At 54.5% G+C, this 243,793-nt stretch overlaps 1 protein-coding gene across 8 annotated transcripts; it reads left to right on the top strand.

Moving 5' to 3' along the window:
• Positions 1–4,037: 4,037 nt before the first annotated feature.
• Positions 4,038–180,230, top strand: CACNA1B (calcium voltage-gated channel subunit alpha1 B). 8 transcript variants are annotated; one of them, XM_044264397.1, is made up of 48 exons: positions 4,038–4,405; positions 5,367–5,472; positions 8,950–9,089; positions 36,167–36,258; positions 37,466–37,618; positions 38,851–39,041; positions 47,097–47,200; positions 50,227–50,342; positions 50,964–51,020; positions 52,015–52,107; positions 58,798–59,007; positions 63,151–63,263; positions 67,264–67,376; positions 69,498–69,629; positions 69,861–69,933; positions 76,958–77,075; positions 79,268–79,335; positions 82,312–82,421; positions 85,884–85,946; positions 89,602–90,396; positions 91,395–91,612; positions 120,258–120,384; positions 122,717–122,846; positions 122,954–123,013; positions 124,040–124,146; positions 126,876–126,972; positions 128,613–128,773; positions 131,117–131,254; positions 131,987–132,188; positions 132,464–132,628; positions 132,915–133,025; positions 133,426–133,509; positions 143,529–143,534; positions 147,000–147,116; positions 147,454–147,519; positions 148,835–148,926; positions 151,246–151,390; positions 156,499–156,626; positions 162,232–162,328; positions 165,308–165,416; positions 170,968–171,075; positions 171,802–171,914; positions 172,908–173,035; positions 174,401–174,536; positions 174,705–174,821; positions 175,895–176,102; positions 176,346–176,590; positions 176,973–180,230. In XM_044264397.1, the coding sequence occupies exons 1-48, from the start codon at positions 4,125–4,127 to the stop codon at positions 177,501–177,503; spliced, it is 7,074 nt and encodes a 2,357-aa protein (XP_044120332.1). In that variant the 5' UTR covers positions 4,038–4,124; the 3' UTR covers positions 177,504–180,230. The 8 variants fall into 8 exon arrangements, with proteins under 8 accessions (XP_044120332.1, XP_044120334.1, XP_044120333.1 ...); XM_044264399.1 differs by lacking the exon at positions 85,884–85,946 and having other exon boundaries at positions 52,018–52,107; XM_044264398.1 differs by lacking the exon at positions 85,884–85,946.
• Positions 180,231–243,793: the final 63,563 nt, after the last annotated feature.

Genomic DNA, 243,793 nt, shown 5'->3' with positions numbered 1-243,793 from the left:
GACAATACTGTCGCCAAGCCTGGGGCAGTACTAACACAGCGACCCCTGAAGACTTTCTTGGGGGGACTGTGATGACATCAGTCTGTCCAGCGTGACCTTCTGTAGATCTGGAGCCTCAGGGGCATGCCCTGGAGGTTCAAGGTGGGACATCTGCCAGTGAGTAGGACAGAGGGTGAGGGGCCAGGGAGCCCTTGCAGGAAAAGAGGGGCCTGGGGAGCAGGACGCACTGAGATCTGGGGGGGGGGTGTGGGACAGCTGAGTGAGAGGGCCCATCAAGGGTCACAGGCTCCAGCCCACTGACCCCGTGCTAACTTCCTCACAGGCTCCAGCCCACTGACCCCGTGCTAACTTCCTCACTCCCAAAGACACTTCCCTCTGCACCCCACTCAGCTCAGAACTGCCACCCCGTTCCCCAGTGGTTCTCTTCCTAGTCCCTGCCCTGAGCATTTCCACCTGCCCCTCCACCTCCCGACCTGCAAAGCCCCTCCTCCCTCTTGGTGGGTCACCTTGTTTCTTCTTTCACTGAGAAAGTACAGCAGCAGGAATAGTTCTCCTCCTCCCCCCAGTCAACCTACCAATCCCCCCTCGGGCCGGTGGTCCCTTGGCTGGACTCCTCTCTGTTGCAGCCAGTGACCCTCCTGCATCCTGTGCCCTCTTGCCGCCACCAGGCAGCACCCCATCCTGCTGCGCCAGATTTTCAAAGACCCATATAAAGACCAATAACATCCCATCTTAAGAAAACAAGCACATGGGGTGCCTGGGTGGCTCAGTGGGTTAAAGCGTCTGCCTTCGGCTCAGGTCATGATCTCAGGGTCCTGGGATTGAGTCCCACATCGGGCTCTCTGCTCAGCAGGGGGCCTGCTCCCCACCCCCCACCCCCATCTGCCTGCCTCTCTGTCTACTTGTGAACTCTCTCAGTCAAGTAAATAAATAAAAATCTTAAAAAAAATAAACAAAACAAAAAATCGAGCACACAAACTCTTGAAGTGCCGGCCCTTTGTGTAGCTGGATGGCACCATTTTCCGACACCCCTTTGCAGAAAAACTCCGCACACGGCGTGTGCCCCTGCTGTCTGTGGTTCCTTGTGGATCGTCATCTTTACTCCATTGCACGCAGACTGTTTCACTCTTGTGTGGAGACTGCTGTCCTCAGGGAACAGTTTCTTTGTCTCCCTGTGCTAAGGACTGAGTGTTGGCCTTCCTCTCTCCGGATGCTCAGCAGTATTTGGTAGACGAGTGTAACCTCTTTCTGACATGTTCTTCCCGTGGCCCTGGAAACTGGACTCTCCTGACCCTTCCCTCCTTGAATTCGCTGCCTGCTCCTTCTCAGGCTCCTTTTCACCTACTTCGTTCTTCTGAGACCCCCAGCCCCACCCTGGGCTCTTGCTCTCTGCCTCCACTTATCCCTCAGCGATGAACTCTGCTTCAGGCCCCGGTTGGACAGGTGGCACACTCAGAGGGACTGTGGACCTTGATCTGTGCAGGGTGAAGCAAGACTTCGAGGGGCTCGGAGCTCCAGGCACCGGCACCTCTCCCAGGCCTGCACAAACAAGGAGCGGGAGCAGGAACCGGAAGGGGCTGACAGAAGCTGGAACCTTGGACTGAGGCTTATGGCCAGCCTCAGGTGAGCCAGCAGGAGAGAGCTGGGGGGATACACACCTTGACTTTGTTCTTTTCTTCCTCCAAGTGCCTACTGGGCTCCCCGTCGGCCAAGCACAGCCGAGAGCTGGATGTCAAGGGAGTGGGCTGATGCAGTCTTCACAGGGCAGTGCGGAGCCCCGAGCAGAGCGGGGAAGGGCAGAGAGAATGGGAGGGGCAGACACGAAGTGTCCAGCACAGCTTCCAGATTCGTATTCCAGCCATGACCTGTTGTCCCCACCTCCCTGGCAGTGTTCGACTGCCTACTCAACATCTCCACTTCGGTGTCAAATACAAAATTCCTAATCCTCGCCCTGAGCTCAACAAGCTCTTCCCCTCATCTCCTTGCTCCAGTGAAGACTACCGGTCAGCTAAAAACCCAAGAGTGTCCGTTCCTTCCCTCGCAAGTCTCACAAGCAACACCAGCCACCCAGCCAGCTGCAGGGAGAGCCCCTGGGCATGATGCTTCTCACCCTGGGCATGATGCTTCTCAACCAGACACCATCTCTCCTTTGGGCTGCTGTCAAAGACCTCTCAGTTTTTCCCAGTGACAGGCCTTTTGGCAGCCTCCCTGTGAGTGATCTTCCCTTCCATTTTGCAGCTAAGCGACCCCTGTTTATATCTGGGGTCACTACATGGCGCCTCAGTGTGTAATGTCAGTCCTAGTCCCTTTGCTGTACGTCCACTTCCCTGCCCTCGTGAAATCAGGAGTGGTCCGTGGTCCAGATCTGCCCAATGGAGTTTAAAGAGACGTTTTCTGGTGAGCTGCTGAGGAACCTTTTGTTTGTTATAAAAGGATGTTCTACGTTTACTTTTAAAAAGATGTCCTTTTTACACCTGCCCCTTCTTTCATTTGAGATGGTGGTGGGCTTTGGGCTTTGGTAGCCACCTTGGGCCATAAGGTGACAAGCATGACAAAAAGTGTGCAATGCGACCATGGGTGGGAGGAAGGATGGAAACAGTTTGTGTTCCTGAAATGGCATGCTTCATGCCTTTTTAGTAAGTGAGGTTAAAACTGTACCAGGTGAGAGCCGGCTTGAGTTGCTTACATCTGAATGCATCCTGGGCGACACACCCCAGCCTCCCCAAGTCTGTTCCCCACTCACGAGCCAGAGGGATTCTTCCAGAACAGGAGTCATGATGACCCCTCTGCACAGAACTCTTGCCTGACTTCCCATCACACTCAGACAGACGGATCGCCCCTGGGCCTCTGCGCTCCATGCTGGTCTCCCTTTGCAGGTCTCACTTCTCTGCAACATTCAGGCGAGGTCTGAGGTCTTCCCGACTCAGTGCCACCTGCCATCCTTGTTCCGTTCTCATGGCACTCACTGCCACCGGGTGCTGCCTGCGGGGTTGATTTTCTTTTCTGTACGGGTGAAGGGGACAGCGTGTGACACTGACTTTATCCCCTCACTCACCAGGAGTGATTCCAGGAGGCTTCTTATCTGTATGTCGTGAGGACCCAAATGAACAAATTGTGTGTGTGTGGAGTGGGGTAGTGTCTGTCATTCCTGTGTAAGAATGTGAGCTCCCTGCAGGCAGAGCTGGGAGCCTCGTGCCTGGCATCTAACAGGGGTTTAGTGGAGTCTCTGAATGGATGAACGGTGGGTGAGTGGATGGGTGGATAGCACACAGCAGGCTCGCTTCAGCTTTTATTGAATGGATGGTGGAACGAAGCAATCTCTTGGCTGAGATGTAGGAACCCCTTCAGTGCGTGTTGACAGGAAGGCCTAGGATATGACTGAGGCCTGAGGGGCCCCAGGACAGAGCTGTGCATCCTGAAAACCCAAGCCCAGGAGTTGAGAACATGGTCTGTGAGGATGTCCAAGACTCCGAAAGGATGGCAGGAGAGGGCCCGGAGCCAGCATCTTGGAGGCCACTGGTCCGCAGCAAGGGGAGTGAGGTGTGGAAAGAAGCATGGGGAGCCGGGGGTCTAATTCTCCGCAGTTTGGGCTGGAGCTTCTCATGGCCGGTGACGTCTCCAGCCCTAGGGTCAGAGGAGGGGTCCCTTGGGGCCGCTCAGCTCAGCGGCGGTCCGTCGAGGGCTCCCAGCTCTGCCCTGCTCCCGGGCGCCCCTTCCGGGTTCGGCATCCAGCCAGGGCCCGGCTGGGCACGAGACGGGACGCGCGGACGGCGCACGCTCCCCGGCTGGGCTCAGCCCCGAGGCCCGGGGGGCCGAGGGGCAGCCCAGGGCGCTGGCGGCCGGGACCGGCCGCCGGGGACAGGGCGGGGGCGGCCAACGGGGGGCGGGGCGGGTGGCTGTCGGGCGGGCGGGGCGAGCGCAGATTGGCCGGGCGCCGCCACGTGACCGGCCCCTTATAGGGCGTGGTGCGGGCGGCAGAGTCGGGTGCGGCGGCGGGGCCGGGCGAGGTCCGGTGCGGGTCTCGCGGCTCCGCTCCTGCTCGGCTCCCAGCGCCTGGCTGGTGCGCCCCGCGCCCTCCCTGCCGGGGCCGCCGGGCCGGGGGATGCGCGCGGCGCCCGGGAGCCATGGTCCGATTCGGGGACGAGCTGGGCAGCCGCTATGGGGGCGCCGGTGGGGAGCGGGCTCGGGGCGGCGGGGCGGGCGGCCCGGGCGGCCCGGGCCCGGGGGGGCTGCAGCCGGGCCAGCGGGTCCTCTACAAGCAGTCGATCGCGCAGCGCGCGCGGACCATGGCGCTGTACAACCCCATCCCGGTCAAGCAGAACTGCTTCACCGTCAACCGCTCGCTCTTCGTCTTCAGCGAAGACAACGTCGTCCGCAAATACGCCAAGCGCATCACCGAGTGGCCATATCCTGCCGGGGGCCGGGCCGCGCGGGGGCCGGGGGACCGTCCGAGGTCGAGGGGACGGGGACCGGGCGCGGCGTCCGGCGTCCGCGCCCGGGCGGGTCTGGGAGGGGCGGCCTGGGCGGGGGTGGCGGGGGGTGGGGGGGAGGCCGGGGCTGGGGCGGGTCCCGTGCTGCGCCCAGTGGCCATCTTCCCCGGGGTCGGGAGGAGGGTGAGACCTGGGGAGAGGCGGATCGGGGACGCGGCTCTCGGCGAGGAGGGGGCGGGGCGGGGCTCCGGGACCCTCCGCGCGCCGCGTGTGCGTGTGTTTGAGTGTGTGCGCGCGCGCGCGCGCGCGTGCGGTCGTGGTGGCGGCGGCTGCGGGAGCGGGATGGACACTGGGCGGAGCCCCCTGTCCCCGGACTCGTCCGTCACTCCCTTGGTTTGGGTGCAGAGCGCGCGGCCCGCCTGGAGGGCACCCGAGGGCGAATCCGCGTCTGTGTAGGTGTGAGCACCGTGTGGACGCGAGCCGGGGCGCGTGCCTGGCTGCAGGTGCTGGCGTGTGTGCGGGCATTAGAGGAACCCGGTGCTGCGCGTGCGTGCGTTCGGGGCTCCGGGGACATGTCGGTGCGAGTGCCCGTGGAGGTGCATGTGGCTGCGTGCCTCTCGGCGGGGGTGTGCGCCTGCGCGGGGTCCTCCCTCCAGCCCCTCGGGTCGCGGGAGCCGCGCGGTGCGGGGCGGGGGCGCTGTCCGCGGTGCTGACGGCCGCCGGGACGCGCCGAGGGGCTGCCGCCCGGACTGCAGAGGCTCCGCCTGGAGGCGGCCCCCGAGGGGAGGGCGGGAAGGGCGTGGAGGGCTTCCGACCGGTGGGTCTCAGCCCCTCCGGAGGGGGCCGGGCGCTGGCGGCGGCACGGCGCGCTGGGGGCTCGGCCTCCTCGCCTCCCCTCCCCCTTGGCGCCTCCCGGCCGCTCCTTAACCCACGCACTCCGTTTGAGTACATGATCTTGGCCACCATCATCGCCAACTGTATCGTGCTGGCGCTGGAGCAGCACCTCCCTGACGGGGACAAGACGCCCATGTCCGAGCGCCTGGTGAGTGTGGTGGCGGCGCGGGCCTGAGGGCGGGGCTGTGGGGGGGCGGCCGCCTGTCTGCTTCCGCGGCCCGCTAGGATCTGGGGCTCGGTTCAGCGTCCTCCGGCCGGGTGATCTCCTCTCCGCGGAGGAAGAGCAGAGAACCCAGGCGGCTGACACCTCCCTCGGGGCTAGAGGACTGGGGTAGCCCGTGCCGCCGCTGATGGGAAACGTGGCCTGAGAGAGACCGTGTTAGCCAGCAGCTGTCTGCCCTGGGCCGCTAGCCCTGGGCCGCTGGCCGCCCCGACCTCAGACCGGCTGTTCAGTTCCGCGACCATTTGCCCGGTCCAAGAAACCAAGTGAAAGCTAGGGTGGGGGAGGGGCATTCGTAAAGGCCGAGGGAAATGTCAGGTCTGGGAGCGCCCGCCTTTCTGGCTGCCCACCCTTTGTCCCTGTGGTGTGGTCTTGGGTCTAGGGACTGTCCACCTGTCCTTCAGAGTTGTCTTTCCTGGCTCTCCTTGGAATCCCTTCGCCATGTCCCCCCTCCCCCCATCATATGGGAAGCGTTCTTCCCAAACAGCCTAAATCATTTTCACCCATTCCTGCCAAGACCTCCGCAGATCCCTGTGGAGTCCCCTGTTGCACACGACAGTCAGAACTCCAGGGCAGGGTCTCTGGAGGGGCAGAAGGTGATCTGGACCAGTGAGCCTCATTTCAAAGGTGAGGCTGTGTCCCCTAGCCGCCAGTCTTTCTCCCGACCTGATCCTTTGGCTCAATGTTGGCTCTTAGGCCTGAGGGCAGGGAGAAGAGCAGGGGCAGGGGCCTGGAGAGGGGTTCTGAGGCCCCGCTGGAGAGCTGCTAGAGGTCCTAAGGCCCCTGAGAGACAGCCCAGCCTCCCCTAGGGGCACTGGGCATGGAGAGGAGAATTCGCTCTTTCCTTGTACCATGGCAAGCAATTTGTCCTCTCCACAGTTTCTTTCCCTGACTTCGGTGGAGGCAGACAGGAGGTGCTACTGGGGCAGTTCAGTGCTCATCCCTGAACTCCAGAACTCCCCCTCCCGGCCGCCACAGGCCCAGGGCTGGAGAAGGGAAGGCAGAGGAAGGCTGTCTGGAGGTGCTCACACTTGGGCAAGGCACCAAAAGAAGGCAAGGAAGTGGACAGCCAGGGAATGGGAGGCTTCCTGGAGCAGTCTCCTGCAGGCCAGGGGTTTGGGTTGTGCGAGAGGAGGGGTGTGAGGGCAGCTGAGCTGTGCCGCCAGACCTAAGTGGGTGTGGTCCTTGTGGGTGCCTCTTGCCTCCTGTGGAGCCAGACAGGGGTGGCTGGCTTCCTGTGGGCCCCTCGTGCAGGCTGGTGTTGTGTGTGCTTGTGGTGAGCGTCTGTTCTGAAGGCTGGAGAAGAGAAAGTGAGAGCAGGGAAACTCTGCCAGGCCCCAGGGCGTGGCCATACCTCCAGCGAAGTCTGGCAGGGGTAGGGCCTGAAGGAAGCGGGCCAAGAGATGGTGGGGGGTCGGGGGGCAGGGAGGCTGGTGTACAGTGGTCAGTCTTAGGCTTGTCCCTGCCGGGTGGCAGGCTTGAGTGGCCCAGCCAGACATCTGGGCAAGTCTGAGCTCCTGCCTCCAGGTGAGGGAAGGTTTGCTTTGTGTTGGGGGTGGGGGTTGAGGCTGTGGGGAAGACAAGCAGAATGTGCCCAGCTTTGGCCTGGTATAGAGGCATGAGGAACCCTTGCTGACCCTAGCCCTGTGTGCAGACCCTTAGTGGAGAGAAAGCTGGGACACAGAGCAGGGCCTGGAGAGGAGGCTTGCTGGGGTAAGAGGCTAGGTGATGCAGGTGCTTCCTTGTTTTTCAGCCTGGACTGGGATGGGGCCTCTACAGCTCCCTGTCTCTGGGGACTCTGGCCCCCAGCATCCATGCCCTGTCTGAGCAGCTCGAAGCCAGAGCCCCTAGCTGGCAGTCCCACTCCACCATACACCAAAGCCCATGGCTGTCTGTCCACCCAACCCTCCCCAAGCCACTCCTCAAGAGTGGGGCTGGCAGAAGAGCAGTGATGAGAGAGTCTGGGGTGGGGCCACACGGCATCTCCCAGCTCTTGCCTGCTCTTTTATGTGGCCAGAAGCTTTCTGTTAGGGTGTGTTTGCTCGAGCCAAGCTGTTTCCTGGGCCAGATGTCAGCAGCCCCGTTTTCTTGAGGACAGGGGACCCTCTAGAACTAAACTAGACCTAAAGCTTCCGGGCAATTATTCCTGTCATGAGTCAGCATCTGGGTAGCAGGACGGCAGGGCTGAGCCATGATGGACACTGGGCTGATGGGGCCCCTCAGGGAGGTCACTTCCGCCATGCACAGCTGGGAAGGCCCAGGCGGAGTGGACACCAGGACAGACGGGGAGAGCTCTTGAGGACCAGGCTTCTTGGGGGAGGAAGGCACAGGCTGCAGGCCCTCACTGGGAGCTGAGAGCGGCTGCTGGGAGCCAATCTGGTCCTCCCCACCCCTGTAGCTTCATGGTGCCCAGTCCTCGGACCCCGCAACACTGGCCGCTCTCAGGCAGGACCGAGCTGCTGTCTGAAGGGCAGTCCCTGTGGTGGCTCCCCGAGGGCAGACCCTTCCCCTGCCCAGTCCATCTGCTCTTTGCAACAGCGGCCCTGGTGCACAGGTGTCTGAAGTTAGTGCTCAGGCCATTTCTCATGCTGACCCTCCAAGTGCAGTTCCCTGGGGCCCCCGTGCACCAAGGTTCTCTCACCTTCCGCATGTGAGTGATGCCCGGGGTCACTGACCACACTGGCTGTGTCTGTGTCCATGGGGCACCCTCCTTCTGGAACCCTGGTTTCCTGGTTTCCCACCTTGCTCCACACCAGAGGGGCCCAGCCCCAGTGCACGGTCTTGGTGGACGGACAAGACTGTTTGGCTCACGCTGTTCCCTCCACCTGGAGCTCCTTTCCTTGCTGCCTGGCTGGATGTCTTGCCCTCCAGAGGCTCCCCGAGGCTGGCCTGTAGTTGCCCCACCAAGCTCTGAATGTGTGTTGTGATTAGTGCGAGATGCGTGCTGAATGAATAAGCGGGTCCTGGGCTGCTCTCTAGGGAGCTGGGACCTTATCCAGGCAACTTCGGCAATGATTGGAGCCCAGGATCAGACCCAGATCACCTCTGGGTTTGAGAACGGCTCTGTTTCCACCGAACTGTGGGTCTGCATCCCAGTCCTTGACCTCCCTGTGTCTGTTTGCTTTAGAGCAGTGGACTGACGCCGGGCAGACGGCACAGTGCACAGGCGCTGTCAGCCTGGCTGCCCCTGCTGCAGGGCCCCGAGGGGCGGGAGGTCCCAGGACGCCTCCTGTTTCCTGTTAGGACAGCAGGGCAGGGGAGCAAATGACAGAAGTGCCTCGTCGGGGACGTGTGGCTGGCGAGGCCGAGCGGAGGTGCGGAGCTGGGGCGGCGTGTTTGGTGCAGCTGCGCCCTGGGCCTGCCGAGCTCGCGGGCGGTGGCGACCCTCTCTCCGCTTCTCCTCAGGACGACACGGAGCCCTATTTCATTGGCATCTTCTGCTTTGAGGCGGGGATCAAGATCATAGCTCTGGGCTTTGTCTTCCACAAGGGCTCCTACCTGCGGAACGGCTGGAACGTCATGGACTTCGTGGTGGTTCTCACCGGGTAGGCGGCCGGGGCGGGCTGTGCCCTTGCGGGGGGGCTGGGGCTTGGGCAGCAGCGTCCACGCCGGGCCGTGGTGCATGCGAGGCAACGCGGGACGGCCAGCCCGTGTGGGCCGGGGCTGGTGCCCTGTGTGTGGTGATCTCGGCTGAAGGGCGGCCCCCCGGTTCCGCTCAGGTGTAGCCGCTCCCGAGCAGAGCCACGGGCAGGCTAGGCCCCGGGGCGTACTGGGGGCAGGGGCTCGAGGCTCTCCCGCGCGGCTCAGCGGGTTCCGGCCCGAGGAGCTCCAAGCATGCGCTCGGTGCCGCGCTCAACTGAGCTTGTCGGCCCGTTTCCTCGGTTCCCGGCTCTGGGCCGGTGCTCAGTCCGCGTGTCCTGCCCACCGCTTTCCTCCTCAAGTGGACCCTGGTCATGACCGCCTTGGGGTTCCCAAAGCCGCCCAGGAGGTCTAGAGGTTGACCTGGGGATGGGCTGGGGGCCGGGGTGCAGGCAGAACGCCCCCACCCTTCGGGGTCTCAGTCTCCGTGTCTGTCCGGCAGGCCCCTCCTCTGGCCAGCAGGCTGAGGGCCGGAGCTGAGGGCTTGCTGCTTCTGCGCTGGGCGCGGAGAGCGGGGGAGTGCTTGGGGAATTTGCTCCAGAGGACCTGTTTGCACAGCCCACGCCCCAGGGGCCCCAGCCCAGGCCAGGGACAGCAGTCTCTTCTTCCCTGAGGCCTCAGTGTCCCTGGAGAGGCTCAGCCCAGATCAGAGAGGAGGGAGCAGGCCCCGCTGTGGCCCAGAACCGTCCTTCCCAAGGAGGGGTGATCGTGCCCAGGGAAGATCACCGTCCTTGTGCTCCATCCTTGTGCTGTCTGCCCAGTGACCCCCTAACCTGCCTTGGTGTGGGTGAGAACACGTGCGGAGGTGGTTTGGGCAGAAGGCACAAGAGGGAGGAGGCGACCATGAGAGCCTGGGTATGGGGCTCAAGCTTCCCAGGCTCCCTGCAGGTGAGAAGACACAGACTCCGCTGAAGAGCCTCTGGGCTCCTGGGCCAGGCTCTCAGGGTGCCTGTCCTATCCCGGGGGTCCGCTTCCCTGTTTGCACAGTTGCTCATGGCTCGGCCCGAGTTCTGTGCTGGTGCCGGGCTGGCCTCCCACCTGGCGGGTGTCTCCTGGAGGGACGTCGGGCTTGTCCCCGACCCCTCCTGCCTTGTGCTTTCCCTCGGGGCCGAAGCCTGTGGCCCTCACCACCCTTTGGCCAGCACCAATGGGACGGGCATGTCTGAATTCCCGATGAATGGGTTTTATGCACAAGTCTCAGATTTCCATTCCACGTTTCAAGATGACTAAGAAGGGAGGGGAGTGGGGAGCCTTCTCCAGGGAGCTGTGGGGTTCCAGCAGCAGACACAGGGGCACTCCCTGTTCCCGGGCGGGTGTGGTGTCAGGGCGGCATTTACCAAAAGCCCCTGGGGCTTTGTGGAGACTGGCAGCCACCCACGTGCCCCCCTGCCATCCTCGAAGGGCAGGGCGCTCACCCCCCCTTCCATCCCCCACAGGCACTGGGGAGGGTGGCCAGGGGTGTCCTGCTGTTTACATCGCTCCCTCTCTTGAGGTATGAGTCCCTGAGGACAGGAACGGTGTCTTATTTTTCAGGGTGTCCCCAGAGCCTAGCTTGGGGCGGGTCCCCAGGAGAGGTCAGAGAGTGCCTGCTGAATTGACTAACGTGGCGGGTGTTTGGGGCTCGGCCCTGCCTCCCAGGAGGCAGTCTTTGATGCTGAGTGCTTGGGCTTCCGGGGACGGGGACAAGGCCGGGAGGCAGAGGAGCCCCCACTCACCCCGTGGCAGGACCCCTGGTCTTCCGATAAGCTCGTCCTGACGGGGCTCCAGAAAGCTGGCCCCTCAGTGAGGGCTGAGAGAGACCTCCTGTAGGGGAGAGCACCCCGGGGCTGCCCTCCTTGGCCTGTGACACGCCAGCGAAGAGAATGTGCCCATCTTCCTGGAGGCCCCAGGGAGAGGACCCCAGAGGTCCTGAGACCTTAATGCCGGCCCCTGACGCTGCTCTGGGAATCCCTCCATCTGACCTCATCTGGTTCCTCTCCCTGATCGCCCCTTACTTCTCTCCTGCCCTCTGTCGTCCACCCCCCCCCGCCCCCCGCCTCTCTGCCTCTCTGTCCCTCCTTCCCTCCTCCCCCACTTGCCTGGTCCTGTCTCCGTATTTCTGATCCTTTCTCTCTCCTTTGTCCTCTCTGTCTCTGGTTCTTTCCCTCTCAGTCTTTCTTGCTCACTTTCTCTTTTCGGCCTTGTTCTGTCTCTCTTCTGGGATACAGAGGCTCTACTCTCTGCGTCTACAGGAGGAGGGCCTGGTGTCCAGGCTTCTGTCTCTGCGCAGCGTCCCCAGAGGTGGCTGTAGGCCGGGAGGGGACCCCAGGTGGGGAGGGGCTCCCGTGTGGGCCTGGAGTCCGCAGGGGACCTGGGTGTGTGCGTGGGTGTCTGTGGTAGGAGGAGGCCCCTGGCCCGTCTCGGGGTGCATGCTAGTGGGGGTGGGGGGGCAGGGAGTTGCTGGATCCAGCCCCTCCCGAGCTGCCGTCCCCGCGTAGCCGTGGGAGGGGCATTACTTCTCATTACTTTGTTGTTTTTAATTAGGGTTTACTTAATTGGTGCTCAGAGGGCTGGAGGCCCATGGCGGGGAGGGGAGGGACTCTGGCTGAGAGGCCGCGTTGCTTGGTGAAGCCCAGCTTGTCCCTCGAGGCCCGCTGGGGTCCCGGTGCCCCTGAGGCTGGTGTGCGGGTCATGGGAGGAAACCCCAGGCTGAGACGGGGGCCCCACCCCTGCCTCAGGGAACCCTCTTTTCCTCAGATGCTCACCAGTAAACCAAGCCTGGGTTCAGCCTTGGCACTAGGGTCCCGGCATCTAGTCCTGGCTTCGTGGGAATGAGCTCAGGGGCTGTCCTGCCTACAATCTGTCCCCTGCCCTCTCGCCCAGGCATCTGTCACTGGAGCGACCCTCTTTTGAGGGCATCATTTGCTAACCACTCATCACTTATTTATGCAAAGTTTGCTGAGCCTCTGCTGGGTGCTGGGGACCCAGCGGTGGGCCGTGGTGGTGACACGGAGGCTGTCCTCTCCGGGGGAGACCGTGAACAAACCGTGCGTGCCACGTGGGGTGGGGATGTGCAGGCTGCAGGCGGGGACACAGAAGGCCAGGAGAGCCTGTGGATGAGGTTTGTCCTTTCGTGGGGGTTGGAAGGTCCCTCAGCAGAGGAGCAGGCATGAGGGGTGGGACTCAGGGAACTGGGAGGAGGGCGGAGGGGGAAGGTGCAGGAGGCCCCAGGGGCTGCTGGATGGTGCTGGGGTGCGGGGCTGGACCCGAGGGCTTGGTAGCCCCGGAGGATAGGAGGGGCCCTGACGGGACGGGGCTGGAGGATGGCCCCCAGGAAGCCCTCGGCCCCTCCCTAGTGTGGCACCCCCATCCCAGCCCACCTGTGTCTGACTCCTGGATGCTGTCCCCTGTCACTGTCTCCCCCTCCCAACCCCCTCGGAATCCCCACCCCCACCTGGTCCTGAGGGGTCAGTTCCAGCTGGCAGTCAGGGCAGGGGCAGGGTGAGGTCCCCGCAGACCCCAGGGACATCTTCCTGCTCCCAGAGAACCCACAGTCCCCAAGCCCTGAGTGTCCCTGCTCCCGTCATGGCCTCAGCCTGGTGCTTTCCTTCCTGGTCCTAGGGGACAGCAGAGAAATGTGTCCCAGCTCAGGCAGTTGGCTTCTCTAGGGGACATTTCCAACCACAGCTTCTCATTTTACTTCAAATTAAACTGGGATTTCTTTCCAGGACATGTAATTAGAGCTCAGAGTCCTGCCTCCCTGGACTGGGCCTCCTGTGGGAAGAAGAGGGGGGAAGCGGGCAGCACTGCGTAGGGAGGAGATTTGGTCCTGGGCCGCCCTTGGCCGCTGGGAAGCCCGCTGATTTGTTCGGTTGGGGTGTGGACAGGCCTGCGGTTCGGTTGGGGTGTGGACAGGCCTGTGTCCTGGTGCTGAGGAGGCCTGGCGGACAGCAGCGGGGAAGGGCTGAGAGAGTACTCTGGGGAGCCAGTCCAGAGGACACCTGCCCTGGGCCTGGAGGGTCCAGCAAGTATGGGCCATGGCAAGCTGTGTGTGTGTCCTACCGTGGGGACCAGGGAGCTGGGCCTCCCGGCGATGACAAGTGACTTCACACCTGCGTAAGGAGTGACCCTGTGTCTGGGTTTGAGATGACAGAAGACACCCTGTCCGAGTGCCCAGCAGCACTGGGTTTGGACCTGGGCTGCCCCACTGTGTGTGGGTGAGCTCTAGACTCAGGAGCAGGGTTCTGCTCAGCCATTAGAGTTAGCCCCGTATGGGGTCTTCCTCCTGTGACTGTGATCCTACTAGGGGGGTGTCTGTGCCTGCTCAGGTCTGGGAGCTGCTGCACGGGTGTCTGTGCCTGGTCAGGTCGGGGGCTGCTGGGGGGGTTTCTGTGCCTGGTTCGGTCAGGGGGCTGCTGGACTTTCTCTCCTCATTCCCACCTGATGCTAGAAATGACTTCCTCAGTGTGTAGTTGGGACAAGGGGAGGGGGGCTGAATTCTAACAAGTGGCCCATGGAGCAGCAGGGGGGCTGTCAGGACCAGTATTATTTGGGGCTGAAGTGTCCGTCCCTCCCGGCGGTGTCCATCGGTGGTTCAGAACAGATGTTCTGGGGGTTCGCAGGCCCACCTGGAGCTGTGGTGTTGTTGAGAGCCGTTCCCAGAGTGGGCTGGGGGGAGGGTGGGGCAGAGGGGCCCTGGGCCCAGCCCCCCAGGAGCTTCCCTCCAGGCAGTGGCCTCCTCCTGGCTCTGCTGGTCCCTGGGGACAGACCCGGGCCCCCGCTGGATTTTGTAACCTGAGGGAGGTGGGTAGGTGGGGATCCGGGCCTCCCTTGGCAGCACGGTCGCCTGCCCTGGTACCTAGAGAGGACCAGCCCCCTCCCCTCTGTGGACTGCCTCTCCGTGTCTCCTCTCCCCTAGTCCCCCTCCCCCTTCTTCCTATGTTTCAGAAAGCAGCCAGAGCCAGGCCCCTCCTGAGCACTGCCTGCAGAGCCCCCTACTCGTGCCTCATGTCCAGGGGCATGGCTGAGGAAGAGCCCTGTCCTTCAGCCCCCAGGGCTGGGTGATCCTGGGTGGGGCAGGGGATCCAGATTGCCCAGCCTCCAGGGCTGAGCTGGGCCATGGGCCCCTGACCCCAGGATTCAGGCTGTGGTCCTGGGGTGTCCTGAAAGTCGGCCGGGGCTAGGCATGCCTATGAGTGGTGGGGGTTGGGGGGGTGTCTCTGGGCAGGAGCCTCAGGTCAGTGTGCAGATGCTTGGGAGGGCTCTGTAAGCTTAGGGACAACTCTTCCTTGCCAGCTAGTCCAGCAGCCCGGAGGGAATGTAAGCTCAGGCCGCGTACCTGCAACCAGGGGCCCAGAGTAGAGAAGGAGCCCAGGCTCCGGAGCGGCCGACGACTTCCTGGGCAGCTGACGTCTGAGCTGGAAGAAGAGGCCCTTCTGGCTTCATTCCTAGTGAGCCTTGAAGCCTTGGGGGTCATACTCAGGGCACCCTGCCCCCAGGGCCCACCAAGAGGGAATGGAGGGGGGTGGATGGGCAGCCTGGAGGTATCAGTCCTGTTTTGGCTAGTGAGAGGGGGATGGGGTGCTGGATGGCAGCACCCATCTGGGAAGGGAGGGGACACAGCCAGGTTGGGGCTGGGCTAGGGACTGGGGTGTGCCCACTCCCCGGTCCCGCACGCGGTCTGCCTGGCACCCTGAGCTGTTGGGGGGCTTGGGGGGAGGCACTCAGCTGTCAAGGTTGCTCCCTGTCTTGGATCTGGGGCTGGTAGGCTGAAGAGGCATGGCCAGAGTTCTGAGATGCCAACATTTAAGAAGAAGGAGCTTTGGAGCGCTGGTGGTTAAGCGTCTGACTCTTGGTTTCACTTCTGGTCTTGATGTCAGGGTCAGGAGTTTAAGCCTCTCGGGCTCCACACTGGGCACGGAGCCTGCTTCAAACAAGAGAAGAGGGAGGAGGAGGAGGAACTCCACATGAAAATCCACATTTCTGTCTGGTTTGGGAGAGTCCCAGCAGCTTCTGTTCCCTTGGGTTCCTGCGGGTCTCCCCCTACTCTTGGGGTGGGGTCGCCTGAGCTGGTCTATGGCCTCCTCCCCAGGCTCAGCCCTCAGGCCTCTGGGAGCAGTGGTCCTGCCCACAGCGTCACCATCCTACCCACCTCCACGGACGTGGCTGGTGCACCTGCAGAGGCCACGGGAGGTCAGAGGCCATGGGAGGTTAGGCTCATGGCCGGTGAGGGCGGGGACCTGCCCTCCCGGCTGGTGGCAGAGCCCAGGCCTGGACTCTCCCTCCCTCCCACCCCCATCTCACATGGTGAGCTCAGAGCTGCAAATTCACACAGAGGTGAGAAGGGTTGCTAATGGTTGCTAATGTCTTGTTCCTGGGCCTGGAGCCAGGGGCCACGGAGTCTGATGGAGGGACATGTTCAACAGCTGTGCTCCCCGACCCTACCTGGCTCCTGGGCCCTTCTTGGGCTGTGTCCATGGAGGGACCCCGGGGATGTGCAGGGCTGGGCTCTTCAGGACACTGGGCCTCCCTTCCCGGCCTGGGCCAGCCCCCCACCCCCATCTGCAGTCAGACGGACCCAGACCTCTGTGGTTCCCAGCCGGCCCCTGGGCCTCCTGCCGCTCTCCCTGTAGCCCCTCACTGCTGCCCCACTTCGCTCCTCCGTTCCCCAGTTCTGGGTCTCAGCCGCCTCCCTGGGGAGGGCACTCTAGGGGCTCCCAGCATGCAGGCCAATGGCACTCTCTCCCCCGAGAACAAGAGCCTGTGTCCGGTCCCCTGTCCTGGCTGCGGGGTGGGGGGCCCTTGTGGCCTCTGGCCGTCTCCCACCCTCTCCTCCACCCTTTGGCCTCTCCGTCCTTCTCTTGCCCCAAGAGGCTCCCTGCCCAGGGCTCTGTGACAAAGCCATCTCTCCACACACAGCTGCGTTCCCGCGAAGGGCTGTGTGCTCGTCCGCTCGGGCTGCCCTAACGGATCCCAGACACCTGCTGAGGCTGGAGGTCCGAGGCCGGGTGCAGACAAGGCTGGCTCTGGTCAGCGCTGTCTTCCCAGCTCGCGGCAGCTGACCTCTCACTGAGTCCTTGTGCAGAGCGAGGTCTCTGGTGTCTCTTCCTATTCTTACAGGACAGTCCTACAGAACTAGGACCCACCTTAGGACCTTATCTAACCTTTTTACCTTCAAATATAGTCAGGTGAGGGATTAGGGCTTCCACACAGGAATTTGGTGGCAGGAGGACATAATGGAGCCTACAGCAGACTATGCTCAGACCCCAGGCTCCCCTGGACAAGCCTCTGTTCCCATCGCCACTGCGTCCCGTTCCGAATGTGCTCGCCCGGTGCTGTGGGGCTGAAACCCAGCTGGAAGAGCAGGAGCCCCAGTGACCCCCGCGGGCACAGGGCAGCTTTGTGACTGATGCCAGGCGCCTGTCTGCTGTGGCTGGTGTCTGTGGCCGAGCACTGTCCTGCCCGCTCTTCCTGCTGTGGGCCCTTTCTCCTCCCTCTGCCCTACCAAAGCCCCAGCCCAGCAGGACCCAGGAGCACTGAGTGCTGGGTCAAGGCAGGAGCTCCCCAACCTGGCCCCCGGGCAGGGGGTGGGGGTGGATTCTGCTGATGTGGTGGGAGGTAGAAGGTCCCCTGGGTGTGCCATAGCCTCCTGTGGGGGCGGGGGGGGGGGACCACTGAGGAGACTCCACGTGTCCCGTCCCCCCCACCCCCCAGGCCTCTGGTTCTGAGAAGGCAGTGATAGGGAGGGGACGGCCTCGGGATGGGCAGGAAGTCAGCGTTTTTTTGTTTCCGTCACCTGGTCAGTCCAGGGACCTACGTGTCCACTGATTCACAGTCGGAGACCCAGAAGCCCAGCTGGCCCTGCTCCCCTCCAGCCTGGTCCTCCGCTCCTGGTCTCTCTCCTTGAGTCTGGAGTCCCTTCTACAGGGGCATTTCCTCCTTGGGGACCCGGGCAGTACAGGGTTGGTGGTCACAGAGACCTCCAGACCTGTCCCCAGTGCCAGAAGGCAGAGGGAGCCTGGCTGGCTCCTGAGACATGAGTCCCTAAACACTGTTTGGTGAGGTTCCCTGCAGGCTGTTCCTACAGCCGTCCTGAGCCAGAGGCCACCATCAGCACCTCCATTTAAGGAATGGAGTGTTTTACCTTGAGCTCCAGGTGGATTCCCCACGTACAGAGACAGTGACTGAGGCCCAGAGCCGCACCCGGCCCCCCACTGGCCTCCGTTCGCGCCCCCTCCAGCCCGTCGGCAGTCACTCATCCGTCCTTTGTGTCCATGGTTTTGTATTTTTAAGGACAGTATAAAAATGGACTCGTGTCCTTTGGGGTCGGCCGTCGGCTCCGAGGCTGACGTGGGGGATCTGCAGGGCACACTCTGTTGCCCAGCGAGGCTGCCCTATGGCCCCAGCAGCTCGCCTGGCCCCCACCTGCTAGGGGACACGGGTTGTTTGCAGGTTTGGAGAGAACACAAATGAGTTGCTGTGCACTTTGCACCGGGTGTCCTCTGGGACGAGTACCGAAGAGCACAGCTGCCCAGCTGTTCCCAGAGGCTGTCTCCCCACTTCCACATTCCCAGCGGCACTGCGCGCGGTCGCTGCTCCGGGCCTCGCGGCGAGTGCTGTCACTCCTCTTGTTTTGGCCGTTCTGGTAGATGTGCGGTGAGGTCTCCCCGCTTTCAGCTTGTGTTTTCCCCCGGCTGTGGTGTCGGACGGCTTTCCCGCGCTTCCGTACCCCCCGTGTGTCCGCACAGCCCGGCTCGCTCTCGGCCGGTGTGATGCTGGCCCGTTGCAAGTCTTTTCTCCTGGTCTGTAGCTTATGCCTTCATCCTTCTAGAAGGGACTTTTGCAGAGCAGAAGGGTCCGTGTGAACGACGTCCAGCTTCTCTGAGCCTGGACGGCACCTGTGGTCTGGAGTCCCGCTCTTCCGCAGCGTTCAGTCCTGAAGGTTTTCTCTCCCACAAGTTTGACTGATGGATCACTTTGAAGTCCATGACCCGTTCCGAGTTATTTTTTTTTTTAAAGTTTTTATTTATTTATTTGAGAGAAAGAGAATGAGAGAGAGAGAGCATCAGAGGGGGGAAGTTCAGAGGGAGAAGCAGACTCTCCGCTGAGCAGGGAGCCTGACACGGGACTCGATCCCGGGACTCCAGGATCATGACCTGAGCTGGAGGCAGTTGCTCAACCAGCTAAGCCCTCAAGATGTCCCTTGAGATGATTTTTGTATCAGGTTTGAGGAGGAGGCTGAGGTAATTTTTTCTCTTCCTGCTTGCTCTGGAACAATTTGTTGAAAAGCCTGTATCTCCTGCGATGACTTTTTTTTTCTACTTCTGTCAAGAATAATCTGGGCATATCTGAGTGGGTGTGTTTTGGGATTCTCTCTTCTGTCCCACTGGTGTGTCCGTCTCCCCACCAGGCTTGCGCTGTCTTGATTACTGTGGCCACGTAAGTCTTCAAATCACACAGACTCATGCCCCCTACTTTCTTTTGTCCCCCCAAATTGTTTAAACTGTTCTAGTTTCTTTCTTTCCTATGAATTTTGGGGTAATCTTGTTGGTACGTGCATAGACCCTGACGGGAGTTTATTGGAGAGCAGGGACATCTCTATTCTGTTGTCTTCCAGTCCGAGGGAGGGCTGTCTCAGCCTGCATGCACCTCGTTCGACTTCTGTCCTCAGCATTTTGCAGTTTTCAGGGTTTGGGGCCTGCACATGTTTCCTCAGAGTTACAGCGAAGCCCTCCTGTCCGTTTGCTTGAGGATAAATGCTGCCGCGCCGTGTTTTTACCTTCGGTGTCTCCGTGTCCATCGTTGGTTTCTACAAAGATAGTCGATTTGTATATGTTTGTCTTTAATTCTGCCACCATGCTGAACTCACTCGTTCTGGGAGATATTTTCTTTCTTTTTGAGATTTTTTGGAGTTTTCTATGTGGACAAATACGTCATTTGTAAGCAGGGACCGTTTCGTTTCTTTGGTTCCAATCTCACGCCTTCTCTCTCCTCTTCTTGCCTGACGGCCCGACGGGCGGCGGGAGCAAGCAGTCCGTGTCCGGCTCTCGTCTCGGGAGGAGACGCCCGGCCTCCGCCATCAGCTTGCTCTGGGCTCTGTCCGTGCCTGTTTTTAAGGGGAGGCACTAGCTCCTGAGAAACCGTGTCGCGAGTCAGGGTCCCTTTCGTCACACGTTCTTTCCGCGTCGGCGTGAACGCGGCTTCATCGCGGTGACGGGTTTGCGTTTTGAGCCGCTGTCCTCCACGGAATGAACACGGTCGTGGCTTCGGCTTCGTTGCCACGTCCCGCGGACCCCCCGCGCTGCGGGTTTGTGGGGGTCCGCGCCGCTGTGCCCGCGAGCGTTGTCGGGCGGGAGCCGCTCCGGGCGTGGCTCCGCGTCGCTCGGGTCCGCGCGGGCTGCGGATCTGGACCGTCCTGCCCCCTGACGTGAGCGGAGCTGCTCCCCTCGCCACCCAATTTTCTGGAAACCGTTGTGTAGGAACGCTGTGAATTCCTGAAATACTTGGTAGAATTCTGCACTGAGTCCAGCTGGGCCTGGAGATTCCTTTCTGGGGCTTGTGGGAGTTGCTGGGTCTGGATTCAGCTCCCTTCACGGGTCTTGGAAGCATGTGGCTCACATGGGACGCCCTGTGGCACTTTGTGCCTTTCGGGGCGGTGGTCCCTGTGGTCTACACAGTCCGACTCCGTGTGTGGATGCGGCCCCTGGGACAGCCTCCCTCAGGCCTCCTCGTGTCTCCTCTGTCTTTCCTAGTCGGGCTCGCTAGATGTCGTCCATTTTATGATCTTTTCGGAGAAACAGCTCTTAGTTTCGTTGTGCTTTTGTTCCTTTCTCTCTCTTTTTTCAGTTTCATCTCGTTCTCTCGTTATGGTCTGTTTGCTGTGGGCTTACTTTCCTTTCCTTTTCCTCAGTTCTTGTGGTGAGAGCTTGAGACCCTGACGCTCCGACCGTGCGCCGTCATGGGGTCAGTCGGCCCCTGCCCTGCTTCGGCGCCGTGCAGACCCGTTGCGGGTTTCCGCCTCGCTCGCCCGGGCTCCGAGAACATTCTGTGCGGTGCTGACTGCGGTGTGCGGGTCTGCGTGTGCCGCGGCCGGGCCGGGCTCTCTCTCCGCACGACCCGGGCCCTCCGGACCGCATGTCCCGCCGTGGCTTCGCAGAGCCACGCTCCCGGGCCCTGCACGGGGTGGGGTCCCGAGCACGCGAGGTGCTCCCCCCCCGTCCCCCGGCGTCCCCGCCGGGCCTCGGTCCCCTTGTTCCCTGCAGGGTCGCCATGGGGCTGCGCTCCGGCTGGGTCGCCCGCAGCGGGACTCTTCTCTGTCTGGTTTCCTGCGGTCCTGCCTGCTCTTCTTTGATTACTGTCCACACAGTGTCTCTTTTTCGGTCTTTCTGCTTTCAGCTCGTCCGTCCCATTCTAGGTGAAGTGACTTTCCTACAGACAACACAGTTGGGTCATGTCTGATTGTTCATTTGGTTTACGACAATTCTGTGCAGAACGATTGTCAGTGTGTTAGGATTAAGTTCCTTGTTGTATTTTTTGTTTCTGTTTGACCTCTCTCTTTTTTTTTTTTAATAAAAAATTTTATTTATTTATTTGACAGACAGAGATCACAAGTAGGCAGAGAGGCAGGCAGAGAGAGAGAGGAGGAAGCAGGCTTCCTGCCGAGCAGAGAGCCCGATGCGGGGCTCGATCCCAGGACTCTGGGATCATGACCTGAGCTGAAGGCAGCGGCTTAACACACTGAGCCACCCAGGCGCCCCTTGACCTCTCTTTTTTATGTCTCATTTTTTTCTTGCCTTCTCCCGGGTTACTGACACAGATTTTGGAACCCCACTGTAACTAATCTGCATATTTTGAGTGCATCTTTTCGATGGGTTTTTAGTGGTTTTTCTAAGTGTTGCATAGTCTACGTTACTTACCAGTCTGTTGATGTCATTTTACTAGTTCAAGCCAAACATAGGAATTTTCCCCTGCTTGTAATATAATTCTCTTAAATATCTCCTCTGCTTCTGTTTGAAGATTTTTATTTACTTTATGTATATAAAGAGAGAGCGAGCGAGAGAGAGTGGGGTGGGGCAGGGGCAGAGTGAGGGGGGCTCTCAAGTGGAATCCATGCCTGATGCAGAGCCCAGTGTGGGGATCGATCCCGTGACCCCGAGATCAGGATCTGAGCCAAAGCCGAAACTCAGATGCTCAGCCAGGCGTCCCATCCCCTGCTTGTGTTAGAAGTGCATCAGGATATGCCGTGACTTCTGCTTCAACCGTCAAACGTAACCGAGAAAACTCAGAGAAAGAACGAAATTGTGTGGTTTTTACCCCGTCTTAATTCTTTGCATCGGCCCTCCTTCTTGATGGGCAGTGATCCCTTGTTTCCATCACGTTCTTTGTGACTAGAGCACTTTTTTCGTCTTTCTTTCCTAGGCATGCTAGTGACAGATTCTGTTAATATTTCTTCATCCAACAGTGTCCTGATTTCTTTATTCCTGAAAGATATTTTTGTTGGGTTTTGCTGTCTGGGTCGACACTTCTTTATCTTCAGCACCGGAAAATACTGTGTGCTTCCTTCTGTCCGGGTTCCTGAGGAGAAACCTTGTGCTTTGAATTGTTTCCCCTGACAGATAAGGCAGTCTGTTTCTCTGGCTATTTTCAGGAGTAGATCTATACACGTATGTATGTGGGTATTATTTATTTATGTTAAATGTATAAATAAAGTGCACATACATCATTTTATTATGAAAGTTTTCAGAGAACAGTTGGGAGCAATGTGTGCACATGCTCCCAAAATTCAGTAAAAGTTGATGTTGCAACTTTTATTCTTTCTGTATTATATATTTCGCTAGGCATTTGAAAGATGTAGGCAAAAAAATAAAAATACAATAAAAAATAATTAGAAGATGTAGGTGTTATAAAGCTCCATCTCTAATATTCCAAGAATAAGGACTCTGGCTGATTCAAGAACAGTAACAACAGCCTCACAAAAGAGTCCCATTACCTACCATTGAGTCCATCCCATTTTCAAATTTCTGGTGTCATAATTTGGTTTTCAGAAGTTTGTGATGTATCTTGTCGCTATCTTTCAGTTTATCTTATTTGGAATTCATGCAACTTCTTGAATCTGTAGGTTTAAGCCTCTTGCCGAATTCGAAAGTTTTCAGTCTTACGTTGTTATAATTACATGCCTTTCTAGCCCTACCTTCCTTCCCGTTCCTTCCAGGAATGTGATATATTAATATATCCCGTAGGTCTTTGCGGTTCCCTCTTCTCTCCCTCCTCCTCCTCTCCCTTCACAGCTTCTTCCTCCTCATCTTCCTCTTCCTCCATCTTCTCTCCCTCCTCCTCCTCCTTCTCTCCTGTTTGGCCTGTTCTGGTATTGAGCTCATCCTCTTAGCTTTTCATTTTGGTTATTGTATTTTTCAGTTGTAATTTTTTAAAAAGATTTATGATTCTAGAGAGAGAGTGCACATGGGAGGGGAGGGGCAGAGGCAGAGGGAGAGGGAGAATCTCAGGCAGATTCACTGCTGAGCTTGGAGCCTGACATGGGGCTCCATTTCCTTACTGTGAGATCATGACCTGAGCTGAAAACAAGAGTCTCATGGTTAATAGACTGCACCATCCAGGTGCCCCTCGTATAAAATTTTTATAGGATTCTTTTTCGTATCTTTGATTTTGTTGATACTTTGTGTCTTTTTGTTTGTTTGTTTGTTTCAAGCATGTCCGCTGTGTTTGTGGAGGCGGGTTTATCATAACGGCTTCAGTGTCTTTGTCTGGTCTTTCCAGGATCTGTTCGATCTCCATGTTGGCATCCACGGATTGTTTCTTTTCATTCAGTTTGAGATCTTCCCGGTTTCTTGTTGGGTGATTTTTTTTTTTAATAATTATCTTTTTTTTTTTAAAGATTTTATTTATGTATTTGACAGAGATCACAAGGAGGCAGAGAGGCAGGCAGAGAGAGAGAGGAGAAAGCAGGCTCCCCGCTGAGCAGAGAGCCCGATGCGGGACTCGATCCCAGGACCCTGAGATCATGACCTGAGCCGAAGGCAGAGGCTCAACCCACTTAGCCATCCAGGTGCCCCTGTTGGATGAGTTTTGACTGAAACCTGGACATTTCTTCCCTAGTTTCTGAGACGGGATTTCATCTAACCCTGTTTGAGCTGGGTCTCTGACCCTTAACAGTCACTGATACTGGTCACTTGAAGGCCTCCCTTCCCAGGGTGTCCATGGCTGCTGTGACTGTCCTAGGTCATGGTGATGTCACTGACTGGGCTTTGCTGCACCTCACCGAAGCAGTAGGCCTCTTCTGAGCTGCACAGCTCAAGAACAAGATGCCCACCTGAGAGGCCACCTTCTGCCAGGGCAGGTCGGGGTGGCAAGGGTCAGGGAGGTCAGCTGAGGGGCCCTATAGCACATCCCTGCAAGGGTCACTTGCTGTACCCTTGGGAGGTTGGGGCTGGTAGCCCTTGCCGTCTGCTCTGCAGGGTCCCTGCTTGTCCCGTAGCCCATTGAGGAGAAGTGACGGGAGAAGGGCCACATGTGTCTGGACTCTTCTGTGCTTTAGGCAGAGACTCTGACCCTTCTTGCATGGAGGGCTGACCCCAGCACGTGTCGGCGTGTGTCACTGTGAGGCATGAGGTCCTGGCTAGTGTCCCAGCCCCACATCTTTGTGGCTGTGAGCCTGGACACTTGCATGTGTCTCTGAACTGCAGTTTCTTCCTCTAAGATGGGGGTCATGCTGCTGACCTCTGCATGGCCCTGGCACCCAGTAGACAGCCCACAGGTTTCTGTTGGAATGACGTGTGAGTGCCGTCTGCTGCCAGCTGGGTTCTCCAGGGTGGAGGCTCACACGTGCCGGGCCCAGCCCTTCTTTATCCCAGCCCGTGGCTGCCTGGGTCTGGGGCAGTCTCAGAGCCTCTGGTGCAGGGGAGGTGGGCCTGGGAGGCCCTGGGCTGGGAGTGGGCTGGGAGGCTGAGGGGCTACTGAGGCCTCTTTGGCCAAGACCCACAGGCTGTCTCCATGGCAACCACCAGCAGCCTCCTGGGCAAGAGCCAGCACCTGGAAAGTCCGTGACGAAGCAGTTCCTGGAGACGGTGCCATCTCTGTCATGCGTCCGCCAGCTCAGCGCTGGGGTCCCTGGGCCGGAGTCGGGACTGTGGGCCTGGCTGGCTTGGCAGCTACCCGGCGGGTCCTGGCCTGGAGACCCCCCGAGCTCCCCGGTGTGAGCTGAGGCAGGGGCATGTCGGCGTGGACGCTTCTCCCAGTGGAGAGCTTCCGGTCCCGCCTGGAGCCACTTGCCTCGCTGGGCCTCAGCGAGGTCCACGGTGGTTCTTGGGAGGCTGGAGCCGGCCCTTCCGCCGCTGGTGGTGCTGATACGGTTGGGCACGTCCTGCAAGCGCTCTGTCACGGCAGCCTCACCAGGGACCCTCACGCTGTTCTTGTCCTGTCGCAGACACGCAGGGTCTTCCCGAAGTCTGGCAGCCCGGAGGAGGCGGGCTCGGCCTGGAACCCTGGCTCTGGTGGCTAGTGGCTTGGACTCCTCCAGGTGGACCCTGCTGAATCCAGGGCGCCCGTGTCGGGGTGGAGGGGGCGGCCGCAGCACCCCTGGCCTCGGCAGGGCCCGGCCTTCCCGGAGGGGCTGAGTGGTGCCCCTGAAATGCTGCCTGGCTCAGGCCCTGGCCGGGACGGGGCCTTCGCTCAGCTCAGCACCACTGCTGGATGGCAGCATCCGAGGGGGCGCGCAGGCCCCTGCACTCCAGACCCTTCCGGCTGCGGGTTGTCTGCACTGAGGTTTCCAGAAGTCCAGGGGGTGTCTGTGGCTACTGTGCTGGGTCAGCAGCATGGACTGAGGCTGGCCGGGGCCACCGGACACTAGTGGTCACCCTATCTTTGCTCCCTTTGCTGGGCTTGATGGGACAGGAGTCTCAGAGCGGCCCGCTTGGCCTGGGGCTGGACAGAGGACACCCTCTACCGTCATCAAACAGCATGACAGTTGTCCCCCTCCTAAGGGACCATTGTGAGAATTCAGGGAGCTTTGCATGCTCCCAGCAGGGCAGAATCCCCCAGACTGTCATCACCAGCCTTGTGGTCCTGGCCGTGATGGCGTCCCCAAACAGAACAGAACACGGGCTGATAAGGTTGGGGGCTGTGCGACCACAACAGATCTGTGGTTCCCCCCAGGCTCAGCATGGACGTCCTGAAGGGCTGGCACAGGCGGCAGGGGCAGGAGGACGTAGGGTGCGAGCGCGGGAGGGGCAGGCGAGGTGTAAGCCCCAAGATGTGGGTTAGGGTTTAGATTGGGATTATGTCTGGGGACATTGGTGGCTTCTCTGTCATGCCACATCCTCTCAGACACATAGCCATTGTGGCTTCCTGGTCGCCTCTGGCAGTTCTCGGCATTTTCGGAAATGGGTGGCCTCGTGAGGTGTGGCTGGGTTGGGTCAGGCCTCAGACGCTGGCTCCGGCTCGGGTGTGAGCCCAGAGACTATGCACAGACTGCTGTGGGGAGGCAGGGAGACCTCAGCTGGGACCCCGGGGTCAGGGGGGACGTAGTGAGTTCCTGCATGGGGCTCAGGGACCGAGGCCAAGGCTGCAGCTGTGGGAGTCATGCCCCCTGAGGCCACAATGCCTCGGGGAGTACCCCCTCCTCCTGGGTGCCAGGGCAAGAGCGGGTCTCCTCAGGGGACTGTGGATACAACCCGGTGCATTTACCCCCTTCTACTTGCCGTGCAGAAGGGGACCTGGGCCTGGGAGTTGGGCGACAGTCGCCATCGGGGGCTTCTATGTGCTCTAGGGCTCAAATCCTCATGTGTCAGCGACACTTGAATCATAGTTCACATAAAAAAACTTGTATTTTATCTCTTTCTTTTCCTAGAGCAGCATGCTGAGGTAAAATTCACATACCACGACGTTCATTTTTTACAACGTGTAATTCAGTGGCTTTTCGCGTGGCCGTAGGGTGCTACAGCCGTGACCACAACTTAATCTGAGAACATTTCCATCAGCTTCCCAAAGAGACCTGCCTGTCTGCCTTCCCTCTCCCCTCCAGCCCCTGGCCCCCTCTGGTCCCCTTTCTGTCCCTGGATTTGTCTGCTCTGGACAGATGTGGTCAGACACGATGTGGCCCTTTGTGTCTGGTGTCTTTCCTGTCAACACGCGTCAGTCACGTTCCCCGAAGTTGTTACCCTTTGCATGGCCGCCCCGTGTCCTGTTCACTGTGGTATTGGTGTTGTGTTGCGTTTCTCTGTTGCCGAGTGTGGACATGTCCCGTCTGGGTTCCCCAGCAGATGCCGCGATGCCTCGGTGCAGTATTCCAACGGGACTCGCTCACAGAGTGGCCTGGTGAAAAGTGTTTAAACACGATGTGCATTTCATTTTGCCAAGTTGTTTTCCAACCAAATGGGAAGCGTCGTTTACAATTCCCGCTGGTTCTGTTCCAATCCTGAGAGTCACCCACCCCCCGCCTGCCGCCACCACGGGATGTGACGTTTCTAAAGCTCGTGTTAATTTATTGGGTGTAAAGCTGTCTCGCGGCCGCCTTACCTTTCAGTTTCCAATACTGGTGATTTTGGGTATGTTCGCACATTACTAAATTGTGTCTGTTTTACGACTCTTGGATCCTTGGCCATTTCGTTTTGGAAATTTCAGTGCTGCTCCAGGAGCACATTCGAGCGCGCACTCCTGCCAGGCGCCCGGCTAGGTGTGGAGCTGGAAGGAGGCACTGGCTGGTCCTGGAGGGGAGGAGAGCCGACACCCCACCCCCACCTCCCTCCCTGGCTCACGTCACCACCTCGCTTTCCAGGATTTTTCTAGAGCCCAAGACTTCGGGAAGGGAAGGCACCAAGAAATTCTTGCAGAATTCAGGGATGCATGCTCTAACTACATTTCTGTTACTGTTCGTGTAACGTCTGTAATTAAAGTAACTCAACGTTACTATTATTCTGTATTTCCTAATTTCAGTGAAGGACATTTTTCTTTTCTCAATAAGTAAAAAGACATTGACTTTCTTGCTTGAAAATGTGGATATAGGAAAGAGTAAAAACAGTGGCTCACAGGCTGTCCTGAGATGTTACTGCTGCTAATATCTTGCAATATTTTTTTCCAAGCTTTTTCTGTGCATAGGTCTTAAAAATACACAATTGGGACCGTGTGTCGGGGATGCGGAGGGCACCCTGCTCCCACCACAGTCCGCCGCCCTCATGGGGACCTCGTGTAGACGGGCCTCGGCCACACTCTCTTGTCGGACATGTCCTTTATTTCCCATTTTGCTTTTATAGATAAGACCCCAAAACACGCGCGCATCTTCACCCCACCTTGGACTCCTTCTGAGGCACAAGGCCTCAAAGGTGGATGGTGGTGTATTTCCTCTGTCCATCAGGCTCGAACGTGGCTCAGTTTCCTGTTGTTTGGTTGCGCCTCTCTTGCCAGACCCCTCGTGCCTCTGTGCAGAGCAGGCTCTATGTCCGTGTTCTGATTTGAACCCTCTTGGCCCTTGCTCTGTGCATCGGCGTGTGGTCCGGTTGCTGAGCTCAAGGAAGCCTCTCGTATCTCATTAAACAAGTCCTTTACTCTTGGCTTTTCTTTTCTGAAGTTTTTCTGAGCCTTTCTTCAATTTTTTTGCCTTTTTAGTTTTCCAGATAAATTCCGAGGTTGATTTGTTGTAGTTTAAAAAATTCCTTTTGGAACAGCTTCAATTCTTGAGAATCTCTAAGTTGATTTCTGGAGAGAGAGTCAAATTCTAAACACGTGTGCTTCATCTGTCTGTCCAGGGTTGCAGTAAATCTCACCTTTATTCAGTGCTCCCCCTTTTTGTAAATAAGACGCGGTGGTTGTCTTGGTGGAGGTCACTCACACTTTCCAGTTGCTTCTAAGTGGCTCCTCTTCACTGATGCCAGTGACGGAGGTGTTGGGTGTCACAGTACCTCCAAGCAGGGGCGTCTGGGTTCCTTTAGCTCGAAAACCTGTGTTCTCATCACGCTGCTGGGCCCCGGTGCCCCCGGCGGCTTTTGTCTTTCCCACGGGGCCTCCGGCCAGCACTGGCTGTTTCTCCGCCTCCGTGCAGCACACTTGCAGGCGGCTGTTCCGTGCGCTTCTCTGTCATTGCTTCTGGTCTCACTTTGCTGTCCTCTCCCTTGAAGGCCCCAGGCTGTTTTCTGTCCTCTGCAGAAGCTGAAGTTAGGGGTCCTCGCAAGCCTGCAGGGGGCTGTTCACGCTGATGCGGTTGGCCAGCGGGCCTCCAAACCGAGTGACCTCAGGGCTGCCCACGGGGCTTCTCACAGCCCCGGTCATGGCCCCCATCCCCCGGCCCCAGGACCGGCTCCTCATCCCATCCCAGGCGAGGTGGCTGCTGCGGTCCTGGGATGGCCCGTGTGCGGGGCTGCTCCGACCCGCTGCTGGGAGTTTTGTCGTTGCTTTTGGAAAGAATCGTTTTATCTACTCATTTCCTTACTCGTTTGTCGTGTTCTCGTGTGTTTGCTGGAACTCTCCAGTAAGATGAAGTGAGAACAATGGTGGGGATTCTTTTTCACTGTCTGATCTGAAAGGAAATCCCCGGTAAATGTTGGTTTGTCGGTGCTCTTAAGAATGGATTTTGAGGGCGCTGGGGGCGCGGTGAGGCGACTGCCTTCAGCTCAGGTCACGATCCTGGAGTCCGCGGATCGAGCCCCACGTCAGGCTCCCAGCGTCATGGGGAGTCTGCTTCTCCCTCTGACCTGCTCCCCTCTTGTGCTCTCTTCCTCTCCCTCTCTCAAATAAATAAATAACGACGAGGCCCCGGGCGCCCCTCACACCCCGGCCTTCCCCTGTGGAGCGGCGGGCGCTTCCCTCGGAGAAAGAGGCGCTGCCGTGAGCGTTGATCCTGCTGCGGACGCTCCCTCGGTCGGGCCCCTCGTGACCTGCGGCCGTGAGGCCGGCGCGCGTGTGCGCATGTCCCGACTTGCACCGCGCGTGTCCGTCACGGCGTGTGCGCTCGTGCCCGCGTGCGCGTCATCACGTCACAACTCGTGCTTCCGCCCCTTTGCGACGGGCGGGCTCGCCTGATGCCCGCGCCACGGCCGGAGCCGCCTGACCTCACGCGGGATCCTGTCGCGGGGCGCTCGCGCGCGCCGTTGCTTCCCCGCGTCAGCGTGTCCGGTTCGCGCCCCGCCGTGCCAGGCTCGCGGCTGCTCCGCGCCCGCCACGCGCCCTCCCCGGCGGCCGTCCCGGTGGCCGTGAGGTGCCGCCTCAGCGCCGGTGGCCGTGAGGTGCCGCCTCAGCGCCGCGCCGGCCCGCGCGCCCCCTGAGCATCTCTTCATGTATGTTTTCGCCGTTCGCGTGTCTTTTTTTCCTTAAGAAATAGTCATTCGCCCATTTTTGGATTCAGTTCTTGTTGTTGAGCTGTGTGCTCTGGGTACCACGCTCTTCCCAGATGAAGGATTTGCGCGTGTTTTCTCCCGCTCTGTAGTGGTCTCGCACCCTCTCCAGACGGCCCTCGGATGCGCGAAGTCTCGCATTTTGGTGCAGGGCCGTGTGTTTTTCCTTTACTGCCCCCGCTCTCGGTGGCACAGCCGCCCAGTCATCGCCACATCGGTGCCGCGAGGGTTGTCTCCTGCCCCCCCGCAGGTCAGGGTCCCAGGTCGGGGTCCCAGGTCGGGGTCCCAGGTCGGGGTCCCAGGTCGGGGTCTTCCGCTGGGAGAAGCGAAGCCCCGCGCCGAGCCGCGTCCCTACGAACCCGAGGTCCCGCCGGTTGTTTCACGGGGCTCTTCCCGTCTCCCGCCCGGGCTGGTCAGAAGACCGTCGTCTCCGCGTGGGGCGGTGTCGCGCTCCGGGGACCGAGGTGAGGGCCGGTTTCTGATCACTGCTCCCTTCTGTGGGTCTGTCCGTCCTGACGCCGAGGTCACGCTGTTTGGTTCCTGTAGGTTCGCAGGAACTTTGGAAATCAGAAGCTGGGAGCCTTTGAGTTTTGTTCTTTTTCAAGATTGTTTCGTTTATTTGGGGTTCTTTGAGATTCCATGTGAATTTCAGGAGGAATTTTTCTATTTCTGCAGAAAATGTCATCGCAGTTTAGGTAGGTGGGGATTACATGGACTCTGTAGTTCGCTTGGCGCCGCGTGGACACGAAGGTTTCCAGCTCAAGACGCGGGGTGTCTACGTTTGCGGAGTGTTCTTTAATTTCCTGCAGGAGACTTAATTTCCTTCACCTCCTTGGTTAATTTTATCCCCAAGTTTTTCACTCTTTCTTGATACTATTGTAAATGAATTAAAAATTTTTCCTTTTTTGTTTATTCATTGCAAGTGTATAGAATACAATTTTTTTTCCCCTAAAGATTTTCTTTATTTCACAGAGACACAGCAAGAGAGGAAACACAAGCCGGGGGGAGGGGGGGAAGGCGGGGGCGGGGGCGCAGTGGGTGGGGGGGAGGGGCAGTGGGTGGGAGAGGGAGACACAGGCTTCCCGGGAGCCTGATGCCAGACGTGATCCCAGGACCCCGAGGTCATGACCGGAGCTGAAGGCAGACACCTTACCTACCAAGCCACCCAGGTGCCCCAAAACACAATCTATTTTTGAATATTTATTTGGTATTACATAAACTTGCTGAACTTTCTAATTAGCTCTTACAGTTTTTCTGTGTATGCTTTTGGGTTTTCTGTATAAAAATCACATTATCTGTGAATATGACAGTTTGTGTTCTCCTTTTTAATCTTTATATATTTTATTTCTTTTTCTTTTTTTATTGCCTTGGCTAAGACCTCCATATGATCTTAAGTAGCAATCTTGTATTTTCCCTGCATTTGAAGAGGGTTGCTTCTAACACACGTTGTCAGTTTAAGGGATTTTTCTTTCTAGCCCTAGTTCTTGCCTAATGATATTGAAATTTTATTGAATAATTTCTCTGAAAAAAATTTTTTTAAAGATTTTATTTATTTATTTGACAGACAGAGGTCACAAGTAGGCAGAGAGGCAGGCAGAGAGAGAGGAGGAAGGAGGCTCCCTGCTGAGCAGAGAGCCTGATGCGGGGCTCGATCCCAGGACCCTGGGATCATGACCTGAGCCGAAGGCAGAGGCTTAACCCACTGAGCCCCCCAGGTTCCCCTCTCTGAAATTTTTGACGGGATAACATGGTTTCTATTTTGATTTTTAATTGGTGGGGTACATTATAGTTATTCTACTATTGAACTATTCTTACGTTCCTATGACAACTCAGCTGGCCATTATATACTCTTAAAATATGTACTGTTGAGTGTTATTCTGATTTATAACTAAGATTTGTGTTCATAATTGAGATATGTATAACATTTTCTTGTCCTTTTTCAGTTTTGATATCCAGATTATACTAGGGTCATAAAATGAGTTGGGGAGCTTTTCTTGTATTTTTATTCTCCGGAACAGTGTATATAACATAGAAATTATCTGTTTTTTGGATGTTCATGAAACTCGTTTGTACAATAGTCTGGATCTGATGTTTGCCAGAGGAAACCTGAATCCAAATTCAGTTTTATAAATGGTTTTGGTAGGCAGAATTCTGAGACAGCCCCCAAGGATCCCGTCCCTGCCTGTGCTCATCTCCCCTTCAGTGTGGGAAGGGTCATGGATATGATCTCACGTCCATTGTTAGTTTCCCAAACAGTTGACTGAGTTAACCGAAAAGGACCAACCTAATTAGGTGATCCTTTTAAAGGGATTGAGCCCTTCATAAAAAATTAGGGCGTTTAGAGGTGTGAGAGGGACTCTTGAGGGCCAGGGGGCGAGGACCTGAGAGTGGCTGCCAGGAGCTGAGGGCGGACAGTGAGACAATGGGACTCCGTACCTCCTGCAAACAGCACGAAGGGGCTAGGAAGCATGACTTGCCCTAGATTGGTCTCTGGATGAGGGTACAAACTGGCTGACACCGGGATCTCAGCCTTCTGAGACCCTAAGCGGAGAACCTAGCTGCGGTGTGCCCTGACTTTGACCTACAGGGCTGTGAGCTAATAGGTGGTATTTCAAGTTACTAACTTTGTCGCAAGTCTTTACACAGCAATAGAAAACCAATACAGTCATTTGCGGTTTGTTCAGGTTTTCTACTTCTTTGGTTACGTTTGAAAAATTGCATTCTGGGGGGATATATTCCTTTCATCAAAATTTTAACATTGATATAAAATTGTTAATAATATTCTTTTGCGATTCTAAAAATCTCTGCTGTCTGCAGTTATGTCCCCTCTATGTGAATATATCACGGTACACATGTATGGGTATGCAAGTGTCATGTGTTTCTATACATGTGTGTATCTGTGTACAGGTGTGTTCAGATATGTGCACATTCTCTTTCTCTGAATGATTCTTGCCAGAAGCTTGTTCATTTTTTTCAACTTGCAGATTCAGCTGTTATTTCTCTATTTTCTGTTTGAAACGTGTCTACGCTTACCTTTATTATTTCCATTTTTCTCTTTTCTGTAAATTTAGTCTTCTTTCTTTTTCTTTTAAAGATTTTATTTATTTATTTGATAGAGACACAGCGAGAGCAGGAACACAAGCAGGGGGTGTGGGAGAGGGAGAAGCAGGCTCCCCACTGACCAGGGAGCCTGAGGCGGGGCTTGATCCTAGGACCCTGGCATAATGATCTGAACCGGAAGGCAGATGCTTAATAACTGAGCCACCCAGGCGCCCCCCTCTTCTGTTCTTTTTTAAGATTCTTGAGACAGATCTGTGCTTGGTTTATTTATTTTCAGTCTTCAAAAAAATAAAACCATTTAACTTTATGAATTTTCCCTTAAACATCCCTTTCACAGAACCCCATACATTGTAATATGTGGTATTTTTGTTGTTGATGGGTTCTAATTATTTGGTAATTTGTCTTTTTACTTTTTAGTTAATGAGTTATTTAGTTGTGCATTTTGAGGGTTTCTATACATATGAATTTTCTTTTACAGTGTGTTTTTATATTTGTACTCTCATTGAAATACATTTATTGAATAGCGGAAGTGTGATAATATATGTTACTAATTCTTTGAAATTTGCTGAGGCTTTTTTTGTAATGTAGGTTATGGGTGATTTTCTCTCTTTTTAAAAAGGTTTATTTATTTATTCAAGGCAGGGAGGGGCAGGGGAGAGGGAGAGAGAAACTCGAGCAGATTCCTTTTGAACTTGGAACCCATCACGGGGCTCCATCCGACCCTGAGATGAGACCTGAGCTGAAACTGAGAGTCAGACGCCCAAATGACTGCACCACCCAGGCACCGTGGACATGGGCAGTTTTGAAAGCTGTTCCCATGTACTCAAGAAAGGCTATGTTCTTTGTTTGTTAGGAGCAGAGTTTGATAGGTGAGATAGGAAAGACGTAGAAGACTAGAACTCTGTGGTACATCAAGGCTGCTGATTTTTTTTAAAGACTTATTCATTTGAGAGAGAGAGAGAGAGAGCGCACGCACATGTGTGAGTGGACGGAGGGGCAGAGGGGGAAAGAAACTCTTAGCAACCTCCATGCCCATCACGGAGCCCAACTTGGGGCTCAGTGTCACGACCCTGAGATCATGACCTGAGAAGAAGCTGAGTCAGATGCTTAATTGACTGAGCCACCCAGGAGTCCTAAAGCTGCTAATTTTGTTTTAATCTTAGGTAGCCTTACTTAGTTTTGGTATTCAGCCCTTCAGACTGTGAGAGGAGCTTTGCTGGACTTTTTGACTGTGTTGAAATCTGGGGTGATGACTTCTTTTATATCTGAAAAAATTTTTTAAAAAGATTTTATTTATTTGACAAGAGAGAGAGACAGTGAGAGGGGGAACACAGCAGGAGGAGTGGGAGAAGGAGGAGCAGGCTCCCCGCTGAGCAGAGAGCCTGATGCGGGGCTCGATCCCAGAACCCTGAGATCATGACTTCAGCCAAAGGCAGAGGCTCAACAACTGAGCCCCCCAGGTGCCCCTGAAAATACGTTTATTTTGCCCTCACTCTTCATTGACAGTTTAGCTGGATATAAAGTTCTAAGTTCACCATTACTTTCTGCTGCTCTTGGAAGGTATAACTCGATTGCCTTCGGGCATGTATTTTTGCCAAAGTGAAGTTCTTTTTCTTTTCAATTATCCTTTTTCACTATTAGAAGATATTTTGTTTTTTCTTTTTCTTTCTGGCAACGTCTAAGGCTGTCTTTTTATCCTTGATGTTCTGCCGTTCCTCCCTGTTTCTAGTCAGATGTATTTTCTTTATTCAGTGGGTACTTGTAGTGCACTTTCGATTTAAAAAGTCATTTTTAATTGTTAATTTCTCACCTGCTACCTCCTCCAGTGTTGTTTCTTTGCCCCCTGCCCTGTTCTCTTCCACAGCTCACACCGGATGTGTGCTGAGCTTATGATCTGACCTCCATTTTGCTTAATTTCTCTCTCTTATTCCTTCTTTGGCTTCTTGATGTCTGCGGGCGAGTTCTTCAGTACTAGTCTCTACTATTTTCCAAATCACTCATGCTCTCAAACCGTGTCTCCAGCCCAGAGTGTGGTTTATTATCACTGTTACTGCTCTTTGTTGCCCAAACTGGCTAGTCTTTCAGACGCAGACCTGTTTCTGGCTGCGTTTGTTTCATGTGTGTCAATTTTGTCAGAACAAAGTTAATCTTCCAGTAGTCAGTTTTGATAGTTGGAACTCTCTCGTAGCATTGGGTTTCTTCATGTGCTCTGGACTTCTGGTCTGAACAGATATTTTCTTTTTGCCTTTCTTTTTTCCACTGAGAGTTTCAGCTCTGTCTCAAATTCTGTTCTCGCTGCCATGTATCTTGAGCAGGTTGCACAGAGCCTTCTTCACCAAGAGTCCGGGACACATTCAGCAGAACCGCCAGGACTGCTGGTGCATGGAGTGTAGAGCGAGGGGGGAGAGGAGTCAGGGAAGCCCTGGTTTTGGCTGAAATAACATCGACGAGGAGTGGGAGCTGGGGAAGAAGCAAGGCTGCTGTAGGAATCAAAGCTTAGTCACCACAGTGAACTTTCTAAAGAAGTTCATGTTTCAACACTTTCAAACATTAACGTTTAAAAAATGGTTCTTTAATTATGTAATGCTTGATACACTTTCTGATAGCCAAGTGGAAAGGTTAAAAGGGCAGTTGGATGTATGAGTCCTCAGTTCTAGGTTTGGGTTAAAGCTGTGAGATTAGGAGTGGAAAGCACGCTGTGGCATTCAGAGCCAAGGGGTAGATCCTGCTGGGAGAGAGCCCCGGGGCTTCCACCTCCCAAGTCTGGTGCACAAGGCAGAGGTGGCCATCGAGACCTGGAGGGGCTCCTGGGGAGTTCGAGGGAAATGAGAGAGTTGGCCAAAGGCTGGAGAAGGAACCGTTTAGAGCAGGAGACTTGACCACCAGAGTTGGCAAGGTACAGGCTCAAACAGCATTTCCGGGGAGCGGTGTGGGTGAGCCTAACGGGGATGGGAAGGTAAGGTCAGACCCAGTACTGACCCTCTGACTGAGCTTTAGTATGAAGGGAGCAGAGAAATGTGCCATGCTGAGAGGTGGTTCTCAGATCTTTTGTTTTCTGAAATAGAAGGCATCAGAATATGTTTTTCTGCCAACGGACGGATTATGACGGCTTTCCTGAGTCCCCGAAGCCTCTGTTCCACCTCACCTGCCCCACACCGCTGTTCCCCTGAGAGAAGGGGAAGAGTGTGTGTGTCTGCTCAGCCTCCGTGTTACCCGTCTCACTCCTCCCCGCGTCTCTCGAGGCAGTTTGCCATGGGGCTAGGGTTGGTGGGGGGGCCTGGCTCTGGTTTGGGTTTAGCTGGAGGGCAGATTCAAGGCCAGGCCAGGCGTCAGAGCCCAAGGGTCCTCTCGGGGGGATTCCTTCGAGCCAGAGGGATGGTCGCGCTGGAAGCAGCTATTGCTAACATTACTGTGGGGACGCCTGAATTCAGTCCCTGACCCTTCCTGCTTGGCAGGTCCCATACCCTGTGCCTGCCCTGTGTTTGGACAGTAGGGGACAGAAGTGACATGGTGTCCCTGTTCTTGGGAGAAAGGATGTGGAGGGTGGGGAACGGGTTCTCTTACCTGAGTATGGAAGCCTCTAGTTCCCTCCTTCTCTTTCCTGCCAGGATCCTGGCCACGGCGGGCACTGACTTTGACCTGCGGACCCTGCGGGCTGTGCGTGTGCTCAGGCCCCTGAAGCTGGTATCTGGGATTCCAAGTGAGTCTGGGAAGAGCCATTAGACCCAAGCCTGCCTGGGCTCCTGACCTCTTCCCCCAGCCTCACCACAGCCATGGACACACTTAAGGCCTAACCAGGGACCCCTTTGGCTCTGGTGACTCTAAGCTCAGGGCTCCTGACCCCCGGGAACCAGGTGTGAAGAAACCTTGAAATTCTCTGGGAAAGCCCTGACTTGGCTTCCCCAGCTGGAAACTTTATTCTCTTCACATTCTCTGCTCTATTTCTAGCTCTGCTTTGTTTTCTGGGGTGAAGGTACAGATGAGAGATTGAGCAAGTGGGTGGGCTGGTGCCTGAGAAGACAGCCAGAGGCTGCAAGGGACCCCCTGTTTTGCCTTGGGCTCGGCAGGGCAATGGACAGCCAAGGCCAGGTTAAGACATGCTCTTGGATTCTGCTGCTCGAGGAGCCAGGCAGGAGGGCCAGGGTTACTGTGGGGTTGGGTTTTTCTCAGAGCCCCGGGTGGGCAGGGGCTGAGAGCTGTGTCCGCCTGAGGCCACTACAGGAAAGCCCTCATTCTGCCCCAAGACCCTGCCAGGCGAAGGCTCAGGCCTGTATCTAAGAACTGGGGCCAGGTGGAAAGGGGGCTGTGGGGTTGAGCCTCCCTGTGTGCTGGTTCCTTTGACCTGGACACACCCGTGCTGGGGGTTAGTGGTCAGACACTCCTGGGAGTGGGTCCCCTGCTTCACTGTCCCCAAGGAACTGTGTCTGTTGGGAACTCCTGTACGCAAGATCTCTTGCTCTCGGCCTCCCGAATCTTTTGCTTCTCCCTCCCAGCACCCCCCACCCTTTCTCCTCGGGACTCTCTGCTCACTCCCCACGGAGCCCTTCATAGTCCACTTCTCTCCCCCGGACTTTGTACTCTGACACCCCGCACCCTACTTCTCCCCTGCTTTGGGACATTGTTCTGTCCACTTCCTTCCAAGGCTTATGCTTGGTCTCCCACCCCGGGGACTGTCCTGTTTGGTCCCCACCCGAGGACTCCCCTGTAAGTGCAGGCTGTTCCCCCAAACTCATGGTTCCCTGTACTCCCTGCTCATCCCCTACTTGGACAGTGCCCAGCCCAGCACTGTGCCCCGGCCCCCAATGCTGCCCAGCCCAGGCTCTGGCTGGTCTGCCCGCCTGCCCCCCGACCAGCCCCAGCACCGCCCCCTCCGCTCTGACCCGCCCTCCGTGGCTGCTCTGGTCCAGGCTTGCAGGTGGTGCTCAAGTCCATCATGAAGGCCATGGTCCCGCTCCTGCAGATTGGGCTGCTTCTCTTCTTTGCCATCCTCATGTTCGCCATCATTGGCCTCGAGTTCTACATGGGCAAATTCCACAAGGCCTGCTTCTCCAACAGCACAGGTGAGGCCTGGCCGCGCCCCTCGGACTCATTCATCCTGGAGGCCCTACTTGGGAGTCCAGCGGACCGGGGAGCTCCTGTGCCAGTGGGGGACACACACCACCTCCAGGAAGGCACAAACACCTGAGCAGACACAGAAACGCAGTGATCACAGATGATAGTAACTTCTGGGGAAAAACGAAAGGAGAATTGGCAATATAGTAATTGGGGAGCCTGCTTCACGGAAACCAGGGAAACCAGCCCGGGAGGCCTGTCTCCTGAGATGGCCCCCGAGCAGCCGTCAGAGCAGTGAGTGGGACTGCTGGGCGGCTGCTGGGCCAGAGGGCTCCGGTTCCAGGGCCCGGTGCGTGCAGAGGCCAGGGTGAGGGAGCGTGGGAGCAGAGGGGAGTCACGCAGGTTTTGAGGCTGTGGTGGGAACTCGGAGTCTTATTCTGAGAGAGGTCGGGAAGGCAGGGGAGGGCTCTGAGCGAGGCCGCTCCAGGAAGGCAAAGTCAGAAACAGGCTCGGGGAGGCCAATATCACGATCCAGAGAGATGGCTGGGGCCGGGCTGTTTTGGTGGAGGTGGTCAGAATGTGTGGGGTTCTGGGTGGACTTGTCAGGTCACGTCACTCGATGCAGAAAAAGCTCTTACCAAAATTTAAATCATTCATGATTTTAAAAAACTTCTTATCACAGCTGGTGGAAACATGTAGACTCCACAGGGGCCGGGGCTGTGAGGCCTGGGTGCTGTGACCCCCAGCCACCCTCTGGGTCCCAGTTGGCTGGACTCTGAGCCGACCTGCCTGGTGAGCAGGGATCCAGCTTGTGGTGGCTCCGGAGTGACAGGCGGATCTGCCGGTCAGGAGTCTTGGGGTGGCTTGGCTGTGAGGGAGAGGAGAAATCAGAGTGACAGTGGTAGGAAGAATTGGATGTTAGGACTTTGTCTTTTTTGATTTTCAGGTGCCTAAGTCCTGAGCCTGCCTCACCCGTGAGGGGCAGGTTCTAGCTGAGAAGGAGACGTTGACGAGTAGTTCCTGGGAGGGTTGGTCTGAGCTTGGGGAGGGCAGGTGGGGGCCTGGGGAGAGCTGGTGCACGGAGGGATGGTGGGACGTCAAGGGAGGATTCCCACTGGTGCTTGATTCCTGCCCCCAGCCCTCCCCGTGATGAGGTCTCCGCAACCCAGGAACCCCAGGAGGGGTGGGAGCACGTGGTGTTTCTGGGCTCAGGGTCTGTGCTTCACTCTTCTCTTCGCAGATCCAGATCCAGTGGGCGACTTCCCCTGCGGCAAGGAGGCCCCAGCCCGGCTATGTGAGGGGGACACAGAATGTCGGGAGTACTGGCCAGGCCCCAACTTCGGAATCACCAACTTCGACAATATCCTGTTCGCCATCTTGACGGTTTTCCAGTGCATCACCATGGAGGGCTGGACCGACATCCTCTACAATGTGAGTTGTGAGTTGTGCCTTGGCCCTGGGGCCGTGGACGGGCTCTGGAGCTCCTGCAGCCTCATTTGGGGTGATGTATCTGACCTAGGAGCCTCTGCCCAACCCCAAGCTCCTTTGTCCACTGTAGGATGAAATCTAGGCCCCTTCCTTCAGGTGGCTCCACCAACTGCCCACTGTCTACTCACACTCTTGGCCTTGGTCCTAGAGTCTCCGGGCAGCTTCTTGTATGAGTGATGCTGAGGGCCGGGTGGACACTTCCAGAGATGTTGCTGCTGCTGATCATTGAGTGGCCACGGCGTGGTCCCTCAGGTCCCCTGCAGGCTCGCTATCAGGCCCCGCATGAAGTGTCTCCTCCCTGTTAAGTCACAGAACCATCTCGAGAAACCCATTGTACAAGGAGGAAACTGAGGCATGGAGAGCTTGTTGAATATGCTCCAGTCCCTAGGATTGGTGGCAGCTTGCTGGGAGCTCCTAGCTACGCCATCCCTGGCGGGGTTTTCAGGATGGGGTGAGAGGCAGTGAAGCCTGCTGGCCTCTCCCTGTCCTGAGGCTGCCTGGGGAAGATAGGGCAGGGCCACACGCTGCACGGAGACGACATGCAGGGAGACCTCTCCGATGATGCTGGGGACCTGGGGTCAGAGTGTGTGTCTTGCACATTCGTGTCTTCTGCTGCATCTTTCTGGTGCTGTTTCCTCTTGAACGTCTTGCCCATGAGAGTGCCTACCCGTCACAGTGGTGTAGATGGGGCAGTCTGGGCTGGGGCCCGTGACGAAGCTGGTCTAAGGCCCTCGCCTGGTGACCTGTCTCGCTCCTGCCTCTCTCCACGTGAAGCTCTTCCTGGCGGACTCTGCCATGAACGCTGGAGCACAATGCTGTTTGCTTTTTTGTGTGATGAACCCCTTGCTATCTTCTACCCGCTGAAGCCCCACGAGCCCCCAGGGCATGAGCACGATTAAATTAGGCCCCTCGGGGCTCTGGGAGGGAGAGAGAGAAGGTACACACAAGCTGGGACTCTTGCAAGGTTTGGCCGGCAAGGCACAGCTGGCTGATGGCTGTGTTCTGGATGGCGTGGGTGTGCCCTGCGTGGGTACTGTGGGCGGAGGGTCCGGTGTTACCACACACTTCACGCCGAACTTGCCGCTTGTACGCTGGTGTGGGGTTTGGGCGACAAGCCCCTGAACCCTGTGCTCCCCAGCCTCGAGCCTGGGAGGAAATGACGGCGGTGTAGTCTGGGGGCGTGATGGATGGGAGGAAAGGGACAGAATGGGACCTTTTGCTCTGCGCCTTCTCCGTGGGTTCTCAGAGAGCCAGGTAGGTCTCAGGACTGGGTATCTAGCAGACGTGTGGTGAACGCTCACTGGGCTGGCACGGGGAGACGAGGACTTAAGAGAAGCCCAACGTCCCTTGAGCCAGATCCCCTCTCGGAGTGGGAGTCGCGTCTCACAGCGGGCTCTGTTCGACTGAGGAGAAGAGGAACAGGCACAAAGGCGGTATGAGGGGTTTTGCTGTTCTCTTCCTGCAGCCAATCAAGGAGTAATTTCCCAAAGACAGACTCTAAAAATAGCTCTGAGCTGGCCACATCCCCGCCAGCCCCACCTGAACAACAGAAACCTAGAGCAGGGTTCTGCAGCGTTCGGTGCCCACTGGGACTTGGCCGTCGGCCCAGGTGACTCAGACTGGTGGGTCTGTGCCCTGTGGGGGAGGGGCTGCACGGGAGCCTGACCCTAGGGCAGGAGGCTGTGGTCCAGAGAGCCACAGATTCCTCAGACGGGGGTTTGCCTGGGACCCACACTCTGGGCACTCCCCGAGATGCTCCTCGCACCGTGGCGAGCAGGAGGCCTTCAGTAAAGGCCTGACAATGGCCAGTGCTTTGAAGACGACGAAGGAGGATGAGGAGCGGGGAACCGCGTGAAAGCAAGGCCTGGCGAGGTCTGGAAGCCAGATATGCAGGTGCTGTGGGGTTGTGCTCTGGAGCTTTGGCGAGGCACCAGGACGCCGTGACGGTGGTGAGCTGTGAGGCTGGTGCCCAGGGCAGGGTCCAGGATTGGGGTCCACTCTGCACACTAACAGGAGGATTGTTGTAAATCAGACAGGGCTTTTAAAGGGGGTTCTTTGGAGAGAGAGTGTACCCCTCTCTTCCAGGCCAGTGCGTGCAGCTTTTATGGTCCTTTCCGATGTGTCGTTGGGCAGGAAGGCCCGAGACCGTGCCTGTGCGTCAAGGGAGAGCCGTTGGCCCGCAGCCGTGGGGTGGACGGAGAGAGAGACGGAGAACGGGCTTGTTGCTGGGAACGGGAGAGGAGAGTGTGTGATGGGAGTGCCTCTCGCCGGCCGGCCGTGGCCCCGGGGTGGGGGCAGCCTGGAGGCCTTTTACATTCTGACCAGGGGAACGATGCAGTCTCCGCAGAGAGCGTCTGTCCAGAACGGACTGCTGACGGCCGCTGGAGGTGGGTGGGGGCGTCCCGGACGGGAGGAGAAATGGCGGGCCTCATTTTGAAAAGTAAGTGGAGTCAGATGGGTCCTAAGTGAGACGCGTCCGCAGGAAATTGTGTCAGGCCCAGAGAGATGCAATGGTCTCGGGACAGAGATTTTTCTTTTTCTTTTTTTTTTTGAAGATTTTATTTATTTATTTGAGAGAGAGAGTGACAGAGAACATAGGACGGGAGGAGGTCAGAGGGAGAAGCAGGCTCCCTGCGGAGCTGGGAGGCCGTTGCAGGACTCGATCCCGGCACTCTGGGATCATGACCTGAGCCGAAGGTCTTCAGCTTAACCCACTGAGCCCCCCAGGCGCCCTAGAGATTCTTTTATGGATTTTTTTTTTCAAATAACCCTTTTTGAGATACAGTTCGCATATGATAAATTTTAGCAATTTAAAGTATATAGTTAATGGTTCTTGTATGTTCATAGGGTTGTGTCGCTGTCAACATTACCTAATTTTTGAAGATTTTTTTCAACTAAAAAAGAAACCCCGTGTCCGTTGGCATCACGCCGCAGTCACTCCCCGTTCTTCCATCCTTTAGCCCCTGGCAACCACGAATATATTTGTCTCTGTCTGTTAATCTATTCCAGACGTTTCCTCTAAATGCAGTCATAGCATATGTCAACCTTTGTGTTTCTAAGGTCTGTCCATGTTGTAGCACGTGGCACTATCTCACTGCTTTTATTATCAAATATGATTCCATTGAGTGGATATACTGTTTAGTTTATGTTTCATTAGTTGATGGAAATTTGGATCATTTCAACTTTTTTTTTTTAAGATTTTATTTATTTATTTGACAGAGAGATCACAAGTAGGCAGAGAGGCAGGCAGAGAGAGAGAGGGAAGCAGGCTCCCCGCTGAGCAGAGAGCCCAATGCGGGGCTCGATCCCAGGACCCTGAGATCATGACCTGAGCCGAAGGCAGAGGCTTTAACCCACTGAGCCCACCAGGCGCCCCTGGATTGTTTCAACTTTTTTATATCATGAATCACGTTACTGTGAACAAATGTGCACAAGTTTTGTGTGGAATATGTTACTTCCCTTACGTATTGGCCTAACCATGGACTTGCTAGATCGTGTGGTAACTGTGTGTGTAGCCGTCTGAGGGGCTGCCAGAGTGACTCCCACAGTGGCTGCAGCACCTTCTGTCCCAGCAGGCGTGCACAAGCGCTCTGAATTCTCTGTGTTCTCCTCGACACCTGGTGTCATCTGTCTTTTTAAAATTTAAGCATCCGAGGAAAAGTAAAACTTAATTTTTGAAGTAGTCATGCATTCATTCATTCATGATGGAAGTGATTTCTCTTATTTTTTACAGCGTTTTATTAGTTTCAGGTGTACAGGAGAGTCATTCAGCACTTCCACGCATCATCCTGTGACCATCGTGACGAGCGCGCTACTGAACCCCCGTCCTGTTTCACCCATCCCCCCACCCGTGTCCCCTCTGGCAACCAGCACTTTGTTCTTTATAGTTAGGAGCCTGTTTCGTGGTTTGTCTTTCTGTTTCTGTTTCTTTTTTTCTGTTTTCCATTTGTTTTGTTTCTTAAATTCCGTATGTGGGTGAAATCATATGGTATTTGTCTTTCTCTGCTTGACGTATCTCACTTAGCGTTACACTCTCTAGCTGCATCCCTGTTGTTGCCAGTGGCAAGATTTCATTCCTTTGTGTTTAGATGTGTCCCATCTTCCTCACCCCTTCGTCCATCCGTGGACACTTGGACTGTTTCCATACCTCGGCTGTTGTAGATAACGCTGCTATAAACATTAGGGTACACGTCTCCCTCTCAATTAGTATTCCTGTAATTTCGGGGTAAATACCCATAGTGCGGCTGTGGGGTTGTAGGGCAGCTCTGTCTTCACCTTCTGGAGGGACGTCCATGATGTCCTCCACCGTGGCTGCGCCGGCCTGCATCCCCACCAACTGCGCGAGGGCTCCTTCTTCTCCATATCCTTGACAACATCTTGTTAAGATTTAACTTAAATTTAACCAAACACCCATGAAGTGAAATGGTATTTCATCTTGGCTTTGATTTGCATTTCCTCTAACAACTTATGATAATGAGCGCTTTTATGTGCTGATCGCAGCAGTTATATGTCTTCTGTGGAGAAATGTATTTTCAGATTCTTTCCCCATTTTAAAATTGGTTAATTTGTCATTTCGCTATTGACCTGTAATTTTTCTCTATATATTACGATGTTAGACACTTACCAGATAGATGATTTATAAATACATTCTCACATCCTGTGGGTTGTCTTCATTTTCTTGATGGTGTCACTTGAAGTACAAATGATTGCTATTTTAATGAAGTCCCATTTTTCTGCTTTTATTTTCACCATGTGCTTTTGGGGTTATAGCTAAAAATTCATTACCTAACCCAAAGTCATGAAGATTCACTTCTGAGTTTCCGTTTAGTTTGGTAGTTTTTGTCCTTGTCTTTAGCTCTCTGACCACTTTGACGTAATTTTGCATGTGGTGTGTGCTAGGGATTCAGCTTCTGGTGGTCTTAGCACCGTTTGTTGGAAAGACCGTTCTCTCCCCCGTTGCATTGTCTTGGCATCCTTGTTAAAAAATCAATTGATCGTAAGTGTAAGGGTTTATTTCTAGGTCATCAGTTCTAATCTATTGATCAATATATCTGCCCTTTTTAAGGGGAATGTTTTAAAATTTCACTTTCCTTAATAATTATAGTATGATTAAATTTAGCTATTTTATACTGGATGAGTTGTGCTAGTTTGTGTGTTTTGAGAACTTGCTCTGTTTCATCTGCGTTGTCGAACGTACATCGACATTCCTTCATTGACCTTTCGATGGCAGCTGGGTCTGTGGAGTGATATTCCCTGTTTCTTTCATGATGTTGATCATTTGTCTTCTCTCCTTTTTTCTTAGTCAGTGTTATTGGAGGTATGTCAATTTAGTAGTTTTTTTTTTTTAAGAACCAAATTTTTAAAAAAGATTTTATTTATTTATTTGAGAGAGAGAGAGAATGAGAGAGAGACAGCGCATGAGTAGGGGGAGGGTCAGAGGGAGAAGCAGACTCCCTGCCAAGCAGGGAGCCTGATGCGGGGCTCAATCCTGGGACTCCAGGATCATGACCTGAGCTGAAGGCAGTTGCTTAACCCATTGAGCCACCCAGGCGCCCCAAGAACCAGTTTAAAAAAATGGATTTTTTCTATTGTATTTATTTTCAATTTTGTTGATTTATTCTCTTATTTCTCTTCTCTCCTCCTCTCTTCCCTTCCCTTCCCTACCCTTTCCTTCTTTTCTCTTCTTTTTTTTCCCTTCCTTTTCTTTTCTTTTGAAGCCCAGTGTGGGTTGAACTCACAACCCTGGGATCAGAATATGAGCTGAGATCACGAGCTGGATGCTTGGCCGACTGAGACACTCAGACCCCTTTATGGTCTTACATTATTATTTACTTGCTTGGGCAGCTTTTGGGCACTGTGTTTTTTGAGTACTTACCAGCTTTCTCCTCTTCCTCCTGTGTTCTGCTGTTCTGATGACGTGAATCTTAGATCTTTCGCTATAGTCCCACAGGTTGTTGAGGTTCTGTTGTTTCTTTCTTGTTTTTGTGTTTTATTTTTAATTTATTATTTATTTATTTGTAAAGATTTTATTTCCTTATTTGACACACACACAGAGAGAGAGAGAGAGAGAGAGAGAGAGAATGTGCACAAGCAGGGGCAGAGGGAGAGGGAATGGCAGACCCCCTTGCTGAGCAGGGAGCCCGATGCGGGGCTGGATCCCAGGATCCCAGGATCCCGACCTGAGCCAAAGGCAGATGCTCAACCAACTGAGCCACCCAGGTGCCCCTGTTTTTGTTTTTAAAGTCAGGTTTCTCTCTGCTTATCAGACTGGGTAACTTCTATTGTTCTCTTTTACTGTTCATGGATTCTTTCCTCTGTCTCCTCCATTCTGTTGTCGTACTTTTCCATTTAAAGATTTTATTTATTTGACAGACAGAGATCACAAGTAGGCAGAGAGGCAGGCAGAAAGAGAGGAGGAAGCAGGCTCCCCACTGAGCAGAGAGCCGGATGCGGGACTCGATCCCAGGACCCTGAGATCATGACCTGAGCCGAAGGCAGAGGCTTAACCCACTGAGCCACCCAGGTGCCCTGTACCTTTCCATTTAGATTTTTATTTTGATTATTGTGGTTTTCAGTTCTAAGTTTTTCACTTGGTTCTTCTTTGTATCTTCTATTTGTTTGCTGATACAATTCCTTTGCTGAAACTTTATATTTTTTTAGTGTGTTTTAAGTGTGTACATGGTTATCCTTTGAAGCATTTTTATGATGGCTGCTTTAAAATCTATGTCAGATACTTTTCTCATCTTTGTCTCTTAGTATCATCGGTCATCTGTAGTCAGGTTCTCCAGAAATAAAGAACCAATAAAATGCATACGTATGTGTGTGTAGATATAGATATGTATGAAGACAGAGAAAGAGAGATTGATCAATTGATTATTAGGAATTGGCCTTTGTGCATGTGGAGGTTGGCAAGTCCAAATCGGCAGTTTAGGCTGGCAGATTCCAGACCCCGGAGAGACAGGGGTGCAGTCCCAGTCTAAAAGCCCGCAGGTGGAGACCTGACAGAGCCAGGGGTACAGAGGAGGTCTGCGGGCAGTCTCCGAGAGAACTCCCTTCTACTTGGAGGAGTGGTGGGCTTTTTTTCTTTTCAGATCTTCAACTGATTGAATAAGGTCCACCACCTTATGGAAGGCAATCTGCTTTACTCTAGCCATTAAAATGTTTGTCTTATCCAAAAACACATTTGTGGAAACACCCAGAATAATGTTTGATAAATATCTGGGGACCCTGTGGTCCAGTCAAATTGACACATAAAATTAACCATCATGGCATCTATTGATCATCTTTTTTCATTCAGTTTTTGCTTTTTCTGGTTTTTGGTATGGCAAATAAGTTTCAGCTGAAAACTGAACACTTTTGGTGTTATGTCATGAGACCCAGATTATAAAAGTCAAAAGGTCTGGGCGAGATGCCCTTCTTTGCATTCAGTTTTTGGATCATGCCTGAGTGTTGGCTTCTGGCTTAAGCCCGGCCCATGGTGAGAACTGTTCCTTGGGGACTTGTGGCTTGCTCTTGATATGGGGGGAATAAGGCATGGGACCTCACAGCCTCTGAGCTGTGGAGACCGCTGCAGTCAGAAAACCAGACTTGGGCCTGGGGCCCCTGGGCTGCATTCAGGTGACATGTCTGTAGAGCTGACTGGTTGTCCAGTAGCCTGGGAACACAGAGGAGGTGTCCGAGCAGAGGCTGGGCATGCAGCCTTCCAGGTTTCAGGGGAGCCTCTGGCTCCCTGGAGCAAATTCCTTGGCTTTTCCTCTTGGCTGGGCGGAGACCAGGAGTGCTAATTGTCCTTGGTCCTTTGAGAGCTCCAGGGCAGCTTCCAAGAAAGTGCTGTGGGGCCAAGGGAGGCAGGTCTGCTGCGGGTCCTGCCACTCCCCCAGCCCCGAACACTCCCTGCCTAGGCCCTGCCAGGTATTTGAGGAGGGGGTGAGGGTGTTTCTGCAGCAGGAGCTGTGGGTCTTGCGACCCGTTTTTTGCTCATCTCCTTCTCGCCTGCAGACGAACGACGCGGCCGGCAACACCTGGAACTGGCTGTACTTCATCCCTCTCATCATCATCGGCTCTTTCTTCATGCTCAACCTGGTGCTGGGCGTGCTCTCTGGGTAAGCAGCCGCGTGGGCTTGTGCATCGCCTGCCCTCCCGTGTCCTCAGGCTGAGGGGCAGATGCTGCGGTCAGACGTGGGCGCGTGTGATGTGGGGAAGGTGAGGCCTGGCCTGGCCTCATGGCGCCTCTCTGTGCTGGTCCCTCCTGTCGTCCTGAGCACGGGCCAACCTGTCCTTTGTGCTGCTGTCCTGACCTCTCTCTTCACTATCCCCTGGCCTCCTTATCTCTAGTCCACCCTTGGCCTTCACCCTGTCCCCTGAGATGGGGAGAGGCTGCTGCTGGAGCTCACCTGAGTCCATTGTGTGGTTTTGGGGCAGCCCCAGAGCCTAGAGGGTCCCTCTGCTGCTGTAGTGGAGAGTGATGGCGCAGCCCCATATGCCGACTGTGGTGGTCACGGGGCTCTCCACCCCAGCCCAGCCTTGACCCCCGGCTTGCTCCTCCTCTCCAGACCCCTTTCTGTGCTGAGCTCCTCTAGGAGTGAACAAGGGAGGGTGAGGGGCGGGGATTCCCTCCTGAAGAAAGCGGTTTCCTGACCCCACATTGTACTTGCCTGTCCTGCATGGGGCAGAGGCTACAGAAGTGGTGTGTACTTGGGGGCACAGGTGGGGCTGGTGTTTGGGGGTCCTGCCCTCCCATCAGTCTGGGGAAGCTGGGTCAGGAAGGCCTGGCCTGTGCTTGGTCCCACACTAGTATGATACCCCCGGAAGACTAGAGGAGAAATCTCCATCCCGCCTACTCTGAAGTTTCCTGCTTAGGCCCGGGGCTCCAGAGGTGGGCTCGGGGAGAGGCTGGTGGACCAAGGGGCCTGGAAAAGAACAGCCACTGAGAGGTCCGTGTAGCCAAGGCCTGCATGCTCTGGCTCTGGAATGTGTCCTCTGCCTCAGTCCTCTCCTGTAAGGGGTATGTCACCAGCACGTCTTTCCAGGCACCTCCATAGGGACAGGCAGGTGCACAGCGCAGGGGATGGATGCACGACTTCTAGTCTGAAGGAGCTGCATGGTCTGAGCTGGAGGAGGCCTGGAGCTCAGGGAAACCACCCAGGGAAGGGGTATTTCCACTGAGATCCGAAGGGAGACCAGGAATGGGCTCAGCAAAGCGGGGGAGAGGGTTTCCCCGGCAGAGAAGAGCTGGGGTACAGGCCCAGGGGTAACCAGAGGGGCACGTTGTGTGCTGTGGGGATGCGTGGGGCTGGAATCGGAGGGTGTGGAGGGGTGAGGCTGCCGCGGCCGGCAGACAGCAGGTGTGTGTGCGTGGGCTGTGGGCTGAGGACAGTGCACACTGGGGAGCTGGAACATGAGTGGGTTCGCGGTGAGTTGGGAGAGCGCCCTGCTCAGGGCGGCTTTGTGTGGCTTGCCCCAAAGAATGTGCAGAAAGAACTGGGGAGCTGGGGGTGCTCCTCACGGAGCAGGGCCACGGACACAGTGACTTCCAGCCCTTCTCCCACTGGAGGGCATCCTGGCCTCTGGGGATGAGGTGATACCGGATAGTTTTCCCAAGTAGTCTCAGCTGAGCCCTCCCTCAGGCATCCAGGCCCAGCAGAGAGACCCCAGGGTTCTCTTTCAGGCCGGGCAGGCTTGGAAATAGGGTGGCCCCTAAAGCCAGCAGACTGTGCACAGCTGGCAGGTCCCACGCTGGCCACACTCCATGGCTGCACGGACTAGAAGCCACGTCTGCAGCCTGGCCTGGGGAATGCTTGTCCTGCAGGACTCCGGGGCTCGGCCACGTCTGGGCAGCGCTGCTACAGGGCTGGCTTGGAGCCCTTCCAGGCTTGTCCTTCCTTATGCCCTGGGCTGTCGCCCATAGCACATTCCGGAGGGTCAGGATCAGGGATTCCTCTTGGGGCTTTTCTTAGCAGAAGCCTAGAGAGGATAGGCCCGCTGCTCTCTGCCGTTTGAGAAGCGGCTGCTCTGCGGGGCCTGAATGGCTGCACGTTGCTGCCGGTGGCTCTGGGACTGACTCACGTGGGGCTGTTGTTGCCCCACGCCTGCACCCCAAACCTTCCTGCCCTCATCAGGGCCAAGGAATGGAGTCTGGATAGAGAGGGGAGGAGGGGCGGGGGCCCCGGTCCCTGCAGGAGTTTGCGGGGGATGGGAGGTCCAGGCAGGAGCTGGCTGCTCTCATTGCCAGGGTTGCCACAGCTCAGGCCCTGGTGGACGCTGGTCATGAGCTTGGGTCAGGGAGAGCCGAGCTCTCCCTCCTGCCCTGGCTGTGGGCCAGGAGTGAGGTCCGCTGGGCTCGCTGCACCAAGCCCAGAAGCTGCTTCTCTTGGAGGAGAAATGGCCACTCCTCTGAGGATAGACGTTGCTGTTGGGCTGCAGGGGCATGCCTGCCTGTCCTCTGGGGACCTGGCCTGAGAAGCTTGCCATGCTGGATGCCGAGTGTGCGTGTACTTGGGCGTGCCCGTGTGTCCATGTGTGTGGATGGCTTCCTTCTGGCAGTGTGAGCCCAAAACCTTGTCTGGAAGGCTGGGGCTGGGCTGCTGAGGGCTAAGGAGGGCAGAGATCTCTGTCCTCGTCTTCATGAGCCTCCCAGGTTTGGCAGAGGTGGCTCTGGAATGTTTTCCTTTCATCGTTGGCTTGCCCCCATGCAGTCCTTTCTTGCCCTGTTCCTGTCTGTCCTTCCCTTCCTAGCAAGGGCTCTGGGTATGAACCAGTGGAAGAAACAAAGTGGGAAGCCTCTGGGCTGATCTCGCCGAGAAGGTCTCTGGAGGGTGTGGATGACAGAGGCTGGCACGCAGAGGGTGTGCGCCTCGGCTGGCTCTGGGCGGGGCTGTGGCACTGTCCCTGCTCTCAGGAATGCCCCAGGGGACTGGGATGCACAGGTGTCCCTTTGTGCTGGAGGGTCCTGAGGAAGGAGCGTTCAGCTGGGCCCCTTGAGGGAGCTCCAGCTGGTGGCGAGGGTCGGCCCACGGCCTGACTGTCATGTCCCAGCCTCTTCCCGGTTCCCTCTGACTCTGTCCACACGCCCGTGGGCTGGTGGCCGTGCTCACACTCACTCTTCCTTTTCTGGGCCTGCGCAACGCAGAGAGTTTGCCAAGGAGCGTGAGAGGGTCGAGAACCGCCGGGCCTTCCTGAAGCTTCGCCGGCAGCAGCAGATTGAGCGGGAGCTTAATGGGTACCTGGAGTGGATCTTCAAGGCCGGTGAGAATCGGGGGCGGCAGGCGTGCTCCTGGCCTGGCCTCGGTCAGCAGCCCTGGGGAGGATGAGACCAGCCTGGGAGAGGGGAGCTGGGGCGTCTAAAGTGGTCTCCAGCTCTCCGGGGTCCTGACACCAGGTGGCCGTGTGGCTCTGGGGACACCGGCCTTTTCAGTGGAGGCTTCCAGCAAAGCCTCTCCTTGGACTGCTTTTTGCCTGTCGGATGAAGGCGCCTGACTCTTGACCTGAGCCCGCTTTGTGCTCTGCAGCGGGCTCGGGGCTTTCTGACTGACCCCCAGTCTACGGCCGGCGTACCTCCCTGCCTATGGGGTGCCTGCCAGGCCTCCTTAGGTGCCTTGTCTGCGTGGAGCTTGGCCAGTGGGTGGCTGCTCTTGGGAGGGCGAAGTGAGCCTGGGAACAGGCCAGGTGCCCCTTGTGTGGCACTGCCCGTGGGACACATGACGGTGTCTGTCTCAGCAGGGAAAGCTTAGCCGCAAGCCCCATGGGCTTCTGGGATTGGAAGGGCTGAGAAGCAGAGGGCATTCACCCTGTGTGCTCCTGGGGGTTAAGCTGTGGTCAAGGGTTGGGGTGGGAAGACCCCAACCTGAGGCTGTGTCTCGCTCACAGAGGAAGTCATGCTGGCCGAGGAGGACAAGAATGCAGAGGAGAAGTCCCCTCTGGATGGTAGGTGACCACTGTTAGCACCGTGTACCCAGTGAGACCTGTGAGCACGCTCACACTGGGGATGCCACGGCCACACATCCGTTAGGGCAGAGCCCGTTCTGGAAGTCATGGCAGCTCCTGGGGAGGGGTGAGCCACGGCCCAGCCTGGACGTAGCTGGCGGTGGGCTCAGACACCACTCCCGCTGGGCGTCCCACTGTGATTCAGGGCAGCATGTGCTCCCAGCAGGCCTGAGCACTGTGCTGTCCGGCCTGGCAGCTCACGCGGAAACCCAGGGAAGCAAACGTGGGAGACCCGTCCCTCAGGCTCACCCACCCCTCTTCAGGTGTTGAGAAGCCAGATGGTGCCGGAGGCTGTTGTGCTGGTCGGCAGAGACTAGGTCATTCCCGTTGTCCCAGGAAGAGCCTCTGGACGGTGCTGCTTCTAGAAGCTCTGAGTTCAGGCTGAAATCAAGCTGTACCTGTTTCTGGGGCTCAGGGCGATGTAGCTCCCAGCACAGCCTGGGGTTGCTGGGGTCGCCACGAGAGCCCCGTGGCCATGGTCACCAGCCTGGCGACAGGCACCGGCCTGGGGGCAGGGAGGCTGTTCTCCCTTTACACCAAAGCCAAGGCCAGAGGGATTGGCTGCATCTGCTGTAGCCTCAGTTGAACCCTTATCTGGGGCACTGAGCTGATCTGTGCTCGACGTTTATAGACCTGATCGACCTTTCTGCCCTCACCTGGCCTCGGGGCGGGCTGTGGGGACAGTCGGCTGCAGCCTGGCCTTACCCCACACAGGGCTCTCCTGCTCTCCCTGGTAGCCACTGACATCATCGCTGAGAAAAGGCAGAGCGGCGGCATTCGCCTCTGAATTCCTTCTCCCCGTTGCCCTGAAGACTGAGAGGGGCTCCCGGGGGCCCAGGGAGGAGACCCCCAGGAAGGCCCTCGCCCCCTCAGCTGAGGGATGTGCAGCTGGGTGCCGGCTCACGCAGCCCCCTCTCCCCATGCTTGTTTAAAGCAGTGCTGAAGAGGGCAGCTGCCAAGAAGAGCCGGAATGACCTTATCCACGCCGAGGAGGGTGAGGACCGGTTTGCTGACCTCTGTGCCGTCGGTGAGTGTGCTGGAGTCTGCCCGGCTGGACGGGGTCTGTCCTCTTGACTGGGCATAGCGGGTGCCCCTAGCTTTCTGCCTGCCCTGCTGGGGCCCCCTTCCTTCCCTGCTGCCCACTCTCCCGTGTCCCTCCTGATGGCAGGATGTGAGGTGCCTCCTGCCCTCTGGTGTGCACTCAGCTTTCTTGCCCAGAACCGGGCAGCAGGGGTGGACCCCGTGTCTGGCCCCTGGAACCTCCCTGCTGCCCGGGTCCCGCGACTCGTCCACGGCAGTGCAGCCCTGACTGCCCTCGGCTCTGCCGTCGCCTGGGTACACGCAGAGCCTTGGCCGCACCCCATGGCAGAGGGTCTGCGTGTGTGTCACTGACTGTAGGGACGGAGGGTTCTGGCCATCTTCCTACCCAGCCCCCGTCTTCCATGCTTCTGGGCCTCTGGCTTCATTCCCGTCTTCTCAAATGGTGACAGGAGAATTCTGGTTCATTGAATCACACGGACCGCCTTAGTTCCCTTCCTGAGGCTGCTACCAGACACGCCAGCCCTTTCTCAATAAATGCCCTGTTGCTCTGAGGTCTGCGGCAGGAGAGGGCTCGGCCATGGGTCTCCACCTCGGCAGGTGGAGAAGGGCCCTCGTGGTGGTGCCCTGTCACTGCGAGGCCCAATTCGGACACGGTCAGGCGGCCATGATCGCCCATAGTCCCTGAGCTGGCCCGAGGCGGAGGTCTGCTCCTCATGGTGGGGTCACATTCGTGAGACAGCTCTGTGAGGCGTTTACCTACCAGCCAACCTGCTTCTGTCTCTGTCTCTCCATCTGGCTGTCAATCTGGGTGTCTCCTGGTCTGTCATCTGCCATTGGTCGTCTCTATTTTCTCCCCACACAGGCCCAGTAAATGTGTGTCAGTGGCGTGGGGTTTGTGCCTGTTTCTCAGATCACTTGCCTGCCCCTCACCCACACGCGTGTGCACACACACAGTGTTGAGATCTCTGCATGTCACAGAAATGCTTTCATACGGATTTTTCTGGAGACCACTCCCCTCAGAAGTCTGATTCTGATTCTCGTTTGGTGCCCCATGCGGTCCCAAGAATTGGTTTGGCTGCTCTGTGTCAGTGGCTATTCATTCATTTTTAAGTACTTTGATCTTTGTCTGGAAAGTGCTGCCTAAACAAAGCCCTGTCGACCTCTGTCCTTCCCTCCAGTGCTTCTGTCCTGTGGGTGGACGTGGACCCACTGTCCTTCTGGGTGTGCGGGAGATGCTCTGAGTCCGGCTGGCTGGAGGCCAGTCCGACGAGGCTGAAGGGACGTTTCCCTGGGACTGCCGTTCGCGTGCACTCGCAGCTCGGGACCTGGGGTCTCTTTAAATGTTGGCTTTCCCTCCAAGTTGGGTTTGGTGACTCTGCGTATACCCTGTCTCTCTGTTGGGCGGTTTGCATCTGCTCACTAGTAAGAGACTCATGTGTGTTGTGGGTCTGAGTTTTGTTACAGTTTTCACAAATTTATCATGTGACTGCAATATTTAGAGTCCCCTTTATTTCTATTTTACCTAGGATTTTTATTCTGATTTTGTAAAATTAATTGGAAAGATTTTTTTAAAGTCTTTTTCTATGGCTTAGAATAATTTAAATAACACCTAAATAGTGTGTTCTTTAAAGGTGAGACAAAACCGAGCCCAAAGTAAAAAGAACTTGGGCCAGTTGTATAGATTATGCCTTGTGAGGAAACCTTCCATTTTCTCAGCATTTCAAACATGTTTCTGTAGAGTCCCCTGCGCTTTTCTCTTGTAATTCTCCTCATCCCCCCGCACACAGCCGCACGCTCGCTCTTTGGTCCCGCAGACGTTGGTGGGAGCCTATGGCGTGCAGGGAACCGTTCCTGGCACGGGGGCCTCCGGTGGAGCGGAGCAGGGCAGCCCCTTCCTCGTCGGGTTTTCCCTGCAGCACCGGCCGCAGACGCCAGCAGGGGACCACGGAAAGGGTGTCCTGTGTCCCGGCCGCCTCCACAACAGGGAAAGCCCGACGAGAGAGGGGCTTGGAGGGCAGGGGGCTCAGGGTTTTCACGAGAAAGGCCCCGAAGGCCCCCTGGGGAAAGGTCGCCTTCGACTAAAGTGGAAGGACGTGAGGGAGTCAGCCCCGAGGAAGAGAACCTTCTGGCAACACGCGAGAAGACCCTGAAGCAGGGAGGAGCGTGGCACACGCAGGGCCTGCGGGGGGGCCGGTGTGGCTGGACTGGAGTGGCCTGGGGGTCACGAGGCCGTGGAAGGCGAGGGACATTCAGGGACTCTGGCCGTGGGGGGTTTTATAGAGCGGAGACACCATCTGGCTCCAGGTCGGGTGCAGGGGAGCCCCAAGGGCAGGAAGGGCAGAAGCGGGGCCTGTTCCGAGGCACTGTAGGGATCGGACCCGCAATGGCAGCCACGGGCGTGTCTGGTGGCCAGACTCAGGGACAGCCTGAAGGTGACAGCGTTGCTGGTCAGTTGGGCGTGGGCCTCAGGGGATGTGGGGCACTGTGCGCCTCAGGGTAGGCTGGGCGCTGACGCCCAGAGTCCGGGGAGCGTGTGCTACGTGGCCCGGCTGGGGGTCTGGCTCCGCGGCAGGAAGGTGCTGACCCCTTGGAGGCCGTCCAGGACGCGCTGACCCTGCTCCTGCTGCTTGCTCGTTGTCGGAATGTCTGTCTGTCTGCCTGTTTTATTACACTGGATTGTGCAGGGTTCATCTGTAGGAGGTTACATAAAATGACCTGATTGTAGACTTGCTTTTCTTGAATGTCATGACTTCCTCTTGTATCTTTAGTAGGTTCATCTTTCTAAATTATTTTGATTTGCTCTTTTAGGACATTCCTAATTTCTTACACAAGGTGTCTGGCTTCCTACCGACTGTCCCGTGTCCTCCTCTCTGCGGCACGAGGCCTCTGTGTCGACTGCCCCTGCTGTTCTGTGGTGTCACACTGGTCCCTGCTGTCCCCCTGCCATGGAGGTCCTGGGGGCCACGGAGGTCCTGGGGGCTGTGGCTCCGGTTCTGGGTCAGAAGCTCCTCCTTTGCCCCCGGGACTTGGGCAGTCCCTCATGGGGGGCTTTTCTCAAGGAGTTCGCGTCCTCACATCTTTTTTGCACCTGGATCTCTCTTATCTCATGCCTGTCCCCCACTTCGCTCCTGCAGGTCTCACCCTCTGTCCCTCAGGGTTTCTCCCCTTGTTCAACACGTGGCTTGTGCCCTTCAGGCCACTAGTCTAGGTTCTGAGAGTGAACCTCCTTTCCTTTCCTCTGCTGAAGGGAATTTTATTTTTTCTGTAGAAAGTTTCTCCTTTCAGTTTTATTTGGTTTGCTTGGTGCTGTCCTTGAGTCCCTGGGATGTTGCTGATTTTTCTTCTTGGGTCCCTGGCAGGCAGGGCCCGTGGGCTCAGCAGGCTCGGACGGGCTCGGGTGTGGGGCTGGGCAGGGAGGACAGAAGTCGTGCATGGGTTTCCCCCTCCTGGCGCCTCCTTTGTCCCTCTGCCTCAGCTGAGGGTGGCAGCATCTCAGGCCCTGGGCTTGTCAGCCTCTGCCCTCGCTGTCTCTGGTACCCGTGGCTGAGCCCCACGTGGCCGGCGTCATCTCGCTGAGCCCTATAGGAGCCGCGCAGTCTGGGTTACCAGGATCTGTTTCGAAAGAGATCTCTGGGCTGTGACGGGGTGAGGCCACATGCCATGGGCAGTTTGTGTCTCCAGGGCTTGCTGGCCATCGTCGCCTCCATCATCCCACACTGGCGAGTGCAACAGTGAAGCTGGAGGGAAACACGTTTCTCCATCCCTTCAGGGGCCACGGGTGGGGTCATCGAGGGCAGGGATGGATCTCAGCCGTTCTGTCCTCTCTCTGCCACTCAGGCCCAAGCTCTGTGTGTGTCTTTGGAAGGAATGGGATTGTCACACAGGCCAGCGAAGACTTTCTACGAATGGGTGAGCCCCTTTTTTGGGCGTGATGGCAGGAAACCCAAACGCTGTGTACAGCCTTCCGTTGTTCTCACTAATGCCCAACTGAGCTGCCATTCACAGCTGATTGAATGCTTGATTTCTCCTAGCTTGATGATGCATCTTTTTCCCTGAAGTAAGCCTTTTGTTTAGAAAGAATATACACTGATCAAGTTAAACATGGAAAATGCACAGCGTGAAAAGAGGTAGTCCCAGTCCCTCACCGTTTCCCCACCCGGAGCTACGACTCTGGATGTGCGGGGAGTCCGTGTTCACCGTAGACCCCAGTTTTACCAGAGAGCTGGGGTCACTGTCCAGAGCCGACCTGACCACATGGTCGCTGCTTGCTGGGAAAGGCTGACCTCCAGGGCCTGTGTCTCTGTCTCCAGAGACCCAGGACCTGTGCCGTGTTTGCCTGCGCGTCCCGGATCCCTGACCAAGTGGAGGCCGGGAAGCAGGCAGGCCTCTGGTCTTGGTTCTGCCGTTGTGTGCATGTGGGCACCCGTCTCCCTGGGCACTGAGGGGGGCACCTCGCACTCAGCTTGCCGTTCTCTCGCTCCCCCTCCTGTCCCTTGGAGTGTGTTGGGAGATAGGGCTTCAGAAGCCAAGTAGGGGTGCACGGTTTTGTGCAAATGTGGCTGAGGACGTTTCTGTCTGGGTTTGCCTTGTCAAGTGAAGAAGCGTGCGGTTGTTTACATGTGGGTACGGGGGGCCTGTGAAGATAGCTCTTGTGGAAGGCCTTTCCCATGGCAGGGCCCCCCGGTTCCTCGCGGGCATGGCCCAGAAAGCGAGATGGGCAGGGCCATGCAGCCTACCCTGGAGAATTTGCTGCCTGTCTCACGTGTGTGCACACATGTCCCCTCCTTCCCAGCATGGCCCTGTGTGTGTCCACAGATGTGTACCTGTGTGACTCTGTGTGTGGTTGTTTCTCTGAGAGTGAGATGGTCAGGGTGTGTGTGTGGCTTTGTATCTAAATGACTCAGGAGCCAGTGGGCTCTCAGGATGGGTGTGTGTGGCTCTGCCTGTGTGTGGGTCCCTCCTGGTCCACAATGTCTGCCTCCCTCTGGGCCTTATTTCTGAGGAGGGAGCGGGTGTGTCTGGCTGTGGCCTTGGCACTTTGCTGCCTCAAGAAGGCTGGCCCAGAGTCCTTGTGGAGTGAGGTCACTCTGACTGTTGGTGGCCGGGGTCTGGTGCCTGGAACGTGAGGCTGTGTCCTGGCTTCCCCAGGAGGCTGTGATGGGGCAGTGTCTTCCATGGGTGTGGATGGGGTGTGGCATCGGGCATTGCAAGTTTGCTCCGAGGGCCGGCTGCTGGCCCTGTCCTGTGAACTGCTCCTTCTGGGCCTGTGGCTGTGGGTCCCAGTGTCTCCCCACGACACAGCTGTCAGCTCATTGATCCGTCTTTCCCAAAGCCTCAGGGCCAGTCCTCATTTCACTGAATTCAAGAAAACACCAACCCCAGAATGCTATTACTGTCCCACTGAGTCTGTGTGCCGCCCACCCCCACCCCTGCACCCAGGAGCCCGGTGCCCAAGCTGACTGGGCTTGGACCCTTGGAGGCTCACACAGGTCCAGGCCCTTATTGAAAGCACCAGAGAGGCTGTGATGTGCTGCAGACACACGGACTGTCCTGAGAGACCGAGCTGTGCACACTTGCCACTGCCAAGCACCTAGGAAGCCTACTCACTTGCTTGTCAGGGAGCACATGGGCTCTCGGGAGGCCCTGTCCTGTCCTGTCCTCACGGAGTGTGCCGTCTGGCCTGGAAGCTGGGCACAGAGCAGGTCAACGAGCCAGTACAGGGGCAGATGGGATTACTGCTGGGGGGCAATGATCTGATTTTGGAAGGAGTGCCCAGAGAAGGGTGTTTTGTGGGGGTGACAGCAGATGCAGACGTGAAGCTGGGGTGTAGGCAGCTGTGGAGAGGGGCCTGCGTGGGGAGAATTCCATGCTTAGGGTCATGGTAGAGCCGTGGCAGTGGGAACGTGGAGACAAGGGGCAGCTGTGGGAGCCTCACGCGTCGGCGTTCCGGAGCCTGTGCTGGGCATTGTGGGCTGCACCCACCTCTGTCTCCGCTCTGGGACCACCGCCTCGGACCAGCTGCAAACCAAACAGCTGGCTGGGTTGCAGTCGAAGTACTGGAGAGTAGGTAGCCAGGGGTCCTGGAGGGCTTGGTCGCTTGGGCACCTGCCTTCTGCTCAGGTCGTGATCCCGGGGTCCTGGGATTGAGACCCGCATCGGGCTCCCTGCTCTGCGGGAAGCCTGCTTCTTCCTCTCCTACTCCCCCTGCTTGTGTTCCCTCTCTTACAATCTCTCTCTGTCATCAATAAATAAATTCTTTTTGAAAAAGACAGGTAGCCAGTGGCTGCCGATCTCTGAGTTGCAGTGGGAGGGAGCCAGAGGCCGCAGTGCTCTTCAAGGCCCACAGAGGAGCTGGGATGGCCTGGGAACATCGGGACAACTGGCAGGTGGCCCGGAGGGGCTGGAGACCATCTGGAGCCTGGTAACCATGGAGACCAGCAAGGCTCTCCGTCCCCTCACTTGTGAACAGGGGTGGGGTCAGGACCTACTGCAGGGCAAGCAGCCAAACGCCAGGAGCCCACAGGGCCTGTGGTTAGAACCGGGGCTTTGAGCTCAACCTGACTGGGGCAAGGGCCTGCGAGGTGTTCTCCTGGGGGAGCATGTCCTTGAGGGTGTGTCCATGGGACCCACGTCTGTGAGGGCGAGCGTGTCCTCAGCGAGCCCCTTGTTCCCCCAGGGTCCCCCTTCGCCCGTGCCAGCCTCAAGAGTGGGAAGACGGACGGCTCGTCGTACTTCCGCAGGAAGGAGAAGATGTTCCGCTTCTTCATCCGCCGCATGGTGAAGGCGCAGAGTTTCTACTGGGTGGTGCTGTGCGTGGTGGCCTTGAACACCTTCTGTGTGGCCATGGTCCACTACAACCAGCCCCAGCGACTTACCACGGCCCTGTGTACGTAGCTGCGGCCCGGCCTCCCTCACCTCCTCCCGAGCCGGCTGGCGCCTGTAGTCCCAGGGTTCGGGTCCACAGCCCGTCGCCTTGGGATGGCCTGTGTAGGACCCAGCGCTGGCCGGCGTGCCTCCAAGGGCCTCTGCTGGGCCTGAGCTGCCCGCCTCAGGTGCTGGGAGGCCTAGATGACTGCAACAGCTTAGAAACCCACCTGTCAGTGTGCTGGGAAGTGAGGCGGAGCCCAGGGCCCTGGGGGCAATGGGGTGAGCTGGCCTGAGCTGGGCCCCGGGGATCTGTGTCCTCCCTGGGAAGGGCTTCAGGCCCACGGACTGGGGGACTTACCCCTTGTTCCAGTCTGCCGGAGGCTGCAGCCCCTTCCCTGGACTCCTGCGGAGGAAGAGTCCTGCCTTCTCGGGCTCTTCGTGGGATTTTAGGCTGCTTGCAGTTTTTGCTCTTTGACCCTAACCAGGGCTGAGTTGCCCGTGTCCGTGAGCCTAAGGACAGGCCATGAGCATCTGAGTCGTGGCTTCTTTTGGCCCTGGCTACGTTCCAAGGAGGAAAGGAGGAAGGTAACCGGTCCCTGGAAGAGGCCCCTTGCCCCTCTCCAGGGACTAGGGCTGACCTTCTAGGACCAACGGTTCATTCGCTAGGGCTCTGCAGGCCATGGGGAGCCTGGTCGGCGTCTGTGGTCCCACCTCAGCAGAGCTATGGAGACAAAGGCTCGCAAGTAGTTTACATGCTCAGGTCAGGCCTTCTGCCTTCCTGTGCCCAGGGGTTAGCTACAGTAACCCTGCTTGGTGTCTGGGTCTGAGGTGGACACATGGCCTATTTTGGGTTCTTCTTGCTCTGTCCATGGGAGCCTGGTGTGCCTGAAGCCACCTGACATGGCAAGAGTCTTTCTTCCAGAGAAGAGCCTCCTGGATGTGGGTCCCGGCCCTGCCGGGCCAGCCGCGCTCCCCTCCGTCAGACCGCCGAGCCCATCAGTCCTAAGCAGGAGCTCGGGCCGCCCGGGCAGTGTTCTTAACATGGTCCGGACCGATGTCTCCACGGCCTACCTGAAAATGGGGAGGGGGGTGACATCTGGGGTGCAGTTTCCCAGACTTGTACTGAAAGCTCTTGCTGTCTGAAGGGGAAGGATTAGGGGCAGAAGAAGCCAGGGGGGCCCCCCGGGCGCTCCTGACAGGCAGCCTGGCTTGGGGTCCCCAGGGCAGCAAAGTGAAGTGACAGCTGCTCTTACCCCTAGTCCCTGTGTCCTGGGGCCTGTCCTTTGGTGTCTGGGGACTTTGCTTGGGACTGAGGTTAGTACTTCTCTCAGGACAAAGTCTCCTCCCCCTTGGGGGTTGGGTAGGGAGCAGGGAGGGGGGCTTCCTCTTGACCCGGCCCACGGGGTGGCTGTTCCTGGGGCTTCCTCGCCAGGCCTTTCCTTCCCGTGGAAGAAGCTGATGGTGCTCTGGCAGCCCTGGGGTCCCTCCCGGTTTCCTGGGGGTCTGCCACCTGAGCGTGGGCCTGAGAGTGCCCAGGGGCTGGGCCAGGCCACAGGCATCCTTGGCCATGAGTCCTTCCCCTTACTGCCTTGTCTTCTCTGTGGCTCCCCGGGAATTTCTAATTCATTGGCATGACCTAGGGCAGAGGTGGGTTTATGCAGCCTTGGCCTGCCTGTGCTCCACGCCCTGGGCTCTGTCCCTGGAAGCTGGGCTAGAGCTGAGAAAGGCCGATCCCGCCAGATAGGGCAGGTCTTGCAAGAGGCAGAGGCGGGGCGGAGGTGGGGGGGCGTTGCCACCAGGACTAGTTTCCCTGGGGCTCCCCAGAGGGCTCGGCCCTGAGACTGGCCAGCTTGCAGAGAATGGGTTCTGGGCACGTCTGCTCTTTGTCCCTCCAGCATTCTCCCCCTGCCCCCGGCGCCCACCAGAATGCCTGAGACGAGCTCAGCGGGGAGGAGGGAAGGGAGGCAGCTGGCTGTTGGGCCTCATCCTCCTCTGAGGCCCCTGGCCTCACACGACAGGCTTGAGCGCCCTCTTCTCCCTCCCGCATCCCCCAGCACCTGTCCTCGTACGATGACACCAAACACACCAAACACTGTCCGTTCTCTGCCCCTGCTCCCCCCTTGGTGTGGGACGGCCCAGAGAGAAGGGTCTGCTCTGTCTCCCCTGCGAGTTCAGAGCAGCACCAGCTTCTGAGAGCTGAACCAATCATTCAGGAGTGAATGAATGGATACCCCGTCTTGGCCTCGGAGGGGAGGCTGAGCATAGGACGCCGAGCGAGAGTGAAGGGCAGGCAGGACGTGGAGGGTCCCTGGCTCCGGCTTCTCCCCTCCTCAGAGGACGTCTTACCAGGACCTCCGGTGCTGGTTCCCCGCACGGCTCTCACTTGGATCTCCCGGGAGTGAGAGCCGCCGCCAGACCCCCGGAGCTCCAAGGTCTGGCATGTGGGCGGGGGCTGTCCCATCTTCCTGGCTTCTTCCTCCAGGATCTGAGCCCTCTGAGTGGGGCAGGTGCTTTGTGACCTTGCGTGGAGGGCTCTGGGCCTCGGTGGCCGGAAGCCTGGGATCTGTGCGGGTTGTTGGGGTGTTCTGAGCTGGACTTGGGGGCAGGGTGGCACTCCCTACCCCCGTCACGCCTGCTGCTCGGCGCTGCCCAGGTGTCAGTCGTGCAGGCCTGGCTGCAGTGGGCTCTTCTGCCTGGGTCCGTGGGCTTCCATGCCTGGGACACCGGCTTCTCGGCTTCTCCAGGGAGTCAGCTGTGCCTTCTCCTTCTTAGCCTGGCTCAGTGCCTTAGTGAGTGCGTGGCTGGCTTCAGAGGCTGGGCGTGATGATCGCTGTACTCAAGCCAGAGCAGGGGTGGTAGGGGTCCCACAGCTGAGACCTGGGGGCATATGGATCACTGTGTGTCTGTATGTGGGTGGTGGGCTGGTGTTTTCTGCTCTCATGGAGTCTGGCTACTGTAGGGCTGCCCCTGGCTGTGGCTGCTGGGTCTCTGTAGGGTCGTGCTTGGTGGAGAGGGGTGGAAGGAAGCAGATGTCGGGGTCCAGAGCTGTGGGGTCCCCTCTTCTATTGTCTGTTTTATCAGGAGCTGCTTGAGCTCCAGTTTCCCACTGGTCTGTCTGCCAGAGGCCCCAGAAGGGTGGGATGGTGACTTTCCAGTCACTGGACCCTGAAGCTTGCCATCCACTCCTGCTCATGACCTGTACCCTCGGGCGCAGGCTCTGCCCTGAGTCCTGAGCTGCTTTCCTGGCCCCTGGTGCTCGAGGACCACAGGCCCTGTGGACCACTATATGGAATAGCAAGCTGATTGCAGCCCAGGCCCTGGGGAGGAGGCTCAGAGACAGTGACCTTGTTCTGCAGCCTGCACTTCTGGGTTTGGCCAGGGCAGAGCCGGCTGCATCTCTTGCTGTCTGGTCATCCTGGCCATGTCAGTTGGGCCAGGGCTGGTGTCTCTTGTGCCTGGAATTCCCAGCATTGCTCTCAGGTCCAGCGTGGCCTCCCTTTGGTCCTGGGACCCTTGAGGGTCCACACTGCCAGGGACAGGACTCCGGGGCGAGGCGGGAGGGGGTGCCTGCAGGAAGGGGAAGGCGCCCGCGGGAGCCTCTCTGTGACTCAGAGTGAGGGGGCAGCAAGCGTTGGCGGTTCCCAGGAGCCTCGTGCTGGCCGGGCCAGGCAGTGCTCAGCGGGGAGGCGGACACACAAATGAGATGAAGACCAAACACAGTGGCGTGGGGGTTTTGAGGAGGGGTCTCGTGGAAAGACGGGGTGCTTCTGAGAAGGACACTGAGGGTCTCCACTGTGCTCAGGGCCTGGGGCGGGGAGCAGGCCTGCAGGCACAAGGATGGGCCGCGGGCCATTCTCCAGGGCGTGCGGTGTGGCCCCAGTCCTCACTCTTGAGCCCAGTCCCAGGACCTCACTTCCCGTGGAGCCAGTCTCTGCTGGGCATGCACCCTATTTCAGACTATGAACCAGCGTCTCTGTGCCCCTCCCAGTCCCGACCCTGATCACTGTTCTTTGGAGTTAAGATCTCCGGGCTCAGGGGCCACAGACCAGGCCTGCAGGGCTCAACCCTGGGAGGGCCCAGAGGTCTGGTGTCCTCCAGTGTGGGCTGGAGCCAGGTGGGAGGAGGCTGAGAGCTAATCCCCCTCTTCTCCGGCTTCTCCTAGACTTTGCAGAGTTTGTTTTCCTGGGTCTCTTCCTCACAGAGATGTCCTTGAAGATGTATGGCCTGGGGCCCAGAAGCTACTTCCGGTCCTCATTCAACTGCTTCGACTTTGGGGTGAGTGAGAGCCTTGTGAGTGGTGCCAGCTGGGGCCAGGCTGTAGAGAGTGCACATGGCCCACTCCTTGCTTGAGTGCACACGGCCCACTCCTTGCTCGAGCGTGCACACAGCTCCTTCCCACTGGGCTGTGCCCAGTGCATGCTGGGGTCTGGGCCTCAGGACCTGGAGGCAGAATGTAAGGTGCCCCTGTGTGGGTCAGGAAGGCTTCCTAGGGACAGAGAGGGGCATTGGACAAAGGGGAGGCCTGTTCAGGCTCTGACTTATGAGGGGTCAGCAGCAGGACTTCCTCTGTCCCACCCCTGATTCTGTCTGTAGAATCTGCACCTGGTACAACCAACCTTCAACTGTGGCCCTGTTCCCCAGACAGCTTAGTGTCCCTAGAGAGCTCAACGGGGCTGTGAGCCCAACCCCTCACTGTCCTATAGATCTGGCTCTGGGTGGCTTGGACAAAGGCTTCAGGGGCGGCCTGACAGGGCCGTGATGGTCTGGCCTTCCTCGTGGGTGCTGGCCTGGGTCCCTTCACCAACCTCTGCAGGTTGGGGAGGCCTCAGAGCAGGTGTTCCCAAGACTCCCTGGGACAAAGCCCAGGAGGTTGCACAGGCTTTCCCAGGCTGAGGGCCGTGGACACCTCCCTGCTACCGTGCCCAGAGCCCAGGGAGGAGCTCCGACCCAGGGGAGGCCCCAGTGAGAAGTGGCTGTTCGTCCTGAGGAAGGCTCCTGCCTCTGCGGCCTGAGGAACCAGGGAGCCTGGGTGCAGGGGCAAGTAAATCTTCAACTGGAGCTTCATGGCAACGCTGACTTTTTCCGTCAGTGGAGATTCAGGGCGACGCTGACAGGGCATCAGTGGGGCTGACGGAACGCTGTGTCTGTGGCTGTTAGACCTTCCAAAGGATGCCCGCTTTGTGGACAAGGGGCCGCAGAGGTCGCTGCCCAAATACTTTGTGGAGGAGGCAGCGTGGACCCAGGGGTTCTGGCCCCAGAGAAGCTGGTGGTCACCACGCAGCACGGCCTGACCTTGTGGGGACGTGGCTGGGGCCGTGGCTGCCCAGGGTGTGCCCTGAGACGTTTCCTGAGATGGCTTCTTGTCCCCTGCTTCGTCACGGGGAAAGGCTGTGGTGCACACAGGCCAGAGGGACCTGGCGAGAGTCACGAGATCACCAAGAACCCTTGATCCTATAGACGTGTCTGTGTCTTCTGGTTTGAACTAACGGGATCCCAGGATGTGGGAATGATTTGCGCAAAGGCGAACAAACTATTCCAGAATTTAGCAGCATAAAGTAAGTGTGTATTATCTCACTTATTCTGTAGGTCAGGGTTCCAAGCCTGGTTTATCTGAGTGCCTGTGGCCCAGAGTCTCTCGAGGTCACAGCGCATCTGACAGCTGGGACATGGCCATTCCAAGGATCGAATAGGGCAGGAGAATTTGCTTTCAAGCCCGTCACATGGCTGGATGGGACTCAAGACAAGCTTCCAGGCTCACTCATGTGGTTGGTGGCCTTAGTCCCCAACACGTGGGTCTCTCCCCAGGCTGCCCGAGTGTCCTCATGACGTGACAGCTTGTGATCTGAGAGAGACTGACAGTACCCAAGACAGAAGCCACAGAAACCCAGTCTCGGAGAGACGACCCATCAGTTTTGCATATTCTGTTTGTCAGGAATGAGTCACTTGGTCCAGCCCACGTTTGACAAGGGGTGGGAAATACTACCCAGAGACATGAACCCCAGGAGACAGGGTTGCTGGGGCCCACGGTCCACACTCTGGCCATTCCTGATGTAAAAGGCACCCACGTCCTTGCGCTTCCCCAGCCGCCTCCCATCACAGGGCTGTCTCCGAGTCTCTCCATCCACACCAGGCCCAGGTGTGGTCGGGAAGCCCCACGAACAGCTGCCCAGTCCCTCCCCATCTGTGCACCCACGGAACTAGAGAGACAAGCTGTCACCCACATGGTGATGAGATGGCCCAGATGTGCTGCTGTCAGCATTCCTGTTCACAGGGGACAGTGGGACATACAAGCGAGTCTCTGGCCCACAGCCGTTCAGGAATCTGGTGCAGAGAAGTTGGAGGTCCCGAGATTATTTCCGAAGGACTGAGATGCCCTTTGGGCTTCTGGCTTTGGTGTGCGCATCCCCTTGCTCGAGGAAAGGTAGCACATGTCTTTAGCCTGGTGGTTCTCTCAGCCCACTTCCTCCCTGTAGAGTTTGAGGAATCCAAAGGCCACTTTTTTGTCTTGTACTGTCGGTGTCCCTTTCAGCCCAAGCTGGTGATGTTTCTGCATAGCTCAGTCTTTTCAGAATGTCGTGGGTTTGCTGTGACTCCTCTGGCTTCCACTGGACAGAAGCTCCCCCAACCCCGACTCCTGTGACGGGCCCTTCCCTGGGCGGTGTCCGTGCTGAGATGACTGAGGCCAGCGCACGTTAGTGCCCTGGAGGACTTGCTGCTCGTCGAGCTGACGGCCGGGGCCGTCCCTGTGGGGCTGGGTGCCCAGGGCGTTGCCATTGTGCCCTGGCTTCCTCTGGACCATGCCATTGCCTAACTTGGCACCCTTTGCTGTCTGGAGAGGCAGAGCGTTTCCAAAACTGGCAGGTCCTGGCGGACAGCACCGCCCTCTGCCCTCTCCCCCACGCCGGCTATGGGCAGCACCAGGACCCCAGGTCGCACCGGCAGACTCTGCTTGGCGATCTCTGAGACCTCCTGGTCCACGTGGCAAACTTTGTTTCCTTCATACAGCTGTGGGCAGCAGTGTGGCCGAACTTCCTGCTGGCACCCAACAGGGCTCTGCCCACTTTTCTGCAGTCCCTCCTTGTCCAGAGCCCATGGACATGCTGGGCTCACTGATGTGCTGTTCCGTGCCTGTTCTCTGGCTCTGAAAGCCACTCCCACATTGGAGAGCGCCCCACTTCTGTCTCCAAAATGTGCACTGTTTTTTCTTGATGCCTAACAAATTCCCCCAAAGTTTAGTGGCTTAAAACAACTGACATTGGTTATCTCTCACGTCTGGGTGGGGAGTCAGGTGTGACTGAACAGGGGCTCCAGCTCTCAGTCTCCCACAAGACTGTAGGAACCACAGGCTCTTTGGGGCGGGGAGCTCACACTTAAGCTCCTGCTTGTGGCCAATGGCCCTGAGTCCCTGGTCACGGGGGCCTCTCCCCAGGCTCCCTCATGTTCTCCATCACGGCAGCTGGGGAGCTGCAGCAGAGCTCAGAGCACCAAGGAGGAAGCCAGTCGTTGTGACCGCGTCTCAGAGGTGACAGCCCGTCACTTCTGCCAGCTCTGTTTGCTGGAAGTGAGTCACGAGGTCCAACCCATCCCTGAGGGACAGGGCTATACAAGGCGGGGTACCAAGCAGTGGGGATCCCTGTGGGCCATCTTAGGGGCCGTCTCACGACCCACAGTAAGAACACAGATTGAGGAAACGGTGAGCTCCAGCCCCAGACAAGCGCCTGGCTGCTGTGTGCCTGCTGGAGGTGCCCAGGCTCACTGAGGACAGCTGGCGGCAAGCTTGGCCCCTCCTGGGCCGTCCTCCCGCTGGGCCGGTCGCTGTCAGCAGCACGTCAGCTGTGCTCTCAGCAGTGCTCCTGTGTTCCACCTGGAGACATACGCAGAGGGGGCTGTGGATGGGGGGGCGTGAGCAGTGCCCCTGCCCGAGCAGACCTGCGGGTTAATGGACCAGCGGTAGACTACACGGGGGTCTCTTGTCGTGGAGGGGCCATGGTCCTGGCATAGTCACCAGTTTCTCCAAGCCGTGGGCTGATCGGGTTTGCAGCTGGCTGTCTGGGAAACCAGTCGGCCGACCCTCTCTCTGTCTGCTGCGTGCCTGTGGTGTGTCCAGGGTGGGCGTGTTGGGGGGCAGGTGAGCACTGGGCCTGGGGCGTGCTGCCCGAGGGCAGCGGGAGCTCAGGTGCGCGGGGGCTCCCGTGAGATCCCGGGTGCTCCCTGCAGAGGTGCAGGTGTGGGCTGAGTGGGTGTGTGCCTGAGGCGGAGCCCGTCCCCCACACAGGTCATTGTGGGGAGCATCTTTGAAGTGGTCTGGGCTGCCATCAAGCCAGGAACCTCCTTCGGGATCAGCGTCCTGCGGGCCCTCCGGCTGCTGCGGATCTTCAAAGTCACGAAGTATGTTACCCGTGTGGGTATGGGGATGGGGAGCGCCGGTCACGTCTGAGACTGAGCCACGCCGGGCGCCTGTTACCAGGACCGTGTGGTGCTGGCCTTGAACCCAGCTGTCTGGAATCTCTTTTTGTGCTTATAATTGGCTTAAACACAGCAGAGTTTACAGAGCGCCTGCCCAGCACGAGTTGTCTCGGCCGTGGGGGCCGCATCTGTGCTTAGGCTTGCTCTGGAGGCCTCCGTGCTGCCGGCCGGCTCCCCAGTTCTCCTTAGCTTGCTTCCCACAGCTTCCTGCTGTCCCTTTTTGAAACCAGCAGTCCCGTCTACTTTGTTTCACCGTCAACTGAGAAAAAAGAAATGATCACGTGGAAGTTTGTTTTCCATCATCCTGCCCCAAGTCTGCCCCATCCAGTCAGCCCTGATCCCAGGAGGGAGGGAGGCCGTCTGCCCCGAGCCAGCTTGGTCCCTTAGGGGCTGCGTTCCCAGGCCGGTTTTTTCCGCCCTGTGCCTGTCGCGGTCTGCTGAAGCGGTGGCAGGGCGGGTCTGTGTTGTCCGTTCTATCCCACTGGGTCCCTTACATAACCTGTATGCCAGTCGCTCAGTTTTGTCTCCGACGGGGCTGAGGCCAAGGCGGCAGAGTGATGCCGCTCCTGCGCGAGTAGGGGGCCCTCTGCCAGGGTTCCAGTGCTGGGAAGAGGGGGCGCGTTTCCCCCAGGAAAGGCTGCTCTGCACTCGGCAGGTGGGGGCGGTGGCACACCGCACAGCAGCGACCGCGCCTACCCTGAATCCTGGACTCCTGCTGCGTGAGTGCGTACCCCACACGCGCTCCAGCCCGATTTCCACGCGGTCTCCCCAGCAGCTCTGACAGTGGCAGCACCCAGGGAGAAGAACTGTCAGCAGTGAGCCTGTGCGTGGGGCCCTGGGGTTCTAGGTCATCCCTGCAGTGACCTCTCAGAACCCCACGGATCTCCCCAGGGTACAGGGAGTTCTGGTCTCTTCTAGTCCGCTTTAAATCCCAGCCTAAGACCACTGGAGGACACAATGATGTCACTGCAGGAGAGTCTGGGGCAAGACTTGGGCCCAGCTGGGTCTATAAACCCTGCTGTGCGTCTCATGGGCCGTGTGGCCAGTCCTGTCACATCCCAGTGCCCTGAGGAGACGGCAAGAGCACCCTTCACCCGCTTGCAGGGACTGGTGTTTGAGGGGCTCTGATTCCTTCCAGAAGCGAGGCTGCTGTCCTGAGGTGGGCTGGCTTTTTCAGAGTTTTCCAGCCCATCTTCCATGAACCCTCAAGTGCCTTGTAGGAGAACCCATGGAAGATAGGCGAGCCTCTGGGCTGTCGGCACCTGGGAGGACCGGACCTGGGGGCCCAGGGATGTGCAGTGACTGCTGTTTGTCCTGCCACACCCACCTTCCCAGGCCGGTGGAACCCCCACGGCCGTGCAGAGACACGGGTGTGTAGTGTGTTTTGAGCTGGCTGGAGGCAAAGTGCCCCCGCCTCTTCTGGGGAGGAGCTCTCCAGACGCGGGCAGGGGGTTGGACCTCCGGTCACCCGGCGAGTGAGCTCTTGACAGTCAGTCTACCGCAGACTCCAGTGGGGCCTGTGTGCCGTTGGGTCCCGGTGCATGAGATGCGCCTGGCAACGTGGCCTCTGGCCTCCAGGAGCATTGTGGGAGTGCGATGGAGGGGTGGGCGCCGTGGGACGCCAGGAGATGGTCTTACAGTACCACCCCCCATCCACGCTGCATCCTGGGCCCTCGGGGGAAGGGGCGTTCACACTGAGTTATGCAGGCTGTGGGCTGATAACCTTCTGCTGCAGCTGCTTCTCCCCTTGTGGTCCTCGTGGAGGCACCCAGAAGCTGCTCGGGTGTTGGGGGTGGAGAGGGAGCGGGCACCGTTCCACCAGGCAGAGGGATGGGCAGGTTCGGAAGATGGGGGTGAGTCGGCCGCCCCGCGGAACCCCCAGGGGAGGGGTCTGGAGCTCCGGGGATGTGCCCTGGGCTCCAGGTGTGGGGTCTGGGAGCTCAGGGGGTCCCGGAAGGCACAGGGGTGACTGTGAGAAGCCCGGGGTGGGGCGTGGGCAGGCGGGTGGGCGCAGCCGGCGTGGACGGACCCCCTGCCCGACAGGTACTGGAGCTCCCTGCGGAACCTGGTGGTGTCTCTGCTCAACTCCATGAAGTCCATCGTCAGCCTGCTCTTCCTGCTGTTCCTCTTCATTGTGGTCTTCGCGCTGCTGGGCATGCAGCTGTTCGGGGGGCAGTAAGTGGCCTGGGGCCGTCGGGGGCTGGGCTCCCCTCCAGGGAGGCAGAGCTCAGAGCAGATTTGCTGCCCGGGCCCCCTCTGCCTGTCTTCCGCCTGGAGGTCCCCCCAGGGGGACAAGGGTGCCAGGCACATAGCCCACCTGCAGCCCGGGACGGCCCTGCAAGTTGAGGTGCCTGTCCCTGGCTCCTGATGGGGCAGTCTCCTCGTAGGACTTCTTGTTTTTCTCAGGTTCAACTTTAAAGATGAAACCCCGACAACAAACTTTGACACCTTCCCTGCGGCCATTCTCACCGTCTTCCAGGTAAGGCTCTAGGCATGGGGAAGGCAGACTTCCCGGTCAGTGTCTGCACCCCCAAGACGGCCAACATTTCAGATAGAACTTTTCAGAAGGGAACAAGTGGGAGATGAGCCTAGGGAGGTCTCCAGTCCCTGGGACTCTGCCATCAAGTCCAGAGCCTGGGTCTGGAGAGAAACTGGGTCCCAAGAAGCATGTGTAGTTCCCTGGGGGACTCAAGGGTCCTGTGGCCACTGGGCTTCAAGCCACCAACTTGTCCCCCAATGCCCAGGACCTGGAGTCCCAGCTGTCTTTTATGCTCTGCGAATGACACAACAAAGCACACCCATGCTTCTCCCTCCTGTCTGTCAGGCCCAGGGGTCCTTTGGTTCTCTTTTGTGTCTGGAGAAGGTGCCCGCCACGGCTCCTGGGGAAGCCAAGGCTCTGGGCCCAAGTCATCTGTGAGGCAAACCTTGTCACTCAGGCCATCTTTGCCCTCTTGGAGGGGTTTCCTTTTGGAGACTCTCTTGATTGAGCCATTTGCCCCCTTGCAGGGCTGTAGTGCTCCTGGTGCCCGCTATGCTTGGCTCCACCGGTAGGATAGTGCCAGATGCTTCTGTCTTATGAAGCCTCCTTCAATGGCATGCTTGCAATTGAGTGGGTCAGGGTAGGTTGTTGTTTTGCCCAGGATGACTCTTAGGGAAGCCCAACAGGCCATGTGTGCTCAGGCTGGGGTCTCAGCTTAGCCCCTGGCCTCTGGGGCTGCCCTTGGCCTCCAAGTTGGGGCCTCTTGCAGAGGGCGGCCACGAGCTTTCCTGTGCAGTACGCTCTGCTCAATGATGGTGATAGGAAGGAGCTCCTTCCTGCTGTGGGGCACCAGGGGTGTCCTGTGGGATCTCGAAAGTCAGGCAGGGAGGCTCAGCAGGAATGTGTCCAGACACCACGGTAGGAAGGTGAGTAGAGTCAGGGCAGCAAAGGCACGGGGTCTGTGGCAAAAGGATTGGGGCTGGTGGATGTAAGGTTGGACGGGCCTTCCAGGCCAGGCCAAGCAGCTGTGCCTGGCTGGCGCCATCTCAGAGGCTCCCAAAGCAGAGAGGTGACGTGACCCACAGAGCTCTGCTTTGTTCTGTTGCAGGAAGGGAATGGGATGTGGTCGGTTAGTGGTGGTGGTGTGGGACAGAGGGGAAGAGGGAGCCAAAGTTAGAGGAAACAGATGGGCTCTTCTGGTCAGATGGTGTTCTGGTTTGGACCTCGGACCCCTCTGCTCTGGAACACGGCAAAGAGGTAATAAATGCATCTAGAAATTCAAAGGAGCCAGCCAAGTGGAAAACAGACTGTGGCTGGAAATGGAACAGTGAGGAGAGATGCGGAGACCGGGTCTCTGGGCTGTGGTCCGAGTGAGGCACACGGGCTGGAAGCATTGCTGTACGGCCTGCCCGATGCGGGGCTGGGGAAGGTATGTGACCCTTTGAGGAGCAGAGCTGAGAGAGGGTGACCACGGCTGGAGGAGGCCGAGAAGGTCACAGGGGCAGAGATGGCTGGCCAGGCCAGGCCTGCACTTTCCATGGACGGTGCTGGGCCAGGGCCCGAGACCCCAGGATGGCGAGTGCTCTTGCTTCTGAACGGGGCTGGAGGGGGTAGGGAGAGTGTGTGACCAGGAAGAAAATAACATCAGGTCTGCTTATGGTGAGTGTGCAGACTGATCCGTGGTGATGCTTACCCCATGAAGAGGGCCGACCCCTGCAGTCAGAAGGTGAGCTCACTCCTGAAGAAACAGGGTAAGAGCATGGCACAGGTGACTGAGACCCATGCAGTGTTCGAGGGAGAACTTGTAACCCATAAACAAAATTATTAAAGAAAATACCTGAGAACCAAGAGCAAGTTCATATGAAAAAGAACTAAGTAGAAATCCTAGGTGTGGAAACCATGCTGTGTAAATAGAAAAGTAAAGGTTAAATTATACCTCGGACACGAGCGAAGGAAGGGCAGGTGAGCTGGGAGATGTGGGGGGACTTAGGGGTGAAGCTCCCATGTCAGTTGAGAGAGGGGGCTGCCAGCGCTGTTCTGGGCGAGTCTGAGGGCTGAGTCCTTGGGGGGCCAAGCAGGATGAACAGAAGTAATGTCAAACCTAGATGTGTTGTGATGAAGAGAAAATCTTAAAAACAACCCTAGTAAGCGTCTCCCCACAGAAGAATGACAGTCTGAGGGTCGGGGAGGGAACGTGAAGTCCTGGGGCTGGGCCACCGTGGCCCCAGCATACTGACTGAGAAAGCTGAGACTCAAGCACGAGGGGGTGCTGGCCAGGTTCAAACGCAGACGCGGAGGGTTACCAACCGCCTGGTTGCCGAAAGCACCACAGACTCCGTATGTTTAGTAAACCCAACGACTTAGAAGAAAAAACATAACGTTATACTAACCCACAAAGAAATGAAAAACCTGAACTATTTCAGAAATTGAATGATTAAAAAATCTGCCTACCCAAGCCACCATGTTCTGGTAATTTTATAAGTGAATCCTATGAAAATTTAAGAAAGACGTTATTCCAGTTGTATGCGGATGACTCCAGAGAAGACAAAAAGGAAGGTACCTGCTGGCTTTATGAGTCTAGAATCACCGTGATAAAAAACCCTCACCACGCTAATGTGGGTCTGCCGGTTGTGACTTACAGGAAGAGACCACAGCCGGGGGTGGGTGTCACACAGCGGCAACTTTTATTGCAGTAACTAAGGAGATCACAAGGAATAACTTCCCAAGCCAGGACTCCATGTAGGGTTAGCGTTCAGATAAATATTCAGAAAGGGGAGCTTTGTCAGTGGATAGACTTCTCCCTGGGGAGGAGGAAGGCAGCGGGCATAAGGTCACACGTGTGTACTCAGGACACATGCACCGTATGTTGTGCTCATGGGGTCTGGGCTCCAGCATGAAGTGTGACTGCAGACGGCCCGGGATGATTTGGTTATCCACAGAACCAAACAGGAAATTGGGTCCTACTTTTTTCCATATTTGAAATGAGTTTATAGACTAAGACTTGAATGCGAAGAGCAAATCTGAAATTTTAAAAGGTGCACAGGAGTGTAACGGTACCAACTCAAGGTAGGGAAGTCCTTCTTGACATACAAGAAGCACAGATCATAAAGGAAAACATTGGCAAATTTGACGGCTAAAACAGACCTTTCTGTGCATCAAAAGACACCATGAAAAGGTTTAAAAAAAGTCATAAACTTGGAGAAGACATTTCCACAGTATTAGAATAATCACTGACGTGTCCAGGTCACGTCAAGAACTTCCGCCAGTCAAAGAGAAAAGACAATATCATGGTGAGAGGCAGAGTGTAAACCTGCGGCATCTCATAGGAGGGGAAGCTGGGCTGACGAAAAAGCCTGTGAGAACCATTACCAGTGCTGCTTGAGATGCAAGTTAGACCCACCACAAGACAACCTCTCCACCGGTCAGTGGCTCAGAAGTTAAGAAATCCAATACCAAGTTTTAGGGAAGATGTGAAGAAATGGAGATTCCTCTATGCTCGTTGGGTTGGTCACCCACTGGGAGTAGAGTAATGTCATAAAATCTAATAACTAGAACTTGCAAATGCGTGCTTCCTGTTGTGGGTCTATGCTCTGCAGCGTCTCCTGCCGGGCCATCCAAGGAGACAGGGAGGCATGGGAGAAGGCATAGCAGTGTTCCTTAGAGGAGCAAATAACTGGGTGTTGCCAGTGATGCCCATTGTCACAGCATGGATAGGAAGAGTGTGTTGTGGTTTCTGTACAGCAGGAGCTCGAATGACCTAGAATTAAATGTGTTAACTCGGATGGATCTCACAAGTATAATATTAGGCAAAAAGAGCAAGATTCAGAAAAGTACATAGCATATGATACTACTTAAATAAGGATGAAAACATGAAAAACAGTATCGTCTATGGCATCTATGCAGTGAAAATGGAAACGCTTGCCTGGGAATGAGGAAGACCGGATGCAGGCGCCGTGCCACTGGGAGGCTGGAGGCGTTCTAGTGGGGGGATGCCTCTCCCTTTGACAGCTCTCAAGCCCGTAGTTGGTACACGGAGGTCTGCTGGGAATTACCCATCCTTCTTTTCCGAGTGTTTGAAAGAGGACTGAAATAAAACGTTGAGGGATACAAAAAGGTCAACAAAGTAGAAATCATCCGCAAGAAAGCTGGTATGATACTAACATCAGCCAAAGTTCAAGTTAAGGGAGAAAAGCTTTGGTAAAAATAAAGGAGTGCGTTTTATAACAACAGAAAGAAGGCAGCGATCGTGGGCCAGCATGACCTCACAGCACCCTGAGCAGCAGCGGATAGAAGCCCATGGATGTCCCCACCTCACATGAGGTTTGGGATACGTTTCTATCGAAACGTAGGATGAGGTGAGGTCTGTGGAGCTCTTCACCCAGCAGACGGCCAACGAAACAGTCATCATTTGGGACACAGAGGATGTTCATGGAAACTGACCACTTGTTAAGTCACCGAGGAAATTCCTACAAGTATTGAGGAATTGTCATCCTGTAGAGCACATTCTTAATGGAATGTAAATAAACATATCATGTGTAAGAAGTTGTTCGAAACCTTCCCCAGATTTGAAAGCTGAAGGACCGAGCTAAACAAGACTCCACAGCAGACTCACAAAATGCTTAGACGTGAATTATGACATCCAGACTTACGGAACGAGACAGAAGCAATACTTAGAGAAAAACTTAGAACCTTAAATGCAATCATCAAAATAAAAGGAAGACTGGAAATAAACTAGTGATGTACTTGTCTTAAAAACCTAGAAAAGTGAACAGGTAAACAAAAGAAAAACTGAAAGCAGGAAAAAATGGTTAATAACACAAAACTAAAACACCAAGACGGCCAAATTGTAAAAAGCTTGCTGTCGGAGAGACTAACACAGTAGACAGCATCTCGGCACGACCGGCCAAGAGACAACGCATAGATGAAAGCTAGAGACTGGGGGGAGGCATGCCTGCAGGGAAGGGAGAGGCTATTTTAAGTCCCCCAAAATATTATGGCCAAAATATTAGATTTGAAAACTAAGGGGAAACATGCACTTTTATAGGAAAAACTCAAACACATAAATTAGCTCAAGGAGAAATTAAAAACCTGAATAGCATTCTAACCTGCCCTGGGCCTGGCACAGCTCTAAGGTGATGTCCTACTGTAGATGTCCTACCTTAATGTCCTACCAAGGACACAAAATTCACTTGTGCTGCTGAACACGAGACCAGCATATAAAAATAGAGCTTTCCTGTGACTTAACCATTCGATTGGAAAATTCAATTAAAATGAAATATTTCATTCTAGAGGCAACTAAAGCTATAAGGCACTAGAAACAGTATATAAGCCTTTTACGGGGGGAAATTACGATTTGTTATCAAAGGGCCTACAGATCTGGGTACACAGGGGTATATTTATAATGGGGAAGGAGGCCTGAAAGTGGCAAAGGCATCTGTTCTCCTAATTTAATCTCTTGGAATTCAGCATATTGATAACGTGGAAGACTCAGCATCCAAGAATCGCCAAGACAGTTCAGGAAGGTTTGCCTTACCATGGGTGGGAGTTTCCACAAAGCTACGGCGGGAGGGTTGGGATACGAAACACCAGGAGAACGGACGAGAGAAGCCAGAAACATGGCCAGGCTCGGTGGGAGGCTGGCCACAGCAGGAGGAGGGGCCCAGGATAGTTGAAGCAGTAGGTCTGTAAAAGCTGGCTTTCCACTGGGGCAGAACGTGGGTCTTCAACCCCACGCGTACCCAGAACAGGAAACACAGGCTCAAGTTGGATTAAAAACCTAACTGTGAGAAACCACACTCTACAGTGGTTTGAAGAAAACACAGAAGAGTATTTTTATTGCCTTCCAATGGAGAGGAATTTCTTAGATGCGTGGCACTTGGTCATAAAGCAGAAGCTGGGAGCTCTCCAGTGAGTAGTTCCTGCAGACAGAGGGTGGGAGTGAACAGGGACACTCGCGGGTCTCGTGGTCAGGGCGAGGAAGACCCGGCATCTGGGGAGGCCCTGGAGAAATCCCCTGACCAGCTGGCCCTCTCGCGCCTCAGCCAACAGCAGTGTCCCCGCAGGCGTCGCTTAGGACGCCTCTCATCAGGGCAGAGGTGCACGTGGCTTGCCTCCAGGCCGTCCCCGGTGTGGAACAGACCTTCCGTGCGTGCGGTGAGACTCGGCAGCACAACCCCCGGGAGAAGGAAGGCAGCGAGCAGGTGGGGGGAGGGCCTGAGGGATATTGTGCGCTGGGGGTCGGGAGTCAGGGGGTCTGTGTGTCTCGTGTGTGTGGACTTCAAAGATACGATCCTGGGTGAGGACAGCAAACCGATGAGCGGCCTGTGTCGTGTGACGCCTTCCCGGGAGTGTTGGAACTCGCGTGGTGAGTTTGGTTCATAGACACGTGTGCCGTGTAAGTGGAATTCTACTGGCTTGGTTCCTCACCAGGTTTGTGATTGGGTTGTCTGTCAGGAGTGACCACGGCCAGTGGGACCTGATGCCCACGGGACAGATGTGAGCAGTGTTTTTGATGGGTGGACACATGAGCGTCTCTTACGTTCTCCTCTTGCACTTTCCCACGTATACGGCAGCAAGGAGAGACGTGTTTCCTGACGGGCAGGGACTGCGTCCAGCCACCCTCTTTGCTGGACCCACTGTCTCCCAGACAACATCGTGGCCCAGGCGGCTCTGGGGGTGGGAATCTGGCCTCCCCAGCCTGGCCCCCTTTCCCCAGCTCACAGCTACGGTTCTCCTCCTCGTCTTTGCCCACCTTTCCCTTCAGCTTGGTGCTCCCTTCTGTTTTTGGCCGAAAAGCTGGAGCGTATGCATCTCTCAGGGCCTGTGTCTTTCTGGAAGTTTCTCTGGTGGACCATGGGCCACTTTGCCCTCCAGAAGCACTGTCCTCTAGCAGCCTATGTGTGTGTGCTCACGTGTGCCCCTGGGCTCTAGGGATACAGCCGTGTCTTGACCTTGAGTGTGCACCTGCGTGTGTCCGTGGGCGCAGGTGGTCAGGCAGGCGTGCCCTGCGGTGCTGTTCCCCCAGATCCTGACAGGAGAGGACTGGAATGCAGTGATGTACCATGGGATCGAGTCGCAAGGCGGAGTCAGCAAAGGCATGTTCTCCTCCTTTTACTTCATTGTCCTGACGCTGTTTGGAAATTGTATCCTTCTCTGGGGCTGGGGTACAGCATGGCTAGTGCTTGGTCTGGGTCTGGGTCCCTCCCCTCTGCCTTGCCCCCATGGGAACGGTGCGGGTCCTCCCACAGGGGAACCAGCTTAAGTCTACACAGTGAATGTTCTCAGGCAGCCTGAGCTGGGGGGGATCCAGAGGCTGAGGGAAGCACATGCTGCACATTGGTCTGCAGAGGGGACGGGACGGTCAGGGGCAGGCACAGGAGGGACGCTGTGGGGAGACATGGGCTTTGAACCCTGATGGCTGAGGGTCTGGTCTTGTTTTCTTGGCCCACTTTAATTCAGTAATTAAACTGGCACTGGGCTTTTAAAAAACTGCTCCCTGCTGAACATATCCTACCCGCAGAGAAATACACAGTGAGGTTTCCGGTGCTGGGAGCCTGTTGGGCTCATGTTTCAGGACCTCGGGCTGGTAGGGGGTGTGTGGGGCCAGGGAAAGCCCAGGAGCTCCGTGGCAGCTCTGCCCTCAGTCCGGCCACCGGGGACGAGGAGGCTTCAGGGTCAGGATGTAGGAGGAGTGTAGTGGGCCAGGAGAGGGGGCGTGGATGTGGCCCCCTGCCCGGGAGGGAAATCTGGGCTGAGCAGGGACACTTGGGTCCTTAGAGTCGTCTGTACATCAGAGCCCCCGAGTGGTTGATGTGCAGGTTCCAGCCCACAAGGATGATGCCACGGGCTCCCCAGAGTGCTGGTGTGGAGGCCGCCGCCAGGGGCCACACTCAAAGACCACTGCCCTAATACCCTGCGGGGCCTGGAGAAAGGGCGGAGCTGGCCGGAACAGGTGTGAGTCATCTTCTCCCAGACCGTCGTACGGCTCTGCCCTGTTTCCCCACACGCACACCCGGACACTTGACCCTGTTTGTCTCTCCGTGGCCCTGCCTGGCTGGCTCTCCGCTGGCCTGGGACCCGTGACTCTGCAGGCCTCCATTCATACCATCTGTCAGCTCTGGACCCCATGGCAGGGAGCCCTGCCTTTGTGGGGGCAGGAAACCCAGCAAGGAGGAGTAGGAGGGCTGGGGGGAGTGTTTGTTTCACTGTTTAGCAGGTGGGTGGGACCTGGGGGTGGCTGACAGGAAACCCGGGAGTGGCCGCCAGGGTTGTTGGAGAGGGAAGGAGCCTGCGGTGTTGACTCAGATGGTAGGGGTGGGGAATGAGCGCTGTCCAGAAGGAGGTGTCGCCCCCCACACCCCCCGAGACCGAGCAGTGGCCTGGAGCTCATCACAGCTCATCCTGACCCTGCACAGTCAGGCTGGGGGTGTCTATGGTCAGGCCTCGTGCTGGCCAATGGGCGTCATTTCCTCTGCCTCTGTGCATCTCTCCGGCTGGGCCCTGAGCTCTGGCTCCTGGCCTTAGACCTGCTCTCCAGGTGTGGGAAGGCCTCTGAGGTGCTCCAGGCTGGGTTAGTGCGGGGAAGTGGATCCCAGCCTTGTGTCCCATCCTCTGATCTGCTGGAGCCCTGAGCAGCCTTGCCTATGAGGCAGTACCCGGGTACATGGGTCCCCTGGAGTCTCAGGGCCATCTCCCTGCCAGAGTGGGTCCTGACCAGCCACAGTCATCGCTGCTGGCCTTCTATAAACCAGCTGCTCCTCACGGTTGGCCCTGGCGGAAACCGCTGCATCTGGGTTGGGTTGGGGGTGGTGTGTCCCCAGGCCTGTGGGGAAAGAGCTCTGTGCCGGGGCTCAGACGGGGGTGACTGTTACCCCAGAGGACACTGGCCGGGTCTGAGATGGTGTGCTTGCCCTCGGGAGGGACTGTTGCACCCTGGTGCTGGGCAGGGAGTTACAGATGGTGCCCAACGACCCACACAAAGGGTCGCTCCTGATGTCGGCAGTGCTGAGGGACGAGGTGACGGGGGTGGGCCCGGGTCTGCTGGAACAGTGCAGGGACTGGCTGGTCCTGGGGACATGCTGCCTCGAGGCACACAGGACAGGAGCTTGTGGGAAGAGGCGGCGGCTCAGTCCGCTGGGTTTGGCTCTGTCTGAGGGTGACGGGCCAGCGGAGCAAGGGCACTGGAGGGGCATGTGGCCACTAAGGGAAGGAGGCTGAAGTCTCGTCAGGACCTGGGGAGAGGGGACCCCCACTCTGCATGGGGGAAGCTGGGCTGTGACTGTGGGAGGCTGGGGGCTGGGGCAGAAGGTTCCCTTCCTTAGCTGGAGCCAACCAGACACTCTGCTGAACGTCTTCCTGGCCATTGCCGTGGACAACCTCGCCAACGCTCAGGAACTGACCAAGGTATGTGCGTAGGGACACGGCCCACAGCCCATGAGGGACAGGGGGGTGGGGCAGCCACATGTGTCCCACTGCGTGGGTCCAGAGGGCCCCGCAGAGGGCCAGTCCAGGGTTAAGGACTCATGTGACCACTGTCTGGGCGAGTGTCCTCAAAGTCGCAGGCAGGTGGGCGTTCGGCTGCCGCTCAGGTGTGGTGATGGCGTGGAGGACGCGGGAGAGACGCCAGGGCAGGAGGGGCACCTCGTGGAGAAGCCATGGCCTGGAAAGAGTGGCCGAGCAAGAGGTGCAGCCCGGAGGGAGCCTTGAGGAGTGGGGGCAGACTCCTGGCCTGGGGGGGCGACGGACCATGGCGCGTGTCAGGAGGTGTGGCTGTGTGAAGTAGCAGGTTCCCCTCAGCCAGAGGCGTGTGTGCGGTGGAGACCCTGAAGGGAGGTGTGGGGTCCCTGTGCTCATCCCTGGGCGGCGAGGGGGCCCCAGCGGTCAGTCCTGAGTGTGCACGGTTGAGCTGGGGCGGTCGCCAGGCAGTGCTGACCTTCGAGGCTGGATCTGGCTGGCTCCGGCAGGATGAGCTGCTGCCTCCTTGTCGGGGGGGTCTGTGGCTCCACAGGACGGCCTCTTGTCCCAGCGGGGGCCCAGTGGGCGGCCTCTAACACTCATCTCTCATCCTGGAGCCTGGCGGGCGGTGTGATTGTACACGTCCTCCCCTGTGGTTTCCTTCCTGAGGACACAGCCGTGGATGGGGCGGCTGGCTCTCCCGTGGTTCGGCCTCAGGCCTGTGCTTTGAACAAGCCCCAGCTCCTGGTGCAGAGGGTCCGGCCGCCTGTCAGGGCCCCTGAAGCAGAGGCCACGCGTGCTTGCTTTCTCGGCGGAGTGCGTGCCCTGTGTGTATCCCTCTCTGTGCGCGTGCCCGTGTGCTGGAGCTCACCCGTGTGGACACCCCTGCGTGTGTCTGCTGGGGCCCAGCACAGCTTGCAATGCCATTGCTGTCCTGGGGCCCAGCCAGATGCAGGCCTTCCACGAGGAGGGCAGGTGCGGGACGAGTCTGCTATCCGCAGAGGAGCTGCTTGGGCCCAGGGCTCCCGACCGTACAAGCCCCGCAGGGCCCCCGCCACCCCCTCCCTGCTCTCTGGAAGATGGGCTCTTGCTGGAGGAAGGCCTAGTCACGTGTCTTCCTTTGCTTCTGCTCAGACTGCCTCTTCTCCCAACCCAGGCTGAGGCTGTGTTGGTGCCTGTGGGTAGAGATGCCTCCCTTGCTCTGGCTGCTGCCTTCTGAGGACACGGAAGTCCTGCCGGCCTGCTCATTTCCATGTCAGCCTGGGCGAGATGGGCTCAGCCATCCAGAAGTTGCTTGAGAGTAACAGTCTGAGACTCCTGGCTGGGCTGCTGGGGCGGGGCCAGGGGGCCCTGCATCCACAGAGCACATCTTGGGGTCTGGATTTCTGGGTCCCCAATAACTGGTGGTGCCCAGGAGCCCTGGTGGTCTGAGCACTGGCTGTCTTGGGGCAGGGGTGAGCTTGCGTCTGAAGTTGTCACTGTCTCTTCCAGCTGTGCTGCAGTGAGGACACACCAGGAGGCCATGTCCTTGGGGCCCTGTCTCCATGCACAGACAGCCTGTGTGATGTCCCCTTGGGGCCATCTGCCCCAATTCAGGAGTTCCCCTAACTTGGCAGCTGGGGCAGGTAGAGACCTAGCTGTGTCTGGCTGGAGGGTTTCCGGGTCCTTCCTTTATGTTCCCACAATGTATTACAGCATCACGTTCTTTTCAAAGTGGAAATAAACAGTGGAGTCTGTAGAAGCTCGCCCTTTGGCCTGGAGGGCTGGGGACGAGGATGGCGTTTACAGCTCGAAGAAGGGCTTTGACAGGGGTTCCGTGGTAGATAGAGTTTGCCTGCTCTGTGGATCCTGAAGCTTGAGGACGTCTTGCTGGGAAGTCTGCAGGCAGCTAACGGTCTTAGTTCTGGCCATTTGGGGGGCCTCTAGGAGAAAATTTATGGACATTTTGGGCCACAGTGGGAATGTCACTTTCCATGGAAGCCAGGTGGGCTCGGGATTGGGGTATTTGGGGAAATACGGGTGGTGTCTGCAGTGTAGCTGAGTGACATGGAGGCCTTAGTTTCCCTCCGTGGGGCCATGGGCACAGACCCGAGCTTTCATCCAGATCCCAGGAGCAGAGCATGTTGGTTTTTCCCGGAGACCTGGGGTCAGACCAGAGGGTCTGCCTAGATCTCCACTGCCCTTCTCTTGGGAGGCAGAGGGAAGGTATCTGCACGTATGTTGGGGGAGTTGCGGGTCCTACCCAGGAGCTTGGTGGTGGAGGGAACACAGGCACAGTGTGGCTGTCCAGGTGGACACAGGGAGGGACTTGCCACAGCTGGAGGCAGGTAGACACATGTGACCTGATGGGTCCGAGGAGGAAGAGCTCAAAGGCTAGGAGGTGGTCCTGCTAGGTCCACTCCTGCTGGTGATTCCTGTGAGTGATGTGGGGCCGGGATCCAGGCTCAGGGTGCAGAGCTCTGCCCCTTGCCTTTGCTCACAGCTTCGGGGCAGAGGCTTTGTTCAGGTGGGACAGGTTCTCCTCAGGCGGAAGGGCTGTGGGTTGGGGGCAAAGGAGGATGGATTTGCATTCTGACGGCGCCCAGTGGGAAATGTTGTGGGACAGACATGCAGGCAGCAGCTGGGTCCCTGTGGCTGGAGCTACAAGTGGGGTGGACGTCAGCAGCTGTGGCACCCTGGGAGATGGCCCATAGTAGCAGGTCTCGAGGCAAGACTCTTGGGGACTGTTACCTTGAGTAGCAGGCATAGAAGCGGTTCCCTGATGGCTGCCAGAGAGCTTGTGTGGAATTGGCGCTCAGGGCTGGAGCCGCTGCCCGGCCCCCAGGTGCAGAGGGCAGGAAGGACTTAGAGGCCACGGTGGGGCGGGGGCGGGGGAAGAGCTGGTGTGGTGAGAGGAGGCGCGTCACACTTCTGTCTGTTCAAAAGGACGAAGAGGAGATGGAAGAAGCAGCCAATCAGAAGCTTGCTCTCCAAAAGGCCAAAGAAGTGGCTGAAGTCAGTCCGATGTCTGCTGCCAACATCTCCATCGCCGCCGCGTAAGGCTCTTGGGTGGGGACAGGCGGGGGTCGTTGCAGTCTCGCGCTGGGTCCTCCACAGGACGCTCCTCCTGGGGGCTTCCTCAGAATCCCTTATATTGACTGGAGCTTCTTAGGACGCAGCCCCTAGGAGCCGTGATGCGAGGGAATGGCCCCTCCCGGCTCCCTTCCCTGCAGCAGCCCGCGAGCAGCGTTCGCCGGGAAGAGCCCTGTGGCTTCTCCCCGTCCCGGGCGGAGCGAGGCGTTGCAGCGCGTGGCCCTCCCTCCGGAGGTCAGACTGGCTCTGACTTGGTCCTCAGCGGACTTGGGTGGCTCCAGGCCTCTGGCTGGACACGGAGTGTGAGTCAGGGGTCAGGTTAGTGTATCTGTCCGGACTCCACTGTTTAGGGATGTTTTTGAGCCAGAAGATTTGCGCCGCATGTCGGCAGCCCAGGAGACTCAATGCACTTCCCCAAAACGTTTCCAAGGCTCCAGTACGGGGACAGAGGCCAAGGGAAACCTCGAGGATCACAAAAGGTGAAGGCAGGGCCAAGGCTTCCCCCCGGGAGACTAGTCACCCTGAGGTTCCTCTGAGCCTCCAGGCACATTGCAAACCACAGTGGGAAGTACTGGGGCCTCAGAGTTGGGACAGAGGGCCCAGTCCAGGGCCAAAGGCTGCTCTGTGTTGGGGGAGGTCCCCCGTGGTGGGCAGGGAGGACTGGGACCGAGGGAGGACATCTGGGCTAGCATCAGGGTGTCCATGAGAGAGCACAGAGGAAGGAGCCCTCCTTTCGCTGGGAGCTTGCTCTCCAGGCCATGCTGAGTGCACTCGGAGCTGGGGACTTGTCCTCGGTGCCATGGCCCACCCACCACAGACCTCTGATTTCCAACCCAGTGGGCCCCCCTCCCTCTCCCTGTTCCCCAGGAACAGCTGCAGTGACACAGGCGTCCGGGCTGCTGAGCGTGTGTGCTGGCAGGTGGACGAGTTTGCGGGGAGAGCGGGTGTGCAGGTGTGAGAGAGGGCCCATGTCTGCCTGTGTGTGAGTACACGTGTGTCATGTGTGTGTCTGCGTCGTAGTGGCCCTGTTCTTGTCCAGCGGTCCCCAGGGCGATGGCCTGTTTGCTAGGAAGGCCTTTGCAGAGGACCTGCACCTCAGCCGAGCAGGAAGCCCTGGCCTCTGGGGGAGAAGAAGCTAGAGGAGGCCCCTGACCCCTGGGCAGGGGTGCCAGGGGGCTGCAGAGAGCCGGGGAGGACTCAGCAGTCACTACTCAGACAGCTACTGGGGGCTCAGGGCTCGGCTGTCTCTGGGTTGTTGGGCCGATTCGGTGCCTTGGACGGCGTGGTCCTGGGCTTGCTTGGTGGTGACCTGGCAGACGGCCCTTCTCCTGAGCTTTGTAGCTGCTGGCGGTCTGCGTTAGCAGAGGGAGCTGGTGAGCCTCTGACCCATTCCTGGGCCTGTAGGTTTCTCTTCAGCATCTGCCTTCTCTGCATTTAGAGGGGGGTGCTATCCCATGGGCCCCGTCCCTCCCAGAGCTACCGTGCCTTAGGGGTGTAGGGCAGGGCGTCTGTTCCCATTGGGCTGAGAGCTCTGGGCAGCAGGTGCTGGGGCCTTTGGCACAACCAGGGAGAACTTGTCAGGTCACCAAGAGAGGTCTGGCTGCACTTCCTCGGTCCCCATCCTCCTCCGGGGACACTGCTCTGTAGCCACGAGGCTGCAGATGGGCACACCCAGGCCCAGGGTGTGTCACAGTTCCAGCTGTGGGCCTGACCACCACCTTGGTGCTTCTTTTCTCCTGGGCGGAGCTCTCGGGGAGGCACAGGTGTTCTCCCTCACGGTGGGGCCTGAGCTCAGTGTCCACTCATTCCTGCCATGCCAGCCTGGGTGTGTGCTGGCCTTGGCCTCTATGCTCCCCCTTCTTGGGCATGTTCCTGGGATGCAGCTTTGCGCCTTTGTTCCCTGTGACATGTCCTCCGTGTGCCTCCATCGGATGGCGGTCGGTCTGATGTGGTCACTGGAGATCCTGCCCGGGGATGAGGTCTGAGCTCTGGGCGTGTGGTGCTGGCTTTCCTCTCTGTCTGTTGCCCCCCCCCCCCAGCTGTTTCTCTTCTCCAGTGAATCGTGTTGGGTGGGTGGGCTTGTCTCCTGCTGCTGGTTGGGCTGGGAGTGAGGCCCTGAGTGACACGCACCTTGACTCTGCCCCCTGTAGCCAAGCTGTGTGGTCTGTGAGGCGTGAGGACTGCTCCAGAGGCTGTGGCGCTCTGGGAGCAGGGGGGCCCTTACTGCCCTCAGTGTTCGAGGGGCTCCCTGGGTTCTGTGCGACTGTGCTGAGCCCGAGGGGCGGGGCTCCTGCCTCCTCAGAGGATGTCCCTGTCCTCTGCAGTTGCGCTGTGGCCTCAGGTGATGGACCCTGCAGGGAATGGATGCTAAGGCTGATGTGGTCTCCTACTTATGCGTGATCGGTCACCCTTCTCCTCGCCTGCACGCCGAATGCTGACGCACACTCACCGTTCATTCAGGACGCCCAACACTCACTGTCACGTATGTTCATGCCGGTACCCCACACGCTCCCTCACCTCACACGCGTCCACACACTCGCATGCACGCTCACACGCACACACCATGCGCGCACTCACACCCAGTTGCACACCCACCCACACCTTTTTACTCCTGGGACCTGTAGGAGGGTGAGTTGCTCTGAGCCCCTCAGTGTGTAGACTCGGCCTTGAGAAGGAGGAGCTGGGAAGCCGTGGCGTCTTCCCCTAGGGGAATGACCTCAAAGGGGAAGGATTGTAGAGATTTCTGGTTTCTCTCTTGGTTTTGGGAAGGCGTCCAGAGTCTCTGGAAAACGGCTGGAGTCCCAGTGAGGAGGTGGGTTGGTGATGTAGCCTTTGTGCCCCTGGGAGCGCCTCAGTGAGCTGCAGCGCCCGGTTCCAGCCTGAGGGGCCCAGGACTCAGGGGGGCAAGGGCAGAGCGGGGCAGGCAGGTTGGGCAGGGCTCGGGGGGAGCCCAAAGGTAAGGTGTCCTGCTTTAGCTGGCTTTGCTCTGTCTCAGAGGCAAGGCAAATGCACAGGTTGTCCCATGGCAGCTCCGTTTCAGTGGGACACAGAGTGGCAGGCAAGAACCATTTGGAATTCAGGGACGCTCGGTGCTGGCTCCTTCCAAGGCCTCTGCCGTGTGTGGGGCCAAGGGTGCCAAGCTGTGGGGATGGCCCCCCAACCGTAGATTCTTGTCCTCTGGCCGTGGGGGGCTGTGCTGTGCTCCTTCTTGTGTCACTGTTCCGCCCGATGCTCTTTCTTTCTCAACTTCTCTTTTACCCCGAGGTCTCAGCTGGTGCCCGTTCTGATGGACGCGTCCCTGGCCTCCTGCCCAGACGCCCACCACAGCCTGCGCCCTGACCTGATGTGGCTTAAACGTGTTCTGTGCCCCTTAGAGCCCTCTCTGGTTTCTCACTTCTGTTTTGTCTTGTTTCTTGCATGTGCAGTTTCGTAAAGCACACTCGGGGTGCCGTGTCTCACAGCTCATCTGTCTCCAGCGTAAACTCACCGTGAGTTCCTCTGCTATGACACCCTCTGTGCCTTCACGGCGGCTACATGCGACACCTCCCCTACCCCTAACCGCTTTTCCACCTCCAGCCCCCTGCTCCAGGGGCAGCTCCAGGAAAGCCTTCTGCAGCTGGTCGGGGATGGTGGGCACGCTTCCTGACAGTCCCGAGTCCTGCTCTGGGCGTCAGACTCTGCGCTCGGCCCTTCCTCTCCCCACTGGTCCTCTTGTCTACTGTCTGTCCCTGTGGCGTCTCTCTGGTGTCTTGGGCATTTTCTGCTTCTCTTGAGGTGGCTGCTGCTGGGCTGCCATGGGCGCTGTGGCCCTTGTGTTTCTCCCACAAGGGAGAACGTCCAGTCGGACTCACTGAGGACATTCACGGGGTCCTCCTGCCCCATCCTTTTTTGACTTGGGAGGGGCTATATCTGGGACCCTAGGAAGCTGTCTTAGTGACAGTAGAGCCGCTCTCATGTTAGACCAGCCAGAGCCCGAGGTCGGCCACCGAAACCCCAGTGCGTCACGCTTGGAGGAGACACCAGTCTGCCTGGGGAGGTGGTCCTGGGATGGTGGCCTCCAGGGGCTTCCTCTCCAGGGTGAGGCCAAGCGCTGCAGGTGGGACGTCTCTGGAACTGTTGGCTGTGGTCTGCCCACCTGGATGGGGCAGCAGGTACTCTCTCTGGGGCCCAGTAGTGTGAGAGTGCTGGCCCTCTCTGAGCTCCTGCTCCCTGCTCGGCCGGCCTAGACCTGACATGGTGTGTCTACAGGCTGTGGGGACCCTGGTGTGTCCCAGGGTAAGAACGCTGGGTCCTGGACGACTGATTGCCAGGCTGGAGGAAGGTGTGGATGTCAGTACTGACGTGTCAACAGTGAGGGCACCCTCCCAGTACGGGCAGCTGTGCACACCTGGCTCCCTCAGCCGAGACCCGAAGCGGGGTTGTGCCGTGGACGCTCCTGTTTGGGCCTTGCGGGTGTCCACAAGGCCTGGGTTGGGTGTGGCCGAATAAGGCTCTGCCACCAAGCTGAGGTTGAGGCACTGTGGGAGCAGCTCCTCATGTGACTCCTTAAAGAGCCTTTTATAATAAGGGCTTGGTCTGGAATACTGTCACTGTGTTTCAGATGGTGGCCTGGCCCTTGCTCTCACGTTCTGGGTGTTGTGAGCTCAGTGGAGAGGTGCAGAGACCTGGGTGGCCCACACTACTTCATGAACCAGACAGAGCAGGGACCGAATAGCAACCTGGTGCAGGTCGACTCAGACACCAGCAAGGCGGGGAGGCCTGCTGTCCGGACTCCGAGGAAGCCAGACCTCTCCAAGCAGTGGGTGGGTGCAGACAGCTCCAGGTGTCGTTAGGGCCCGAAGAGGCAGGGCGACCTAGCAGGATCAGAGCCACAGGGACCTAGGGGGGCTGTGTGAGCCCGGCTGCTCCCTGTCTTGCTCCCCTGGGAAGTTCTGGGGGACTCTGCCAGCTCCATGGCACCCTGTATGTGACCGGACACATCGTCCGTTCATGGAGTTCGGCTGCTCTCTGGGAGAGAAGGAGCTGCAGCTAGAGTCAGGGGGAGAGCAGGGCCGTGTTACCAGGAGCCTGTCCTGAGCTCCCAGCCTGCACTGTCCCCACTGTCTCCATCACCTGTCTGTTCTGGCAGAGAGCTGGCCCCAGGTCTTAGGCTGCACCCAGCCCTCACCCTGAGGACCATGTGGCGCTGCGTCCCAGCCTGCGTCAGGTGGCCAGGCTGGCTGTCGGCCCTCATGGGCTCCTGTCACCCATCCCACGTGGTTCAGCATTGTTCATAGTTGGGTCCTTTATTTTGGTGCCAGGCTGGGACGGGTAGGTCCCCTGGGCTCTAGGTTGAAGTCCAAGGAATGGAAACAGAAGGTGAGGGGGTCTGTTGCAAGGTGTCCCAGGGAGCAGGGAAGGACAGTTTTGATGGCTCAGAGGAGGCAGACCAGGACCTGGTGAGGCAGTTGATGGTGTTGGTTAGCAGATGGCCAGAGAGGCCACACTTGTCCCCCATGCATTGCCCTGCCTGCCCAGCATAGGGGCTCCCAGGTGAGGGCCCGACATTGTGCTCTTTGGCTTCCATTCTTGTGAGGCAGTGCCCTGGACATGGCTCCCCGCATTGGAGCCTGGACTTCCCCTCCAAAGGGGCTGGATCTGGCATCACATACTTTGTACGGGCGAGCCGCAGGCACTGGGCTGTCCCTCGCCCGGCTGCCTCTGGCTTTGCAGGTCAGCATGGCGCTCAGTAGCCCAGGGCCCTGATGCTGGTGGCCTGTCCAGCCTGGGCCCTGGTCTGGGGCCCCTCAGGCTGTGACTCTGTGCTGTCAGTGCAGTCAGGGGTCTGGCCAAGGCTTCACCTCTTTAGAGACCTTTTTTCTGTCTTGTCTTTGCACGCGTCTGACCCTGGCTCCGTCAGTGACTTGGCTAGAGGGCCCTCTATGAGTCTAGGCTCAGAGTCGTCATCTGTGAAGTAGGGAGGTTGTGGTGAGGGTTGGAGGCAGTGAGCCACAGCACAGCGTGGCTCTGAACAGCTACCATCACAGTGGGTCCAGAAACCTCCAGAGGCTGAAGGACGAGACGCTGGCCTCAGACGAGGTTCCTGCTTGGCCAGGGTGGGCCTGAGGTCGCCTACTTTGGAGGCCTTATTCAGCACAGATTCCAGAATGCAAAGGGTTTCTCATGTACCCTGGGCTGGGGAGACCGACATGAGACTATGTGGATGAGGCTGTGGGGGGGTCAAACCTTGACGGCCTGTGCAGGGACAGCTGAGCCTGGCGTACAGGCCATGCCTGGTGCTGGAGGGCTTCTCTGCCCTTGTGGAAGGAAGGGGCTCTCTGTGGAGCCTGGAGAGTGGAGGGTATTGAGGACCACAGGAGGGAGCATCTCTAGCCCCAGACCTAACTGCTGGGCTCCTGGGAGCAAGTGGTCACTGAGCCGAGTGGCAGGTGCCTGGATAGGGCTGCCCACCTTGGGGAGCAGTCCCAGCTTATCCTTTGGCCCTGAGAGGGGGACACTGCCCCCGGCCCCTGCTCCCTGGGCTACATCTACCCCAATCCTGGGGACCTGCCTCTTCTCAGGGCCTCTCACAGACACCCCTGTCTCCTGGCCAGTGGCTGTTTTTCCAGAAGTGGAGGTGGAGAAGCCCCTCCCCGGGCAGCTCTGCTCTATGCTGAAGCAAGGCCAGCGCCCCAGGGTGGCTGCAGGGGGCTCCCTGCCTCCTGCCTCTTCCTCAGTCCTGCCCCATTTGGACGCTGCCCCCCTCCTCTCCCTGTTGGCCTTCCTAGCCAGCAGCCCACCTGCCCTGGAAGCCTGTCTGCCACCTCCTGCTGGTGCCTGTCATTCCCACTGCCCTGCATCCCTTGGCCAAGGGCCCCTGAACAGCTGCTCCAGGGTGGCCTTGAGCCCCCCACTGCCCACCCGCAGGCTGGTGCTCTCACAGTAGGTGGGGTCATGATGGGGTGGGGGCAGGGCTGAATTCTGGGCCCCCTGGGTGTCCCTTACTTGTTCTGCACTGGTTGCCGGAGGTCTCCAGGGCTCCTGCCCCCCCCCCCGCCCCGCCCTGCCCCCCGCCATCCCTCCATCGCTGCGTCCATCCGTGGCTTCCCCGGGGAGGCAGAGGGTGGGCGGGCGCGGCCCTCACCGCCGGTCTCCCCGCAGCAGGCCGCAGAACTCGGCCAAGGCGCGCTCGGTGTGGGAGCAGCGGGCCAGTCAGCTGCGGCTGCAGAACCTGAGGGCCAGCTGCGAGGCGCTGTACAGCGAGATGGACCCCGAGGAGCGGCTGCGCTACGCCACCACGCGCCACCTGCGGCCCGACATGAAGACGCACCTGGACCGGCCGCTGGTGGTGGAGCTGGGCCGCGACGGGCCGCGGGTCCCAGCCGGCGGCAAGGCCCGGCCCGAGGGCGCGGAGGCCACGGAGGGCGCCGACCCGCCGCCGCGCAGGCACCACCGGCACCGCGACAAGGCGGCGGCCTCGGCCCTGGCCCCTGCCCCGGCGGCGGCGGCGGCGGAGCAGGAGCGGGCGGACGTCCCGAAGGCCGACGGCGGGGAGCCCGGGGCGCGGGAGGAGCGGCCGCGGCCGCACCGCAGCCGCAGCAAGGAGGCTCGGAGCGAGCGCGGCCGCGGCCCAGGCCCCGAGGGCGGCCGGCGCCACCACCGGCGGGGCTCCCCGGAGGAGGCGGCCGAGCGTGAGCCCCGGCGCCACCGCGCGCACCGGCACGCGTCCGACCAGGGCAAGGACGGCGGCGGGGCCAAGGGCGAGCGGCGAGCGCGCCACCGCGGCGGACCCCGGGCCGGACCCCGAGAGGCGGGGAACGGGGAGGAGCCGGCGCGGAGGCACCGGGCCCGGCACAAGGCGCTGCCCTCGCAGGAGGACGCGGAGAAGGAAGCGGTGGAGAAGGAGGGCGAAGGCGAGGAACGCGACAAGGAGAAGGAGCTCCGGAACCACCAGCCCAAGTGAGGGAGCGCGTGTGCCCAGGGTGGACCGAGCGGCTGGCCGGGGAGGAGGCCGGGCTGGGGCTGCAGAGCTACTGATGGTGGACCTAGCCACAGGCCTGGGAGGGGGCCGGGGTCAGGGTCCACAGGGTTGGGGGTGCAGAGCTGCCTAGCAGCCCCTGTTGCACCTGGTCCCCCTGCCCTCTGTGGTGGTGACAATCCTGCCTTGATGGGGTGTCGTGTAGAATGCTTAAAACTGGGTGGGGGGGCAGGCAGGGTATCCTCGGCGAGTGTCAGCCATTAGTCCAAGGCACCCAGGCGGGAAAGAGGGCATGGGGAAAGTTGTTGGGACTGGTTTGGGACATGTTGGTGTGGGAAGAGCATAGTAGCCCCGGGGAAAAGAAAAACGTGGGGTGTGCCCGAGGGAGGCCTAAGGAGGCCACTAGGCCAAATGGTAGAAGGGAATAGGGCCAGGCTGGGTGGCCATGACACAGAGGGCCTCCTTCCGTTCCATAGCAGCCTTGTCCAGCCTGCTTCTGGCTGGGCCAGGATCTGACTCTGACTCTGTGAGCAAGCTGGGGTAACAGGAGCCCCCCAGGCTAAGGCCAGTAGTCTGCAAGAACTCCTGCAGCTGGAGGTGACCATCCGGGGTCAGCCCAGTCCGGGCACCATCTCTGTGCAGAGCCCTGTGCTGGGCCTCTTGGTCTGGTGGTGTTCTAGGCTCTTGGTGGAGTAGCTGAGGGAAACCCTCCTACCGGCTTCTTCATGCTGCAGACAGTTCCCTTTCTGTACACACTGTGATGCCAGCCGTGCCTGGTCTTGTGCCAGCGACGGACAGGAGAATCAGCCCTAAAAACATAGAAACGTACAAAGTGATAAAAACCAGAGGAAATGCCAGAGTAGCAGAGGAAGCAGCCGGGGCTTTACTTGGTCGGCATGGGGGCACATGGAGCTGGGTTTTGCAGACTGAGTAGCAGTTGGGGGCTGCATCGGACTCTGATGTGCATTCTCGGTTGCAGGGAGCCACACTGTGACCTGGAGGCCAGTGGACCAGTGGGTGTGGGCCCTGTGCACGCCTTGCCCAGCACTTGTCTGCAGAAGGTAGAGGAACAGCCAGAGGATGCAGATAATCAGCGGAATGTCACACGGATGGGCAGTCAACCCTCGGACTTGAGTGCCACTGTGCACATCCCAGTGACACTGACCGGCCCTCCTGGGGAGACCACGGCTGTTCCCAGTGAGTATCTCCCATCTGAGTGGGGCAGGGCCCACCTTGTGCAGGCCTGGTTGGCTCTCCCCCAGCCCCCTCCATGACAGCTGCTTGGGGATGGAGCCTGCCTGTGTGAACTGTCTCACCAGCTGGAGAGAAGGTCCTCTGTGCTCGGCGTCCGTGCCTTGCTGTCTGTTTTCCAGTGGCCCCGAGGAGCGCTATTACTATTTCATGTCATTTACGTGCTATTGTCCTCCCTTCCAAAGATACTTGCAAGTTACCAGCTAAGCACCAGTCAAGTGTTAGTGCTGGGGGACAGCAGGAGGGAGTGGGACCAGGGCTGCCCTTGTGGGGCTTCTAAGTCTCATCAGGAAGACAGACCCTAGGATGGTCATGACTCTTCCTAGTTATGTGAAAGCTGCTACGCACCTTGGCCCCAGACCTGATGGGGGCTGACAACTAGCCAGTGGTCTTCCCGTGACTTATGTGCTTTGTGACTCCTGCTCTGAGGTCCCCACAGGCCTTGGCCTGAGCTCTTCTTCCCCCTCCTCCCTCCCACACTCCTGATTGAGCAGCAGCTCCCTGCCCAGCCATGTGCAGGCACTGAGGGCAAGAGGCTCTTTGTGTCTGCAGGTCACTCTGTCTAGAAGGGACAGAGAGACCTGGAGGGGTCAGATACAGTCCCCTCACACTGTGTATAGCAAGTGCACAGATGGCTTGTGAGCACAAAGGTAGAGCATCCTGGGGGCGGTTGGAGAGGGCCGGGCCGTGGAAGCTGAGCTCACATGCAAGGTGTGATTAAGTTTAGTCTTGAGAAGACCAGGTGCCATGCAATGCCGGCCCGTGTTTGCAGATGTGTCCACACACACTCAGGCACGTGCACACACCCCTCACCTCTTGGGCAGATGCTCTCATCTGGGGCCTGGAAACCAGTGTACCATGCCAGGGGTAGCTGGAGCAGCCCGCTCTGGCTGCTTTGGCTTCCCCCTGTCCTTCGCTTCCTTGGGAGAGAACTTTCCCTGACCCATTCTCTGGTTTCAGCTCTCACGGATACTAGTGGGTCTGTGTTCCCAGACTCCTGGTCTGCTTCTCTCTGGCTTAAGCTCAAGGATGAGTCCAGGGTTCCCACCTGGCTTTTGTCCATGAGTCAGGTGCAGCCCCTCCTCCCCAACTCCTGGCAACCACTGATCTTTTTACCGCTTCTGTAGTTCTCCCTTTTCCAGAATGTCATGTAGTTGGAATCATACAGTGTACAGCCTTTTCAGATTGGGTTCTTGCGCTTACAATGTGCATGGAGGGTTCCGCCATGTGTTCTCATGGCTTGCTAGCCCATTTCTCTCTAGCGGTGAAGAGTAATCCATTGTCTGGCCATTCCACAGTTGATCCATGCACCTGCCGAAGGACATCTTGGTTGCTTCCAAATTTTGGCAATTATGCGTAAAGCTGTTATAAGCATCTATGTTCAGGATTTTGTATGGACATACGCTTTCAGCTCATTTGGGCAAACAGCTAAGAGCATGACTGTTGGATTGTAAGGTAAGGTTGTGTTTAGTTTTGTAAAGAGCTGGTAGTCTAAGCAAGTGGCTGTACCGTCTGGCATTCCCGCCAGCAGCGAGTGAGAACTGTTCCTCCAGCTCCTCTCCAGCATCCCGTTCTGTCAGTGTTTTGTGTTTTTGCCATTCTGATAAGTATGTAAGGGTATTTCCTTGTTCTGTTTGCAGTTCCTTAATGACACATGATGTTGAGCATCTTTTCATTTGTGTATTTGCCATCTGTATGTCTTATTTGGTGAGATAACTGTTCATACCTTTTGCGGACTTTTTAATTTTCTTATTTGAAAGAAAATTTGAGACTTAAGTTTTTGAAGAGTAGTTTAAGGTTCAAAACAAAACAAAGAGGAAGGTACAGAGAGTTCCCATGACTCTGTGCCCCCACACAAACATAGCCTCCCCCATTATCCACATTCCCCATCAGATGCTGCATCTGTTACCAGGGATGAACCTCCACGGACACATGGTAATCACCCGATGTCTGTGGTTTACTTTCGGGCTCACTCTCGGTGTTGCCCATTCCATGGGTTTGGACAAAGGTACAATGACATTTCGCCGTCACTGGAATATGACATAGAGTATTTGCCCTGCCCTAATAATTCTCTGTGCTCTGCCTCTTCATCCCTCCCCCTCCCCAACTTTAGTAACCACTTGATGTCTTTTCTGACCATGGTTTTGCCTTATTCAGAATGCAGCATATTTAGAATCATATAGTACGTAGCCTTTTTAGACTGGATTCTTGCACTTACCAATATGTATTTAAGGTTCTTCCATGTCTTTTCATGTCTTGAAAGCTCCTTTCTTTTTGGCATTGAGTAATATTTCCATTGTCTGGGTGTTCCACAGTTTACCCATTCATCTACTGAAGAACATCTTGGTCGCTTCTAAATTTTGGCAATTGTGTATAAAGCTGTTAAAAACATCTGTGTGCAAGATTTTGTGTGAACTTGATTTCAGCTTCTTTGGGTAAATACCAAGGCTCGATCATATGGCAAGAGTGTGTTCAGTTTTGTAAGAAACCACTGACCTGTCTGTAGCATTCTGCATTTTACCACTAGGAACGTACAAGCGCTCCCATTACTCCACATCCTTCCATCATTTGGTATGGTCAGTGTTCCAGATTTTGGCCATTCTCTAAGTGTGTAGTGGCACCAAATTGTTTTAATCTGCATTTCCCTAATGATGGGTGATGTGGTACATTGTTTTTATATACTTATTTGCAATTTGCATTATCTTTTTGGTTAAGATCTTTGGCATGTTTTTAAAATTAGGTTGTTTTATTGTTTTTGATTTTTTAGAGTTCTTTGTAAATTTTAGATAACGCTTCTTTTCTTATCAGCTGTGTTTTTTGCAGCTTTTCCCCTCCCGTTTGTGGCTCATCTAATTGTTCTCTTGACGTTGTCTCTCACAGAGCAGAATTTATTAACTTCAGTTCAGCTGATCCATTATGTCTTTCGTGGCTTACGTGCTTGGTGGTGTATCTAAAAGGTCATCATAAACAAGGTCATCTAGGTTTTCTCCGATGTCATCCCCTAGGGGTTTCACGGTTCTGCATTTCACATTTAGTCCTACGAGCCATTTTGACCTAACTTTTGTGAAGGGTATAATGTCTGTGTCTGTGTTCACTCCCACATATGGACATCCGGGGTTGTAGCTCCAGCTGTTGAAGAGATGGTCTTTGTCCCACTGATTACCTGTGCTTCTTTATCTTGAAGATCAGGTGGCTCGGCTTCCAGAGTCTGTTTCTGAGCTCTCTACTCCGTTCTGTTGTCCTGTTTGTCAGTTCTGTCACCAAGATGGCACTGTCTTGACCACTGTAACTTTGGAGGCAGTCTTAAAGTTGGGTGCCATTGGTCCTCTTTGTTCTTCTCCTTCTATGTTGAAATGTTGGCTGTTCTGGGTCTGTTGCTTCCCCGTAAAAATTTAGAATAGTTTTGCTGATATCCATAAAATAACTTGATGAGATTTTGAGTGGGATTGCATTGAAACTACAGGGCAAGTTGGGAAGAACTGGCACCTTGGCAGTATTGACTCTTCCTGATCACGAACAAGGGACATTTCTGTCTTTACTTAGTTCTTTGATTTCATTCAAAAGAGTTTCAGTTTTCCTTATGTAGGTCTTGTACATATTTTGTTAGATTTATACCTAAGAATTTCATTTTGGGGGGAGCTAATATAAATGATAACCATGCTTTTAATTCCAAATTGCATTAATTCATTGTTGATAAATAGGAAGGTAATTGACTTTTGTGTATTAACCTTGTATCTTGCAATCTTGCTAAAATCACTTTTTAAAAAAAGATTTTATTTATATATTTGACAGAGATCACAAGCAGACAAGAGAGGCAGGCAGAGAAAGCGGCAGGGGGTGGGAAGCAGACTTCCTGCTGAGCAGAGAGCCCAACATGGGGCTCGATCCCAGGACCTGATCAAGACCTGAGCCAAAGGCAGAGGCTTAACCCACTGAGCCACCCAGGCACCCTGTTAAAATCACATTTAGTGCCAGGAGTTTTTTTTGTTGATTCTTTTGGATTTTCTATATAGATATCACATTATCTGTGAAAAAAAAAAAAGACAGTTTTATGTCTTCCTTCCCAATCTGTGTATGTTTTCCTTTTCTTGCCTTATTACTTTAGCAAGGACATCCAACATGATGTTGAAAGGGGTGGTGAGGGGTGACACCCTTGCCCTGTAGACCCGATCTTAGTGGGAAACTTAAAATTTCTCATCATTAAGCAGGAGGTGAGCTGTCGGTTTTTTAAAGATAGACTTTACCAAGTTGAGAAAGTTCCCCTCTATTCCTAGTTTTCTGAGAGTTTTTGTGATTGATGGGTGTTAGATTTTGTCAAATGCTTTTTGCATCTATTGATAGGATCAAGTGACTTTTCTTTTTTAGTCTGTTGATGTGATCATTCAATGATTTTCAAATGTTGGAAGAGCCTTGAATACCTCGAACAGATCTCACTTGGTTATAGTATATAATTCTTTTTATACTTTCTGGGATTTGATTTGCTAGTATTTTGTTAAGAATTTTTGCATATATTCATGAGAGATATTGGTGTATAGTTTTCTTTTCTTGTAATGCCTTGTCTGGTTTTGTTACTAGGGTAATGCTGACCTCATAAAATGAGTTAGGAAGTACTCCCTTTGCTTCTGTCCTTTGAAAGAGATTGTTGACAACTGGGATAATCTCTTCCTTAAAGTTGGGTAGAATTCATCAGTGAACCCATCCGGGCCCGATGCTTTCTGTTTTGGAAGGTAGTTAAGTTATGAATTAATCTCTTTAATAGATAGAACTCTATTTACATTGTCTAGTTCTTCTCGTGTGAGTTTTGGCATATTTGTCCTCCAAGGACTTGGCCCATTTCATGTAAGTTATCGAATTTGTGGGCATAGAGGTGTTCATAGTGTTCTTTTATTATCCTTTTCATGTTCATGAGATCAATATTAATGTCCCCTCTTTCATTTCTTCTATTAGTAATTTGTGTTTTCCCTCTTTTTTCTTAGTTAGCCTAATGATTTTAATTTAAATTTGATGATCTTTTCAAAAAAACAGTTGCATTGGTTTTGTTGATATTCTTTCTTTATTTTATGTTTTCAATTTCAGTGATTTATGCTCTTTTTTTTGATTTTTTAAAAAAAATTATTTAGTTAGTTTTTGCGAGAGAGAAGGATGGCGGGGAGGGGAGAGGGAGGGAGAGAATCTTTTTTTTTTTTTTTTTTTTAGCATTTATTTATTTGACAGACAGAGATCACACGCAGGCAGAGAGGCAGGCAGAGAGAGGGGGGGAAGCAGGCTCCCCGCTGAGGAGAGAGACTGATGCGGGGCTTGATCCCAGCATCTCGGGACCATGACCAGGCAGAGGCTTTAACCCACTGAGCCACCCAGGTGCCCCAGGAGGCAGAGAATCTTAAGCAGGCTTTACACCCAGTTTACACGACCTGTAGCTCCATCTCCTGACCCTGAGATCATGACCTGGGCCGAAATCAAGAGTCAGACGCTCAACCAACTGAGCCACTCAAGTGCCCTCTGCTCTATTCTTATTAATGTCTTTTCTTTTGCTGACTTATAACGTTTTGTTTGTTCGTTTGTTTCCTACAGTGGGAGCTTAGATTACTGATTTTAAGTCTTTCTTTTCAGATGTATGCTTTCAGTGCTGTACATTTCCTTGTAAGCACTGCTTTTGCTGCATCCAGCAAACTGATAAGTTTCATTTTCATTTAGTTAAAAATATTTTTACATTTCTCTTGAGATTCCTCTTTGACCCATGTATTACTTAGTGTGTTATTTAATTTCTACATATTTTGGGATTTTCCAGTTATCTTTATCTTATGATTTCTAGTTCAATTCCATTTTAGTATGAGAACAGACATTTTTGCCCACTTTTTAATTGGGTTGTTTATTTTCTAACTGTTGAGTTTTAAGATTCCTTTCTACGTTTTGGATACCAGTGTTTTATCAGATATGTGGTTTGCAAATAATTTCCGCCTGTTTGTGGCTTGTCCTTTCATTCTTTTAATGTCTCCTGTTTTTAATTATTACTGGTACGAGGGTTAATTTGGTTTCTGTCATGGCTTCTGCTAGGGGCAGAAATCTAGGCTATTGACTTTTTAATGGCAATTTTGTATCCTCTTTCTTTTCTGAACCCTCAAATTGTATATTAGTTGTAGCATCGACTCTTTGATTTTTTTTTTTCCCAAGTGTATTTTCAAGACTTCTACAAATACAGTGCTAACTATTCCTTTCCAGTCTCGGACTTCTCAAGATCCTTTGCTTTTTTTTTTTTTTAAGATTTTATTTATTTGTTTGACAGACAGAGATCACAAGTAGGCAGAGAGGCAGGCAGAGAGAGAGAGATGGAAGCAGGCTCCCCGCTGAGCAGAGAGCTCGATGCGGGGCTCGGTCCCAGGACCCTGAGATCATGACCTGAGCCGAAGGCAGAGGCTTAACCCACTGACCCAACCAGGGGCCTTTTTTTTTTTTTTTTTAATTTTAAAGTTTTTTTTTTGCATGATTGCACTGGCTAATATGCTATCAGGTAACAGTGGAGTTAGTGGGTATCCTTACCTTGTTTCTGCCTGTATGAAATTAGATTCTGGTTTTAGGCTTGAGAGGGGTGTGTGTGTGTGTGTGTGTGTGTCAGTTTAAGTAAAATCAAGGTGCAGTACCCATTAGTTCCTATTTCAATAAGTGTTTGTCTGCAGTAGATGTTAAATTTTATTGAAGGCCTTTTCAGCACCCTAGACATCATATACTTTCCCTCTTAAATATGGGGATTTATGGTAATGAACTTTTTGCTATTGAACTGTCTTTGAGATCTTAGAATAAATCCCACTTTGTTAACATTTTTTTTAAAGATTTTATTTATCTATTTGACAGATAGAGATCACAGATCACAAGTAGGCAGAGAGGCAGGCAGAGAGAGAGAGGGAAGCAGGCTCCCTGCTGAGCAGAGAGCCCGATGCGGGGTTTGATCCCAGGACCCTGAGACCATGACCTGAGCGGAAAGCAGAGGCTTTAACCACTGAGCCACCCAGGCGCCCCTGTTAATATTATTTTTAAAGATTTTTATTTTTAAGTAATCTTTACATCCAATGTGGGGCTCGAACTCATATCCCCAAGATGAAGAGTCACATGTTCTACTGACTGAGCTAGCTAGCCGCTCCAATTAACACATTTTTTACTGTGATGTTACAGTCTGTTAATATTTTATGTAGGATTTTTGGGTTGACCCAAATTCCAGACCGAATTTCAACATGGACGCCTTCCCTGCCCCCCACCCCTTCACCCAGTACCAAGCAATTCTCAGACACCAGTAGGGTGTCCCAGATTCAACTCACTTCTGATACTGCTGACCAGTAGATAGCATCAGGTTCCACAGCTTAAGGGTTCAGAAGACTTCCCTAGAAGTCCTAGAAGACTTCCCCCCACACTCCACTTCGGGCACCCCAGGCTGTCACCTCTGCTTCTGACCTATCAGTTACAGATTGGACTTCTGACCCACTTTAAGTTCTTTGGGTTGCTCACAGAGCTCTGGGAAACACTGAACGTTTGCCAGTTTGTTAAAGGCTGTGATGCATGGTAAGAATCAAGAACGAGGTGAAGAGATACTTGGGGTGTGGGCTGGGAAGAGGGTGTAGAGCTTCCATGCCCTCTGTTGGCACACCACTCTTCCCAGTCTCCACCTGCTCACCAGCCCCGAGGCTCCCTGAACCCAGTCTTTGGGTTTTTATGGAGGCTTTGTTGCAGTCCTGATTTACTAAGTCATTGGCCATTGGCTGGTTCCTCCTCCAGCCTCTATTCCCTCCCTGGAAGTCGGGGTTGCGGCTGAGTGTCTCAACCCTCTAGTCACATGGCTCCTTCTCTGGCCAACCTGCTCCCACCCTTGGGTGGAGTCCAGAAGTCATCCTTCAGGGTACCTGTGTCACCTTTCAGGCTCTGAAGCGTTCTCAAGAACTATGGATGAAGGCCAAACGTCTGAGAAATATACTGTGGTCATCTGAGTGACCAAACATGTATTTTTTATATCATTATATTGCATATTTTGTTTTATTTATTATTTTTAAAATCTAAATTCAATTAATGAACATATAATGTATTATTGGTTTACAGGTATAGAGGGCAGTGATTCATCAATCATATAATTACGTATTTTATTTATTTTTTAAAAATTTTAAAAAATTTTAAATTAACATATAATGTATTATTAGCCCCAGGGGTACAGGTCTATGAATCGCCAGGTTTACACACTTCACAGCACTCACCATAGCACATACCTTCCTAATTGCATATTTTAAAGTGAGATGTGTTCTGTAGCTTTCTTATCCTATGTTCAAGTATCATATGGTTTAGATATGAATGCTGTGTAGTTCCCTGATATTTAATTTCATTAATCCATTACTGAAAACTGAATGTTGTTATGTTGCCATTTCCTATTATTTTAAATGGGAAAATTATAATGTATATAAAAATTTTAATGTATTAAAGTTGGTTGTACTCAAAATCCCCAATTAATTTTTGAAAACAGAACTGTTTTCAAACTGTTTCAAACTGTTTTCTCTCAAAATAAATAAATAAATCTCTCTTTTTTAAAGATTTTATTTATTTACTTGACAGAGAGAGATCACAAGTAGGCAGAGAGGCAGGCAGAGAGAGAGAGAGAGAGAGGAAAGCAGGCTCTCCACTCAGCAGAGAGCCCGATGCGGGACTCGATCCCAGGACCCCGGGATCATGACCTGAGCCGAAGGCAGCGGCTTAACCCACTGAGCCACCCAGGCGCCCTAAATAAATAAATCTTAATGAATACAGCTCAAGGACAGGTAAATAGTGTAAATAAAAACCACCCGGTTAGGACACAGAATGCCTACCGCATTTTCCCTGATCACCACAGCTAAACGGGTTGTCCACGGGCAGTTGCTGTGCACACCTTCATAGCAGCTTCTGCGCTTTTCAGAAACGTCCACGCATAATTCTAATCGTCAACCAGCTGAACTCGGAATCTTGGCTGAGAGTTTTTCCCATGTTCTTTGGGTTACAGATGTTATATTGCGGGGTGCCTGAGTAGCTCAGTGGATCAAGCAGCGGAGTCCTGATTTCTGCTCAGGACACCATCTCCGAGTCCTGGGGTGGGGCCCTGGGTCTGGCTGCACACTCAGCAGGGGTCTGCTTCCTTTCTCTCTACCCCCTCCTGGGCTCGTTCTCTTTCTCTCTCACGTGAATAAATCAATCTTTAAAAAATGTTATTTTGGGTTTGGGGGAAGTATACATTTTTCCTACGTAAATGTCAGCCAGAAGAACCCCAACAACACTGCAGTGCAGGATGCATGTTCTGAAGTGCGCGTGTCATCAGACTGAGGTTTGCCCAAGGTGTTCCCTATATGCTGTGCCTCTTGCTGAGTCACAGAAGGCATTAGAATGTTTTCTTCTTTTTCTTTCCTGGGATCGTGTAAGTAGCATTAAGATTGCTTGGTCTCTCAAGATTTGGTGGAATTCCCTGGTGAAATCATCTGGGTCCGGTTTCTTTGGGAAAGATAATTCTTTGATAATTTTTCTTTTCTGTCTGGATATTGTCTGTTTAAACTTCTTATCTCTTGTCTCCTGAGATCTATTTGGCAGATAGAATTTCCTGGTCATTCGATCTGGGTTTTCCAATTTATGTATGTATGTATGGTTAGACAAAGAAGTGGTGTAAGTTTTTTTAAAAATTTCCTGTTTTACCCCCTTAATCATTTTTTATCCTGTGTATTTTATGTTTCCTCCCTTTTTTCTTGTTTAGATTAGTGATTTATATATTCTGTAGGTTTTCATGAAGAGAACCAACATTTGATTTTATTGATAGTTCTACTGTGATTTTGATTTTTAACCTGTGACTTCCCAATTTTGTCTTTATTATTTCTCTCTTACCTTTTTGTTTTACTTTGTTGTTCATTTGTTAGCTTCCTGAGTTAGACACTTAGTTTACTTATTTTATTCTTTAATTTTTGATATGTGATTACTGAAGGTTATGAATTTTCCTCTGATTAATAATGTAATCATATGCTGTAATTCTGACATTCGATGTCTTCATTTTCATCAGATTTTAAAGAAATTATGTAACTTTGGTTTGCCTTTCCTCCAGGTGCTTATAGATTCCTTGGGATTTTCTGCATAAAGAATCAAGTCATCTGCTAGTGGACAGTTTATTTTTCACGTTCTGATGTGTGTGTGTCTTTTTTCCTTTCCCCCCTCGTTGCACTGTCAGCTTCCAGAACTGTGTGAACAGCAGGGGTGAGAACTGATGTCCTTCTCTTAGTCTTCTCTTGTGGGAGGAGGGAACAGGCAGTCTTTCGACGTGTGAAGTATGATGTTAGCTCTCGTTTTTAGTCTTGGGTTTTTTGGGGTGGGGGGTATTGGTTGATGTTCTTTATCAAGTTGAGGGACTTCCCCTCTGTTCCCTTTTCTTGAGAGTGTTGGCATTAAATCAGTGCTACATTTTGTCAGACGGTTTTCTGCGTCAGTCAGTGGGACCCTGTGGTTGTTCTTTGGTGATGCGGTAGTTTGCACTGGTTGGTCTTCAGATGCCAGGTCAGCCTTGCGTCCCTGGGTTAAGCTCTGCTGGCCGCTGTACACAGCCATTTGTGTATACTGTATGCACATTTGTATATACTGTATAGAGTATACATTTGTGTATACTGCTGAATTGTGTTTGTTAATGTCTGGTTAAGGAGTTTTGCCTCTGTATTCATGAGAGATATTAGTACTTTTCTTTCTTTCCTTTTTATTTTTTGTGCTGTCTTTGGGTTTGGTATCACAATGGTACTGAATTCATAATTTGAACTGGAAAGTGTTTCTTCTGTGTTTTAGAGGTGAGTGTGTGGAACTGGTGCTCATTGTCCTTTTGACGTTTCGTAGACTTTGCCAATGAAACATATCTTTTTGGAATTAAAAAAAACAGTCCTCAATGGTGACAAGGCTGTTATCTGTTTCATACCAGCACCTGCCAGTTTTCTGTCTAGACCTGTCAGTGGCTGGGAAGGGGTGCTCAAGTCTTTAACCAGAAATGTGGCTTTGTCGTGTCTGTCTCAGTTCTGTAGGCCTCGCGTCGCATACTTGCGTCCCTGCTGTTGAGCACGTGCACACGGAGAATTGCCGTCTTCTTGAGAGGTCGGCTCTTTCATCATCGTGTGATGTGTCTTTCTGTACCTGATGATTTTCTTTGCTCTGACGTCTACTTTATCTGACATGAATATATCTACTCCTACTTTGTTTTGATTAATATTTGCATGGTATATCTTTTTCACCTATGTTCAAACTAGCTATATGGTTATATTTTAAGTTAGTTTCTTACAGACAGTGCATGAATGGGTCGTGTTTCAGGTCTGTTTTCTATTTGGCGTATTCAGACGATTTATATTTGATGTAATTGTACGTATTATGACAAGTCTGCTGTTTAATTTTTCTTTATTCTTTGTTTTTTATTTCTCTCGTTTCTTTCTTTCTTTTTTTCTTTTTTGCCCTCCCATGGGTTACTTATTACATATTTTAGAGTTTCATTTTGATTTATCTGCAGTACTTTTGAGTCTGTCTCTTTGTATTGTTTTTTGAATGGTTGCTCAAGGTATCACATTACATATATAACGTATCCCAGTCTACTGGGTTTGTTATTTTACCAGTTTAAGTGAAATATAGTAGGTTTACCTCTTTTTCCTTCCTGTGTATGGGTGTCATGATTATTTCCTCCACATACATTTAGAATCACCTCAGTGTATGTTTTAGTTTGTGCTTCAAGTGTCCAGCGTAGTGTAGAAAACTCGAGAGGAGAAGGAGAATGTGTTGTATTTACCCATACTTTTACTTCTTCTGTTGTTCTTTCTTCTTTCCTGATATTCCAGTATTTCTTCTTTCATAATTTACTTTCTGTTTAGAGGGTCTTTCTTATTATTTCCTTTAGGGCAGGTCTGCAGCTGACAAGTTATTCACGTTTCCCTTCATCTGAGAGTGTCTGGATTTTCCCTTCATTCCTGAAGGGTGTCTACACTGGGTATAAATTCTGGGTTGACAGTTCTTTTTTTTTCAGCACTTGAAAAAACGTGTGCCTCTTCCTTCTGACCTCCATGGTTTCTGATGAGAAATCCACTGTCATTCGAATTGTTTTCTTCCTATAGGTAAGCTGTTGTTTCTCTCTTGCTGCTTTCAAGATTTTTTTCTTTGTCTTTATATTTCAGAAGTTTGATTATGATGTATTTTGGCATGGGTTTCTTTAGGTTTATTGTGGTTGGGATTTGCTCAGCTTCTTGAATTTGTAGGTTTGTGTCTTTCTGCCAAATTTGGAAATTTTTCATTCATTCTGTCTTTGAATACATCTTCAGCTCCTCCCTCTTTCTCTTTTCTTTCCAGGACTCTGTTAGCATGAATGGTAGATCTTTTGTCTTAGTCCCAGAGGTCCCTGAAGCTCTGTTCACTTTTTTCAGTCTATTCTCTCTCTGTTGTTCTGATTGGGTGATTTCTATTGTGCTGTCTTCCAGCTCAATGATTCTTTCCTCTGTGCCTTCCATTCTGCTGCTGAGCCCATTTATTGAGTTTTTTCATTTGTTATTGTATTTTTTCAGTTCTAAAATTTATATTTAATTCTTTCTCTCTCCTATTTTTTTGCTGACGATTTTCTGTTTCTTTGCTGAGATTTTTTTTCATTTGTTTCCAGTATGTTTTTAATTGTCTGCTGAAGTATTTTTATGATGGTGCTTTGAAATTATTTTCAAATAATTCTAACATCTGTATTGTCTTGGTGTCTATTGATTGTCTTTTCTCATTCAAATTAGCATTTTCCTGGTTCTTGGTGACAAGTGATTTTTTTTTTTTTAAGATTTTATTTATTTGTCAGAGAGAGAGAGAGAGCGAGCACAGGCAGAGTGGTAGGCAGAGTCAGAGGGAGAGGCAGGCTCCCTGCAGAGCAAGGAGCCCGATGTGGGACTCGATCCCAGGATGCTGGGATCATGACCTGAGCCGAAGGCAGCTGCTTAACCAACTGAGCCACCCAGGCGTCCCGTGATTTTTTAATTGAACCCTAGATATTTTAAGATTATATTGGAAACCGGGGCACCTGGGTGGCTCAGTGAGTTAAGCCTCTGCCTTTGGCTCAGGCCATGGTCTCAGGGTCCTGTGATCGAGTCCTCTATCGGGCTCTCTGCTTGGCACGGAGCCTGTCTCCCCCTTTTTTCTCTGCCTACTTGTGAATTCTCTCTCTCTGTCAAATAATAAATTAATAACTCTTAAAAAAATATATTATGAACCTCTGAGCTTTACTTAAGTCTTCTGTTTTAGCTGGCCCGTGATTCCCCTCCAGCAGGGGCAGGGTGGGCAAGCTCTTCATTACTGGCCGACGGAAGTGAAAGCACAGGTTTCTCATTCGACTCTCATGGACACCCACAGCCAGTGGAAACAGGTGCCTTGCTCTTGCTGGGCCTCCGCTGATACCACCCGGAGAGAGGTGGAAGTGCCTTGGCAGTGCTCCCCGCATGACCTGTCCTGACACAGTGCAGGGAGAGCTCATTACCTCTGGGTGGTGGTTAAGTCCATGACTGTCTACTATGATTCACTCTGGCAAGTAAAAGGGAGGGATGCCTCATTATTTTTTGGGTAGAAATTGCAGTTCAGGCTGCCCATGTGATCTTCATTGATCTCACATGGATTGCGGGGGGTCTTTGTTCCTGCAGGGTCAGGATGAAAGTCTCTGCTCCCTACTTGTCTCTCTGATTTCTACCCTGGGAGGGCTACAGGCTAGTGAGGATAGAAGTCTGCACTTCCGATTTGGCCTCTGCTCATATGAGCCAAGATGGAGCTACAGTTTTTTCTGGGGTGTTTGACTATAGTAGAGTGTTTATTGTCCATAAGTTTCCTGTCTTTATAGGCTGCATCTTTCCTGGTCCTGTTGTTAGGGAGAGCTTTTAAAAATCTGTGCCTGCTGAGATTTCTGGGTTGCTGGCTTCTCCTGCACCAAACTTAGATGAGGCATAGAAGAAAACCCAGAGAAGAAAAACTTTCTGCCGTGTTGTTCCTCAGGCCCCAAGGTCCCTAACTGATCTGGCTTCTCTCCACCTTTCAGAATCTTAGTTTGGTCTTATATGGTGCCTAGGGGTTTTTGTTGTGCTTAGTGGGATGCATCTTTCCAAGAGCTCAAGTCTTGAGTTAATTTTTATATATGGTATGAGGTGAGGGTAGAGGATTTTTTATTCCCTTCCTCCTCCCCACACGGATATGCATTTGTTCTGTTGCCGCTTGTTGTAAAGGTTATCCTTTTTTTTTTCATAGAATGTCTTTGGCACTTTTATCAAAAATCCTGGCTCATTTCCCCCTGTCTTCATCTTGCGATGATTTCAGTCATGTCTGTTTTCCGCTGGACTCCTTGTGGTTTCTGAGGTAGTCTTGTCTTTCTCTTTTACTTCATTTCTCAGATGATTTCTTTTTCAGTTTCTCTCCTGACTTTGGTCAGCTCTCATCTCTCCTCTCCTGGTTTTCCATATATTCTTATTTCAAGCTTTTAACCTTATTTGTGGTGGTTTTTCTCATTAGCAATTGCTGGTCTAATTGTATTTGATCCATGTTGGAAAGTTGTGTTGTGGGACGCCTGGGTGGCTCAGTTGGTTGGACGACTGCCTTCGGCTCAGGTCGTGATCCTGGAGTCCCGGGATCGAGTCCCGCATCAGGCTCCCAGCTCCATGGGGAGTCTGCTTCTCCCTCTGACCTTCTCCTCGCCCATGTTCTTTCTCACTGTCTCTCTCTCAAATAAATAAATAAAATCTTAAAAAAAAAAAATTAAAAAAAAAAAACCAAAAAAAAAAGAAAGTTGTGTTGTAGTTCGCTTTTCCTCTGCCTTGTGGTGTTTTTTTTTTTTTTTTTTTTTTTGTGGAGCATTTTTTATTAGCTGAAACATTTTATCCTTACTTTCTGTTTTCTTTTGCTAGAAGCTTTGTGGGGCGGTCGGGTTCCATTTTCTGATGATGAAGAAGCGTGTTGAATTTCCGGAGACCAGTGATTACATGTGATTGTGGGGGGAAGATGCAGGGGCTCCAGTGCCTTCCCTGCTCTCTAGTTCAAAAGTCAGCCCAGTGAACTGCAGCCTCTGTGTTCAGTGGCACCTTGCTGGGGGTGACGGCCAGCTCTAGCTTGTTTCTCTTTCCCTTCATCACAAAGGGGCTGACGTGGGCTGCTCCCTTCCAAGTGTGTCTTTTTTGCGTCCAGAAGCAGTGTCTTCCCCAGGCTGCTGGTGTCAGGCCCGTGTGCTTGGCGGTGGCAGGGCTCCGATCTCAGTATCCCTCTGCTTAGGGTGCGGCCCCCTCTTCTGAGGACAAACACTGTGTCCCACTGCCACCTAGATCCTGCTGTCCTCTCCCTCCTCCACGCAATCCCTGCTCGACGCCTGCTTGTGCAGGCTTCAGTGTTCACTTCCTCACTGACATGTAAGTTCAGGCCGATACTCATTTTCCGGGTGCTGTAGGGTTGGACTGTGAGTGATTTTACTAGCTTTCCTTGCTGGCTGTGTGAGTATCAGTGACTGCCATCATCTGTGGGACACCATTTTATCTTTTTAGTTTCTCCTGGATTTGTAGTTGTGATCACTGTGACATTTCTAATTTCCTTCCCTTGGTAACCTCCTTTTCTCCTACATCTTTGTCTAGTTAAATAGACTCAATTTTTGGCTTTCTTGATCTTCTCCATTGTATCTTTGTTTTATGTTTTTATTTATTATTTTTTCTTCCACTTTCTCTATCTACATCATAATATTCTTTCTCCCAATTACTAGTGGGACACGCAGCTCCTGGCATGTAAGCTCCTCCACTTTGCTGGTGTGTTCATGCTTTTAACCTTTGCTTTAAGAAGGGTTTTAGTTGTGTCTTATGAATTTTGAAACACCATAGTTTTCATACTTCTAAATCTTTTTCCAGGTTTCATTATGATTTCTCATGACCCATGACTTATTTATAAGTGTTGTTTTGTTTTTGAATTTCCTCATGGCAGAAGTTTCCTAATTTTTTTTTGCCATCGATATCATTTTATTTTCTAATATTTCATCAATTCTGGTATTTTAGATCATCCATTTGACTTTTCCTCCCCTTGTGTTTGAAGAACACTTTTGGATTTATTTCTTTTAGTGAGTTTTTTTTTTTTTTAAAGATTTTATTGATTTATTTGTCAGAGAGAAAGAGAGAGGGAGAGCACATAAGCAGCAGGAGAGACAGAGAGAGAGAGGAGCAGGCTCCCTGCTGGGCAAGGAGCCCCATGTGGGACTCGATCCCAGGACACCAGGATCATGACCTGAGCTGAAGGCAGCGGCTGAGCCAACTGAGCCACCCAGGTGTCCCTCTTTTAGTGAGGTTTGATGGTGGTAAATTCTCGGTTTGCTTGAAAAATCTTTATTTTAACCATTGTTAGTAAAAAGTAGGTTTTTAAAATATTATTTATTTATTTGACAGAGAGAGAGAGAGAGAGAGATCACAAGTAGGCAGAGAGGCAGGCAGAGGCAGAGGGGGGACGGGGAAGCCGGCTCCCCGCTGAGCCGAGAGCCCGATGCGGGAGTCCATCCCAGGACCCTGAGATCATGACCCGAGCCGAAGGCAGAGGCTTAACTCACTGAGCCACCCAGGTGCCCCCAAAGTGGTTTTGTTTTGTGTGGAATTCTAGTTTGTTAGTGATTTTCTGTCCACGGTGCCACCATTCCTGTCTTTTCCCACCTGCCGTTCTTGTGGAGAACGCAGCCGTCTGTCTGAATTGCTCTTCTGTGGGGTCCTGCTTCTCTCCAGGCTGCTTAAAGGAAAACTTTTTTACTGTGGAAAATCAGAGCATTGGAAGTAGAGACACAAGTATAATGAATCCACATATTCTGTTACCCATCCTTAAGCAATTATCTACATTTTGTTAATCTTCGCTTTGAACCTTCTCATTTTTTCCCCTGCTTTTTTTTTTTTAAAGATTTTATTTATTTATTTGACAGACAGAGATCACAAGTAGGCAGAGAGACAGGCAGAGAGAGGGGGAAGCAGGCTCCCTGCTGAGCAGAGAGCCCGATGCGGGGCTTGATCCTAGGACCCTGAGATCCGACCTGAGCCGAAGGCAGAGGCTTTAACCCACTGAGCCCCCCAGGCACCCCTCCCTGTGCTTTTTGTATATGATTTGTATATGTTTATGGTTTTGTATATGATTTTAGGTCTAACTGTGCCTGTAAGCATCTTGAACAATTAAGGATGTACAACCACAGAGCATTCTTAGACCTAGCAATACTGACAATAATTTCACAATATTACTTAATGTCGATCTGAAGTTTAAATTTTACCAATTATCTAAAAAATAACTTTTTACCATTGATTTGTTAGGATCAGGATCAAAACAAGGTTGACTCCTCTGCTGTTGCTTGATCTGTGTCTCTTTCACTCTGTAACAACTTCGTTTCTCTTGTTTTATGCCATCTTTTGTTGAGGAGGCCCTGTCGTTGGTCCTGTAGGCCTTCCCTCCGTTCTGCATTTCCTCACGGTGTCATTTGATACCGTCCTGGGTCCTCAGCGTCTCCTGGTAACTGGAAATTCAGTCTAAGGCCGAGCTTCTGAGCTTGTTTTGTTGGTGGCGGCAGGCCTGTGGTTTTAAGGCTCTTCAGCAACATCTCTGGCCTTTCCTCTCCAGATGCTGGCAGCACCCTAACCCTGGGCAACTGAAACATGTCTCCAGAAGTGACCAGATGTCCCCGGGAGGCAGAATTGCCCTTGTTTGTAAACTATAGATCTAGAGACTTGGTTGGAATCCAACGAAACTCTTCCGGGAAGCTTCGCAGGCGGGGTGGGCTTCCTGCTACCCTTACATGGGACACGTCGTGTCTAGTGTCACATGTTTTCCTTTTTGCTGCATGACAGTGGTTGGTCCTGACCCATCCACCCTGAAGTTCTCTACAGGCTTCCCCTAAAGGTTTTCGTAGACACTGAGGTTTGTGTCACACAACGGTGAATTCATGATTCTGTCTTTCTTTGTGCACTTACTATTTTTACCTTTTCTGTAAGGAAGAACTTACCTCATCAACTGCTGGAAATGTAGCTGGTATTTGTAGTAAGCAAGATACATGCTTACTTCTGTGCCTTTACATATGGGCATTATTTGTTTATTTCTATTTTAGAAAAGATTTTACTTATTTGAGATGGCGGGGTGGGGTGGGGAAGAGCAGAGGAAGAGGGACGAGCGGACTCCGTGCCGAGTGTGGAGCCCAGGGTGGGGCTTGAACTCACGACCCTGAGGTCGAGACCTGCGTTGAGTTGGAGAGTCACTGCTTAACCAGCTGAGCCGCCAGGCGCCCCCGTTCACTATAATAGTGAACCAGTGCCCAGAAACTCTAAATATGGCCAATTAGACATTTATGAGAATTATTAGTATGAGGTTTTTTTAAATTTTAATGTGTTTGATGTGCTTTAGTTCTCGGAACTCACTGTTACTCTTGGTGCTCAGATTGTCCCATCTTTGGCCACTGGGTGCCCCTTAGAGTTGGCCTTTTTGGACCTCACATGCCTATGTTGTCTTTGATGGCTTTCGGGTTTCCATCGAGAGCCGTGTGTTCCAGCGCTGTCGTGTACCGTTTCTGCCCCAGACGTGGAGTCCGCCGTCTCTCCAAGGAGACCTGTGTACGGGACGCTGGCTGTTCCAACTCCTTTCTGTCCTCTTACTTCAGTAGCCTCGCCTTCAGCTCCTCCTGGAGGACTGCCGCTGACCACCAGAGGGAGAGAACAGGAAGTGGACATACATCGCCCAGGCGACCAGAGCCAGTGAAGGGGTGGTGGAAAGGCAGGAGAGCCCAGCCTGTGGCTTCAGCTTGGGACAACTTTGAGGCTTAGCTCAGACCCCAGAGCCTGTGTGGGAAGAGCCTGACCCTGCTATTACAGGGTTTTACCTGCCGCCGCACTCTTGCTTGGCTGTTTTCTCTTTCCGGCTCTATTTTCCTCACTTCCTTCCTGTTATTCTGGGAGTAGTTGGTCACCCTCCCATGGCTCCTTGTCTTGGGGCTTCTGTAGAGCCTGATCTGAGACGCGGCGGCCCCTTTGTTGGGAAATGATGCTTGTTTAGCAGTGTGGTTGTTGCTACTGGGTTTTATTGCTTCCAACTTTTTCAGAACTTTTTTTTCATTTTAAATTTAAATAACTCTTTATTTAAATGCCAGCATAGTTGGTGTGCAGTGTTGTGTTAGCTTCAGGTGTGCAATACAGTGACTCCACAGTGCTGTGCGTTCCTCGGGGCTCATCGGGACAAGCGTCCGCTTAATCCCCTCACCTGCCTCACCCATCTCCAGCCCCATCTCCCCTGCGGAACCACCAGTTTTTCTTTCTAGTGAAGAGTCTGTGTCTTTTTTTCTTTTGTCTGGTTCGTTTATTCGGTTCCACATATGCATGAAATCACGTGGTATTTGTTCTCCTCTGACTTTTTCACTTGCTGTCATGCTCTCTAGATCTGTCTCTGGTGGTCAAGTGGCAGGGTCTCATCGCGCTGCGGCTGAGTACTGTCCCATCGCGCGTGGGCGTGTGTCATGTCTTTCTTTCTTCGCTCAGGCACTGGTGGGCGCTTGGGCTGCTTCCCTGGGTCGGCTGTTGTAAACAGTGCTGCAGTAAACACAGGTGATTGTCTCTTTTTCTAGAGGTCTGCTGATTTTGTATTTGAGAGAGAGAGAGTGCGTGCACATGTGGTGGTGAGGGGCAGAGGGACGGAGAGCACCCCAGCAGATGCCCTGCGGAGTGTGGAGCCCGACACGGGGCTCCATCTCCCCACCCCGAGATCACGACCCGAGTCAAAATGGAGAGTTGGGCGCTTAACGGTCTGAGCCCAACACCCCTGCGTGTACCTTCTCGGATAGTGTTTTTGCATTCTTCCGTAAATCCCCGGTAGTGCAGAGGCTGGACTATGTGGTAATTCTATTTTTAACTTTTTTTTTTTTAAGATTTTATTTATTGGACAGACAGAGATCACAAGTAGGCAGTGAGGCAGGCTCCCCATGGAGCAGAGAGCCCCACGCGGGGCTCGATGGCAGGACCCTGGGATCATGACCGGAGCTGAAGGCGGAGGTTTTAACCACTGAGCCCCCCAGGCGCCCCATCTTCTTGATTAACTTCCATCCCCTTTCCACAGTGGCTGCGCCAGTTTGCTTTCAGGCGTTAGTGCTGGGGAGCAAGTGTCCCTTTCTCTCTGAACCCTGGCCAGCGTTTGCTGTGCCCTGCTGTCGCAGCCCTCTGGCAGGAGCGAGGTGTATCTCCTTGTGGTTTTAATTTCCATTTCCCTGATGATGAGGGACGTTGAGCATCTTCTCATCTTGATGTCGTCTTTGGGAAATGTTCATGCCATCCGCATATTTTTAATTGATTATTTGGGGTTTCTTGGTGTTGACTTGTGTAAATTCCTTATGGATTTTGGATATTGACCCTTTATCTGATATGTCCTTTGCAAATACCTTCTCCCATTCTGTAGGTTGTTCTTTTTTGTGGTTGTTGAATGTTTCCTTTGCTGTTCAGAAGCTTTTTATTGTGGTGTAGTCCCCATGGTTTAATATTGCCTTTGTTTCCCTTGCCTTAGGAGACATATTTAGAGAAATGTTGCTACTGCTGATGGCAGAGAAATTACTCTCTGTTCTCTCTTCCAGGGTTCTTATGGTTTCAGACCTCACACTTATGTCTTTAATCCATTTTGAGTTTATTTTTGTGCATGGTGTAAGACAATGGTCCAGTTTCATTCTTTTGCGTGTAGCTGTCTGATTTTCCCAATACCATTTTTAAAAAAAGATTTTATTTCTATTTTTTGAGAGAGAGCAGGAGAGAGAGCGAGCAGGGGGAGGAGTAGAGGGAGAAGGAGAAGCAGGGAGCCTGACATGGGGCTCGATCCCAGGACCCTGAGATCATGGCCTGCGCTGAAGGCAGATGCTTCATCAACTGAGCCACCCAGGTGACACCCCCCACACCAAACACCATTTATTGAAAAGACTTTTTTGTTGCATAATCTTGCCTCCTTTGTCATAGATGAAGTAACCCTGTAAATGTGGGTTTATTTTTGGTTTTCTGTTTTGTTCTTTTAATCTATTTTTGTGCCGGTACCATACTATTTTGATTACTACAGCTTTATAGTATATCTTGAAATTTGGGATTGTAATACCTCCAGTTTTGTCCTTCTTTTTCAAGGTTGTTTTGTTTATTCAGGAATTTTTCAGTTCTATACAAATTTTAGGATTATTTGTTCTAATTCTGTGAAAAATGCCATTTGTATTTTGATGAGGTTTGCATTAAATCTGTAGATTGCTTTGGGTAATATGGGCATTTTAACAATATTTGTTCTTCTAATCCATGAGCCTGGAATGTCTCTCCATTTATTTGTGTCATCTTTGATTCCTTTCATCAGTGCTTTGTAGTTTTTGGAGTATAGGTCTTCCCCCTCTTTGGTTAAGTTTATTTTATTATTTTTGGTGCAATTGTAAGTGAGATTAGTTTCTAAATCTTTCTTTCTGACATTTCATTATTAGTGTACAGAAGTGGAACAGATTTCTGTATAGGATTTTGTACCCTGCAACGTTACTGAGTTCATTTATCTGTTCATTTCCTGTTTTCGTCACTTACAGTTTTTTGGTCGAGTCTTTGGTGTTTTCTCTTTAGGGTATTATGTCATCTGCAGATAGTGAAAATTTGGTTTCTTCCTTACCAGTTTGGATGCCTTTTATTTCCTTTTCTTGTCTGATTGCTGTGGCTAGAACCTACCGTACTATGTTGACTAACAGTGGTGAGAGTGGACATCCGTCTTGTTCCTCATCTTAGGGGAACAGCTCTCAGCTTTTCACCATTGCATGTGATGTTAGATTTGGGCTTTTCATATAAGGCCTTTATTAAGTTGAGGTATGTTCCTTCTAAAACCTACTTTGTTGAGGTTTCTTTTTTCCATGAATGGATGTTGTACTTTTTTCTTTTTTAAAGAGAATATATCATGTATTCTTTCGCCATTTGTCATTCAAATGTAAGATTATAGGATTTAAAAAATATATTTTATTTATTTATTTGACACAGAGAGATCACAAGTAGGCAGAGAGGCAGGCAGAGAGGCGGGGGGTGGGGTGGGGAAGCAGGCTCCCTGCTGAGCAGAGAGCCCAATGCGGGACTTGATCCCAGGACCCTGAGATCATGACCTGAGCCAAAGGCAGAGGCTTAACCCACTGAGCCACGGAGGTGCCCAAAATTATAGGATTTTTATCTTACTTCTTTGATTTTGTATTTATATCTCTTTTCCCATATATGAAGCAGTTTATCTTGGGTTCACAGTAAAATTCAGCAGAAAGTGTAGATTTGCTGTATATTCACTGCCCTTGCACATGTACAATTTCCCTTCCTATCCACAACCCCCCCACTAAAAGTGGTGCATTTGTTACAGTCAATGAGCCTACACCCGAAGTTCATAGTTGATATTGGAGTTCAGTCTTGGTGTTTTATGTTCTAAGGGTTTGGACAAATATATGAGGACATATAGCTATACTATCATGCAGAGTAGTTTCACTGCCCTAAAATTCTTTTTTTGTCTTTGATTTTTGCTTATTCTGTTTTTTAAATTATATTGTTTAAAACATTGTATTTTTAAGTATGTTGGCTTTGTTTGCTTGGCAACTATGTGGCTTGCAAAATCCACAGTTGCCAAGCAAAAGTTGCCAGGTAACTTGCCAAGTTGCCAAGCAAAATTTCTTGTTAGCCTAAATAATTTCTCTGTAGATTACTTTGTTTTCTGTGTAGACACAGTTATACTGCCTATAAACACATAATTTTTGACCAATGAACTCGTTAAAGTCTGTTTTTCAATTTCCAATTATAAAATTTAAATCTTTATTGATCTTTTTATTCCTGATTATTGCCTTACTTTCTAACTTAATTGCACTGGGTGTTAAAGAACATGACCTGTATGATGTTTTCCTTTGAGAAATACTTGTAATTGCTTTACGGCTTGGCGCGCGGTCAGCTTTTGTAAGTGCTCCCCTCTGTGCTTAAGAGGAATGTTCTGGGGCACCTGAGTGGTGCGAGTTGGTTAAGCACCCAACTCATCATTTCGGCTCAGGTCGTGATCTCGGGGCTGTGGGATTGCTTGGTGTGGGGTCTGCTTGTGAGTCTTTCTCCCCTGCCTTTGCCCTTCTCACTCATGCTTTCTCCCTCTCTCCCTCTCCAATAAATAAATAAATAAATCTTAAAAAACAAAAGGGAAAAGAGGAATATGTTTTCTCTAATTTGGGGAATATTGGCCTTAAAAATTTTTTAATGTATTTTTTTATTATGTTCAGTTAGTCACTGGCCTTTTTGTATTTGCTAAATCAAGTCTTTATTGGTAAATATTCTGTATATTCACTAATATTTTGCCATATCAATGACCCATTGATAATTGAGGGAGGTACGTTGAAATCTTTCTTTCTTTTTTTCTTAAAACTTTATTTATTTATTGGACAGACAGAGATCACAAGCAGGTAGAGATGCAGGCAGAGAGAGAAGAGGAAGCAGGTTCCCCGCTGAGCAGAAAGCCCGATGCAGGGCTCCATCCCAGGACCCTGGGATCATGACCTGAGCCGAAGGCAGAGGCTTTAACCCACTGAGCCTCCCATGCGCCCCAAAATCTTTCTTTTTTTAGACTTGTCTGTTCTTGGAATAGTTTGGAACATGCAGCTTATTGTAGAAAACATTCTGACAGGTGACCGGGCGTTGTTATGTATGTTTCTACAACAGTAGCTCTGTGAATCTGAATCTCTTTTGTGGGGCTTTTTGTTTTATTTCTTCGTGAAAAACCCCAAAACTTCTATTAAGATATATGTTGCTTTCTGCATTTGGGGGATTATCTATGTGTGTGAACCCTTACGTCTCACAAGGTCTGAGCTACCACTGCTGACCCACTGTCACTCCAGTGATTTTTTCTTAAAGTCTGTTTTTCTGATGCGAAAATAGAACTGACCTTTTTTCTTTCGAACATTTGGCAGGTGTATCACTTTCCAACTTTTGGCTTGCGACCTGTATGTGGCCTTACATTTTGGGCGTGTCTCGGGGACACTGCCTAGAACTGGGGGTTTGAAGCGCGGAGCCGGAGCCGGGCCGCACGCGTCTGTGATGGTGTGGGGGTCACTCCGACTCGCTTCGCTCGTCTCTCTCAACCTTTTTATTGCTTCATCCGCTTCAGAGTGTGGCGTTCATTCCGTTTCTCCTGGGCTTTTTTCTTCTTTCCATTCCTTTTAGGAATACTAGAAATTGGCCACTTACTTGCTTGTGCGTCACATTTCCCCTCGGCTAGTTTAAAAGCTACGAACTCTGTTTCAGTTTCTTTTCTCACGGCGCTCCCTGTCACGGCCGCTGTGCGTGTGTCGCCAAGTCTGTCGTCAGGTTCGCTCGAAGCTCCCGTGGGCGATGCAGGAACCCCAGAGGGGTGGCTGCAATCACGCTTCTCCCAGCTTCCTTGTTACAGTCGTCCTTTGTGGGACAACACTTTATCCTTTTCCTAATCTTAAAAAGTGGATGTTATTATTGCTTTGACTTTACAAAGATCATGTTTCTTTAGATCCATCCCTTTCTTGGCTTTCCTTTTTATATTCCATCTTAGATCTTTATATCATTTTTATTCTTTTTTCATTGAAGTATAATTAATAGACAGTGTTTTATTAGCTTCAGGTGTACAATACAGCGACTTAGCAATTCTTTTTTTGTTTTTATTTATCTGAGAGGGAAGAGAGAGAGCATGGGGGTGGGGAGAGCAGAGGCAGAGGAAGAAGCAGATTCCCCGCCGGGCAGGGAGGGAGCCTGACCCGGGGCTCCATCCCAGCACCCTGGGACCATGGCCTGAGCCAAGGGCAGACGCTTCACCGCCCGAGACCCTGGGCACCCCGAGTTAGCAGTTCTCTATGTCACCCAGTGTTCATCATGGTCAGTGGGCTCTGGAGCTCCTTCCCCTATTTCATGTGTCTCCCCTCCTACCTCCTCTTGGCAGCCACCAGTTTTTACTCTGTATATATGTGCCCATTTTCTTGCTTGTCTCTTTTTAATTTGTCTGTCTCTTTTTATTTCTTATTTTTTTAAGATTTATTTATTTGACAGAGAGAGAGATCACAAGCAGACAGAGAGGCAGGCAGAGAGAGAGGGGGAAGCAGGCTCCCCACTGAGCAGAGAGCCTGATGCGGGGCTCGATCCCGGGACCCTGAGATCATGACCTGAACTGAAGGCAGAGGCTTAACCCATTAAGCCACCCAGGCGCCCCTGTTTGTCTCTTTTTAATTTGTTCAAATGTTTTGTTTCTTAAATCCACATGTGAGTGAGGTCATATGGTATCTGTCTTTCTTGCATTTACTTATCTCGTTTAGCCCAATACTCCCCAGATCTGTCCGTATTGTTGCCAGGGGCGAGATTTCATTCTTTTCAATCCAAGCGATGTTCTGTCATGTGTGCCACATCTTTCTCCACTCACCTGGCTCTGCACCCTTGGGCTGCTTCCACACTTGGCTGCTGTAAATGCTGCTGCCATGAACTCAGCAGTGTCTGTAGCTTTCTGAGGAGTGTTTTCCTGTTCTTTGGGTAAGTACTCAGTAGTGGAATCACTGAGCACGTGGTAATTCTGTTTTTGGTTTTTTTTTTGTTTTTGAGGAGCCTCCGACCGTTTCCACCATGGCTGCACCCGTTTGTATTCCCGCCAGCGGTGTGCGAGGGCACCTCTCTCTCCACACCTTCCCGACGCTTATTATTTCTTGTGTTTTTGATAAATACCATTTTCTGTCTTTCTTAACTACAGACCTTCCTGCTGCAACATGCTATGTGCATTCCTGAAAATGCCGTGCACTGGAGAGAATAGGCCTTGTCGGAAAGTTAGGGTAAAGGGCAGGGATCCCACACCGCGCGGCTCTGTAACGGGCACCCGACGCCGACGGGAGCAGCCCCAGTAGAGCCGCGAGCCCGCGCAGTTACCTCTGTCGGCATTGACTCAGCCTCCAGCCTCCAGCCTTGCTGTCGTCCCTGGCACGAGCTTCCTGCAGGGCGTTTGCCTCTAGTGGAGACAGGCCTCCTCTCGCGCGTGCCGCAGTGTGCGGGGGGTAGTAATTGGGACGCACGTCTCGTCTCCCCGACACCCCACTCTGGGATTTTGCCCCTCGTCCCCGACACTTCATCATTCCCAAACACCAGTCTTCATTTCTTTCTCCTTGTAAGAGTGTCGCTTTCTTTTTTTTTTTTATTTTTTTTTAAAGATTTTATTTTATTTATTTGAGAGAGAGAGACAGTGAGAGAGAGAATGAGCGAGGAGAAGGTCAGAGAGCGAAGCAGACTCCCCATGGAGCTGGGAGCCTGATGTGGGACTCGATCCCGGGACTCCGGGATCACGCCCTGAGCCAGAGGCAGTCGTCCAACCAACTGCGCCACCCAGGCGTCCCAGAGTGTCGCTTTCTGCTGGGCTGTGCCCTCACACGGCCAGCAGGTACATGGCCTTAGGGGGAAAGCGGGAGCCGGTGAGTGCTGTGAGGACGCACGAAGCCCTCGGACCACGTCCAGCACGTGGCTGTTGCGCGTGCACGCTCTCTCGGCCCCGCTCCGCAGCTGGCCATTCTGCTGGGTGGACTGTCCCGTTTCAGGGTTTAATTTTCATTACTGTCAAGTCTTGTTTGTTGGTTTTCTTGTTCGTTTTTTAGTGACTTGCTTCTAGCAATGAACTTACTTAGTCTGCTGCAGTTCCGTTTTGATCCTCTCCTGTTTTTTTTGGTCTGCTTTGACTTAGTTGATCCCATTTGTTGTTGCTGTAAATCTGTTTCAGGAGGAGTATTTCCATCCAGTTTCTGGCATCTTTGTTCCACTTTATCTTGCGCAGCAAAACTCTTCATTGAGTCCATATTGGTGCAGCCTTATTGTTATTGAGGAGTCTGAAGAGAAAAGCTATGGTTTTATTTATTTATGTATTTATTTTAAAGATTTTCTTTATCTATTTGTCAGAGAGAGAGCACGCACAAGCAGGCAGAGAGGCAGGCAGAGGCAGAGAGAGAAGCAGGCTCCCCACTGAGCAGGGAGCCTGATGCGGGATTTGATCCCAGGACTCTGGGATCATGACCTGAGCCAAAGGCAGCAGCTTAAACGACTGAGCCACCCAGGTGTCCCGAAAAGCTATGGTTTTAAATAATAAATTTTTCTTAATTTAAAAGTAATGCATGCTCATCATGAAAAAAATTTTTTAAAATGTTAAAAATGTTGTGAAGAGAATTAAAATTCCTGTCTGCTGTTGAACGATCACCACAATTAGTACTGTTTTGGTGTTGCTTCTCTCCCCACATGTATTCCTGTTTTGGAGTTGAGTCATCTGGGATATACAACTATGCAACCTTTTTTTTTTTTTAACTTACAATATCTTAAGCTTCTTTTATTGTTGAAAGTATTTGTAGGCATTTTAAATATCTAGAGTATGCTGAATCATGAATATTGCATAGTCTTTTTCCTATGATTGTAGGTTTTATAGTTTTTTGTTACTGTAGAAGAACTGACAACAAACACCTTTGTGAATGCAGGTTACAGATTAAATCAGTGAGTAGAATTCTTTAGGACTTATTTGCCAAATAGCTTTCTGGAAGATTCTGTAATGACATCAGCGGGGAGCTGCTGCCCTGAGCTCTTCCACGCATGCCCGGGACCTTTCCTTGGGCCCAGCCGTCCTCCTTGGGACTCTCCACTGCCTTCTAACATCCCTTTTCTCGTGAGATGCCATGTGAGGTCCAGTCCTGGGCCTTGGCTCCAGGTCACTGCCCCGTCTTCCTGGGCACCCCTGTGGTCTCAAAAACTCCGTTACCCACAAGAATAGAAATGCACCTTGGGATAGTGAGAAATGAAAAGTCAGTGGGAGAAAAAGCACGATGCGCAGACACCAGAATCCACTTAACAGGAGCAGGCACCTGCCCAAGAGAATCCACTTAACAGGACGTTTTAACCCTGGGTAGTTTGAGCGGTGGGAAAGCAAAGGATGGGACTGAGGGGCAGGGCAGCGAGTGGTGAGGGGCCGAGCGGGGGGGCCCCTGCGAGATGTGGGCTCTGCTGAAGTCCTCCCTGGGCAACTGTCCTGGCTCTGTAGGCCTTTGCTAGGGTCCCAGGCTGGGTCCGCCTGGACTCCTGGGTTCAGAGGAGTGTGTGTGGTCCAGGGCAGGCCCCTGCTCCTCCCTGTCCTGCTGGCCTGAGATCCCTGCGGGGTTTTCTCACCACACAGACGCGTGCCGCCTTTCCTACAGGAGGCACCGAGCCCTGAACCCAGTGAGTGGAGCCTGATGGCCCTGGTCTTGGGGGCCGAGGGGGACTTTGGTGTTCATAGAACATCTAGATCAGTGGTCCCTACTCGGGGCAGAGGTGCCCACAGCCAGGGGCCCAGGGCTCGGTGCTGCTCCCACCCTGACCCTCATGCAGGGTGGGGGGAAGAAGGGTGCCCAGTGCTGGCTCCATCCTCAGCGGCTGTTGGAGGGAGTCTCCTGTGAAGCGGGGTCTTAGGCACACGCTGTTCTCTGGCTGGGTCCCTGGAGGCCAGTGGGGTTGGGGCTGGAACCTGTCTGCTGTGCAGGTGAGGCCATGTGATGCCAGCTTCGCAGGTATCATGTCTCTAACTGGGTGGCCCTGTGTCCTTGTAGGTGGTAACGTGGACCTGGAAAGCCAAGCTGAGGGGAAGAAGGAGGCGGAGGCCGACGGTGTGGTGCGGAGCGGCCCCCGACCCATCGTGCCGTACAGCTCCATGTTCTGTTTAAGCCCCACCAACCTGTGAGTCTCCTGTGTGCCCATGCCGTGTGCCTGTCCCATGTCCGTGGCCATGGTCCACGTGCACGGTAGCATCGTGTGCTAGACATGGCCCGATGGGCATGGATTCCATGCACTTTACGTGTACTAGAGTCCTGATCACCCCAGCAATCTGCGGTCCCTCCACAGATGAGGACGGAGAGCCACAGGAAGGCCCCAGGCCCGTCCGCAGATGCACAGGAGTGAGCCCCTAGCCACAGAGCTGCCATCCCCGCTGCTGGGACTGCTCATTGCCACACACGTGTCCCATTTATGTCCCTCGTGTGTCCATTTCCCGTCGTGCCCACTGTGCACGCACGCCTGCGTTTGTCCACGATGTCCACTGACGTGTCCGCCTGTGTTTCTCCACTCTGTTTATCACGAAGTCGCCAGCATCTCTCGTCCCCTCATCAGTCCCGCTGGTGCTGTAGGTCACCCAGGACTTCCCTAACGGGTTAGGTGCTGGGAGAACAGGGGAATGAGCAGAACGGACAAGGACCCCGTCCTTGATAAGCTTCTGTGCAGGTCGGAGAGACAGACAGCAAACCAGACGAGTCAGTAGGGCACCAAGACCTCACAGGGTGGGAGGTACTGGGAGGCAGCCCAGAGCCGCGGAGGGAACTGATGTTAGGGTGGGAAGGTCAGGTGGGGTGTCAGTAGGTGAGGTGGGTGAGGAAGGGTGGGGAGACCGTCCCGGAGGAGGTGGTAGACAGAGCGAAGGTGCGGGGCAGCAGGGGTCCTGAGGGCAGAGGGTTCGATGGAGTCTGCCTGCGCCGTCCGGCCCCACCCCGCCACACGTGCCTTCTCTCTGCCCAGCCCCCACCACCCACCCTCCCTCCCAGGTCCCGGGAGCTCACTGGGCTCTGCCTGCGAGCACGGACGTGTGCGGGAGGAGCGGGTGGTGGCAGCCGACGGGGGGTCGGTGGGGACACGGCCAGCCTGGGCTTCCGCAGAACCCTGCACAGAGCTCCACGGGCAGGAGATGAGGGAGGTCGTGTGGGGAGTTTGGGAGTGAAATGCTTGGGAAGACATTTTGGAGAGAATCTGCGGAACTAGATAAATTAGATGGGGAGAGGGAAGGAGATGTCAGGGTTGACCCCCAGAGTCTCTGCATGCCGGCTGCCCCCCCCCCCACTGCCCTGAGCTGGGAGCAGGCCGGTGTGGGTCCTGGGGAGCAGGGACAGTCCGCGTTGTGTCTCTGCTGGGGATTGGGAGTCGGGTGGACTCCGGGCATGTGTGAGGGGGAGAGCCGAGGGGCATATTCAGTCCTGAGACGCAGGGGGAAAGAGGCAGAGACAGAGTGTCCCGGAGAAGGGAGGGGAGGGGTGTATGCACAGGGGACGGCGTGGCAGGAGATCCCCAGAGGCTCTGGCTGGTGGGGAGGCCAGAGTATGGCAGTGGTCACTGTGAAAAGGGGAGCACAGTAGCTCCTTCATGGCAGAGAGAGAGAGTGGGTGGGTGTGGCTGGGAGGTGGAAGGTCCCTTCAGACCTGTGGCCCTAAGAATAGGAAGTGGTGGTGAGAGAGGGGGCCGGGCCGCAGAGGTGAGACATGGGTCTGTCCCCGCCTCCCCAGGGCACTGGTTCTGTGGCTGCTCCTCCCTGTCCCCTGGGACTGGCTTCCCTGCCCTCCTTCCTCCCCACCGAGGGGTCTTCCCAGAGCTCCTGGTCACTGCCTGCTGCCATGTCGTAGGCTGTCAGCATCTCAGAGTCTCCCGTTGGTGTCTGGCCACACTCCTGTGCAGCACCAGGCCCCAGGGTCCAGCATGTGTCTAACAGCAGAGTTGTTGTCAGTAATGCCCGTGGTGCTACAGGGAGGCAGGTGACCCCACAGCCCTGGGGGGGACCCCACAGCCCTAGGGGGGACCCCGCAGCCCTGGGGGGACGAGCACGGGCCAGCACGGACCTAGAGAAGGGTCCTGCACTCTCCCGAGAGGCCTGCCATGCACAGGAGGCTGGGGTCTAGCCTTGTCCTTTCCGAGCAGAGCACCCCCCACCCCGGCCCCGCCTCTGTAAGTCTCTGTAAATCTGTAGAGGGTGCAGCCGGTCCACACACAGCAGGGGACTGTGTGGGGGTGGCTTTGAGCCATCATCCCTCATGTGCAGGTTCTGCTGTGGGTTCCCGCAGCCTTCCCGGCCCTCTTCCCGGGAAGAGGGACTCGGAGGCACCAGCAGGCACCTGGCCACTGCCCGCCACCTGTGGGGACACAGCAGAACCCGGGTCTGGGGTGGCGCAGCGTGCAGGGAGAGGCTGGGTGTGTGGCCCGGGGAGGGACCGGTCCCGCTCACCGGGGCCTCGCGGTGGTGCTCTGCCCGCAGGCTTCGCCGTCTCTGCCACTCCATCGTGACCATGCGCTACTTTGAGATGGTCATCCTTGTGGTCATCGCCCTGAGCAGCATCGCCCTGGCCGCCGAGGACCCAGTGCGGACAGACTCCCCCAGGAACAATGTGAGCGCGGCCCCGGGCTGGAGGGGGCTGGGCCGGGTCCTGTCTGCTCGCTGCGGGGGCTTGGGGGCAACGGCCGGGGCCGGCTGACAGGCCTCCTGTGGTTCTAGGCTCTCAAGTACTTGGACTACATCTTCACGGGCGTCTTCACCTTTGAGATGGTGATAAAGGTGAGGTGCGAGGTGCCCTGGTGGCCCAGGACTTCGCTGGCCTTCTCTCATGATGGGCCGGCCGGGCTGGGGCTGCTCACGGGTCGTGTGCTGGCTGTGCCCTGGGTGTGTGCTCGAGAGAGAACCTGTGCACGCGGGCCTGCTCCTGGGTGTGGCGGGGGGCAGAGGCCAGTTCCCCAGACGCACACCCACTCTGGGGGAGCCCCCGGGGGCCACTCCTGGCTCTGCCACCCGCCAGCCAGGCCTCCAGGCTCCCGGGAACGTGTCCCCCTCAGGCTGGTCTCGTGCCATCAGGCCGGGAGGAGGGAGGGCTAAGTGGGTGCCGAGGCCGTGAGCTCAGAGCTCTTGTGCTCCCTGTGAGGTGGCGGACGCAGCCCTTCTCCACGGTTCTGGTCCGCGCCTTGAGTTCTGATGGCCTTTGCTCCTTCCTCGGCGTCTGCCAAGGGGCTGCGCGTGTATGTGCACGCACGTGTGCAGTCTTTGCCCACAGGGCCGCTTGGGCTGTGCCGCAGCTTCGTGACTGGTGTCTGTCTGTGCGTCTGTCCGTCTGCGCGTGAGCTCCGCTTCTCCTCCTCCTCCTGCAGACTCATGGGGGAGGCACGTTCTTTGTTGTCCCATTTTATAGACATGGAAGCTGGCGCTTGGACACGTTTGGGTGCTGGCCAGAAGTTGCAGCTGTGGGCCTGGCAGAGCCAGGTCCTTGTGAACCCCACTAGCTCTTGCTCCTGCGGCAGAGAACTGACCCCTGCGGGCCTGGGCAGGGTGTGGGCTTCCTGGGGTGGGGGATGACTGCAGCCCGGCAAGGGGAGGGTGTCACCAGCGGGTGGGGAGCCCAAGCAAGATCTCAGCCAGCCGTGACCATGTAGGGATAGTTGGATCAGTGGTATTGAGGTTCAGAGGCCCTGCTGAGGCCCTTAGAAGACACGATTGGTGAGGCATCCTTCCCCCCAACCCCATGAGTCTGGGGCCTGGCCCTGCTTTGCTTTCTGAAGTATTCAGCACCTAATATGTGTTTCTCCCCTGCAGATGATTGATTTGGGACTTCTGCTGCACCCTGGGGCCTACTTCCGGGACCTGTGGAATATTCTGGACTTCATCGTGGTCAGTGGGGCCCTGGTGGCATTTGCCTTCTCGTAAGTACCATGTCTGCCCTGGGTCTGGCTGGGCTGCCATCGCAGGGCTATGGTGGGTGTGCGGTTCAGGCAGGAGGGGGGTCCCCCCTGGCCTCCATGGGCTGTGTGCAGCTCCCCTCCTGTCTACCTGGGACTGGGCTGTGTGGGGTTGAAAGCTTCTCATGGTCACCTGTCCCTGCCACGGCCTGTGGTTCTGACACTAGTTGGGCAGGCCTCCGGTTCCTCGGGTGCTTGCGTCTCAGGTCTTTGAGAACCGCTCACCTGCCCTGACCTCGGCTGTGCGACCTGGAGAGCTGGAGCTGGCGGCCGCTGGTGGGCGCCTTCCCCCAGCAGTGTTAGACCCCCGGTTTCTCTGACTCCCTAGTGGGCGACACTCAGCTCCTTTGTGGCTGGGCCTGGATTGACTCCCTCAGACCCTGCATGGTGGTGGGCGTGGGGCAGGTGTGGGGGCTGGGGTGGAGCTACAGGAGAGACCCAGAGATCAGGAAGACCCAAGGGACAATATCTGCATCTTCTCTGAGCACTTGGGGACGGCGGCGCCTCCTCACTGACTCTCTTCTCTTTGTCTCTTTGTTGCTGGACTCTCGGTAGGAGCTTCGTGGGGTAATGCCTTCCTTCTGCCTCACATCATAGCACAGCGTGGCCCTTCTGGGCCGGTTCACTACCATGTCTCACCTCTGCTCGCCCTCCACTGTCCAGAGTGCATGCTGCCGGGAGCTGTGTCCCCAGGCCATGGGTCGCTGCCTCACCTCTGGGGACTGGGCTGGGGGCTGGGGCTGGGGCTGGGGCAAGGCAAGCCCTTGGTGAGCAGGGCGCCCCAAGTGAGTGTTGGAGGCCGGGAATGTGGGCCCTGAGGGCAGTGAGGGCCTGGGTGGGAGCTGCTGTCCCCATGACTGCCAGGATGTTGGCCATCCTGACGAAACTTCCCATGTGTCTTCTCCAGCAATGGGGCTTGCTGTCTTCTCTCTGTTCTGCACGACTGCCTCCCGGCAATGCGCAGCATCTACTGTGGGGGTCATAACCGGTTTTCTTTGTATATAAAGTGTCAGTGAGGGGCTTAGGAGTAAGACAGGGAAGGGGTACAGTCCAGCTGGGCAGGCTCAGAGTGAGAGAGAGCTCTGAGCTAACAAGCGAGAAGTGAGGCCTCTGGACACAGAGCACGGACCACCTTGAGGCCTGTCCCTGCAGAGAGCCCTCCCCCAGGAAAGGAAAGCAGTGACCCTCCCTTCTGTATCTGCCAGGGGGCTGCCGGCCCACCCTGCCTCTATTCTCTTGGGACTGGTCTGCAGGGCCTCTGGTGGAACCTGGCTTGGGGGCGGGTGTCCAGAATGCTGGGGTGACGGGAACACCTGACATGGTGTCTGGAGATTGGTGGTTTCAGAGGGAATTTGACCTGGCTCGGGGTTGTAGGCCCTGGCTGCTGGGTCGTGGGGCAGGTATAGGGGACTAGGGCTCCCCAGGTCTCCTTAACCCACAGGGCCCACCTGAGCCTCATCGCTGCCTTTCCCTAGAGCTTAGCAAGAGCCCAGAGAAGAGCATTGGAGGCCCTGCCCCCTCTCCCCATGCACAGGCTCCTTGGGAACTTGGAGGGAGGTGACCTCTGAGCAGGGTGGACTAGGACCCCCAGTCCTGAGTCCTCAGCCACTGCTGAGGGGGGACTGTGGCCTTGATTCTAAGAATCGCCTCCTTAGGCAGCGAAAAGTTTGCTCAGGGGATCACCCCCCACCCCCGCTCTCTGCCCTGGCTTTGGGTTGTCGAGAAGGCTGCCCCCAGAGTCTGACAACAGCTGGGCCCCTGACAGCCTGAGGGAGCCAGCCAGGGCTGCCCCAGCTTCCTTTGTGCATGGCCCCGATCTGGGCCTACTGGTTCTAGATCTCTAGGTTTGCGTCGGGTACCTGGAATCTTCTTTTCCTGACTCTGTCTTACTCCCCCACACTGGGTTTTCTTGTCTGCTGCTCTCTTTGTCTCTCTGTGGGCTCTTTCCTCCTCCTTCCCTCCCTCTCTGTTTTTTTCTTTCCTTTGGTCTTTCTTTCTTCTTTTGTCCACCCTTGCGTGGCTCCGTCCCTTCCACTGCCCGGTGCTCATCTAGCGTTTGCCGCCCTCCGTCACGCCTCCGCTTCCTGCATGCCTGTCTTCCTTCTCCTCCTCTCCCTCCCGGGCAGCTCTCCATCGTCTGGAGGAGTGTGGGAGCAGCTGAGTGAGGACAGGCAGGGAGACCCAGTCACGTTCCCCTCACCTCCCTCTACCAGGACTGAAAATCAAGAGAGATCAGCCCTTCTGGAAGGCTCTTGCCCTAATGGCTTGTAGGCTTCCGAGCCAGGTCTGCAGTCCCAGGGCCGGCTCCCTTCTCATCTCTTTAGCCCCACGGTTGGTGTCAGCATGGCGGCCGGATGAAGCTGGTTTGGGTGGGCGTTAGGGGACCCCTGGCATAGAGATGGCGGATGTGGTCTGTGAGAATGGCTTCTTTCCACCCGGAAGCCCGGCTTTCCCCGTATACCAGGTGCTGCTGCCCTGGGCCTGGCCTTGGTCTGCTCAGATGAGGCCTGGCTCCTGCTCCTGCAGGAGGGGTGTGGCGGCCCTTGGGGCTGGCGGGGCAGAGGCCTGCCTTTTCCTAGGCCGGCAGCCCTGGGGCCTACGACTGAACGCTCAGGGGAGCGCCCCCTGGCGGCTTTGTGGGAGCGGCGCGGGTGTGCGTCCTGCTGTCCACATGTGTGGCTTCTCCCTTCTAGAGGATCCAAAGGGAAAGACATCAACACCATCAAGTCCCTGAGAGTCTTGCGTGTCCTGCGGCCCCTCAAGACCATCAAACGGCTGCCCAAGCTCAAGGTGAGAGCCTGGACCTGGGCTTGGTCAGTGTGCAGGGCTGTCACGTGCGTGTAGGGCTCTGCGTGCATGTATGTGTGCCATGTATGTGCGTGTGTGCGTGTCTGTGCACACGGGTGCGCAAGTGTGACGGACTTGTGTGCCGCGTGTGAATGCACACATGTGTGGCGTGTGGTGTGTGTGTGTCCACAGAACTCACCTGTCTGGCTGCAGCCCCCCTCGTGGGACGGGATGAGCAGAGCTCAGGGAGAATCCCACGTTGTGTAAGTGGGTCCGGCTCCCTCAGCTCCGTGTCCCCAGAGGGGAGCTTCCTCTCGGGAGTGTTCTGGAAGGCGCCTCTCCCTTGACCCAGCAGCACCAGCAGCTGTTGGACAGGGAAGGGGAAGGGCTGCTGCGGGGCGCCTGGGTGGTTCAGGGTCCAGCTCCTGATTTCAACTCAGGTCATGATCTCACGGTTGTGGGATCGAGTCCTGAGTCAGGCTTCGTGCTCAGAGGGGAGTCTGCTCGGGATTCTTTCTCTCCCTCTGCCTTCCTCTCTCTCTCTAACTAAATTAAATAACTTAAATTTAAAAAAAGGAAGAAGGGGTTGCCGAGAGAGGGAGAGGGTCCTGAGGGAGACGCAGGGAGGGCGGGTGTCCCTGAGAAGTGGTTCCTGGCTGGGCCCCAAGGATTGGTGTGGCTGAGGCCCTGGAGAAAGGAAAGAGTGTGAACCCAAGCCCTTGGGTTGTGCTGGAATACGGTATGTACTGAGCGTGGCCCTCACTGAGGAGTGCTTGCGAACCCTCCACTCGGTTAAACCCACCAAATGGTGCAGTGACGTCTCCCACACAGCACGCAGAGGCAGGCCTCGCAGACCTGAAGCAGTGTGGGGATTCCAGAAGGCGGTGTGCTTGGGGGAGGGGGCTGGGGGTGGCTTGAAGGCAGCCTCAGGTGGGGACTCAGACCTGGGCAGGCAGCTCAGAGGTGTCATGGCCCCTGGGCAAGGGGGCCGCGGCCGCACTTGCTGAGACAGCCACGGTGTGGGAGTGTGCCAGGTGGCATCTCAGGAGATGATTGTGCACCTGCTTCTTTGCACGGCCCAGGCTTCCAGGGGTCCCCTCAGCTCTGAGGGACAGGGACCAGGCCAGGGTCTGCCAGGCAGTCCAGGGCCAGCTGAGCTTCCAGGCAGGGAAGATCCTGAGAAGAAGCTTTGGTGGTGGTGCTAACAGACGGCAGAGTCACCTCTGGGCTACAACAGAACATGCTTCAAGTTCCCGTGTCGGAGCTGGCCACAGCACTGCAGCGTTTCTGCCCTGTGCTGGCTCGCACTGATGGGCAGGGGCACAGTGTTCCACCCCCTGCCCCCCCGGCAGGCCCGGACGCGGGAGCAGAGGGCTGGCCATCTCCCCACCCCGACCCCGTTCCCGCCGTGTGGGCTCCTCCCAACGCTGGCTGACCTGGGCTCCAGGCCGGCCTCAGGCAGGTGGCCTGTCCCGTGAGTGTCCTGCCAACATCTGGGCCATCTGCCCGTGTGGTCCCTTCTCACGCCTCCTGCCCCCCCAAGTCCTGGGAGACGCAGCGGCCGTGTCAGGGGATGGGTGGCGGGTCCCTCCGTGGGTCCGGCTGAGACCCCAAGCCTCTGAGCCGGGCCCCTGCTCCTGCAGGCCGTGTTCGACTGCGTGGTGAACTCGCTGAAGAACGTCCTCAACATCCTGGTCGTCTACATGCTGTTCATGTTCATCTTCGCCGTCATCGCTGTGCAGCTCTTCAAGGGCAAGTTCTTCTACTGCACCGATGAGTCCAAGGGGCTGGAGAGGGACTGCAGGTGAGCCAGGGCCGGGCGGGGCTGGGGAGGGGCCGCGGGGGCCCGACTGAGAGCTGTGCCTCTGCCCCAAGGCTACACGGGGGACTTCCGGCTCGTCTTCCTCAGCAGAGTCAGGGTCCAGCCACTCTGCGACGTGCTCTTCCTGCCCATGGACATCGGGGAGCACACGGGGGCCGCTGCGGTGGCCAGAGGGCTCCAGGCCAGGCTCTGGGATCAGGGGGCTGCCCTCTCTGGGCCGGCCCCACCCCACAGGAAACAGGAGAGGGGCGCTCCGTGGGGGGAACTAGGGGAAGGGGAAGTAGGGACTGGGGTGGGTGCTGAGCAAGGCAGCAGGGGCGGCTCCTGCAGGCAATGGTCCCTGTCACCTCTGTTCAGGCAGTGTTCTCTGGTGCGAACATGTCACCACGTGCCTGCCCCTCTGTGCCTGCTGGGCATGGGGGATGTTTCCAGTCGGAGGTCTTCCTGACTCGTCCGGGGCACACTCAGGCTTTCTGTCTTGTGCTCTTCAGCCTTTCTGACGTGGGGCTGGTAGCCCTTCTCTGTGGTGTGATTCGTGTGGTAGCCAGTGATGCTGGGTCCTCCCCAGGTGATGGACCGCTCAGTGCCCCAGGAAGGGTCTGGGCACGGCTTCACCCGTTGTCCTGTATAGGCTGTCTTTCTCTTTCTAACTGATTCGTAGGAATTTTGTAAGGCCCTAGATCGCCATCCTTTGTCAGATCTATGGGTTACGGTTGTCTTCTTCTCCTTTGTGGGGTGTTTTCAAGTTTTGAAAACGTGTCTTTTCTGAAAACAAAGTCGTGATTGTAGTATAGTCCACTTTATCTCTCTTGTAGTTAATGGTCTTTGTGTCCTGTTCAGAAAATCTACCTGAAGGTCAGGGAGAAGTCCTCTTATGTTTTCCTCTACAAGTTTTATTTTTGCCTTTCACATTTGGATCTGGGATCTCTCTGGGGTTGATTTCGGTGTGTTGGGTGAGTGTGGGTACAGACGGATTTCTGTGGGTGGACACCTAGCTGGCCCGGCACCGTTTATTTGCAAAGATCCATTCTCTCCCCCATTCCGTGGTATGCTTTGTTTTTATTAAGGTATGATTCCTATGACTCATCCCCTGAAAGTACACCGTCCAGTGATTTTTTAATGCATTCACAGATATGGGCAACCACCACCGCAGTCAATTGTAGAACATGTTCATAAGTTAAAAATAACACAAAAAACTCCCATGTCCTTTATTACCCACCAGCTCCCCACCTCTAGCCCTCAGCAACCATGAATGTATTTTTTGTCTTTACAGATTTCCTTGTTCGTCTAAAGGAAATCATAACTATGTGGTCTTTTTTATCCAACTTCTTTCTTTCAATTTTGAGGTCACCCTCAGTGTAAGGTGTGTCTGAACATTGTTCCCGTTTATGGTTGGATTTTATTCCATGCTGCGGGTGTCTACCTAGTCCTCTGTCGACAGACATCTGTCGACAAAGGACACCAGTCCTTTGGCTGGTGTAACTGATGGTGCCATGAAGTGTTTGTGTGGACGGATGTTTTCATCTCTCTGGAGTGGACCCGTTGCCCTGGACTTGATGGGTCCATGGGGGTTCTGCTGCCCCATCTCAGGGGCCGCGGGGCTCTTCCGGCACGGCTGACCCGGTCTGTATTCCCAGCAGCATGGGGGGAGAGTCCTCATTTCTCCACATCCTTGCCAGTTCGTGTTCTTTTCCCTTTTAAAAACTAATTATCACTCTCTTTCTGGGTATAAAGTGGCATCTCACTGTGGTTTTCTTTTGCATTTCCTGGATGACTCCTGATGTGGAACGTCTTCCGTGTGCTGATCGGATGTTGGTATACCTTCTTTGGAGAAATGCCGACTCAGATATTTCACCTATTTTTTTTTATAATTGATTATAAGTGTTCTTTATATACTCTAGATCGAACTCTTACCAGAGAGACTATTTTCCAGGATTTGGTCCTGTTCTGTGTCGAGGAGGTTCTGAAGCACAAAGCTTTCCATTTTGATGGCATCTGCTTTACCTCCTTCTGGGGTTGGCGTCCCGTCTAACAGTCGTTCCCCCTCATTCCGGGCCCCCAGGGTCATCGTCTCACAGCTTTCTAGTGTCAGCTCTCACCTGCACATCTTCGGTCCGTTTTGCGTTGGTCTTGTACCTGGAGGGAGGTGGGGTCCAGCTTCCTTCTTCTGCGAGCGACCCCCGCTGCCCAGCGCTCTCTGTGGAGAAGACTGCTCTTCCTCCGTTGGACGGGCAGCCCTTCCAGAAATCAGCTGGCCGTAGACAAACGTGTGTATTTGGATTCTCTGTCTTTACACTCTGGCCTCGTGTGTGTCCTCATCCCCAGGGGCCAGTATCTGGACTATGAGAAGGAGGAGGTGGAGGCTCAGCCGCGGCAGTGGAAGAAATACGACTTTCACTACGACAATGTGCTCTGGGCTCTGCTGACGCTGTTCACGGTGTCCACGGGTGAAGGGTGGCCCATGTGAGTGCTCACTGGCTCCACGCGGCAGAGCAGGGAGAGCAGAGGGGCAGCTCGGGCAGGGAGTCCCCACCCTGCGTCCGGGCATGTTTTAGTCACCCAGCAAATGCCCCGTTTGCCTCTTGGGGTAGACACGGCTCTGCTCTCCAAGAGTGGAAGGAGCAGGAGATCCAGACAAGGTGCACAGCACAGCCGTCTCCTGAAAATCGTTTCTGAGTGGCTGTAGGCCGGAGGGAGGACAGGCTACTCAGTATCTCCCTGTCCTGCCCTTCTGGCCCCAGTTAAGGGTGGGCAGAGGGATGTATGTGTTCCGTGCCATGCTGGATGACAGGGAACTCCCTTTGGGGCTGGGAGGACCACCACTCAGAAGGTGGGATCAGTGCTGTGTCTGGAGCCCAGGGCTTTCTAAAGGCAGGTGAAACTGGGCATGAGCAGGTGTGAGTCAGCAGGGAGGGCAGAGTTCCTGGGCTTCCGCCTGTTCTGGGGTTAGGACCTCTGGGCCCCGGAGACTGCCCCTTGATGGCTGTCCACCAGCCCCGAGTACAAGCCCATCGGGAAGGTCGTCTGCCTCAGGAGACTGCAGTCCTGGGGAGGGGGCTGGGGCCCACAGTGTTGAGCACCCCCTTCCTCTTGCCATCCTCGGGTATGGAGGCCTCACCTGTCATACAGGTCTTGACTTTCCCATGGCTCTGTTCCGCCGGTCCCCCTGACACTTGGTGTTTGCCCTTGGTGCAGGGTCCTGAAACACTCCGTGGACGCCACCTATGAGGAGCAGGGCCCCAGCCCTGGGTACCGCATGGAGCTGTCCATCTTCTATGTGGTCTACTTCGTGGTCTTCCCCTTCTTCTTCGTCAACATCTTCGTGGCCTTGATCATCATCACCTTTCAGGAGCAGGGGGACAAGGTGATGTCTGAATGCAGCCTGGAGAAGAACGAGGTGGGTGGCTCCCTCTTCTGCCTCATGTGCATGTGGGCCGTGGATGCTCCGCTGGGCCCCTGATGGGCAGCAGAGACAGAAGCACTAGACTTCCCTTCTGCGTGGGGCTCACTCACTGCTGCAGAGCCAGCGGCCAGCACAGGGGGCGGGGAGAGAAGGAGGAGGCTGTTCCGGGCTGCCTGCGAGGGTGGAGGACATAGGTGGGATGCTCTGGGTGCTCCAGTGTGGGGGTCCCCCTGCCCCCTCCGGGTGCTCACTGCTCCTTCCCCGTGCAGAGGGCTTGCATCGACTTCGCCATCAGCGCCAAGCCCCTGACGCGGTACATGCCCAGGGACAAGCAGTCGTTCCAGTACAAGACCTGGACATTTGTGGTCTCACCTCCCTTTGAGTACTTCATCATGGCCATGATCGCTCTCAACACGGTGGTGCTCATGATGAAGGTATGTGGGCCTGGCACGGGGGACAGTGGGGGACAGCTGGGGTGTGAGAGAGCCACCATCGCGGCTGATCACATCCTGGGCAGCATGGGATGCCTACTGTAGCCCCGTGCCCGGGGTTGTCTGTGGGCTGAGACAGTGTGTCCTGGGAGAACACGGTGAGAGCAGGGACGGCTGTCCCTACCTTGGCCAGGCAGATGCGCAGTTCTCTGTGCTCTGGCAGGAGGTCAAGGTGCGGGTGTCAGGGGGCAGCCGAGCCTGTGGCTGATGGCACTCATTCCCCATGCAGTTCTATGACGCACCTTATGAGTACGAGCTGATGCTGAAATGCCTGAACATTGTGTTCACGTCCATGTTCTCCATGGAATGCGTGCTGAAGATCATTGCTTTTGGGGTGCTGGTAGGTGCCTTGGCTCCCTCTTGGCCTTTTGGTGGTCTGCACTCTGGCTCCCTCTCTGTAGGGGACCCTTCAGGGACTCAGAGCATGGAGCTTGGAATTCCCTGAGCCCCCAGAACAAATGCGACATTGCCAGGGCCCCGAGGAAGAGGCTGCTCCTGTGCTCTCAGCTGCCTGAGCTCCGCCCCAGCCCAGCTCCTGGAGACAGGCAGGGCCATGTTCCTCCTCTCTGGATGTATAGCTTTCGGTTCTGCACCTGCCCAGACCCACAGGTGTTTGCTTACCCAGCTGTGGTGGCCCACCTGTCCCTCTGCTCCTTTCTCGATGAGGACACTTCCTGCGGCTCCGCGCCTGGCTTCTGCCTTGCCAGCCTCCAGCAGTAACTGCTCTTTTTTCTCTCTAGAACTATTTCAGAGATGCCTGGAACGTCTTTGATTTTGTCACTGTGTTGGGAAGTATAACTGATATTTTAGTAACAGAGATTGCGGTGAGTAGCATTTCCTGTCCTTCCTCCAGGGCCCCAGACTGGTTTCCTTCTGGGCGGGGCTCCCTTGGTGTACCTCCAGGTCCTGAGTGTTAGGCCCCCTCTCTCTTGCCCTAGGAGCCCCTGGAAAGAAGGAGGCTTCTCTCCAGAGGTGGAGTTGGGGGTTGGGTATTATCTTGGGAAATGCATTTTCTTGGATAAGAAAGTGGTTTCCAAAAGGTCTTCTGGTCTGGTGGTCTGAGAGTCACCTAGGAGCTCCATCAGTAAAGACTGACCAGGAAGACAAGAATCTTTTAAATCTGCGTGTGTCTAAGAAATCGAACAACTTGGCACCAAATTACATGAAGTGAATTTAGACTATTTTAGAATATTAGGTTTGTTTTACGTGTGTGTGTGTGTGTGTGTGTGTGTGTGTGTAAATAAAACAAGATTACTTGTCCATATCATACGCAGATTATGGGTGAAAACTGACCAAATGCTACAACATAAACTTGTCTCAACAAATGTCACAGAATCTGAATTCAGGAATGAAGTTAGAATTAAATGGCAAAACATCTCCTCTCTGTCTTAGACTGGGTTCTCTAGGAGCAGGCACGGAAGTGGGGCTCTTGTATAAGTCGTTCTAGGAGGCGTTCCCAGGCAAAACCGCGCGAGCGGGGTTTGGGGAAGTGGGTGATAAGTGAAGGCACATCAGGAGTGTCGGATCTGTAGCCTGGTGTCGGGTGGGTTCAGTTCGTCCCCCAGGGGGCCCAGAGACAAGGGGGCCATGGCTCAGAGCTCTTGCCTCTGCACTGGTCAGTCCACAGCTACGGGCCGCACCTGGGGTTCGGTTGTCAGATGCCTCCAGCCCTCCTGAGTGCACCCCAAGTGGAGGCTCTGGCAGCCCTGGGGCAGAAGGAATACCAGGCTGCATGGTAACAGGGCTGGACGGGAGTGCCTGACCGACTACTGTGAGCTTGGCCCCACTCAGCTCTGTCACATCTCACAGTGGGTTCACTTCCCTTGTTCTTCAGGGTGCTGCTGGCCTCTGTGTCAGGGACAGGGGGTCGGGAAGACCTGGAGCTGGTCTGAGTCCAGGGGAGGCTCACGCACATGTTCTTCCTGTCCCCCTCTTGGGGTCGCCTGATGGGTGGCCAGCCTGCTGTGGCACAGGTTGCTGGGCCGGATCAGGGAGCCTACAGTGTCACCCTGGGTGGCCCAAGCCCCAGCTCGTCACACTTGTGTGGTTCTGGCTGATATAGCACCCCAGTCGTCATTGAGACTGATCATAGAGCATCTGGAAAGGCCCCGGTGAACCCCCTGATTTCCAGACAGACTTCTTCCTGCCCTGTGTGGTAGCAGCTCCGTCCTTCTCAGTATCAGCATCAAATACCCTGGCCAGCCTGGAAGCTCTGCTCAGCCTGCTGGTCGCATGGGATGAGAGGCAGTAAGTGACAAGGGGGCCACCATGACAGCATTCCACAGTGGAACACTTCACAACCCCTTGAGCCAGGACCTCTAGATTGGCCAAACCGAAACTTACGGAGATGATGAGAATGCAGTCTGACCTGGGCTGCGGGAGGGCAGGGAGGGGCCACCCCTGCTACCCTCTCTGGCTTTCCGGGCCTGGGCAACACTGCGACACCAGCACCCTCTCTTGTCAGTCTGCTCACCTTGAAGGACGCATCCCAGCCCCGTGAGGCAGGTCACTGGGCCGGCATTTAACCTGGGCCTTTAGGAGGCTCTTCCAGCGTTTCAGGAGGTTTCCACTTCCTGAGTGATGTGGACTAGGGTACGCCCGTGGACCCTGTGTCGCCGGCTCCTGTGTACCTGCCTGTGTGTGCTCTGAGCGGATGTTACGTGGAACCCAGTTGGGTAAATTCGATGCTGGTGCAGGCCAAGGTATCCCCTCAGCAAAGACAGACCCACTCCCAGTGTGTGTGATCGCAGGTGAGACAAACCACTGCCACTTCCAGCTGAAAGGGTTCCCATGTAAGCCAATTATCACCAAGTGGCTGGTTGGCAGCCTAAAGCTTGGTGCGCTGTAGAGGCCTCCTTGACTTCCGCGCATAGCAGGCTGGGTGTCAGGTAGGGGCCGTGGCTGGGTCAGCTTTGCTGAGAGGGAGCCCACCTCCTGAGCTCAGGCACAGCTTTCATCTCAGCCATCAAGGTCACTCCACTCGCAGATCTGCTGGTGAGGATAAAGGCTGGCCGTCATTTCGTGGGTCAACCATCTCAAGGCCTGGCTTTTGGTGCCCCTGCAGCTGTGGGTGGGCACCCATGTGTAATGCAAGGGTTGGGTGGGCCCATCTGGATGCTTTTCCTCAACTTCTGTTCCCTCCGGAGCCATGGCTAAGTTTTAGCTCTTGCCTACGGTCTTGTAGTCAGTACTACAGGCAGCTTCTTTGTCCTTCTGGGTCGTGGCTGATCAGGTTCCCTACTGGGAACTCTGCCTCGCCGCTGTCCTTCGGGTCGCCTCTGGGTTGGGTTCTAGTGAAGCTGCCCCAGTGTATTGAGCCGCCGCTTCAGAGATCGGGTTTGAGTTTCTTCTCCCGGCTTTAGCGATCATCTCATGATATGCTTGGGTAGGAGTGAGCTAAGGAAGACAGGTGCAGCAAAGGTGAGAGGCCTGGGGCACTGCGCCACTTGTCATGTGACTCTGTCCTCTGGATGTGCTTGGGTTTGGCCCTGGAGGCAGTGGCTCCACCATAACACCGATTGTTGGCAGGCCTGCTACACACACTCCTAAGGACAAGCAGCAGAGCCGTGGACACAGTTGTTCATGCTCAGACACGGTCTCCACCAGGGCCCAGTTGCCAGGAGCGGCCCCTCCCATGGGTGATGTCTTCAGCCAATGACATGGCCTTGCTCCAGAATTGTAGGGTGTCTCGGCCCAAGTTGTCGGGCTTCTGGTACTGCAGTGTGGGTCTGAATCTCCCTGCTCTGAGTCCTCTCAAACCTGGCAGCTTTGTGTCACCTGATAAATGGCTCAAAGACTATTTCCTCAGTGATGCGTGGCATCATCAAACTCAAGGAAGCCTGCCGGGAGCAGGAGGTGTGAAAACCAATTTGTCTTGCCTCGTATCACTGATTGTAGTAGTCATATGCATTAGTTTTCTACCTAAAATATGATGAAAGATCACTCTAACCCTAAACAAAGTCTTTTTTTTTGATATTTTATTTTTCCAGTGTTCCAAAATTCATTGTTTATGCACCACACCCAGGGCTCCATGCCATACACGCCCTCCTTAATGTCCACCACCAGGATCACTCAACCTCCCCACTCCCGTCCCCTTCAAAACCCTCAGTTTGTTTCTCAGAGTCCACAGTCTCTCATGGTTTGTCTCCCCCTCTGATCTCTCCCCACTCACTTCTCTCCAGCTCCCATTGTCCTCTGTGTTACTCATGCTCCACAAGTAAGTGAAGCCATATGATAATTGACTCTCTCTGCTTGACTTATTTCACTTAGCCTATTCTCTTCCAGTCTCGTCCACATTGATACCAAAATTGGGTATTCATCCTTTCTGATGGAGGCATAATACTCCATTGTATATGGACCACATCTTCCTTATCCATTCATCCGTTGAAGGACATCTTTCCACAGTTTGGTGACTGAACTATGCTATGAACATTGGGATACAGATGGCCCTTCTTTTCACTACATCTGTATCTTTGGGGTAAATACCCAGTAGTGCAATCACAGGGTAATAGGGAAGCTCTATTTTTAATTTCATAAGGAATCTCCACACTGTTTTCCAGAGTGGCTGCACCAACTTGCATTCCCACCAACAGTGTAAGAGGTTTCCCTTTCTCCACAACCTCTCTTTGTCAATTTTTGCCATTCTAACTGGTGTAAGGTGGTATCTCAATGTGGTTTTGATTTGAATTTCCCTGATGGCTAATGATGATGAACATTATTTCATGTGTCTGTTAGCCATTTGTATGTCTTCTTTGGAGAAGTGTCTGTCATTATCTTCTGTCCATTATTTTGACGTAATTATCTGTTTTTTGAGCATTTGAGGAGTTCTTTATAGCTCTTGGATATCAGCCCTTCGTCTGTATTGTCATTTGCAAATATCTTGTCCCATTCCGTGGGTTGCCTCTTTGTTTTGTTGACTGTTTCCTTTGCTCTGCAGAAGATTTTGATCTTGATGAAGTCCCCAAAGTTCATTTTCCCTTTTGTTTCCTGTGCCTTTGGAGGCATATCTTGAAAGAAGTTGCTGTGGCTGATGTCAAAGAGGTGACTGCCTATGTTCTCCTCTAGGATTCTGATGGTTTCCTGCCTCATGTTGAGGTCTTTTATCCATTCTGAGTTTATCTTTGTGTACGGTGTAAGAGAATGGTCGAGTTTCATTCTTCTATACATAGCTGTCCAATTTTCCCAGCAACATTTATTGAAGAGATTGTCTTTTTTCCACTGGATGTTTTTTTCCTGCTTTGTCGAAGATTATTTGACTATAGAGTTGCGGGTCTGTATCTAGACTCTCTACTCTGTTCCACGGTCTATGTGACTGTTTTTGTGCCAGTACCATGCTGTCTTAGTGATCACAGCTTTGTAGTAAAGCTTGAAATCAGGCAATGGGATGCCCCCGGTTTTGTTTTTCTTTTTCAACATTTCCTTAGCAATTTGGGATCTCTTCTGGTTCCATAGAAATTTTAGAATTGTTTGTTCCACCTCTTTGGAAAATGCCAGTGGAATTTTGCTCGGGATCAAGATTTTTCATCTATACTGAAAGTATAGATGGCTCTAGGCAGTATAGACATTTGAACAATGTTTATTCTTCCGATCCATGAGCATGGAATGCTCTTCCATATTTTTGTGTCTTCTCCAATTTCTTTCAAGAGCCTAAACAAATTCTTGAAGTGAATAGAAAAAGAGTGAACATCCCTAACTGCTGATATGAGACTAATACAACCTGGACACCAGAATTATTTAATATTTTATTTTATTTATTTGACAGAGAGAGATCACAAGTAGGCAGAGAGGCAGGCAGAGAGAGAGAGAGAGAGAGGAGGAAGCAGGCTCCCTGCTGAGCAGAGAGCCCGATGCGGGACTCGATCCCAGGACCCTGAGATCATGACCCGAGCCGAAGGCAGCGGCTTAACCCACTGAGCCACCCAGGCGCCCCCAGAATTATTTAAAAACAACATAATAAAGGAAGATCATACTCCACGCTCATTCATTAACATTGAGTAAAAGGCATCAGAGAGTCTAATTTAGATTAGCAGATCAACGGATACTATGAATGTGATCCTGACATTGGTGCAGAGAAGATGTACAATAAAACTCAAATTGTATTCATGATAGAAATTATTAGCAATGTAGGAATTATTGACCTGATGAAGAGAATTTACCAAAAATCCTGCACTAACATCATATGATGGTGGAATTCCCTTTAAAATTAGGAAAAGACCGTATCTGTCAGCACTCCTTCTTTTCCAACATGGAACTTCAGGGCCTGGTTGGTTCAGTAAAGTGAACATCAGCCCCGTGAGGATTAGAGGTGTTTGTCCAGTTCACCGCACATTCCAGGGCTTGGGTGTTTGGGAAACACTTGTTGAGTGAACTAGACAAGAAAAATAAATAAAACACCCAAGTATTAGGGCAGAAATAGGCAAAGCTGCCATTATTCCTAGATACCATTATTATCTGTAGATCTGGAATCCTCTCGAGCCAAGAAGAGTGTTCAGCACGGCCGCTGCGTCGAGTACCCGAGCCAGTAGCTGACCGCAGATTATGACCGTGTTAGCAGTTCCACCTGTAGCCCTAACGATGCCCGAATACAAGATCTTTGTGTGGAAAAGTCCTAACCCTCCGGGACAGGAGAGGAGACTTAAGTAGGTGGTGTTAACATGTCAATACTAAGTAGTGTCAACCTCAGGACGGCTCTGCCCAAATTGATCTGTAGATTCAATGTAATTTCAACAGGTGAATTTGTTTTTGTTTTGGAAATTGGCAAGTTGCTTCTAAAACTCATCAGAAAGGGCAAAGGCCCCCTAAATGCTCAAGATACTTAAGAAGCGGAGGGTGCTGCTGGGGCAGTGGGCATGGAAAGGTGCTGTTCGTGTTGGTGATAAGACTTCTTATAAAGCTACAGTGCTAAGACTGTGGTCCTGGCTTGGGGGAGAGTAAGTGAGCCAGTGGACGGAATCAAGAGCCTGGAATCAGAATCACTCGTGTATGGAAACTTGATATTTGACTGTGCTGCTTAGTGGTGAGATAATTCAACAATCGATGTGGGTATAATTATGATCATCATAGTGAAGGATGGAAATTGGATCTTCATCCATTCACAAAAAAGCTATTTCAGATGGATGAAAATACTTAAATATAAGAGGAAAAAAAGTTTAAAACTCTTAGAAGAGAATACAGGAGATTCTCTTTAAGACCTCGGGGTAGGGACTGATTGCTTAAGGAAGCAATAAGGAAGCACCATCCATAATTGAAAAAAAATTTTCTATAAAATGAAGAGTTTCTGTTCATCAAAAGAAGAAAGGAAAATCCATGAAGAGGAAGGGGATATTTGCATCACATTCCTTCACTTATCTGTTATGAATCCCTTATAAATTATAAATGGATGAACCCATTATCCATTATCAATATTTATGCACTGCCTATCACGTAGTAAGCGGTATTCTAAGTGCAGGGACAAAAGATGAAAATCTGAGTTTCATTCCCGTAAGAGAGACGCAGTGTCACATGATGAGAGGGACTGGGAGAAGGCAAAGCAGTGAAGGGTTGTGAGACACGGAACCGGGGGGCAGGGGCTTTGATGGCTGTGTGCCCAGAGGAGATGTCACTGACTTGGTGACTTGCCAGTGAAGATGTCTGGGTCTGTGAGGACGTGGAGCAGGGGGGCCTGGGCGAGCAGCCCTGAGCCCTGCACCCACCCAGCACCTGCAGCATGACAAGGGGCAGAGGGAATGGGGAGAAGGGAAGGATTTGCAGTTGCAGTCAGTTCGGGATTTTATTTAGAGTGAGGTTGGAACAGGAGGGACATGATCTGCGTTTTCAGACCAAATGTCTAGCTGAGAGTATAGTACAGGGCATGGGCAGAAGCAGCTCGGTGGGTTAGGGCTTAGCTGGTTGTCCCAGAAACAGACCCCAAGACAGGAGTTCAGTGCAAGTCATTCATTTGGGAGGTGACCTCAGGAATACCAGGGAGCAAGGAAGTGGGTCAGGGAAGGGAGGCGGCCAGAATATCGTGTACTCAGAGGGCAGTTACCACTGTGTGTCCTCATTGGGAGCCCTGAACCTCTGTTATCCCTGCAAGTGGCAAGGAGGCGGCTGGGGTACTTTTCAGCAAGTGCTGTTAGCCACTAGCCGAAGGCTGCTGGTACGAGGAGGCCACAAAATGTTAATTCTCAGACACCTGCATCCTGGTCTGGGAGAATTCTCAGGGAACAAAGATGCAGATGCTGACAGTTGAGTGTTGGGTCTGGGAGTGCCACTCAGGGAGCCCAGTAGAGGGGCTGGGGGCTTGGGCTCCGGTGAGAGACCGTCGTACTGGATGTGTTTTCCAGTAGAGCTGCTGGTGGAGCAGCGGTCTGGGTGAAAGTTGAGGGAAGAATGGCGTCCGATCTGAGCGCATGGGGACATGGGTTATCTGTAATTGAACAGGGAAAGACTGGGCGGACCAGGTCGGTTCTGCACTGTTTGTACATGTGGCCTGGATGCAGCGTGTGCGTGTTAGGGCGGGTTGCCTGTTGGCCTTCCGCAGGACTTGTCCAACAGGCCGCTGGACAGATGTGCCTGGAGTTTGGAGGAGAGATTCGTGCCAGTCCTACGCTGGGGAACCATGAGCCTGTAGGATGAAATCAGAGCCGTGAGGCTGGATGAGGTCAATAATAGAGAGCAAGAATGAGCTCCTCAGGCCTCAGATGCACCGACATTGATTGACAAAGGAGTGGTCGGAGGGCAGAGAGGTTTTCTGAACCATTGGTGAAGGTTAGTGTCCAGAATGTGCAAGGCCCTTCAGTGAATCATTAAGAACAGAAGCAACCAAATGGAAAAACGAGCTGAAGGTGTAACTGGGTATTTTGCTAAAAGAATGAGAAACAGAAATGACCAATGAATCTTATTTGTAATTAAAGAAACGTAAAGGGAAAGACATTGAGATGCCCTTTCACACCCTCTGGTTTGTCAGACAGGAATTCCAGCCATGCCGGTGCTTAGCAAGTGGGTCAGCCAGAACCTCCACGCTTCTGCTGGGAGAAGTGTGGCAATCCCCAGAAAGTCAGGCGTAGGCATGCCTGCCGCTCGGGGATTCCCTCTTACTTCGTGTGCCAGAGGGTGTCCGGGCAGGTGACCCAGAGACCCTCTCACACAGAGGTTCGTGGCTACACAGTTCACGGCAGCCCCGGGATGCACCGGTTGTGACCGCCTTTGAACAGAGTGATGCACCCCACGCACAGAGGGTGGCCTCTGCATCAGGAGGGAAGCCCCTGAGAAACAGTTTGCTCGCCGTCAGCAAGTCTGCCCAAGTCTGAGAAGGCCCTGTACGGTAGCGTCCCATCACAAAGGTTAAGAGAAGCCAAGTATAACACGTTTTCAGAGTTTGTGGTAAGACAGTAAAGAAAAGAAATTGTTAACAGGAATTACAGGTAGCTACTACGTCTGGGGAGGACAAAGGGAGACAAGAAGGGCTTCGAAAGTCTTGGTGACATTCTGTTTTCTTTAAGTGGGGTGATGGATGGATGGACATTTTATTCCTTTTCTTTAAAATGTGCATCTATACACATTTTTGTACATATTCTTCTGTGTATGTGGTATGTTTCATGGTTTTAAAAGATTAACAATCCAAATAATATGGGGAAAAGTTCTGAGCTGCCATTTTCATGCAAAAACCAAGGATATTTGTCGCAGCAGCCATTGGCATTGTGGCATTTCCAGGCGCTTCTCATCCAGGAGTAGTTTGTACCAGTGTGTTGCTGGGAGGAGCAAGCTTGCTGCTGATCCCTCCGGGCCTCATCCTTGGACTCAGCCGACTTTGTTCCCTGGATAGAGGGATCCAGACACCGAGCTCCCATCTGCTAGGACACAACTCTGGGGTTCCTTCATAGGCGTGTGTCCTCTCAGAGAGGGCAGAATGATGAGCGGGTATGAAGGGTGAGGGTTGCCGGACTTGCAGAGCGCATGATGCCTAAATGTCTTCTGGGGAGACCTCTGGCTCCAGAGAGGCTTGCACACAAGGCAGAGACCTTCTGTATGCAGGAGGCCCGGTGTCTGTCCCTCAGCTGTTGGACACTTGAGGCCTGGGTGGCTTGTGGTTGGATCAGACCTCCCTTTAAATAAGCCCTCCATGGCGGCGGCCGTCAGCCCCCGATGCCCAGCAGGGCTGGCGGGAGGACTTGAGGTGCCGCTCGGCTCGGAAGCTCTGCTGGCTCGAGCCACTAGTGCTCCCGTGCTTCACCCTGGTCTGCCCAAAGCGGAAAAGATGAAAGGGAGCCGGCGTGTGGATTAGTGGCGTCTTCATTTTTGCTCATTTGTAGTCACTTCATGTGTTACTTTGTGAATGTACTTTTTTTTCCTTCGGCAAAAATATGAGTGTCAGTTCCCACCTCCCACTTAATCAAAACAGAGTAATAGCCTTAACTAGGGTCGTGTAGAGACAGCACCCCAAGGAAGCATAAAACTGACATTGATTTCTTTGCCTGGAAATAAAAAAACAAGTGTCTGTGAGTCATCTTTGGATTTGCATTACAAACAGGAATGCAAACGCGCGCCACCCCGTCTGCATAGCCTCCAGATTTCCAAAATGTTTGATCTGGTGCATCTTAAGCAAAATGTGCAAAGTTTACTAAAATCCTAAAATTTTCCAGTGAGGTATTCAAAGTTTGAGTTTTTGCTTGTGTTGATGACTCATTTTCTCTTTTGTTTTCTGTTTTTGTTCTTGATTTGCCGTAAACTACCTGCTGACTCACGCCATTCAACCAACATACAATGCGAAAACCATGTCTCCGTCTGTATGTTGTGCTCCTGCTCAAACATCCCAATTTGTAAATAACACGCAAATACCCATCCATGAAAACATCACATATAGGAAACGGTTGGTTTCATGACTTTAAACAGTTCTTAAAACCCGTTGCTTTGCTTGCTCTGCTCCTGCTCCTTCTCTTGCGAGGCCTCACCACCGCCTTCCTGAGGCGTGTGGTCAGAGTCTGGCAGTCCCCATCCCCTCTGGTCTCTTCTCCTCAGCATCTGGGGTCCAGGGTGGGCTTCCGAGGGCCCTCCCGGGGACTGTTTGATTCAGGAACTGGCCTTGGGTCTTCTGAGCCAAGTGGATAAGTGCCCAGCCAGTTTTTCCTGTTGGGATTGGGTTCAGAATTGGAGGGATTTTGTAGGGTGTGAGTTTCAGCCTGATCCTGCGGAGTCCATGGTTTCTCTGGCACCATCTCCCTTCTGCTCTGTCCCCATCGAACCCACATACAAAGGTGGTTCTCCCCAGTGGCCTCTGACGATGCCTCCTCTAGCATTCTTCCTGGAATTGCCCTTCGTGGGGAATCCTTCCTGGGCCTCGGGGCTGGAGGGGATTGGAGATTGTATCTCTGTGATTCAGAAGGGGTTGTGTAAGGCCTGACGGGGCGGGAAGAGGGTCTGTCCCCAGAGACAGCAGAGCACCTGGCTCCTGCATCCAGCCTTCACTGGCCTGCTCGTGCGCGCTTGCTCCGTGGGCTCGTGTGGGCTGCGGGCGGCGTGAACTGGGCCTTCCCCCCAGGCCTTCAGGAGTTACCTGACAGGAGAGCAAAGACAGCAGGAGCGGACGAACTGAGACTGTAACTGGAAATTCATATAAAGCAGCAAGTATTTGAGATCCTGTTACAGAAAATGAACATTAATGATCAAGTATTTCGCAAGTGGAGAAGATCTTGAGGTTTTGAGAAAATGCCATTTGATGCAGAAATATTTGAGTCACTCGGGCCCCTCCATGGCTGTTCCCTGTGCCCTTGGGAAGAGCCCCCTGCCCCCGTGCCCTCCTTCTTCAGAGTGCACACAGTCACACAACACGCTGAGCATGTTGGGGTCTGTTCCTCCTCATCGTCCAGCCAGGAAAAAGCCAAGTAGGAGAGCAGTCTGTTGCTCGCTTGCTGGACCTTGCTGCCGGCATGGAGCGTGGTGCCCAACAGATGGGCACAGGGCGCAGGGGATGCCTGTCGGGGTCTGGGGCTCCCCTTTGGGGGGTGTGTGTCACGATGCCTGGCGTGCCTTTAAATCCCTCAAATCTTGATTCCTCAGCATCTGGGCACAACGTCCTAATGTCCCCGTCTGTGGGTGAGGAAGCCAGGGGCTCAGAGGAGCTGGGGACCAGGGTACCCTCAGGGTGAACCATCCGTCATATTGCGGGTTGTGATAATGCCTCTTTGGGGTGCCCTAGACCTTCCCAGTGCCCAGGCAGGTGGCAGTCAGGAAGGGCCTGGCTTTGAAATGTAGGTGATTGAAATGTAGCCTTTGAAATAAGGTACTTGGGGCTCTCTGGTGTGACAGAAACCATGGACTCTGAGAGGACGGGGCAGGCCCTCTCCACCACTGAGGGGCTGGCTGAGGCCAGAGGTGATGACGCTTGGCCATGGGGAGGCTGCTGTGTGCTTGCTGCCCCCCCTCCCCCCGTTCTCCCGCATGCTGGTGCCTGGCAGCTCCCGCCCTGGTGCGGCCCCGGAGTGCTCTGCCTGCCACCCCGTGCTTGGGGTATCTGTGGCTGCTGTCACCATCCGTCCTCATGGCTCTCTCAGGCTGTGTATCTGTGGCCCCCCCACCCCCCTCCCGAGTGCCCCCTGGAGCCCTGAGAAAAGACATCTAGGGGGAGGGGTGAGAGCTCAAGTCTCAGCAAAAAGTAGGCAGGGGCGTGTGAGCTTTGGTTGGTGCACTGACTATGCGCATGATCAGTGCCCTCCCCTGCCTCATTCTGTCCCTTCTTTCTCACCCAGAGCCTCTATTTTCCCAAGAATCTCTAGGTGCCAGTGGCCTGAGCAAAGTCCTTTGGGCTGGGCAGACGCTGACTGTGTTGTAACAGTCTTGGGCCCTCCAGACGCAGGTGGGCAGGTGCGGTCCAAGTGGGGACCTCAGAGGAGGCCAGGCACTTGGCGGCTCCCTCACCTTCCTCTGCAGAGGATTTCCCAGCGCTGTAGACGAGGTCTCCCTTCCACCGCTGTGCCGGTCCTCCCGAGCGGACTGGCTCACCTGCAAACCTGGGGCCCGCAGGACGAGTGTGGGTGTTTCCCGCACCACTGAGATTCTCTTGCCCCAGCGCAGCAAGCAGCTGAGGGAGCTTAGGCAAGCCTGTTTGCCCTCCAGGATCCCACCCCACGGTCCACTTCTGCCTATTGCTGACCCTAGTCAGCACCTCCTTGTGACTACCAGAACTCCTCCCTCGTGGCTCCCACCTCTAGCCCCCCAGCAGAGACAGACTAGAGTCCTCAGCAGCCCCCACCCCAGTGGGAACAAAGGGGCGGACAGGGCTGGGTTGGGGCCACGGTCCTCAGAAGTGGGAGTGAGACCTGCCTGTCCACTGAATGCTTTGTCCCAGCCAGGACCAGCTGGGCAGCCCTGGAGGGGGGACTGTCCCCAGGCTCCGCGCAGCCCCTGCACGTGCTGTCCCATTTGAACATGTCGTGTTCTCTTCTGACTCCACTGGACCACTGAATCTGGCGATACATTGTTTCTAAGCCTGAGCTGCTTGCCTATGTTAGACACCCAGGTGTCAGGGAGCTGTTGTCCTGCGGGCACCTGGTCTCTAAGCAGACAGAGGCCGGGAAGCTGCCCAGGGCCAAAAGCACCCCTACGTCGTCCACCCAGAGCCGTGCTTCCGGAATGGGATGGGCTGATAATTCAAGGTGCCCCTGGGCCCAGATGGAAGGCTCACTCCCCCTCAGATGATGGAGCCATGCTTGACATCCTGGGATCTCTGCCGCTGGGAGCATTCGTGGATTTCCTGAGTGGCTTCCATGGTGTGGGCAGTGGGATCGCCCACACTTACACTTCCTATGGGGACTTGTCTGCAGGCACCATGAGCAGCTCTGGGGGAAATGTTTGCTCCTCTGCCGGGTCCCAGGCAGGCAGGGGCTTTGCTAGCCATGCGGAGAAGGGAAGGGCCCCTCAGAGGCTCTCCGTGGAGAAGCAGCCCTGCCCGGCGCTTGGACGGCTTGGCTGTGTTTCGCAAGAGGCGGTCTACGTTGGAGGCCCATCCACAGGTGGCCTCCCGGCTCCTCTTGGCAGCAAGCAGCTACTTCCGGGAGTTCATCTCTCTCCGTCCCTGTCGGGTGCAGGGGAGCCTAGAGCAGAGGGTTTCCGTTGATTTGCTGCATGAGAAGTGATTGGCAATGACAAGCTTCACTTTCGGAAGGTTTTCTGGTGGCCGATTGCTGCTTCTCTCCTGCAGAGCAGTGACTTTCTGTTTGGTCTCTCTTTGGATCCACTTTCCTTCGGGGCACAGCAGGTCTGGGAGAGGCGGGTGGGAGGTCTGCCGTGGTGGGAGGCTGATCTCCACCGGCTTGAGAACAGCCTGTCTTCCCCACAGAACAATTTCATCAACCTCAGCTTCCTGCGCCTGTTTCGGGCCGCCCGGCTCATCAAGCTGCTCCGCCAAGGCTATACCATCCGCATTCTGCTGTGGACCTTTGTGCAGTCCTTCAAGGTGAGGCCCGGCCCGGCGCTCCGACCCCCGGAGCGGCCCTCCTTCTGGGGGCCCCTTGGTGCCTGTTACCCTGGTGTGGTTTACAGACCTTCTAAGTTGCCCAGACAGCTCCTCGGTCGTGCTCACTGACCCTGTGGCGGGGCGCGCGACTGCTCAGGGATGAAGGAAGCGAGGCCGCCTCTTGGTAGAGGGACTTTGCAGTCAGTGGGGTGGCTCTGCGGCCACTGAGGTCCCAGTGGCCCCAGAGATGCGACCACCATCCCCTCCGCAGACGAGGTCTGAGCCAGGCAGCGGGGCAGCCCCCCGGAGCTGCCTTGCCCTCCGTGTGTCTCCACAGGCCCTGCCCTACGTGTGCCTGCTCATCGCCATGCTGTTCTTCATCTACGCCATCATCGGCATGCAGGTGGGCGCGCTGATGGGACCGGGGGCGGCAGGGCGCTGGTCACGGTCACCAAATGGTACCCGTGACAGAGCGACACTCGGGGAACTTTGCTATGAGGCAGATACCGTTTTCGGGACTTTATGAACTTAACTCTCAGAAAGGCTGTTCTGTCGATGAGGACACTGAGGTTGGGCGCCCCGAGTCTGGGCCTGTCTCCCAGAGTCCTCTAGTGAGGCATAGTCCCCCCGTCTGTGGTACTGTGCTCTGCTGTGCTCCTGAGTAAAACCCCACGGGGCTGTTAGGGTGTCGGTGGGCTCATTGGACTGGGTGCTGGGCCCCCCCTGCCCGTGGAGCTTTGAAGCACATGTGCCTGGTGCTGAGCCCCAGCCGGTCCTTCTCTCAGTCCAGAGAGCTGGCCTGACCCTTTACAGGAGATTGTATGTTCCGGAAGAAAAAGTCAGCAGGATCGAATCGGGTCACTATACTGTCAGATCCAGCTGGGAGAATTTAGATCGCCTTCATTTCCCCAAGAGCCCTTGGTCAGCTGTTTGGAAAAACATTTATGAGACACAAAGCAGTGTTCCAGATTTGAATCTTTGGCATCGGGCCACTTTTCAACAGTAGGGTGGGAGTTGGGTCCCAATGTTAAATTACAGTGGGAGAAGCCACTGTCTCAAAGGTCAGGTGCAAATTGATTTTTAAACTCTGTTTCAGGGAGTGAAAAGCTTCTCTTGCTTTAAAATTTGCTGATATCGGATGCTCTTTAAAATGTATTTTTGGCTGCTTTTTTTTGTGGATGTATAAGACCATAAGGGTCACTGATCTTTGTTTTTGGTGAAGATGTGATAGTTCCCAAGGTTTTCATCCAGATTACAGATTTTAAGCTAAGTATAGTTAATGACTTGTTTGCATTCCTAACCCCAAAAAGAAATCAATTAAAATGGATAAAAAGCCCATTGTGGTATTTGCACAGACACTTAAAAAGAAACTTTCAAGTTGATCTCCTAGCTAGTATCACAATAATTCCCGTCTCAGAGTCACTGATGACAGAGTGAACTTTCTAGTGCGTCCATCTTCCATACAGAGCGGCCCACGTATGCTGAGTTCCGGCCGTGTTTTCACTGGTGTGCAGACTTGTGCCTGCAGACACGTGGAGCTGGGGGGGGCAGGGACACATTTGGCTGGAAGCACGGGCCCCTCCAGCCCCTGCTGCAGTGGAGGTGGCTAAGGGCTGTGTCCTAGGCCTTGTGGGTCCTCACAGGCACACACCCTCCTCTGCCCGGCCGCAGCTCCGGGGTCCCAACAGCACCAGCCTGCAGCCTTCTTTCTCCTTCAGGTTTTTGGAAATATTGCGCTGGATGACGACAGCAGCATCAACCGGCACAACAACTTCCGGACGTTTCTGCAGGCCCTGATGCTGCTGTTCAGGTGTGTTGGTCGGGGGTCAGCACAGGCTTGGGGTCTCCTCCGTTCAGGAGGGACGGGGTGTGTGCCAACCCAGCTCAGGCTGGCCTCCCCTCGGTGGGCCTTCCCAGCTGCTTCTCCCCTTTTCTTGGTATCCTTCCCTAAGGGTTCCTGGGCCTCAGGGCAGACGGAACGCAAGCCCCCAAGGGAGGTCAACCTGAGAGCCCCAGGTGTGAGGCTGGCCTTGACCACCTCGGCTCAGGTCCCCGGTGGTGGCCAGAAGGCCTTAGTGAGGCTGCGGCCACGGGTCCGGGAGGACAGAAGGTGTCCAGCAGGATCTTCTTTGGTGTGCTGGCTGTCAGCTTTCCATCTGCTTACCTTGTTGACTGCAGGGTCTGTGGGACTGGGGGAAGCAGGGCAATGGGGCTGCTGCTGATGGCGAGTGTGCTACTTAGTGACCCAAGGGACTCAGCTGGCCAGACCCGCTGGTGTGAGTGTGCCTCCAGCTGCCCCCGGGGCTCACAGGACTGCAGTTCCCTAGGCCTTCCATCCCAAGTCCAGCATCAGAGTGGCTTGGTCCTGGCTCAAGTGCCTCCCGGTGAGGATGTGCTCGGGAGGCCTGGGGGCACCTGTTGTTCTGAGACGTGACACACTCTCCGCAGACTGGGGGCTGTTGACCCTCCCGGTTTGGGGGCTCCCCGCCTCCAGAGTCTCCTTTTGTAAGGCAAGCCCACCACCGTGACCCTCGGAGGGAAGAAAGGAGCTCTTTGGAGGGACTTGGGGAGCAGGGGGGCTGACACAAGATACCACCCGGGGCTCCTTCTTGAGGTTCCCACATGTGTGTTTCTTTTCTTTCTTTTTTTTTTTTTTAAAGATTTTATTTATTTATTTGACAGACAGAGATCACAAGCAGGCAGAGAGGCAGAGAGAGAGGAGGAAGCAGGCTCCCCGCTGAGCAAAGAGCCTGATGAGGGGCTCGATCCCAGGACCCTGGGATCATGACCTGAGCCGAAGGCAGCAGGTTAACCCACTGAGCCACCCAGGCGCCCCCACATGTGTGTTTCTTTATGCAAATGTTTGTAAGGCCTAAACTGGGGGAGCCCCACACAGTTAGTCGCAGGCAGGGCCTGTGGGGTTCTTTCCATGGAGGGAGAGCAGACGGGTCTGCTTTGCTAGGCTGCCCGGAGAGAGTTGGCTGACTCTTGTTCTTTCAGTCAGAGGCCTGCACTTTCTCCAATGACATCGTCTCTCCAGACTTTAGCTGTTACGTTCGTTTCATCTTCGTCTGTTAACGTCCTGCCTCAGGCTGCAATAGCGAGGGCAGCCTCTGAACCAGCCGCAGCTGGAAGTCTTTGTCCTCAAAGATCTCTTTTCCTCCCTGATCTCTGAGTCACATAGGGATGCCCATGTCAGTGAGGCCTGGCACAGGACAGCTGCCCTGCAGGAAAAGCCCTGGCCACTGGTGATGGACAGTGGGCTCGCTTGTGCCCAGAGCTGGCCACACGGGCACACCAGGTGGGGGGCACCCAGGTCTCTGGTCTACCTGCAAGTCTGCGGGACCTCTGGCCCCCGTTCTGACTGCATATTGGGGACAAAAGTCCATGAGGAAGGTACTCCATGGTGGCCGCTCAGGGCGGTGGGGTTGTTCTTGGAGTGTTCCAGAAGCAGCAGACGCTGGTGTGGCTGGAGTGGGCTGAGCAGAGGCCACTGAGAGAGAACAGGCCGCGGGCTGCACGGGGTTGCGGCAGTTGTGTGCATTTTGCATTTGCAGCGAGCTGGGGGGTTGTTGAGAGAAGTGACCTGCTCTCACCTGTGTTTGTTGGACCCACTTGGGTGGTGGGGGCTGTGGAGCAGGAAAAGCCACTCGGAAGCTGTTGCAAAGCTCAGGGAAGGTGATGGTTGCCCAACCCAGGGTGGCGAGAGGCAGTTAGGATCCAGCTGTTCTTTGGAGGTAGAGGAGCGGATGAACAGGGGTGGTGAGAGGGAGTGGAGGCAGGGATGACTGAGACCTGTTTGGCCTGAGGAACTGGAGGGGTGGTGTCCCCACTTGTTGAATCAAGGAGGGCTGGGACGGCACCTGCTGTGGGAGGGGCCAGGAACGGCTGCGTTGGCTTCGAGGGGCCCAGAGGTCCTGGAGGGGCACTCACCATGGCGCTGGCTTCTGGTGCACTGCCTTATTTTCAGTAACTAGTTCTTTCGAGGTTAATGATCAGTTTTCAAACCTAATGCCAGAGGATTCTGGGCCCAGGGAGGGTGTGCACTGGAGCCCGCTCTTCTAGGAACCCTTCTCTGGCTGGTCTGGCCCTTCGTTCGTGGGCCTCACGGCTCTGCCCTTCTTCTTAGGAGTGCCACGGGGGAGGCCTGGCATGAGATCATGCTGTCCTGTCTCAGCAGCCAGGCCTGTGACGAGCACGCGAATGCCAGTGAGTGTGGGAGTGACTTCGCCTACTTTTACTTCGTCTCCTTCATCTTCCTTTGCTCCTTTCTGGTAAGTGCTGGTCACTGTGCCCATGTGTCCACCTGTCTCAGTCCGTCTCAGGTCCCCCACGCCTCTCACAGACCCTGATACTGATTCATGTCTCGTTGCAAGCTGATTCCGTGTAGATGGTCCTGCGTCTCCGGAGACGATGACCTGTAGAAGGACCCACTCTGTGATGAGCTCCTGTGAGCCTTTCCTTCTCAGAAAGGGTTTTAAGTTTCCACAGGACACCTGTCCTTTAGCCTTTAGCCTCTGTCACAGTGGTGAGTTACAGAGAAGCAGCACTCCAGCCAGCGTGCCTGGGGTGGACGAGCCTTGGGAACTGGGGTGGTGGGGAGCTCAGTGGACTGGGTCCTGGGGGCGTGGATTTTGTTCCAGGTCAGCAGACACCTCTGGGAAACTTGGAGCAGGGGCATGACACAGTCTGGCACACGTTTCCAAACCTTGCTCTGGCTTCTGCTCAGGAGAGGCTGAAGAGTGACCGGGGAGGTGGCTGGAGATGAGGTGCCTAGACAAGGGTGGGGACCAGCAGGACGGGAGATTAAGCATGGGCGTGAGAGCAAACGAGGAAGAAAGCAGCCCCTGCAGCCTGCTGGTGCGCTGGAGAGAAGCCTTCGTCCACGGCCAGCGGGGGTGTCAGGTGGTGCGGCGGCTGTGGAAGTCAGCATGGCAGCTCCTCCATAAGGGAACAGCAGAGCGGCCGTCTGGTCCAGCAGCTGCACTCCGGGCACACGCCAGAGCTGAGGGCGGGGCCTCAAGCCAGTGTTTGTACACACACGTGTGCAGCAGCATCATTCACAGTGGCCTGGAGGCAGAAGCAACCAAAGTGCCCTCCAGGGAGTGAGTGGTTGTGACCTGGACACACAAGGGAGTACAATTCGGCCTTAGGAAGAGAGGCTCTTCTGACCCATGCTACGGTGTGGATGGCCTGTGAACTTAGGATGCTAAGAGAAAGAAACCAGTGGCAAAAGGAGAAGTAACGTCATGGTTTCAGCTGTCTGAGGTCCTTAGAGCAGGGAAGCTCGTAGAGACCGAGAGCAGGCACCGGGGACTGGGGGAGGGGATGGGGATTAGTGTTTCGTGGGGGCAGGGTTTCGGCTGGGGAAGATGGAAGAGTTCTGGGGACAGGTGGTGGGGATGGTGCCCCTCAGCTGTGCACTTCAGAGTGATTAAATCGGAAGCTCGTTGCTATGTATGTTTTCCCAAATTCAGAAAATGGTCTTAAAGAAGAATTAACATAAATCCTATTCAAACTCTTTTTATTTTTAGAGGGGGCGGGCAGATGGAGAGAGAGAGAATCCCAAGCAGACTCCATGCTGATTGCGGAGCCTGACGTGGGGCTTGATCTCATGACCCTGAGATCGTGACCTGAGCTGAAACCAAGACTGGGAAGGACGCTTAACTGGCTGAGCCCCCCAAGGGTCCCTTACTCAAACTCTTACAAAAAGTAGAAGAAGAGAAACATCTAACAAATCCTGTGATGCTGCCACTATACTAATACTGAAAGCAGGAATGATGCCACAAGAAAGATAGCTACAGACCAACGTCCGTGCTCAGTGCGCAGTAAGGGTCCTGAACAGAAGACTAGCACACCGGCTCCCATAGCACGTTAAGGGTTAGACACGGTGATCAGGCGGGATTTATCCCAGGAGTGCAGGGATGCATCTTCAACATACAGAGACTGACCGATGTGATGAGGGAAAAAACTCACATGATTATCTCAATAGATGCAGAAAAGCATTTGACAAAATTCAACACCCTTTCCTGACAAAAGCACTTAGCAGACTCAGAACAGAAGGGAACTTCTGTAACGTGATGAAGGGCATTTATGAAAATCTACAGTTCACATTAAACTCAGTGACGAAGGACTATAAACTTTTCCTCCAAATATCAGGAACTAGACAAGGATCCCACTTCCTTATCACTTCTACTCAGCATTGTGCTGGAAATCCTAGTTAGAGGAGTTAGGCAAGGAAAAGAAATAAAAAGCACCCAAATTGGAGAGGAAACGGTAAAGCTATCTCTATTTGCCAAAGATATGATGGTATATGTAGAACATCTTGAAGAACACACAGGCACACACGCGCACGCACACACAGTGCTAGAACTAATAAATGAGTTAATCAAAGCCTCAGAGTACAAAATCAATACATAAAAGTCAATTACGTTTCTGTGTACCAGCAATAAACAACCTGAAAAGGAAATTAAGGAAATAATTCCATTTCTAGTAGCATCCAAAGGGATAAAATACCTAGGAATAAATATCCGTGAAGATGAAAACCTTAAATAAGTTAAAGAAGACCTAATTAAGTGGAAAGACCTGCAGGCCCATGGATCCGAAGACTTAATGTTGGTGAGGTGGAGATGACCCCACAGAGTGAGCTCCAGATTCAGTGTGGTCCCTGTCAGAGCTCCAGGGCCCTTTCTACAGGAATGGGAAAGCTGATCCTCAAATTCATATGGAATGACAAGGAGCCCCAAATAACAAAAAAATCTTGAAAATTAAAGATCAAGTGAGAGAACCCATGTTTCCCTATTACAAAACTTACTGTAAAGGTACCATGAGTCAGAATAATGTGGCTGAAGAGACACTTCTCCAAAGAAGTCATACAGATGACCAGGAGGTACATGAAAAGGTGCTCAGTGTCACTGTCGTCAGGGAAATGCACATCAAGACAACAGCGACCATCGCCTCGTACATTTAAAATGGACTATCATGGAGAAGACAAGAGGTGGCAGGTGTTGGCGAAGATGTGGAGAAAAGTGAACCGCTGTATTTGGTCAGTAGGAATTAAATTGGTACAGTCACTATGGAAAACAGTATATATGTTCCTCAAAAAATAAAAAATGGAGCTAAGATATGATCCAGCAATCCCACTTTTGGGTATACATCCAAATGGAAGGAGAAGAGGATATTGAAGACAGATCTGCATGCCCACGTTCACTGCAGCATTTCTCACAATAGACAAGGTATGGAAACAACCCAAGTGTTCATCAGTGGATGAGCAGATAAGGAGGACTTGGTATGTACACACACACACACACACACACACACACACAGTATTCAGCCATGGGAAAGAAGGAACTCCTTCTGTCATTTGTGACAACATGGATGGATCTTGAAGGCATTGTGCTAGGTGAAAAAGGCCAGACAGAAAAAGACAAATACTGCATATATCACTTACCTGTGGAATTTCTTTTGGAAGCCAAACCATAGAAACAGAGAGTCGAAGAACTGTTCCCAGGGACTGGAGAGTTGGGGAAGTAGGGATAAGTTGCAGAAAGGGTGCACACCTTCAGCTCTAATATGAATAAAGTCCGAAAATGTGAAGTAAAACATGGTGACTATAGCTGATAACATGCATTGCATAACTGAAATTTTCTAGAGGGCAGAATGTAAATATTCTATCAAAAATATTTGATGGACGTGTTAGCTAGATGGCAGGGGTGCTTTGACGTGTGTGTGTGTAGAGACTAGAATATGTACTGTAAGTATCTTATAATTATGTCAGTCACCTTTATCTCAGTAAGGCTGATGCCGGGGACAGTAGGTGCTGGCATAAGGATAGACCAAATATTCCAGAAATAAATCCAAATATCTATGGACGGTTGATTTTTGACGCGGATGCCAAAGCTGCTCGGTGTGGCAAGAACAGTTTCTCTGACACATCGCAAAGAGACAACCAGATGTCCACATGTGGAAAAAAAGAAGATGGACCCCTACCTCACCCCATATACAAAAATGAACCTAGAACTTGTAAAAGACCTAAATGTAGGAGCTAACACTACAAAGCTCTTAGAAGAAAGCATGGGGGCAGCTCGGATTTGTCGAAGGATTCTTAGATTTGACGCCAAAATCACAAGCAACAAAAGAGAAAAATAAATTAGACTACTCAAAATTAAACACTTTTGTGTGTCAAAGGGGATTATAAGAAATGTGAAAATGCAATCTAAGGAATGGGAGAAAATATTTACTAATTGCATATTTTTAAGGGGATAATATCCAAAACAGATAAAGAACTCTCAGAACTGCAAAAGACAAGGATAAAAAAAAAATGGGCAAAGAATCAGAATAGACATTTTTGGCCAGAAGGTATACAAAGTGGCCAAAAAGCACATGAAGATATTCATCATCTTTGGACTAAATTAAGGAAACTCAGAACCACACACTTGCTTCACACTCACTGGGATGGCTACAATAATAATAATTTTTTTAATGGAAAATAACCAGTATTGTCAGGCACGTGGAGAATTGTGACTCTTGCGCATTTCAGTAGGAATGTAAAATGCATCAGCTTCTGTGGAAAACAGTAAAGCCTTCAGGTGGCAACAACCCAAATGTCCTTCCGTGGGTGGACAGAGAAACACACTGCTGTGGCCCCCAGGGGATGTTATTCAGCCCTAGCACGCCGTGCGGTTCTGCCCCCGACGACTGGGTGAGGCTCATGGGAAGCGGAGAAGCTGGGCCCGGGAGGCCCTCGATGGCCCTGTGCTGAGGGACTCCTCTTGCATGAAGCACCGCAAGGAGACAGGCCTGTGGGTGCCGAACAGACACTGTAGGGAAGGGGGACAAGTGAGCGGCTCCTTCTGGCACAAGGCGTTTTCTGGGGTGATAAAGAATTTTTGAAACTCGAGGGGTGGTTGACTGATGTTGCGAATAAGTAAAGCCTCTGGATTGTGAAATATTGAATGTATGTTCTGTGAATTTCAACTCAATTAAAGGGGAAAAGAAGCCAAGCTTTTGGCCGCCAGAGTCTAAACCCCTAACTCCAAAGTCGCTGCTTCCCTTGACAGCCAGCTGGGAGGGGACGGTGGTGACGGGAGGTGGGGCAGCTCGGTGTGCGGACGTGGGGCGGGGGTGGGGGAGGTGGGGAGGTGGGGGGGGGGGGGTGCTCGGGAGAGTTGGCGGGATCTAGTCCCAGGGCAGGGGCCGCCGCAGGGGTGGTGGTGGTAGGGTGGAGGGCAGAGGCTGCGGGGAAGCAGGGCTGGCTCCGGCTGAGCTGCAGTGGCCTCTGCTGCTACGGTGGTTTCACACAGACTTTGGCAGGAGGGGAAGGGCTAGAGTAGAGGGCAGGCTGAGGTCTCCTATGTCACCCCTTCTCCTTCCTGTCCTGCAGATGTTGAACCTCTTTGTGGCCGTGATCATGGACAATTTTGAGTACCTTACACGGGACTCTTCCATCCTAGGGCCTCACCACCTGGACGAGTTCATCCGGGTCTGGGCTGAGTACGACCCGGCCGCGTGGTGAGTGGCCCCCGTGCTCCGTGGTCCTCAGGGTGGTCCGTGCCACGGAGCTCAGAACAAGGCTGGGGGGCTTCAGACCTATGTCATGTGAGGTCTGTCCCTCAGTTCTCGGTGGGGCCCGCGTAGGGTGGTGCTAGGTCCCCCTCTGGGTGGCACGCTCCTTCTCATGCCCACGGTGCTTTCACACAGCTCCCTGGGCAGAGAAAAGCTCCAGGAGACCCTCAGCCCAGCCCTTAGCAGCTTCTGAGGGGTCTGTGAGGCTCAGGGCTCTTGTGGAAGGGGAGCATATGGTCTCCCCGCGGGTCTGTCATGTGAGGAGCGTGGAAGAGGGTGTGGACACAGCAGGAGGGCCTTCCCCCGGGGCCTCCCCATCCTCATGAAGCTTGGAGGCCTTCATGGCACAAATGACATTCTTCCTGCCCATGGGCTCAGGCCTCTCCCTCTCTGCCATCGCCCTTGGGAACAGGAGCCAACACGCACCTGTGTCCCCAGCCCAGGCTGCCAATAGCAGGCGCTCGGTGAACTTTTACTGACATCAAAGGAGCTACCAGGCAGGGTCTAGTATGCTGGAGACCCTCTGGTCCTGGTGGGTAAGGTTACTGTCTTGCGTCAGGTGAGGGGTGGCTCATTTCCAGACAGCAAGGGTGTCGTGAGGGGACCGGCTGGGGCTAAAATGTTGTTCCGTGGTCCGCGTGAGAGTCCCGCACACAGGGACTGCTCTTACCCTCGGGGTCCGCGGAGCAGCGCGGACTCACTGTCTGCCCGTCTGTCTGTTCCTTCATCCGTCGCTCCTCACTGGCTTATGCACTCATTCACGCTCTCAAGCAGGTTCTTGAGTAGTTATTCAGGGCGCGCTCTCGGCAAGGCCGCCAGGACGTGGAGGGGCCGAGAGCCCTGGCAGCTGGGGAAGGCACGGGCCTGCTCCCCGCCTCGGTCATGGTGAGCGCCAGCAGACGCGAATGCGAACGGGCAGGCGTCCGTCCCTCCCACGCTTGGAGGCAAGGGGAAGTCTGGGAAGACGGGCTGTGGCCACTCCCACGTCCTCTCTCTGTGGCTCCCCAGCCTGCCTGTGCCCCCTCACGAAGCTCTGGGTGTGGTCACCCCGTGTGGTAGAGGCCTGGGGCCGATGGTCAGTGTCATCATGGTCAGGACCCTACGGCCCACGGATGGCCCGAGCTCCTACCTGTGTTTCCCTCAACGGAAACTCAGTGAGGGGATCAGGTGCTCTGACCCCAGGGCCCAGAAGGCCTGGGGGCTTGCAGGGCTCCCTCAGCCTCCTTTCCTGCAGCCTTCCTGGAGCCCCTACCGCATCCCAGGAAGGTCCGGAGGTTGCTGCGGGAGACACTTCCCGGGCTGGCGTGCCCTGAGACCACGGGCAGCACCCGCAACCCTCGGGCATTGCTGTGCCCATAGTGTTTCTGGGTGTTCTCCATTGTGAATCTTTTGCCATTTTCACACATTGCCGAGTGAGTGTAGCTGTTACTTAACATTTCATGGTGTAGGTGACTGTTTCCGTGGCCTTGGGGAGTCCTGCCACTGTGCTGATGTGCCACCATGCTGGGCCTGCCATGCCCAGTCTCGTTCTGGGGGCAGGTGGGGGTTCTCTGGTCAGGCCAGAGGGCAGGGGAGACTCCAAGCGAGGCTCTTCCCAGGAGGGGCCTCTGGACCATGGGATCAAGCGATGCAGCTGTTTGCGGCACAGTGTTTCTGGTGGTTGTGTTACCGGGAAGCGGAGATACTGTGTGTTGTGACTTGGACGTATGTCCACGTGGGCAGGACAGACGCAGGTTGGTGCAGGCCTGTGAGAGGGGAGGACTTCTCCCAAATCTTTATGAACTGCAGACCCAGGACTTCCCCTAGTCCAGCCGCAGGGGGAGCAGAATGAGGACAGACAGGAAATGGACCAGGGCCGGACTGTGGTGTTGTGATGGCTCAGACTTCCTGAAATCCAGAGTTAGGAAAACGGGGCCTCTGGAAGGCAGAGGCCATTGGGAGTGTGGTCAAGAAAGTCTGTGGAAGAGTAGACAGCAGATGGAAGCCTCGTGCCAGAGGTGGCCTCTGTGAAACCGCACACAAGCCCGTGGTCTGAAGTCACATGGACGTGACCAACAGCTGACGCTCAGCCTTGCTGCTCCCACATGTGCCTGGGGCTGAAAACAGAGCTTGCCTCCAGATGGCAGGGGCCAAGGGAAGGCCCAGCAGAGGCCACTAAGCAGACCGTGTCCTGGGCACAGGAGCAAGGAGAGTGCTTGAGCCCTTCCTAGCCCGTGTGGTAGGCGCATGGTTGTGGTCATCGTTGTCCGGGGCGGCCACTCTGCTGCCTCCTGGTTCTTGGAGAAACTTAAAAAACAACAGAACTTTGTGAAATTTCCATGCTTTCATGTGCGTGCGTGTGTGTGCGTGCGTGCGTGTGTGTGTGTGTGTGTGTTTGTACCTGTGTGGCTCTGGGAGTGTGTGCACAGTGCATATGTGCGGGGGTGTTTTTGTGTGGGTACGTGTACAGGTCTGTACACACGTGGCGTGCATATGTGCATGTGTACAGCAGACATATACGTGTGCACATGCGCACATGCTTGTGTGTACATGTACGGGTACACACCCATGTGACTGCAGACATTTGAGTGCAGTGACGTTTGTGTGCTCCTGTGTGTGTTCGTGTGCACGTGTGTGTGAACGCCTGTGTGAGTGTACAAGGCATGCTTGTGTGTGTACACGCGTGTGGACGCAGGTGTGCGTGGGCATGGAGATGAAGAAGGCACGGGGTTGTTGCTTTCTGGTGCTGCCCTCCCCCATCTTCGTGTTGCTTCACTTTGTGGTGGTGTGGACCCTCGAAAGGAGCATCACATCCCACCTGTGTGCGGTCTGTCTGCTCGTCTCTGTGCTCATCCATCTGCCCGTCACCGTTCCGGAGCCTCCGCAGTGTGCCGGGGGCCGGGGGTGTGTAGGCGAAGCAGGCTCGTGCTCTCGGGACGCTGGGTGCGGCAGCACTGGGGGAGATCAGGGGAGCTGTAGTGGGAGCCCAGCTGTTTGGGGAGGGAGAGACCCCATCTGCCTGGTGAGTCAGAGGAGGTGGCATTTGAGGCAGGATGGACAGAGCTCCGGAGAAGCAGGTGGGGCAGGGCTGAAGGGAAGGGGGTCTGATTGTGTCTGATGGAGAAGGAACACATCACTAAGGGGCCGGAAGGGTGGCTGGGACAGGCGGAGAAGGTCTCGAACTTCAGGACAGACCGTAGCTTTGACTGAATAGACAGCGAGGACAGTGTTTGAGTCGAGACGACGGTCTTGTTCCCCCACCTTCCATCTGGTGCCCTCTGAGGGGTTTGATGGTGGAAGAGAGAAGACAAGCCAAAGAACAGGCTGCGCATTGGGTTGGGTGATTACCGGGGCTGGGGGCTTCCCCATGCTTCCAGACCCTTTGTGATGATGCTCTGTGTCCAGTGAAGTTAGCGAGCACCTTGGGTGAGGCAGAATGGGGCTTCCTCTTTCTTCCCTTTTTTCCAGAAGTTTGGATCTGATTGGACAGGAAAGAGAAACATGTGTTGGCTGAGGTGCCAACCCTGGGACAAGGGGGTTCTTAGCTGGACCAGCAGATTCCGGGAGATTTGGGAGGTGGGGACCGTCAGGAGAGCCAGACACAGGGTCTCAGGCACTCGGGGAGCAAGAGTAGGGGCTGCCGGAGAGGGTGGGGGAGCAGGACCCAGGGAGAGGTGGACCAGTGGTTCCAGTGTGTGCACGGTGGGGGCTGGGGGCCTGGGCCGGCCGTGTTCCGTGTGGTGTGTCTCCCGCCTGCCTCAGGCTCGGACACTGTCTTGGGGCTGCCACGCTTCCTGGGGCTGTCGGAGCCCCAGGGTCCCCTGCAGGGGGCTGCCTGTCCAGCCGCGGGGCTCCTCTTCCTGCCGCAGGCTGGGTGGGTGGGCGGGGCGGGCTCAGCTGCCTTGGTTGCTGTAACCTGTGACATTTCCTTTCCAGTTGCCGGATTCATTATAAGGATATGTACAGTTTGTTGCGTTGTATTACGCCACCCGTTGGCTTAGGGAAGAGCTGCCCTCGTAGGTTGGCCTACAAGGTTTGCGACTTCAGAGCCTCCATCCCACATACTCTCCCCTGCCCGAAATGCAGACACAGCACACACTCCCTGCCTGGTTTGGGAATGACAACACCTCACCTCTCTTTCCTCCTGCCCTGCCCTGCCCGCACTCCAACCTCCTGGACGCTTCGGTCCCCCATCTGATCTCCTGACCCCTCCAGCTGGCCGGGGAGAGGCAGCCTTCTGAGGCAGTGCACACGGAGCTTTCTGGCTGGGCCTTGAGGGCAGGGGTCGGCTGCTGGGTGGGAGCTGGGGGCCAGGCCCTGCCTGTGCCCAAGGAAGCAGCTGTCTCACCTGGCTTTGCCTCCAGGCTCTCAAGGGTGGGCTGATGGTCAGACAGGCTGGAGGCCAAGGGCCCCAGAGGCGGAGAGCATGGGCACAAGCAGACCAGGAGCAGCTGCCCCTCCCAGTCCGAAGAGCCCAACAACCCAGGGGTTTCTGGTCCCTGAGGGAGGCGAGGGCAGAGGCAGTGGAGGCCCAAGGATGGGCTCTCCTGCTTCACCTCTGGATCGATCCACTCAGCCAAGGCTGGGCACCCTGGAAGGAGGGCCAGGCCCTGGGACAGTTGTTCCTGCCAGGGAAAAGCTGTCCCTTTTTTGTCCTGGGAGGCCTGCACCTGACCATGTCTCTGGGACCCCGAGCAGGTCCCATAGGCAGGTGTGCCTGGGGGTGGAGTTGAGGCTGCAGGCCTGGTGGCCTGTCTCCCTCTGGAAGACACAGTCAGCAGCCGCAGACACCTCCCTGGATCTGGAGCCGGGTCCCGTCTGTGGGCCCCAGCCCTGTTCCTGGCGTGCTGCCGGGAGGGAGCAAGAGTGGCTCCAAGCCACTTCCGACCCCAGCTGCCCACCGCGCCCCCCCTCACCGGCCCCCGCAGTCTCCCATTTCCTGCCCAGCCCTGACTCCCAGCAGCAGCCCTGCCCTGGGCAGCCTCGGGCGTCTCTGGGCTTGGAGCAGGACTCACCCGTCCAGTTTGTGTCAAGAGCCTCTGGGCAGAACAACGTGGCTCCCACTCGAGTTTTCTGGCCTGTTTTAGATTTTTCTCCACTTTTTAGCCTCCAGGCTAACTTGGAAGCAAATTGAGCGTAAGGAACGCTGGCGTTTCTGCCGTGGTTCTCAGGCCGGCCTCCTGGGTCAGGCACCAGCTCTCCCGGCATGGTGAAACGGCGCTTTTCCAATTTGGCATTATCTGTGGCTTCTAAAAGCGTAAAATCCGAAGTTGACAACCCAAAGCCGCCCCGATGCAGCCCTTCCTCATCCCTCCATGTTCATTAGCTCAGATGTCACCCCTGCCCGCTGCCCTGCGTGGGGCTGGAGTGTGGAGGTGAGGCTGGGAGGGGCAAGGAGGGGATCGAGTCAAGCAGAAAAGTCCCTCATTTTGCGTATTTTGACTTTCGGCCTGTAATCTGACGCTGGTTAACTGGATCTGTTTTCTTGTCTGCTTCCTCCCCCCTCCCCTCCTGCCGCACCCCTTCCTGTGGACCCCACCCTCGCCTCTGCCTCTCTGGGCCGGGTCTCCAGTGGGCGCATCAGTTACAATGACATGTTTGAGATGCTGAAACACATGTCCCCACCCCTGGGGCTGGGGAAGAAATGCCCTGCTCGAGTTGCATACAAGGTAGACCCCGACCCTGCACCCCGAGGCTGGCTGTGCTGGGGATGGCCTCCGGTCTCCTCTGGGGGCTTATCCGTCTGTCTGTCTGCCGCTCTGCTGTCTCACTGTTTCTTCCTTTTCTCCGCTCCAACCACGTCCTCTACCTTCCCAGACAGAGGGACATGGATACCACGATGGTGTCTGCAGCCGCCCCTTGTTCCCGCCGGTCTGCCCACCCTGAGAGGCCCTGAGAGGCTCAGGAAGACAGAGGCGGAGCCCTCCCCCTGCCTTTCTTCCCTTTCCTTCTCTTTCCTGGAAATGACGGGACAGACCACCTTCTTGACAGAAGCTGCTTTTGTTCTGGGCCCAGGATGGCACTCAGCTTCTCTGTCCCGTAAGCGCCTGATGAAGGTGCAGGTATCCAGCCCTTCAGGTCTGACCCTGGGGTGATAGGGCTCTGCAGGGCCTCTGGCACTTAGGAGGAGCCCACACCCAGCTCCACACGTGCAGAACTTCTTGGGGTCTGGGCTGCCGTCAGCCTGGGGAGGAAGCATCCCCACAGTGGGAAGGAGGCACTGTGGCATTAAGAAGGAAGAGGACGCCAGGGAGAGGCGTCCTGCTGCCATTCCTGGGGCTTCAGAGGGCTGCTACAGGGTAAGGAGAGCCTCAGGGGCTCAGGTGGTCCCAAGCCCCCGCCCTCCAATGCCCAGGAGGCTGAGCTGCAATGAGGGGGTAAACTGAGGGACACCTCCTGGCATCCCTCTTTAGGAGGCGAGCAGGTCACGTGGCCCAGCCCACAGCCTGCTCCCATCTGCCCATGTGTCCTTAGCCCCCCTTTGGTGTATAGGCACCTTCCATCCGTCCAGCAACCCCCCCACCTGCCGCCCAGCCCTGAGAGTCCTCCTGCAGCTCCTGCTGCTCCCAGAAAACAGAGCCAGCCGGAGTCCTGCGACTCAGCCAGCGTGTGTCTGGAGGCTCCCTGCCCCCATCCTCTCTCTGAGCAAGCCTCCCAGCAGAGCCCTCACCTCTCTGGTTCTGTCCACGCTGTCTGTGCTCCAGGTCTGGGCCTGTCTCTGTCACCTGGCCCAGCACAGCCTTCGGAAGCTAAGCAGTTGTCCCTCAAGCCGGCGGCAGACGCCTCTGCTCTCTTCCTCAGCCCTCCCCTGCCTGGCCTGCACGTTGTGCCTGCCTGGAGGCCTGCATGTGTGGCCATAGCTTTGTTCCCAAGAAGGAGAGTTCTGTCCAGACCGGCACCTGGGGTTGGGCTGGGCATGCAGGGCCCCGATGGGCTAGCCTTTTGGGCCCCTCCCCAGTTCTGCTGGCCGGTTCCAAGGTGCTGGTCAGGAAGAGACCAGGGGCGGCAGCAGGCTGAGTGGGAATGGAGGGGCGTAGAGAGCTGGGGAGGGTGCAGGAGAAGGGCAGAGTGCTGTGACCAGGAGGGTCTCGGCCCAGGGCAGAGATGCCTGTCTATTTGCCCTGGCCTTGTCCTGCTGCCGCTTCCTGAGATCCTGGCCCTTCTAGGGCCTAGTCAGGCAGAGGAGAGCCTCTGGTGAAGGTGCCTTGGACAGAGCTCTCTTCTCTTGGTGATCACCTGCTCGCCCCTCCATGCTGGTACCCAACTCCCTGACCCGCTGGAGAGGAATCCCTCTGCCTCTCCTTCTGTCATCGGTGCCGGTCTACAGGGACACCGTGCTCTGGAAAGCCCATTTTCCTGGTGTGCGTCACACAGGTTATGTGTGTGGTCCTGGGACCATGAGTGGGTGTGCCAGGTGGGGCTTTGCCAGCATTCAAGGGGGCAGAGTCTAGGCTCATGTCTCCAACCACCCAACCTCTATTAGATTGAGGATTGGATTTAGGGCCGAGACACTGGGGACAGGGCTGAGGGCCCTCCCCAAAGGCACTGCTGTGTCATAGGGTATGGGCTTGGCAGAGGACAGGCAGAGCCCAGGGAGGGACCCTGCGTCCTCGTCTCTAGCTCTTGTCTTGCGGCAGAGGACAAGAGACTGCTGAGAGGTGACTGGTGGGTCACGGTCCCCTAGGGCTCCAGCCGGCCAGCTGGGTGACCTGCCATGCTGAGGCCATTCCAGACACACTGGGGACACTTTTCTTCCTAGACATCACATAAGTTCTCAGAGCCTCGGGCTCCGGGTAGCTGTTGGCTGTTCCTGGAGGTCTGTGGGATGGACACTCGTCTGTCTCCCACGGTTCTGTCCTTGAAAAATGAGGAGAGGAGAGGGGCGGTTCACCTGCTGGGGAAACAGGGAGTCCAGCAGCAGGACGCTGCCCCCCGTCTGCTCCGGAGTACTTGTACTCCTGTGCGGTCGTCTTGAGCCTCTCCCGAGGAGCCTTCACGTTGGCTCTGGGCAGTCCCATCGGCTCTGGGTCCTTCTGACTGGAAGGTGCTGGCTGCCTCTTCCAGGTCCCCTGGCTGGGTGGCGAGAGACGAAGCCTTCCTGGGTGGAGCGAGGCCTCACTGGGAGCTGGAGCTCAGGGCTGTGCTCATGGCTAACCTGCCTTTTGTCCAGGGCTCCGGGCTGCCGGTGGAACGGGTGACCCTGGGCAGAGCAGTAAGGACGGGGGTCTTCCCGCCCATCTGTGGGCCATCCCAGGGCACCCCAGCCTCAGTTCTGCAGCCCAGACCCCTCCCTCTTGAGCCCAGGCCACATGCCCCTTACTCCAGCCTCGGGCAGGGGTCCTTCCGGCTGAGCACATGCCTGTTCTTTCAGAGGGACCCAGCCTTCTGGCTTGGTGCGATGCGACAGTCTTTACCCGGATGTCCCTTTGTCTGTGGATGGGTGAAGCCTCAGCTCCGGTGAGGGTGGGGGTCCAAGGGTGAGTGTGAATGCTGGCAAAACTCCCAGCCACCCAACTTTGCTTGGGCCTGGGCACCTGCAGGAGCCACCCCCAGGAGAAGCCCAGCCTCTAGGGGCCTCCAGCACCTTGTAGTCCCATGGTGGAGGGACCCTGGTAAGCCTGGCCCTGACCTGCTCCCCTTGTCCCTAGCGCCTGGTTCGCATGAACATGCCCATCTCCAGCGAGGACATGACTGTCCACTTCACGTCCACGCTGATGGCCCTCATCCGGACCGCACTGGAGATCAAGCTGGCTCCAGGTGAGCAAGGCAGCATCTGGGGAGGGCACTGAGCCAGGGCCAGGCAGTCTCACTCCAGAGCCGCCCCTGGGGGGGTGTGCAGGGAGGAGGGGTGAGGAGGCCTGTCTGGAGGGGACCGAGGACAGGTGCTCACGGCACCTCTGTCGGGCACCAACCTTGTCACCTGACAACCACGCTGGGGCATTGTGAATGATCCCATTTTCATGAGAGGGAGCTGAGGTGCAGTGGGGGTAATCCGCCTGTCCAGGTTACCCAGAGCTAGAGCATGTGGAGGCAGCACCCTTCCAGGCCGGAGAGTCTGTGTGCCTGCGGTCCACTCCCCGAAGTGAGCCCAGTCCCTGGCAGGTCCTCTCCTGAGCTGACAGGACCACGTTGCCTGTGGCAAATCTAGGAGAGAACAAACCTCCAGTGTGTCCTCCCCACGTGCGGCCTCCTGTGACGCCTGCTGTACCTTCAGAGGAGATTAGAGCCACCCGAGGGAATCGGCCCTGTCTCTGCCCCCACACCGCCTTCCAGGCTGCATTCGTGACCTTGAGCTCAGCCATATTGTTCATAGCGGAGGAGTCAAGGCCAGTCCCATACCCACCCCCTGCACTCTAGGTCCCGTTCTCATCATCTCCCCAAAGATGTCCCGCCAGAGATTCTGCACCCCGCCTCTTGTCCTGTCACTTGTTGCCTCCCTGTTGGAGTCTTTGTACCAACACGTGGTACGTGCTGTGATCTCTCCCATCTTTAAAAGGTTTTCTGCTCCCTCCATCGACTTCCCTATGTTCATTCTTCCTCGCAACCGGCTTCTTGGGAGACTGGTCTGCAGGGTCTGTCTGGTCTCTCCCATTCACTCCGCAGGCAGGTCTGCACGGCCGTGCTGCGGGAGCCGTGCTCGCTGAGCTGCTCAGTGACCTTATCTTCCCAATCCGCAGCTCAGCCTTTCCTCGGCTGTCACCTCCTTTTTGACTTGTTGAATCCCTTTGATGTTTCTTGTTGTGTTTTCTCATGTCTCCCACTCTCCGGATGTCACTGCACCCCTCAGACTCTCTGCCCCCTTGGTCCTTCCACCTATTCTCATGGCTCTAAATAATGGGAATTCCTACCTCGTGTTTTCAGTCCAGGCCTCTTCCTGAACCCCAGGCTTGCATTCTCATGTGAGGGGCTATGTGAGAAAAGTTATTTACTGTCTCCACTTGGAGGCCCAGGAAGCATTCCAAAGTTCACTTGCCCAGACTTGATTGCCACGTGTTCCCCGTGGTCGTTCCCATCTCCATCAGTGGAAACTCTCTTCTTCCAGTTGGTCACTCAAGCCAAAGCCTTTGGAGTCATTCTTACCTCCTTTTTTTTTTTTTTTTTCATCCTTGCCCCAGTTTTGACTCTATCTGATCCCTTGTCATATCTCCTGACTCTACCTTCAGTATCTACAGAGTATGATCACTTCTCTGGCCTCTCCCACTGCCAGCTCCTGTCCAAGCCACTGTCTCTTGGGTCTTGGCTAGATTGTTGCCGTAGCTTCCAGCTGGTCTGCCTCTGCTGGTCTGCCTTGCTCATACCAGCAAGGATGATCATGTTGGAAACCAAACCAATAAAATTAATAAACCTCTGGCTAGACTAATCAAGAAAAAGGGAGACAACAATAACCAATATAAGGAATGAAAGAACACCACTACAGGTCCTGCCACCATTAAATGGATAACAAGGACATTTTATGAACAACTCTCTGTAACTTAAATGAAATGGGAAAATTCTTTGACACCAACTACCAAGCTCATTCAGGCATGGATAACCTGAGTGGGTTAAAAAAAGGAAGAGATAATCTGAGTAGCACTATATTTAATAAAGAAATTATAGTTAAGAGACTTACAACAAGAAAATCCATGGCCCCGTTAGCTCCATAGGTGAAGTTGGACAGACATTTAAGGAGGAAATAATACCTGTTCTATATAAACTCTTCCAGAAAATAGAAAAAAAGAGCATATTTTTCAACTTACCATATGATGCTAACATTACTTTGATACCAAGAAGAGACAAAGACATTATAAGAAAAGAAAATTATAGATGACTATCCCACATGACTGTAGGCACAAAAATATTCAACACCGTTTTCTCAGACTGAATCTGGATATATATATTTCTGTTTACTTGATGACAAAAGTAGGGTTTATCCCAAGAATGCAAGTTGAGTTCAAGTTTAAAAATCAATCAATATAATTTACTGTATCAAAGAAGTGAAACTATATGATCATCTCAATAGATGCAGAAAAAGCATTTCACAAAAATTAAGTATCTCTTCATGATTTTAAAAATTCTGCATAGTGTAGTAACTAAGGAAGCCCCTTCAATCTAACCAAGGATATCTGTGAAAAGCCTTCAGTGAATGACACACTTAACAAAGAAAGACTTTTCCCCTAAGATCAAAAACAAAGGAAGGATGTCCACTGTCATCATTCCTGTTCAACATCTTACTTTAGGACCTAGCCATTGTAATAAGTTAAGAAAAAGAAAGAGGAAGCATACCAGTTGGAAAGGAAGAAATAAAGCCGTCCGTATTTACAACTAGCATGATTATCTATGGAGAAAATCTGGAAGGTTCTAAGAAAAGGTGAGTAAAATGAAGGTATCTGTAAAACAAGAAATTCCAAAGATGGCTGGGAGCCACCAACATCTGGGAACAGGCAAGGAAGAATTCTTCACTAGAGCATATGGAGGAGGCACCGTCATGCTGACACCTTGATTTTGAGCTTCTGGCCTCCAGAACTGAGATAACAAATTTCTATTGTTTTAAGCCATTAAAAGAAGTTACTAAAACAATACACAAGTTAGCAAGGCTACAGGATACAAGGTCAATGTGTAAGAAGCAAATGTATTTCTACATATTAGCAATTAACAATTGAAATGGGAAAAAGTTCCATTAAAATCGCACCAAAACCATGATATACATCTGTGTTGCTGGATAACTCTACAACGTATATATGTGAAATTTGTATGCTGCCAATTTCAAAGCACTGGCTGAAAGAATCAAAGAAGACCTAACTGAATCAAGCACTGCATCGTCTTCCTGCACAGGAAGACTCCGTGTCGCCATGATGTCAGCTCTTCCCACACCGATCAATAGAATAAATGTTAACCCAACCAAAATCCCAAGATGTTTTTAGGTAGACATGTACAAATGAATTCTACAATGTTTGTAGAAATGCAAAAAAACTTGAGAAATAATTTTGAAAAAAGAACAAAGCTGGAAAACTCAGTCCGCATGAATCAGAGACTACCTATAAAGCAAGTCAATTGCAGAGACATGGGTCGGTGGAGCACAAAGGAGGCTCACACTTACACAGCCAATGGGTTTTTGATGAAGTTGTAAAGGCAATTAATGGAGAAAGGATAAGTTTTTCAACAAGTGGTACTGGAATAATTTAGACAGCTATATCCCCCCAAAAGGGAAAAATCTTGACCTTTACTATCTTAGTCAGCTTGGGCTGCCATAACAAAATACCGTAAGTGACTGGCTTAAACACAGAAATTTATTCCTCACAGTCTAGAGGCTGAAAGTCCGAATCAAGGTGCCGGGAAGGTAGGGTTCATCCCCAGCCCTGTTCTCCAGGTTTGTAGGGTGGTCACCTTCTCACCATGTGCTCACATGGTCTTTCCTTGAGTAGGTACAGAGAGTGAACGAATTTTCTGGTGTCTTTTCCCATAAGGACACTAACTCTGTAGGTCAGACCCCCCCCTTCTGACCTCATTTCACCTGATTACCTCCTTCTCAGCCTTATACAGTCCCAGTGAGAGTTCAGGTTTCAACAGGTGAATGGGGGTAGCGCACAATGTAGCCCATATCACATACCTTTCATCTCCTACCAAAATTAACTTGAAAATGATCATAAACATAATGTAAAATGTGAAATTATAAAACCTCTAGAAGGAAACATAGGAGAGAAATTTTGGCAATTTTGAGTTTGGGAAAGATTTTTTAAGGCAAAAAGCATGAGCCGTCAAAGAAAAATCGATAAATTGAACTTCATCAATGTAAAAAACTTTTGCTTTACATTTAAGAAAATGAAAAGACAAGCTAAAGCAATGGTGAAAATATTTTTGAAAGATATATCGGATACAGGATCAGTTTGGAGAATAGGAAAAGGTCTCCCACAACTCAGTAATAAGAAAATAGACAACCTGATAAAAATGGGGAAAGGGTTTGAACAGACATGTCACCGAGATGTATATATGGAAGGCAAGTAAACAGCTACAGAGATGCTCAGTATCTTTAGTCATTAGAGAAATCCAAAATGAAGCCACAAAAAGGTAACACTACATGGTTATTAATATGGTTAAAATACTTTTTAAAAGGACAGTATTAAGTCCTGGTGAGAATACATAATATGGAATTCTTGCCACCCTAGTTTGGCAGTTCCTTATGGTTTGGCCATCCCACTCCTAAGTGGGAAGAAAAGAAAACATACATCTTTACAAAAACATAGATGCAGAGGTTCACAGCTGTATTTCATAATCACCTCCAAATGTAAGCAACTCAAGTGTTTACAACTGGTGAATGGATAAGCAAATTGTGGTCTGTCCACACAGTAAGATAGTCCTCAGCTATCAAAAGAAACAGTACCGACGCGTTCGCCAGCACAGATGCGTCTCAAATGCAGTGGGCTGAGTGGGGAAGTCCCCCAAAACTAAGACACCCTGCGATGTTATTTGTGTGGATTCTGGAGAAGGCCACATAAACCGGACAAAAAACACACCGGGAGGGGGAGGGAGGGGAGGGGAGGGGAGGAGAAGGCCAAGGGTCAGTTACAGTGGGAGCATGGAGGGGCTTTGGCCGTGGTCCCACGTCTCGATTGTGGGACCACGTGGCTTCATGGGTTTATCGCAGTTCACAGAACGGGATACTGAAAAGGGTGAGTGACACCGTATGCACACCACACTAACCCTGATGCTGAAAAAAAGATAAATCAGTATTTTATCCCTCTGCTGCTCCCCATCTCAGCATCTGCTCCTTGCAACGCCCAACCCCCATGCCCTGCTCAGTGAGCCTTGCTGTCCTGGCTCATTGTGTGACACACCCTGGTCCCTTTCTGCCTTCAGGGTCGTGCACACACGGCACATTTCCTGACCACCCTGTCCAACACGGCAGCCCTCCTGGTATTTCTCATCCCTCCTACTTGGCTTCTTCTGTACCCAACACCCTCGATTTTTAAATTACTGCCACGTTATGAAGCCACGTCGTGCCACAAAGGCAGCTGCTTTGCTTTTGTTCCATCACCTAGAACAGTACCTGGCACGGGTGGGTGTTCATTCGGTAGTTTGGAAGGGCTGGACTGCCACCGTGACCTTCTCCACTCCCAGGGCCCATGCATGCAGGCCTCTGTCTCCAGACAGTAGCCCATCAGGGGCGCTCTGATGGCCGCCCTGGCCATGCTTCTTCCGGCTCCGCCCTCTCTCCTAGCACTGTCCTTGCCCCGTTTTTCTCTGCACCACACCTCTCCCTGCCTGCTCCCCAAGGGGGCTATGGGACGGCTGCTGATATCTCTCTTCTCCTCCACACCCTGTCCCGCCGCAGCCGGCACCAAGCAGCACCAGTGTGATGCTGAGTTGAGGAAGGAGATCTCCTCCGTGTGGGCCAATCTGCCCCAGAAGACCCTGGATTTACTGGTGCCACCCCATAAACGTAAGTGAGGGAAAGAAACTCCCCTTGTTCGGGGCACCTGGGTGGCTCAGTGGGTTAAACCCTCTGCCTTCAGCTCAGGTCATGATCCCAGGGTCCTGGGATGGAGCCCCGCATCGGGCTCTCTGCTCAGTGGGGAGCCTGCTTCCTCCTCCCTCTCTCTCTGCCTGCCTCTCTGCCTACTTGTGATCTCTGTCAAATAAATAAATAAAATCTTAAAAAAAAAGAAAAACTCCCCTTGTTCACCCCCTTCTGTGTCCCACCCAGAGGCAGTGCCGGGACCCCTGGGCCAGGGTGACCTCATTGATAGTCTAGACTTAGATTCCACCTGTGGAGAAACAGTCTTAAGAGTGGGCGCATAGGGACGGTGGGAGGGAATTACCTGGACTTGATTCTGTTGGCCACAGTCCCCCACATTCCTGGTGGGGGCTGTACTTAAAAAGATCCAGAGAACAGCAGGGCGACTCCTGTTAGAGATGAGGGGCTTAAAGATTAACCCCCACATCCACTTCACTGGGAGGAGATGCAGGGCCCTGTGGGGAGACAGTGCAGCTCCAGGGAGCATGTGCCCAGTGTCCAAACATACCATGTGGGGACTGTGCAACTTTGGCCAAGCCCTTTGCCCTTTCCTGAGCGTGTCCGGGGTTCCTCATGGTGGGGGCTCTTCCCTTGTCCCACCCACCCCACCTTCCTCCGCCATACTCCATCCTCTGTTTTCTCTCCCTCCAGCCGATGAGATGACCGTGGGAAAAGTGTACGCGGCTCTGATGATATTCGACTTCTACAAACAGAACAAGACCACCAGAGATCAGATTCACCAGGCAGCGGGAGGCCTGTCCCAGGTACCGGGTTTCAGGGTTCCCAAGCAGTAACCTCAGGCTCTGACACCCGTTCGCTGTTTCGACAGCAGAGGGAACGCACATCCTCCTGGGGATGGCACGGCAGGAAAAGGAGGAGGAGGGGTCCCAACTGTGGCTCTCCGCCCCGAAGGCAGAGACTCCATGCAGCCTGTCTGCTTTCCAGTGGCTGGTCTCTTGCTGGTCCTGGGGTGCCCTGACTTGGACAGCTAGTGTTCGGGAGCAGTAGACAAGGGGCTGCGAACACGTTCCCTGGAGATACCACTTTTTTAAGTGGTAGAAGAAAGAAGTTTGAAGAACACGCGAGGAGGTTGTTTGGGAAGGTTCGAGGAGAATTTGCTTATCCTGCACACGGCAGGGAGCAGAGAGAGTCAAACTGATGGGTCCAAGGCCATGATCTCTTCCACTCATGACTCTGACTGGTCTGGTTTGGGGCCCTGTCTTCCTGATGTCACCCTTCAAAGAGAATAACTTACCCACATAGCCAAAGCATCAGTGACCATATGTAGACTCTCTTGACTAGAAAGCTGCCTGGTGGTCAGGGCTTGCAGGGACATTCACCCCTCTTGGAATGGGAACTATCTGATGCCCACGCACACCACAGCCCCCGTTCCCCTGTCTGATGCAGACACCCACCCGTGCCCTGCCCCTCACCAAGGCCTGAAATCTCAGAATTCTGCTCAGTTTGGGGCTTATGCGGCCTCTGCCTGTCAATCCAAGTTGATGAAATATTTTTGCCATTTCTAAGTGGGTGCAGTCCCCAGATTTTGTAGGTGAGGAAGCTGAAGCTCCAAGAAGTGAAGCAACTTTGCCGATGTCACTCACAGGCCAGGCTGGGGGGGAGACTCTGCCTCCCTCCTGTGTAGGGCTGGGGCAGGGCAGAAGGAGCACCAGCCTACGCTGCGGGGACACGGCAGCTTCCCGGTGCACCTGTCTCTGCCCTTAGAGCTCTTCCTCTTCTCTGCGTCCCTTCTGCAGATGGGCCCTGTGTCCCTCTTCCACCCTCTGAAGGCTACGCTGGAGCAGACACAGCCCGCGGTGCTCCGAGGAGCCCGGGTTTTCCTTCGGCAGAAGAGCTCTGCCTCCCTGAGCAACGGCGGGGCCGTGTGCGTACTTGGCCAGGGGGCGCGGTGCTGGCAGGAGGGCGGGTTCCCGGGTGGGCACCTCCCAGAGGGGCTCTCTGCAGGCATGGCCGCAGGACACGGAGCCTTCAGGTCCCATCGCCCCTTTGGGAGACGGGCTCCATTGTCCACCCCGTGCCCATCTCCACCCAGATGGTTCCCTGTGGGTGGTGCCTGGAAGCTGGTCCAGGCCGGCTGCTGGAGCAGTCTGTGGTGGACCCCAGAGCTGATTCCCCAGTGTGGCAGGGGTGCCTCTGATGGTACTGAGGTCAGCAGCTTCAGACTGTCCCCTCCCAGTGTGTGTGCCCGTTTACCTTCCCGGGCAGGGGCCTCTGCCTCTGCTCCCTCCCTGCCCGTTGGGAAATTACTTGTTTCCATCTCAGTCCCCGCCGCATTCTGTTGACGGCTTGTGTGTGTCCAGTTTTCCGAACCCTCTGAGACGCCTTTTCCCTCCGATGTCCACTCTGGTCGCGCTTTCTGAAGCGGCTGTATCTGGTGCACAAACTGGTGACGTGTTTCTCGTCTGTCCTCTGACTCTTGCCGCAATAGTTCTTGGGCATGAGCCACCCAAACCCAGTGCTGTGAAAGAGCAGTGACCTGTCCCGTGCTGTGTGTCGCCGAGGGGTGGTGCAGTGGGTTCCTCTAGCCACCCCCCCGGGCCAGCAGGGTCCCATGTCTGCTCACACCCCATGGGCTCCAACGGACCGCCCGCTGAGCGCCAGGGGAGGGGCTTCTGCTCTGCCTCCTGCAGCAGGGGCTGAGGTGCGGGCAGAGAGGGGCCGGCTGTCATGTGCGCACGCTATGTGGGCGTGGCTGTCGCGCTTAGGCCCCCGTCGCCCTCTCGTCGGCACACGTTTGGACGCTCTTCCTCGAAGCCGGGTTGTGGGTCTTGCCCTGTTAATGAGGTAGGTTTTGCTGAGTCCTGCGCTGCACTTAACTCAGCAGCCAGGGCGTGCTGGGCACAGGCACAGACAGGTTGTCCGTACTGGGCACTGCACGTCGTACACGTGTGGTCTCATCCTTGCAGGGAACCGTCCCTGCTCCAGCTACACGCAGGAGGCCGTGTTTAGGGCTGAGGAAGCTGCTGGCTGGGCCCAGCCCTCCCTCAGACTCCTCTCTGGGGCCCTCTCTGGCCGTCTGCTCAGAGCCTGGCGCTAGGTCCACACCCCTCGCCCTCTGGCCATTTGAGGGCCTGCACGGGAGGGCCTCGCGCTGCTGGGCTGCTCCTGAGCGGAAGGGCCAGGCGGAAGGGCCGGTGTGGCTTCCTGGCAGGCTGGGGCCAGGTCCTCGGTGGACCTTCCGGGGCCCACAGACCTCTGAGCCAACAGGACAATCATCTCTGCTCTACAGACAAACCCAAGAGAGCGGCATCAAGGAGTCTGTTTCCTGGGGCACTCAGCGGACCCAGGAGGTACCCAGTGAGGCAAGGACACCCCTGGAGCGTGGCCACTCCACAGAGATCCCAGTGGCGCAGCCAGGAAAACCGGTGCGGGTTCCTGGGGCTGGGGAGTCAGGCTGGGGATGGCGGACAACAGAGGGGTGGGGGTGAGGCAGGGATGGTGGGAGACGGCAGGAACGTGGCGGGGAGCCCCGGGGAGGGCAGAAGGTGAGAGTGGCATGGGGGCTGCCGTGACCGTGGCCGCTCTGTGCCCAGGCCGTGGAGGTCCAGATGCAGAGCGCGGCCCTGAGAGGTCCTGACGGGGAGCCTCAGCCCGGTCTGGAGAGCCAGGGACGAGCGGCCTCCATGCCCCGCCTGGCTGCAGAGACTCAGGTAGGTGGTCTGGGAGGGTCAGGGTCATGGAAGGGTGCGGGAGTGGGGGATGAGGAAACCTGGCTTGGGGAGGGCTTGTGTCCCACATGAAGGCTGCCCACCTTATGGCAGCCTGGACGCTGTTGGCCCTGTTGGGGACTTCTAGGACTCCATGATGGACTCAAGAGGAACAGCCAGAGTCCTCTGAGGCCTGCCAAGAGTCTGCGGCACCCACCTGTGGTCAGCCTCTTTTGGGGTTACTGTGGCCCGGTGTGCCTGACCCAGCCTTTCCCTCTCTCTAGGGCATACCTGTCCCACCCTAGTGCACCCCCCTTCCCCCCCAGTGCAAAAGGTGCCGCACACCTTGGTCCTCCCTTTGCCCTGTCGAAGCTCTGGGGATGATCTGCCCTGTTCCTTCTCTGGGTGTGCAGGAGCGCCCAGCTCCTTCCCCTGTTCCTTCGGGGATGCAGGGACGCTCTAGGGCAAGGGGGCTGCGTGCCCTTTCACGAGGACTCAGAGAGGGGCCTGCTGACCTGAGGGTCGGGGGCCCTGCTTTCACTTGCTGGGAAGGTGAGGGGCTTTAGAAGAGCATGGCCTGGGGCTGGCCCTGTCCCTACCTCCTTTTGTGGTTCCTGGCTGTGACTTCATCCTCTAAACTTGTCTCTGTGTCCCACTGCTGGTGGCTCCTGCCCTCTTCCCCTTCCTGACCCTGGCCAGCGGGGCGGCCAGCTGGAAGACACTGAGTGGAAGCCGTGGGTCTGCTCCATGTGGAGGGCCCATTTCCACGGGTCCCGATTTCAGCTCAGGGCAGCAGCCCCGCGGCCCTGACCCAGCAGAGTCCTCACACGCAGCACCCCTCAGTGTTCTCCTAGCCTGGCCCCAGCCTCCCTCGTCCTGGCATCTTCCCTGTCCTTCCGGGACACTGAGGCCAACAGCTCTCTGCGCTCTGCTGGCAGAGATGGCCAGCAACTTGTGCAGTGCGCTCTGGGGGAAAGGGTGGGCCTGGGTGGGGAAGAGCTTTCCAGGGAGAGGAGGGGCCTAGTGGTTCTGGAACCCCAGACCCCTCTCAAACTGTGAGCCGCCCCCCCCAACAGCCGGCCCCCAGCGCCAGCCCCATGAAGCGGTCCATCTCCACACTGGCGCCCCAGCGCCCTCATGTGGCTCATCTCTGCAACGCTGCCCTGGACCGCGCCCCGGCCAGCCAGCCTGTGCCCCATCACCACCACCGCTGCCATCGCCGCAGAGACAGGAAGCAGAAGTCCCTGGAGAAGGGGCCCAGCCTGTCTGCAGAGACAGACGGTGGTGCGTGCAGGGGTCCCTCCGATGTCCAGGGCCTGGGGCAGGGGTCTGAGACCCTCTACCTTTCTGTACCTCGACCATATAAGCAGTCCTCAGGAGGGGGTGGTGAGTCACAGGTCGGGGGGGACCACCCGCCCACCTCAGCTCTTACCCTGGGTCCTCCTGCTAGTCATGGGGACCAGGTCTGGGCCGGGGGTCTCTCTCCCCACTTGGCTCTCTGTGCTGACTTCACCTCTTTCCGGCCAGCACCCAGCAGTGCTGCAGGGCCAGGCCCACCCCCAGGAGAGGGACCCACAGGCTGCCGGAGGGAGCGCAGACAGGAGCGTGGCCGGTCCCAGGAGCGGAGGCAGCCGTCTTCCTCTTCCTCGGAGAAGCAGCGCTTCTACTCCTGTGACCGCTTTGGGGGCCGTGAGCCCTCGCACCCCAAACCCTCTCTCAGCAGCCACCCCACGTCACCAACAGCTGGGCAGGAGCCAGTACCCCCGAGACCGGTAAGACAGGACCCCCTCGCTGCCCCTCCTTACGCGACTCCCCCTCCCCACCCTGTTCCGAATCCTCCTTCGTGTCCTGGTTCCCTGGCCCGGGTCTGTACTCCCCCCTTCCTTGCCCCACGGCTCCCCCCCAGCCCAGGCCTCCCGTCCCAACTGCGCTGGACTGGCCTCTGGTCTCGCCTCTCCCTGAGCTGTGCCTGTCCCTCTGTCACCCACCGTCTCCAGCTCCATTGCCCCCACCACACACTCGACCAGTCTCCCTCCTCGCTGCCAGCCTCTCTCCACGCCTGACTGCCCCTCCCCCCAGTGGTTCTCACCGCACTGGCCTCTGGTCTGGTACTTTCATTTTTTTCTTTTTTTGCCCTGTTCTGCTTTCTTGTAGGGTGGTGGTTCAATGAACGGGAGCCCCTTGTTGTCGACATCCGGTGCTAGCACCCCTGGCCGTGGCGGGCGGAGGCAGCTCCCCCAGACTCCGCTGACCCCCCGTCCCAGTGTCACCTACAAGACGGCCAACTCTTCACCTGTCCACTTCGCTGGGGCGCAGACCAGCCTCCCCACCTTCTCCCCGGGCCGGCTTAGCCGTGGCCTTTCCGAGCACAACGCTCTGCTCCAGAGAGACCCCCTCAGCCAGCCCCTGGCCGCCGGCTCCAGGATCGGCTCTGACCCTTACCTGGGCCAGCGGCTGGACAGTGAGGACACAGCCCGCACCCAGCCCGAGGACACGCTTACCTTCGAGGAGGCCGTGGCCACCAACTCAGGCCGCTCCTCCCGGACTTCCTACGTGTCCTCTCTGACCTCCCAGTCCCACCCCCTCCGCCGCGTGCCCAACGGCTACCACTGCACTCTGGGACTCAGCTCGGGCGGCCGGGCGCGGCACAGCTACCACCACCCCGACCAAGACCACTGGTGCTAGCTGTACCGCCCACGCCGCGCACCTGCCCAGCGGCCGCGTTCCCTTGATGAGTTTTATCATCCACGCTGGGCTCCCGGGGACGCTCAGGGGCACCGAGGCGGGGGCAGCAGCCCCTGGGAGGAGGGGCCCTGCCTTTGGGGCCAGCTGGGGGGAGGCCCCGCTGCTCCCCCCACCCCGCCTCCTCTTTCACACTGGACCAAGTCCTAAAGCCCTTTCAGAGAGGGATGTGGCTCTCTCTGTCCGCTGGTAGGCTGCCTGCCTGGGTCTCCTACCACAGACCCTGCACGGGAAGTGGCTGCATGTGCTGAGTAGGACGCTGCCGGTCTGGGTCCTGCGTGATGGGTCCCAGCATCTGGGGTGTGTGTCTGGAGCCATTCTGAGGAGGTCTGGATCTCGCGGAGGCCATCCTTTATCCAAGTCTGTGGTACAGGGGAGCCTGGCACGTTTGAACGCCCGGCCAGACAAGACAGAGTTGACGGTCCACGGCAGCAGCCTTGGGAGCCTGGGCCGCGGCTCCATGCATTCTTGCCAGCGCCCACAAACACAGACACGCCTGGCGTGGCTCTTTGTACCCGAAACCACAAACGGACACCAGAAATACACTCACACACTCTGTCCTCTCCCAGATGCTGTCAACCCTGACGGGGACCAAATCTGGAAAACATTCTGGCTGTTGGTTTTGGTTTTTAATCACAATACCCTTCCCTCTTTTGTCAATTCCATATACTTGATCTAGAAAAAAGAAAAAAACCAGAAAACTGGGGAAGGAAATAGTAATTCTACTTAAAAAAATCCAACCTGTAGGAAGCTCTCAGCTCTTTGGTGTGTCTGCGTGCGTGCGTGCGTGCGTGCGCGTGTGTGTGTGTCTTGTGTGAGGAGACGCTCTTGCGTCCAGCCTGGGTGGTCCCCCAGCTCCCCTGGCCCCTGCTGCTCTCGACCAAGTGCCTGACTTCCGAGCCCTCTCGTGCCAGGCTCCTGGGGGCGGTGACGTGAAGCCTGTGTGAAGCGTGGGTGAATCCTTGGAACTGTTCCCAGTTCCAGACATCGACCAGGTGCAAGGCTGGTGTCAGTGGAGAACACTCGCACAACATCCAGTGGGACGGCTGTTGTTGGAAACGAAGCGACCACTTCCCCGTTTTCCTCCCACGAGTGAAAGGGCTTCCTGGGAAGCCACGCAGCGGCGTAGAGCATGTCCGCGTGGGGTGTTTTCAGTCTGTTGCACATCTGAATCTCAGGGACGGGATGCCTGCCAAAGGGGGCATGATGTCTGTTGTCGTGAGTTTCTTTTCAGAGAAGGCCAGAGAGAGGGAGAGGTACTGGGAAGAGGGAGAGGTGGGGGCAGGAGGGAGGGTCTGTGTCTGAGCAGATGCGGCACTTGGGACGCCCCGAATGAATGAGGCCAGAACTCAGAGGAAGTGACGCGGCAAGGAGAAGCTTCGAGACTGTGGCTCGGGGGGGGGGGGGAGGCACGCGAAGCCCGGCACTGTTTGTGGCACAAGATATGGGAAATCCAACCTCATGGCCACTCTCAAAATGGAAACACCGGAGGAGGCTGTGGGTAAAACGCCGGGAGACCCTTTGTTTCGTGGACCGAAGGGAGCACTTAGATGATTGGATTCTGGCGCGCCCTCCAGGTTTGGAAACGTCAGATGATCGCTTTGCTGGATCATTTGAGTGTTCCCATTGGCTGTCACCCCATGACTCACCTTAAAGAAACTCGGCCTGTGATGTGTGTGTGCGTTTCTCTGTGTGGCGGTGTGTCACAGTGAGTGGGTGTCGCTAACCCATAGGGCTATGCAACACAAGACACATGTTCAGTAGAACTAAATCACCTGTTCTAGGGTTTCAGCATGATTGTGACCAAACCATTTTATAGAATTTCCTTACCGGAAGGCACAACACTCTGAAACTTTAAGATTACAGAGTATTTTACTGCAATAGGAAATGATAACTGGAATGGTATCTCAGCCTGCATGAGATCGCTGTGCTCCTGTTGCAAAGCCGAAGGATGTGTATTTTGATACTGATGTTTCATCTCTGGCCCATGTTATTTTGAATGTATCCATTCTGTGCAGAATCACAGCTGCTTCCAAGGCCACGGTGGGTGGAGAATCACTGTTGTAGCCCTGCACAGCCTCACCAGTTTGTCTGGATTCTTCTAGACACTGGAATTGGTGAAAACTACAGGGAGTGGGGGAGGAGATACTGTGTCTTGTTTTCCTGACTTTGGGTTTTGTTTCTGTATCGTCTCTTCTCAGCTATCATATGTTTCCACTGAGATCTCATAGTGAGTTGCCAAATTTGAAATGCATTAACCAGTTGTCTGCATCTGGACAGTCAAGCAGTGGCTGTAGTTTGAATAAGTTATGTGTGCATGTAAAATATATACATATATACATATATACAAGTATGTGCATGAAATGTATATCTTCGTACTTTTTGATACAATGTACTCATTTGTTAATTTTTAATTATATTTGATATAAATCAAAGGTTTGTTGCAAAACTTTATATTTAAGAACAGTGTTAAAAAAAAAACCCAAAAAGAAGTCCCAACCATGCAACACAACTGGGACCTGCTTTAAAACAATCTTGTGATTGATGAGTTTGCTGCCTGAGTAATATTGATCACCCAGACTTTGGATTCTGCTATTGTTTCTACAATGACATTTTGTATGAATCAAAGTCCTTGGATTAAAATAAAACTTAGCAAAAAATCAAATCAAACCCCACCATGCTGCTGGGTGATGTATGCGCTGGGTGCGGGAGTCAGCGATCTGAGTGTCCTCAGGAGGCTGGGCTGCCTCCGTGGGCACGCGGGCGGGAGTGCACAGCCGAGGAGCTCTCTGGAGAAAATAAGAACCCTCTAAAACTTTTTTGGGTCTGTTCATGATGCAAGTGTGGGGTTGGGGTGACGGTCATGGGCTGGGGTCAGGATCAGTGCCCGGATCAGGACTGTGCTCTGGGTTAGGGTTAAGCGTCATCAGCTTTCTTCCCCCTCCTCCATCTCCCCACGCCTCCAGGATGGACAGGACTCACCCAGGGTCACACGTGAGTCAGAGGTGGGTTGGAACATTGGTTTTTGGCCCCTCACTCCTGGGCTTTAACAGAAAAGTGAAATAGCTCGTCACTGACTGTTTCAGATCCAGCTCAAGCCCAGTCAAGAGCTGTCAGGGCCTCAGAGGTCATACACAGCTCTTCCTCCCTCCCACCTGTGAAGGGTGTCACTGGCCACCCTCTGCCTGGGCAGCCGCAAGTTCCGGCAGCATCCTGACCCACGAGGGCACTGAGGAAGCACGTATGGATTGATACAGGACTGACTACAGTGGCCTACCCGCCCCCATGAGCAGTCTCCTTGCAGGCTGGTGGGGCTCTCCTGGCCCTGGCCAGATCCTCCGTCCCATCCAAGTGGATCAACAGTGAACAGTGGCCAGGACAGCCCTTGGCCTCTCACCCTCTCAGGAGGCATCTGTGGTCCTCCAGTTCAGGCCAGGCATGGTCTTGACAACCCCTATGGCCAGTTACTGAGCTGACTGTGCTCCTGGAATGTAGTAAGTCCATGGGCAGTGTAGACAGCCCCACAGGATGTTTCCATTCCCAACATCCGCGTGGTTGAGACAAGCGCGTCCTCCCTCAGTCTCTTAACCTTCCAAGTGTTGGATGCGGCCCTGGCCACAACAGCTGTCCAGCAGACCGGCTCTTCTGTCCTTTGGCCTCCCGATACGTATGTAAACCTTGGACACGCATAGTTGTTAGAATCAAGGTTATGGGAGTAGCTGTGTCTCCCAGCGAGCAGTTTTCTCAGTGAGACCCTGTGGTTTCAGAGAGCCACACGCATGATTCAGGGACTGTGGCCTCTAGAAAGTGTGCCACGTGTGGATTCTAGGTGTGGAATGATCCTTGAGCCTCCCTTGACTTCACTGAGCAGTAATTTCCTGACCATCCTCATATTTGGTGTCTACGCTTTGTAAAGGAGAGAGAAGAGACTGGAAATGAGCCAGTGTGTTCTCTGGGGTTGGGTGATTAATGCGTGTGGGGGGCAAGGGTGACTCTCAGGCTTCCCTCCTCCCAAGGACACAAGTGAGGCCTGTGTGCCATCCAGTCTCTGAGATGTGAGGACCCAATGCCCAGGGCAGGAGCCTTGAGTTTCCCACCAACAGCAAAGTTGCTTTCTCAGCAGTTAGAAGAGCATCTTGCCGTCATGGGAGGACAGGAAGAGCCCTGGATGGGCAGTTGCAGCCCCTGACCCTAAGTGGACCCCTTCCTTCCCTGGGTTTCAGATTCCACAGCCCCGTAGTCACCCACCAGTGATGCAGAATCTGCTGCTTTCCCCGCCCAGCATCCGCTCTCATGTCCAAGGCCAGTATCTCAGCTTCCCTTTGGGAACCACATCTCACCTGCCTCCCATCCAAACAGTTCCAGAGGGCAGACTCCACATTCCACCCCCCTCAAAGATGGACACATGATCCAAGACTACCCAACCCCATGCTATGTCCTCTGGGTGCTCTGATGGCTTCAAGGATGAGAGTGTGACCCAAGCCAGGCCAAAGACACTTAAAGTCATGACTTCATGGAACCCAAGGGAAAGAGAAACCCTTCCTAGTATAATGGATGGTGAGTGGATGTCAGCCCGGAGTTGTGGGAGGCCCCAGATGCAGTGAGAGAGACTGTGCCTGGGAATGCGGCCTCCCCAGAGCCCTTAGCAGGATGGAGGGTCGGAGAGGGTCCAGCTCACACTGTGAGAGTGCGAGCCCTTGGGCCTGCCAGATCTAGACCCACTCTTGTTTCTTGCAAGTATTAATGTATTTCTACCATTTAAAGTATTTATTTTACCTCAGTAAATATGTCCAGTCCCTTGCCATCCAGAGTGCTAGGTGACACATCAGGGTTGACAATCCCTGAGACTTCCCATGCACAGTGTCCTCACAGGGTGGGCCATAGCTGGGGGGAGACAAGAAGATGGGGTCAGGTCTCAGGGGAGCTCCGGAACAGTTCTGTTCCTGTTCCTTCTCTGTCGCCGGAGAGGAAAACCCCAGAACAGTGAGGGGAGAACCAGCAGGAGCAAGAGGCCCCTGGATGGTTAAGTGATCTGCTTGTTTTTTCCTTATTTTACGGTCCATTTTGTTAATGCGCATTCTTATTAGGAAATTACCCATTTCCTATAAGCTTCCTGTTCGATGCAATGGGTCTCTATTATTTGACCTTTAATTTCTACTCCTTCTTTAAAAAAAAAAAGATTTTATTTATGTATTTGAGAGAGAGAATAAGCAGGGGAAGCAGGAGGGAGAGGGAGAAGCAGATGCTTGACTGAGCCACACAGCCGCTCCTAATTTCTCCTCTTTTTCTAGTTTTCTACAAAATTTTCACAATTAATGAACAAATATTGGCATGTTGTTTTTAGCTAAAGTCTGTATTTTATTTAAGTTCCCTCCGTTCTACCTTTCTTGCTCCAGGATCCCACGCTAGGCACCACGTGACAATGTACCCATCATGTCTTCTTGGCTGTGACAGTTTCTCAGATTTACTTGTTTTCCTCATGAGTAGACTGGGGTTCTGGGTTTTGAGGAAGCAGATCAGGGAGGTAAAGTGCTTTGTCATCACTTTATAACAAGGGAACACTTGTCACTGTCCGTGTTAGTGGTCACCTGGCTGAGGCAATGCTGGTCAGGCTTCCCCATTGTGAAGTGACCGTTTGCCATGAACAGGAAGACACTGCTCTGAGGCCACACTTTAGGAGAGGGAAATTAACACCATTTCCTTGATGAATGGCCGAGTGTCTACATCCATTATTTGGAATGATTTGTAATTTGTTAATAAAAACGCAACCAGGTGATTTAAAAGAACCCATTCCCATTGGCTTCATTGAACAATTCATGAAATAGGCAGCATCTCATTTAGCAAAAAGAAAGGGGCCCCTTTGAGCTGCAGGGAAGGGAAGGTATTTAAAGGCACAGAGGGGATCGAAAAAAAGAAATTACTAGAAAAGGATGCACTAGATGCATCCTAGGATCCATTAGACAATGTCCCCTTCCTAAAGGGAACAGAAGGGACCATTCAGTTCATTTTCCAGGTTGACTGGTTGAAGTTTATGCGGAGGTGAGGGTATGTGGAACTGCACTTAGGTCGGACAGTAAGTCTGGTTTGCCGGCTTGGGTCTCTTGATATAAGTGACTCCATTTGGGGCCTGTGGTTTCTTTTTTAAAACATCATTTATTCTGGGGCATCTAGGTGGCTCAGTTGGGTGGCTGCTTCGGCTCAGGTCATTATCTCAGGGTCCTGGGATCAAGCGCAGGTCAGGCTTCCTGCCCAGCAGGGAGTCTGCTTCTTCCTCTCCCTCTGCCTCTCCCCTCTGCTCATGTACTTTCTCTCTTTCAAATCAATAAACGAAATCTTTAAAGAATCATTTATTTTTACCAGTATGGACACCAGGGTAGGTCAAGCTCCAGCACTACAGTTTGGTCGCAGGCTCATTCCTGCTTTGGTGATTGGGAGCGCTTTCCACCGGCTCCTGTTTTCCACTGACATCATTCCCTCTCTGTGGCTCTTCTCCCGAGACTTCCTTACTTTCTGACACGTCCCGATTATCCTGGCTCCTATACTTCCTGTCTCAGTTCTAGTGTCAGCAGCTTCAAGGAGCCCTGGTTAGTAGAGGATGGTATTAAAGTCTTAACACATGGGAGCTAAATGTGCTCAGCGGACAATGCGAGGCAACAAATGCATGTATTCCCACCTGTGCTGACGCACCTAATCTTAAAGATCTCTATGTGCAAGCTGTCTGTGCCCGTATCAAGCTAAAGTTGAGTTTACATTGATGTCTCCAACCTGGTCCATCACCACGTGGAGATTGTGATCTTCTCCCTTTGCTGATCTGTAACTTCCTACTCTAACAGGGACAAACCTGGCTCTCCCCACCTGCCATTGACTTAACTCTGGCTCCGTTCCAGATTACGGATGTGGTGTCTTCAGAAATGATAGCTACCACTCTTCAGGGAAAGAACTTTATCAAATGGAATCCACTGTGTACATACAGTACATTTTTCTTTACTTTAAAGATTCCATTCATTTCCGGGGCGCCTGGGTGGCTCAGTGGGTTAAGCCGCTGCCTTCGGCTCAGGTCATGATCTCAGGGTCCTGGGATCGAGTCCCGCATCGGGCTCTCTGCTCAGCAGGGAGCCTGCTTCCCCTCTCTCTCTCTGCCTGCCTCTCCATCTACTTGTGATTTCTCTCTGTCAAATAAATAAATAAAATCTTAAAAAAAAAAAAAGATTCCATTCATTTCCAAAGTTACTTAGCACCTTTTGTCATGCAATCTACAGTGAGGGTCTTTTTTTCCCCATGTTTCTTCCCCTCCCCCCCAAAGATTTATTTATTTATTTATTTATTTGACAGACAGAGATCACAAGTAGGCAGAGAGGCAGGCAGAGAGAGAGGAGGAAGCAGGCTCCCCAGGACCCCGGGATCACGACCTGAGCTGAGGGGAGAGGCTTGAACCCACTGAGCCGCCCAGGTGCCCCACCCCATATGTTTCTAATACAGTTAGATTATGTGTCATATTCTGTATTCCATTGAAGGGGAGGAAGAATTTTTTTTTGGCCTGAAGTTCTTACCGTGGGACTAAGAATAAAATTGACATGAGACAGATTAACAGGAGAAAAAAACCCAAAGTGTAATGATGTGTGCCTAGAGACCCAATAACGAAACTGAGGTCTAAAGAAATGATCAAGGAAGCCAGCTTTCATACTTTCTAGACAAAGAGAAAATACACCTTTGATGAAATAAAGGACAAAGAAAACTTAATCTTGGGAGCTTCAGTTAGTAAGGCATTCTAGACAGAATTTTGGCTGGGGGAGTAAATTAGTAAAAAGTAACAAGGATTTTTTTTAAATATATATATACAGCCTTATGGGCTTGAAATGTCCCATCTCTGGTGATGTTGAAATCTCTTTACCTCCTGGTACAGGGACATCTTCACATGAGAGATTGATTTCCTGCTTCCAGGGGGACAGAGGAGGGTCTAGGTGTCCTCACTGCATAGGCTGTCTCTTAAGTAACTTTTATTAAAATGATCTATATGTCAAAGTGGCAGATTTGGGGCAGCCTGCCCCTGAGCCCCTATACCATCCTGTGACACTCCCACATCCTAAATAACATAGTTTCAGTAGATTATGATTTACTCTTTGGGATGTAAAAGTGTTTGTGTTTTTTAAAGATGTTGTTTTTAAGTAACCTCCACTCCCAACGTGGGGCTCAAACTCACAACCCCAAGATCAAGAGTTGCATGCTCTCCTGACTGAGCCAGCCAGATGTCCCAAAAGGTTTGGGTTTTGACAGATTCATAATGACAGGTATAAATCATTAAAATATCATGGAACTCACCCCCTGATGCTTTTGTCATCTCTAGCTTTGCCTTTTCCAGAATCTCCTACAACGTGTGTAGCATTTTCACACTGGGTTCTTTCACTGAGAAAAATACATGTAAAGTTCATTCTTGTCCTTGTATGGGGTGATGGTTCTTTTCTTTTTATTGCTGAATAGATTAACAGGAGACAAGTCAAAGTTTGATATCATGCATTCGTCTTGTATTCATGGGAGATGCCCAGGGAAACGGAGTAACTCTGTGAGTGGCTCAGCCCTCACCCTAAATGCCACCTTCAACTAAAGACCAAAAGATTCTGGGTGGTGGGAAGGCCAGTTAAGGGATGTTATCAGTGAGCAGAGTAAACAAGGGTACAGTTGTTACACAGATTTAAGTTTGTGCCTTCTCTTTTGGTATGAGTTTCTTGAGGTTTAGTCATTCTGTTCCTGAAACAGACGGAGACAGGCTTACAGATGGAGTGTTCCTTTACAAGTGTACATTTCACTCACCAACGGCAACTTTTACCCAGTTGTCAGAAATTCTCCCATATCTGCTGGTTCTTAAGACTAATCAGCCCAAATAACCCTTGTGACAAAGAGGCATATTTTGGGTGGCATATTCTGCTTCCTTCCCATGGATGCACTTAGTTCCCTTATGGATTCGTTTATGGAAGGACATCCTGGCTTCTCTAACTTTGTAACCATCATGCATGGAGCTACTGTGCATAAATGCACAGGAGTTTTTGCTTGGAAACAGTTTTTTAAAGCAGTTGTTTAAATACCAGAAGTGCGATTGTTGGATCTTAACACGAGACTTATTTAGGTTTGGAAAATCTGTCCAAACTGTCTTCTGAAGGGACAGTTGCTGTCATTCCTCCCCTTCCAGCAATTGGTATTCTTGTTTTTGGAGTTATCATTTGTAATAGGTGTGCAGTGCTGTGTCACTGTTTTTTAAACTTGTACTTTCCTAATGATGAGGGGTAGATTTCTGTATGCTTATTTTGTCCAGGCACTTTCAGATCCTTAGGCATTATCGATTAGGACGTTGTTTCCTTATTGTTGAGTTCTGATAGCTTTTTGTGTATTTTGAATGCAAATATTTTACCAGATATGTATTTTGCAAACATTTCCTCCCATTTTTTAAAATTTTTTTAAAAATTATTTGTTTATTTGACAGACAGAGATCACAAGTAGACAGAGAGGCAGGCAGAGAGAGAGAGGGAAGCAGGCTCCCTGCTGAGCAGAGAGCCCGATGCGGGACTCGATCCCAGGACCCTGAGATCATGATCCGAGCCCAAGGCAGGGGCCTAAACCACTGAGCCACCCAGGCGCACCCCCATTTTTTTTTTTTTTTGGCTTGTCTTTTGTTTTTCTGAGCATGGTCTTTCACAGAGCAGAAGTTTTTAGGACTTCATGTTATCAATTTTTTTCTTCTGTGGATTGGCTTTCGATGTCGTGTGTTAAAAACTCATCACTGAGCTCAAGGCCATGGGGATTTTCTTCTGTTTTCTTTTTGCTATTTTGATTGTTTTACACTTTAAATATATCTACAATTTTGAATGAATTTTGGTGTAAGTTGTAAAGCTTGTGTCTGTATTTCACTTAATTCCATACGGTTTCTAATTAATTGTTTCTATTTCCGGAGAACTCAGGGGATGATTGGACTCCGTTTCAGTTTGCATTTCCGAAATGTAATGGATTCAGCTGGACCCCAGGAGCGACAGGTGTCTGCCCTGACCTGAGCGCACCGCATCCTGCGCCTCCCCCACCGCCTGCAGGGGGCGCCAGAGTCCGGCTCGCGACCCTTGCTGGGCATGCGCGCTCAGGCCGCTTTCTCCCGCGCGCCGACGGGCGTCCCAACGCCTCAGGACCCTCTGTGTGGACGCCCAGGCTTGGGGAGGACGCGAGCCTCCTCAGGAGCCCGGCCTCCTCAGGACCGTCTGCGGAGGATGTAGGGCTGCGTCCACACCGACAGGGGTCCGGCCTCCTCAGGACCCGCTGTGGGGGCTTCCGGGGGATGTGCGGCCACCTCCACGCTGACAGGACCCGCTGTGGAGGACGCGGGGCCGCGGCCACGCTGACACGAATCCGGCCCCCTCAGGCCCCGTCGTGGGAGAAGGTGCTCAGAAGCCGCCGGGGCGGGCACTGCCGAGGGGGTGCGGGGCTCGCAGGGTCTCGCGGAGGAGGGGCGCGCTGTGTAGACGGTGCGGCTTCCGCGGCTTTGTGCGCGGCGCGGTGGTCCCGCGGGGCTGAGCGCGGGGCTGTGGGGTCCCCCCGGTCCGGGCTCGGATGCGCCCCGGGTCGCGGCTGTGTCCGTGCGCGGCGGACTCGGCTCCTGCGGCTCCTCAGACGGTCCCGGCGCGGCCGCCCCTCGGGGCTCGCGCTCCCCCCGCCCCCGCCCGCCTCGGCCCCGCGTCCTTCCCGCGTCCACACCCGCCGCGGGGCCGGAGTCCGGGCGTCCGGGAGCGACAGCGCGGGCTCTGCGGGCGGCGGCGGGGACGGCGGGTGTGTCCCGGCGCGGTTGTCCCCGAGCCCGAGCGTCTCCCGTCCCCGCGCGTCCCGCGCCGTGTCCGTCGTCAGCGGCTCGGCGGGTCCCGGACAAGGCGCGGGAAGCCGGGAGGGCTGCCGGGAGGGCGCGTCCGTGGAGAGAGGCGGGGGGGGTGGGGGGACGGCGGCGTCGCCGGCGGCGACTTCCTCGGGGGATGAACCGCGGCTCCGGCCGGGGCGGGCGCGTCTCCTCCGCGGGGTCTGTCGCGCGCCGAGCCGCCCCCTTCCCGCCGCCGCTCCGGCTCCCCGGCCGCCGCCCGAGGCCCGACCCGCCTCCTCGCGGCTCCGACCGGGCCGTGGGGGCGCCGCGGGACCCGGGACCCCGAGCCCCGCCGCGTCCGACGCGCCCCGACTCCGTCGTCCCGCGAGTCTCGGGCCGGCCGCGGCCTCCTGCGAGGGCGAGTGGCCCGTCCGCGCGGGGGACCTGGACCCGGCGGGCGCGGCCTCCCTCCCGGAGTCCGACGTCGTCTCTGCTCCTGCGACGCGGTGCCGCGGGTGTCGGGAAGCGCCGCGTCCTCTGCGGTGACCTCGGACCTGCGGGCCTCACAGAGACGCTCATCCCCGCACGCAGAGCCCCCGCCGTCGCTTCCGAACCGCGTCTGTCGTGTGACACGGGCTGCTTCGGGCGGTTGACCCCGAACAGCGACACCGTCCCGCGGAACCCCACGGAACCCCAGGTGAGGAAACCCTGACGGCGCCCGCAGTGGCCCCCGGACCGCAGGCCCACGTCGGCGGTCACCGCCCGCCGCCCCGTCCGCGCCGTCTTCTCGGGTCCCGACCGGTTTTCTCCCTCCGGAGCCGCTCCCGAGACTCCGCCGTGTGCACGACCCGGACGGGCTTACGGAGCGCAGAGGGTCCCGTCTGGGGGGCATTTCCACAGGGCTGTGTCCCTGGGGCCGTTCCCGGGGTCCACGCGCGTGGGGACAGGCGTCACCGTTCGCGTTCTCACGGCGACTAAACACGACGACACGGACCGCTTCAGACACGGCGGGTGGCAGTTCGCAGCCCCAGCCGAGGTCACCTGCCGCACGTCGTTCTCCGGACCGTTCTCGCTGTCCCCGAGGGGACTGTGTGCGCGACACACCAGCTCCCGGGTCCCCTCCCTCGGCCCCGCAGCCGCGTCCGACCGTGTGTCCCGGACGCCGCCTCCGAGTGCGGTCCTGGGGTCTGTCCCTCCGTGGGCACCAGCGACCGCCCTCGTTCCGGACTCCGAGGGCAGCCGGCAGCCTTCAGACGTGCGCGCGGTGCTCGCCGGAGATTTACGGGAAAACGACCCCTTCTTCCTGCTTTCGTGAGAGTTTGTCTCCGCAGCAGACGTGGATTTGGGTCAGAACCTTCTCCGCGTCACTTACACGACCGCACGGCTTGACTCCCGCATTCATTGCGCTGCGCAACATTGTTTCACTCTTTTTTTTTTTTAAAGATTTTATTTATTTATTTGAGAGAGATTTATTGAGAGAGATCACAAGCAGGCAGAGAGGCAGGCAGAGAGAGAGGAGGAAGCAGGCTCCCTGCTGAGCAGAGAGCCCGATGCGGGGCTCGATCCCAGGACTCCGAGTTCATGACCTGAGCCGAAGGCAGCGGTTTAACCCGCTGAGCCACCCAGGCTCTTGAACAGCCCCGAGACGTCTGTGAACAGACACTTGCTTATGGCGCAGGCGTGTCCGCGAGCTCTTGGTTTCGCAATTTTCCTGATCAGGATCCTCACTTTTACTTAAAGAAAGGTGTAGGAATGCATTTCGCTGATTTTGTGATGATTTCATTGGGGTTGGTATTCGTGGTTAGGATGGGGGTTAGGGTTAGGTTAGGGTTAGGGGTTAAGGTTAGGGTGGCCTTAGGGTTAGGGTCTCCCTGTCCTCGCCCGCACAGAGCCCGTTCTCCTCCAGTAACCACAGTGATCTTTTTGGACCATAACCTTTGTGCCTCTCTGTGGTTTGCTCCCCTCCTGCCCCCCCACCCCCAGCCTCACCTCTCCGACGGGGACCCTCCCTTTTGTGGGCACCCCGGGGTGTGGTTTCCCAGAGGTGCCTCAGGCTGGAACCCAAGCCTTTGCCTATGCTGTGCCTCTGCCCGGAGCACCGTTCCCTCCTCCTGCTTCCCGTCTGGCTTGTTTCCCATTGGCTGAGCCGCGATTTGCCCCCTGATGACCTGCCTCATGCCTGCTGGGTGTGTGTGAGCTTTGCCCCCACTTAAATGTAGGGCTGCATGGGTTTCCAACCTTCTAAGCCTTAGGGTCCCCTTTGTAAGATGGGGTGCTAATGGCCCCCTTCTTTGGGAGCAGGAGGCAGGGAGGCCCCATGGGCAGACTCACTCAGGACAGGCTGGGAGAGTGTTGCTTAAAAGAGCCCAGAGCCTGTCCCCTTGAAGAAGGTGTACATGTTCACAGCCCCCAGCTCTGGGGTCCTGCTGCCAGCCTCTGGCAGTGAACCTCCTCACACCCTGTCCCCTGTCCCTATAGCTTCCTGCACCTGTTCTTGCAGACAGTGGAGAAGCCCTCCATGGTGGGACACAGGGTCACCTGCTACATCTTCACTGACCAGCTGGCTGCCGGGTCCATGTGCCCCTCTGGGAGAGCCAGATGTTGGTGGTCCTCATGGTGGCCTCAGGGTTACCTACTATGTCTTCATTGACCAACCGGCTGCCAGGCCCGTGTGTCTGTCCGGGAGAGCTGAAAGATAGTGGTCTTCGTGGTGAGACACAGGGTCACCTGCTACATCTTCACTGACTGGCTCACTGCTGGGCCCTTGTGTCCCCACCAGGAGGGCTGGAGGGTGGTGGTCCTCCAGGTCTGTGGTGCTCCACACTGGCAGGATGTGTCCATGGAGCACATGGTGATGGTCAGCTGCTTCTGTGAGCAGCACTTCCTCCGTGAGCTCGACGACTTGGTGTGCAGGCGTAGACCTGAAGTTCTGTGACCACATGGGTGTGGAGATCCTGTCCCCCCTCTTTGGCACCCTGTACCCCAGTTCCTACTGGGCAGCCTGCAAGGACTTCAGCTATGGATGCCAGCTATAGTCCCAGGCCCATATCCCCAGGGATCAGGGCAACATTTACTACCTGGGGGCCTTTTTTAGGGTATTGGTGGTGGAGGTTCACTGACTGACCTTGGCCTGTCACCATGCAATGGGGGTCGACCTGCCCAATGGGTTGGAGGCCATATGGCATGACAAGAGCCACCTGAGCAGGCACCTGCTCAACCACAAGCTCACCAAGATGCTATCCCCGGAAGACCTGAGGGAACTGCAGTGGCTGGGTTGTGCCCTGGAGGACCTGTGGCTGCCACGTTGTCCCCTGGAGGACCTGTGGGACCTTCAGGTGCTGGGCTGTCTCTGGAGGATCTGTGGGATCCGAAACTGCTGGGCTACCCCCCCCCCGCCCAAATCATGGAGCAGCAGAGATACATGGCTGTGCCCAAGAATCACCTGGACACCAGGAACACATGAGGGGCTGCCCCCCTTTCCATCAGGGGATGCTGCCAGTGGAGCCATCAGAGCAGGTTCCTTTTTCTTCCTTGAGGGAGACTCTGAGGCCCAGATGTCCAGGACCCCTGAACATCTGGGGCTGCACCTGCATACGGGATGTCAGCCTGGGGACACAAGTTTCTCTCTTTGTGGTCACTGCATTTTGATAACTTCTGGGTCCCTGGCAGCTGTGAACGGCTCCAGTTTTATGTCAGACGTTTTTCCGTGTCAATGCTGAGCAATCATCTTTAAAAAGAGCAGTTGAGAGAAAAGATTTCCTCCCTGGTTCTAAACAGACACATCTTGGTGGGGCTGGGAGTGGCCCTGCAGCCGCCGTGGAGTCAGAATGGGCCTGGCTGGGTCTTCCCTCCCAGTCCCATGGGGCTTCAGGGTCAAGGGTGAGCCAAGCCACCTGCCAGACCTCCAGTCCCCTGACTGCCAGAGGCCTTGGCTGTGGCCGCTAGCTCAGCCTCCAAGAGAATGGAACCCTCTGGGTTATACGTGGTTCCTGCCTTGGTTTTAAGTGGCTATTTCTGTGCTGGTATTTGTAATGGCTCCGCCGGGATGTGCATCCTGTTGGGACTCCTCAGTGCCCACTGGTGGGTTTGCACTTGTGCCCCCATCTGCCTGCACTGTGTCTTCGAAAGCATTCACTGAGTGCCTACTGTGAGCTCAGTCACCAAGGAGGGGCAGAGTGTGAGAGTGAGAACTAAGATACAGGATCCCTGCTCCAGGGCCCTCCTGGGACTCACGATGACCCAGTCCTCCTGACTCACTTCTTTCCTACTGTGGTGTAACAGACATGTAACCGACTCTGTTAAGCATGTTTCAGGGTCAGTTCAGTGGCAATAAGTATGTTCGCTCTTCTGGACCGGCCACCGCCATCCACTGCCATAACTTTGTCCTCACCCCAAACTGATCTCTACTCACCCTAACCCTAACCCTCCATCTCCCCGCCCCTGCCCTGGCACCCACTAGCTCATTGCACCTCTATGAATCGGTGCTGTCCGTCCCTCACAAGTGGGGTCCTTCAGTATCAGTCCTTTGGGGACTGGCTTATCTCCTGTAGCATAATGGCCTCAAGGTCTGTCTCCATGAGCCTGGAGCTGACCCACTTTTCCCCCAAAGGCATGGCTCAGTCCCTTCCTGTCTACGCCGAGCCTCCTCAGTCCCCTCTGTCCCCCTCGTCTTCCTTCTCAGCCTGAAAATGATCCCAACCAATCTGCAGCTTTGAAGACATGTTCAGTCCAGATGCCAGGAACATCCCCCAGGGGTCTCAGGCCTCACCTACCCCATCTGCCCATGTGAGGCACCTGCACCCCCCACCAGCTGGCCACCTGCTCCTCCCATAGGTGTCCCCATCTCAGGAGAGGGAAACACCAAGTCCAGACCTTTGGAGTCCTCTGTGACTTCTCGCTTGCCACCAACTCTCCCAGGAGTGAGGTGGCTGCCTTCAGATGCTCCTCAGTTACTCCTGTGCCTCTGGTGTCTTCCTGGAACCCTGACCTGGCTGTTCTCAGACAGTTCGCCCAGCGGTACCTGCACTTTCTGGGAGGTAGATTTGCTGGAGTCCACAGTGTGTCCTGGTGCCCCACCTTTTTGAAGGCACATTGTCGGGGCTGTCCGAGGACCCAAGACTGTGGGTCTGTGGCCTGGAGGGATCTAAGCAGAGCTGGTGGGGTGGGAGGGCTGCGGGGCACAGAGGCGTGTTTTCAGAAAGCTTGCCATGGTCCCAGGCATCCTACAGTTTTTGCATCAAAGCCCTGAGATCTTTAAAATGCCAGCAGTGTTCCAGTGTGGGCCAGAAAATCACAAGTCTCTGCACCCAACACCACCTAAACTATGTGGCCCTTTCTTGTCACTTGAGCTGAATACAAAGGATTGGGAGTGGGAGCTTGAGGGGCAGGTCCTGAGTCAGACTTTGTGTCTGGGGCACAAAGGCCATCCAGACAAGCTTGTGCCGAGGCCTGAGGAGGGGGGCCTGTGTGGAGAACCCCAGCCTGCAGTCACTGCTGTCTCCTGATGCCCCCTCAGCCCACCCCAGTGCACCTGCTGCTGGGAGAGTCCCTGCCCCCTCCTCCTCTGTGGAGGACTCTCTCTTGCTCCAGGGGGTGCCTCCTCCCCTGCCAGTCACTGCCCAGCCTGCCAGCATGGGAGGGTAGATACCCTGATGACCTCCAGCCCTGGGGACAGAGCCAGTGCGGGTGGGGTGTGGCCTTCCAGCTGGCTTGAGCGCCAGGCCCCCACCGTGCTCACTCTCCTGTGGGCTCAGTGGACTACGCCCTCCCTTAGGCTCCTTAGGCCCAAGCCGTCCCCTGCTCAGGGACCATTCTTGGCCCAGGCTCCACACATTGGGATTGGGAGCAGATCATCTGGACCTTCTGGACTTGTGCTTCCATGCCCATGACACGGGCACAGGCTGGCCTCACAGACTCGTCAGAGGGAGACCCAGTGCAGGAAGATGCAGGCCACTACATGGGAGGTGCCAAGTGACCCCCAGAGGGAGCACCCAGGCCTTGCACAAAGCACCAGGCTCAAGGGACCCAGAGCAGGGACCTGGGCACCAGGCCACAGGGCGTGGGGGAGTCCTGGTGGGGAGGGCCCTGGCGAGGGGGTAGGAGTCCATGGAAGTGTCCCAGAAGAGGCAGGAGACAAGGAAGGCAATAGGACTGAGCTTCCCCGGAGGTCGATGGAAGAGGTCAGAGGATCACACAGACCTTTGGGTAAGCTCAGAGGCCCTGGAGATGTTGGCTGAAATGTTATTTGATTAGAAAAGATGTGTCACAAACCCTCAGTTAACATTGAATGAGTTACTCTTTGTTGCTTCTAGGAATCAGTGTGTATGGGCCATTAGAACTCACACTGCATGAAGTCTAGGATATATTTACTTTTCATCATATTTCAGGACTAGATTTTTCCTGAGGAAATGCTAAGCATGTGTCTTTCCATTCTTTTCTTTGTGGAATGGGCCTCTGTTTTCAGGAGCAGATTCCTGGTGCTCATCACCACTGTGAGACCTGAGGATGACCCTTGTCACCCCCCACAGTGGATGTGACCACATGGGTGAGGGGTGCTCACTGATGAAGCCCCAGTGCTCAGTACAGAGCAGGGACCCCAGATCCTTGGCTGAATGAGGGAGGGCATGCGGGAGGATGGGAGGGAAGAAAAGAGAGAGGGAGGGAGGTTGGGACAGAGGGAGGGAGAGAGGGAGGAGGATGGGAGGGAGGGAGGGAGGCAGGGAGGGAGAAGATTGAAGTCAGGGAGGGAAGGGAGGGGTAGAGGGGAAGGAGAGAGGGGGGAATGAATGATGGACTGAATAAATGAGGTAGGTAGGGAGGGAGTGAAACCGCAGAAGTTGGTCCACACATCAGGAGCCATTATTTTGGGTGAGATCTGAGGGAATCACAGCTCAGTCCCTGAATGGTGGCTCGGGGCTGGTCCATCTGTCCTCCCAGTGCTGACCTTCCTTCTCCTGGCGCGCTGTCATTCTGGATCCTGTCTACATCCTCCTTCAACTATTATGAATGTCCCCAGAAGCAGGGTGGCAGGAGTGGGTTAGGAGGGTTAGGGTTAGCCATGATCCTGTGCCCCAGACAGCACTGAGAAAGTAGCCCCAGGACATTGTGTCATGAGGACTGGGATGAGGATCCCCTCCACCTCCTTGGGCATGAACACTGTTCCATTCCCTGCTGTCTCCACCACTGCTGTGCCAACTACTACTGAAAACACATCCGTGACCCACCGAGCCAGAGTTTCTGGGGGTGAGTCCCAGGCTGAGCCCTGCTAGGTGATAGGTGCACCTGTGGCCCGGGATGGGCGCCGCTCACTGTTGTCCCGGACAGGGCTGCCTGTCCCCCTTCTCTCCAGGGGACCTGCATTGGACCTCTGCTTCCTCACGTTCTCCCCAGGGCTGCTGGTCCCCAGACCAGACACCTGCCAGTCTGAGGGTGACCAGCACTGCCTCCCCAGGGTTTCCTTTGCCTGAGTCCTTCCCCGGGAGCTCCCGCATCTCCTGACACATAGTGCCTGTGTGCCTCTCCTCCCCCTTGAACTTGCACGTGTTTAGTCTCTGTCCCTGTCTCTGTCCCTGTGGGACCCAGTGACTTGGAGCATGGATTGGAGCAGACCCATGGGAGACCTTTCTCCGGCCTAGGGTTGTGAGCGATGCTTTTGCCCTCTGCGGTGTGTCTTCCAGCTTTCTGCATTTCCCTGCTTTCTGTGTGGGCCACAGGAGGAAAGAGCCGTGTCCTGTCTGGGGACCGACTGTGGTGTCCCAGCAGGAACAGGGGCCTTGGCCCCGAGATTGTGCCCAGAATTCCTAAAGGGGTCCCTAGGAGGACATCTCCTCTGTAATCCATTGGGCATCTCAACAACCAATAAGGGAAATTCTATGTCAAACAGAGAGAAGAAACAGAAACCAAACCAAACCAAACCCCAAACAAGGGCCCTTTGAAAATAGGTGCAGACACAAAGGCACCTATTGAGGGATTCCACTTCCGGAAACCTCCAGAACACGTGCGGGACCAGAAAGGGAAAGCAGCTTAGGGCTTGCGAGGGGCCAGGCTGGGGAACAATGGGCAGGAGGGCTTGGGCTCAGGGTCTCGTTTGGGGAAGGAGATAGCCTGCAACGATGTTCCGTGGCGTGGTGGCCCAGCGCTGGGAATGCACTTCATGCTCACGACGTGTTCAAGGGAAAACAAGAACTTTTACTTAAAATAAATAATACAAGGCATACAGGAGATGGACGGCGACAAGAACGGTGACTCCATACAGGAGAGGAAGAACACAAGGGGAGGGGATGAGAGATTCTGGGGGGATGTCGGGGTCAGGGGATGGAACTGACAGTATTTTTATGGGGAGATCTCCCCGCAGAGTTGTGGGCTCTGGATGCGGGTCTGGGAGTCCCTCAGGAGAAGGTGTAGGGGCAGGGGTTGGGCTAGGGGCGGGGACAGGGTCAGCAGTAGCGGCCAGTGCAGGATCCAGAGCAGGAGCTGGGTCAGAGACAGGAACAGGAGCACAGGCAAGGGCAGGGAAAGGAGCAGGAGCAAATGATAGGGACTGGGTCTGGGGCGGGAACAGGGGCCTAGGCAGGGCCAGGGGAAGGGGCAGTGTTCCTGGCAGGGCCAGGGGAAGGGATGGCGGCAGTTGAAGGGGAAGACGCAGGGGCTGGGTCTGGGGCAGGAACAGGGGCGCAGGCAGGGAAAGTGGAGGCCTTCCTGCCAGGGGCAGGGGCAGGGGCAAGACCAGGGGTAGGATCTGGGTCTGTGGCAGGTGCAGGGGCAGTGGCCCTGGCAGGGAAAGGAGAAAGGACAGCGGCAGGGGCAGATGCAGGGGCAGTGGAAGGGGCAGGAGCAGGAACTGGGGCAAGTGCATTGGTGATGACTGGTTCAGGGTCAAGGGCAGGAGCTGGGTCTGGGTCGGGAACAGGGGCCTAGGCAGGGCCAGGGGAAGGGATGGCGGCAGTTGAAGGGGAAGACGCAGGGACAGGGCCTGGGTCTGGGGCAGGAACAGGGGCACAGGCAGGGAAAGTGGAGGCCTTCCTGGCAGGGGCAGGGCCAGGGGCAAGAACAGGGGTAGGACCTGGGTCTGGGGCAGGTGCAGGGGCAGGGGCAGTGGCTCTGGCAGGGAAAGGAGAAAGGACAGGGGCAGGAGCAGGAACAGAGGCAAGTGCATTGGTGATGACTGGTGCAGTGTCAAGGGCAGGAGCTGGGTGTGGGGCAGGAACAGGGGCCCAGGGAGGGGTAGGGGAAGGGGTGGGACCAAGGGAGGATCTGGGTTAAGGGCCAGAACAGGAGCACAGGCAGGGGCAGGGGAAGTGGGAGTCGCTCTGGCAGGGGCAGGGGAAGGGGGGAGCGACAGGAGCAGGGGTGGGGGCAGGAGCAGGAGCCAGCTCTCCCTGGACAGCATCAGCATCTCCGTGGGCAGGAGCCCGGGCACCTGTCGGCTCCTGGTCTCCTGCCGAAGTGACTCCAGACACCATCTGCCCCTCCGGAGTGGCTGAAGTTGGGAGTGGGTCTTGCTCCTCCTCTGAAGAAGCTGGGAGAGGAGAGAAGGTCACCCGCGGTCCTGCCTCTCCCTGTGGCTTTGCAGAGACAGAGCACAGCCCGGGGCCTCCCGGAGAAGCCGCAGCCACGAAGGAACCCTCCCCGGGACGTCTCCCCGACTGCAGTCCACCCCCTGGGTGCTCCAAGCCCAGTCGAGGCTCCCGGCCGAACACCAGCCCGTGGGGGCTTCTCCCTGTGGGGCCCAGCACCGACCCCTCCCCACACAGCCACAGGCACCCCTTCCCAGCCTTCTCACCCTCGGACTTGGCCTCCGTGGGCTCCGTGTCCAGGACCGCAGTCCAGTGGAGTCCCGCGGGCAGTGGTCTGGGAGGTAGCGGGGGCCTTCCCAGGACCGGGGACTCCGGGGTCGGGGAGGAGGGCGTGTCTTCCCGCCTCCTTTCTCGTTCATCCGTGGCCTGCCAAGGCAGAGACGGGGAGTGTGCAAGAGGCATCAGAGCCCTGCCCGGCCGTACCCACTGTGCTGCTGCCCAGTGCCCCTGCTTGTCCCGGATCCCACGCAGCAGACCTGTGCGTGCACAACACCGCACTTGGGTCCGTGACCCGTCCCTGCAGGGTCTCAGGATCAACCCTGGGCAGAAGGGTGCAGCCCCCACACCCCGTCCCACCTCGCCGGCCTTAACCTGGGGTGTGAACATGACCTGCCCCCCAGGCATCTGACCCTCATCAGCCTGCTCCTGCTCGGGGTGTCTCCACCCCCGATGAGCTCTCTTGACACACACACACACACACACACACACACACACGGGGAGGAGACCTAGGCCTACACGGGTCGGTCAGAAGGTGTGGGGCTGTCTGACTCTGAGCCTTCAGGGGTCACCTTTTGATTCTTTTTGCCAAAGGGCCAGAGTCGTCGGGGAAGCCTGACACGACACGCCCAGTGAGGGGACGTGTCGGGCGGGTGAGCTCTCCTCTGCCTGCATCCTCTGGACTTCGGTAGGCAGCACCAGAACATGTCGCTTCCTTCAGGATCTGCACAGAAATGAGCTGGGCAGGGGGCTTTTCTCTGGAATGTGGGTGCCTGGATACGTGGGTTCCAATTCCGTTGGGCTCCGTTGTCAGGGAAGTGAGGTCACCACTGCCTGGGGGCTCCTTACGGGACTTCCTGCTCCCACCAGAGCTCCCTGAGGGCGCCCCTCCCCCAGCTGCTCAAGGCTCCCCCTCCACCCCACGCCCTGTCCATCCAGTGACCCCTCACACAGCCTCCCCACAGCCCCTGGGAGGCCTGGGTGCAGCTGTTGTCCCCGCTGGGGGGGCACAGAGCTGGGTTCAGACCGGGCTCCTGCTCCTGCCCAGGACTGTGAGCCCGCACACACCCTGTGCCTCTCAGGGCCTCCCCAGTCTCCCCGTCTGCACATTGGGGGTGTTCTGGCTTCTCCTTCTAGGGATGCCATCAGGGGTAGGACCTCTCCATTCGTTCCATCCCTGCTCTCCCAGGAGGCTGGTGCACACACTTGGCCAGGCACGGGTGAGCCAGGGGCTGGGCGGGGGCATGGAACACAGCCCAGAGGGGCCTGGATCTGCTCTGGGATCCAGGCCAAGCCACCCTCCTCTTGCCTGTATCCCATCCCCCGTGGCAAGGTTGCAGAGCATGGCTTCTGACCTTGGTGACACAGACTTCCCGGGGCTCCCATTAGGTTGAGGTCCAAGGGCCTCGACTGCGCCCATGTGCTGGCCAGCCCCCACAGGGGACCCTGGGCATTCCTGAATCCGTCCTCCCAGGGTGGATGGCCTGTGGGACTGAGAAGGGGACAAAATGTTTGGCTGTCATTTCCCAGCCGATGGAGGAAAGTCTGGGACTTCTCCTGGTTCCCACTCTCCTGTGTTCAGTGTCTGTCTCTGTCTTTGTCTTTGTCTCTGTGTCTGCGTCTGTCTCTGTTCGTGTGTGTCTCCCAGGAGCAGGATCTGTGGGCTCCAGGGGTGATGGGAGAAACCTCCGAAGTCTTCCTTGTCCCTGTTTCCCTCTCCTGGGCTGGTGCTTGGTTCCTTGGTAAGTAAGGCCTTCTCATCCTGAGCAGGGCACTGACTCTGGAACCTCTTCCCAGTGGGGACCCTGAGGCTGCAACAAGGAGGGTCCTGCCCTTGGTCCCCAGACCAGGGGTCTAGTGCTCTGCCACATTTGGCAAGCCCACAGTGTCAGCCCCCCGAGCCTCCAGGCTATCTTCTGCTCAGAAGGACCTCAAGGGAGTCCAAAGCATTTTCCCAAGACTGGGAGCACAGTGGGTCAGGGAGAGCGATTCAAGGCCAACAGGCTCTTCTACAAGCCTGTGGGAGACTAGGGACACCCTGTCTCTATGGCCCCATTGATAGAAGAGTAAGGGGAGGCCTTTGGTATTGTAGCCCTGTTCACACGGGGAGGGGGTACCTCTTCCTACTTGCAGTAGTCCAGGGTGGTGATGGACACCAGGCCCCAGACCCTGTCCCCACCCAGTGCCCTGGCAAAGCCCCTGGGCCCCTTGGGCCTCTTGACCATCAACTCTTCCTGTCTCCCCTCTCCATGCTATGGATCTCGGTTTTTGCCAGGAGTCCTGAAGCCCCTGACCCCATGGCCCAGCTGTTTCCAACCTCTTTCTTCTTTCCCCCTTGTTACCCACCATTTTCCCAGGGTGTCTCCCCCTCTGACCCTTAGCTGGGCAGTGTGGTGTGTGTGTGTGTGTGTGCGCGTGCGCTCGTGGGCGCGCTCAAACACATATGCCTCTAGCTGTCTGGGATGCCCGAGGTCATGTCCCCACATGGGATGGGGTGGGTAGCTCTCCCCAAGGATCTGAGGAGCTCTCACCCTCAAAGCAAACCTCATGAGAGGATCAGGGCTTGCCTAGGACTGGAGGGAAGCTCTGCCCCTTGGACTCTGTACCCGTCTTTTGTCCTGTGACAGTCCCTGCCTCTCTTGAGCCCAGGTTCCCAACTATCCCTGAGGATTGGTCATGGAAATGCTTGAACTTGGCCATTGCTCCAGGGGTAGGCGGAGGTGGTGGAAAGGTGCACCAGGTACACAGACCTCTATTCTGAGAGGGCCAGGTGTGCCCAGGAGACCTGCACGCAGCACTTGTACCATGACCCAGCCTTGCAGTGGACGTGTACGCGACCCATGGCTCTGTACCTGAGTGGTCCCTCATGTGCCCTCATCACTGCCAAGTGCTCTGTGACTTCAAATTCTGCTGAGCATCAGAACCGTGCCTACTCTGGGAAGCAAGGCTCAGGGTGCAAGGCCAGGTCGGTTGGACATCTGGGGATGCAAAAGTCACTGATTTCCCCCCACCTAGCTGGTCTGGAATTCAGACTCCATTACAGGACCCAGCTAAATGCGGGGTTGAGCTAGAGGACTTGGCGACATCAGTGGAGGCCAAGTCAGGGCAGGGCGAAGATCAGTCTGCCCCTTCCAGTTCTCCTCCCCTCCTTCTGCTTGTCTTCCTGGCTGTGCCCTGGGACAGAGTTCTAGCCTGTCCCTGGATTCAGCCCTGGCTAGAGTCAGAGGGGTGGGAAGGAGGGCAGGAAGGAGGGGGTCACCACCAGGATGCCCAAGTGTGAGGGTGTTGTTACCGTAATGAGGGACCCTGTGGACACTCATGGATTTCAGCCCTTTTTAGCCATGAGCAGTGGCCCCAGGACTCGGCCCCTGCCCCATCCTTCACCCTCCATGAGGTCCCGCATTTCCCCCAGCCCAGTCCTTGTCTGCAGCCAGCCCTCCCTCCAGCCCCAGGAAATTCTGCTGCTCCAGAAGGCTTTTAACTCATTACAAGTTGGAGCCGCGCCAGCCCTATGGGGCCTGATTTTAGGTCCTGGAGTCCCACAGTGAGGAGAGGTTATGTGGCACAGGAGCAGGGAGAGGGCAGAATGGACTCTCCCTGGGGGCCATGGCTCCCTAGTCTGCACAGACCCTGTTGTGTGCTGGCCCCTAGAGCACCCATACTCCAGCTCCCAGGCAGGCTCCGGGAGGGAAACCAGAGTGTGGCTTGTGCTAGCTCAGACTATCACTCTGTCCTTTAACTATAGCCTGTCCTGCCAGCGGGACTCCCTCTCCCAGTTGGTCAGCAACACCCTCAGAGCCAAGAACAGCCCATCATCCAGCTCAGGGGCCAGTGTGTGGCCGGGCAGGCAGGGGAGAGCTCACCCTGGGCTCAGGGAATCCCTGGCTGGGCTAATGGTGGCTCGGGAGGGCTGGCCTTCCAGCCCCTCTGCTGAGCAGCCCTGTGACTGGAGTCATTTGCCTCCCCTCTCTGGGCCTCACTCTCTGCCTCTGTGCAATGCAGTGATCCTGAGTGATCGATCACTCCTGTGGCAGGAACATATGGGATGCTGGTGATTGACCTATTGTGGGCACAGGGTCTGGAATGCAGAGTGCTGCGGGGGATGGTGCTCAGTGTTGCCAGTGAGCACCCCTCCTCCCCAAGCCATTCAGCCCTTCCACGCAGCTGTCAGGCCCCTGGGAGGCCACACTCCTGACACCAGGTCCCTATGCGTGGCTCTTCTTCAGCAGTGGGACAGGGTGGGACCCTGGAACACGGGGTCATCTCCTCACTCTTAGGGCAGGAGAGCAAGGAAGACTTCCCCTGGGGTCCCCCAAGGCCATGTAAGAGGGGAGGTGGCTGCCCCCAAGCAGGACATTGAAAATCTGCTTCTGTTAGAACCTGAGAACTGGGGTTTGGTTCTTTCACTTGCTGGGCTGACAAGACACACACGCTCTCCATGCCTCCTCCTTGAATGAAGAGCTCTCGCAGGGTCCTGGGCGTCCTGGACTTGGGAAGGGGGAGGGACCAGTCCTCTCTCTGGCTCCTGAAGAAGACCCATCATCTCAAAGATAGGATTGTTTCTCATCATGATCCTGGGCCAGAATGGGAGACAGCCCCTTACAGCTCCTGACTCTGGGGCTGAGGGGGCCTTTCTCAGGTGCAGCAATGCCCACTGAAAGTGGGGGTTTCAGGAAGAACATATGCCTGGACCAGGTCCTGCCCCAGGGTGGTGGCTGCCTTCTCCAGGTCTGGAGAAAGAGGGACATCCTCTGCTTCTCTGGGTGTGGGGTCCTCTGACCCATGAGCAGGCACTGGAAGTTTTCCAGTCTGACTCTGGAAGTGCACCAGTGGGTCAATCACTAGCCACACATGAACACGGACAGTATGCTAAGGAAGTGCCAGAGGTGATCCTGTGCAAATGGCCTGTGGTCGGCGGGCCTGGCAGCTTCAGTGCCCTCCAGTGGACCCCCTTTCCCTGGATGGGAATCCCCCTGGAGTCTTTGTCTTCAGCGCTCTTTTCCTGCTGGTTTCAGGACCAAGGGAGAGACTGGTGTGGCTTAGAAGCCTCCACCCCTGCCTCCCTCTTTTTGCACACACCACAGAAGGAAGTCCCATCTGTCCTCTGCTAGAGAAGGTGAATTCCTGGGTCAGGTGGAGCTCAGGTGCCTGAGGACAGAGGGTCTCCTGCAGTTCCCCCGGAGAGAAGAGTGATGGACACCCCTGTCTGGGAGAATGGTGAGCAGGATCCTGCCTAGGCCACGGGGGCACCCGTCACCTGGCAGTGCTTATACTCCGACTCACCCCTGGAAGCTCTGGCACAGTTTTTCATAGATGTATTTTTTTAAAAGATTGATTTATTTTTTGACAGACAGATCACTAGTAGGTAGAGGGGCAGGTGGGGGGGTGGGGAGAAGTAGGCTTCCTGCTGAGCAGAGAGCCCGATAGGGGGCTTGATCCCAGGACCCTGGGACCATGACCTGAGCTGAAGGCAGAGGCTTTAACCCACTGAACCACCCAGGTGCCCCTCATAGATGTATTTCCAAAAGAGTTCAACACAGCGGTGGTGGAGATAGCGGAGTAAACAACGCCAGTGCTTGTGGGGGTGGATGGTGTCTCAATTAAGCCACGGAGTCTTGATTTTGGCTCAGGATGTGGGATCGAGCCCAGTGTAGGGTCTGTGTTCAGTGCAGTTTGGGCTCATGATTCTCCCTTCCCCCTCCTGCCTCTCCCACCACTCTCATGCCACACACTCTCTCTCTGAAATAAATGAGTAAAATATAAAAATGGCATCATAGAGAATGTACTTTAAAAAATTATAAAGAATTGAACATTGATTTTGCCATTTTAAGCATTTTCAGTATAAAGTTGGCAGTGGTAAGTGTGTTTACACTGCTGTGAAACAGAGCTTGAGAGCATTTCATCGTACAATCTGAACATTATATCTTACAAATCTGAACTTCTGTTCCCATTGTTATTTGTTTTTCATGTAGAAAGCACATTTATTTATTTATTATGCTCAGTTAGCCACATATAGTACATTAGATTTCAATGTAGTGTTCAATGATTCATTAGTTGTGTATAACACCCAGGGTCATCACAACACGTGCCCTTCTTAATACCCATCACTGTGGTATCCCATTCCCCTCCCTTCTGTAAGCCTCAGTTTGGTTTCCAGAATCCAGGGTCTCTCATGGTTTGTCTCCCTCTCTGATTTCTTCCCACTCAGTTTTCCTTCCCTTGCCCTATGGTCCTCCATGTTATTCCTTACGTTCCTCATATGAGTAAAACTGTATGATAATTGTCTTTCTCTGGTTGACTTACTTCACTCAGCAGAACCCCCTCCAGTTCTACCCATGTTGATGCAAATGGCGGGTATTCATCCTTTCTGATGGCTGGGTGATATTCCATCGTATACATGGACCATATATTCTTTATCCGTTCATCTGTTGAAGGGCATCTTGGCTCCTTCCACAGTTTGGCTATTGTGGACATCGCTGCTATGAACATTGGGGTGCACATGTCCCTTCTTTTCATTCCATCTATATGTTTAGGTAAATAGCCAGTAGTGCAATCGGTCGGTTGTAGGGTAGCTCTATTTTTAATGTCTGAGGTACCTCCATACTGTTTTCTAAGGTGGCTGTACCAGCTTACACTCCCACCAGGAGTGTAAGAGGGTTCCCCTTTCTCCACATTCTTGCCAACATTTGTCGTTTCCTGTCTTGTTAATTTTTGCCATTCTAACTGGTGTTAGAATGTGGTGGCACCTCATTGTGGTTTTGACTTGAATTTCCCTGATGGCTAGTGATGTGGAGCACTTTTTCATCTGTCTTTTGGCCATTTGTATGTCTTCTTTGGAGAAGTGTCTGTTCATGTCTTCTGTCCATTTCTTGACTTCATTATTTGTTTTTTTGGGTGTTGAGTTTGATAAATTCTTTATAGATCTTGGATACGAGCCCTTTATCTGTAATGCCATTTGCAAATATCTTCTCTCATTCCATGGGTTGTCTCTTAGTTTTATTGACTGTTTCCTTTGTTGTGCAGAAGCTTTTCATATTGATGATGTCCCCAAAATTTATTTTTTTTTTGTTTCCTTTGACATGTCTTTTTCTTCTTAAGATTTTTAATTTATTTATTAGACAGAGAAAGACACAGGGAGAGAGGGAACACAAGCAAGGGGAGTGGGAAAGGGAGAAGCAGGCCTCCTGCTGAACAGGGAATCTTATGTGGGGCTTGATCCCAGGAATCTGGGATCATGACCTGAGCTGAAGGCAGACGTTTAATGACCGAGCCACCCAGGTGCCCCTAGAGACGTGTCTTGAAAGAAGTTGCTGTGGCTGAGGTCAAAGAGGTTACTGCCTATGTTCTCCTCTAGGAATTTGATGGATTCCTGTCTCACATTGTGGTCTTTCATCCATTTTGAGTTTATCTTTGTGTATGGTGTAACAGAATGGTCCAGTTTCATTCTTCTGCATGTGGATGTCCAATTTTCCCAGCACCGTTTATTTAAGAGACTGTTCTTTTCCCACTGGATATTCATTCCTGATTTGCCAAAGATGGGTTTACCATAGAGTTGAGGATCCATTTTTGGGTTCTCTACTCTGTCCCATTGATTTATGTTCTGTTTTTGTGCCAATATCATGCTGTCTCGATGCTCACAGCTTTGTAATACAGCTTGAAGTCAGGCATCGTGATGTGATGATCCCAGAGTTGGTTTTCTTTTTCAACCTTTCCCTTGTTATGTGGAGTCTTCTCTGATTCCTGTTTGTTCCAGCTCTTTGAAAAATGCCAATGGTGTTTTGCTAGGCATGACATTGAATGTGTAGATTGTCCTGGGCAGCATAGATATTTTGACAATGTTTATTCTTCTAACCCATGAACATGCAATATTTTTTCCATCTCTTTGTGTCTTCCTCAACACTTACTTTCATAAGTGTTCTGTAGTTTCTAGAGTATATAGCCTTTACCTCTTTGGTTAGGTTTATTCCTAGGTATCTTGTGGTTTTTGGCGCTGTTGTAAATGGAATTGATTCCCTAATTTCTCTTTCTACAGTTACATTGTTAGTGTATAGAAAAGCAACTGATTTCTGTGCATTGATTTTGTATTCTGCCACATGACTGAATGCTGTATGAGTTCTAGTAATATGGGGGTGGAGTCTTTTGGGTTTTCTACATATAGTGTCATGTCATCTGTGAAGAGAGAGAGTTTGACTTCTTTTGTCAGTTTGAATGCTTTCTATTTCTTGTTGTTTTCTGATTGCTGATGCTAGGACTTCTAGTACTATGTTGAAAAATAGTGGCAAGAATGGGGCATCTTTGTTGTGTTCCTGAGCTTAAGGGAAAAGCTCTCCGCTTTTCCTCATTGAGAATGACATGTGCCATGGACTTTTCATAGGTGTTTTTTATGAAATTGAGGAATGTTCCTCTATCCCTACACTCTGAAGAGTTTTAATTGGGAATATATATTCCATCACAAATGGGCTCATCCTAGAAGGGTGCTTTGAAGGTCTAAGAAGCACTATCCACTCCATGGGTGAGACCAGAAAATGAAGATCTTCCCACTTGGAGCATTACTATTTGGGTCTTAAAATTGTCTTGGAAATGTGGGAAACCTTGCATTTCCTGAAGTCCAAGCCTCAGAAGGTCTGAGAACAGCTGACCTTGTCAGGAGCCAGGCACAACTCCTCAGGAAGTGTTGGTGCAGGAAGGGAAGGGGCAAGGCTCTGAGGGTGGTCTGCAGCTAGAGGAATCCGGGGAAGGGGCCCTGCTTGTGGGGGACCCGCCCCAAACTCCGCCAATGCCTGTGCGGCCCAGCCAGCTGCAGCCAGCTGTACAGGTGGGAAGGGCCTCCAGGACCACCTGCAGTTACAGGGAGGCACCGGTGTAAGTTCTGGTGCTTGGATGCAGGCAGGAGTAGCAACCAATGGGCTTGGGGCACCACCCTCCCTGACCAGTCACCGTGTGGGGGTGGAGCTACCTCTCTGTGGGTGGGCCCCCAGCTGCCCCTGGATACAGCAGTGAGGCAGGAGAAGGCGAGATTGACCTGTGGGGGCTCCCTGGTGGGTGAGTACACGCTGGGGGCTGGGGTGGGGACCCGGGTGGTAGGTTGAGCTCCACGTGGGAAGTGGGGGTACTGGAAGGGGGCATGGAATGAGCTAATCCTGGGAACTCAGGTGAGTTCTCCTTTTTCCCTTGAAAGTCCCTTCTGCCCTATATCCGTTAATTGGCCATACCCCCCAGATCCTTGAACTCTAGGACGCCCACTCACCCCTGGTTTTGTGGGATGAGTTGTGGACATTTCAGGTTTCCCAGTGTTCCCCTGGAAGACTGCATGTAAGGATGGCACACAGTCCCCACGTCAGTGGGCGGCACCCCGGTCCCTGACACAGTGCGGGTAATGGACCTTGAGCAGCACCTCCAGATCAGCAGGGTCCCCCTGTTCAGGCACAAGTGTGGCAGCACCAAGCCTCAGAGCCATCCCCCAACTTCAGCATTGTGCCCTGTGTCCCTTGGAGATGGTGGTAATGGCCTGTAAGGATCATGCAGGTGGGTCCTCCAGGTTCCTGTCTCCCGCCCCAGGCACAGGTGTAGTGGAAACAGCCCCAGAGGCATTTCCTAATTTTAGCATTGTTCCCTGCTGTCAGTATTGTGCAGGAGGGGCCTCCAGGTCCCTGTTCCCCCAGGCACAGGTGTGGTGGCAACAAACTTCAGAGTAGTCCTTCAATTTCAGCACCGTGCCTCATGCCCTGGGGTTGGTGGTCATAGCCTGTCAGGATCCTGCAGGAGCTTCCCCAGTTGGGGGCCTGGAAGCTGGATTAAAAATATATATGTATTAGACTGGTGACTAGAACAGGGTCACCCATTTAATTTTGGGTGGCTCATTGGGTTAAAGCCTTTGCCTTTGGCTCAGGTCATGATCCCAGGGTTCTGGGATCGAGCCCTACATCGGGCTCTCTGCTTGGCAGGGAGCCTGCTTCCTCCTCTTTCTCTCTGCCTACTTGTGATCTCTATCTGTCAAATAAATAAAATCTTAAAAAAAAAGATTATGATTATCTTTTTTAATGAAAGTATTGTTAAGATAAACTAGTTAAAAAACGTTAAAAGAGGAAAGGGTAAAAGTTAAAAAAATAGCAGAAGAAAAAAAAAGAAAATTTTAAAAAATTAATTAACTGCAAGACTAAATCATGGGGAGAAAGCCGTGAATTCCGTGCTTTGCTTTTTCCTCTCTGGAATTCCGCTGTTCTCCTTGGTAAGTGAGCTCGGTCTTGGCTGGATTGCTTGTCGATCTTCTGGGGAGGGGCCTGTTGCAGTGATTCCCAAGTGCCTTTGCCCGGGGCGGAATCGCACCGCCCTTACCCGGGGCCGGGCTGAGGGACCGCTCGGCTTTGCTTTCAGGAGCTTTTGTTCCCGGAGTCGGTGGAGTTCCGGAGGGCGGGCATGAAGCTGGCGGCCCCGGGCTCCGGCGGAGCAGCGAGAGCCCGGCCCGCTCCCCAGTGCGCCCTCGGAGAAAAGCGCTCAAGCCCTCCCGTCCGCCTGGGCTCCGCCGCGCTCCGAGCCCTCCGAGCCTGCGGCCGGTCAAGGTGAGCCCGAGCGGCGAGCTCACGGTCGGCTCCGTCTCCGCAGCCGGCTTCCCGCTCCAGTACCCACGAGCTGCGGCACTCAGACACCCCATCCTTCTGCGACCCCGCGGGACCTGGGGCCACGCCGACCCCGCGTGGGCTCGCCCCGGTTCAGCCTCTGGAGCGACGTCCCTCCGCGGCACCGACTTTTAAAAGTCCCGTTTTGTGCTCCGGCGCCGCCGCTCGCCGGGAGCCGCCCCTCCCCCGCGGTCTAGTTCCTGTGCTTTGGAGTCACGTGTCCGCCGGTCCTACCTGTCGAAAGCGGTCGATGTTCTGTTTCTAGAATTGTTGCTCTTCTTCTCTCCGATCTCTGTTGGGTTTCTAGGTGTTCGCAATGGTTGGACAAGCGGTCTAGCTGGTCTCCTGCTACTGATGTTGTCTCAGCCTGTTCCTTCTCCACCATCTTGCGTGCGTGTGTGTTTTTTACAAGATCTTATTTGACACAGAGGGAGAGACGTCACAAGTAGGCCGAGCAGGAGGCAGAGAGAGGGGGAAGCAGGTTCCCTGCTGAGCAGAGAGCCCGATGCGGGGCTCGATCCCAGGATGCTGAGAGAGGACCCAAGCTTCAGCTTAGGCAGAGGCTTAACCCACTGGGACACCCAGGTGCCCCACACAGGTAGTGTTTTATTCTGTCCTTTTCCTTACTTCTCTGAAGGGAAAAGGAAGTGGTGACTGGAGCCTGGTTTCTGATTTGAAGAAATGGGAGATAAGAGATTTGGAAGAGCAGTGTTCATGCTGACACGGTCCTCAGTGCACAGTGAGGAAGGTTTGAAGCTTGGACTTGGAAGTGTTGGTGTACAGGGAGGATGTTGTCCAAGTTTCCAGCACACAGAGTCACTTGGCTGGTCTTTCTACTCGGACCAGTTCCTGCCTTGATGAGGGCAGTGTCGCGAGCAAGCCCCTGCGTCCCGCCGGGAGGTCGCGGCTTATAAGAATGAAGAGAGATTTGGAAGATGTCACTCACTTGATATTTATTGGGACGAGGTCCGCACCGCAATCATCGCGGTTTGGCAGCTCGTCAAGTTGTCACGATGAAGGAGACGTCGCCTCACAATCTAGACAGAGAGGTCACCGCAGAAGTTGCGACTAAGAACCAGCGAGTGGTCGGCAACGAGACTGTCGGGGCGTCGGCAGCACCGGCGACGATGTTCTCCCGACAGGGAACTCGCTTCGCCTCAGTCCAACCCGATGCCTCTCTTATATGCTGTGCTAAGTCTCCTTCATGAACATATTACATCACTTGTTTTTCATATGCTTACACTCCACAAATATACACACACACGTAAACATGTTTTTGCAACATTTTTGCAACATCATTTCACTGGTCAAAATATTTACAACTTACTGCTCTACGTTAATCTGCACACACATTAGTCTTATCACTACACACACATTGGTCTAGGCGTACCTGCCATGCTTGCTATGAATGTTTTTACCTGTTTACTTTTAGTTGGAGTAGGGGAGGCCTACTCCATTTTAATTTATTTATTTATTGCATTCATTAATTAAAGGTTCACACTCACTACAGGCAGCTTGAAAGTGGCTTGGAACCCTAGGGCACTTGAGGACTGATCGGATGGGACACCTGGGTGGGCCAGTGTAGACAAACTCAGGGAATTCCAGGGCTAATGATGAATACATTTCTGAGGCTGGAGTTTGCTTCTCTGTGAGTAGCATTGAGCCGGGGTGGAAAGCAGTCTCTGGATCTTATGACTCATCATGTGAGCAGGTCTGAGCCTGGTAGCATTGTCAGATCAGATATCTGGGAGATTGTGAGGCCATGGTGGTGGACCACCACTCTTGAGGGCAGGCCATCCTGCTCCAGGGACAGGGCTCTGCTCCCTGGCCAGCCCTACTGCTGCAGATGTACCACTATCGTTACTTTCTCTTTGGTTCTCATGCCCTCGGCTCAGCAGGGTGGTTGGTGGGAAGCAGTCCACAGGCAACTTTATTGATCCTGCCCCGGTGCCCCTTGCTTTCTCAGATGAGGTGCAGCAGGTGTCTTCTGCCTGGTGTCTATGAATTCAACCAGCAGAAGAACTTCTTCCAAAGCCACACACCTAAGAGATCCTCCACTTTCCTGTGCTATGCGGAAGAGGCCAGTTTTCATTTGGAACTGAAATCTCAGCTCCTGCTATTCGGTTCCAAGGGCACACAGCACACCAGCCTCCAGGAAGCTCTAGTTCCGCTTGGGGCCTGATGTGCACGACTGAGGCCAAACCTGGGAAGCCTGCTGCTGCTGCTGCTGCTGCAGGTTCCTTCCGGAAAACTGTGCACCAAAGTCTGGTTTGTCATGACATCCCAGGAAAGAGGGATAGGTGCAGCACTCTGCCTGACCACAGGAGGATGCTGGATGTCGGTCACAGGTAGCTGGTGTAGGGAGGAGAGATGTCTGTTTCCCAGGACGTGGACCAGAGGGAGATTGAGGCCCTGGGATGCTTTTCTGCTCAGCTTTCTCAGGTGAGCTCATCAGGCAAGGGGAGGAAGTGTGTGTGCTCACCTGTAATCGAGGAAGGTGTCTGGTTTCAGGTTTCATGTGCAAGTGGATTCCCCTTATGGCTCATCTCCCTGATGGTGTGGAGGGTGCATTAGGTGGACTCCTTGGCCCAGGCATCCTGACTGTGCAAGAGCTTTGGTCACCTTTTCCCCCAGGGCTCTGGAGTAGGAAATTGGAGTGAGTCAGAAGGGAAACCATCCATGTAGGCCTCTGTTTCTCCCTTTCCAAGATGGACTGGTGGTTGTGATAACTGCTCTGGAAATATAAAGCAGGAGGCAGGGCCGGGGTGATGAAAGGGAGGTGGGGTGGTGGTCGATGTTCACATGGGGGAAGGTGGTATTTCACTAGGAAGGTGATACTTGAATCAAGATCTAAAGAAGGTGACTGATATCACATCAAGAGCATTCTAAATGGAAGGAAAAGCATGTGCAAAAGCCCTGGGACGGAGCATACCAGGTATGTCCAGGAGCAGCAAGAAGGCCCTGTGGCCACAGGAGGCAGCTTAGGACGTGACCTCCAGGAGGTGACAGTAGGGTGACAGAAAGCCATTACAGGGCTGTGACCCCATGGGACCTTGTTTCACTGGGCCATCCTGGCTACAGTGTTGAGAACAGATGACACAGTGTTGAGGATAGACAAGGGAGGTCAATAATGAAGCTTTTCTAGGAACTCAGGCAAGAGATAGGCAAGAGATGGGTGGCCTTGGAAGGAGTGGTCAATCCTATTCTGGGTACATTTTGAAGACGGAGTTCACAGAATTTGCTGATGGCCTGGATATTGGGAATGGGAGAAAGGAGGAATTGAGAGAACTCCCAGCTCTTGTTGGTTGCCCCAAGTGAGGGGAAGGAGGAGGTTTCTGGGAGTAGGAGGGAGTCTGTGTTCCACATGCTGAGGAAAGTACCTTTCACAGTGGACCTGCCGATGTTCGTGTCTGGGAGAACTCTGAGCTTCTGCCCCCTCAGCAACTTTCAAGTACAAGTCTCCACCATGTTTTCATAGTTCATGGTAAGACACTTGGCTCTTTTGAAAGATCTACGTTTTCACCCAGCTTCAGTAGCAGGAAGAAACCTGAAGAGGATTTCCCTCTTATGAAAAAAGTCAAAGAGTGGACATTGCGTTCAGCACCTGTTTTGTGGGGAACCCCTACAGAGGCAGCGTGCACCCCAACCAGCTCCTTCCTGGGCAGTGCTCTCCATATCCAGCCACCAGTGCTTTGAATCGTGGCTGTGAGCATCCGTTGTGCTTTGTCTCCATTTATCTTGGGTATCCATTAGGAAGTTGTGTCCTGAGGCTGAAGAAAGGCCAAGGAGAAGAAATTTTTAGACTCTGATCATACTCAGTAATTTTTCTGTACAATTTAATGGTAATTACTTCTTTACACAATTTCTGCTTCGAAAGGTTTCCTAGGAAAAATGTACTTTCAAAGAACAGGGGAACCTGGACCCCTCCCGCAGGGTTAGCTTTAGTCTCTGTGACACAGAACATTTCATGACTTGCAGATTTTATCACTCAAACATTGCGCCTTTGAGCACCTTCATCTGTTTCCCGCCCCCAACTTCCCTGAATCTGGCAACCACCAATTTGTTTTCAGTATGTATGTGTTCATTATGTTTTTGTTTCCATGTGGACTGGACATGAGACCATCTGGTTTGTCGTTCTGTGTCTACGTTCCTTAGCATAATGTTCTCAAGGTTTGTTTCCGTGACTGGTTATTGTGACCGATGCCCCAGTGAACTTGGGATTGCATCTCTCTTTTTGAGGGAGTGTTTTTGTGTTTTCAAAAAAATATTCGATAGAGCAATTACTGGGTCTCATGGTAGTTGTGTTTATTATTTTCAGGAACCTCCCTACTGTTTGCCAGGAGTACATTCCCACCAACAGCCCATTGGGTCCCTCATCTACACATGCTTGACCACACCTGGTATCTGTCTCTGGGACAAATGCCGTTCCAAAAGTTGTGACAGCTAACTCCTGTTTTGACTTACAGTTCCCTGATGACGATTAGTGATGCTGAACAACTTTTTCTGTGTCTGTTTCCCACATGTATGTTATCATTGGAAAGTATCTATTCACTTATTCTTCCCATTTTTTATTTAGTTTTTGTTTAGATTTGTATGTGTGTTTTGTGTATTTTGGATATTAGCCTCTCTCACATGTATGATTTACAGATGATTTTGTCACTGGGTGGGTTGCCTTTTAAGTTTTTGTTGGTTTCTTTTGCCGTGAAGAAGATTTCAGTTTGATGTTGTTCCACTTGCTTATTTGTGCCTTTGTTGCCTTTGCTTTTGATGTCTGATCTGAAGACTTTGCCAAAACCAATGTGAAGAAACTTACTACGTGTGTTTTCTTCTTGGAGTCTTATGGATTCAGGTCTTATGTTCAAGTCATTCATCCGTTTAAAATTTCTGTGTGCGGTGTTGTGATCTAGTTACATTCTTCTCTATTCAGTGTCCAGTTTTCTCAGTATCATTCACTGAAGAGAAAGTCCCCTCCGCATTGTACATTTTCTGCTCCTGTGTTGTAAGTTAAGACTATATACATGTGGGTTAGTTTCTGAGCTTTCTATTTTGTTCGATTCTATTCTGTGTGTGTGTGTTTATGCCAGTACCATTCGGTTTTGATGATTATAACATTGTATTCTAGTTTGAAATCTGGGAGTGTGGCGACTGCAGCTTTCTTTCCCCAGATTGCTTTGGGTATTTGGGTATATGGATTTTGTGAATCCATATGAATTTTAGAATTGTCTTCTGTTTCTTTGAATAATGTCATTGGGATTCGGATAGGGATTTTATCACATCTCTAGATTGCTTTGGCTATGAGGAACATGTTAATGTCCAGTTAATGAGCATGGCATACACTTCTGTTTATTTGTGTCATCTTCCATTTCTTTGACCCACGCATTTCTCCCCACCCCAGTGCACACATGCACTTCCTTTATTTTCCACCATGTGTTCAGTGTACCAGGTCTTTCTTATTCTTGGTTACTCTTATTCCTAGGTATTTTTTCTCCATGCAGTTGTAAATGGCATTGCTTTCTTAGTTTCTTTTTGTGAAAGTTTGTCTTCAGTATATAGAAACACAACAAGTTGGGGCACCTGGGTGGTTCTGTTGGTGAAGCATCTGCCTTCAGGTCAGGTCATGATTCTGGGGTCCTGGGATGGAGCTCCTTATCGGGCTCCCTGCTCAGTGGGGAGCCTGCTTTTCTCTCTCCCTCTGTTGCTCCCCCTGACTGTGCTCATGCTTCCTCTGTCAAAGAAATAAATAAAATCTTTTAAAAGAAGAAATGCAATAGGTCTCAGTATGTCAACTTTGTATCCTGCAGCTTTCATGAATTTGTTTTCTCTAACAGTTTTTTTGGTGGAATCATTAGGGATTTCTATTTGTAGTATCCTGTCATCTGCAAATAGTGACTGTTTTCTTTTCCTATTTGGATTTCATATATTTTTTTGGTCTAAATGTTTTGTCTAGGAATTTCAGTGCTGTGTTGAATGAAAGTGGCGATCTTTGTCTTGTTCTTGGTCTTAGTGGAAAAGTTTTCAGCTTTTCACTCTTGAGTATGGTGTCAGCTATGGGCCTTTCATATAGGGCCTTTAAAAAATTACTTATTTATTTATTTTAAAAATTTCTTTTCAGTGTTCCAGAATTCATTGTTTATGTACCACACCCAGTGCTCCATGCAACATATAGAGCCTTTATTGTGTTGAGGAATGTTCCCCCAATACCCAGATTTGTGAGAACTTCTTTCTGCATCTATTGTAACAATCATAGGATTTTATTTTTTATTTTGTTGAGGTGGTGTACCCATTGGTAGATGTGCAGATGTGGAATCGTCCTTGCCTCACTGTGAAAAATCCCAGTGGATCATGTTGTGGGATTCTCCTGATGTATTGTTGAATTCAATTTGCTGATTAATTTCTTGAGGATTTTGACATCTATGTTCATGAGGGATATTGGCATTTCCTTTTCTTGTATGTTTCTGGAATCCTTTTCTTGAATTGTTTTGGTAGCAGGATAGTGCTTAGTTCCTAAAATGAGTTTGAATGGATGCCCTCCTTTTCTATTTTTTAAAGAGTTTGTGAAGGATTTGTATTAATTCTTCTACTGTCTGGCTGAACTCCTCAGTGAAACTTTTCGGTCTTGGACCTCTGTTTCTTGGGAGGTTTTTGATTATCAAATCAATCTTTTTTTTAAAAATTTATTTATTAGACAGCCAGAGATCACAAGTAGGCAGAGAGGCAGGCAGAGAGAGAAAGGGAAGCAGGCTCCTTGCTGAGCAGAGCCCGATGCGGGGCTCGATCCCAGGATCCTGGGATCATGACCTGGGCCAAAGGCAGAGGCTTTAACCCACTGAGCCACCCAGGTGCCCCTAAATCAATCTTTTTTTACTAGTGATCAGTCTGTTCAGATTTTTTCCCTTTCATGGTTCTGTCTTTCTAGGTTGTTGGTAGGGACTTACCCATTTCTTCTAGGTTGTCCAGTGTGTTGGCCTCTACTTGCTCATAGTACTCGGATGATCTTTTGTATTTTTGTGGTATTCATCATCATGGATCATCTTTCATTCCTTTTTTAAACGTTCCTCATTTTTAAAAATTTAAATTCAATTAGGCAAGGTATAATACATTGATATATATATTTTAAAGATTTTATTTATTTATTTATTTGACAGACAGAGATCACAAGTAGGCAGAGAGGCAGGCAGAGAGAGAGAGGAAGGGAAGCAGGCTAAAGAAAGCCCTATGCGGGGCTCAATCACAGGACCCTGAGATCATGACCTGAGCCGAAGGCAGAGGCTTTAAACCACTGATCCACCCAGGTGCCCCACATTGTTAGTTTTTGATGTAGTGTTCGATGATTCATTATTCATGATTCAATTACTTCCATGATTCACAGAGTACAACAGCCAGTGCTTATCACCACACATGCCCTCTTTCATGCCCATCACCCAGTTATCCCATCCCCCCACTCACTTCCCTTTCTGCACCCCTCAATTTGTTTCCCAGAGTCCAGAGTCTCATATGGTTTTCCTCCTTCTCAGATATCTTCCCATTCACGTTTCCCACCCTGTCCCTATGATCCTCTGTGTTATTCCTTATATTCCACATATGAGTGAAACCGTATGATAACTGTCTTTCTCTGCTTGACTTATTTCACTTAGCATAATCCCCTCCAGTTCCATCCATGTCCATGCAAATGGTAAGTATTCATCGTTTCTGAAGGTGGAGTAATATTCCATTGTATATATGAACCACATCTCCTTTTTTTATTTTAAAAAGGATTTTATTTATTTATTTGACAGAGAGAGAGAGAGAGAGAGAGAGAGAGATCACAAGTAGGCAGAGAGCAGGCAGGGAGGGAGGGGGAAGCAGGCTCCCCACTGAGCGGAGAGCCCTATGCAGGGCTCGATCCCAGGAACCTGAGATCATGACCTGAGCCGAAGGCAGAGGCTTAACCCATTGAGTCACCCAGGCTCCCAGCTCTTATTTTCATTGATCTTTTGTCTTTTTAGTCTCCATTGAATTATTTCCACATTCCTTTTTGTTATTTTCTTATTCCTACTGATTTGGGGATTTGCTTTTCTCCCCCCTCCTTTTTTCCCATGGAAGTGTACTGGAGAGCCTTTTTCTGGATTGACAGGGATCTGAATTTCTATGAATTTCCCCCTTAGAACTACTTTTATTGCATCTCATAAGTTTTTGTAGGTTCTCCTTTTTGTCTCAGGGTACCTCTAAAATTTCTTGATTTCTTCTTTGACAGTTGGTTGTTTAGTAGCATGTTGTTAAATCTCCCCATATTCTTGACTGTCCCATTTTCTTTTTGTGAATGATGGCCAGTTTCATATCGTTGTGATTGGACAAGATCTGAATTAGAAGGTGAAGGGGGACCATTCATATTAAATGTTTGTTTCCTTTTTTTTTTTTTTTTGGCTGAGGGAAGAGCATGAGTTCTGTGGGGACAGAGGGAGGTTTTGTGAGACTGGAGTCGGGGGGTGGGGGTTAACCCTCCTCAGAAGCACTGACTACCATGCAGGCTGTATACCACTGTTCACACTTTAGTCCTGATGGACGTGTACTTCATTAGAAGCATTTTATATGAGGTGCAGGGGTGCCTTTCTCTAACAGAAAGGTGCCATGTGAGTTCGTGGCATGGCCCCAGGTCAGCGACCAGGATGTATGGTATTGTGGGGGATTCAAACTAGGCTTTCTGTTGAAAGTGACTGAAACAGGGCGTGGTGAGCTTTATGACAATAGCTGAGGTCCTGAGTGACCCACTGGGTGTTGGTGGTGGGTGGGGTCGCAGGGCCTGTGGATCTGTCTCATCATGTCCTGTGGAATTCAGGGACAACCTCCTGTCTATTGAGTTGTGTGGAGTCAGGTAGACAGCAGTCCCTGGCCAGGCACAGGGTCACACTAGAGTGCCACTAGAAGGGCAGTTGTGGGGAGAGCCACTATTTGACTTCCATGAAAGCTGATCGGGATCTGGCGACTGTGATTCCTATGAGCAACATGGGGAGAGGAGGGATGTGGTGGTGCCTACTTCCCGGGGTGGTGGTCAGGACCAATCTGGAGCTCACGAGGTCAGTCATGCCTGGCCAGAGACACCCAGTCACTGAAGCTGTGGACACTGTGCCCATGGTACTTTTGTGCCAGTGGGCTCCCATGCTGTCGCTTCCTACTCTTCATCATCTTCATGGTCATGAGCCTCTATTCTTGCCCTCTTGTCCATGACCTCTGGGGTGTTGCTTTCCCTCCATCTGGTCCTCCTCTTCTGCTCTGTGAAACCCGATGCCAGGGTAGCCTTCTAAAGAGGTAGCCCTGTCAGTACCCTGATGGAACACTTCTATGGATCCCCTGTGAGGTGAGGACAATACCTTGCCCTGGAAGGGGGCTGCAGGTCCCCAATCAAGAGATCCATCTCCCTTTTCAGCCTGGCCTGCCCTCCCCTCAGTCCTCCTCAGGGACTCTCTCCCCACTTCCTGAGCTTACAGCTCTAAACTTAAAAAATGAATATTGTTTTCAATTTCCCATGACCCTGGTTTGTCCATGCCATGTCTTTCGAACCTGTTAGTGGGTTTTCAGCAGTCCTGTAGGGCTGTCTGTTCAAGGAGGGGATGACCTCAGAGGGTAAGCCTTCCTTCTCAATTCCCTCAGCATATCCCTGAGCCCCGGAGCCAGCTGTCCCCCTGATGGTTGCAGGACTTGAGCCAGCCCATCCTGAGACCAGGATGTGCCCTCTGTGTAGACTGATGTGGCCGGGAGGGTGGGCAGCTGGCATGGGCCAGGACAGGGGCAGATACTCTCTTTATCACTCTTTACCCCCTGTTCCTCCCAGAGTTAGCTCAGAGCAGCCTCCAAGCCCCGTATCTCAAGATCCCTTGATCTGTACTCCTGCCTTCAGTTGGTGACCTTGGTGTTTTCACATTGCTTCTGCCTCCTATACCCGCACCCATGGCATTTACTCAATCAGGGGAGGGATTGTACCCTGGTCTGTACTTGGTCTTCTTCCTGTCCTGCGCCGAGCCCATCCACATTTGTATCTTCCATGTATGTGCTTGGAAGCAAACCCATCCACGGGGAAACTATTAGCCAAATGGATCCAGGTGAAGATCACTGAATTAGATATCCAGGATGTATAACAGACCTTCTCTGAAACCTGTCCCACACTCTGTGACTATCTCATCCTAAACCAGTAACAGTATTAGCCTTTTGGATTATGAAGTGGCATCTGTCTCTACTTATACTCTTGAATGCATAGGTGCTGAGACTGGACAGAAAGGGACTATGGCTCCCATGGACTAGGGTTAACAGGCAAAGTAGAAGAATTCAACAGACAATCAAGTCAAAAAATGGGCAGAAGACATGAACAGACACTTCTCTAAAGAAGATATACAAACGGCTAACAGACACATTAGCCATCAGGGAGATTCAAATCAAAACCACTTTGAGATACCACTTTATACCAATTAGAATGGCCAAAATTAACAAGACAGTAAACAACAAGTGTTGGAGAGGATGCGGAGAAAGGGGAACCCTCTTACACTGTTGGTGGGAATGCAAGTCTGTGCAGTCACTTTGGAAATAAGTGTTCAGATTCGTTAAGAAATTAAAAATAGAGCTACCCCGTGACCTTGCAATTGTACTAGTGTTTATTTACCTCAAAGATACAGATGTAGTAAACAGAAGGGCCATCTGTACCCCAATGTTCATAGCAACAACGTCCACAGTCGCCAATCTGTGGAAAAAGCCAAGATGCCCTTCAACAGCTTGATGGATAAAGAAGATATGGTCCATACATACAACGGAATGTTATGCCTCCACCAGAAAAGACAAATACTCAACTTTTGTATTAACGTGGATGGGACTGGAGGACATTAAGCTGAGTGAAATAAGCCAAGAAGAGCGAGTCGATTATGTGGTTTCCCTTACTTGTGGAGGATAGGGAATAATATGGAGGCCTTTAGGAGAAGGAAAGGAAAAGTGAGTTGGGGGAAATCGGAGGGGGAGATGAACCACGCGAGACTGTGGACTCTGAGAAACAAACTGAGGGTTTTGGAAGGGAAGTGGTGGGGGGTTAGGTGAGCCTGGTGATGGGTATTAAGGAGGGCACGTATTGCATGGAACACTGGGTGTGGTGCATAAACAACGAATCTTGGAATACTGAAAAAATAAAATAAAAAATCGTATAAGAATTCAGTGAAATTTGAATTCCAGGCATAGCGCAAATAATTATCGTAGAGTAAATACTCCCAAGTAGGGCTTATGAACATTATGTAGCAACAGCTCTTTCAAATAGGTTATTGGAAGAGAAATCTTTTTTAAAAAATTATTTATTTTAATTCCAGTTGAGTTAACCCAGTGTTGTATTAGTTTCAGTTGTACAGTCGTGTGATTCAGCAATTCCATATATGACTCAGTGCTCATCAGGAGAAGTGTACTCTCTGTCCCCTTCCTCTGTTTCACTCATCCCTCCAGTAATCTCCCATCTGGTAACCATCAGTTTTTACTCTATTGTTAAGAATCTGTTTTTGGTTTTTTCTCTTCTTTCTCCTTTGTTTATGTATGTTTATTTCCTAAATTCTAGACAAGAGGGACATCCTATGGTATTGTCTTTCTCTGACTGACTGATTTCACTTAGGATAATACTTTCTAGCTCCACCCATGTGGCTGCAAATGGCAAGATTTTATTCTTTTTATGGCTGAATAATATTCTACTGTCTGTGTGTGTATGTGTGTAAGCATCTATCATCTCATTTATCGCTTTATCAACAGACACTTGGGTTGCTTTCATATTGTGATCTTGTAAATAATGTTGCAAGAAACATAGGGGTGCATGCATCCTTTTGAGTTACTGTTTGCATATTCGTGGTAGTGTGGTTGCTGGATCCTAGGGTAGCTCTGTTTTTAACATCTTGTGGAACCTCCATACTGTTTTCCAGAGTGGCTGCGCTAGGTTCATTCCCACCAACAGAGCATGAGCGTTCCCCTTTCTTCACATCCTCCCAACATCTGCTGTTTCTTGTGCTGTATGTGAGCCATTCTGACAGTAGGAGGTAATATCTTCCTGTACTTTTGGTTTGCATCTTCTTGATGATGGGTGGTGGTGAACATCTTTTCTGTCGGCCATCTGTATTCCTTGGAGACATGCCTGTTTGTATCTTCTGCCCATTTTTCAACTGGACAATTTGGTTTTTTGGGTGTTGAACAGTATCAGTTTTATATATTTTAGACAGTATCTCTTTATTGCATAGGATATCTTCTCCTTTTCCATAGGTCATCTTATTATTACTTTTTCATTGTTTTACCACCATGTGGAAAATTTTTATTTTAATATAGTCCCAATGGTTTATTCTTTCTTTTGTTTCCTTTGCTTCAGGAGACAGTTGATAAAAATATTGCTATGGTCCATGTCAAGAAGTTACTGTCTGTGCTGTCTTGTAGGATTTCTATGGTTTCAGGTCTCCCACTGAGGTCATGAAACTGTTTTGAGTTTATTTGTCTGTATGGTGTCAGAAAGTGGTCTGATTTCATTCTCTTGCTCATAGATGTCCAGTTTCTCCAACACTGTTTGTTACAGAGACTGTCCTTTTCCCTTTTGATATTCTTACCTGCTTTGTGGAAGATTAATTGGCCTCATAATTGTGGGTTTATGTCTGAGCTTCTATCCCATTCCCTTGGTTATTGTATTTTTGTGCCAGTACCACACTGTTAGGATGACTATAGCTTTGTAGTATAAATTGAAATCTGGAATCGTGACTCTTCCAGCTTTCTTCTTATTCTCAACATTGTGTTAGCTATTCAGTATCATTTGTGGTTCCATACAAATTTTTATTTGAGTTCTGTCTACTTAATTTAAATTCAATTAGCCAACTTACAGTACATCATTCGTTTCCGATGTAGTGGTCAATAATACATCAGTTGTGTATAACACCCGGTGCACATTGCGTCCTAAGCTCTCCTTCATGCCCATCACCCAGTGATCTCCTCCAGCAACCCTCAGCTTGTCTCTGTAGTTAAGAGTCTCTCATGGTTTTCCTCCCTCTCCGATAACTTCCCATTCAGTTTTTCCTCCCTTCCCCTATGATCCTCTGTGCTGTTTCTTATAGTTCATATAAGAGTGAAACCATATGATAATTGTCTTTCTCTGATAGACTTATTTCCCTCAGCATAATTCCGTCTAGTTCCATTCAGGTCGATGTGATGGTAAGTATTCATCCTCTCTGATGGCTGAATACTATTCTATTGTAGATATGAGCCACATCTTCTTTATGCTTTCATCTGCCCGTGAACATCTGGGCTCTTTCTGTAGTTTGGCTATAGTGGATATTTCTGCTAGAAACCTTGGTGAGAAGGTGTAACCACTTTTCACTAAATCTGTATCTTCAGGGTCAATACCTAGTAGTGCAATCGCTAGATCATAGAGTAGCTCTATTTTTAACTTCTTCAGGAAACTCAATACCATTTTACAGAGTGGCTGTATGAGCTTGCATTCCCACCAAAGTGTAAGAGGGTTACTCTTTCACTGCATCCTTGCCAACATTTGTTGCTCCCTGTCTTGATATATTTAACCATGCCGAAAGTTGTAAGGTGGTATCTAATTGTGGCTTTGATTTGCGATTTCCTCATGGTCACTGATGTTGAGTACTTTTCCGTGTGTCTGTCGGTCACTCGAATGTCCTTTTTGTGGAAAGGTGTGTTATGTATATCCCCATGTCTTAAGCTAGGATGGCGGTAAACCCAGTAGCATGGAAGGTGTGATCTGCTTAGGTACGGAGGCCTTCACAAGCTCTGAGTTGAGGTGTAGAGATAAGGAGGGTATGAGTCTCCATATTATGGTCAGTATGGTATTAAAGTATAAATAAGTAGGGATTAGTTTAAGATTTCATTCAGATTTCTCCTGCTCTAAATCCTTTCTCTGAAAAGGCATGATTTTGACCTTGCTGTGGTGTGAGTCCTCTGCTTTCCGCAGGTGGCCTATTCCCTGGGATTTAGAGCCAGACCAGTGGGAGTGGTTCTTTAAAAAGCCAACCCAAGGTTAAGGTTAGGGTCTAGTGGCATGGTATGGCCCATCTTCTATCAGTATGGTGAACTTCCCAGGGGGCTGAATTGAGGGCATGGGTCAGGGGGAGTGTCAGGCTTAGGGTTTGTGTCCAGAGGGCCGCTCAATAGGGTGGTGGATTCAAGGGGTCATGCAGATAACTCCTACTCTGAATCCATTGCTGAGTTCGAAGCGGCACGGTATCCTTCTGGGCGGCATGCTGAGTCCTCTGGCACGGCTCAGATGTTCCAGGCTTTGGGGATTTGGAGCCAGGACTCTGGGGGAGGGAAGCCTTAGAATCCAACCTAGAGTTAGGGTTAGGGCCTAGGGGCATGGCAGGCCTGATTTGCCAGTGCTGAGGTGACACTCCCGAGGGCTTGAGTTGAAGGCAAGGGTTAGGCTGAGTATCAGTCTCCATGTGTCCAGAGGAGGACGCTGAAGGTGGTGCGGGTTAAGTGGGCATACATATTTCCCCTCTCTGAATCTTTTCTCGAACAACAAATGGCATGGACGCCTTCTGGGTGCCAGGAGGAGGCCACTGGTATCGCTCACGCATATGCAGTCTCTGGGTATTGGGAGTCAGACAGACCCCGAAGAACACCACAGACTGTTAGGGTCTGCTGGCGCTGAGGCGAGCACCCTAGGGGCTTGAGTTGAGGGCGTGGGTCAGGCTGAATGTCAGTCTCCAGGTTCGTACTCAGGTTCCAGTGAAGGTGGGGGTGGCCTCTGGTGGGCATGTTGACTTCTCCTGCTATGAAGTTTTTGCCAGCGTTCCAAATGGCACGGTTAGCTGCTGGGTGGCGGGCGGATGCCACGGCAATGACGCAAGTGTCCCCAGTCTGGAGGGCTCGAGGGCCAGGACTCTGTGGACAGAAGCCTGAAAACCCAAGCTAGAGAAAGGGTTAGGGTGTAGTGGCACAAAGGTCAGATCTTCCTGCGCTGAGGCAAGGGCCCTGGGGGGCTGAGTTGAGGGCGTGAGTCAGGCTGAGGGTCAGACTCCAGGACTGTGTCCATGAGGCGGCTGAAGGTGGATGGTGGTCTCATGTGGGTATGTGGATTTCTTCTGCTCTGAAGCCTTTATGGAGTTGCAAATGACACAGTTCTTTCTGGGCGGCAAGCAGAATCCTCTGGTATGGTTTGCAGGGATTGGGGGCAGGCCTGTGGGGATGGAAGAATTAAAACTGAACATAGGGTCAGGGTTAGGGCCTAGGGCCGTGGCAGGCCTGATCTGTCATCACTGAGGCAAGATCCCTGGGGGGCCAAGTTGAGGTCAGGGGTCAAGCAGAGTGTCAGGATGAGGCTTTTCTTCCGGGGGGGCGCTGGATGTGGGGGTGATCTCAGGGGGGCATGTACGAGTCTCCTACTTGGAGGGATTTGCACAGTTCCAAATAGAACCGTTTCCTCCTGGGGAATGGGCGGAGTCCTGTGGTTTGGCTCAGGGTTCCCCAGTCTGGAGGGCTTGGGGGCCACACCTCTGGTGACGGAACCTAAAAACACAACCTAGGGTTAGGGTTAGGGCCTAAGGGCCTGGAAGGCCTGATCTGCCAGCGCTGAGATGACCTTTTCAGGGGGCTGAGTAGAGGGCAGGGGTCGCCAGTGTTCTGGGGTGATTCAGGCCAGCAAGTGCCTGTTGTTGAGAGTACTTTTTCAGAAGGTTCAGGCTGTGACCCCTGGGACCACCGTCTAGACCCAGTCGGCTCCCGTGAGGGCTCCTAGTGCCAGAAGCGAGTTTGCCGGGGGGTTTCTGGCCAATTCTCACGAGGTTTCTGTCCAAGTCCATATCAATTTGTGCAGAAAGATTAAGAGAATTGGCTGACATTGTGTAGTGATTCGGGGTGTGCGTGTGTGGTGTTTGGAGCACTTTCTTGCCAAGGGCATGTTGCGACCATCTGGAACCAAGGGCTAGGCCCACAGGACTTGCCTGAGGGTCCTTGCTGAGACTTGCTCCCCAGGGGCAGAGTTTAGGGAAGGGGTCAGGCTGGGCATCAGGCTTTGGCTTTGTGGTCTGTGGGGGGCACAAAGTGGGTGGTCTCAGGGGTCATGCAGTTTTCTCCCGCTCTGAGATCTCTGTACAGTTCTGAGCAGCATGGTTTCCTCCTGTAGGGAAGGTGGAGTCCTAGGGTGTGCTCAGGGGTACCCAATGTGGAGGGCTTGGGGGCCAGGCCTCTGGGGCAGGAGCATGAAAACCCAACCTAGGGTTATGGTGAGGGCCTAGGGGCATGGTAGGGCTGATCTGCCCATGTTGAAGTGAGATTTCCGGGGGACTGAGTTGAGGATGGGGGTCAGGCGGCACCTCAGGCCCCGGGTTTGTGGCCAGGGGAGCTGCCAAATGTGCTGGCAGTCTCCGGGGTGTATGCAGGTTTCTCATACTCTGAGGGTTCTACGCTGCTCTAAACGCCATGGTTTCCACCTGGGTGGCAGGCGGAATCCTGGGGTGTGGCTCAGGGTTCCCTAACCTGGAGGGATTGGGGGCCAGGTCTCTGGGGACAGAATTCTGAAAACCAAAGTAGGGTTTGGTCCTAGGGGTATGGTAGACCCAATCTGATGGCTCTTAGGTGGGATCCCAGGGGTGCTGAGTAGAGGACGGGGGTCAGGCAGTGTGTCAGACTCTGGTTTCTGTGGCCAGGGGTGGCCGCCAGAGGTGGGGTTAGCTTTAGGGAGGATGGGGATTTCTCACGGTCTGAGGGTACGGCACAGGTCCAAATAGCACGGTTTGCTCTTGGGTGGCAGGTGGACTCCTGGGGTGTGGCTCTGGGGTCCCCAATATGGAGGGCTCTGGGGACAGACCCCTGGGGATGGAAGCCTGAAACCCCAACCGAGGCTTAGGGCAAGGGCCTAGAGGCATCGCAGACCTGATATGCCAGTGCCAGGGCGCACACCTCAGGGGTTGAGTAGCAGGAGTGGTTGGCATCACGTGCACCTGCCTCACAGAGGGCTTTCTAGCAGGGTTTGGACCACAACTACTTGGGACCCCGTGCCAGGCTCAGGCAGTGGCCCTGCCAGCCTGTGCCGCCAAATGCAAGTTCGCTGGGTTTTTCTGGCTAAATCTGACATTTTTTTCTGCCCAAATTGATATCAATTTGGGCAGAAAGCTGTGAGAATTGGTCAGCATTGGGTGGTGATTCAGGCCATGCTGGCGCATGCAGTCTAGAGCTCTTTCTTTCTCGGTGTGTGTTGTGGCCATCCAGGATCATGGGTTGGGCCCATGCAGCTCCCCTGCTCCACAGGCAGAGTTGAGGGAGGGGGTCCAGCTGAGCACCAGCCTGCATGTTTGTGGTCTGGTGGGGAGCCATATGTGGGGGTGGCCTCAGGAGGGGTATGCAGGTTTCTCCCACTCTGAGGGTTTTGCACAGCTCCAAGCAGCATGGTTCCTTCCTGGGTGGCAGGTGGAGTCCTGGGCTGTGGCTCAGAGGTCCACAGTCTGGAGGGATCGGTGGCTAGTTCTACGGGGACAGAAGATTGAGAACCCACCCTAGGGTTACTGTTAGGGCCTAGGGGTATGACAGGCCTAATATGCCCACACTGAAGCAGGATCCCCAGGTACCTGAGTCGAGGACAGGGGTCCAGCAGTGCATCAGGCTCTTGGTTTTGTGGCCGGGTGGGCTGCCTGTGGTGGGGGTGGTCTCAGGGAAGCATGAGGGTTTGTTCTTTTCTGAGGGTTCTGCGTGGGTGCGGTCTCCTCCCGAGGGGCAGGTGGACTGCTGGGGTGTGGCTCCGGGGTCCCCAATCTAGAGGGTTTGGGGGATAGGCCCTTGGGGATGGAAGCCTGAAAATCCAACCTAGGGTTAGGGCCAGGGCCTAGGGTCATGGCATGCTTGATCTGCCAGTGCCGGGGTGGGCACCCCAAGGGGCTTAGTAGCAGGAGGTATTGGCCTTGCATGTGTCTGCTTCATAGAGCACTTTCTTCCAGCCTTAGGGCCGTGAGCACTTGGGACTGGGGGCCAGGCCAGGCAGTGGTCCTGCGGGGCTGCACCCCTAGGAGCAAGTTCACCGGGTGTTTTCCGGCTAATTCTCACGAGCTTTCTGCCCTAATCGACATCAGTTTGGGCAGAAAGCTTGTGAGAACTGGCCGTTGCTGGGTGGCGATTCGGGCCGCACTGGTTCCTGCCGTCTAGATCGCTTTCTCATTAGGAGCATGTTGCGGCCATCAGGGAACTTGGGCTGGGCCGACATGGATCCCCCGAGGGCTCCGGTGCAGGGGAGCTTTCTGGAGTCAGATTGGATGGAGGGGGCCGTCTGAACGTCACCCTCCGTTTTTGCGGCTTGGTGGAGTGCTGAAGGTGGGGGAGGCTTCCGTGGGGGCATTCAGGTTGTTCCCTCTCGGAGGGTTTTTCGCAGCCCCGAAGGGCATGGTTTCCTTCTGGGTGGCAGACAGAGTTCTGGGCTGTGGCTCCAGGATCCTCCATCTGGAGGGCTCAGGGGACAGGCCCTGGGGGTGGAAGCCTGAAAACCCAACTGAGGATCAGGGCTAGGGCCTAGGGGCACGGCAGACCTGATTCGCCAGCCATTGGGCAGGCACCCCAGGGGCCTGAGTAATGGGAGGCATTTATCTTGCATGTACCTGCCTTGTAGAGGGCTTTCTTGTAGGGTTTGGGCCGCGGCCCCTCAGGACCCGAGGCTAGGCCCAGGCGGAAGTCCTGCAGACATGCGCCGCAGGAAGCGAGTTCAACGGGGTTTCCTTGTCAACTCTTAGGAGCTCTAGACACAAACTGATATCCATCTGGGAAGAAAGCTCATGAGAATGGGCCGGTGTTGGGTAGTGATTAGGGTCACACTGGAGCCCACGGTCTAGAGCGCTTTCTCAGTAGGTGTGTGTCACGGCCATCAGGGAACATGGGCTGGGCCCAAGTGGCTCCCCCCAGGGCCACCGTGCAGGGGAGCTTTCTGGGAGCAGAGTCGACGGAGGGTGTCCGGCTGAGTGTCAGCCTCCATGTTTGTGGCCCAGTGGGCAACGAAGGTGGGGTTAGCCTCTGGGGGACATGAAGGTTACTTCCACTCGGAAGGTTTTGCATAGCTCCGAATGGTACGGTTTCCTCCTGGGTGGCAGGCAGAGTCCTGGGGTGTGGCTCAGGGGTCCCCAATCTGGAGGGCTTGGGAACCAGGTATCTGGGGACAGAAGCCTGAAAAGCCAACCTGGGGTTAGGGTTAGGGTTTAGGGTCATGGCAGGACCGATCTGCTGGTGCCGTGGCAGGATCCCTGGGTGGCTGAGTTGAGGATGGGGGTCCATTGGCACATCAGGCTCTGGTTTTTTTGGTCAGGCTGGGGGGTGCCGGAGGTAGGGGTGGCTTCAGGGCAGCATGCAGATTTGTTCCGTTCTGAGGATTCTGGGAAGATGCGGATGGCACTGTTTCCTCCTTGGCGGCAGGTGGACTCCCGGGGTGCGGCTCCGGGGTCAACAATCTGGAGGGCTTGGGGGACAGGCCCCTGAGACTGGAAGCCTGAAAACCCAACTAAAAGTTATAGCCAGGGACTATGGGCACGGCGGGTCCAATTTGCCAGTTTCGGTGCAGGCACCCCAGAGGGCTGAGTAGCAGGAGGCATCGGCTTCATGTGCACCTGCCTTGTAGAGCAGGATGGGCCCAGGTGGAGGCCCTGCAGCCGTGCACCCCAGGAAGCGAGTTCGCTGGGGGTTTTCCGGCCGATTCTCATGAGCTATCTGCCCAAATCAATATCAGTTTGGACAGAAAGCTCATGAGAATTGGTGGCATTGGGCAGCAACTCAGGCTGCACAGGCGCCTGGGATCTAGAGCGCTTTTTCGCTAAGTGCATGTCACAGCCATCAGAGAACATGGGTCGGGCCCAGGCAGCTCCCTCAAGGGACCCTGCACAGTGGAGGTTTGCAGGGTTAGAATTGAGGGGCGGGTTCCTGCTGAGCCTCAGCCTCCGAGTTTGCAGCCTGGTGGGGCGCCCAAGGTGCCGTTGGCCTCAGCGAGGGTATGCAGGTTTCTACAGCTCTGAGGGTTTTGCGCAGCTATGAAGGCATGGTTTCCTCCTCGGTGTGAGGCGGAGTCATGCGGTGTGGCTCAGGGTTCCCCTATCTGGAGGACTCGAGGTACATGGCCCTGGGGACAGAAGTCTGAAAACCCAACAGAGGGTTAGGCTCAAGGCCTAGGGTCATGTCAGGCCTGATCTGCCAGCGCCAGGGCGGGCATCCGAGGGGCTTGAGTAGTGGAAGGCATCGATATCCCGCGGGTCTGGCTCATAGAGGGCTTTCTCACAGGGTTAGGTCTGGGACCACTCAGGACCCCAGGCTAGGCACAGGCGGAGGCCCCGCAGACATGCAGCACAGGAAGCGAGTTCGCCCGGGGTTTCCCAGCCAAGACTCAGGAGCTTCCTGCCCAAATCAATATCTTTTTGGGCAGAAAGTTTATGATAATTGGCTGGTGTTGGGTGGCGATTCAGGCAGCGCTGGTGCCCTTGGTCTACATTGTTTTCTCAGTAGGTGCGTATTGTAGCCATCTGGGAACAAGGGCAGGGCTTAATGGGTCCCCCTTGGCCCCCACACAGGGGAGCTTTCCCAGGGTCCGAGTTAAGGAGGAGGGGGTGTAGCTGGGCATCAACCTTCATGTTTGGGGCCTGGTAGTGGACTGAAGGTGGGGGGTGGCCTCATGGGGCAGTGCAAGTTAATCCCACTCTGAGGGTTTTGCGCAGGTCCGAATGGCACAGTTTCTACCTGGATTGCAGGTGGAGTCATGGGTTTTAGATCAGGGGTCCCCAATCTGGAGGACTCGAGGGACAGACCCCAGGGGACAGAAGCCCAAAAACCCAACAGAGGGTTAGGGCTAGGGCCTAGGGGCACAGCAGGCCAGATCTTCCAGTGCTTGGTTGTGCATCCCATAGGGCTGAGTAGCGGGAGGCCTTGGCCTCCCGTGCGCCTAGATCATAGAGGGCTTTCTTGCAGGGCTGGGGACTCGACCACTCGGGACCACAGGATAGGCCCAGGCAGAGGTCCTGTAGACTTGCGTTGCAGGAAGCAAGTTCGCTGGGGTTTTCCCGGCCAGTTCTCAAGAGCTTTCTGCCTAAATCGATATTGATTTGTGCAGAAAGCTCATGAGAATTTGCTGGCGTTGGGTGGCCTTTCGGGCCGCACTGGTCCCCGCAGTCCAGAGCGCTTTCTCGCTAGGTGTGTGACGTGGCCATCTGGGAACATGAGCCGGGCCCACGTGGCTCCCCCGAGGGTCCCGGCGCCGGGAGCTTTCCAGGAGCAGAGTTAAGCGGGGGGTACGACTGGGCGTCAATCTCTGTGTTTCTGGCCCAGTGTTGAGTTGAATGTGGATGGACTCACGGGGGACATGTCCTTTTCTCTTGCTCTGAGGGTTGTTCGCAGCTCCAAATTGCACGTTTTCTGTCTGGGTGGCAGGCAGAGTCATGGGGTGTGCGTCAGGGGTCTCCTATCTGGAGGACTCGAGGGACAGGCCCTTGGGAACAGAAGACTGAAAACCCAAATGCATGTTAGGGTGAGGGCCTAGGGGCATGGCAGGTTTGATCCCCTAGTGCCGGTTCGGACACCCCAGGGGTCTGAGTAGTCGGAGGCATTGACCTCACGTGTGCCCGGGGTCCTCGAGGGCTTTCTCGCAGGGTTCTGGCCACAACCACTCGGGATCCTGGGCCACGGCCATGTGGTGGCCTTGTAGACCCACGCAGCTGGCAGCGAGTTCACCAGAGGTTTTCCAGCCAATTCTCACGAGTTTTTTGCCCACATAGATATCGATTTGGGCAGAAAGCTCGTGAGAATTGTCTGGTGTTGGGTGGCAATTTAGGCCGCGCTGGCACCCGCGGTCTCCAATGCGTTCTTGCCAGCTGCCTGTCCTGGCCATCTGGAACATGGGCCAGGCTCCCACGAGGGATCCTGTGCAGGGAAGCTTCCTGGGGGCAGAGTTGAGGGAGGGGTTCCGGCTGGGCGTCAGCCTCCATGCCTGTGGTCTGGTGGGGAGCCAAAGTCGGGGTTGCCTCAGGGATGGCATGCAGGTTTCTCCCACTCTGAGGATTTTGTGCAGCTCCGAACAGCACAGTTTCCTTCTGGGTAGCAGGCAGAGTCATGGGGTGTGGATCAGGGATCCCCAATCTGAGGGCTCAAGGGAAAGGCCCCTGGGGATGGAAGACTGAAAACGCAACCAAGTGTTTGGATTCAGGCCTAGGGACATGGCCGTCCTGATTGGCCAGCTCTGGGGTGGGCACTGCAGGGGGTGAGGAGCAGGATGCGTGGTCTTGAGTATGCCCGACTCATAGGCGGCTTCTCGCAGGGTTCAGGCTGAGACCACTTGGCACCCTGGGCCAGGCCCAGGCAGCAGCCCCGCATGCCTGAGGCTTTGGGAGCGAGTTGGCCGTGGGTCTTCTGGCTAGTTCTCATGAGATTTCTGGCAGAAAATTAATGAGTATTGGCCAGCGTTGGGCGGTGATTGGGGCCACGCTGGCGCCTGCAATCTAGAGCGCTTCTCACTAGGTGCGTGTTGCGGCCGTCCAGCAACACGGGTCAGGCCCCCACGCTGGGGAGCTCCCTGAGTTCAGAGTCAAGGGAGGGGTTCACCAGGGCTTTACCAGCCAAATCTCACAAGCTTTCTGCCCAAATTGATATCGATTTGGGCAGAAAGCTCATGAGAAATAGCTTGGTTGGGCGGCAAATCCGGCCGCGCCGGTGCTTGTGATCTAGAGTGCTTTCTCGCTCCGTGCATATCGCGGCCATCCAGGAACACAAGCTGGGCCCACATGGCTCCCCCGAGGGCCCCCACTTTGGGGAACTTTCTGGGGGCAATGTTGAGGGAGGGGTTCCGGCTGGGCTTCAGCCTGGGGGTTTTCAGCCCGGGTTTGCGCCAAATGTGGGGTATGGCCTCAAGTGGGACTTGCGGGTTTCTCCTGCTGTGAGGGTTTTCTGCAGCTCCGAAGGGCATGGTTTCCTCCTGGGCGGCAGGCAGACTCATGGGGGTGTGTTTCAGGGTTCCCCAATTTTAGGCCTTGAGGGACAGGCCCGGAGAAGGAAGACTGAAAGCCCCACCGAGGGTTACGGCCATGGCCTAGGGGTTCTGGCTGGGCATCCGCCTCCAATTTTGTCCTGGTGTGGTGCCGAAGGTGGGCGAGAGCCTCGGGTGTATACAGGTTTCTCCCACTTGGAGGGTTTTCCGCAGCTCCCAATGGGATGCTTTCCTCCTGGGTGGCAGGTAGAGTCTTGGGGTGTGTTTCAGGTTTCCCCAGTTTGGGCGGTCGAGGGACATACCCCTGGAGAAGGAAGACTGAAATCCCAACTAAGGGTTAGGGCCATGGCCTAGGGTCATGGTGGGCCTGACCCATGAGTGCAGGGACAGACATCCCTGGGTCTGAGTACTCGTTGCCAGTGTGGGCACCCTGGGGGGCTGTTTAGCAGGAGTGTTTGGCCTCATGTGTGCCTAATTTATAGAGAGCTTTCTCCCAGGGTTTGGGATGTGACCACTCAGGACCCCAAGCTAGGCCCAGGTGGAGGCCCTCCAGACACGCGCTGCCAGAAACGAGGTTGCCAGGGGTTTTCTAGCAAATTTTCATGTGCCTTCTTCCCAAATCCATATCAATCTGGGAAGAACACTCATGAAAATTGTCCGGCATCGGGCAGCGATTCGGGCCGCACTGTCGCTCGTGGTCTAGAGCACTTCCTTGCTCGGTGCGTGTCATGGGCATCTGGGAACACGGGCCTGTCCCACGCAGCTCCCCCGAGGGCCCCAGGGCAGGGGAGCTTTCCAGGGGCAGAGCTGAGGAAGGGGTTCTAGTTGGGTGCCAGCCTGGGAGTTTTTGGCCTAGTGTGGTGCAGAAGGTGGCCGATGGCCTCGGGTGGGGGGCATACAGGTTTCTCCCAACCTGAGGGTTTCTGCAGTTCTAAAGGGCATGGATTCCTCCTGGGTAGCAGTCCCACTTACTGGGTATGCTTCAGGGTTCCCCAGTTTGAGGGCTCGAGGGACAGGTCATGGAGAAGGAAGACTGAAAATGTAACCAAGTGTTGGGGCCATGGCCTAGGGTCATGGCAGGCCGAATCCACCTGCGCTGGGGCGGGCAACCCAGGGGGATGAGTCCCAGGAGGTGATGGCCTCGTGTGTGCTTGATTTGTAGGATGCTTTCTTATAGGGTTCAGGCTCCTACCTCTCAGGATCCCGGGCCAGGCCCAGGTGAAGGCCCTGTGGACATGTGCCCCAGGAAGCGGGGGTTTTCCGGCCAAATCTCAGGAGCTTTCTGCCCAAATTGATATCCGTTTGGGAAGAAAGTTTGTGAAAATTGGCTGGCGTTGGGTGGCGATTGAGGTCGAACCGGCGCCCGTGGTCTAGAGCAGTTTCTTGCTTGGTGCGTGTCACGGCCATCTGGAACACAGGGCGGTCCCTCATGGCTCCCCCTAGGTCTCCCACGCAGGGGAACTTTCCAGGGGCAGAGTTGAGGGAGGGGTTCTGGATGGGTGTCCGTCTATGTGTTTGAGGCATGGTGGGGCATCCAAGGAGGGGGTTGGTCTCAGGGGGTCGTGCAGGTTCATCCCGCTCTGAGGGTTTTGTGCAGCTCCAGTAGCACCGTTTCCTCCTGGGTGGCAGGCGGGGTCATGTGCTTTGGTTCACGTGTGGACTCGAGGGTCAGGCTCCTGGGATCAGAAGCCTGAACACCCAACCGAGGGTTAGGGACAGGGTCTATGGGCATGGCAGGCCCGATCTGCCAGTGCCACGGTGGGCACTGCTGGGGGCTGAGGAGCAGGTGCCATTGACCTTACATGCATCTCACTCATAGAAGGCTTTCTCACAGGGTTCGGGTCATGAACCCTTGGGACCGTGGGCCAGGCCCAGGCAGCAGCCCTTTAGACATGACCCGCAGGAAGTGAGTTTGCCGTGGGTTCTCCGGCCAATTCTCTCAGGCTTTCTGCCCATATCGCTCATGAGAATTGTTCGGTGATAGGCTGTGACTCGGACTGCGCTGTCGCCTGCGGTCTAGAGCGTTTTCTCACTAGGTGTGTGTTGTGGCCATCCGGGAACATGGGCCGGACCCACAGGGCTTCCCCACGTGCCCCATGCAGGGAAGCTTTCCAGGGGGCCGAGTTAAGGGAGGGGGTATGGGTGGGCGTCAGCCTTCACGTTTGTGTCCTGGTGGCAGCAGAATGTGTGGGATGGCCGCAGTGGTATTATGCAGGTTTCTCCTGCTTTGAGGGTTTTGCGTAGCTTCGAGCAGCACCATTTTCTCCTTGGTGGCAAGTGGAATCATGCAGTGCGGCTCAGAGGTTTCCAATCTGTAGGTCTCGAGGCCAGACCCATAGGGACCGAAGCCTGAAAACCCAACTGAGGGTTTGGGCCAGGGCCTAGGGGCATGGCAGGCCAGAAATTCCATCGCTAGGGTGGGCATCCCAGGCGGCTGAGTAGTAGGTGTCCTTGGCTTCGCCTGCGCATGGTTCTTAGAGGGATTTCTCACCGGATTCCATCCTTGACCACTCTGTTCCCGGGGCTAGGCCCAGTTAGCGGCCCCGTGGATCCGTGCCACAGGAAGCGAGTTCACTGTGTGTTTTCTGGCCAATGCTCATGGCTTTCTGTCTAAATCTTTATCAGTTTTGGCAGAAAGTAGAACGCTTGTGAGAATCGCCCAGCGTTGGGTGACGATTCAGGCCTTGCTGGCGCCCGCGGTGTAGAGCACTTTCTCGCTAGGTGTGTGTCGTGGTCATCCAGGAAAGTGGGCCGGCGGCAAGCCATTCCACCGAGGACCCACGCACAATGTAGCTTTCCAGGGACAGAATCGAAGGAGGGATTCTTGTCGGGCGTCAGCTTCCAAGTTTGAAGCACAGCGTGGTGCCAAATGTGGGGGATGATCTCAGGGTGGGCATGCAGCTTTCTCCAGGTCTGAGGGTTTTCTGCAGCTCAGCAGGGCACCCATGGCAGGCAGAGTCATGCGGTATGGTTCAGAGGTCCCCAATCTGGAGGACTCAAGGGACATGCCTCTGGGGACAGAAGCATGAAACCCCACCAAGGGTTAGGGTCAGGGCCTAGGAACATGGCAGGATCGATCCACCAGTGCAGGTGCGGGCATCCCAGGGGGCTGAGTAGCAGGAGACATGGACCACGCGTGCGCCTGATTCATAGAGGGCTTTCTCGCCATGTTGGCCTCTTGAGATGGAAGCCTGAAAATCCAAACTAGGGTTAGGATTAGGATTCATCCTAATTCATCCCCAATTGAGGGCGGGTGTCAGGTGGAAGGGTTTGGCTTTGGTTCCAGGGCGCGTGCAGATCTTGGGGGTGGCCTTGGGGGATATGCCCGTTTTTCCCACTCTGAGGTTTTTGGGCAGCTCCAAATGGCACCATTTCACCCTAGGAGGCCGGCGGGGTGCTGGTGGGAGTCTCAGCATCCCCAGTCTGGCATGCTTGGGAGCCAGCCCTCGGTACAGAAGCCTGAACACCCTACCTAGGGTTAGGGTCAGGGTGTAGGGCCATGGCAGGTCTCATCTGCCAGTGCTGAGACGGGCTCCCCTCAGGGCTGAGTTGAGGGCATTTGTCCAGCACCGCCGCAGAATCCAGCTTTATGGCCAGAGGGTTGTTGTTGGTTGGGGTGGCTTTAGGGTGGAAGCCAGTTTCTCACCTTCTGAGGGTTTGATGCAGCTCCAAACAGCATGGTTTCCTACCACGTGCCTGGTGGAGTCCTGGAATTTTACTCAGGGGTCCTTCATCTGGGGGGCTTGGGAGCCTGACCTCTCAGAATGGAAGCTTGAAAACCCAAATTAGGGTTAGGGCCTGGGGGTATGGCAGGCCCGATCTGCAGGCACTGAGGCAGGCTCCCCTCTGGGCTGAGTACAGGGCATGTGCCCAGCGGCAGGGCAGAATCCGGCTCCATGGCCAGCAGGGACTCTGATGGCGGAGTGGCTTTAGGGGGGAAGGCAGGTTTCTCCTCGGCTAAGGATTTGGCGCAGCCCCAAACACCATGGGTTCCTAGTGTGTGGCTAGTCTTGGAGTGTTTCTCAGGGGTCCTTGATCTGGGACTCTTGGGAGCCAGGGCCCTCGGAATGGAAGCCTGAAAATCCAAACTAGGGGTAGGGTTAGGGTCTAGGCGAGTTACAGGCTCGATCTACCGGAGCTGAGGTGGGCTCCCCTCAAGCCCGATTTGAGGGCATTTGTCCAGCGGCATGGCAGAATCTGGCTTTATCGTCTGGGGGCCCCTGAAGTTTGGGGTGGCTTTATGGGGGCATGGAGTCTTCTCACCCTCTGAGGGTTTGGTGTAGCTCCAAACACACTGTTTCATCTTGCATTACCAGTGGAGTCTTAAAATGTTGCTCAGGGGTCCTTTATCTGGGGAGCTTTGGAGTCAGGCCCCTCAGAATGGAAGCCCGAAAACCCATACTAGGGTGAGGGTTAGGGCCTAGGGGACTTGCACGACTGATCTGCCGGCGCGGAGGCGGGCTCCCTCAGGGCTGTGTTGAGGATATGCGTCCATCCGCACGGCAGGATCCGGGATTTGGCAGGTGTGCCAGCAATGGCGGGGGTGGCTTTCGGGGGGTATGCAGATTTCTCTCCCGCTGAGGGCTCAGGGCAGCTCCAAACTGCAAGGTGTCCTCTCGTGTAGCAGGCAGAGTCATGGGTTGTTTCTCAGGGGTCCTTAATCTGGGCGGCTTAGGGGCAAGGCCTTTTGGGATGGAAGCCTGTAAACCCAAACTTTGGTTAGGGTTAGGGCCTAGGGGCATGGCCGGTCTGATCTGATGGTGCTGAGGCGGGCTCACCTCAGGGCTGAGTTGACAGCACGCATCCGGTGGCTTGGCAGAATCCGGGTTCAAGCCAGGGGGGACACCCCTGGTAGGAGTGTCTTTAGGGGGCCATGCAGGTTTCTTCCCTGATAAGGGTTCGGGGCAGTTCCAAACGGCACAGGTTCCTACCACGTGGTGGGCAGAGTCCTGAGTATAGGTCAGCGGTCCTTAATCCTCAGGATTTGGTGGCACGTCCCCTTGGCATGCAAGCTTGAAAACCCAAACTAGAGTGAGGGTTAGGGTCTAGGAACATGGCCCAACTGATCTGCTTCCACTGAGGCAGGCTACCCTCGCGGATGAGTTGAGGATATGCATCCAGTGGCGTGGCAGTCTGGCTTTATGGCCAGCTGCTGAAGATGGTGGGGGTGGCTTTAAGGGGGCATGCAGGTTTCTCCCCCTCTGAGGGTTAGGCACAGTTCCAAACCACAAGGTTTTCTCCATTGTGATTGATGGAGTCATGGGTTGTCACTCAAGTGTCCTTCATCCGGAGGCCTTGGGACCAGGTCTCTTGGGATGGAAGCCTGAAAACTCAAACTAGGGTTAAGATTAAGGCCTAGGGGCATGGCAGGCCCAATCTGCCTGTGCTGAGGTATTCTCCCCGGTGGGCCGAGATGAGGGTGAATGTCAGGCGACACATCCGTGTCTGGGTTTGGGTCCAGGGGGCACAGATGCTGAGGGTGGCCTTCCACTCAGAGGATTCTGCATAGCTCCAAATCGCACCCTCACATCCTAGGTGGCCAGCGGAGTGCCTGCATACATTTCAGGTGTCCACAGTCTGGTGGGCTTGGGAGCCATCCCTCTGGGCAGGGAAGCCTGTACCCCCCACCTGTGGTCAGGCTTAGGGCCTGGGGGCATGGTAGGCCCAATCTGATGGCGCTGAGGGGGGGCTCCCCTCAGGGCTGACTTGAGTGAATGCGTCCAGCACCGTGGAAGATTATGGCTTTACGGCAGGGGGGCCACTGATGTTTGGGGTGGCTTTAGGGTGGTAGCAGTTTCGTGCCCCTCTGAGGGTTCGGCACAGCTCCAAATGGCACAGTTTCCTATCGCGTGGCTGGTAAAGTCCTGGAGTGTCCCTCAGGGTCCTTTATCTGGGGGCGTGGGAGCCAGGCCCCTCAGAATGGAAACCTGAAAATAGAAACTACGGTCAGTGTTCGGGCCTAGGGGCATGACCGGCTCAAGAGGACGGCACTGAGGCAGGCTCCTCTCATGGCTGAATTGAGAGAATTCATCTGACGGCGCAGCAGAAACTGGCTTTATGCCCAGGAAGGCTGACCATGGTAGGGGTTGCTAAGGGGGTATACAGTTTTCCTCCCTCACTCAGGGTTCGGTGCAGCTCCAAAAGGCACGGGTTCCTACCTTGTGGTGGGGGAAGTCCTCGTGTATAGCTCAGGGTTCCTTCATCCGTGGGTCCTGGTGGCCAGGCCCCTCAGAATGGAAGCCCGTAAACCCATACTCGGGTTAGGGTTAGAGCCCAGCACATGGCATAACGGATCTGCTGGCGCTGAGGCGCGCTCCCCTCAGGGCTGAGTGGACGCCGTGCGTCTGGTCGCGTGGCAGAGTCCGGCTTTATGGCCAGGGGGGCTGCCGATGGTGGGGGTGGCTTTAGCGGTGCATGCATGTTCTGAGGGTTTGGTGCAGCTCTAAACCCCAAGGTTTCCTCCCATGTGATGGGCGGAGTCAAGGTTGTCCCTCATGGGTCCTTCTTCTGGGGGGCTTAGGGACCATGCTTCTTGGTCCTGAAAACCCAAACTGGGGTTAGGGTTAGGGCCTAGGGGCACGTTAGGCCTGATCTGCCGGCATTGAGATGGGCTCCCCTCAGGTCTGAGTTGAGATATGCATCTGGTGGTGCGGGGAATCTGGCTTTATGGCGTGTATGTTTCTCAGCCTCCGATGGTTTGGCGAAGCTCCAAACGGCACAGATTCCTACCGCCTGGCTGTTGGAGTCCTGGAGTGTCGATCAGGGGTCCTTATTCAGGGGTTTGGAAGCCAGGCATCTCAGAATGGAAGCCTGAAAACCCAAACTATGGTTAGGGTTAGGGCCCAAGGCCATTAGAAGCTTGATCTGCTGGTGCTGTGGCAGGTCCGGTCAGGGCTGAGTCGAGGGTGTTCGTCCAAGGCCATGGTAGAATCCGGCTTTATGCCCAGGTCGGTCGCTGATGGTGGGGGTGGCTTAAGGGGGGGTATGTGATTTCTCCCACTCTGAGGGTTCAGCGAGCTCCCATTGGCAAGGTTTCCTCCTGCTTGGTGGGCGGTGTCCTGGGGTGTCCCTCAGGGGTCCTTCATCCAGGGGCTTTGAGGGACTGGCCTCTTGAAACGAAAGCCTTTGCATTAGGTCCTAGGGGCTTGGCAGGCCCTATCTGATGGTGCTGATGGGGGCTCCTCAGGGCTGAGTGGAGGGCATGCATTTGGCAGCTCAGAAGAATACGGCTCTATGGCCAGGTGGGCCGCAGATGGTGGGGGTGTCTTTAGGGGGGCATGCCGTTATCTCCCACTCTGAGGGATCGGCGAGCTCCAAACCAGAAGGTTTCCTTCCGTGTGGCAGGTGGAGTCACGGGATGTCACTCATGCGTCCTTAATCCATGTGTTTGGGGGCTAGGCCTCTTCAGATGGAAGCCTGAGAACCGAAACTCAGGTTAGGGTTAGGGCCCAGAGGCATTAGAGGTCCGATCTGCTGGTCCTGAGGCAGGGTCCCCTTAGGGCTGAGCTTCGGGAGTTTGTCCTGCGCTACAGCAGACTCCGGCTTTATGGGCAGGTGTGTGGCCGACGGTGTGGGTGGCTTGAGGGCAGCATCCAGTTTTCTCCCATTCTGAGGGTTCCGTGAGCTCCAAACTGCAACGTTTCCTCCCACGTGGTGGCTTGAGTCTGGGGTGTTGCTCAGGGGTCCTTAATCTGGGGGTTCGAGGGACAGGCCTCTTTGGCTGGAAGACAGGGGCATGGCAGGCCTGATCTGATGGTGCCGAGGCAGGCTTCCCTTAGGGCTGAGTTGAGGGCGTGAGTCCGGTGGCGCGGCAGAATCCGGCTTTATGGCCAGGAGGTACACAGCCGGTGGGAATGGCTTTAGGGGAACACGCAGTTTTCTCCCCCACTAAGGGTTTATTGCAGCTCCATACAGCACGGGTTCCTACCGCATGGCAGGTGGAGTCTTGGGGGGTAGTTCAGTGATCCTTTATCCATGGGGCTTGATGGCCCCTCATAATGAAGGTTGTCCACCCAAAGCAGTGTTCAAGTTAGGGCCTGGGGGCATGGCACGAATGATCTGCTGGCACTCACTCAGTCTCCCCTCAGGGCTTAGTTGAGGACAGGCATCTTGTGGCACAGCGGAGTCCAGCTTCGTGACCGGGGGGCCGCGGATGGTAGGGGTGGCTTTATGGGGGCACGCAGGTTTCTCCCACTCTGAGGGTTTCCTCCCTGTGTCCAGAGGAGTCAGGTTGTCACTCAGGGGTCCTTAATCAGGGGGGCTTGGGGGCAAGGCTTCTTGGGATAGAAGCTTGAAAACAAAAATTAGGGTTAGGGTTGGGACCTAGGGGCATGTTAGGCCCGATCTGCCGTCGCTGAGATGGGCTCCCCTCAGGGCTGATTTGAGGACATGCGTCTCCTGATGCAGCGGAATCCGGCTCTATGGCCGGGGTGGGGGGCACCGATGGTGGGGGCGGCTTTAGCAGTGCATGCAGGTTTCTCCCCTCTGAGCGTTTGGCACAGCTCCAAACTCGCAGTTTTCCTCCTGTGTGGTGGGCGGAGTCATGGGCTGTCACTCATGGGTCCTTAATCAGGGGGGCTTAGGGTGGCCAGGTCTCTAGGGACGGAAGCCTGAAAACCTAAACTAGGGTTAGCGTTAGGGTGTAGGGGCATGGCAGTCCCAATCTCTCAGTGCTGATGCAGGTTCCACTGTTTGTCGAGTGGAGGGCGGGCCTCAGGGTGGGTCAGAGTCAGGGTTTGGGTCCACCGGGTGATGACGCTGGGGGTGGTCACAGCGGGTTGCAGGTTTTTGCTGCTTGGAGGTCTCTCTGCACCTCCCAAGGTCACCATTTTGCCCTAGGGGGCCGGTGGATTAGCGGCAGGAGTCTCAGGCGTTCCCAGTGTGGTGGGCTCGTTCCCAGTGTGGTGGGCTCGGGAGCCAGCCCTCTGGGCACGAAAGCCTGTATACCCCACCTAGGTTTAGGGTTAGGGCCTAGGGGCATGGCAGGCCTTATCTGTTGGCGCCGAGGGGGGCCCCTCTCAGGGCCGAAATGAGGGCACGTGTTCGGCGCTTCAGCAGAATCGGGCTCAGTGGAAGGGGGCCACCGATGCTGGGGTTGGCTTTAGGGGGCATGCAGTTTTCTCCCCCTCCGTGGGTTCAGCGCAGGTCCAAACAGCATGGTTTCCTACCCCGTGGCTGGCAGAGTCTTGGAATGTCACTCAGGGGTCCTTTATCTGTGGACACCTCAGAATGGAAGTCTGAAAAGACAAAGTATGGTTAGAGTGAGGGCCTCGGGGAATTACAGCCCTGATCTTCCTGCGCTGAGGAGGGGTCCACCCAGGGCCGAGTGGAGGGCATCTGTCCAGCACTGCAGCAGAATCCAGCTTTATGGTCGGGGGTCACTGGCATTATAGGGGCATGCAGGTTTCTCTTGCTCTGAAGGTCTTGATCTACGGTTCTGAGCTCAGATGTACGGTTTCCTCCTGGATGGCAGCCAGAGTCCTGGGGTGTGGCTCAGGTGTCCCCAATCTGCAGGGTTTGGGCGTCCATTTCTCTGTGGATGGAAGCCAGAAAAGCGAACGTAGTGTTAAGGCCTAGGGGCACGGCAGACCCAACCTGCCGCTGCTGAGGCAGGTTCCCTGTCGGGCCGAGTCAAGAATGGGTTCCAGCGGCACGTCAGACTTTGGGATTTGTTGTCATGTGGGCCGTCAGCGGTGAGGGTGGCCTCAGGAACGCACGTGGGTCTCTCATGGTCCGAGGGTTCTGGACAGCTCCACCTGGAAGGATTTTCTCCCGGATGGCTGGCGGAGTCCTTAGGTGTGGCTCAGGGGTTCCCAATCTGGAGGGCTCTTTGGCCCGTTCTCTGGGCACAGAAGCCTGGAAACACAAACTAGGGTTTGGGTTAGGGCTCAGGGGTATCCAGGCTCCATCTGCACGTGCTGAGGCGAGAACCCTGGGAGCTGAATCCAACACAGGGTCAGGAAGCACGCCAGGCTGTGAGTTTGTGACTGGGGAGGGTGGCATTGAGGTTGGGGGTGTCCTCAGGGAGGCATGCGGGTTGTTCCATTCCTAGGGTTCTGCATAGCCTCCCATGGCACGGTTTCCTCCTGGGCGGCAGGCAGGGAGGGTCGTTGCTATGATGCGCTCTGGTTGTTCTATGCAGGTGAGAAATCATGAAATCTTACCCCGGAAGCCAAGGAATGAACACTGCTTGGAAAGAAACTGGGATGGAAGACAAGGAAAGAAGACCATGTTCTACTTCATGAAGAGTCAGGTAAACATGGAGCGGTTTTCGCTGTCTTGTTCTCTCGATGATCCTTTTCAAACTCACTGTGGTAGGATACATTTGGTTTTGTTTGCATGAGGAGACCTCAGATAGCGGCCCGGAAAGATTTAGGTCTCAGAGCATGTCACGTTCCATGGATATGTTCCTTCCAGTTTGCCCAGGTACAATGGTGCGTGGAGAGAGCTCGGGCAGAAGAGGCTAGGAGGTGTGCAGCAGTCAGGAGGTCGCCTTCCCGCTTTCTCATGAATGCCTTGGGCCGGTGTTCGTGGAGAAGAAGGAGAGGGGATCCCAGAGGTTTGCGTCAGGCAGGGGAGTTCCAGGTCTGCATAGAGCTGACAGGGGTCCCTGAGGAGAGGCGAGCTAGCGGCGTGGCTGGCCGGAACTGCTGGTCTGGAGGTGGGTTCCCCGAGGAGCCGCGTTGAGGACGAGGGTCAGGTGGCGCATCAGGCTCCAGGGGTTTGTAGAATATGGGGGAGTCCTCACGGGGACACACTGGTTTCTTCGGCTCTGAGGGTTCTGCGCAGCTCCGAACGGACTGGTTTCCTGCTTGTTGGCAGGTGGACTCCTGCGCTGTGATTCCAGGGTTCCCTACCCGGAGGGCTTGCGGGACAGGCCTGTGTGTAAGGAAGCCTGGACATGCAACTTAGGGTTAGAGTTATGGCCTTGGGGAACGGCAGGACCGATCCTCCGGCTCTGGTGCAGGCTCCTGCCGCTTCCAGTCGGCGATGGGAGAAGAACTAGGCACACACAAGTCAGCTGCAAGAGACTGGGAGTAGGGGACCACAGTCGGAAAGGACTGCTGCCAGGAACAACTCCAGTCTCCCTTCTATTGGAGAGAAACAATAGTCAACAGTAGGACTGAGGAAGGTCACATGTTAATCCCGTCTTGCAGACAAGCAAGGAGGAGGATAAAGATAAACTTTATTAAAAGTTAAACAAGCACATTCAAAGGACTCACCCAACTAACAACAGGCACTTCTGGGAAGAGAAAGGAGCGAGAACGGAAAAGGGAAGCAGGCGGTTTTCGTTCCACTCTGAGCTGACCGGAGCGTTCCCGGGTGCTCGGCCTCCCTGAAGCAGGCAGCGTTCGCCCTGGGTGTGCAGGGTGTTCCCGGCTGCCCGGCTTCGGTGAAGGGGCGGCTTTCTGCCCGGAGCGAGCCGGGCATCCGCAGCCGTCCAGCTACACGGTCGTCCATCGTCCTTCTCCCCAGAGACCTGTTGCCACTCTACGTTTTTCTTAAGGCCGTCTCTGAATGTGCTTGGCAACTGGTAAAATCCTCCAGGGACTGCAGTTCAAGTAACAAACTGTTCTGAGGGGCAGCAGCAGGCTCCCCTGGGGGTCGAGTCCAGGAAATGCGTCCTGCAGTGCAGCGGGATCAGGGTTGCTGGCCAGGGGTCCGCTGATGGTGGGGGTCTTTCCAGAAGGGCGTGCAGGTTTCTTCCTCTCTGAGGGCACTGTAGAGCTTCAAAGGACACAGTTTCCCCCCACAGGGCAGTTAGATTTTTGGGTTTTCCCATAGGCGTCATTCACCTGGGGAGTTTGGGGGCCAGGCGTCTTGGGATGGAAGCCTGAAAACAGACAGTAGAGTTCTGTCAAGGGCCTCGGGGCAAGGCAGGCTCCATCTGTTGCTGCTGAGGTGGGCTCCCCAGTGGGATGCCGTGAGGGTGGTCATCAGGGGGCATGTTAGACTGCGAGTTTGTGTCCAGGGAGGCTCCCGAAGCTGGTGGTGTCTCAGAGTGGCACACAGGTGTCTTCCAGTCTGACCGTTCCGCAGATCTCCAAAGAGCACGGTTTCCTCATGTGTGGTGGGCACAG

The sequence above is a fragment of the Neovison vison genome, chromosome 9 (genome assembly GCF_020171115.1).
Source record: "Neovison vison isolate M4711 chromosome 9, ASM_NN_V1, whole genome shotgun sequence".
Taxonomy (NCBI): Eukaryota; Metazoa; Chordata; class Mammalia; order Carnivora; family Mustelidae; genus Neogale; species Neogale vison.
The sequence above is the reverse complement of the archived record's forward strand: the minus strand, read 5'-3'. Positions and strand labels throughout refer to the sequence as shown.

Coding starts and splice junctions, on each gene's coding strand:
- CACNA1B (XM_044264397.1), top strand. CDS start 4,125: ATGGTCCGATTCGGGGACGAGCTGGGCAGCCGCTATGGGGGCGCCGGT. Junction 67,377..69,497: donor CGGATCTTCAAAGTCACGAA/GTATGTTACCCG, acceptor CCTGCCCGACAG/GTACTGGAGCTCCCTGCGGA. Junction 132,629..132,914: donor CGGTGGTGCTCATGATGAAG/GTATGTGGGCCT, acceptor TTCCCCATGCAG/TTCTATGACGCACCTTATGA.